At 42.7% G+C, this 286,715-nt stretch overlaps 2 protein-coding genes across 5 annotated transcripts; one reads left to right on the forward strand and one right to left on the reverse strand.

Annotated features, from left to right (window-relative positions):
• Positions 1-30,706: 30,706 nt before the first annotated feature.
• On the reverse strand, positions 30,707-152,566 carry HIVEP1 (HIVEP zinc finger 1). 3 transcript variants are annotated; one of them, XM_075084053.1, is made up of 9 exons: positions 152,472-152,566; positions 148,313-148,459; positions 80,689-80,742; positions 54,934-60,875; positions 48,283-48,416; positions 46,747-46,922; positions 44,595-44,699; positions 34,860-35,377; positions 30,707-32,017 (listed from the first exon to the last, which is right to left on the reverse strand). In XM_075084053.1, the coding sequence occupies exons 2-9, from the start codon at positions 148,350-148,352 to the stop codon at positions 30,854-30,856; spliced, it is 8,133 nt and encodes a 2,710-aa protein (XP_074940154.1). In that variant the 5' UTR covers positions 148,353-148,459; positions 152,472-152,566; the 3' UTR covers positions 30,707-30,853. The 3 variants fall into 3 exon arrangements, with proteins under 3 accessions (XP_074940154.1, XP_074940153.1, XP_074940155.1); XM_075084052.1 differs by lacking the exon at positions 152,472-152,566 and adding an exon at positions 151,165-151,415; XM_075084054.1 differs by lacking the exon at positions 152,472-152,566 and adding an exon at positions 76,264-76,367 and having other exon boundaries at positions 148,313-148,365.
• Positions 152,567-222,794: 70,228 nt separating this feature from the next.
• On the forward strand, positions 222,795-256,372 carry ADTRP (androgen dependent TFPI regulating protein). Of its 2 annotated transcripts, XM_075084056.1 has the most exons (6): positions 222,795-223,726; positions 231,181-231,315; positions 232,774-232,875; positions 244,197-244,312; positions 249,354-249,505; positions 255,226-256,372. In XM_075084056.1, the coding sequence occupies exons 1-6, from the start codon at positions 223,574-223,576 to the stop codon at positions 255,267-255,269; spliced, it is 702 nt and encodes a 233-aa protein (XP_074940157.1). In that variant the 5' UTR covers positions 222,795-223,573; the 3' UTR covers positions 255,270-256,372. The 2 variants fall into 2 exon arrangements, with proteins under 2 accessions (XP_074940157.1, XP_074940158.1); XM_075084057.1 differs by lacking the exon at positions 249,354-249,505.
• The last annotated feature ends 30,343 nt before the right edge of the window (positions 256,373-286,715 follow it).

Raw genomic sequence — 286,715 nt, forward strand, 5'->3', positions numbered from 1 at the left:
AAGGGTTTAGTGAAGAAAAGGAAAGTATAGAAGAGAGTGTCACTTGTAGAAAACCAAATCTGGTTCCATATATCAACCTCTGCTACAGCAGCATATGACAGAATACTTATTTGCAAATAACAGTTAGTGAAAAATGTGCTTTATCAGGTTTGTTTACTTATTTCTTGGCAAGTCTGGCTCGCGAGGAACTCAAACCCAATGCATCCAATTAGTAAATCTTCCTAAGCAAATCACTAAGAGCAGTGCACAGCGCTCTGACTCATCATCTTGCTCCTATCAACAGTGCATTTCAGAGTTTTCATGTTCTTTAGTAAATGCAGTTTTCCCATAGCCATGGCAAAGAGTCAGTGACATCGTCCCTGTGCCCAGGGTTGGGAACTGAAGCAAGGAGGCCAGTACTCATCCTGTCTAAGAATAAGTACTCTGCTACAGATTCTGAATTAGAATAACATCTTAGCTCACCTGGTGTCTGAATTGCCCTCTAGACTATGGAAAGGGGCCTAAGGTGCTGACCCTCCTAAATTTAGGCACCATCTCCTCTTAACATCTAGAGTTAGCTGGGGTTGAATCCAAGTCCGTGACTTGCCCAAGGTCCCATGAGAAATTAATGGTGAGGTGGATCTGAGTTCCTCAAACCTGTGTCCTGTATCCTGCTGCTACATTATCAGCCCTCTCCGGTACCCAGAGGATTGCTTACCAAAACTGACTTTGCAGCTGGATTCATTTGCCCATCTTTTGGATTTTATGTTCCTTTGCTCAGAAAAGGTATTTGCGAGATCTTCATTTCATGCAGCTCACTCAGCACTACTTCTTTGAATTAATGAATTTAATTGACTTTTCATGCCTGGCTTTTTCACCTGTCACGTGGCTTGCTCCACCTTTGCATGCGACTCTCTCCAAAGACTCAAGTTAGTAAATTTCTGAGATCTAGCTGGCTCTGCCCTTTTCTGAGTGCATAAAAGCCTTGCTGAAATGAAGGTAATTAGCAAACACATTGGTCCATGAGTGGTGTTGAACTTTACAGCACAGCCCTTTTGCTACCACACATAGCCCCCCTGTGACTGTTTCCACCTCCATTTTGAGCTTGGGGTTAGGTGAGTGGGCTTGCCCGTTCCACTGTTTTCTTTGTGAGAGAAAGGAGTATGTGCTAGGGAACACCGCAGGTTTAGATGTGGCCTGAGCCACAGGTGTGGGTTTGTTTTTCTTTGCTTACTCGTTCCAGGGACTTGCTTTGCTCCCAAATCCATTAGCACTATGCTTCTTTGCCTCATTGCCCAGAAGGTGGATAGGAAAGTAGCCTTGCATGAACCAGGGCTCCTAGCATTAAAGATCTACTCATTGTCCATTTGGGCAGATTCTGTGTCTGTCTTTTTTTTTTTGACAGGAGAATACTTTGCCTGTAAAAGAAATGCTGACCGCTTCTTTCCACCTGCAGTTCCTAGTCTTTATCTGCCCTTGTTTTCCCCAGGATAAAGCAGCTTTGTGAGGAAACATTGCATTAAATATGCTCCAGCTGTTTCTCACACCCAGTCTCAGCTTGAACATGTTACACCAAAAACTGTCAGAGGAGAGAAGCTGTAGATAAACTACAATAAACCAAAAGGAATTAAAATTCAGAAGCTCTCCTTATTTTTAAAGGGACAGTAAGAGGGACACCTTTCTTTTTTTCCAAGGGACATATATACATTAAAATATCTACTCTGTGTCTGAGGTAAAATATGGACTGCTCAGATCCAGGGGTTATTATGGCAATTACTCACTGGTGACACTGACAGAAAGGAGATTTTGTTACCTGTCAGGGCCAGGAAAACAAGAACAGTAGCCTGCGAATTGCCGATGCCCCAGCACTGAGCTAAGATCACCTTACATCCGCCATCCCCTGCCTTCAGTTGCAAGAATGAGCCTCTTCTCAAGTGTGCATCGGCACTGCCACCAGCACACAATGAAGTGCCTGGGAAATGCGAGGGGGTGAGAAACCAGGGGAAGGAAAGGGGCTATGTATACTCCAGGTTCCTGTGAGCAGCTAAAAATCCAAGATGCCTAAGAGGACTGTATGTCAACATTTGCCGTATATGATATTTAGCCTATAGGAATGAGGCCAGCTTTTCTGGCTGCTCTCACTAGGCATTCTTGAGGCATGTCTCTGTTAGGAATTTTTCACCAGTTGTTTTGCATTTTGGCTACTCAGCAAAACCCAAGTTGGTACCACTAGGAACCCCTCTGCAGGCTTGACGCCTGCAGCCAGACCTTTCTGTGTGGCTATTCCGTGCAGACTTACTTGCTGTGAGAAAAAAAGACAGTGCAAATTCCTCGGTTGCCTATAGGTGATCAGCATTATAGTTGTAGGCATCAGGTGGAGTCGTGGAGCCTTGGTGGGAAAGGTGCCACATGGGGACTTTGCTCTGATGGGCTGGTGCAGCACAGTACGGAGTGAATGCAGGGCTGTGTTTGGCAAAAATAGTTTGTGGATGATGAAGACTTTTCCCACCATTACTACCAGTACTGTACACGCAGAAAACCACTCATCGTCCTTTGACTAACCCTGTTCAGATTAGCTGACTCTGAGTTGTAATTACCCTGTTACCATTGGTGTAACTGTATGTGAGCAGCTATTGCCTTAAGAATTGCTTCCTAGTGTTGTTTTCCCAACATTTATCATCTCTTCACAGTTTTTAATGGCAACTTTTTCTTATTTAAAGACAAACATATTCCACCTTTCCTACCAGGATTATGCTGTAAAACTGTAGCATTGGTTTCAGTTTCAGCAGGCACAGCCAGGAACAGCTGGTTCTTACACTGGGTTTAGGATGAGTCTTATGAAAATAGGAACTGTATATATCACACAGTAGAGTTTTAGCCATCAGCTGACAGAGCAGAGCAGCTTTCCTCAAATTCTTGCAGATATATTTTGTCTTTCCAGTGAAAAGACTTTTTCTGAAAATCTAAGCTAGTTTTGCACCAGCTGAATCTGAGTGGAAGTGGTTTAATTTTAGTTTAGGAGGGCAGAATAGTAAAGAGGGTCCAAACCTGACTGAAACAAAGTTTAGCATTGTGTTTTCAGTACATTTTTGCAATGACTTATCTGTGTCGTTTTGTTTCTAGCTTTAAAAATGGCATTAAAATCACACTTTTCCCTAGAAGAATGAAAATTAAGAGAAAGTCCATGCCAAACGTAAGGAACAGCAAAAGTATGATTCAAAGGCCTAATTTCTGCTGACACCATGTTTTTTAACCTTTCTCCAGCCACTGGTGACCAGAACCGTAACTTTTCCCAGAAGAACCAACACTAAATTTGAAAGTGTGTTATTCTGCATGATGGGAAGCTTCCTTTGCTGATACTTGCTCTTTAAATGGGGCCATATGACATAGCCTAAAGTTTTGTCTGTTTATTTGCAGCTTGCTTGCATCCCTTGCAAAGTGGAAGTCAAAAGCAAAAAGGCAAAGTGACCCTCTCAAAACCCGCTTATCTTCACAGGAAACCCGTTCAGGATTAGGCAAACCAGAAATTCCCGCTTCCTTTTTCTAGAGAAATTACGCTATCTGTTAATTAGCAGATGCCTGTTTCATTTTCTTCCACTGCCCTGTTATAAGAAAAGGAGGAGGCAGGGCACTTAAGGGCACCTACCTTTTGCTGCAGTTACTATTCAGTTTTTCCATTCTGTCATTTCTCTCCCCATAAACATCAGTTGTGACACCTGAATGAAAATAGCAGCCTGTTTTCCTTGCAGTTTGTTTGGGCTTGTGTAAGATCTTCCTTACAACGAGAAGGTGGGATTCCAACACTGGTAGGAAAGAGAGATTTTTACTGGAAACAATCATCTTCAGCTAAGAGCTTTCTTGCTATGCATGTGCCACCATAGGCACATCTGCTGTATAGAAAATAAACCGGTGGAAACTCAATAGGAGTAAATCAGCTGGCTTCTCAGACCTTGCAATGAGAAATTCTGGGAAATAAGCAACGGGGGCCAGTGTTGCCCATCTGCAAAGCTGCTGCTGGGAAGGCAGAGAACCCATTATCGCGAAGGGCTGCGATGCGAGGCCTCCCCAAAAAAAGTGCCGTGGTGCAAGCCACTTAGAAAAGCCCTGGGAGCCAGTGCTCCTTTTCCTCGTCCTCCTGCTGAAGAACATTTACAGTAAACTGCTGCTTGGAGATAGGGAACCTGCCCTACATTTCCTTGTAGTAAAGTACACTGTAGCAAGCGAAGGTGCTGATTAGTTGCATGCAATCTAAACTGCTGTTCCTTAAAATAAAAAACCTTTTCTTTTTTCTTTTTCTTTTCTTTGGTCTTATCACCAAGGGCATGGTTTTCTCAAAGGTTATTTGACTGCCCAGAGTCCTGAAGCAGTCCTGTTGGCCCTCTGCATGAGAAATACAGCTAAGCAATGAAGGAACTACAAAGTGCTGCATCTTCTACGCAACCTAACATTGACATTTAACTTAGCCCCGGAGCAGCACAAACCATGAAAGAGGCATGAAAGTTTAAAATCTCAGGGGGCAACCTAAAGGGGGCACGAGGAAGAAGTATGCATTCTTGGGGGTCATTCAAGAGAGAAAGTTCCAATAGAAGATCCATGCAGCTGCCGAAATTGCAAGGTTCCCGCTGCTGGGCTCATTTCAACAGGTAACCTGTGCTCAGTGGTGTTAACTGTGTGACCAACTCCACTGACTTCAGGAATATCTTTAAGCGTATGCTCAGGTGTTTGCAGAACGAGGGCCGGATGCATCTCTTTTTGTGGGGTGACAGTACATGGCCAGAGTGCAGGTGATGGAAGTATTTCAAACATCTCTAGAGGTATTGCATCCCTGTGAATACTAAGAAAGGAAATTCTATTTCCGGGCTCACAGGGGCATACGGTCACCCAGCTGTGGTCGCCTACCTTTTGTGGAGTCTGCCCCTGGCACATAAAATCCAAAGTTCAGGAGCTTCATTTAGCAGAGGGCATTTCTGGACTCTTTTAGCTGTTGGCTGAATTTCCCCTCCCAGTCCGTCTGACTACAGCTTGCTCTCTCAGAGGGCTTCCAAGTTTGCATTTATTGCTCGAACTAATCAACTTGTTTTGATAAAATAAGGAACAGGAAAAAGGGAACCCTGAGGCTTTGAGTTCCTGATAGGCGTCCTACTACATTGTTGTCGCCGAAAAGAGCTGGAGCCTGGCCGTGCTGATCTCCTCCAGCCTTACTACAGCCCGCATGCCTCTAGGTGGTGCCTCGCTCTAAAGTTTAATACCAGGAGCTGGGGAGCAGCAGCCTTAGACTTGGTTTTGCCCAGCAAGTGGTGCCAGCAGCCGCTTCACCCACCGTGCCCTTCCAGGAGTGGCCGAGGGAGCAAGCAGGCAGTCCTGCTGAGCCCTTTTCACCGAAGTATTGCTAGAAAAGTATATTTGCTTTAGGCAAGGGAGCCACAGATAGAACTAGAGGGATGCCCCACAACGACAGACACGTTTGCAGTTCATACAGACCCCACATACAGCCTTCACCCAGAGCTGACTGAGACACCTTCATTTAAAGCTGCTGTGGGTCAGGCCCCTAATCCCAAAGAAAACCATCGGTTGCTTTGCTTTGAGGCTGCTGAAAAGCCCTGTCACCTACAGAACTGGTGTCTGTAAGGAGATGTAACCAGGTTCATACCCTTCAGACTGAAGTGTTAGAAGAGAGAAATAAAATGGGCAGGCTCGTGGGTCATCAGTCGGAGTGGGTGCCTATTTCTTTCCTGCCCTGAAGCCTATTTTGCTAACCTGGGCTGTGTTAAAAGTCTGTGTGGGGGGCAGGAGCAACTTCTGGAAACACATGTGAGAGCAAAGGATGCCTGTAGATGATATAAGAGCTGTTTGCCATCCTCACCTGTGAGAAAGGGCAATATTAGGGGTTGGAAATAGAAGGGTACACTGAGCTTGTTAGGTGTGGAAAAAGCAGTGCATAGTATTTGTCTTGACATCTTTGAGGTGAGGAACATCAGCTAGGGAGGTTCACAGCCCATCCTTTATGATGTCTCCTCCTTTTCCACTATATGACTAGGAAGCAGAACACGCCCTCTCTTTCGAAGCAAACTATTTGGTATGCACAGCCATGCAAAGTCAAAATCGAGCATGATATGGCTGAGACAGCCCCAGCTTCCACCTACTCATGGTGTGTTCATATATGTCCCGCTCACACTGGAATAACACAGCTCCCTGTCTCCTACTTGGAAAAAGGGGAGCAGTCTTGGAAGACTTGCTATTTTCCTTCCTGCTATACCCTCCTCTTGAGAGAAATGACAGTGCCCTGTGTTTGGTATGGGGAGGAAGAATTTGCCCTTGGGCTTCCTCCTTGCCCCTACAGGTTTCCGTGCACTTATACTGAAGGGGGAGAAGTAAACCTGGGACAAAGCGGGAGGTGGTGTAACATCTGGAGGGACATCTGAGGAGGGTCATCACAGCATTTCATCCCTGAAGCAGGACATGCCCAGCGGGAGGAGGGGGGACATCTTCTCTGACATGCACTGCTCTCCTGAACAGGCTAAAGGATTAGCCCTTGGATTTGTTTTTCAGATGATCCTGCGCTAACGGCTTTGGGTGGATTTGGGCTGACTTCTCCACGTCAAGTCCTTTGAACTTTTAATCCTTCTGAAATAACCTATTCCTTCTCCTCCCCCTAAGTCCCTATCCCGCCAGATAGCCTTTTGTTGTTTATCTCCTTGGACATGTTTTAAGGGCTTGCAGCAGCTTTTCTGGTGGGCTGGGTAATTAGCCAGCAGCTCTGGCTCCTTCTTCCCACTGGTCTGTACCTGGGGCTACGCATAGTTTCAGGGTGCTGCTTGATGAGGGTGTTTGTTAGACTTGCAATTTTAAAGTTTTTCGTGCTAAGTTTTTCAGACTTAGGTTTTTATGAAAAATAATAAGGAATATCTCTGACTTGTTTTCTCTTATTTTGACTTCGTCATCTCTCAGTGCAGCTGGCAGACCCAAAGGGTTTATGCAGTTCTAAAAGTGGAAGAAAAGAAACCTGAAAAAAAAAGAAAATTACAGCTGGTGAGGCCAGATATAGCTGTGGTGTAGATGGGATAGGGAGGAAAAGGAGGAAGCTGGAGAGGGCCCTGTGAAGGAGGTGACTGTGGAGATGGTCACATAACTCAGATGAAATATCTTAAGGAACTGAGGTGTGGGGGAGAGGCAGAGCCTCCACTGCAAATATGGTCACTGAAAGCTGCATGAGGATATCTTTTATAGGCCCTGATTCAGCTCACATCATTCTGAGGCTCTTGAAGGAAGCAACCCAGCTAATGGTCCATCTGTAGGGAGGTTCTGTCACCTGCAGCCAGAGGTTGAGTGCATGCTGCGTTTTCTCCCAAAGATGGGAAACACACTCATCTCCAGCCAGGTCCTGCTGTGTCCTCGGCTTCGTCTGCCATCGGTAGCTGAAATAAGAGGATTGTAAGTGGCTTTTTAAAAGCCTTTCACACTGGTGCAGGACAGGAATAATACTTATTCTTATGGGCTTGGGTCTTTACGCAGACAGATCGATATGCTTCCTTCTGCAGTTCATCTTCAAAGTTGTGTGCGGAGGAAATGCAGGAACTACTTGGAAAATTGTGCAGTGCCTTGCTTAAACCAATGCAAGGCTTATAGTTATCTGAGGTCCTTGGGAATTAATGTTGCCTTTAAAGTTAAGTATATACTCCATTTTTTTTTCTCAAGAAAGATTGCTTAAGCATCTTGCTGTTGGAAAAGTCCCATCTCTCACAATTGCTGTATACAAAACTGAGTGACTTCATGGTAGGCTGACTTGTAGATGGCAAAAGATACTGAGTGTTTCCTCAGCTCTATATAAGAAAAGAGTGGCACTCCAGCAGCATTCGGGGGACTGTCAGCTTTCTCTCTCCTCTGGAGAAAGTTTGTTGGAGATGGAACGCACAGAAAGGAAGTGGGAAAGCTGAGGAAGGCAGTTGCACAGCTCTGTATTCAGTGTGTGATGGTGCGAGACAGCTGTGTGCGATGGAGGAAGAAGGCAATGCCTGATCCAGCTCAAAACAGGGACATCTATCCAAAGGAAAAGAGAGGAGAAGCGTTATCTCAGTAGCTCATCCCACACCCCTGCACAAGGACACAACTGCCAGATTTGAAAAGGCATGGATATTTCCCTACCAAGGCCAGAAAGTTTTTCCACTTTCCTTCCACAAATAAAACTCTGCCAGGGTTACAGTTTCTAAATAGATTATGCTCCCACACAGTCATTTTCTATGTGAGTAAAGGCAGTAGCCAGTTCTCAGACTCCTTTGCATACCTGTGAAGGAAGATGGCACAGACCTGTTGCAACTGTACTGCAGACCTGCTGTAAGACCAAGGTTTTGGGTTTAATCACATGTGATAAATAGGGAAATAAATTCCATCTGAATGTACAATATAAAGGAAATAGCCTTTTCACATCTGTCATGCTGTCCAGTGACTCATGTAATTGAAAAACAAACCAAAGTACACCATGGAAAAGTCTTCACAAACAGGTCCTAAGACAGGATGCTTTCTTCTCTTTCCAGGCAGTATGGGAAATAGCCTGATTAATTCTTAAGGATGTTTGTGTATGGAAAAAATCTTCTACAGTCTCTGTACCAAATACAGGTAAATTAAGCATGGTAAGTATCATCCTGAGCACTGTTTGCATTCAAAAAAAAACACAAACAGCTGAAATTTTGACAAATCTTTGAAGCTTGTACATTGAGGTCAAAACCCAAGAAGGACTGAGCTGCCATAGAGATCCTCAGTGGGATCCTGGAGGGTTTGTGCCAACCAGGAGTTGGGAAACCAAAAAGGCACATGGGATTTTGTGCCAACTCCTGCCCCAAAGGGTTCTCTCAGCTTGCTCAGCCTCTCCCAGGGCCTAAGTGCTACACTGCGTCCCCTTCAAATCCCTTGCACATCCATTCAAATTCCTTCTGCATGCTCTTCTGGGCTGGATTTTTTGTTATGGGAAGGGTGTCATGCTGCTATGCTCCCTTTCCACACACAGGGACAGCTGTGCTGGGTCAGACCAAAAGTCTCCAACATCAGCCCAAGGCGGATGCCTAAGGAAGAGTATAAGAATGGGGAAAGTAATAGCTTGAGACACCTGCATCGGGCTGTGACTCAACCGCTTCCTGAGCTAGAGGTGGTGCCACCCTCCACGGATCCCTATTCCTCTGAGTTATCTAGTGTTCTGAAAACAGATGAGCTTTAGTGTTCACAACATCTCATGGCCAATTTCTATGGCTGACTTTTGTTTGGTGTGAAGAAAAACACATCCTTTAGTTAATTTCAAATCTGCTGCCCAGTCATTCCTTTATGATCCTTAGTTCCTGTCATGGAGGGCCCTTATGCACCTCCTTCGTGACATGCAGGGCTTTATAGACTCCTGTCATAGTCCTGCAGCCATCCCTGCCATACTGGGACTGGTTTCCCTTTCTTCTGTGCCGGTCTAAGTCAGAAGCAACAAGGTGAAGTCTACAGAGGCTGAACAAGAAGCATGGAAGAGAATATGGCTGTGTGGTTTCTTAATGCAAGCTCTTGCCTACTCCTGCAATTTGGCCCTAAATCTAACACAAGAGATTTCCTTATGTTATGTCTAAAGCTAATTGGTGCCATTAGTAACAGAGCAATAAACCAGTGATCTTTTCTGTCCTGTCCAGGAGGAAAAGAAAACAGGGACTTGAATGCTAAATTCAGTTTTTAACTTCATCAAGATATTGTTTCTGGCTTGGATGTTTCTGAGCTTTGGTTTTAGAAGCGTTCAAATTTATATCCTGAATGTCCATGCTCACCCAGAAATTCAATGAATTCAGGGGATACAACTGGTCTCTGAACAGCTGTTAGTTTGGTTTTGAGTGCTTCAGAGGATCTTATTAAAATAATAAATTTCCATAGGAACTGCTACTGCAGCACTTTTTTTTTTTTTTTCTCCAAGAAGGAAGTTATGCAAGGCCACTGGATGATATCAGCACATCTGGACAGCTTGGAGCCTGGGGAGTTTTGAGGAAAAAGGAAGGAAACAGAAAAGAAATTTGAGGTTTTCTCAGCTTGGGGCAGGTATTGGGATCCTGGAGAGAGAACTACAAACTCCGCCAACCTCAGGAGGGTCTTGTCTGGATCTCTGCTGTCCAAAAGGTCACTGAATTTGGCAGCCATCACAGACAGCAAATAGCTGCTGATTGCCGCAGTAGGAAGTGCAAGGCCAAGCAAATTCGTTCGTGATTCCAGCACTAAATGCTTACACCATAGCTACGGTTTGTATTTATGCTCTCAGGGCTCTGCAGAGGGAGGGCTTGTTCCCCCCCTTGCCTAAGTAAGAAATATTGCATAACAGACAGGTGCTGGATGCCTTGGAGCTACTTCTGCTCAGTCCTACTGATAGGAAAGCCACGGGATGCAGTGCGCAGGTGGAGCGGAGCCTGCTGCGGCTGCTGCACCTCACAGCTACCGCTTTGCAACTGCATCCTTTCAGTGCCTCCAGATGAAAGCCAGGGCAGCAGCTACTTGCTTTTTAGTTTAGACCCTTGTAGCACATATAACTACAACATCCCTGTCATGTTCATGAGCCCCTGGGGCCTGAGTGATGGTGCATGTGTTAGCCCCTTTGGCCTTCTGGTAGAAGCAGATCAGCTCATTCAAGCAAAGGTTCCTGAAAGGGCTGCAGAGGGGAAAAAAAAAACAAATTGCTTTGGTTTAAGCTTTTGCACACATCCTCATGATATAACTGTTTTTCAATAGACCCACCTCTTAAAAACATAATTGGAGGTCACATATTAATGGACAATCCATGTCTTCAAATGTAATTAAAAGCACTGATACAAAACTGCTTCTGTTCAGAAAGTTCCTGTGCTTGGCTAACTTTCAGGGGCTGGTCATTACTTTCAGCCATATAGTTGCTTAAATCATGTTGATTCATAGTCATCTGCAAGAGAAAAATCAATGCTGGAGTGCTTTGCTTGTGTAACAACGTACATTAGTGAGCCTGGAGTGCCTTTTCTATGAGATAATGCCAAGTAGTTAAAATATGTAGAGAGAGCCTCCTGAATTCATTATTAATCGATTTTCATCCTTTTAATATTCCTCCTTCAAAGAAATTCCTATATAACACACTGGCCTTTTTCTCTGCCAGTTCACCTCCTTCTTGGTCTTTGGGCTTGTTCCTTGGTGCTCTCCCAGTGCAAACAGGCGGAGGGAATGACAGCAGGGATTGCCTGTTGATCAGCTCTGCATAAACTGAGTTGTATAAACTCAACGTTAGGGTAGTCACAGTTAAAGGGAAGAAGAAAGCAGAAGAAAATGGCTAATACCCCTTGAAAATAGGAAAATAAGAATGTTAGCAGTACCAGCAGTGTGACAACAATCTGCCCCTTCTTCCTCTGGTGGCTTTAGCTGGCCCAGCCTGGGCAAACGGGAGCTGTCTTCTAGCCTGCCTGTAGGCACGCCTGTTACACTTCCTCCACGGTTTTCCAGACAGCTTTCTGGGGATAAAGTGATTTGACAGGAGTTGGCAAAATAAATAATTTCACTCACTACCTTGTGAAAGATAAGGAGTTTAGGAGCAAATGATGGTGAGTCACAGTCTCTCTTTAAAGGATTAACCGCATAACTTGGGTCATATCTGTTAGTTAGGCCTTCTCAGTCTGTACTGTCTCTAGAAAAGACTTTTAGCAGAGGCACAATTATTTTTTTTGCCAGTATAACTTATGTCAGCAGAATAACTTGTACCTGTAGGCTGTAGCCTGTATTCTACAACCACGTCTACTTCAGGTAATTTTACTAGTGTAGCTGCGCCATTCATCAGCCATATCTCCTTGTAGACTCTGACCTTCACAGCTCCATCAGGAAAAAATATATGACATGGGCTTGATCTCTTGGTCTGCTTTTCATAGGCTGCTGTACCTGTACTCTGCCTCAGTCCAACTTCCTACCAACCAGGGCTTAGGAAGCTTATTCTGTGCAATCTTTTTGACAAATCAAGTGTGTGCTGAAAATTAGTACCTAATGCACACGTGGCTGGCATGTGTACTATGGGACTGGGTCTTAGTTTGCTTATGTATAGATGATTAAATACAAAAATAGACTAAAGTATTTTTATGCAACAAAATATGTTTTGGATTGGACTGATAAGCATCTTTTCATGTGTTACTTTAATAGCAGCAAATATCTAGGGACTGCAAAAACCAAGGGTTCCAGTGGAAAATATTTCAACAAGACATGATGAATCCCCCCCAGACAGTCTTTTATGCTTAAAATCAGAATTAAAATGATCTTAGGCAAAGCTGTTTACGTACTGGCAAAGTCACTATCCTTCTCTGAGACTGACAGATGTTTTATTGTCACTTGAACTGCAACGTAGTGCAAAGACCGTGTCTCTTATTTTGATAAATAATTTGTTGTATTTTCTTCTATTCTCCCACCTTCCTCTTTACATCCAGCCATATCCTCCGTCTGCTTGACCTGGGCTATCAGCTTGTAGCTTTACATTCAGACCATGGCGTCACAGAAACACCCACCGTTCTGAATGGTATTGCTGAGAGTCCTACCAAAGGCTCTGTTTCTCCTTAGGAGGTGAACCGAGGCATGCATCCATCAATGTGCTTTAATAAGCAATGATGTTAGATAAGTTTTCCAGCTGGAGGGGGAGGTATGTTGCTTTTCCCACCAGAAAACTCCTACCCACCCTGGGGGCTAAGTTGCGTCTAAGGTCCGTTTCTGCTGATATTTTCTAACATACCAGTGCTCTCCCAGGACGCAGGCAGAGGAAGCATTGTGAGGCTTGGGGCTCTCCTACACTCACAGGCAATTCTTGGAAAAGCCCCAAAACCTTGGAAATTATACATGTGCGCCTCAAAACATGAGGTGTGATCCGGCATCAGTTATTTGCACAGGAAGCTATGTTCTTCTCTGCAGTTACCAACACGTGAAAGCTGTTACTCATGCAGATCTCTCCTTCTCTCAGTCAGTTTAATGCAGCAGAAGTGATGACAACTTATGCAAGCAGTCTTCCTGGTACATGGGATTTTTTCTAAACAAGGTATTGAGACGTATCATTTGGGGCTTCTGTTGTTCAGAAACTGCTCATGCCATTCTTAATGAGCAGGCTAGGGAGTTTTTCCCCACCTCTATCTTAATATAAAGAAAATGTTTAAGATTGCCTTGTCCTTTTCAGCAATCTATAAAGCACTGTATTTGCAAATTCATGCCCACGTCAGATTATTTTTATCATTACAATTGGTGTCCCCGTGGAATTTGTAAACACGTTGCTGGCTATTTTCATCCTTCACATGAAAATGAATCTACTGGGTATCACAGAGCTCACTTATGAGGTTTTTTGATGAAAGACTTAAATTGCATCTGAAAAATATGAATTACAGGGCCTAATGTTCCCCAAGAGATTTTAATTTAATACACAAAAGGAGCTGCTCACTCCCTGCTGAGGTCATTACATGAAAACGTCTTTTCCAGCGAACAGAGTAATTGGGACCACTGGAGCTTGTTTCCCCTACCCCCCTCAAGATAAAGGATGGGTCAATTTTGGCTGCCTTGGAAGGCTTATAAGTTTTTTGAGTGATCATGCCTTAGAAGAATTTTGCTGCTGTTTCTATACAGAACAAAGAACTTGTGACAGCCCCTGTTCATGCTGCAGGCGTGGCTCAGGGCAGTGGCCTCTCCTTTCGCCATTACAACACAGGATTAGAGGAAACTGCTGAGGTCCAGGTTGCCATAAACTTGAGTATCCAAACCACGGTGCCAGCCTCCCCTCCCTGCACCACACAACCCCATTGGAAGGCAAAAAAAAGCCCTCAGAAAAATATCTTGGGTCAATGAGAAAGAGGGTGCTGTCCCAGGAGTTTGACGGTGTTGAAGGTCCCTGAAGGGGTTCATGGCCAAGGCAGTTGGCTGCCATTGAACAAAATCACGGAGCCGATCCCACCCATCTGCTTTTCCCTGGTGACTGCTCTGTGAGGATCTGAACTTTAGGGCCGGGCAGTCTAAGGCAGATCCAGTGAAGTCCCCGTATACTCATTTAACTCCAGGATAAAAAAACATGTGCTGAGGTCACCCCCAACTAATGGCAGGCTGGGAGTCAGAGGGATGTCGGCAGGTCAGGCCGTGGGGTCAGGGAGGATGAGCCCACCACAGACCCCACTACAGTCCCATTAACCTCAGCAACTCAGCTCCTGTGCGTGGTTAAAATTTAAACACTTGCGTAAGTGGTTTGCTGAATCAGTGCCAGAAAGATCAGTGTCTTGCAGGACTGAGCCCATTAATCCTCCCTCTCTGAGCAGTAAGGGGGGGGACAGACAAGCCAGAAAACTAAACAGCTTCGGACTGTTTGATCCAATGAGAAGGGCAAATTCCAAAGTCAAGGAACCCTCAAACCCTCACGTGCTTTAAGAAAAAAAAAAAGACAAAGGGAGTTCAGGGTTTCTGTGCTGCAACAGTGCTTCAGGCTGTGGTAACCACAGCTTTGCATGGATGCAGGATATTTCTGCACAGCAGAGTGAGCCAAGACATTATTCATTGTGCTGGTTTGTAGGCACATATTATGGGTATCACTAGTGTGAAATTCAGCCTCTTATTTCTAACTTGAGAAAAACTTTCCAAATACTCCTTTTTTTCTCAGTCTTCTATTGAAGAACAAAGCACTCAGGAGAATGGGCAGCTAGGAGGCACGCTCGTTCCCTGAGTGCCACTAAACTTCTTTAACAGAAACAGATTATAACAAGCACACTAAAAACAAGAATAAAAATATGCCTCAAACAAAAGCAATATATTTCCAAAAGAAGGCCCTCAACCACACAGGTTTCTCCCAGTGGGGAGAGGCTGCAAGAACAGACGACACTTGTTGGTCACATCACTTAACTGCACTCCTGGAAAGCACTCGGATCTGACGGTGATGGTGAGGACACCATGAGACCCTATGCAGAACATAAACACTCCGCTGCAATAAAGGCTTTCACAATGGCATAGACGGAACCATTATTTTTCCCCAGGGTTTTAGGCACTGAATTCTTTCAGGAGCCATTTAATTATTTTGTTTTATTTCTGCTCAATCTGTATAGGAAAGCTTAGTAAAAGGACTGTTCATTTTGACAAGGTTCCTCAGGGAAACCTTGAGACAAAATAGCAGTAATTTCTTCCCCGAATTACTCACCAAGAAAAATAGCAGAGGAAATAAAGGGGTAATAACAGAAAGGGGAAGATTATCTTTTAAAAGCAATTGCTTGATACCAATATACAGTGAATGTATTTAATTTCATAAACAAAGGTTTACTTAGGGAAGACATGAGGAAATGTCAGGAGCAGAGAGACTCTTACAGACAAAATTAAATTAAGACTGGCAAGTGTAAGTGGAAAGGGGAGGGAAGGGGAAGAGAATCCCATTGGGGATGGTCTCACGGTCCTGATGAAGCCTTAATAGCTGGATCCCAAGACACTGAGCTGCCAAATCTGGGAGTCTGACTGTCTTTCTTCCTCTATAGAGGGAGGCAGTTGAGGCACAGACCCGTATATATAAATACACATATGTCTGTGGTGTGACCTTGCTTACAGAGAGGAGACAGGTTATAAAGTCCTGCTTCCCTGAACATGTAGGAGCTTTATTTCCTTTACTCTGAAATGTCCAGGCTTGCCGACCCCCAAGCTCTTGACCCAAGTGGACCCACCTTTCTTCCCATCCTCTGGCCACACTCCTGGCTCTGATGACACCTTACTTCTTCCAGGCACAAGGATGCCAGCAGTTCAGGCCTCTGCGTGCCACCAGTGGGCCCCTCCTTGCAGGCCTGTCCCCATGCCCCAGCTGATAGCTTTGTGTTGCTGCTGGGAGGAACTTGACCAGGGTTCCTGCCAAGCCTGGGAGATGCTACCTTCTACTGGTGAAGAGGAAACCCCATCCAGCAGTTATTAGTATCTTATCTCAAAATAGATTTTCCCTTATGCTGCCTATGTTTTTAAACTGGTTAAGAGACTGTAGTGCCCACGACTGCAAAACATGGCTCAACAGTATTTTCTTATTCGTACTTGTTCTGATCCTTCTGGGCCATGAAACTTCAAAGGCTCACTCATGTTGCTGAATTTTAGCCTTAGCAGCAATAAGTTTTCCCTTTGATTTGATATACACCTGATTTTATGGTTTGCAATTGACTTGGTGACCGTTCCCCCACTCTCTCAGTGGCAACACTTGTAGTGCGTCAAGCACATAAATCATGGCAGCTTTCAGGCTTGGACTTTAGGATAGAAACTCTCCCCTAGAATAATGTGTTGGAAATACTCAGTTGGGTCCAGCTCACAGCTGAGGATACTGGTGACAGATTGAGTGCCTTGAGAGCAGTAACGGGTCAGTGTCCAACACATACGCCCTCAGGTGATACATCCTTCCTCCCAGCCAGGCAATCAGCCAGAGACTGGGATCTTAAAAGTAAACTCTAGTCCCATAAATTCATATGCTCATAAATTTTACAGCCACAAGGAACATTAGGACTCTCTACTCTATCTTTTGTTTAATACAGCCAAAGAGTCTCATTCAACAAATTCTCCATCAAGCTCAGAAGTTCTGATTGAGCCATGGAGAAAGTTATCCAAATATTGACATAAGACTGAAAGGAATGGGGAACATCCTATATTAAACTGTTCTCATATTGGCTATGTATCCTCATTTGCTTTTTATCTTTGTAACACCACACGTCTCACTTAAGTTTCCAGCTTTTCCTTTTTGCCTCTCTTTGTTCTTTGCCACATTGAATAGCCCTTTCCTCCCCCTGCCCCAAAACAAACAAAAATCCCTCATTTGGGCTTTTCCTGTAACGACTTGGTTTTCCAAACTACCCACAGCTATACTTCTCTCTACTCTTCCTTGGGCAGGCTACTATTTTGTTGCAAAAAGCTTATTTATTTTCTATTTCCTACTAATTTGTTTTACTGTGAGAAGTCCCAGAGAGCTAAAAATGAGCCTTTTGAAGGAGACCCAGCAGTCCTTTAAACTGTATGGGAATTTTTGTGATAGTTGTGCCTATAGGTGAGCCTGGCACAACAGATATGCATGTAGATGCTTAGTTTGAACACTGCTCTTCAGCTGAGGCTCTAGTGCTTGGTCCCACTTGTGCTTCTGCCTGGCTGTGGACCATTTCGACCCTGTCCCCAACCTGTGGGTTGATGTCTTGGTTTGAACTTGGACCAGTCTGACTTGCCCTGAAATCTGGACTCTGGGCTGCCCCCCTGGTCCTGTCCTGTTCTCCTGCCCTGTGCTCAGGGCTGTGGGACTGCACCGCTTGTCTAATCATGAAACCCCAACTCCACTGGCCCTGATATCGCACTTACCTTGCTGTCCTTTGCTGCTCCACAGCACAGTTGAAAGAAAAATTTGTAGAGCAGGAGGCATCTGGTTTTATGTAGAGTGTGTGTGTGTAGCAACAGAGAGAAACTGTAAGTGCGTTATAGACACAGTGTTGAGGCACTGCCACCATTAAAAAAACCCAAAGAAAAGAAAACATTTAAAAATTGCTCTTTTTAAGCAATTAACTCTCTAAATAGACACTCTGATCCCTAATTTTATAACATGGAATAAATTTTTCTGATTTGTTTATACAGTTCCCAATCCTCTGTGCAGAATGGTACGTGCGTTCTGTTATTCACTGGCTGAAGAGACAACAAAAAATGAACTTCAGTGCTGTTGGCCACGAGCAACAAGGATTTGAGCACAAAGGCAGGGTTTTTCCCTGGCACCTTCTTTTACCTTTATGGAGAAATGTATTTTAGAGTGTGATAGGATACATAAACCTTGATTAAAATATGCCTTTTAGTCAGCATTTACAGTCCAAAAAGGAAGAGAAAAAAGGTGGCAATGAAACCGTTAAAGCACTAAATGCCAGATTTCTCTTGGGTTGGTTATAGCTCAAACTGTGTGTTCTTAACATTCTGACAGATCTGTTCAAAAGAGTAGAGGCACCCCAAAAATAAAGGCCAGGATTTTGCTATTGCAATTTGCTATTGCCTTTCAAGAAGAAAAATACAGAGATGGAACTACTTAGAGCAAATGCTGACCCCGGAGTTGTACTGTACTGACTGGACTACAGGAGCTGTGTTTGGGCATTCTGGCCTGAAGTCATCTCTCTTTGATATTAATTCTCTGCACAGGATTCTCCTCTCTAGTATTTTACTAGGCAGAACTCTTTGGGAAGGAGAAAGAGAAAGCAGTTATGAGAGAGGCACATACTATATAGAAAGGAAGAGACGAAAAGCCTGGGGAATGATTGCCTTTACAACAGGCAGCTGCAGGACCCTATACGCAGGCAATAGCAGTATGAAGCTCCCCTCCTTGTGATGCAGCAGATGTGTCTAGCAAAGACTTTGAGGAAGGCTCAGCAACAACTCTGGGGGTGGTCACAATTGTTCTGACCATCTCTCTCAGGCTCACACTGGGCCAAGTATGTGCAAATTTCTGCTAGACAGGAGAGATACAAGCAGGAGGAGAGACGCCAAGTGGAAACTGCCCTTCGTATTTAGCAGTCCTTGTACAAACACTGCGTGAGAGAGCACCATTTCAGAAGGATAGGAAAAGGGACAGCGCTAGGAAATGGGAACAAGGAGGTAGGAAATAGCACTCTGTTAGCAGGAGCAGTGCTCCGTGAGCTCTGGCTGAGCAGACAAAAGGCAGCAGAGAGTCCTCAACTAACTAAATTGAAATCAGGCAACTGCCAGTTCTGAAGGGATCTGCAATCCTAGACCTGCCTGTCATTGCTTTGCCCAAAATCTTCCCCCAGGCACAACCAACTTAGCTCTCCATGAACGTAAACAGAACTGGATTGATAGATGCACTTGTCGAGCTCAAATCACTAAAATAAGAATTAGAGCTCTGACTTGACACTAATAACCAATAGATCTTAAACATGAAACTGAGCATAAAGCAAGAAGTTAAAGTCAGGCTGAGCATGAGAAGGACTCTCGCTACATGTTGTGGCAAAAAAATCTGTACATGTCTGTGATCCTCTGCCCCGTCCCTTCCTCTGAGAGGGCGCTCTGCTTATGAAAGGTTACTGCATGCAGAGGAGGCTGCCTTCTTCCTCCCCTCTCTCCCTCCCATACTCTGCCTCTCTGCTTAATAGCTCATCTCACAACCCACACAGTTCCTGGCCTCTAAGCCAAGTTTATATCCAATTTCCAGCTTATCAGCATTTTCACACTGATAGGCATCTGCTTCAGGCTTCTTGCCTTTCCCAGGCCCCCAGCCCATGAACGCTGGGGCAATTCCTCACCACACTCTTCACACCTCCTACGAGTAACTACAAACTCCTCTTGGAGACCAGGTGACAAGCATGTCTGCCTTCCCCTCTTCTTTATCCTCCTCCTCCCCGCCTTGCTTCTTTCGTGACGTAACTAACTCCACATCGTGCTTCTCAAACTGCAAATCTGGTCTCTTTGGAGTCTGAGATTATCCCTAAAATGACTGGAGAAGAGGAAGGCTGTACAGACTCCTTTTGGCTTGCATAAACCGAAAGGACAGCCTTCTCCTTCTCCTCCTGCTGATTTTTAAAATAGAGCTATCAGTTTTCCATATAGTCATCCTGCCTGACTTAATGAGCCATTCTATCCAAAGACTTCACATTAACATGTTTATATGTTTGCCCGGCTGGGTTCTTTAATAAGTGTGCCTTTGGTTCAGGTGCTCCCAGCAGACCGCACTCTGCCAGGCTGCAGGAAGCCCTCTGTTTGTTGCAGCTGCATCCCCAAATTATGCTCTGCAACTGATTGCTTTTGGGGCGATTGCTCAACTGTAATAAGCAGGACCTTAGGTAAATTGGATGTTTTTCTACAGAACCCATTAACACCATGCCTTGGAGAGGCTGGGATTGGTCTCATTCTTAGCAGTTTTTTGTTTCTGCTGTATTAGCTGAAGATGCCAGCAGGAGTATTACAGGCTAGATTAGGCTAGATTATAGGAGTGTAAAGGCTAGGCTAAGATATCCTTCTAACCTAGGATGTGGCTAGGAAGTCTGATGTTAGACATGCAGGGGGCACTGTTAGGTTTGGGGAATAGCCCTAAAAGAAGGGGTGGATGGTAAACTGATTTTATACATTTTTCATTTTAAAAAAGGGCTCCTGGCAAGCCAACCCCATCCTTGCCAGAACAGGGATGTCTGCTCTGGTTTATTGACTCTTCAGTGAAGCCTGTTTCCAATGTCAGGCTCATTTCTGTGACTGCTGCTGGAAGTTCTGCACCTGCAGGGCTTTTTTTTTTCTCTCTCTTTTGCCCCTGTGCTGGGTAAACTTGAGTTTTGACTGAGGTAGCAGCCGCAAGCATGAAGACAGGGAAAGTTAAGCCTATCTACTGTACCTACACTGAAAGCTTCCTGTGAAATTGGAGTAGCACTTAAATGTTGTGTGACGAAGCTTTCTGTTCCAGGTTTTGTAAATGCTTTAACAGAAAAAAAACCCCAACTTGTCAAACTATTTCTGTATCGTTTGGGGACAATTATAGTATTGCCAGATTAATTACAGTATTTCTACAATTCTCTCCCCTGATTCTACTATTAAAACACAGCAGAAATCAGAGTCTGTTTTGACCTTTCTTCAGAGCCTCCTGTTAAAGTGACTTTCACAACAGAACCCAATTTGTCACATTTTATTTGTACTTTAATTTTATTATTAACAGAGTAATGAAGCTGGTAATGGGTTTCCCGATGCTCCCTTTGGAAATGTGAACTATGTCCCTTCCTTACATCAGTCTGCTGTCAGCCTTTGCAAAATGCTATTAACTGTTACCAGAAGCAATTAGTCAAAATAGCAAGTCAGCTTCAAAAGGAGAGACTCCAGATTCCCTCAGTGGGTTAGGAAAAGCGCGTTAGTAGGATTTAGTCTTGCCAGCAGACACAAGATTTAGGCCCTGCTGTAGGTGTCTGGGTTAATGACACACAGACATGCAAATGTATCAGACTTTCACTTGCTTGAAGGAGCAATGCCAGGTTAAAAAAAAAACCAAAACAAACAACTTTCCGGTGTCATTAACAGCAATCCCCATTGTGCCAGATATACCCATGTTCTGTTTTAAGATACTTACCATCCTCCAGCCTTAAAAATCCGTGAGTGAAATCCTGGCCCTCCTGCAGGCAGTAGGAGACTGCTCCTGACAACACTGAGGCCAGGTTTTTGTCTTCATTTTCTGGACCAAATAATTATTGTAAAACTATTCTTCCCTCACCCTCCAAAGCATCAAAGTCTGACCCCCTTCCCAGACAGCTCCTTTTGTTATGCTGGTGCCAGAAACTCACAAGATTTCTAGAGGGACATGCGCAAACCTGGCTCAAGCTCGATGCTTCGATTTCTGACCCCCCTGCCCCCGTTTGGCACCATCATTATGCAGACAGCTTATTTTCAGGTCAGTACTCCAGCACAGGGCTGACAAAATTGCATTATTGTATACACACAAAACTGAAAACATGCTCAATAAATGGTCCCTAATAGGATGAAGTAGGAGTTTGAACTCTTTTGAGGCACTAGCTAACACCTGATTAAAAAAGCCAGCAGTCCTCAGCTCCCTCACCACCGCCCTGGATAAACTGACAGGGAGGAATCTGGGGGAGGCAAAGCATCAGGTATTATATCCCACCTGCCCAGCGAAGTTTCAAGCATATGCTCTGGCATGCCTGCCTGCCACCTACAGACTGCTTTCCAGATTGGACAGACCAACAATTGCCCCCTCCTCTTTCTCTCCAATGTTGGAAAACGATGTTATCAGTCGTTATTTCCAACGCATTGCTAATTACATGTGTATTGCATGCGTGGGTCCAATTAAAGGGGCAAGGTCACAAAACAACAGAAATACCACAGATTATGGAAAACAAAAAGATTATCCATTTGTACTTAGGACTGGGTGATGAGGTTTCTGTCTTTATGCAGAAGGTGAATCTTTTACATGTTATTTGGCCCTCACTCCTTCAAACCCAGTCCCACCTCCCTTGGATGGCAGCAGTGGCCCTGATGGCTGCCCCAGCTGGGGAAGCTGCAGTGAGGGGCAAAACTCTGGGGTGAGTTCACATGCCTCTCACAACCGTGCCACGTGCTGATACTCCCGCATCGGGGCTTTTTTGGAGTCAAGAGAACAACTCAGCATCAGAGCTTGCTGACATTTTTCCTCAAAGAAAACAAACAGCTGAACCCCACCCAGGGACTTGGACAAACTATAGTCTGGATTTAAAAAACCCACCTTAATTCTGCCAAAACCTCATTAATTAAGAATATGCAGATCTAATGATTTTGCTGAGTATTTGCAGAGCATATTCCTGCTGGGTATTCTTTCCTCCATTGCCTTCAAGTGAGTGTTTGCAGTGTATAATGGTAAAAGTGTTTCTTTTCCCCTCTAAGTGCAGAAGGCTAATAGAAGAGTTAAAAGTCTAAGACTAAAAGCCCAATACAGTCTACTCTAGGATGCAAGAACAGCACATTTTATCTTCCTTTTATATGAGCTTAATGACAGAAAAAGGACAATCCTTTGGTCCTTCATTCAGCTATTTCCACTGCTGGAGGAACAACTTCTTGAAAAAACACAATGTATTGTTCAAACACTCCCATAAAAATGGCCTCTCTTACTATCCAAACACATTGTCCGCTGTCTTAGATCAAACGTGGCTCTTATTCTTAAACATAAGGATTAGAAGGCATCCATTAAAAGGAGAGTTTAAAATTCTATTAAAAAACAAAAGTTCAGAATCTTAAAAGACTAATTATTTGTACAATCTTCCAGATCAAACACTGCTGAAATAAAGACTTTAACTGCTTTATCAGATAAAACCTGTGTTCAAAGATTGCAAGGGGAGAAGAGACTATTAAGGTAATCTAGTTTGACCTCATGACCTTAGGTTTTGGCATTTCACTGGTACAGAATCTTTTCATTTGTTCATATAGCTAAATGGAAAATTGAATAAAACCATCAAGAACACAACAGACCGCATAAACTTGAAAAACCAGACCATGTGTTTTCATGTTGCTTTAATTTGTGTCTTCGTAGGCAAGGCTCAATACTTAAATGGATAGTACCAAGTCCTCTGCTGATGCAGTTAGTGCAGCCCTCGCTGAAGCTTGTGGATGTCATTTGCCATCAGATGAGGATCTAACCTGAAGAGTTTCCAACTGCAAAGGCGAACTAAGTAAGTACAAAAGTGCAAATACTTCAGAAGGGTAACTTGTAGAAGACTCTGGGTAGACTACATTTCCAAAGTCTCTCTCTTTTTTGCCTTTCTCTTTTTTTTCTTTTCCTGTCTACTGTGTCTTTTATAACAAGTGCTTAGGATTGTGTTCACCATGCCAATTTTCAGCAGGACAGGAGAAGCTGGTGTGCCTTTCTTTGTGTGTGTATTTTCTAATCTGTTTGAGCTGTCTGATGTCTTCATATCTAATATATTCTGGATCTTTGATCTGAGTTGGAGGATGTCTCAAGGAGGAACGATGATTCACAGGAAAACAGGATATCCACGGGGGAGCCAGTTACCCAGTCCAGCAGAATTAATCAGCATTAGGTGTGTGAGCGCTTGCTCTGAAACACTGTAAATAAGAAAGAGTCACAAATGATTATAGGTATGGGAATAAACAAAGGAAGAGAGAAACACAATTTAAACCTCTAAGTGTCAAAAATGGTTTCTGAACCACCCACTTGATTTGTTGGTGGAGCAGAACTGTCTGGTGTCCAGACAAAAACATGACTTCTGTTTTGCAGAGGCACTGTTTCAACATTTGCTTCTGTTCTGTCTCCTAGACTGTTTTTGCAAACCAAGGACATGCCTAACACCGGGTAACAGGGCTGAAATGCAGAATGCTGCCTTCCCATGCCCAAACAACCTAACAGCCTGGATATAGCTTGGTGCTCTCTCCGGCTTGCTCTGTCTTGCAGTATGGTTTCTCGCTCTCTTTCTTGAATCGTGGCCTCGTTTCTGCCAGGGAGTGCCTGCAGCTGGCCTATGCTAGAGCACAGGAGCTTGGAGCAGCCTCCTGGGAAAGAGGCGAGCTAATGCAGGTGTCCACTTACTGGATTTGCTGAGGGGCAGCACATACCTTGCTAAGTAGTCCCTGGCTGATGAGGAGCGAGCTGGTGCAGCACTGGTGCGCTTTAGCTTCCCATAAGAGGATGGTGACTGCATCCTTCCTTGCACCCCTTGGGCTGAGTGGCAGAGGGTGCCACCACTGCAGTATCAGTGGCCGAGTGTTTAAGAAGTGGACATCACCATCTCCTTTTCCTCACACATTTTCAGAATGAAGCCCTTGTGATTGCATTGCATAAAAGTTATCAGCCCTCTGCCCAGAGTGTGCCTGAGGCATGGAGAGCCTCACAGAAGCAAACTACCTTGTTGCTAGATCCTGTGGAGGAGAGCTGGGTGCCAGAAGGGCAGCAGCTCAGGCTGGGGAGTTTCTGAGTATTAGCAGGAACAGAGCTGTAGCAATTTTCTGTTCAAATAGGGAATTTTGGCTTCATGTCAAAATTCCTTCTAATTTGTCAAAAATTTCTGTCAAAAGGTGCCTTTTAATCCTTCGTTTTGACTTGATATGCCTTGGTCATATGGGAAGGGAAAGGGGAAGTCTCAAGGCAGTGGCCTTCCATTTAGCTGCTTCAGGTCTGTTGTAGGTCCTGTTGATGGTGCCCAACTCCTTTTTCAATATCTGCACCTGCACATGGCCCAGCGCTGAGCAAAATCCCTGCTGGCGTGCCATGGCCCTGTGCTCCTGGGACATGGGTGGATGTTCATGGTGATGCTCCCTCTGTGCTGGTCCCTCACTCCATATGCATGTCCAACGATCACTCCTGCCTCACACAGGCGTCCTGGGGAAAGCCCCTCATGAAGGCAAGGACGCTACTGCTGCAATGGGGACAAACCCTGTGCAAAGGAGAGGACTGTGAACTCACTTCCATGGCTGCTTCTGGGGCAGCAAGCTGATGGGGTGGGGAACGACTCTTAACAGTCAATGATTTTGTTAGAGAGCTGCTGTATATGAGATGCAACCGCCACCTATGTCAAATGTTTTGTTTTTCAGAAGGAGGAATCCAACCATAAGGTATTTAGGTACCAACACCAAAGCACCTTATACCTCAACGACCTGCAAATGGAACTTCTGAAGCCCAAAGGGATGCTGTAACCAGTTAACTTAACAAAAAGAGGAAATGCTGGGGGTGTTTGACTTTACAGCCTTCAGCTGGCCTGTTTCCAGCACAAATGCCTCATGTATGGTAATGGATTTCAAATACACTAAAGAGTACAGCCACAAAACCAAAACAGATCTTAACATTTGACCTTATTGGGGAAAACAAGCCTACTATTACCAAAGGAAACTAAGCATGCCTAGCTAATTGACTCATCTTAGGACAAGTTTTCTTTCCATGACTGAACCTTAGGAATGTAAAGCCTTGCCATCTTTCATCCAGCATAGTTTCCTTAGATCTCACATGGAATAGCTGAAAATCACCAGCCACCTCCTAACATTTTGAGTAGGCTGGCCAGTATAGAGAGGGGAAGTGGAGGGACAAACGTAACACCAGCAACACCTTTGCCATAAGGGCATTTCTGTGTTTTTTTGTGATTCAGCATTTCTGAAACAAAATATGAACATCAGATCAATTAACTATGTGCTGTTACATCCTTGTTGCTGTTTGCTCATCCACCCACGGACATTCCACATAAAATTACCTAATAATCAATTTGAAGTATTTTAAAGTAGCTTGTTTTTATCCCAAGCCAGCAACAGAGTTAGCAATCCAGTATCTAGACGTTAAGACAGTGCTCTCGTCTTTAAAGATATAAGCCACAAATGGTTGCTATGTGGTCTAAGTATCTGGTACTTTATGTATCATTAAAAATGGCCATCTGTAGATGCTGAGACCCCTTAGAAGCAAAGGAAAATTCCTTAAGACATGGAATGACATTTTTAGCCACGTTTTTTTAAGACATTCATAATTTAACATTCACAACTAGAGACTGACCGCAACAGTCACCTAAGATGGATGACACCTATTGTTTGTATTATAAACCATGAAAGCAAGGTAAGGATTCCCTTCTATGAGATGTAGTTGGTCTCAGAGGACCTTTCAAAAGCAACAGACCAGTGGCCTGTTAGATAAATCAGCTGAAGGTTATCTTGAGCAAGCACGCTTACTTGTAGATTGTTTGGTTTCCCTGGCTTTTGGCAAGTCATGCTAAAATGCACCATTTTTTATTCTGTTTTGATTAAACCATCCCCATGTTAAACACAGGTTTGAAAGGCAGTTTACAGGTCTAAACTGAAGTGTTTATAAAACCTTAGTGTGGATTATCTTGCAAAAAATGAGGACTTCTGGAATAAGCTGCAGTGACAAATTCATTTTATATTCTGTTTAACATACATGTCAGTAAACTCAACGCGAGATAAATCTGTTTGAGAACCCATACAGAATGTTTAGCTAAGGGTAAAGCATGGTATGTCTTTGTTTTATGGTATATCTTTGTTTTTGGGGTGGGCCAGACTGCGTTCAGCCTAAGTACGTTGACTGAGATGAACCGCATGTGATGTGCATTTGAATTTGCTTGTATGCAAAACACTGCTGTCAGACTTTCTGGCAGGGGACTGGCTGATACGGACCAACTGTGGGTTGCTCTAGCCTCAGGGCATAATTTACAGCAACCTGAATCTACAGCAAGTTACTTGAGAAGTAAAAGGAGCAAATGTGTGAACAGCAGCAATAATCAATGCAGGGCAGGGCATCCCTATAAACTTAGTAAGTTTGTTTTCTTTCAGCTATGACCCAGAAGTTGGGAGTTGTGTCAGGGACTGTAAAGCTACAGATCAAGATATCTGAGGCCAGTTACAGCAAAAGTGTCTGCCTCTGGTTTAGGTCTTGTCCTCAGAAGTGACAGGTAGGTCATTCTGTAGCTTATTAAAGCCCAAATGGGAAACGTAGACACATTTAATAGAGTCCACATTCCAAAACCAGTATTATATGGACAGCAGGGGAACATGCTGCCTTCAAAATCACCAGCAAACATCATGTACTGCAATGAGAAATCAATTGAGGTCTGAGTTGAAAGAGAAGAGCTACAGGCTACTTGTCGATTCTTTTTCTAGTGAGGGCTTTTAGCAGATAACAGGGAAGCATCTGCATGGGTATCACATAAGCTGACCAAGCCATGTCCTTACTGTAGCTGTATTTGTACTCAGCCTTTAGCTAGCACCTGCTTGCACCCTCTTGATGAGAATAGGTTGTGTGAAGATGCCAGACTCTGCCTGGGTGCTCTGAGAAGCAACACTTGCCCATGCCTTTTAATGTTTAAACAACTGTGCAGGATTTGCCAGAGGGTGTCTGACAGAGTTGTTAAAAATTGATCCCTGAGTAAACATCCCTGGTGCTATTTACTCCAATTCAGCTGCTATAATTTACACCATCTGGAGAGCAGCCTAATCCTGCACCGGCAAATCTCTGAAGTATTTGCTACTGGTTCGAACAGAAGGATCCTTTGTGGCAAGGAGAGTGCAATTTCCCCATCACTAATGACTCTGGACAAGAGAATAAAGATAGACTACAATTTAAAATAAAAGGAATTAACTCAGAATGAAAACATAATTGCCAACACAGTGGTCACAGGCTTGTGCCCATGCAGGACATCCATGTATGCTGACATGTAGTATAGACGTTGGTTACCTGAATGATTAAATGAAACTGCTAGACACTAACAGAGGAGAGGTATGGAGTTTAACCGTCTCTCAGGTCTGGTCACACTCCTAGATTGGTGGTTTTTCCTGTTGTACAAGTTGTAGAAGCATCTCAAGGAATATCCATTTGGAAATATGCTAGTGGGAAGGGAAACAGTATGATGTTCAGTACCACAAAAATCTGTCTTCTAGAAAAGTGTGATTTTGTCCCAACTCCGTTTGAACAAGGACAGATATATCTGCAAGTACCTGCTAATTTTTTCATTGTTAGTGGAGATCCTGCTTCAAATACGGCTCATCTGCTTTGCCTGGCTAAGTGTGATGATTGCTCACTATCGATCAGTACCCATTCCCCTGGTCCCTTCTCCCTGTTGTCCTACTATTAACTTACCAAATGACACGTCTTAACATTCCTCTTTATGACACATCTGTTGTCTTATCATTCTGTTTCTTCAAGATACCGCTTCCGACTCTTGACCCTGATGTCTTCAAAACACCTAGAATAGGAAAGAGACATATGTAGATTGCCTCATTCACCAGGTTGAATTTTCTGTTATATTAGTAATTTCCTGGAATTAATCTTTAGAACATGAGCACACCACAAATTGCTAGTCAAGTAAGTATTTAAGATGTGTATACAGTAAATCTCTGGAGTTAAAACCAGGACGTCGGGGCATGGAGAACAGCAATTTCTTACCTACTGCTTCCTTCCGAAACTCAGAGAAATGGTAATACTTGTGACGGCATTCAAAATTTTGGAGATAGTTTTACCAGTAGAAAACTATGCTTATATTAATTAGCATAGTTCTAGTTTACTGCTAAGTGTAAGTGTCCCTTTTAAAGAAGCTTAAAATGATGCGAAGTTTCTTGAGTTCATTAACTACAAACCTTCACCTGATTCTACTAGCAAAAGTTTCAGGCTCTCAAAGCATACGTAACACAGCAATGTTTTTTTTTAACTTTGGCTGGTTCAGGTAATTTCACGTTTGGCATAAAAGATGATGATACAAGACACGTTGACATCACTACATGTTTATAAAAAGAACATACAAGTGCACAGTGACATTTTACACAGTGGTGGCACATAAGACACTCACAAATTTGAAGTCCGATGCTGCGGGGTGCCGAGTACTCTTAACTCTCATTATGTTCAATGCGAGTTGAGAGTGCTTCGTGGTTCAGGTGCTCGGGCCCTCAGAGAGGCTCTGCACAGTAAGGAATTGTACCGAGAGTCATGTCTGAGCCAAGAGTAATTTCTCCTTTCTAGTACGTGCGTTTCTAATTGCTGGATTAGTACAACTGGCTGATAATCACAGTAATATAAATGATTTTCTGGTACTGAAGTGCTCTTTCTGAAAGTTAATAAAGCTCACCCAACATTGCCTGCAGTCTTACAACACACCATAATGGAATAATGTAATGAGTACAATGTGAGTATAGTGCAAAAGCCGATGTAAAGCTAAAAATGGATCTAGGATAGTGCTGTTCTTGAATACGAGCAGTACAAGGTATGAATTACTTTTTGACCTGGGTACAGGAGTTAATCTGTGAGCAACGCAGCCCAGCTCACATTCAGGTTCACTCCTGATTTTTTTTCCAAGATTTGCTTCCCACCCTTTTCCTCCAGTTGTTTTATATGTGCTCATCCTTGTTATTTCCATAAAGGTGATCATGCTTTTAATTTACATCTTCCAGTTTTTTACAGGAATTTGGTTGTTAAAATGGTTTTATAAACTTCTCTAAGAATGCGATATAAGGACACAGCAGAAAAAGCAACTCTATTTAAAAATTACAGGTCAGTGTGAAACTTTCAGGAATGTGTAGCTCTATAACACGTGAGACTTGTCTCCTGCACTAGTTACCAATACACCTTAAAAATGTATTGGTAACTCTAAATTGCTTTCACTATGTGCAAACAGAATTCTATTAAATTTCATTATTCTGGGATCCATCCATGTCCTGTATGGCCATAATGACAAGTTTCTTGCTATAAGGGCACATCAACTGTATGTAAGACCTCTAGTCCCCTTTCTTCCCCTGCATGAATAAGACAAAGCCCTGTTTAGGGAGAAATTGGCTTTGTCTACCTGTAAATGAAGGCCACCTGAAACACAGTCTCTTGCGAAGTTGATGGTAATTGGTAATGCCAAATCCTCATTACAGCAGTGGCATTTTTACCAACTGTATGGTGGATTTTGCAATTAAGAACACACAAAGAATTATTCCTTTCTTGCGTAACAACATTTTAATGTCAATAAAAAGTGGTTTTATAGTTCAAGATTACAAATAAAAAAATATTTCATCTTGACCCTTTTGCTATTTTCCCTCAGGGAAGTCTCCAAATTTTAGTTAGGAAGCGTTAAAAGCACAAGGTGGATGGATGCTCGCCCTACAAAAAAGCTGAAGGACTCCCTCCCCACTTTGCCGTCGCTGGATATTTTGAAAGGGAAGGTTTCGCTCCAAGTAGGCCTGACGAGCGTACTCTCTCTCTCTCTCGTGGCAGGTGAGACCACGGGGGCATACACAACCACCAGATCCTTCCAAGCTGAACGCAGCTGGAAGGGTTCTAAAAGGAACGAGTCGAGCGCCTCTCCAACTACCGGGCTGCATCAAGAAGGCACAACATAAGCAATGGTAAAGTCAGTAAACAAAATTTTACTGTAATATTTCATAACACAGATACTGTATTTCTCTTTTAAGTGTAAAGCTACCGTCTTACACAAGAAAGATGGACAGACCCTTTTCCAAGACTAATATGGATACAATAAATATGGAGTTTTACATACTAGGTCTGTACACTGAAACTTTGTCCCACAGCCATAAAAATTTACATTTAACAGTGCAACATATAATTTAATCCTTTATTTATCTGACATAGGATGTTTACTTACTAAACACAAGCAACTACCTGGTTTTAATATACATATTTTATATATATATATTTTATATATATATATTCAACAATCTGTACAGGTTTCTAAACATAAAACTCCAAAAAGGCACAATTGTCTATACAACATGTACAAAAATGGCTGGAGCTGACAAGAAACAACAATTATTGGTCAAGAGTTCATGATTGCACGAAGATTAGTAATGGGTTTGTGTCAGAAAAATGTGCTTTAAGGAAAGGAAGGTTTGCAAAGAAACCTGTAAGTGTTATAAAAAAAAAAAAGAAACAAAACATAAAAATAAAAACACAACAAAAAACAAAAAACTAGGTTGCTATTACAAGTCTATCCTCATCGTCACTGCTGCCATCGCTAAACTGCACCGTGTTTTGCCGCCGGGACAAGGGGGCTGGCCTGTGTACCTGTCTGTCCGGGGAGACAGTTTGGTGGACCGGGGACTTGGTTAACGCGTCGGGATTCGCCTTGGGGCGGGGCTCTGCTGGGGCAGCCCGCTTCACCTGGAGGGAAGGGATGTCGCGCTTTGGCTTGGTGGGGTTTGCGAGGTCAGTCTTTTCGGGATCCGCTTTCCCCGGACCGTTGGGTCGCTCGTAGTCGGTCAGCGGGGTGGGCTCGGGATGGCTCTTCCCGCCGTACCGCTGGCCACTGGCTGCTGCCGGAGAAGTAGCCCCGCCGGCTTGGCCGACCTCGGCTGCAGGGAAGCCAACAGAAGCCGGCTCCGGCTGCGTCTCGCAGGCTTTGCTGCCTGAGGCAGGCGCTTCGGAGGCTCCTTGCCCCTCAGCGCCGACAGGGCTGACGGAAGGGATGAGGGTCGGCAGGGCAATGTTCAGTATCTGCAAGCCGGGAATGTGAGCCTGTGGACTGGGGTTGCCCTGCGGGGCCGCGCCAGCGGTCAAAACCTGGAGACCCACGGCATTCAGGGTAATTCCCGAAGGACGCATCTGCGGGGCGATGTTTGTGTTTGCCAGGCCCAAGATGTTCACTGTCTCCATGCCCAGCGGTGGCAGAGGCTGCAGGCTGGGTGTGCCGAGACCCTGGATGCCCGGCACGCTCACCTGTCCTATAGGAATGCACGGCACGACGCTGTTCACTTCGGCGACGCCCATGGGATTCGTAGCGGCGGTGGCGGCGGCGCCACCTGTCTCGCCGAGGGCGCTGGTAGTTCTGTGAATCACGCTAACGGCAGGGATAGTGAGCTGCACCGGCCCCGCCTGGATGGGAACGAAGGTGGCCAGGCCGGCGGGGACCACCTGAATCCCCCCGACCGGTACGGTGCCGTAGGGTGCCTTGGCTTGCCGCTGCGAGTGCAGGGGGAGATGGCTGAAGAGGTGAGTCTGGGGAGCCCTCAGCTCGGCGGCGTGCTGCGGGCACCCAGCCAGCTTCTCCTCTGGGGTGTCGGTGTAGGGTGATGGCGCTGTCGTCTGCATGCTGTGGTCCGCCGGCGAGGAGGGGGAGCTGACGGAGGGTGTGCTCTGGGAGAGAACAACACAGGCGTGTTAATGTGGTGGCCACCGCTATCCTCGAGTGAAATGAAAATGCAAGGTAGCTGGGACTGCTTCCCACACTCCCTTTTAAGAAAAAACAACAACAAACCAGTTCACAGTATATACTGCCCAGCTTGAACAATGAACTGATTTCCTTCCTTTCTTTTTCCAACTCCTTCCTCACCCACTAATTGAATTTTCCTCTCCTAATTACCCTGACTAATTTCTCTTGAACACTAGTACTTGAAAACACTGATGAATATCCTTTGTATGTGTTTTTTAAGGAGCGAGAAGGCTTTGGAGAACTGTTTTCTGTGGAAATCACCTCAGGCAAGAAGGTTAAATAAGCATAAGCTGGCATTTTTTATGCACTGGGTTCCTCTCCTGGAGGCGTCACAGCCTCTGGCAGGCAGAGGCAGCGTCATAGCACATCTGTCTGTAGGTCCTTCTAATGTGGAAGACAGGCGATACCCAATGGATGTGAGAGATGGATGACAACTACAGCACCCGCAGAAGTGGAGGTGACAGGCGGATACTGGAGTGAGACGTGGGACCCACATCCCACTGCTGCCTCAGCTCGCTGTGATTTGGTGCCCATGCATGGACTGATAATCCTATTTTTATGCTCCCTTTTCTTCTCATGTAGCCTGTGTTACCGATCAAGGCTGGCAACTGCTTTCCTAAAAACACCTAAACCAAGAAGTCTTAAATTGCAATTGCAGTCTTACAGTATCTAGCTTGAGGCGTATTCATAACACATAAGGAGTTGTGCAACCCTACTTAGTTTTATACAGTTGTAAACTGTAATTCTGTGGCTTTGACCAAACTCTCAAGAAATCTTTCGAGCGGGCTCAAAACTGAAACACTAACAGAAACGCTTTTTGAAAACTGCTGGTAGGAATTCTGTTGGTTAAAGGAGAATATGATTTACTGACTACACAGTGCCAACCAGTCTAAATGGGAAGATGAGTGTGAGAAGGAAGCCAACATCTTTCTCAGAAGTAAGTCCTGTCTGACACCTCACAAGAAATCCTGATAAAGTCGTATGGATGCTTTCTAAGGAACATACAACAGACTTCCTGAGCTGTCTCGACCCCTTGTCTCGACTGCAAGGAGTGGGATCCACAACCGTTCACAATAGGAACAGACTGTAGATTAACCCTCAGACACACGGCTGCCACTTCTTTTGGTCTGGGAAAGCAGGAGGCAGTCTGGAAAAAGGAATTACTGCCTTATATTACTTACATGCCTTTTAAAAAATATATTAATGCAGACAATGATTACAGCTATATTAATGAAGACCTTTCAATGTTTTTAATTGCGTGCGTATTTTCTTGAGGCTTCAGTGGTTCTGTTTGATGAGGGAGTAAATTCAGTCAAATGCCTTTCTGGTATCTATTGGCAACAACCGAAACCCAAAACCCAAATATTAAGATCCCACCCCTTCTGTGGCAGGTATATACAGTGATCAGAGACCACTACATTTTGTTCTCTGTTATACCTCAAAATCGCTCCAATTTGCATTTGCCACACAGACTCACAGTTCTTACAAGCAGGAGTGAACCTGTGTCAAACAATGAAATGCAGCAACAATTTTTACTGTTTCTCCTTGTCAACAGCTCACTATCTTCAATTTTGTAAAAAATAAATCCAGTAGTACAGATTTTCAAAGAAAAAACAAGCCAGTAAGTACTTAAACCAGAATGAAATTTTTACTTAACTGTTTATGCTTTTGAAAACTTCCTGCCACTTATTTTTCTATAACTGCATGGATACACTATTTGTAAATATTGCACTTATCACAGAGAAGGCAGTAATTACTCCTTTAGTTACACCATATTTTGCGTGACATTTTTTCTGAGCATTATTCTGCAAAGTTCCAATGCCTTCATGGTCTGCAGTAAGAATTCAAAACTTCCAAGAGATATCCTTAGGGTCAATCAGGTATGTGACTTGTACCATCCCCATTACAGTCCATGAAAATATTGCTGAATTGTGAAAGGCTTAACGCCTGACAGTTCTCCTTTGTGATTTCCTCAGCAGAGGTTTAAAGGCAACAGTCGGCAAAAGTACTGAATGCTCCTGCAGCCTCGCACACAGACTGACCTCATCTTTCTGCATGCTGCTCTGAGAAGCCATGTGTCTAGAAGAGGCATCAGCAAAACTGATCCTTTTCTGATTAAAACGTGCTTTCAGCTTGGAGAAAAATTTAGAGTGCTGGGAACTCGGGTCTCAGTTCTGTGCTCGCCTCTCCTTTTGTTATTGTGCAAGGGCAATCTGCTAGTTTCCTTGAACATCTGGTGCTCTAATTCTACTACTAAGCATATTTAGAGGAGAGATAAGGAATTGCACAATTTTTTTGTAGTGATAAGGCAAAAACCTTTGGGACTAGATTAATTTCCCTTGGGAATTACCAATGATTCTATCGTCATATTTCAGAATGAAATGACTTCTGAATTCTATCGCTTTCCTCTGAAAACTTCATAACCACCACCATTTGTTCATTCTACATATCTGTTACATTCCTTCTTATTTCTAATGCAATCTACCAGCTCCAGACTTCAGCTGAAACGACCATGTTACAATTAATCCTTTCAGGGAGAATACAATCAAAACTAAGAATCTGAAAAGCAGTGCTCCTACAGCATCCTTGTTCTAGGGTCCTACACATCTGAGCTTCGATCGCTTTCAACCCTTCTTAAAGGTTCATCAGCCAACAACTCTAAGAATGAAGGGAAAGGCAAACATTTTGATCATTGAAAAATCTCCAAAAGATCTTTAAAAGGAGGATTTAAATCCCGCTCTCTCCCCTGGAGTGAGACACTCCTACCTTTCCAAGAGCTGCAGTTGATATCAAGGAGTGGCCCAAGGCTGTTTCTGGATCGGGGTAATCTACAGACATCTGGCGACCTGGAGATGTTGGAGCGACGTCCGCCAGTGCCGCACTAGCACTATGGGGACCCATTCCTCTCTCCTGGGCTTTATCCTCATGTGCTTCCTGGTGGGTGAACTCTGCTGGTGACCTGGAGGTCCTGCTAACTGACTGTACCGTGCTAAGGATGGTCATCTTCGTCAGCAGTGCTTTTGGCAGACCATCCATAGAGTCCGTGTGAACCCCAGCAAAACAGTCTGGAAGCCTGACGTCTTCATCGGTGCTGGCGGCATCCTGCAGGCCGTGTCGAGAGGGGTGATGCTGGGGGCTGGCCGTCACCGAGGGGGTTGTGGATAGGACTGACTCAGCCTGGCTGTCTTCATCATCATCGTCATTGTCATTTTCATCTTCATCCGCACCATCAGACTCCTCCACATCGTATCCTGACCGGTCATAACCAAATCTTTGCTTCTCACCTGCAAAAGTGGAAATAAGAAAGTAAGCCAACGAAGTTCCTGGCCTGATTGGGAAGGAGGTGGGAGGGAGTAATTAGAAACACCAAAAAACCACATGGCCTGTGCATTTTTCAGTCACATCCCATTGCATCAAAGCAACAAGGAAGATTTTTTGTTTTTATTTTCCAGTGTACATATTTAATTATACAGCTACATAGCCTTTCATCTTCCGCTTCTGTGTTGTTTCTAACTTTCTGGATTTGGCTGTTTTCTTTTACACCATTGATAACCATTCGCTCAAAGTCACCCTTCACTCCTATGCTTGGGGAGAAGCGAGCAGCCTGCTGGTTCATTAAGTTCCCAGTGACGATATATGAAGCTGGTCAGCCAACCTTAGCGATGGGATATTCTCTAGCTGGTTCTGACTCATAAGTGGGTGTCCTTGTACCTAATATGAATCACTGCTGCAAAGGTTTTGAAGGATGCAAACAGAAAGACTGGAAGCTGTTAAGTCAGGAATCTGTCTCGTTAACAGGCAAAAGAGACCAAAATTAGACCTTACTGGACTTCTTCACTTGGCTAATGTTTTGAGAGGTTTATTAACAGCTCACCCAAGATGTCTCAGGAGGCAAGAAAGCCCTAATCTTATCAAAACTTACCTATGCATGCATTTTGCTCACATGAAGAAGCCCTCCTGACTTCAAGTCTTAAAGCCAAACTGCCGTCTAGTGGCAAATTTCTCTACAAAATACTGCTCCACTACTGCTTTTCCCCTTCTTTTATATCATAACTTGGAAAGAAAGAATCGCCTTTAGTAAAGAGACAGAAAATCCCATCTGTTGTATCTGATTCCAAGCCAGACTGTCTGGGATCATATTTTATAAAAGACAAAATGCTTTGAATGCACTAATATTTTATATTTGATTAAAGGTCTGTCTGCTGAGATGTCAAAAAAAAAATCAGCATGAAAATCATTTGGCTCCGCAAAAGCGCTGATGGCTGGTTACTTAAAATCTCAGAGATCCTGTTCTAGGGAAATCTACACAGCAACTTACTGCCAAAGTGAATGATTCTGAAAAAAATCATACCCTTAAAAGAATCTGAATGTACTACCAATTGTTTATGCTGCTACCCTACCAAAACAAAAATAAGCATCTTGAACTCCAGGTAAGATAAATGGGTTTAATTGAGTGGTCTCAGTAAGTTACCCACCACTCTATGCCTTTATGGTTTCAAATGAGCAATGCAATTAGGAATGAGACTAATAGCTTCTTTGAAAAAAAAAACCAACCTCTCTAATGACTTTGCCCCTCTTTGCCTACACAGTAATTTGTACATTAACTAAATACGGTAACTATAGATTTTCTACATTTACTATGGTGGGCATGAAACTGCAATATTATTAAAAATACCCCAAATCCTCCAGGTCATTGGGAGGATGCTAACAAAAGTATCTTTTAGAATTTTAAATAGTCTTCATTTAGAATTCTCATCTACAGACAAAGCTGTTCAAAAAAGAAAATTCATTTTAGTGGAAAAATTAAGTCAGTAAGGTCCACTCCAAAAATATGGCAAGTAGGATTGTTAAAAATATTATTAACAAAACCACATGAAGTTATTAAACTCTTTTTTCCTCTATACTTCTGTCATTTCTCTTCTACACAGAAACACTGTTTCTTCATCATTAATTTGCAAAAATTTGCAAAAAACATCTAAAATGTTAGAACCTCTACATATGTTTGATTTCTGAATGGAAATAACATCCCTCAATGCCTCTGTAACAGATCTCAAAGACTTCTCCATGTGTTACATCTAAAGGGTGACCCACGCTTTTCCTGCAACTCTTTAAATAATGCATGGGGCATTACAAAGACTTGGATTTCAGTCCGGGCTCCCTCTTAACTTTGGTCTCTGTACCAATATCACATAGCTATTCTCTGGGATATCCTCCTGTTTCTTTTCTTTTTTCCCCCCTCTCTCCACATGAACCACATTTTCTATGAAAGTTGATGTCAGTCACAAATGGCTGTCTTCACTGGCAAGAGGAACTACCTGAAATGATTAGATTGACTCGTCATATTTGTAAAGCAAGGAAAACATATGCTCAAACAATGCCCTGATTTTAATAAGAAACTATCTTTCTTTCAAATCAACATTTAAAAATGCTACAGGATTTACTAGCAAATGCTGCTTATGTAGAAATTTTCTGCATATGTCTCAGCTCTCTAGAATAAAACCATGGAAAGTGAAACCATGTGTGGGATACAGATTCCTTACATGCAGGACTCCATGGGATATCATTTCCCTCTATTGTTTCCCTGTTTACTTCCACCCCTTGTGCATTTGCCAGCTCTGTTTAAGTGTGGTTACCTGGAGCCAGAGCCTGCAGTGTAGGCGAGGTGACAGCAATGAATGTGGTTCCCTTACTCCTACACTGCTTCGAAGCGTCAGATGAAAAAAAAAACCCATTCCTGACTTGCTCGCTCTGGCAATGCACAAAGGAACGCTCTGCTCTGGCTTTTATACCTGCGTGCATGTTTGCTGAGACAAGAGGTGCTCAAGCTTTTAGAAAAAGCGATGCTGTTAAGCACCGCTGTTAATCAGTGGAGTTGCAAGAGGACCCAATGCCGGAGTTTTAAGTGGCGGAAGACCCAGGCAGGTTATGGGTCTTCTCCGAATGAGGCATTGAGCTGAGGCTGTGACCACTCCTTGTGGCGAAAGACTCTTCCAAGCACTGTCTTGCTAACCAAGTAGTATTGGCCCTGATCCATTTTATTAACGGTACGCTGCCTACTAAAGTTCCCTTGCAGTTTTAATTGGGGAAAAATTAATTCTTCGCTTCCTATCTTAAACCATGCACAATTATAACCATATGCTTATGTAGTTGATACATGTAACTAGAACTGACTCAATTTCCAAAGGGAACAAAATGACTTCTGTGTTTAACTTTCTATGAGGTTGTAAAGCAGTGTGGGATATTTTAGAATGAAGGATGTGTCATAAATTTAAAGGCCACTAGCATATGGGGAAATGGCTTTTGGCATGCAAGTTCACAGTTTGTTTTTTTTAAAAAAAGAAAACAGGAAAAAAGTTTCACACTATTAAGTGAAGTCTTTATGAAAGCTACTTCTCTTTCAAATTTGTAACTCTCACCATTTTAACAGAAAGACTGTTCAAGGCTGCCTCAATTTTTTATAAAGAATGTTTTGGGAAGAGTATGGAATGTCTCTCATCCTCTGTCAACTACTGCCATCTTTTTTTTTAAATCCTTAGTGAGACTCTTTCTTCTTCCTGGACTTCACAGAATAAAGTGGAACTTCCAGCTACAGACATGAAGTCTGCAAAAATTAGGAACAGCTGGAAGTAAAGGTACAATAGAAATGTGGACACAACTTCTGATTGGGGATTTTGCTTACATGCCAGCTCTAATTATATTTAATGAAATTGAGTTTTTAATCCTAGGTATTGAAGTAAGTGTATACAAATCATGGGCAAAAATCATCTCAGTCCTTCATTTATTTTGTTGTCAGTCCTCAGTTAATAAGCTCTCTATTGTGTCTGTGGTGTCAGTGAGCTTGTTGGCTAAGGCTCTGTTATACTGACATTTTACCCCAAAGCAGGGAAAGAAAAAGCTTCAAGTTTTTTAGCACAATAGCATTAGCTGGACTGATCCGTATTCTAATACATCCATTAGTGAAGAGCCTGGGGCGGGTAAGTCCACGAACTGCTTTTTCCAGTTGCAATGCTATGAATTAGGTAACTGAAATATGTCTCCCTATGTACTTTAAAGTTCTTTATTTTAAAAGTTTTTCCTACAGGAATCCTTATGTATGTGGTTTTAAAAATGGCCATCTAATTATCATCATACTGCAAAGTACTGCAAGAAAGGATCTTCAGAATCTCAACTTACAGCTTTTAATTTTTATTGCGATATTATCACCAACTAGTCCATCACATGACCTGACTTATCAGGCCCTGCTACAGACATAGCAATTTCTGCACCAAACCCAATTATAAGTTCTACGGTTTATAACTGAGTTGTATTTGGTTATAACTTAACGATATTTAGGTAGATTTTCACATAAGGAAGAAAATGTTCATTTTCGTTCTTTCAGGGGCAGGAAGACAAGAAAGACCTTGTCCAGACTGCTGAAGTTTTACACATTTCTAAGCAAATGGATAGTTATGTAGATAACTATAGGATTGCTATTAGCTCTACTTATACAGACTAAAGACATAGCTTACTAAGTACCCGTTGGTCTGTTCACTATCTATTCCCATCTAAATTTAGTTTTACCAGATTTATTGGCTTTTAGCACCCAAGTAATACAAAGCAGTGTTTATCACCTCAAATTGTGTAAGTATCTTCAGTTATGGATTAATATCTGCATAAAAGCATTTAAAAATAAAGCATCTATTCTGTATTATATATTCTCCATCAAACTCAAGAAAAAATATATACACTATGGCAATAAAGGCAGAAATATTTTTGTGTATGTCATCATATTACCATAAACTTGAAAGTAAGGTCTGTATGCCATCAATGCACTCTCTTTTTCTAAACAATTACAAGCCTAGACTTGCCTTTCACCTGTTGTATTGGTCTTGTAATAGACGGCTCCGCAACCATTCAAACAAATTTTAAAAAGGGTAAACCAAAGTACTGTGAAATAACGCCAGCATATATACCCAAGCTTGCTGTCCCCTTGTCTTTCTATGTTCATAGGCTTTACTCGCCCAATTTCGGTCTTGCTTCAGCTACTGCCCACTGCTCATCATCATCAAACAGGACTCACAGTGACATCTACTGGGTTAAATTCAGACTGGTAATAGACAGTGCTTCTCAGAGATGAGAACAAAAAACCTGTGGGCTTTTGACTTTCATTCCTAAGGGAATGGAAGGCAACAAAGTAAAACTAACTGAAAAAAATTAAGTAACCTCTGTTTAAAGAGATTATTTACACTTAAGCCTTCCTGAGTAACCTGTATATTGTAAATCAACCCTAGACTAGGTAGTCTATTCCCAGGCAGTAGGTGTAAGGCTCCAGCATGCTTAATGTACATCTAGTTGAAGATTAGACAGTCATAATTAAACAAAAAAAAAAAAAAAAAAGAAAGGATTAAAAAAATATTTCTTTTAAGCTATACAGAATCAGCCTTCCATTCTATTTGCAAAAGGAGGCTATTATTGCAAGGATTTTCATTTATTTTCATTCCTTAAATGCAGGTGCAGTGAAAACACAGACTGAGTCATGATTAAGCTAATGAAGAGCCATGGAAACTCACTTAAGATCTACTATAAGTAATATATAGCTAATTAACTTAGAACCATTGTATCTCTAGAAGGGTTTATTTAATACTGCAGAAAATGAAAGTGGTTTATATATACGTATGTGTTGTGTGTGTGTGTATAAATACATATCTGAAACTTACAATTAGGTCTTTTCATTGGTAAAGAAATGAATATTTTGGGATAAAATTTCTCCATAGAGACCATTTAAATAAGTTCTGCCCATCTACTGATTTCATTACTAACTATCTTGCACAAGTTTACTCAGGCATACCACACAATTCTCATTCATTCATTAGCTTACATATGACATATTACAGGTTTAAAGTTCATAACTGTTATAATTTGAAGACAAATTATTGTTGGTTTTAAGACTGCAGAGCAAAATATTGGGTCAACATGGCCAAAAAGGATATCCCCAGTTGCAGTCTGTCACACTAAACAGTTCACCTCATCTGACAATTTAATTCAGATATTAACATTCCTTACATTGTAACCCTGTATTTTGGTGACAAGAACATTCCACAGAGCAGAAGATGAAAGATAAATGGATGAGGGAATGGTTTTGAATACAAAAGGCTAGGCCAGAAAGTACTTACTAATACCCAAATGATGACAAGTCCAAATACAAAGAATGTTATGTTAAAAGCTCTGATCACACACAGTCTCAGACAGCTAGAGAGCATCTCTTTCTTTTTTCCCCAGATGCTCAAGCACAACAAAATTTCAGCTCCTCGAATTACTGAAAAAACAGGCTCTGTGTGTGCACGTGCCTCTGTTCAGGACATAGTTTTGCACTCTTTATTCCAGCTGCATGTACTATTAATCTGTACTGCTATCAAGTCAAAGCTGACTTCTTATATGAATCCAAAAAATGATATATTCAAATCATTGTGATTGCCTAGGCTTTAAAAAAACTACCTAAAAATAGAACCAGCAAATTCCTTAGTAAATAAAAGGTTGGCAGCTTTGTTAAGTTTCTGGCTAATTCTCTAATTCAGAGCCTGGTGGAAGACATACAGCTTAGTTAATTTAAGCAAAGGTGTGGACATTTTTATTGCCATAGAATAATCAGTATTTCAAATGTTTGGATAACAAATTAGCTAGAGACAGACAGACAGACATTCTCTGGGCCAGGAAACAAGCCAATCTCACGCAGCCTATGGGGAAAAAGAACTTTTTTTCCTGAGGTCATAATTATTTTTTCTCAGGTTTTCTGCACCTTCCTCTACATCGTCTTACATTGCCTTCTAACGGAGGAAAGAGATGGGGCTGGGGAGACCATTGGCTTGAAGAGAGAGATGGTTTTTAACAGCTATGCAACTCCTCAAGTAACAAATGTATGTGTTTAAAGACATTGTTCTTTCAAAGCACCAAAAGGATACGCGACACAAACCCGCCACCACCGCACACCAGAGGAAGGAGGGGTGAAAGGGCCAAAGACGTAATGCCACAAGTGCAGCTCAAGACACAAACCCCATTATGTTTTCCTTTGTGGGTGACATACTGCTGGCAGGGCTCTCCCTAGAGCACAGGCCTGGCACGAGGGGTGCTGGGCCCGAATGCGAGCTCTGCTGCACCGCCCCGGGGAAAGGGCAGCCAGAGAGCCACCTTAAGGCTGCCATGACACCTCAGAAACCCCCAAAACCAATACATTCAATCACAATAAAACATAGCCAAAAAATTAGCACGTACAGGATTTCAGAGAGGGGAGCAGAACCACCTACATTTAAAAAAGCACGTATGCAAATACTTCACACTGTTTTCCCCCCCTCCTGACTCTTTGCTTTAAAAATGGGCCAACAAGCAAGTTTCTGAATTATCATAAGAAATACCTTCAAGTGTAGCTAGGTGAACCGAGAGATGAAATCACATTTTTAAAGTGTACGGTTACTCACTGAATTTACATGGAAAACTGTAAATGCCCCATATTTTGCCACAACTGGAGAGGCTGGGCTGGTTTGGCTGCAGCAAACGCGTGTTTATCACAGGCTTAACGACCCTGCTTCTTGGATAGGATTTTGTACTGAGCTTTGTGCTGCACAGCTGGTTTTGTTATGGGTACATGAGCCAGAGAGTTTACCAAAGGTAGGGATTTTATCACCAAGTTGTTTTTGGTTTGGGGTTCTTAGTTAAAGAAAGAAATGTTACCTCCTCTATTCTGGGGGAGGGAAAAAAAAAGCATTGCAGTCTTAAAATTAAATATCTGGAAGAATTTCAAGGATTATGTAGCAAATTCTGTTGAATGTTTGTCTTTTTTTTCCAAAATAGACTATTTAATTTATTAAGCAATTACTGTGCTGAAGCAAAGAACATACTTCATGGAATATATATTTATACTATGGTTATACACACCTGTACATGATATGTAAAAAGAGTGTCTGTCTCTCAATTAAATAGTCTTAAAGCCGAAGGAAAGCAATCTTTCAACAAATGTTTGAAATAGCCTACTTCTACCAGGTGTTACTGATAATTCTGTTAACATTTGAAACATTTCCCATTACATTATAACCACAAATGCAATTTTAACTGTATGCAATTGGGAATATCGATTTATCAATCAATAAAATGTTTTCAGTTCCTGGTAAAAGGAAATACCTGTTCAGTTGTAGTTTACAAAACTAAATAAAATGTCAAAAGCTGCAGAACACTGCTTAAAAAAGTGATGATTTTTCTGTCATGTGAAGGCTGAAAATGTTAATGAAAACTGTTCCTCTGTGAGAAAAGGACAGTAATTTGCACTGCCGCTTATCTTCTGTTATTTATTTGGTCCCTCAAATTGTGAAGGGGGACATGTTTTTAGCTTACTAAAAAGGAATATATTGGAGAATGCCAAAAAAGGGAAAATGCAGGTTTCTTTGTACCTAGCGCACTCTGAATCATACCAGCTGAGTCACATTCCCAGCATTATTTAGAATTAGATTCAAGCTGATTCGCTTATTCTGCTAGCGGTTGTCATATGGGAGCAAGTGCATTCATCTTTCTTGCCCTTTACTGTTTAAATAAAGATCTCCACTGCTTTCTTTTCTCAAAACCTCACCTGCAATCTAATAAACTATTCCACTGAAGGAAGAAAAATACAACAAGGCAACAGGACTCATCTCCCTGCTGAGAAATGGGAGGAAGGAAAAAATGCCACCGCTGCACAGAGACATACTGAGAACTGAAACAGTGTCCTAATGTGCAATCCTGTTCTCCATCTCACTGCGTCTGGTGGTGCAACTTCATCTTTCTTACCATGCTGAGCAAAACCTGCGCGAACCCGGTTTGGCCCTCTTTATCTGTCCTCAACCTCGTCTCCTTTTCAGCAGCCATCTCAGGATGTGGGAAGTGCAGAATTCCAATTATTAACAAATACATTCATTTTGATAGCACTCTCATCACTAATGGAGAAGTAGAACAGGTCAAGATGAAAAACATTCATAATTTCTAAGTGATTTCTACCTGCTGATTTATGACCAATTATTTGTGAAGGAGGACAGAACTCTACACTGGAAGATGATCAGCCTCCTTGCAGAGCACTCAGCAACATATTTGTGATTCTAGGTGGCATGTAATTTTTATGAAAACGTGCATCTCAAAACTTTGACAATTCCATGCACTATTTTCAAAGAAATGCTACATTTGACTACATTTTTTTCTAGGCAAACAGCTGTTTTTCTGGTATTTTCAGTCTTGTCATATTTATCTGTGAAACTGATAAAGATAAACTGCGTAACGCTTTGTGAAAAAATTCAACAGCAATTTTTCTTCAGCATATGCTTGTCATTTCTTTTGGTGAAGGTCTTTCCGGTATTTCTGATTCACTTGGACTACTCTGTAAGATTTTTATCTCTGTATCTTTTCCCTGTACAAGAATTTTAAAGCTCTGGAAAATAAAGGGTAAGAAATTGGGATGAGAAAATAAATTCAAAAATGCAGTAAAGAAGGAAGATTTTAATTTCTTACCAAATTCTTCTTCTCCATCCTGGTCATCTATTAAGCCTACTGAGACTCCCAAATCCATGCATTTCTTGCTATGTGCCTTTGACTTCATATGTTTTGTTAAATTTCCTTAAGAAGAAATGAAAAAAATTAACTGTTCTGTGACTATACAAATGTATACAAATATGCGCCCAACACGTCTGTATCTTATTCAGCTACACTTACAACCATCTGTACTATTTGATTTCACACTTGATAGAACCTTGCCCCTCAACGCAAGCTGTGAAGGGCTGCAGCAGATTCACCATCCTGAATGCTACTAGCTCTCTGGCTACATTTCATAAAGGTCTTTATTGAGATAAAATAGAATAGGATGGAAATTCTAGATGATGATGTATTTTGCATGGGTGTAAAAGATCCTGTATTCGTTTACGGCAGAGTATAAAAAAGGCTGATTCAGTCTTCAAAGTCATGTTGACAGAAAACTACCATGTGAAACTAAAGTTCCTATCTTGCGGCTCTTTTAGTATTTGATGGATTCTATTTTTAGTGTAATCATTTTCACTGCCTACGTAAACTAACAGATTAATTTTATTCAAAATCAGAGCATGAACATATTTGATCTGAATCTCAAAAGTGAATGCATAACTGCTGAGAGGCCCCACAGGGTGCTCTCCCCTTCTCCTTTGAAAAGAAAATATGGCAAATATCATCAAGAAAAGGTTAAGAGTAGATCAGAGATCTGTAAATGATGATATTTGTGAAATATATGTGATTACAAGTAACTGCTCACTTTATACTTAAAATTCCTATTGTCTCAGAAACTGTTTCTCTGAGGTATTTCAGTGGGAGAAATTAACAGTGAGTGAAATGGTGGCTCTTCTGTGGTTATGGAGTACTTTATTCCTGCTTCGAAATGAACCTAGGAATTCTCCCCAAATTTTTAAATATTTGTTATGAAGCCATATGACAATACTGACTCACAAAGAGCCAACTTCCCAGCTTTACATAATGCACAAAGTCACTGGCTGCACTGTCCTGTCACGAAGGGTGGTTTATCAAACGTCAAGCACCCAACTGTGTGACTGGCTCTGCCAGCATTAACAACAAATTCAGAGCATAGCAACTGCAGAAGAGGGAGCGAATACAAATAACTGCCTCAGCTGAAACCAGGGAGGATTCCAAATGGGCGGAACTTAATTACTTGCACTTGGCCAGCATGCCTACTCTGCAAAAACCATAATCAGAAGTTATTGGGTTCACACTCCGGCATTTCATTTTAAAGGCAACGTGACGACCCGCTGTGTCAGGATGCAGTGATAGGTTTTGACACATCTAAAGACTACCCAACCTCCTTTCTGCAGCACTGGGTTACTTCTTGGATGTTTTCTGCCCAGCTGCTGAGTAGTCTTGAACTCACTAAAAATACAAATGTTTCTGAGGTTACAGCTGGGGGGGAATTACTGCTAAATGATGTTCAAAGCCAAGAAAAATTTTGCGGCTTGGAATTTTTTTTGCTGAAAGTGTTTTGGCTGTCAACTTCTCCTGTCTGTTTCACTTATTTTGAGTCCTGGATCTACCACTGTTTAATACACCACCTGATGAAACCAGGATGCATTTAAGTATCTGCTGTAAACAGGCTTGAAAAAAGTAAAGGTCCATCTTTGGGTCTTAGAAGGTCAAGTGGAAAGTGAACCTTGTCCTTCAAGGGTATAAAAACTATTTTAATATAGTATTTTAATAAAGGCCAATTTCTTTCCTGGAGCAATTACTTGAGTGCCAGCAGGAATACAATATATGTCAATGTCATACCTCCAGAAGATCTCTGCTAGGGACCTAAAATTCTGTGTTCCCATCCCTACCCAGGATGAGCAGCTAACCAGCTCACTTATCTCCACCTCACTTTCATCATATTCCCTCTTCCACACCAATTTCTCACCTACTGTGGCATGCCACACAGTTCATTCATATACAGATGTGATCATCTGAATAAGCATACAGAAGGCAAAGGAAGAGGGGAAAATCAGAAACTACCAATATTTGAGGCATTATACAATAAAACTCCACAGATAGGCAACTTCTTTAGCTTATGAATAGCCAAAGGTGAGAAGAAAAGAATCATACCTCGAAGTGAAAAGAAAAAAGGGGAAAAACGTACACAGAAAAGTACCCCTACCTTTAGTTTTGAAGGAAAAGTTGCAGTAATTGCAGTGGTAAGGACGGACATCGGTATGTGTGCGAATATGCTTCTTCAGCATGCTGGGTTTCTTGCAACGTATCCCGCATTCTTCACAGATATACTTCCCTCTCCCTCTCCCCCGAACATATACATAGTCTTCATTCGACTTGTACCTAGTCAGAGTACCATAAGAGTAAGGCAATTAGTTGTAATGTGAAAATGATTCTAGTTTGAAACCCTAATCTACCAGCATTTTAAAAATAATATAATAGATGAAAATGAATGACAAACCAATCATGCTCTTTTTCTGCATTTATTCATTAAACTCATATCTAGATTTTTTACAAGGTAATCATGGTCTTGTTTAGGAATAATGGCATACCATTTTTACTAAAGGTACCGTTTGATACTAAGCATTTAAAGATTTCTAATTTCCTCTTTGCAACACAGGAACATACTTTTTGAAAGTGTCAGTTCTTGGAAGCAGGTTTGGGCACCATGAGGAAGCTTTAAAAGAGCACCTTTGAGGCTCTGTGTTGGATGCAGAAAAGGAACAACATTAGTTACGACAATGGGAAAGTCTTTAAAATTCCCTATCGATGTGTTCTGGACTCAGCCTACTGGGACTGTCTCTAGATAGAAAAAGTCATTCAGATTCAATTACACCCTTCACATCTCTGCTCAAGGACGCCAAAGGCTGTGCTTACTTTTTGTGAGCTGGTCCCTGCAATGTTTGGATCTGAGCAGAGACATGTAGCAATGTTTTACCTGGGCAGCTGGTGATGGCTTTTCTACCAGACTAGACTGGATTCAATCCAGGAACCAATAAATGGAAAGCCCTAGAGCCCACCACCAATTATGAGAATAATAAAATATGCACCATTTGTGCTCAAAATTTTTAGAGGCAGCACTGGCACTTTTCGACAAAAAAAACACCCTGTTTTATAAGATGTTGTACATGGCACAACACTGTGGCTAAAGCAACTGCTATTCATATCAAGCAACCAATTTAAAGTATTACAGTGCGTGGACTAGGACTCTCAGTAAATATTTCCATAGTACTTTTCAAATCAGGAGTTCTCCAGCCTGCGTATACCACAGCAAATTGCCAGACAGAGGCTGCACCGCAGTCTGCTGCTTAGCCCCTGGACTACATCCTCTCCAGCTGCAGTTATACAACCTTACTGCAGAATAGGTATTATTTATCACGTACGAGAAATGTAGGAAAAGAATTTGCATCTATGACTGTATCTAGCTGCCTTTACTGCTGATTAATGTTCATCCTTTGGGGGAAAAAAAATGAATCGCACTGCCTACTGTTCTTTATTTCATTATCTCTCCTCATAACTCTCATGGCTCCATGCTTCTGATGACTTTCCATTTTTCTTGGAAACATAAACCAGCATCCACAGACCACAGTTTGGGAACTGTTGTTTAAAATAAATCAAACAGGAAGCAACATCTCTGCAAAGTCTAGAATCAAGGAAAAAAAATCTTCCCAATGATATCTAGTATACAAAGTACAATACTTGCCCTCCATCAAATATTTTAACTCTTCTTGGTTCAGTTTTGATAAAGGAGTTTTCTTTATCGTGCTCAGTGCTTGATTCAGTGTTTTCCTTATTGCTGAATTCAGTTGCAGTCAATTTTTTTCTATTTAATGCTCGCTGAAGAAAATGAGATATGCATATCATTAAAATTAGTATCTTTCGTATGCCATTCAAACCTGTAAGTTATGATGAATAAAAGCATCATAAAAGCCACAATTACAGTAAGATTTTTGTACAATGTTAAGATACATGAAACAAAAAATATCTTTTGCCAAACTTCTTCTCTATTATGCACTGAGTATTTGTGGACTGGCAAAGTGAGACGGAGATTATGGCACTGTAAGAATGCTTTCAATCTACAGTAGATGTCTCTTCCTTCTTCAGGGAAGGCGAAGGTGATGTTTTTTAGCTCACAGATAGCCTTCTACAGAGCAAAGATGCTTACAACAAAACCCAGTTGCTTCCTGAATAGCAACAGCTTTGCTCCTCTGCCCTCGATGCGGCCACTAGACTGGGGCTGTGCAGCTGCACGATACGCTGCCCCCCCCAGTTTGACAAAAAGGGGGAAACTTTAGTGCGCGGCCAGTTACCCATGCTTTCTTCCCCACTGCTCAAGTCCCTCGGTGTTTCAGTAGCACATCCCCAGCTCTCGCTGCCGGGTGCTACCACAGCAGGGCAGGGGCAGGGAAGGGCTTCCCTGACTGCTCTCCGTCCCAGGCTGCGGGTCTTGGGTCTCACCCACCAACCCACGACTCAGCAGCGCCTCTGGACTGGCAGAAGCTGCTTGCCCGCAACACAGCAAAGAGAAGGTTGGGAAGGAGGGGTGTACTGAGGGAAGATACTAACAGGTAACATTTCTGATTGCTAACATTTTTCAAAAATCTACCTGTTTTGGTGTAGAAATTTACTGTTCCCAATTTGGTGAGGTTATTAACAGGGGCTCTGGAACCCTTCCAAAGCAGGACTCCACACAATTTCTACTGCCAGACCAAATTACAAGAAAAAGCATACCAGCTGTCTAGGAGAACAAAAATACATTTCTCCATTTCCCCTGATTATTAATTAAGGAACTTTTTTTTTTTTTAAAGGGAGGATGAGTTCCCCCAACATTTGCCAATTAAAATCTACTCCTTCCAAGTCTAGGATATTTATAAAATGGGCAACAATGAAGGAATGATCCAATTAGCCACCAATTATTACTGCTGTATTTATAAACTGTTCTACCCACGTAGCTGGCACACTTACCACATTTGCTCATATTGATAAGCGAATAAAATTATGAGAGAAAGAAAAAAGTCTCGCCGTATGTTTTCTACTCGTTATAAAATCTAACGCTGTACGCTTGTGAATACTTGGCAAGAGGAGTGACTTCACTGGCTGACTTAAAACGACTGATGAATTACACTGGTCGTTACATGTATTGAAGGGTGACATCATTCTGGCACCCGGTCCTTGCCCGTAGTCCTCCATGCAGTCTAAGCCACCGCCTTTCCTTCCCACCTGATGAGGTATGTGGCTGAAGAGGAATTAACACAGAGCAGAGGAAAAGCATCTTCCTATTCAATTCCAAGCCCTAGGAATCTGCACAGGCTGCAAGTACTACTCCAATCTGTATGCCTTCATGCAGCCCTCTGATTTGGGCTGGATTTTCAAATATCTGAGCAGTTCTACCAAAGCATACATGACAACTCTGCCTGTGTGTAGGAAGAAAGAAATTTCACCCTGCATGTTTTAACAGCATTCGTACAAGGTGAAAAGAGATGATGTTCTGGGTGAGAAATATCAGAAGTGGAGCCTACTCCAGTAACTGCAACTCAGCCATGTTGTAGTTCCTATGCACGACCTGGCACATGAATTGCTTTGTTTCCACTGCAAACAGAGTAGCAAGGTGACTTTTGTAATTTCACAAGAGGACATTAGTGGAAAATACAGAATACATACAATAAACCCAATATCACATAAATATTCCCAGCAGCTAGAATAATGTAATCTTCAAGTGCCCGATCTTTCAATCCTGAATACCAAGTATTCTTTCCAGATTTAATTTTCAAGAATAAAAATACAAAGGAAAAAGAAAGATTCCAGAAGCATTTGGCCCACATTGTTATCCAAACTACGGTGAAACAGTGTTATAATAAATTGTATATTCACAAAAGCACCTGGAGTGCAAAAACTAACATAAAGCCAAATACTCCTGGACTCCCCCCTGCCCCTCCCCTTCTTCTTTTTAACACACATGTTTATGTGCAGACGTAAGATAGCCTAACATAGGTGCTCAAATTACTATTTACCTCCCACTGATGTACTTTAATTTACTGGTTATATGCTATTTTAGTAGTTGTTTCAGTGTCTTAAACATGCAAAATGCTGCTATTACAGAGATGCTCTAATAGAAACACCAAGTTTCTGTCACAGAAATCTACAGAAATGCTCACTGACAACAAAAAAAAAGCATTCCTTTTGGCTTTTATGAGAAATTCCAAATTGATGCTGAAGAGGACTTGGGTCCTCTGTATATTTTAAAGAGCAGCCAGCCTCTAAGGAGCACGGGTTTTTTGTGTGGAAACCCTTTAACGTACCTCACCTAAAATCCCCCAAGACCCCACACGTACTGGTGGAAAGGGTAGAAAACCAGCAGCACTGTAAAATGTTCCTCTCTGTTTCTAACACAGTCTTCTCTCTCTTCTCCCATAGAGACAAGGACCATGATTCATTTCTACTTCACTCGTTTCGCTCCAGTTTAACTCCACTGTCTTCAATTACTGGTACAAAACTGGAAAAAACCTGCTCTTCGGGCTGCCCAGAGACCAGAGTTCAATAGATACTTCTGGGACTTTACAACATCCCTTGGAAAAAAAACATGCTTGCAGCCTGAATCATCAAGGTTATAAATTTCAGATTAGAATATTCATTAAATATTTTTACCATTGGCACACAGCCACTTGAGGAAAATGTTTTTAATATCTTTAAACTTTTACTATTTTATACATAAAATTCTTCTGCATTTAACTACTTTCCAACGGTGAGCCATACTGTTGTGGCACATCATCCAAGAAAGGAAAGCTCTCCAGTTAGGAGAAACTTTCCATTCTTCAGCCTATTCTTGCCCAAAAATCTTCACCCTGCAATAATGCACACATTACTGATCTGCCTCAGAGAGGGGAGCCAAGAACAACATGGGGGCTTGAGAAAGGGCTTCTGATACAACACCAATGACTTCAGGTGGAAAAAAAAAATAGAATAATAAAATAAAAAGAGCAGGGAGATAAAATAAGCCTTTTCCATGCAGGTGAGCCTCCTGTTACATTTTAACATGCTGACTCATTACAGGAGCTTCTTTCACAATAACGTTTTGTGGTTTGTTCTCTGAATCACTGGAACGTGGCAACTTCACCTATTGCCTCTGAGCAGCGAATTGTGAAGAGCAAACAAAGTCCCAGGGTTCCCTATTGTTTGCATTTTGTTCACATGTCTCTTCATTTCCCATGGCATCTACCGTTGAAAGAACTGCCTTTTTTGTGACAGTGATTAGTAGCGGTTATGAAGCAGCATGAGATCTCTGTAAACATGACTTAGTTCTGGGGCAAATCCAGGAACAGTTCAGGAAGTCGCTTTATCTTGGTGAGAATATCAGCACTTAAAAGCCCCATGAGCAGAATAAGCCAAATCACTCTGGAAAGGGCTACGACTGTGTGAGAGGAGGTGAGGCATAACAGTGCTACATCTTTATTATTATTTATAAATTGGATTATAGTAGCACTTAAAGCTCTCCACCAGGTCAGAGTTAAAATGTGCAAACCACTTGAGCAAATACAACCCCTAGAGACTTGCAGTCTAAACTGTGGTTCCCAGAGGAACTCAGGACACTGCCAAGCTTTTAAGCAGGAAATCAATCACCTTTTTTTTGAGAATTATTTGCTGATCTGCTTGCTGGCTTTGTTTTTTGGAGGGATTTTTTGTTTGTTTGTTTTGGTTTGTTTTTTTTAATGGAATATTAATTTCCAAAAGGTCCTCCAACATTCTCCATCCTCAGTCTCAACCAGGAAAAATGGTCAGAGAATTACTGGGCATGAACCAAAATGAGGAATTCCAGTTTTTGCTTTCTTTAAGCATGGCTTCTGTGAGGAAGCTTCCAAGTTGGCATCGGCTATTCCATTACCAAGTCTAACTGGAGACTGGTAATACAGAGGTGTATTGTAACAGTATCATCATCGTCCCAGAAAGCGGCTGAAATCCCGCTGCCTGAGTCATTAAAAGGGAAAGCAGACAAACTCTGGAGCTGTTAGGTCACATCAGGTCTTTGAAATTTTTTATTTCTGCCATCCTATACCTTGCTTGTACAATCTGAGATGCCAATTAAACTTTAATTGGAGCTTTCTCACTGCACTTTTTTCCTTCATAATGGCTCTGAGTAAAACCTGTAAATCAGCCGCAAGCAGAGCTTAAGAACTTGTCATTTTCACCATGCTCGTGCACTTCATTCAAAACAACAGTAAGGAAGACTGAAGAAAGATTAGTAACTGTGGTTCTTTTGTGGCAGAAGCACTGTAAGTGTACCTGACAGCTGCCTATTACAGCATTTAAGTACTCCTAGAGTGTTTAAAAGGGTGCTGTCAAAATATTTTTCAAAATATTATTATCCATTATTTATATTCTAAACAGAATTTGTTTGTAGACAAAATTTGTTCTGCAAGAGGCATGCAGTAGCTTTGTTATCAGAGAATTTCTTCTGATACACTGTTCTTTAAAAATAAAACAAATGTGAGTCAATGACACAACTGATGTTAGACTTATCTTACAAACAATCACTCAACTATGTACAATGAAAAATAGCTAAATCTTCAAATCCTTTTTCCCTTTTTTTTTTTTTAAATTTAGCACTATTTAAGTACAACATTTCATGAAGCGTATGAGGGAGCAGGCAGAAAAAGGTAATACAAGTTTAAACAAAGGTGGCACGCTAATATGGAACCAACAATTCAATTCAGTTACAGCACAAACTCAGCAGCCTGTACGTATTTTCTGCATGAAACATTACAGATGAAGTTTTGACCTCCAATCTAAATGTTAGCAAAGTTTTCCACTGATTTCAGGAGGACCAGGTTTAACTTTTGGCCTGAGGTTTTTCAGCATATCTGCTCGACTCCCCCTGTAATTCTGAAACTTTTTCTTCTTCTTACACAGAGTTTCCTCATCCTATTCCTCTTTTCCCCAGTGACGACTTTGTATCTTAGCAAAACATTTAGCAAACACAGAAACATCCCTGAGTGACCTCTGACAGCAACAGTCTCTGCCACTCAACATCCACAGAAATAGGTGTCTTTTCCCAAGGTTGTGGTACGGCTCCTCTAGAGCGACTGCTGGGCTGCTGGGCCCTACGGACCCGGATGCCCAGCAAGTTTTGCTGATGGTAGACTGCAGGATTAGGGCAAGTTATGATTGCTCTTAACGACCCCCCCCCCCCCCCCCCCCCCCCCCCCCAAAAAAAAAAAAAGGGTTTCTATGTCCTAGACAGCTGAAGGACTCTGGAGGAAGGGAGGTTCATGGCTAATGCCCCATTTTTGCCAGCTCCGAAGAGAAGCCTGGCATCGAATACATGGTGTACACGGCAAAGAGGAAAGAAGAGCACAAAACCGTGCTGTATGAGGAGGCTCTCTTCAGAAAGCTTTATGGCTTCACTGGATGGGACAAGAAAAGCTAGTACTGGATCCGTTAAATAGACATGGCCAGCTCTTGCCATACTAGAAGGCAGAGAGCCACCTTTACCCACTTTTACCCATTCACAGAGGCAGTTCAGTCACTAAGGAAAGTGCAAACCAGCACAGCTTTGGTCCTATATATAACAAAACCGTCCAGTGAGTGAAATCCTCATCGCACGTGTGCAGCCCCGAGACAGCTAAGGAAATAACAAGTGACTACTTTGCTCTGCCACATCTGACTCTGAAATGACGCAGCGTTTTATGTGGGTCACAAACAGTGCCTGGAGTCCATTCCACTGCGCAAGATTTAACGCCATCTCTGGAGCCATATCGATCCAAGTTGTCGTCACTGGTTTTATGGCAGCCGTAATTCTATTTTAAACTTCGCTATTTTTGTCATTACTTAACACCACCGATTAACCTAGGTGGGAGAAAGGGAAACGGTACACTGCTCCTCTCACAGTTAGATGATCAGTGATGGTGAAAAATGTTTTCATGGCGTATCCGTGGACACCTGTTCAGGCTGAGCACTTTTATAAAAGAAAATGCCAGCTGACTTTTAAGGCAAAAATACACAATTATGATCTTAAATTAGCCTGTTTTAAGTGTTTTAACAAATACTTATATCAGAACTATTTTTGTTCTACTCTTTGCATTTAAAAAATAGCCAAACACATTCCTGCCACAATAAACACTTTGTATACAGATTTAAATCCAGGAACTAATTTTCATGAAAACCGATAAATCCTTATGAACACGTTTCTTAATGGAATTACTTAAGATCTTTTTAGTATTTTGATCCAGCATAACTAAAACAAATAAGCACATATATTATACATGTCAGGCATATTACATTCTCTAAAATATGAACAAGCGTGATTTCCAAAGCAAATCCTCTGTAAACCGTCAGTATACATTAAGCATAGCTTAAGTACCTTGGTTAAGCTGTTCTTCCACTTGCTTGAATAGACCAATACATCAGATCTGGGATGAGTAGTTCTTGCTTGAGTGTAAAGTGGTTTTTCAACTTTTTGTTTCGAATTGAGGAGGGAGAGCGCTACCTTTGTCGACAAACCAAGCGGATTGGGATTGTTGGGACTAATGGTCCAGGTAGAATAGGCTGAGATTTTCTGATCGTTTTGCAGCAGATGCAATGGTTTTCTCTTCAGGAGGTAACACCAGGTAAAACTTGTTGAGGTCTTGAGGCTTGGAAACGACAACCTCTGCATTTCTCCTGTGTTCATTGCAGCCAATGTAGTTACAGGCTTTGCTTGACACTGGCTATTGATTTGCTTGCTCTCATTACTGTTACCGGGAGACCTTCTTTCTTGACTGCTACTGACAGCCTTGAGAACAGAACTCTGATTATTTACTGGAGACAATTCAGACGGTTTTCTAACTATAAACACAGACGATGCTGAAGACGTAAGGCCTTCAGATTCTGGTGACTCCTTTCGGGCTTCTGAAACCCCAGCGTCAGATGAATGATGGTCAGGCAACAGCAGGTCTGAAGTGCTAGCTTTGCTGCTTTTTTCATGCTGTGCAATACGATCGGGATCTAAGAGGTGATTTTCAAGAGGCTCTGTGGTGCAAACCTGTCTTACCAAAACCGGTTTCTTCTGCTTACTGGTAGGGTCATTAGATCTGACGTTCAGTGAATGCAAGGGTCTAGCATCTGCCATACAGGCAGCTCCACTCTCATCTTTAACACGTTTTTGCTGTTTTTCCATGGCAATATCTAAACTGTTGGCTGGGGAAAGCATCCGTTTACTTGAAGCTGTAGCTTCTTGTTGAGGGAAGAGTCCACTAACTGGAACTTTCTGAATAATATTCAAAGAGCTCGACAAAGGTGAATTTCTGGTTCCACTTTCTGGTAGTGAATTCTCAAATTCAAATGAATTTGGCAAAGTCCTCTGATGATCTTTGTGAGATTTTGGCGGCTGAGTTTTGCCTTCAAGTGTTGGCACTGTCGCAACATTTGTTTTGCAAACAGATTGATGTACCTGATCCTGGGTCACTAAAATGTGAGGAAGGGGTGTAACAGTTGCAAAGCCATAGGATGGCATACTGCTGTGAATACGGACGGGAACCACAAAAGGAGGAATCTGATGTATTTGACTGCTGCAGTTATTAGGGACAATTTGCTTTAGAGGGGGCATGGAGTATGGATTAGACATGTCAGACAGTTTAGTCTGCAATTCAAAGGATGATGCATTCTGGTCCACCCCAACTTGACTTGGAACTGTCTGGGTTGATAAAGTATTTTTCAGCAATTTAGAAGAGTATGGCTGACCTATATGTAATGTTTTAACTTGAAGTTGATACTTTGGAGCAAAGCAATCCTTTTTTTCATCAGAATGACAAGAAAGCGTGTATGTGCTCACTTGTTCCCCTTGGGCTGATGTTTTAGTAGACGGCTGGGAAGGCTGATGAGTTGAGGATGGCTGTCCTTGATTATTCAACACGTGATCTAGAGGCTGCTGAATCGAAGACAGGCTAACAGGGTTGCAATTTTGAACTGCTGAGTGAGGTTTGGAGTGAGTCTGTGAATGCTGAGTACTTGAAGGAAACTCCACTGAAGATCTGCCAGAGGTCTGCAGCCTGTGCAACGGCACTGTGGGCACATCCATAGCGTGAGTTATCTGAAATGAAGAAGTCGATTTAACCTGAGGCTGATTATTTTCTGGAGCAATATTTAAAGATATTTGTCTAACAAATGGCCCCCTCCTCCTTTCTAGCAGAGGCACGTGTCCAGTAACTCCATTTGCAGACAATGCTTTCGGAGCGGCTATCTCTGTGAGCGAGGCAGGTTTTGACAGAGACATGCTTCCACAGTCAAAAGACTTACTCCTGTAGTCCATAGCCTCCATTGATGGCTGCGTGCAGTTGATTTGCTCCGAGGCGGCACGTCTCATTTCTCGGTAATGAGGGCCAGGCACAGCCAGTGCGTGCGAGCCAGTGGGAATCATGAGGAACTCTGACGACTTACTAACAGGCTCTGCTTTGGAGGGGTTCTCAGCCTTCAAAGTTTCATCTTTATCAAGTGAAGCTGAGAAACTGGAGGCGTGAGACAAGCTACTCTCACGACTTAGGCTTCTGGAAAGCGTGGAGTCAACACTTGATTCGGCAGATGAATGCTCCATCTCAGCCAAGCGAATTCTTTTCTTCTTCGGTGGAAGCTTTTCTGTTGGCAATTTTGACAGCGTTTCGCTGCGCTGCGGCCAATTAAACCTTTCTGTCTTTTCCTGATCGCTGCATTGGTTTTCTTGGTCCCTGTCTGGTTCTTCTGTGACCAGTATTTCAGGAACCTGGATGTTATGCTGGCGAACAAGTCTCGACGGCTGAAGCGGTGCGCTTCTCTCATTAGAAATAAGGCTTCCCTGAACTTCGCCTCTAGGTGCTTCAGATGACAGGGGCTGATGATGCTGGGGAGTATTCAGATGAGAGTGTCTATCCTCTTGGATTACAACTGTATTCAAAGAGCGGTGCTTCGCAACTTTGTTGGGCTCTTGAGAAGAAACTGGTGATACTCTTTCAAAGGGCTCAGATTTCTCAAATGAGCTATTTCTGCTCAGTGAATTGGTGTGCTGTATTACTGAAATGCCCGTCCCTTGTCTTTTCAACTCCACCTTTTCTTGCACAACTGAACTTGCTTGCTTTTCAATGAGTGGAGCCATCTTTGGCTCAGAAGTCTGATCCGTGCCTCGAGCCACAAGCGGAATTTGTGCACTCTGAAGTAGCAGGTTGCTTGGCTGTTGTGATCCTACCACTGTTGTCGCCACACTGTGTTTTGACAGACTGGGAGAATTTGCTGGCTTACTTTGGCCTTCTGCATTCTTTGATGGTATGCTCGTATCATTTTGCTGTGGGTCATCGTCATCGCCAACACTTTTCATTTTCCTTCTTTTTCTTATCTGGGGTGTCTGCTCCCAGACACCAGTTGAAGTAGTGACTCTGTAGTGTAGAATTTGAGGTTGTGTACTGTTTGGAACAGTTTTATGCTCAGGCTCTCGGATTGCTGCTTTAGTTTTAGGTCCATGCAACTCTGAACAATAAAATTTCTTGTGGTTTTCAAAATTTTCCAGTTTTCTGTATCTGTTTCTGCAGGTTTCACACTCAAACATTGTTCCTCGCACTTGAGGGGACTTTTTTGCTTTTTCTAAATTTGATCCCTGTGCCAGGGACTTGCTCCTTTGCAATAAAGATTCATTTGCTAAATTACACCCCAGGTAACTTTCTTCTACAGATCGCACTGGTCCAAGAACTTGGCTTTCACCGGTAGAAGAATCTTCTATTGCTGCCTGTCTAACAAGGGTCCGAGGATGTCCACCTTGGCTCAGTGGAGTGGCAGGTCCTGATACAAAAACATCATCATATAAAGAGCCAATTTTATCATCAAATGACTGACTGCCTCGAAGGGGATGAGAGGGAGGTATTACATTTGGAGGTACTGCTGAGTAACTGGTAGTAGGCATAGAATTACTTCGTGTTATAGGTAAACAGTCAAGGGATGGTACAGAAAGAAGAAAAACTTGCTTTGATTTCTCAGTGGGTGTAAAAGGAGACTTTGGTATATCAGAGCTTGAGCTAGTTCTTCTTCCCATGGGCTTTAAATCAAACTGGAAAGAATCCTTAAATATGTAGGATTTTGGTGAATCTATGCTACCTCTTCTTGAAAGAGATGTTCTTCTTGGTTTCACACTATCTAACTGTTTGTCATCCACAACAGCTTCATTATCAGAAATTAACTTAGAGATACGCTCCTCAAGGGTTTTTGTTGCCATGGGAGGTCGCATTTGGCCAGAGAGAATCAGATTTTTTTCAGCACAAACAGTTTGTACCACTGATGCCACCACGCCACTTGCTCGCGGCACACAGGGCAGGCTTTTATTTGGATCTTTCTCAGAGGTCAGCAATCCTCTTACGAAAGGAGCTGGTGGGCTCATTGTTTGATCGGCACTTTCAGAACGAGAGAAATAACCAGAATCAGTACTACCCAAACTTCTAGGGCTCAAAAGACATTTTCCTTGCTGATCTTGGGAACCATCAGTTGCCTGTTGTCTCTGGAGCTGAGCATGCACTGCTCCTACTGCAGATCCCAGCTGTTCCTCTAATAGGCCCATTTCTACTTTCTGATGTTGCTTTACATCATTTTCCTTGAATGAGGATGTATGTGTTAAATTTGACTGAAGAGTTGTCACTTTAAAATCTCCTTTTCTCTGTGCTGCAGCAAGCTCAGGTGCTGGCTCTGTTACTTTTGGGCTATCGGCCCTTAAGGGAGAAACATTTACAGGATGAACTACAACTTTTGGTAAAGCTGCCCTTACTTGAGGTTCTGTATCATGTAATGAAGAGTCACCTGGTATGCAGTCCGGGTTGCTTACTGGAATAGGGCTTCCTTTCTGTAATGTTTCTGCACTTGAAATTACTTTCACTATTTGTGCAGGCTCCAGTTCTTGATCATCTTGTCTTTCATCAGCGGTGCCTTCATCTTCACTTTCACCACTCTCTTCCACATCTGAATGAATGCTAAGTGCTTTGTCCGAGTCATGAGATAAGAAGAGGCCACCTGAATCTGGTTGTAGGACAAGCCCAAGTTTGATAGCATGTGCATGAGATTTTTTGTGCTTGTACAGATTGCTTTTGGTTTTAAACGAAAACCCACACGTCACACAAGGATACGGTCGCTCTCCAGTATGGGATCTGATGTGCTTTTGGAGAACGCTGGGCTTGGCACAGGCCCGATTGCAATATTCACAGACATATTTCCCTAGCTTTTTAGGCTTCTGGTCTTTCAAGAGGCTACATATTTGTTCTGCACCATGGTTTACAACTGATGCTGTCTGGGCTGAATTATACATGGGACCTATAGACAAGTGTGTTGAACTTGATGTGCTAATTGACAAAGGTGAAGATGAACTAGCTACTAACTGGTTTTGAGGAAAAACCTGAGATACAGTGGAAGATGAGGTGGGAACGACAGTTGAAGTTACTGCTATGCTGTATATCTGCTGGAGCTTGGGGTTTTCTTGACTCTGCACCAGCGATCTAGTGAAACTTGGACACATAACAACCTGGTGATTTTGTTGACTGGTTTTAGTAATAAGGTCTTGTGAATGAGAAACTGATTGGCCTTGTGCTTGCCCAGTCTTGGTTGTTGTTGCTACATGCGCATTGTTTAATGTACACGGGTAATAGTGAGGTCCAGCTGCAAACTCACGCTGTGACAAAGCAGACTGATTTTGGACGCTCGTATTGGATGTGAGACTAGAAGAGGTGCTTACAGTTTTATTTGGTCTCAGTTTCTCTATCTGCATCCCATAAGGGGGGCACTCTTGTGCTAAGGTGTTCAGTTCAGGCTCCATAGCTTTTAATAAGACATCGAATGCAGTACGTGTACATGGGGATGACGTACTGCAGTCAACAAAACTAATACATTCATTACTGTCAGTCTTGGTTTTACTTGATGAGGAGTTTGAGAGAGACTTCTCTGGTGAGTTCAATTGGTTTGCATCAGTATCCCCCGCTGCCTGTTTACCCAAATCCAAGGACTGATGCGTCAGTGACAGCTTTGTCTGCAATGATGTCTCAGATTTGCTTGTTTCAACACTTATCTCACTACTAAGCGCTCCCCCATTTTGTTTGGTACATTGATTTCCATTTTGCACGGGTAGGTGATCCTGAGCCGTGGCGTGTTCGGAGGCATCTGGAAGAGCTTTTAGCAGTGAAGAGTCTACATTTTGCTTAACCTTGGCTTCGGCGGGGCTTCTCAAAGGCGATTTTGGTATTTTTTTTAAATGGTTTTCAGTCACAATCTTTTTTCTTTTCACACCCTTAATTGTATCTTGGGTTCCTCTAGTACCAGCATCGGTGATTTCTGTTAAAACACGAAGGGAATAAAAAAGAATATTAAAACTGGATAATGCAGTATATTTTTATTTATACCATTTTATCATCTCTAAGTTTGAACAGTAAGCCCTGGGGCAACAGGGCTGTCCATTTCTCTAGCCTCCAGTGTTTCTTTTAACAGTAAATGTATCTTAGCGAAGATCTATTTTGTTTTCATCTAAAAAGAGTAATGCTTTCTAGCTGATGTTCTAAGTCATTACAAAAGTAATTCACTATAGGAAAAGCCTCAAAGGAAATGTAAGAAAAGAAAGGCTACTGAAAGAATATTTTAGCATTTATAGCAACTCGTTTTCAGACAAAGTAAAAAGAAACCTCTTTCTTGCACTTGTTTAGAAATTCAAATCATTATAGCAGGAAAATGAAGAACCAAGACAAATATGTTTTCATGTCGCGTTTGTCACTTTTTCCATCTATATGTTGCAGTAGTCAAGGAATGAAGACAACTTCCTCGTGGTTGTATTTGTAAGTAGATTTATCATGGAAATGGCACAACCACCCACACCATCTGTCAAATACTGTATTTTAGAGCTCCAATTACTGAACTTCAATAGCATTTCAGATGAGCAACTACTGCAGATGAATAAAATCAGTCACACTTAAATGATTTTCTATTTGTGCATCATGGAACAAAATAAACTAAATTTGAATTATTTCATTACTAGCTACACTTGTTGCTGATTTTAAGCAGGTATGCATGCAGAGTTTCAGGAATGTAGTGAAGAGCAAATGAATTGGAATATTATTCAGCAGAATAATATTGTAACAGGTACTTGTACAAAGTCCAATTTCCTCTATAACAAAAAATACATACAGATAAGACTTAATTTCAGTGTTGATACTGACAAGCTTATTTTTTTACAGATACCTGACATTAGACACTTTTGTTTGCCTCAACAGTGTGATATTTAATCTGTTAATCAATAATTATTTTTTTTTTACTTCCTTCCTAACATACACTCGGTCATAGCTACTGCCTCAGCTACTGTCACTGGTAGTGCAGAGGAAGCCAAATATTAAATGGATGTCAGTCCATTTCCTTAAGACTTTACAACTCCTTCATTAGGCTATTAGCCAAACCCATATTTATCTGATTGCCAATACTCAAAGCAAAAGAAGAATCTGATGTGACTAGAGGGCTGATGCCTCTGAAAAGCTTCAGCCGCATACACATTTTGGGAAGCAGTAACTCCATGTTGTATGTTTACCTGCACAGAGTTACTCAGGAACAGAGGTTTATGTGCACTTCTAGGAAAAGAGAAGCCTTAAGATGACATATAAAGGCACAAAATCCTCACAGTCACCTTCACAAGGGCTTAAGTGGAGAAAGTTCAGACTTCCTAGTACTCATCAACCCTGTGGTCCCCTCTGAGTGGCATCCTCTCAGGATAGAAGACCATCCTCTTGCAAGAATACCAGCTGGCACAGTGCAGTGGGAGGAAAGCCAACGCATAGTGTGTATCTGACAAGAGATACTGGAGCTGACGAATCCAGGGTGAAATCCCTGCGCCATGTAAAGTAAATCCACGCAATGCCTAAAGCTTGTCTAGCAGAAGAGAATGCTAAGTGACCAGCAGGAAAAGAAAGGCAAGAAGATGTTATGTTTTCTCTATGCCAAAGCATAACCCAACTGGGATGTGTGCTAATGCCAGATACTTGGAAGTTCAAAATCCTGTTTCCAAGTCGATGCCAACTTAATGTACACATACATTCATTTAGGGTAAATGGATATTCAGGAGATTTCCCCGTAAATGGAAAGATTAAAGACTACACATCACGCATACTATATTGTAAATGTGGAAGTTCTGCAGAACCTGACCTATTCCTCTCTCAGCCCTACTAGAGAAAGTTTAACTGTGAAGAATAAGAGACTATTTTGCCACATTAAGCAGTCCAATGAAAGAGACGTTGGAATCCCTTGTCAGAAGTACTGGCTCCGAATCCTAGTTATGGGAACTTTGTGCTCCTCTTGTGCATCCAGAAAAAAAATCCTGCAGTAATTGTTCACCTAACATTGAAATGAACTTTGCCTTTATTGCTTTAGCACAAAAACCTATTAGTATTAGGCTGGGTTTAACATACTCAAGGCAGAGCTGTGTTCCATCATGATGTTTTGTATTTTCCGTTGTTCACAATGAAATGAATGGCTTACACTAATAAGTTATCATCAATAATATTAATGGCGATTTCTTTAAAATTCATAATCTACTGCAACTGTTTTCTCTTCAATAACAATAAAAAACTATTTTAACAAGAACCAAAGAGAAAAATAACATGGTAATTATATAAAAGGGTGCTTTTAGCCGTGGTTTGGTGATCTCTCAGAAGCGTGGCCCTGTTAATTGAGCATAAGTAATTGGGTTCCTTTTATGCACACGTTGCAGCTTTTATCCCGTCACAATCACACCTCCACACCGATCATACTGCTGGTGTTTGTACCAGAACGCTACGGGAAGAGCTGGGCAGATTACACAAAGCTAGGAAGATAACAGCGCCAGGAACTGCAAACATCCAGGCAGACAAATGTACATAAAAAGACTCAAGTCTTTTATACTGCAGTAATTGAACAATCAAATGATGTCTTGCTTCCTCATGACTCAGAATATTAAATAACTAATACTCCTGGCTTTCAACCATATAGAGCCGAGGAACGACCATACTCAACCTGCAACATGCCAGTGAACCAACACAGCTGAAAGATATAATGGGGCTTATGAAAGCCTTAAAGTAAAAACGTATCTCTGATCTGCCAATCAAGCAATTAAAAATATGAATTCATTATGAACACAAGATCAGAATCTTCCGTAATCTATTTACTGCTTCACTTTTAAAAAATGTTGTTCAACACATGCCAAACCATCAAAATTGTTCAGGAAATTGAAAGGGAAGAAAAAAGAATAAACAAAGGCAAGTTATGCATTGCATTATAGGCAGAAAGAGCAATTTTCTTTAGTCTTCACAACCACTAATTGTGCTGCTTCTATACCAATAAAATTCCAGTTTACAGAAATCATGAGAACTAGTTTCGTATTTGTATTTCTGACTCTACATCTTTTGTGACTCCAGAGATGAAGTCGCAGGTTTGCTCCAGCGTACCTGTCTGTAAAAATCTTATACAACTTACCTTCTTGACAATGGCTTTACAAAGCTTAACAATAGCTTATGTCCTGTACTCTAGTTTACCTCTGGATTATTTATAAATCCTTATTATTAATGGAAATATTCATCTTATTTTTGCTAACAACCAAATTTCCAGCATATTTGGGGAAAAAAGGAATCCCTTATAACTTCATTTAACTTATTTTTAGCTTTTTGTTCCTTTTGTGTAAGTATACTTTTTGTACCCCCAGTTTATGCTGAAGACGTTCCATTCCCTGTTTGTTAGTCTACAGCTACATGCTTGCACAAAGATCAACTGCATCAATATTTCCAGAAGCAGCAACAAAACTGGCAGAAAGCATCACTTCCAGAATGCTAAACACTCCTTTGCCTTTCAGAGCTACAAACTTTCAGGAGCACGATAACTTGCCAGGGCCACGTACCCACATCAACAAGCTGACACTGAACAAAGAGAATGTAAAAACATCCTCATGTGGAAGGAGAAGAAAAAAAAAGTTGTTGATCTGCTTTTCTTTCTCTCCCTGCCACTCCACACACTCTGCTCACCTCCCTCTGCAATCATAAAGCCCTTCTCATTGTTTAGCAGTAATTCCTCTTTTCTCAGGTGGTGAAGAAGTGTTGTTGAGAAGTGCTGTCACCTCAATCAGATGTCTAAAAAGTATCATTTTTATAAGCTCTATTACATCAAATAGGATTAAGTTACCCAGCCCAAGAGGAGAGGTAAGAATGCCACTGTGCTCAGCCCCTCACTTTCCACAAGCCAGGGACACTGGTGCATCTCTTTCATGCTTTGCCTCGTTGGCTTTGTTCTGCTTTGCCATCAGGACTCTGTTTAATTCTTTTGCTTCGGTATGAATTCCGGACTCAAGACACGACAAGAAAAACTGATGTTTCTAAACATGACTTTGTTCACCTCTAATTTCTCTGCTGCACTTTGCACAGGAAACAGAGCAAAAGACACAAATGTGATGGTGTAGATAGCAATCTGGCAGAGTAACTCATGCAGCAAATAAAGGAAAGGTATAAGCGATCTGATTTTTTCTTCTGTAGCATTCACTGGTGAACTAGACGGTGTCTTGACAAAATGATCTCAATGGTTTTGTTTAAGTTACTTTCAGAACTGCCTGTCTCAAAGCCTACGTGATATTATAACACCCACTCGCTTTCTCTCCCTTCTAATAGAGCTACGTGCTTGTACTTAAAAAAAAGGAAGAGAGTAAGAGGGAACCAAAGCAAGGCACCAAGCTCCCTTCTCCCTCAGTGCTGCCCTGTGAAACACGGAGCAAGCAACTACTACCTACCCAGTCCAATGAATGGCACAATTTTCATCTCCTATCTCTGTACTTCACTCCCAGGCCTCTGTAAGTAAGATCAAGCCTCTTCTGAAAGTGTTCAAATACTAATCAATGTCTTAAACATAACAGCTAAAAGGTTACTCTGACACCTAACGATGGCAGCGATTCAAAGGTGGAAGGCTTTTCAAAAGAAAGAGACTGTTATTAAGGATCTTATTCCAATTAAAGCTAAGCTTCCCAGTGCCTTTAGGTATTCAAAATATTCTTATACTTAATTTTGATTTCACTGAAACTATTGAAAGCACTCATGAATCACCCTATTGGGTCTGTTTCCATGAATAAGTAAAGAACACGATTATGAGATAAAGAAATAAGTCTTGCTGGCAAACATAAGGCCACCAGAACTTACATTAAATGCAGCAGGAAATAACTAACTTTCATTTTTAATGAAATTACCTATTTAGCATCATACTGACTCCTACATGTTAAGTACAGCCATAAATATTTTTCCTAAATTTATGGCTTTTCCGAAGTGTAAAAAAAAATGAAAACCCTAACAAAAAACCTTGATTACATAAACCACACATACAACTATGAAAAAGTTCACAGTCCACAAGTCAAGAGAAAGGTTTGAACAAGATTAACCCATGCGCTGTGCTTAATTTTAAGCACAAATAGACAGGATTTTAAAGTCAATCACCAACAATTTTAACACTCTTATTTCAGGTGCCTAACTTCAGACTTCTTGAGATGGCCACGTTGTGGTCACTCCCTGTTTCAGAGGGCAGGAGGCAAGTCAAAAAACTTGGGGCACTCCAATTCAGCAGCAATATTTGAAAACCTCTGTCAACAGGCTTAATCTGTGCTTAAGAGCTTTTATTGCTGAGAACACCAGTCCACGCATATACAGAGCAGACCCTTAAAAACCACTTGATCTGTACGTAAAGCACAATTTGACATTAATTAATTAAAAAAAGGGGGGGGGGGGAGATTTGACATTCAAAGTCTAAAGCAGTCTGATAGAGTTTGTATCAAGTGTTCATCTATGCCAACATCTGTCCTTTTGTTCCTATCAGCAAATACTGGACCATTCCATAAGGCATGAATAAGATAAGTATGGTTTAATGATTTCATATTGCCTGTAAACACATGATTATTTTTCTTGGTGTTTTTAATGGACAACACTAAGCTCTGGGTTGATATGTGACCCATCAAAGGTATTGCATTGGCTGTCAGCAAGGGAGAGGTTCCCCAATCCTCTTCTAAGGCTCATTTCACACCAGGTTTTCACACTGGAATGACTATTTTATTAGCATAATTTCTCATTATTAACCAAAATAGCAAAAGTCCTACTAATGCAAGCTCCAGGAAAGGTGCACCCGTGTTAATATGTGGTACCAGCACTCATTGAGCACTGCCATTAACCTCAATGACAGCATACATTTTTGTAAAGTCAAATTGAATTTTAATGCGCTCTACCATCGTACCCTGGCAAGCCCATAAAATCAGTGTATCTCAACCTCTACCACTATATAAGTTTCCCAAATTTAAAAATTAGTATTTCGTAACATCACAAGATAATTCACGTGGGAAGGGACGTCAGCAAATCTCTAGTCCAACCTCCTGCTCAAATCAGGGCTAGCTATGGGATCACACTAGGGTCCTTAAGGCTTTGTTCAGTAGGGTCTTGGAAACCTCCTAGGAGAGAGTATACACAGTTTCTGTGAGCAACATCTTCCACTGCTTGACTGTCCTCGTGGGGAACAAGCCAGTCCACACCTCTCTTGTTTCAGCTTATTCCTATTGCCTCCCATCCTCCCACCATGCTCCACTGTGAAGAGTCTGACTCTGTCTTCATGATAACCCCCCCCACAAAACCACCTCTTCTCAAGGCTGAATGAGCCCCGGTCCCTCAGCTTCTCCACACAGGACAAATGCTCCAGCCCTGATGGTTGTGGTGGCCCAGTGCTGAACTCACTCCAGGTTTTTAAACCGGACCAAAACCGGACACAGTATCTAAACATGGTCTAAGGATTGCTGAGTAGGGAAAGATAATCCCTTCCATTCATCTCCTGTCGTGCTTTCATTCATACAGCCCAGGAGGTGGTCTCCCTTGCTGCCAGGCGTGCTCCTGGGTGACACCCAGCTTGCTGCCCACTGCACCCCCAGGGCCTTTCTGAAGAGCTGCTCCCCAGTCAGTCAGACCCCAGCCAGTCTCACTGCAGGGGCTCATCCTGCCCAGGTACTGGGCTTTGCATTTGTACCTGTTGAAACCAGACTTATTACTCCTTTGCTTGTCCACCTATCCAGACCTTAACACCCTAACTTGGATACAAGAATATAGTGGGAGACAGCATCAAAAGCCTTGTTAAAGTCAAGGTGAAAAATGACATCCACTGCTCTCCCCTTGTCCCCAAATCCAGTCACTTCATAAAAGGCCATTTTATCATAGTCATTTGATCTCAGTTTTCATCAATTTCCATGGTTATGAGATTGGAATACATAAAGCTGAAGGACTGCAAAGTGCTTTTGCTCACGTTTATACCCAATACACTGTTTGCACGCTCCCACAGGTCTTCATCTTAGTAAGTCATCTGGATCAGAATACATACCAACGATACACTCTCTGGCTACAGGGGGAATAGCATCCCCCAGGAATCCTGCTTTTCAGTTGTTCTTATTGCTTAATTCCTTTTCCCATTCCCAACTTCCACCATCAAACAAATGACATCAGTAATTCCTGTGCACACTTCATCTCACTAATGGCAAAGCTAACAGGTGCCCCAACAAAAGTAATGCAATCTAAAAATGTTCAGTTTGATCCACTGGATGCTTTAGCGTAACTACAGATGTGGCTGTCATTGCTTTGTATCTAAGTCTCTTCATATGCAATTTTATAGGTTTTCAAATAAAGACATTCCAAGAAATACCCATATAGTTGGCTACCAAAAGTAAGCAATATTTAAGAACAGGCAAACATTGTTTAATCAAATTTTGTACAAAACATAACGTTTGAATTATACAGTTTACTGTTTCCACTAATTCTATATTACCAGGAACAAATCGCCACTTTGAAGGTGACACTGGGAAAAGGAAGAAGCATTTCTTGTCTTTTAGTAATATTTTCCTGGAATAACAGGCCTGCCTATATTTCACGGTAGCCTGAGAGAGACAAGAGCTGGTGTGGGGATGAGGAAGAAGCTACTCAGACCCTGCGTCTTAGCGCCTCTCTCACCAGTGCTTGAGTTGCAAGGATACGTGAAAGCTGAAAGGGCAGAATAACTTTCTGGACTGACCAAAGCTAGGGTGAATAGATACAGAAATATCACACTCATGAATTCAAAACATAAGAGTTTCTTCCCCGAGAATCAAGAATATTTGCCACCTAGTAAGTGAAACAAAGTAAATGATAGGTTTAAAGGTGCAGCCACAGAGAAAGGCACCCTCTGAGCTACTCCTCACGCACTAGATGAAATACCATGGCACCATTAGTGAGGGCAGAGCAGATTAGCTTTACAAATTGTGCAATAATATTTTAGCATAATGTAAGCAAGACACCTTTGCCCCAAGGCACACAGCTTAGACTATCAAGAAGCTCCCTTATGATACAGTTTCATCCCAGATCTGAGAGCCTGCCAACTCTTGTTTAGCCTTGGGATAGGTAAAGAGTAAATGACAAGTCACAGTCTGGGGCTGTCTTTTTGACAGCATCTTGTCAAGCCATGGCTACTCCCATCAAGACAACCTTGATGGCAAGACTTCTGGTGGGGTGTAAGCACATGACTACGCTATGCTAACGAGGCCAAGAAAGATCATCTTTATATGAGTTTGGTCTCATTTTGAGCGCTTAGCTTCTTGGCTTGAGTGAAGAAAGTAACAACCAGCAGATTTTTAGCCACAAAAACAGTGTGCTTGATGAGGAAGACTGTGAAGATCAAACAGCAATAAACATCTCACCACTGAGGTAATACTAGAGCCTCAGCAGAGAAATGCCAACATCCATATGTGAACAGGAATCAAATGCAACATTTCAGCACATCTGAAAATCTCTGACCAAAGTGAAATGCATTATTTTTTCCCCAAAAAGAATTAATTTCCTGCCCAGCATGAAACACATTAAATGAAACATGACATTTGATACTGTTTGAGATTTCCCACCATGATGTGTGTAAGAAACCAGCACCAGAACCACTGTAATGTTTCACAGGACTTGAGCGCTTCACTGAAAGAGGACAGGCAACACAACAGCAAATGCCGACCACACAACCTATGGTTAATGCCTAACTACTCACATAAAAAGTCAACATATGAACATTCGGCAAGGGCATATACTACAATATTTTAAACATGCTAAAAAATATATTTACTATATTAAGTAGCCGTATGGAGTTTACGTACTGGCTTTGCATTACGGCCATTTACCAACCCTACATTACTAATCTACACAGAAGCCTTAATACTAAACTAAGAAAAGTAATCACTGCTTAAGTGCTGTTAAGATAAAGCATGTGGACTATGAGCAGATGGAGAAACAATGTTATGATAGCTAACATCATCGGCAATCCTAGCCTGAGAAGTTCTTCCTTGCTGGGCACTCCAAAGATGTGAAAAAGACAGGATGCCTCCCCCAAAGGCAAATTAATGAGCTGCCGGTCAAAGCCTAATGAGAAACCCGTTCCACCCAGTTATCCATTTAAGAAAAAAGCTGATTAAATATAAGCAGTTAGAGAAAGTATGTTGCCAGAAATTAACTAAAAACCTCAGGGACATCTGGAAATCTTCCTAGAACGTCAGGCAATGTTGTGAACAGTTTCACGACTAAATTATCTGTTTGCAAGTTAAGGATTATCAGTTATTACTGGAAAGTTAGGATTTGGCTAAGAAATCATTGGAACAACTTCTACCCCTAACACACAGAAAAAGAAAGGCCATTAAAACAGAATTATAGAACAGCTCATGAAACAGCAACCAGTGTAAGGGTTATCAGCAACAAGCAACTGCTATCTGGTCAGATGAGATACTGAATATAAAATCCCGAAGCATGAGTCTGAGGGGAAAAAACAGAAATGAAAGGATCGAGATGTTAACTAAACTATCTTTGCACATAATGATGTTCAGACAGAACAAGCTCCTTAGTCGTATTCTCTGCATTTCTTTGCAGAATGGAATAATCTTCCATTTGAAAGGCAGGGTTCATATGAAGCAATTTCCATACCGCCTGTAGCAACTGAAGAGAAATGAAGAGCAGCAAAGAGCTCAGACCTAACAACCAGACTATTTAAAAATACAGAAACGAATAGGAGCTCTGGCAAAGTGAGTAGGGGAAGCCTCACACAGCAGCTCTTTCTCTGAGGACTAAATGGCACTGTGAACAAGACAAAAGCAGGAGAGGTTGATTTCATAGAAATCTAGACATGAGGAATGTCTTAACCATGGAAGGTCTGGCATGCTAGAGGAAGAAAGGGTGATCTCCCCCAGGGTAGGTTTGCTTCAGCATCATTGGGAGGTCCTCAACGCCGAGACCTCGGAGCTACTCAGAGCTCTTTCCTTTCCCCAGCCTCGCTTGTCCTTTTCCACAGATACGCACAGTTTTTCTTTTCTCCCTCTCACACATACATCCGTGCACATTTTTGGGAGATTCCTACAAAAGACTCCACCCAGGAGCATGTAACTACCAGAGAGTCATACACTGTACCTAACTCACCATCCATTAACATATTTTACATTCAGAAAATATATATAATAGATATATATTTTCCCTTCAGAAGGACGCCAAGGGAAATTAACAACTGAAAGGAGCTAAAGGAGTGTCTGGAAAGTGTGAAAAAAAAACCCCACTCATTACTCATATGCAAGGCAGACTACAAGGAAGCTAACAAGTGAAAAATCTTGCATTTCCACAACCAGCTTGCTCGCAGCTCACATCAGCTAAAATTAGCAGCCTATTGCATTTACTACACGCGTGTAGGTATGCCTCTTGAATTAGCTAGCTCGTTAGCTCAGCATCCTCCCACCACAGCTTGTTCTGGCCTCAGATTTTAGAAACTTGCAAGAAATCCTTCTATTCATTAAAGCAGGGTCAAGCTCAAAATGTTACTGCATCTGAAAACATAGCCACTGATTTAACAACGCACTGTACCGTGATTTGGAATAGCTGCTTTCCATTTACTATCAGGAAGATGCTTTTTCAACAATTGTTTTACCAAGTTAATTTGTATAATGTCCCTTTGAAAATGATACGTGCAGGTTGGAAACTCTGTTGCTGAACTGCCACTTAAAAAAATCTGCCATACTTGTCAGAAAAAGTCAAAATACGATTACTTTAGCATTCCATTAATGCTTTAACCAAGTTCTCGTAATAGCTCCGGAAGATGAAATGTTCACTTTGAAACTGTAAATCTGTTTGTCTGCCTGTCAAAACAATACCAGTTCTTGCTGTGTCTAGCACCAGCAGTGGATTTACCGAGCAGATTTCAGCTGCTAGTAGTCTAAATGAAATGTACTAACCAAAGAAAATTAAAATAGAAATAACAGATACAGACATTGACTCACAACCCAGGAGAGGTTTACAGGAGCCAGAAACCTTCTGTGGGCTAAGCCCATATTCTAAAGCTGTTTCTCAGGGCAAAGAACATGTAAACATCTCAATGTTTATCAGTTTGCCCCCACTGGTAAAATGAGGACATTAAAATGTACTTAACTATTAAAGACAAAAGCAACGAAAAATGAGGTTAAATTATATCAGAGACTATTCCTGCTCCCACAGAAGCCAGGGGAGTTTTCTCCCTGTCCTTCATGGGCATAAAACCCTGCACTGAATGTGCCTGAAGACAGAAAGAACCTTTCAAGTTGTCATTGTTATTAGCTGCATGCAGCGTTCCCTCAATGTGAAAGCACCAGAGACTAAGAAAAAATGGGACTTCATGAAAATATGAGATCTTGCATGACATGAGCTACAGACATGAATAGTTCCTGCATTAAGCCAATCATGGCTGCCTGAGCTGCTGTAAATATTTTAGGAAGATAATTCAGTCTTCATTTAAAGCCTTATAGTTTGACGTACACAGAACAATTTAAATACATTACCTTGCAGACACATGTATTGACATACTTTAATGTAGATACAAACACTTTATGAAATCAGACATCAAGAAAATGCACAACAGAATTGCATGAAATATCACTGTTAGCTTGTAGCGTTGAACATTTGGAAGGTAAAAGGTAGCTCTGATGTATGTCAACAGAAAAATAAAGACGCAAGCTAATCCTCTCACCAGCATTAAGTAGCAAACAGGACACTACTGTAACTTGAAATTTCTGAAGATTATATACTTCCCTTTAGAGTTACTGTATTTCTAGCCCATATGGTTGCTGAAGATAAGGATGGAAAGATGAAAGGAATAAAATGAAACTTTGGATCTTGGTTATATGTCTTGCCCCAAAAGTAAGGCACAGTTTCCTAAAAATACAAAATGGAAAGAAAATGTTTTGGATGAATGATAGTACATGGGTACCACAGCAGCAAAGAATCCAGAAAGCTCACATGCTTGCAAACCTACAGGAAAAACTCAGGGAAACATCTGTGGAGGATGAGGTCACTCTAAGCTGGTGAAACAAAATGCTTAATTGGTTTGGTACCCCATTTCCAGATTTTTGTTTGATCTCTCCCCTTCTGATTTAATTTCCTTTTTCCCTTGAACACCGGGACGAAAGAATATCGTATTGACCGCAGCTGATGACCTAGGGAGGAGGGTAGATCACCAGCATGCCGTGGCTCCCACCTGCTTTTGGCTGGTGGAGGTGCAGCGGCAGGAAACAGGATTGGGAGTGTCTGCGGGGAGGGGAGAGGGGGAAGGGACCTGGCCACTCCTCTAAGGCCAGATGGTGGGCCGATGAGGGTCATCTGTAAGCTGGGACGTGGCAACATAAAAGGGCATGGATCTTTAAGTTAGGACTTACGCAACATTTTGTTTATCTAGGGAGAATGCTGGTATATTTATAATAATGTATTTGAAACTCCCTCTATCATTTTGTCAATAACGTGCATTCATTTAACAACGGGGATGATAAGGTAGGGAGGGTTTGGAAGGACTTAGAAGATACAAAATATGTCTGCCATGAATCTGCAGCAGAACCTACGTTTTTGAACTAAAGTCTCACGCTTCCGTTTACAATGACCAACTTCCTCACCTAAATCTCAGTGCCACTGAATTTACTAGAAAAGTAATATTCTGGTTAGAAGAAACAGCAGATGGGCAAACAAGGTAAAGGGCATTTAATTTCAGCTGCCTCTCCTCCATGCCAACACACAACTTTGAAGGGACTGTAAGTGTGGGAGGGAAACATATGTGCATGTGGATTGTGCATCTCAAAGAATACTTGCTGCTGGAATGCAATCTCTCCCTTCTTTACTCTTTCTTTCCACACAAAGGGTGCTTCCACACAGTTACACGTGGAGATAAGCTGGTGAATGGAGAGTCTCAGTCCTGTGAGAAAACCGCAACTGTAGCGCCACTCCACCAAATGCCGTGCCAACCTTAAGGCCTCAGAGACAGATTAGTACCCACTGAAAGTGCAGATGGAGGCTTTAAGTGGCCCTGTGACAGAGGCTGGAAACAAAGGTATTTTTCAACATCATCCCAGAAGCTGCTTCGACCTTGCTGGAATCCAAACCAGGGCTTTGAATGGTTCTGTCTTGGTGGTTTCTCAGCAAATACTGACAGAGCCTGCTGCCATTTAAACAAACACTGATCAAGTCAGACAAAATTCTTGGACCTGCCAACAATGTTTCTGTATCTAAGGATGCAAATGAAGAGGGCACCACTAATATCGAAGCATGAGACTCTGGAAAGAGAACTGATCCTAGTGAAATTCTGATACTGTCTTAGGGAGAAACTTGTGGTACCTCTATCGTCAAGATAAATCTGTCACAACAGCTTGGAATTCTGAAGAGGTGAGAGAAATCCACCTTCACAGACCAAGAAGTGAGCAGCTGTGTGGACATGCAGCATCTCCAGCAGCAGGCAAGAAACTGAAAATGCTCTTTAAGGAATGTGAAAGTGATGGAGCGAGAAAGTATAGCAACTTGGTTGATAGGCAAATGACAGACTCAAATAGGTGCTAAACAGACCTTAACACAGTTTAAAGACAAACCTGATCCCTTCAGCCTACGTGGGTACTCCAAAAGGAGTACTCACCCTATCAGAATTTATAAACTGGAGGGGACCAACATAACACACTGATCTGAAACTTAACTGACAGCTTATTCTGCTCTGCTATTTACAACATCATCTTTTCTGGGGGTGAGACCAGGAGTGCTGTAACAAAGAGCCACTGGAACACGAATCCTGGTCCATGCTACTGAGTGTAAACCTTGAAGGAAAGTTGGTGTACAAGAGGTAAATCTTCCCATGCTTTGTCTGAGTAAAGTCAGCTGCAACTGTTGAGGCAGCAGGATAATACAAGGCCCATGACCTGTAATAAGATAAGTTGAAAACAGGCTTCTCCTTGAAGCTAGACAGAGATACCTGCCAGTCCTGGGAAGAGATCAGGAGAGGAGACTGGCAGATGTCTACATGCCATACTGGAAGTCTGAGTTCAGGATGGATTTTCTATATTGCATACAGGTTGCAGTGACAATCAGTAAACTGTTTAAAATTTTACCTATTGAAGAAATAGGTGCAGACAGTCTACCCATCTCCCTCTCCCCTGCATGTGCTGATTTTGGCTGGGATAGAGTTAATTTTCTTCATAGTAGCTAGTATGGGGCTGCGTTTTAGACTTGTGCTAGAAACAGTGTTGATAACACAGAGATGTTTTAGCTATTGCTGAGCAGGGCTTACAGAGAGTCAAGGCCTTTTCTGCCTCTGACCCCACCCCGCCAGCAGGCTGGGGGTGCACAAAAAGCTGGGAGGGGACACAGCTGGGACAGCTGACCCCAACCAACCAAAGGGATATTCCATACCATATGATGCCATGCTCAACAATAAAAGCTGGGAGAAAGAGGAGGAAGGGTCGATGTTCGGAGCATTGGTGTTTGTCTTCCCAAGTAACCGTTACACGTGATGAAGCCCTGCTTTCCTGGAGATGGCTGAACACCTGCCTGCCCATGGTAAGCAGTGAATGAATTCCTTGTTTTGCTTTGCTTGTGTGTGTGGCTTTTGGTTTACCTATTAAATAATCTTTATCTCAACCCCCAAGTTTTCTCACTTTCAGCCTTCTGATTCTCTCCCCCATCCTAACGGGGGGAGGAGTGAGCGAGCGGCTGGGTGGGGCTTAGCTGCTGGCTGGGGTTAAACCATGACACTGCAGAAAGTCAAAAACTTGAGTAGAAGTTCAAACAAGAACAGCAGGTTATTCAGGGATGAATTCATACCTGATAAACAACTATGACAGTCTGCAAGTCTAAACTGCAATGAGGCTGAGGAACACACGTGTGTCCCCAGACCACCTTATACTCTGAGGACACAGCAATCTCCATGACTGTGAAGTAGAATAAGGAAATCCATCTTCCATCTGATCTAGCCGTTTATCATTGTTCCTTTTGCCTGTGACATGGCAAGAAGCAGTTATCTGAAATTACGTAGTTCAGTCCAGAATAGTACTCCTAACAGGCAGAGAGACCCCAGGATTTGTGGGCAATGCAGAGTATACATCAGGCCATGAGATGGTTCTTTTGCAGATCTGCCACCCACTTTATGGCAAATCTTGGTGTTGCTGGAGTTTGTCACCAACTTTAGTTCCCTGAACAGTTTCAGAAGCTGAGATACAGATTTAGGTGGTAGTCTTAGCATCGCTGGTGCCAAGTATGGAGATAACCGGGTTAGTTCCACTAGTCCTAAAGAATGCAATGACAGTGTTGGTGGAGCTGATGTACCTCAGACCCCAACTGCTGTGATAGGCAGAGAACTGCTGCAACAGATAAAGAAGAAAACAAATGCTTACAGCGCTTCATATTGGCCTTCAGTGGCTGAACTGGTTCTGGGGATGACCAAATCAGAAGCCTCTGTGGTAATCACAAGGATCTGAGAGGACTTGACTTTACCAGTCTGGAAGGGAGAAGACAGAGAGACTTTCTTGGGATGGCTTTCTTAGGAGGATGGCCAGTGGTAGATCAAACACAAAGCAGTCAAATTCAGCTGACTGCCCTTGGGCCCATGATACCCACTGGGTCCTGCATCAGAGAAAGCTTTCACTGCCTTCTCAAGGAGAAATTTTCTGAAGTTCAAGCTCACCATCCCTTCCAGGTTTTAAAGAACACCACATGGACCACTCGCTGGGAGCAAGACCTTCTCTGTCACATTAATGAAACCCTGTACATGTGTCAGAAGATGAAATTCAACCCCAAAGCTAGGGCACACCCAGGGCATAAAACAGCCTTGAGAGATATCGTCAAAGCTAAAGAGAAGCACAGCTTGAAAATTCATAGCAGCAACTGGGCAGTTGAGAGAAAATTAAATGACACAAGAATTATCCACCTTACACACTCACTGAGCAGGAAGGTGAGTATGGCCCCTAATGAACATATTTCTGGTCTCAAGTGGCAGGCCATGTGAATATTCATAATCGGAATGTATTTGTGGACTATCACTCCAAAAAATAGAAAAGTAGGTCTTCCAGTTGCAACTTGATACTAAAAAACCAAAGTCCACAAACCTGAAAACTATGTCTGCTCATTTACCGTCTCCTCTGCTTAATAGAGAGCTATTGAAATTTGCACTTAATTGGATTACTACAGCTAATGGCAAATGAGGTCTTAAATACATATCTTTTTGTAGTCAATTAAATCTAACTTAAATCCCACACATGTCTAAAGTTATGACTGATCAGTGCACAATGCTAGTTAGCAGAAACCCAGCATGATTAAACTTAAGAAAAATTCCTTCCTGCAAATATGCTGTGCCACTGACAGCTCCACTACTGACAGAGCAGTAGTTAACGTATGATAAATTCCACAAAATTACACTCCCTATTCATTTCAGAGAGGAAATAAACAAATGTAAAGTGATCTAGATGAACTGAAAGGCAAAATAAATTAACAAAGAGGAAAAATATATAACCATATTTCACGTGAATCTGTATACGCTGGATTGTGATTTAAAATAACTTATGTGAATATGTGCACATTTTTGTTTACTTGTTTAGATCAAAACATATATTTTCTTTTTCTCAGTGGCCTTCAGACTCTAAAGCTTCAAACAAATTTTTGTTTACTTCATATGACCAAGAAATCTATCTATTCAGACATTTAAGAGATTAAAAAAAACTTCTAAAAAGGCAGAGGACATTTTTCATTTCAGAAGAGTACCCTTATTATCTCAGTTATTTCTATGTCATTTTTCTATGTAAAAATTTATTTTTCAATTGCCAGCCACATGAATTTAGATTAGGAGTCAAAAATTAAGCAATGATGTCTTGACTTCTGAGATGCTGAAAGCCAAGCGCTACCATCATGTCAATCTTTGAAACTCCACCCTTTTCAGAGTATATCATTAAGTTTACACTAGAGAAGCTGTCTTCCTTCGTGCAAAAGTGTTACTGGGCCACATGTGAGAACAAACGCCTGAAAGCAGAGGTTAGCTCATCTTTAGTTTGAACGTGTCCATCACAAAAAAAATAATCCAGACCAATATTATTTCTGGAAGACCAACAGCAACAAGAGCAGACAGCAATCCTTTACATGCCAGTTTTTTAACATTTGGATGACAATACTACTTATCCATGATCCACTAAAAAATATGTCCAAACTATCTAGTAGAAAGTCTAGTTTGTTGAAAAGTCTTTGGAAATGTTTGAAGGACTGCTACTGCTGTCTAGCCATATTTTTTTTTTTCCCCTCTTCCATCTTCTACAAGTATGTAGAGCAACATCACAGTCCTGGTGCTCGTATGAGACAGTTTGTATCAAACCTTCCCTTGAAAAACTAAACCAGTCATGAGTTCAGAGAAAAGAAAGCTGAGCAGGACATAGACAAAGTTCATAAAATCATGAAGGCAGTGGATAAGCTGAATGTATAGCTGCTATTTAACAAATCACACAACACTTGAACTGGGGGAGACGTGTTGAACCTAGTTGGAAATCAAGAAAAAAAGGCAAAATAATGTACTTTTGTATGTTATTGTTAGTGAATTTCTGCAGTTTGCTGCCAGACTATGCTGGATGCAGACAGCATTTAATCAAAAGGATTCATTGATAACAGGTCAAAAAATGTCTAGATACTAAAGGGACGATGCAAACATCCCTAATCCAATGTCTGTGCACTGCATGAGGGGAATGGACTGCAGAAAGTGGCCAGGCTTATGTGCTGTCCTTAAATAGTACATCCCATTGTCCGTATTGAAAGCAAGATGCTTGGCCAGATTGACCCTGCTGAGATCCGCTCGGGTATTTCTTATGCTCTCTAATCTTCAAAAAGTTTTGAAGTTCATTGTTTCAAAAGATAATAAACTTTTATTCCAGGACACAGCATCAACAATTTACAATGGTGTTCACAGATGTGTCACAGGCCAGAAGGACAACAAGAGGTGAATGCCTACCCAGAACAAAACAAAGCACTGACACGTGCTTCTGTTAGAGCAAAATATCTCAAGACAAATCCAGCAGCCCGAGAGGGGCAAAGCTGCTGTTGCTCCATGCCCCCAGGTCCAACCAGTAGCGAGACTGAACATGGTTTTCCAACAGGCACATGCACACAGAGCACACATATACACCACATATATACATACATATACATATACATGGCTGGACATACAGATGCCAGAGAGATGCTCAGAGCGCTCACACCAACACTAATGGCCTCACCCTGCTCCCCACTCTGGCTGAGCAGGATGAAAGTCTGTTAATGGGAATCCAGATATGTGTCCAAGGTGGACCTCTCCAGCAGCTGGGCTCACTCAGTCTGCCCAGCAGCTGCTGCTGGATCCCAGTCTCCCTAGTTGCTGTCACTTGGACATGTGAGCCCTTGAGGTTGCAGGGAGGCAGGCAGGGAGGTGCACTGCCCCTCCCCCCGCCGAGCTGTCCAGGACTCCTCCCCTGTTCCCAATACCCACCCCTCTGTGCTCTCACCCTACAGACACGCAGCTGCTCTCCTACCCAGGGAGACCTTTAGAGACCTCCAAACCCATCCTGGCCCACAGCCCACTTCGCCTACTTGCTATCTCATCCAGCTTGATCCCTGCTAACAATCACGCGCTCACCCACACACCTGCACTCATTCCAGTTGCTGCACCACAGGCGCCCATACACATAGCGAGTAAAGACTCCCTCACTGGAAAACAGTTGAAGGTGGAGTTTAATGAGAAGACAGGGCAGACTGTGCTGGTCAGGAGCAGGGCATTGTGAGACAAGCAACCTGTCCAGTCCCTGCTAACATTCAAACAGACCCTCTTATTTTGTTATCCCTCTGCTTCCCACATTTGTTCCTCCCCATGTCACCTAAATCCCTCCCTTTTCCCACCTTCGGTTCCTCCCCGTGGCATCCCATAATAAGTCCTCTGCAATCCCCAAAGGCTCTTCCCCTGCATCCCCCAACGTGTCCCACGCCCTCAGCTAGCAATGCCCTTAGCCCAAAAAGCAACCCAGAGAGCTGCCGCCCATGGCTCATGGTGATGGGTTTTAGGCCTGGACACTGAGGCTCTGCTGGGACAGCCCTGGGAGAGGGCTGGACAAGGTCTCCCTTCCTCTGGGTCCCTATTTGGGTTTCCACCTGCCCCGTGCTCCTCTGGGCTTGTGGACATGGACCTTTCATGGCTCTCCTGTGATGGGCCCAGGAGCAGCCCATCAAGGTACTGTTTGGGTGCCCCCCACCAATGTCCCTCTGAGCTCCTGTGTGGGTGTGCAGATGAGCTTTATCACACAACCAAACAGGTACCACTGCAGTCAGCCAGCCTTGAAATGCAATGACTTCCCACTAGCTTTCTAAGCTCTAACACACAGATTGAATCTGTCACAGGTCATCTGTTTCTTAAAATAACCTGTGATCATCAATCCCCCTTCAGCATCTGTTAGAAATCATCACATATTGCTTGTCATAAACCAAATATGGTTATTAGTGATTAGGTAGATCATATAATGAACCAAACGGTTAGCACAGGCTGTAGTCAGTAACTTGTGCACACCCCTAATGCGAGAGCTTCAGCGTTCTCATCAAGGTCAACACAGCTACTCAAGCGGTTAAAACAAAGCATTTGTGTCTCAGCAAAATTGGGGCGTTACAGATCACAGTCCCTGATCTGCAGACAGACATGCCCGCAGCCTCATCCAGCGCCCAGCCCAGTGGAGTCTTTTCACTGATGCAGCAAGGCTTTAGATCAGGCTCTGGAATTGCAGTGCATTTTTTTTTCTATTTAATTTTTTGGGTTTGTTTATTACCTCTCTGTTGGTCTTCTGTTCCATTAAGTTGTTTTTGTGCTTCTTCAATTTTGTCTGCAAGAAAGAGAAGTCATTATTAAAATACGTATGTAAAAAAAAATCAAGATTTTATAAAGTCATTTACTGAAATCTGTTTTGAACTATCTGTTTATATTTAGGAGTGATACCATTCACACGTAAATATGCAGTACATTATGAGTAATACAGCAATATAAAATTTTATCATGTTTTACCAGCAAGGCTATTGACATGTTAAATTGCACGGAACAGCAGAAAGAAAAGCACTGGTGTTGGATCTGCAGTCATCAGCTAATCCTGCCATAGTTTCGTACCATCTGTAATAATTTATGCAGTCAGGGGACTCTTCAGAATAGGTATTATGGTGCACTACAGAGGATTTTAATACGTTTTTGAAAAATACTGTTAGAACAAGACAATGCGGCATTAGACATGGATACAAAGAGCAAACAGGATTTGCTACGTGAAGCAACAGAGCCAATACTGTCACATGGGAGTAGCGGGGGGTGAGCAGTAGCCCCATGCTTATTCCTCTGTGAAACTACCCGAAATTCATACAGATGCAGCAGGAGCAAAAAGAGACCTCGAGTCTTTACTCTCGCCCTGTTCGTAGCAGATCGCCTGCTGCCCCCAAACACATCAGTGTTGGGAAGCAAGCTCCGTTTCTGCTGCTGTTGCACAGAAGATCCTGCGGGAAGGGGGCAACCTCGTTCTGCACAGGTGTGCGTTTGCATGTGCAGAGCGAGAAACAAGAAAAGGGGCAACTGGAATGAATAAAGACTTGAGACCAATTCGTTTTTGGTAGCAAACAGTCCTCTGAGCAGCCTCAGGATAAAAGATTGTGTTGATAAGAAGCAACGGCACTGGGAGAGGCTGAGGTCCACACTGAACTATGGCCTGACCAAGCAAGATCTGAGCTTGGAGCATGGCTTTCAGATATAACGAATCACTTCCAAAATACCTGTGAAAGCTTTTCTTTTTCCTGGGGGGAGGAGGGACAATTTTTATAAAATTAAATTGAAAGAATACAACATAACTGGATTCACCCTAACATCTCCAACTGTACTGGTACAACCAGCGACATACCAGACTTCTTGGCTGCTGAAAGTAGAAGGAGCAGGACAGATCTGTAAAGTCCTCACCTCTTTCTTCACAAGCATGGCGGCTGTTACTCGGTCTGACTTTTACTTGCTGTTCCTACCCAACACAGGGTTTCTAGAATATGGCCCTTTCTTCAAGAGACTTTTAAATCAGTGGGCTTAAATGACTTCTATAATATTTATGAGCTGAACCACTCAAGTATGTTGGAACAATTTGTTCACAGTTGAAGTCTGAAATTGTTTTCCAATTATTTTATCAGCAGAGCCAAAAATTATAACTGAAACAAACCCTTCTTGCAGATTTTAAGACAGAGTTTTGTTCATCTCACTCCAGTTCTCCATTTCACAGAATCACAGACTGGTAGGGGTTGGAAGGGACCTCTGGAGATCACGTTGTCCAACCCCCCTGCTTGAACAGGGACACCCAGAGCAGGGGCTACAGGAACGCGTCCAGGCAGGTTTTGAGTGTCTCCAGGGACGGAGACACCACAGCCTCCCTGGGCAGCCTGTGCCACTGCTCTGGCAGCCTCACAGGAGAGAAGTTTTTCCTCATATTCAGGTGGAACTTCCTGTGTTCCAACCTGTGCCCATTGGCCCTTGTCCTGTCACTGGGCACCACTGAAAAGAGTCCAGCCCCATCCTCTTGACATCCCCCTTTCAGATATTTATAAGCATTGACGAGATCCCCCCTCAGTCTTCCCTTCTCCAGGCTAAGCAAACCCAGGTCTCTCAGCCTTTCCTCACAATTGAGGTCCCTGATCATCTTCGAAGCTCTCTGCTGGACACGCTCAAGCAGTTCCCTGTCTGTCTTAAACTGGGGGGGCCCAGAACTGGACACAGTACTCCAGATAGGGCCTCACTAGGGCAGAGTAGAGGGGGAGGACAACCTCCCTCGACCTGCTCGCCACACTCCTTTTAATGCACCCCAGGAAAGCGTTGGCTGTCTTGGCCACAAGGGCACATTGACGGGCTCATGGTCAACTTGCTGTCCACCAGCACTCCCAGGTCCTCGTTTCTGCCTTTCAAAACTAGTACCAGCCTTCCTCACTAAAGCTCAATCATTTCTCTCCTGTATGTTGTCCCAGAGAATGCACCAAAAACATCTCACAAGGATGCTAACAGGGCAGACTCCCAGAGCTGGACTGAATGAAGCTGCTAATCAGAAAGACTACCACCACAGTTTTAAAAGCCAAACCTCTTCCTTCTTCCTCTAAGGTTAGCAAGACATGCATATATATTTAAAGTGAAGTTTTATACACAGTTCTCTTTCGTACTGACTTACTGGCTGCTGAAGACAAACACAAGCAACTCAAACAGAACAACCCTTCGTTAGCTCTTTACCAACCCAGTTACGCAGGCTTCCTTTAAACAATGAAGACTTGATATTTAATGTCTTCCCAGATTTCAGCTACAGCTAAAATACTGTATGTATCTACACATTTTTGTATAGGAAGGGCTGTAAATAACGATTTCTAACAAAAACAAGAGGAAACACAAACAAAGCACCTGTTATATACATGTGCCACTAAGGTTATTAGAGAAAAGCTATCTAACAATCTTATACTGTTTTCCCACAGGTTACTGCTTTACAGAAAGGTGATGGAATACACAACTTACAAAGCTGCATGACAGCTGATTGAATACATGGACACAGAGGAAAATTAAACATCAACAAATTAGCCCTGTAATTGGAGCTGTAAGATTTACCAAAAAGCAACAAGCAATCAAAACCATAGACTGGCCATCAAACTCATTTCCACTCTCTTTAGAGATATACCTAATGCACAAGGTATGCTGTTTGTCTCGAGACGATGTAAAAGATTTGTCACCAAAATTTATACTTAAGTACACAGACAACTGCAGTTTCATTATTAAAAGAATTATCTGCATATTTCACATAAAGGCTACAATAAACGTATGCATTTAAATTCACGAACTTCCTACTTTATGGAGAAAAATTAATTAAGTATTTTGGAAGCATGCTACATTAGATTGCCAGAAAGATTAAATGCTTTGATGTCCTTAGCTGAATTCTTTCTCTCTTATTTAAAACAAACAAACAACAACAACAAATTGAGTTCTTATCAGAAATTCCCAACCACTTCTTTGTCAGACTGTAATCCCAAACAAAGAAACACAGATAACAGAAATAATAACTAGGTAAACATATGCTTGGTGCACAGCCAGAAAGTCTTCTGCACTTCCTGCATCTCCTGAAATGTTTCACCAATGAATTACATTTGTTGCATGTATGTCTTCCTACCGATGGAGGCATCTCTGTGCAGAACACCTCTGAGCATCGTGAACGCTGAAAAAAATTCAATGATGGTTCTGGAAACTGAGACACGGATTTTGACTGTAAATGAAGCACGGGTATCAGCATGGGTCTGCCTGCTAAACGTTTCACTGAGGACTTAATCCTCGTAATGACCCACACCACACAGCTACCCGCTCTTCTTATTCACCCAAGGCGTGTTTAACACCGTTGAACAAAATTTGTGGCAGCTGCTTCCCAGCCTGCTGCGTTTTACAGCTACAGATCCTATATGGGTGACTACTTCACAAACCACTGTGTTCCAGGCTTGAAGGAAAAACTGGGTTATCCCAAACCGCCGTGGATCAGGCGGGAAGAGCAGGCTGTGAACCCCTCACCCCAGTGACACCGAAGTGCGGCCTCCCTGGTTCTTCCGACAACTCCCACGTATGCCAACAATAACTTGCTAACTCACATCAAGTTTATATTATCCAGTCACTTCCTTCTCCTTTGTCTCATTAAATGAGCCTTACACGAAACATTTTGAGGCAAATTATTTCAGATGATGTACCGTATTCTTTCATAATATTATAGATTACCTAACAGTACACACCTTTGAAAACTCCTTAGAAGCAAAAATACATTACACAAAAATCATCTGCAAAACCCAGGAAGAACTGAAAATCGCAAAGTCTGCTATTAATTGCAAATAACATTATCCAACTCCCACTCGATCTAGTATTATTTCAGATTTAAACCTGTGATACTGAAGATCCTGTCTAATCTGAAAACTTTACAAAGGAAACATTTTTTTATCACTGGAATTTTATTTACTTCTACTAGGACAAGAGAAAGTAATTTAACTAACAGAAATTTCTAATACATGGCAGGCACAGCACCTCTTTATTTCCCATAAACCGACATAAGAGTACATATCGTGTGACTGCTTTATTGTAAGACCTATCCTAATATCCCCAGCCTTTGGCAGACAGCCTTCTGGAGCAGCACGTGTCCAGAACCAAACGATGACTGTGACAGACACTCTCATTTAAGATGGGACACTTCTCACTAAGTGCTTATTAGAGGGGGAAAGCAGAATAACAACAGGAGAGGAAATCTTCACATGCACAGCTCTCTAGAGAAGAGACTCCATATCACAGCAGTGTCACAAGCCATGGAGCCAGCTCTTGGTCATCCCAGGCAGGTGCATACCACAAAAAAAAACAGACCACAGGTAACATCATATAATAGTTTTTTATATATATATTCACACACACAGATACACACACACACATATATGTGCGTACGTGTGTGCATGTGTGTAAAATAAAATGAAACAACACGGGTGCAGCGCTTTTCTTACTCCAGTATTAAACCTTTTCACATTATTGTCCAACACAATCCTCCCAGCAGGTATCCGTTGCGTGGAAGTATCATCAAATTCCTTGGGGCTTTAAATATGTAATGTAACTGTGCTTTTTAGGAATGCAAGGAAGGAGATTGGCACGCAGTATAATATGCTTCTTGTTTTACATGCCTCCTGCTGTGATAGATCATTAAAGGGGTATCAACAGCCTGAGTTAGATATGGTGGTGCTGTGGTGGGTTTCTAAATGAAAAAATAAATCAGATTTTTCACCAGCTTTACATTCTCCATTTTTTATCTTCTCTGAGGGAGATAACTTCACGGATTTTAATTATACCACAAATAAAATGTAGTTTATAAAGATCTGTACTCTTTTTTTTTTTAAAGATATCAGCATATCAACATATGCAAACCTGAACAGGTTTATGTGTATTAGAAATGCATTAGGAATTTTCAAGAAAACCTTTAAAGGCTTTCTTTATATGGTCAGTTAAGGAAGAAAAAGAAAGGTTTAGGGATTTCAGCAAGGAAAGCAGAAATACCAAAAAGTGTGAGGTCTGCAAAATATGAAACCAGTAACTTTTGACAGCAATTTAAGCTGGAACAAAAGAAATCTTCCATTTGTGGGTTTACTTGTGGGGTTTGTTTTGGTTTTGTTTTTGAAAGCACACAAGAAAATACCTCTCTTTTTCGGTCACGAAAGTGAGTCTCCATGCCAGTGTAATGAGATGACTTTGTCCTGCTGAGCAAGTCACCCTGTACAGTGAGAATGTCCCCACAGAGCAGTGGAGCAGCAGTCGCTGAGGAGGACTACTTCTAAGCCACCAGGAAAGCTTACATGGGGGTGGTAGGTGGGAAATGTTCATTAAACTTAAGCAAAACACCCAAATATGAATGTCTTTCACTGTACCTATTTGTATGTTCTTGTTTCACTGTAAAAAGGCTTTTTTTTTGGTTTTGGCTCCTTGATGAACATGCAAAACTGCTTTAAAACAATAGAAAGGGCTTTGGTTGTTGTTTTTTTTTAATATCCTGTTTATGGATAAGTGGAAAATTAGCAGATTTACACCATATTGGATGCTAAGAACAGGCTACTTCATTAAAACTTTAAAAAATATGAGTTCATATCTTGCCTGAAAGGGTAGAGTTTTATGTTCAAATATTTAACCAAAACAGCTGGAAGGAAAATGTCAGTATTTTTTTCCCCTTTCAGTTAAAGGCAAGAACAACTCCCAGGCCTTATGCCTGAGGCATCCTAAAAATAACTCCAGCAAAACAGCTTCAGATGACAACAGTTTTTCTTGTTGCTTTCTCAAAAAACTCTTACCTTACTCCATCAGAAGACATGTGAAGAGTAATTTTAAAAATCACTTTGCGTGTTTTCCAGTGGACACAAAGATATTGCTTTAATTGTATTTTCTTGCATTAATCATCTAGATCACTAGCAGAGAACATTCCTCAGCTGAAGTGCATTAACGCAATCACACTATATGCGTTCGGAAGCGTTACATTACCGAAAACAGCATCATAGGCGGGTTTTCTGGGTTTTTTTTTTGGGGGTGGGGGGTGGGGGGGTGGGGCCGGGGAGGCACAGCTTGAGAAAACCACTGATGAAAGTTCAAAACACTGCATTTCCCATCGCTACTTACATTCAGAGAGCAAGTGAAACGAGGCTGAGACCCTGTGTGGAAATCCCCATCTTCTCACTATTGAAACCCACCAGGCTAATGCACCAGAAACAAAGGGCTTTGCACTTCACTGGATGACAAGTGTTTCTGAAAGCGTCAGAAGACCACCACAAATAAATTAATACAAATTTAAAAAATTTTAAATTTTTAAAAATGCCCTGAGCACTAGACAGGTAGTGCAGACGAGCACGGCATATGACGAAGAGCTCGGATTTGACATGGAGGGACCTGAGCCCACCCCCACGCCCCACTGGAACCATTTCACACCTCCCCCAGAGGGAAGCCTCGTGCATCGGTGCCCACACAGTGCAGGCAGCGGCGGGGCGGGAAGGGCAGCGACACGAAGCTGATGCACCAGGCGAAGCTGATGCAAGCTCAGACTGCCTCCCCGGGTGGCAGGTTCCCCCTGCACCAGAGGCAGCATTTATTCCCAAGGCACCCTGCCTGCAGCAGAGGGCATCCCCAGTGGCTGGGGAGGATGCAGAAGCGCCCGCGCCCCACCACGAGGAGGCTGCGATGCTTGGCTTTCCCCTTTCACTAGGAGGAGGAAAGGGTCTTTACAACCTGCTGAAACAAGAACTCTGTAGTTCTACCACGCTTTTCGGTTAACTGAGATGAATCTGAAGACTTCCCTTAACCAGATAATTAAAAAGAGAAGCAGGGCAGGGGGGAAGCAAGAGTCTCGTCTGTACAAGGAGCCCATTAGGGTAACTGAGAGCGTGGTGCAGCCGGCAGGATGCTGCCTCTTCCTCATCCTCAGGAAGAGCGGAGGCTCAGCAGGCCCCTGCACGCAGGCTTCCCCGCGCAGTGGGAGAGGCTCCAAACCTGAAACCCAGGCGGCAGAGCCGGGGGAGCGGGTCCCGATGCATCCAGGATCACAGTGGGAAAGAGGGATGGCAGCACCAGCCCTCGTTGCAGAAGGAGGGGACCTGGCAGCCAGGAGGTGCAGAGGCTGCCAGACCTGGGCACCTGAGGACGCCTTTGATGGCCCAGAGCTCCCACCGCTGCCTTCCTGCCGCAAAACGAACACCTACGGAGTTGGCAAACAGCAGCAAAAGGCAGTTCACGAAACCCATAGGAGGAGGCACTCTTCTCACTCAAATTTAAATCTACTTTTAATTAGAAACCACTCTTCTGTCCCCATATATTTCCCTTTTCTAATTTAATGAAGAAGTCTCAAGATTAAAAGGAAGAGATCAGATGAGGCAAAAGCAGTCCTTCTGTCTTTATCTTCAATATTACAGTGTGGGAACCTGACACCTTTTGGCATACGGTTTGTTTCTTGGTTTCTCCTTTCCAGTCTGGGGCTTAGAGAATCACAGCACCACGGCTTAGTGGGTTGCCAAACACTGAGCCTGATCGCATGGATGTCGCCAGCCTATCGTAAAAACGAGGTAAAACAGATTAAATCTCAGTTTGTCAAATGCTACCGGGTTTGAAGATTGCTTGTACAGCTGTAAGGGGGTGGGGGAGACCTCCTAAAAATTATGAAATGTTAATTCAAAATTCTTAGCAACTAGTTGGATGATGCAGGAGCAGCTGTCATTTTAAAAACTATCAACTACTTTTTTAAACATTTTAAATGAGACTTAAACATCTTAAAGTGTTCTACTAGTCATTATAACCTTGACTAATGACCTGTTTGATCAGTTTTCAGGAAAATCTTATGCCTTTTCATTTTAATGTCAACTTTGAATGCTCATCAGACTCCCTGCCATATATAATTATTTGCATTTAAAAATGAAAATCCCATGACAGATACTTTACATAACCCCCTTGAAAATAGAAGATAAAAATCCTCCTCCTATTCTTCTTCATTTTCGTTTAAGAAAAAAAGAGGCTTGAATATTTGAAAATGCAATCTGTAATCTGCAGATTAAATTAGCATCAGCAATGAACAGCTATACTGTATATACAATAAAACAGTCAATGGGGAGGCTGCATATAAATTAAATATATAATAGCTTTATCCTTGCCATCACATGTATAGCTTAAGCATGGCAAGGGCTCCTGATGAGGTTTACAAGGTGTATGCGCATAAATTACATAAGCACTTTGCATATGAACCCAAACTCAGTCCCTGTGTCATCCATTTCTGACTGAGGAGCTTTCAATTCTTTTTTTCTGTTTACCTGATTTGAATGTTTATTATGAGGCTTTTAAACTCCTTCAAAACTGAGCACAGGAGGGGGTGAGGAGGATGAGGATTTTTGGATGGCTGTTACTTTACAGATGGATATAGCAAACAGCGAGGCACCTGAGGATAGGCACAGTAGCTGCCAAGCACAAAAATTCAGAAGAGCAGGTGAAGTATCTTCAGAAATATCTCCTGCTTGGCACCTTTTCACCCTGAGTAAGCCTCCGTGCAAGGGTGGCACTTTCCACGGCCAGTCCCTTTCCACCTGCCCCACAAAGCAAGGTGATCCTAGATCCTATGTGTGCTTCTGTGAGCCAGGACCTGTGCCACCAGAGATAATTCATTTACACACTGTTTCCCTCCTGTACCAAAGCACAAACGTGGGTACTGATTGCAGTTACATTTGCATAGCTCCTAATCAGCCATCTAGCACAATAATCACAGCATCGCTATGCTGATGCTACAGCATTGTTCTGCCCCACTGCCAAATTCTAGCTATGCACCTAGGACAAGGTGATTCCTATTACTAAAATCTGCTTAACAATTATTTAACAGCCTCTAGGGCATTCACTGTTCCAGGCTTAATTTTGGCTTTCTGAGTTTTTTTTTCTATACCTAACCTAGCATCGGAGTTAAAAGTTAAAACAAAATATTAAAGCCACAAGTAGCTCTTCCACCACCTTCTAAGTTCACCACCTTCTCCAAGCTCCTGCTATAAGCACCATCATACCTTCTGCACTGAGACAGGTTTCCCTCCCCCTGGTCGGTTTACTGGCCTTTGATCTGATGTCCCCAAGCTGGAAAAAATCATGGTTTTAATTTATTCATTTTTTTTAAAGCCTGACACGGAAATTAAATAAACGCCAGTGAAATACCTGCAAGCATTTGAAAAACAAACAAACAAAACCCCCAACTCTTCCACTCACCAGAACCATATGTAAAAACAACATGTGGAGCATAAAAGATTTCTTTATATTTTCTCAAATACAGATCCCATACCAAAGCAGCAAACATTTGAGCCAGACACTCCCCAGCCAAATAGAGTAAAAACTTTCTATCCATCTTTCTGGTACTCCACAAGCACTCGTCCACAGCTGCAAGGCTGCCGAGGGAGGGCTTGCCCAACACAGAAAGGCACGAAACTGGTTCAACAGGTAGAACGATATCAGAAGCTGGTGTTTCATCATCTGAGACAACAGCGGGAAGGCTTTCTGCAAGTTCTCCAAGGGGTCAAACTGCTCTGTAATTTCTTCTTCTATTTCTGGAGTTCCTCAAATGCTACCGGGTTTGCAAGGCAGAAATCATGGAAGTAGATATATTCAGCATGGAGGAACCTATAGCACCAACAACCCTATTTAAACACAGACTAATTTTCTTGAACTTAACATACACCTTAAAAATTATCTCCTTACTGAAATCCTAAAATCTTGATAGAAATGGTTTACATTATTAGATCTTTAAGAGGACTTTAGATACTGAAGTTCTTATAATTACTGATATTAAGATGAACAATAAACAGTACTGCTGGCTAAGAAAAAAAAAATTTCTGATGACACCAACAAAAAACAAAGCAAAGCAAAAGCCCACAAGTCAAGCCAAAAGTCTAGCCTGACATCTTGCCTCCAGCAGCAGCCAAGAACAGAAGTTGAGGGAAAAGCAGAAGAGGACACGTGGTTAAGTCCAGGACTCTAAAACCATGCAGCTCTGAAGCAAGCTCCAGAAGCTGTATTCGAACGTCACGGGACCCACAGATTATTCCTACATTAGTTTCCCCAAGTGTGCTTTAAATCCATGTGAGCTTTTCACATCTCTCTCCTTCAAACTGCTGGGCCTCATCTACTTAGTCATTCCTTATACAAAAGCTGTTCGATAGATTTATAACCTCTGCAGCTTTTGCAGTACTATTTTACCCTCTTTGGAAGTGGAAGTGAAGAAGGGAGAGAGAATTAGGAGGAAGATGTCAGAATCGATCCCACTATTCAAGAAGGCGGCACACCACAGACGCTACTGTGACATATATGTTTTTCTCTACTACTGCCATAAACATTCCTAATGTTTTATTTGCTTTTTGACAGCTAGTGAGTATACAGTTGACGTCTCCACACAAATATATGACCCCCAGATCTCATGCCCTTGTGTTAACAAGCAACTCAATTTAAATGAGAAGTTAGAATATTTTTCCTGTGGACATCACTTTGCATTTATCCGCACTGAATTTCATTTGCCATTTTGTAATATGGTTGCACAGCAACCTAATGTCATTTTGAAATCCTTTGCATTTTCATTTGCATCTTCATCTTCACCTCCACGGATAACTCCATCAAATCAGCAACACTGCCACTTCACTACGCGTGCTCTTTCTCGGATCACTCAAAAGAACAGGAATCGACAGAGGCACATTTTTATTAACTGTAAAATGGCAGGCAGTGTTCGTCTGCTCAGGAGCAGGTATTGACTGCAAAATGTGTAAATATCAGCCTCTCAATAAAATCTACACACAAGAGATTTTTCTTCTGGGGTGTATCGGGGAGCTCACTCAATACTCTGTCCTTCTTCTTTTAAACCCTGTCCTTATTTCCAACCTGTCTTTAAAACCCAGCCTCCCCAAACACCATCGTCCTTTCACCATGTACCTCAAAGAACGTGCCTCTGGGTCATCACCTCCAGCCACCCTGCCCGCTCCTTCCTCACCAGCTCCTGCCAGCACTGGAGCATCTTCATGTATCATCCGTATGACTGGACCGACTCTTAACACACAGCTGTGGACTTCTTCCAGACCAACGGTCAGCTGCCATTTTATGCTATTCGGTAAATCCAATTTGAACAGAGATGCAAAATCACACTCACCTTCAAAATCAAAATCCTTCTTTAGCATAACTAAACATTAATTACAAAGTTAAACTTTTCATTAGTTTAACCGAGGTATCTCATTTTCTGCATGTTTGTTTTTCCAAGAACTTAATAGGTCTAATTGTTACAAGCCAGAGCGTGTGAATACAGTCAAACATATGAACGTAATGGCATCAGCGGGTCTTAGCGCTAAAAAACCCAAAAACCACAATTAACTTGTCACGCTAAACCTTGCTCTGTGGACTCTGCAAGTTTATTTTTCTGTAGTCATCTTCTATTTTTGCTCTGATTGTTTTTATATGCTGAATGAAATGTTACTAGCTGCAGCTTTAAAGTAAAAAACAATAACAGAAAATGGATTGACAAAAATAAAAATGCCTTTGAAAAACTAGTCAATACAAGCTGATGTAGAACTAGGTGTACCTGAAACACAAAACTTAAGTGAAGGCAAAAAGATATGATATTTTCTTGTCAACAGCACACTCCAGCCATGAACTGGGGCTTAGCTACTCTAAGAGGCTTACAAACAAAACAGCCCTAGGTAGTTCGTGTTCTCTTCTCGGGGGAAAACCAAACTGGGCGTGGAAAATATACGTATTAAGCCAATACCTCACTTCAGTGATTTCTTTTACTTTTCTCCTCTACCTGCTCCCATCCTCCCTCAAGACCTGAGACAAAAACTAGGTCTAGAGTATCCCACCTGAGCACTTGGGTGTTTTCCAGTCTGTGTGCCACTCCCATCAAAGATGGTGGGAGCAAGGATAAACCACCTCTCCAGAAACCATGCACACCCTACACAGGGTTAGGCAGATCCTAAACAAAGCCCAGAAGTTGTGGGACGATTACCCTTAATCATCTAAATTTGCCAGATGCTTCCCAAGGTACGACTTTGGGCAGAAGGCAATTATTTGGCAGGTACGCTGAGAGGAAACCAGGCACTTAAGGGAGATGTTCTGTACCAAAAGTAAATAGGAATGGATTATATTCACCAATACATCCCCAGCAAATTGGAATGAGCTGAAACTACAAGCTGCTGCAGCTTTGTTGTCTTACTGTTTTTGAAGAACTACTAGAAAGGAGCTACTAAGTCGCTAACCATTAATTGAAGCAGAAATTGCTGACCTTGCAGAGAGCCCCACAGCACACAGCAACAGGTCCTACACCATAACCCTCTAGCACTGTAAAAACCTAGGTGTCCCACTATTTTGGTTGCTTATTCAGGGGCTGAATGGCAGATAAGCCTTGTAAGACAAAGCTGTACAAAAAAACCTTGGTTTTTTATTGAGGGAAAGGGGATGGAGGGGAGGAAAACATCCTGGGGACCAGATTCAGCCCGCGTCCTGCAAGCTAGTAACCTCCCATCTAAACAGGTATCTGTTTCTTCAGGAAAAATAAAGGACCTGAAGTCTTCTGTCACAGGAGGCCAAGTGACAAATGTCCGCATTGTTATGAAGGGATTATTTTCTGGTCACAACCACACACCAGCCTGCTAAGGCTGTGCTCAGCTTTAAACACCAACCTGCTTACCCTGCAAACAGCACAAACCATTTTCAAGCTCCCCTGCTCCTCTGCCCCAAGCCCCGTACAACAAATATTTCTGATCAGAGCAGGGCTGTGCTGGTCCCAATGCACTTGTTAAAACCTGTCTCCAGTGCAGCCAGCTCGCATCTTGTCTCTCTCCTCCTCCGTGCCTGCTCCGACTGGCCCCGGGAGCCCAGGCTGGCCCCGGGGGGACACCACTGCGCTGGCTCCCTGCTCCCCGTGCCACCTGCAGGCACCCTCCCCATCCCAGCTCACCTGTAAAGGACAGCACTGTCCTGTCCCCGACTGCTGCAAAAAGTCAAAATTGCTTAGATCCTACAAACTCAGTAAAAGGAAGCAGAGACAAAGAACCCAGCATGATTTACAAGCATCGTTGACAATCAAAACTGTAGTGCAATAGAGCCCCAGAAGGTCGTTTGTGGGGCTGAATTTATAGAGAACTGGAATAAAACAGTGAAATCTTTAGTGACTCCTCCAAAGTAGAGCCCTTACCAAAATTTGTTTCTTTTTCTTCCTTTGTGGGGAAGGGGGCTGTCATTAAAATATTTGCTGTGTGCCCTGGATGGTAATCTGCATCAAATGTGAAGAAAAAAAAATTAAATGCTCTCTCCCTCCCTCAGAGAAATATAGTAAATTTATCCCCAAGCAATAAAAGAAAGTAGGCTTAGTATCTTACTGGCATTCCTTTTTTGATTATCTCTCAGATACCCTTGGACAGCAAATAAGCTCTTGAAAAAAATATCCTGGAATGTTGATACTGCAAATGTAGTTCATTAATTTTTATACAAAAAAACAATTACCACAAGAAGCTGAGAAGGTTTTGTTTAGTAAATAAAGAATAGGAAACAAACATTGAACCATATAGATAGTTACGTGTATTACTACTATGCTAAAGAGCATTTTGAAAAAATGAAGCAAAAATTATAGAGATCCACTCATATTCACCTCATCCCACAAGACGCACAGTTCCTATTGCTGTGGGACAGCAAAGTATTATGACTTCTTAAAAAAAAAAAACCAAACAAACCAAAAACAACACCAACAAGGAAAATCTAAACTAAACACAAAACCTAGCCCTCTTCCTTTTTTCTAGGTTCACTGGTAAAATCTTCTTTCTCTACTTGCAAGCTTGGGAAGATGATTAACTAGCTGCTGCTTATACACCTACAAAATGATGGCACTCTGCAATCTGAACATCACCCAGGTGTTTCTTCCTTTTTTATTTAGAATTCACGCTCAATTTTGCATCGTCTGATTGAAGACGAGGGGGCGGTGAGGAACGTGTGGGAGAAAGCCACAGCAAGCTGCCGCACACACCATCCCATCCTGCATCTGGAGGTGAACAATTAAGTGGAGGGAGCTCGCTTCAATAGCAATGTGCCGAAGTGAACACCCAGGGACTTCAAGCCCTCAAACAGAGGTTTTTTTCCCCTCTTTTGGCCTCTAATAAAAAAAGATTTTACACAAATCGATCCCATGCCACGACAGAGAAGAGAGACTTGCATTGAACTTTATTAACTCATTTACAGTAGGGTTTGTTTGTTTTGCTGGAACAATGACTTCTGGAAAATATGGTGAGTGGGGGAAGACATTATTAGAATGTGCCACTTGACTAAAACAATGAAAAGGCAAACCCAGTGTAATGTCCTGGAACTGCTTTTTGGTTTTGTTTTTAACATGCCTGTTTGGACATTTTCTTGGTAGCACTAAAATTAATGACGTAAGAATCAGTCCCAAATTTCCAAAACTATTAAGATTTTAAATGGCATTTTCCCCACATATACCTTAATCTGTTTAAGTTTTTAATATGTCTTACCTATTTACAGAAGTATTTTTCTCAATTTTTTTCAACAGCTCAGCTAAAATAAATTTCTGCTCAAAGTTTCCACATTTCCAGCCAGGAAAAGGGTAAGTGAGACAAAAATTGTGCATAGTTAATAGGAAGAAAAATAACATTGGAATCTTCGCAGGCACAAAATAAGGGAAGGAATGGAGAATGAGGCCAACTCGACAGCCTCTCTCACTCTTTAATTTATCTTCTCTGAGGAGGGTCACACCAGCTAGTAGACCACTGAGTCTCCCCAACCTGGTTGTGTTGAAGTTGTGTTGTGTGACCTGGAGTTGTGTTGAAGGAAAAGGCTCCACCAACTCCTCATTAAAGCTTATGAAAGCCCTATTAAATACCAGGATTGTTTCACCCCAAACTAATATATACCGAAGGGGCATTACATGAGGAAATGTCAAGTCCCTTTGGTATTAGGGGAAGAGGAAAAACCAATCCACAGCTGTCCATCTGATACTTCTTCCTGATGGCATCCTGTGATGGAAGACAAAGATGCATCACTTTTCACCAACACACACAGCTGAGCCAGACTCACAGTGATGTACCAGGGCACCTGCCTGGGGAGCGGGAAGGCATCCGGTGGCAGATCTCACAGTGCAAACCTTCTCCCTCTGCACTTTGGGTGCTCTTTTCTTGGACTTTCTTGACAAATCATAAGCAATCACACGCCAAAGAACAAGTACTGCTTCCCTACCACTTATTCTTCTCCAAGTACTTTTTCTTTTCCCTAATGTTTGTATCTTCTCCAAATTCACCTTACTCATTGTTATAAACCATCACGCAAAACTGCTGGAGCGACTAGATATTTCCAGCACAGAAGAACCAGAAGCAAGGCTGGGCTCAGTGCTCCTCAACCTCTCTCATGCTTCCTCTCTTGCCAACCCCTCCTATGCCAAGAATCACATCAGCAAGACCTTCCTGCTCCCTCCACTGTCACCAGATTCACCTGGTGCTATTATTTGAGGCTGTGAGTGGTAGGCCAAGGTGGGCATCCACCAACCAAATGTACAAATCTTGGTATTCCCCACGTGAACCACAGTTAGAGTCAAAGGCCTCTGATGCCTTCAACTTGGGGAGGACCTCAGGTTGTACACACTGCTCAGACAGCACTTCTTTGTCTTTCTTTGTGGTTCTCAAAAATAGAGGCAAAAATTTTTCTCCATGTTGAAATGGGTGAGGGAGAAGGAAAGGAGACAGGAGAACAAAAGCAGGAGAAAAGGTAGTATGAGGCAGGGAAAACAAGAAAAAGAAAATGACGAAGTAAAATACAAAGCCAATAAAGGGTATCTACGCCATAGAAATGATGACTGAAATTATTTTCTTTTCCTTTTTCTCTCCCTCCTGAGAAGATGATAGATCAGTTCATACTTTGAGGATTACTCAAAGAGTAGAGAAATCACAGCAAGTAGGAAAATACTAAACACATGATTTCCCATTCCTTCTCCCTTGTAAATAAACCTTGGACAATATTTTATTGGTGACTAAATGTAATTAAAATACATACTCATATAGCAGATGACCTGTTGCCTTTAGACCTGTGGCAGTCTTTCTGCCCAGCTTCTCATTTTCTGTAGTTAAAATTAATAATTACAAACCAAATAACCTCAGGTTAATTCTGAGGCAGTATTAATTCATTTCTTATAGGTAGTCAGGTATTTGGCTTTTGGCTTCATAATTTAGAATAAATGTTAAGCATAAAGGACTTTCAAAAATCTAACCAGAACAAAACACCAAAGCCACCCCAACCCAAAAGGCAACAACACCCCCCATTCATGTTAAGCTTATGGTTTGGGTATTTAAATATCTTAGCTCTCATTTGTTTATCCCATTTAGTAATTACTTCCAAGTATATTAAACTGTGACAGTTTTATTTTTAAGAACTTCCACAAATCAAGTTTTATTCAAACTGAATACTCAACAAGTGTTCATTAACAACTGAAGCCAGGATTCAGTAACAGAGTCTGACCTTAATTACCAATTGTCAGCTGGATAAAATTTACACATTCACACTCCTAGCAGATAATTTGGAAGATTTTGGTGGCTGTAGTTTCATCACCTCACATGCTAAGGTAAAGAAAAGATTTGGAAACTGGTACTCAAAATTTAGCACAAAATCAGAGACAAACCCAAGGGTGCTCATTAAAGAACCCTTGTAAAATTGGGATTGAAATACGGAAAAACATATACCATTTTAAAATTATCAACAGGATATAGTTCTGAGCATGCAAATAGTTCAAGTTCCTGGCTTAATTTGCAGTTAAACTACAGTCTATCATATGACACCTTAGGAGTCAATGCAACCCAACCAGTACATACGCAGCCTAAACTGCAGACTATGGAAAAGCCTTTTTAACTGGAAGGCTGTGTTACAACAAGCACGCTGAGGCAAAAAGCCATGATCAAAGCACTGAAATACAGAAAAAAAAATAAATAGGTCGAATCCCTGTATCTGTTTAAACTACTCATACATGCAATTTCTGACCTGCTGGTGTGTGGCACTGAGGAACTGACCTGAAGGTCTTGATGATTCTCTGAAAATAACCACATACTGCACAAGGTTCATTCTTGGGCGCTTTGCCAATTTAATTTTTAAATTTGTTGTGGGAGGGGGCAGTATTTGCCAATAACAATGCTGGGTTGCTTCAGGAAAAATATACACAATAATAATACAACTAGTTCAGAAACAGAAAAAGTTCAAAGGACAATAAAATTAGGAGCCTGTAGAAGATTCCATATGCAAAGAGTCTAAAAGACTACAGCAATTTAATTTACAGAGAGGTGGAAAATATTTGACATAATGATGGTATATAAAATAATAAATGTTACAGGGAGGGGTCAAGCTGAGCACTACTGGGAAAAGGGACCAAACTGAAACCTCGTAACTCTTATTTCTAATATCAAGATGTAGGTCTTAGGAGCTGAACTTCTCACCAGTCTTGTTTTACCGATTTATCTCGGCTCTCATTTCCTCCCTGCTTTCGGGCAGATATTTAATATATATGTGTTTAAGATTTAGCTTTCCCACTGCAAATTAATTCCTTGATCAATTCTGCTTGAAAACATTACAGAGAAACCCTTTTAAACACAATGAGATATTATTAGCTCTTGGGCTTTTGTCATGAAATACTGAAGCTGTGTACCAGGGAATCTCAACACTCACATTATTAAGAAGAACACACCCTGCTAGGATGAACAGATAACGTTCTCGATGGAGATCAAAAGTGATTTTGAGAACACCACCCATCTACTAATTGCACTGCATGAAAGGTTAAAAAAACCCACAAAACAAAACACCATGGTCCACAGCCAGTTCTTGCAAAATTGCCCACTGAACCACTTGTTATTCTCTCTCTGAAACACTTTCAGGGGCCACTTCGAGACAGGATACTGATGAATCACTCTGGGTTTGTTTTAAAGAAATGAGGAAAGAGTTAAAAATAATTCTGGTTGCTTTAGAAACTGACATCCTTTGTTTTGGTTGAGATGAAATACCATTATGGGCATGCAACACCTTTTAAACTTCCCACTATTCCAACAATAACTAAAGCTGTTCTAAGAAACTACCACCCAAAGAGAGATCACCACAGATTTACAGTAAGTTTGCAAAGTTGGAGTATACGTGCGATATTACCAAAAATGCTCAGCTGAGTCTAGCTCAGAGTGACCTGACTGCAACCACCAAAACATGACAGTAACTCGCTGCCCACTGACTCCAGCAAAAACAAAACTATCAAAATAGCAATACGGGCTCTTCTATTTTCAACAGCATCTTGAAGCTAAGCATATTTTCAGCAAATTCAATATTCAACCCAAATCATTAAGATGCCATTTCTAACAAGAGAACATTAAAATACTGCTGAAATTCAATCATAAAGCCAAAATTGTGTGGTTTTAGCATGCATTTTAGCTTTCTATTTCACTGAGATTGCAACCTTTTAGATCACTGAACTCAGACTCTCTCACTTGCTCACACAGACACTTCTGCCCTAGTCAGAGCATACAGACTTTTAAACTTGTAAGCTGTTTGCTTTGAAGTTGGCACCACTCCATCCAAAACCATCTTAATTATTAGAATTCAAGCACGGAAAGGGATTTTAGCTTCCACAAACCAGTTCCCAAACCCATCCACGCTAAGCCATCTCCTGCACTTTTGCTGCTACCTGCCCCAAGTCCCGACAGTCGCCAATGGCTTGCAGGAACACAAACCTCCTGTTCTGACATCTGTCCCTGCCTAAATGAACCTCCAAGGACCACTTTGAACCAACCCAGCAAGAACTTTTAAAGCAATATATTGGAACATACTGATGTTCCAGTAATAGCCACCTATATACAGTATATGATGTTACATGTGACAATGTATGTGTGACCTGACTTCTAACTCTCTTGATCTGACTCTATCTTAACATTTTGGAAATTGTTCTGACTCAAACTAAAATTAAAAACATTGACAGGCAAAACGAAGCTCAATAGTTTGCAAACTAAACTGCCATCTCTCCCTCTACATATGCATATGAATGTACACATTTTTAAGGATGCATAATTAACTGTAAGAAAATAGTTCTCAGAAACCAGAAAGCTCAAGTATTTATATCAAAAGCTGAATCTTTCTCAGTCTATCTGCACAAATAAACCCGCTGAAGTTGCCAGCTTTGTCAAAGTGAGCAAGATTAGGTTCTAAACATAAATCAATTTAAGCAGTCAGAAACCTACAAGAAGTACTGAAGTTGCTTTCAAATTCCTTGCAGATCTTTACAAACTGGAAGTCATTGACTTAGCCTGTGGAAATAAAGTTAGCACTTTCTAATGCAAGACAACATTGCTGTCACATGCAACATAGTTTCTATTAGTGCCATTTAAAATCAGAATAAAAGTATGGTATTTCTAGATGGTATTGCAAGGGTGGTTTGGGAAGGGTTGGAGTGGGGGGTTGGTGAAAGAGGGTACTGATCTTACAACTGCAACATTATTTAAAATGCCAGGTATCCACACTGGCCAGGCAGTTGTTTTGTTTTTCTTGGTTTTTCTCACTTCCAAATTTTGCAATGTATTTATAACCCTAAAAGCCAGTAAAGTGACTTGATTTGTGAGAGGCACTACAGACAGACACAAGATAAAAATAAAACTCATTATCTATAAGGTTGCCCTCAAAAGTCAACTAACACATTGGTATCATAAGAAATTAATTCATCAGTATATTTTTGACAAGCACAGTGTTTTTCTCTGAAAGGTCATTTTTCTAAATTAAGCAATGTATTAAACATCTTTGCTGTTCTGCTACACATCCTAAACGTTAAGTCATGAAATGTTTTCAAAGTAAAATCAAATTACATTTGAAATAAATACATGAAATGAATTTTCACATGCATTTACATTTGACATTTGTACCATAAGCAATGTAGCAGTGAGGCTTGTTCATACGTTTCATAAACTATGTTAACCGAAAATGCTTATACTTAGTAAATGCAGTACAGCCTGGTTTTACCCAGAAAGCGTCCTTCTTTTAAAACCCCCCTAAACACACACTGGTAAGCATGAAAGGTAAATCTGGACATCATTGTCCACTGTTTAGGATTTGCATGTGTCCTTCTTATTGAACTGGGAAAGCCAGACCGATGTCCTACACACCGTACTCCGCTGCGTGCCACCTCTACATCCCTCCACATCTTTCCTCTCTCTCATCAAACAGCACTGGGATGGAAGCCACCAGAGCTGCTGCCCAGGACTTTGCTTCTGACTCCCATCCTGCCCCCAGAAGGAGCTTACCTGGACTCTTTCAACCGGCGGTGGCGAAGCCTTGCGAAGAACTATGGAAAATGCCCACCTCTCCCCTTCCACCACAGAAAAGGAAACTTCTACCCACACCACCGACAAGAAAAAGCAGCTCCACAGGACAAAAACCAGGGCTCCTCTGCTGCCAAACAGACATGCCAAAGACAACTTCTCTTTGTGAATAAATACAGCACAAAGGATCAAGCTTGTCCCCTTTTGCACCTACTGGAGTTCTTCTGCGATGAGTGGATTTTCTGCAGCGCCTGTCTTCCTGGCAGGCTAGGGTTACAGGAGTGTCCTCACTTATGTAACTTCATTTCTTGAGTACACAATTACCCAACACACCCAAGGCACTCCAAGGCTTTTTTTTTTTAAAGAAAAATTAGTTTATTTCCAGCCAGAACATTTTCTTTAAACTTAGGTCTGTAAGGAAAGCCACAGAAGCACTCTGAATGTGGTACACTGAGACCGTCAGCATCCAATAAAGTAGATATCAATTTCTTGGCAGTGCATCTCTCTCTGTATGTATGGGAACGTAGGCTGAGCTCCAGGCTTGCAAGAGACCTCGACATTCACAAGAACCTCCTCCATTTTCACCCGTGCACCTTTTTCCTCCTACATCAAGTCATCAAGTATCTGCTGAACATTCCTCCCAAAGCCATACAAGACAGCTACCTATGCTAGCAAGCCCCACCTCCAGCAAATGCCCTTTCTGCCATTTCACAGCATGTAATATTTTACTGTATCCTAAAGAAAACCCTTTAGCTCACTTTACAGGAGGAAAGACAGTGGCAAAGAGCAGGATACATACAATTAAGGGAGTATTTGCCCATGAAAAGGCAATGGGGCATTGTGTGGGAAGATACCTGCAATCAAGGCACACTCAACTGCAGTAGGACCTAGAAAATTGAACGCTGTGTTTGAATAGCCATCAGTGAAGTCAAATACAGATCTGTCAAGCAGCACATACACATACACAGGCCACAAGAGCCTTATTATAAGGATTTGTACTAGCCTCAGTTTCCTTAACATACCCTCTCCCTCCTGAACAGGCCTTCAGCTGAAGGCCATTTGAAACCTGTGAAAAGCTTCCCTTTGGGCACACGTTCAGGGAGAGACACAGCACAAACGTGCTGTGAAGGTACCAGTCAAATTCATCAGCAGCAGATCTGTGCCAGGCAAAGTGTGATAGAGATCCTTCATCACTTGTAAGTAGAAATGGGCCTTTTCAACTGGCAACCCGAGTAGTTAAAAGCACAAAGGAATCCTACTCACCCCAATGCTGATGTTGGATTATAATCACACCGGTCTGAAGGTGACACACAGAAATCACTGTTGTTCATGTCACAGTCTGCTAGTGAAGAATCAGGACCCTGTCTACCAAGCAGCGTGACAGGCACATATAAAAGAGGGAAAAAGTTAGTCCCCTACCCAGGAAGTTTAACTTAAATATATTACTAAAAAATACTGATTCTTTTTCACAAGAATTACAGATTCCCAAACCCATACCTCTGGTCGAGGTCCTAAACGTCCTGACAAAGTCATTGCGGCTATTCAGGTATCATTCATTCTTTCACCCCAAACATTATTTTTAACAATTTTATCCAAGAGCAAAGTGGTGGAATTTCACAACCTTACTGTGTTTGGAGGTACTATAAAATTTCCTCACTTCATCGCTACATTACATGTCGTTACAGCTGACTGGTCTGGTACAATACAGTGTCACGCTGGGAGAAAGGAAGATGCAACACGTAACCGACATGCAGCCTGCTCTTTGCCATGCTCCCTCAGCTACCTGGGCTTTGCAAGGGTGGGTAAGATAAGCTCTCCACGTGGCCCTCTGAGATGGCGGCGATACCCTGGCAGTTGCACATCATCACCAGGGCTGCTGCAGAGACAGGGGCAGACAGAGGCATTCCCATATCTGACCACCCACTCCACTGCCGGAAGGGGTGGAAATGCTTTTCCAGACCTCCAAGATACTGAAGGAGCAGTGAAATCACCACATTGAAGGGCTGTTGAAAAATATTTGCCCCTGTCATTATTTCAAGTAAAAAAAAAAAAAGTTAATACGTCTGAGGGAAATTAAACATGTTAATAGGAACAAGAACAAATATGAAGTTGTCAAGATGTAAAAATGCAACCTCCATAAAACTGTTCATGTTTTCATCTATGCAACCAAGAAAGATACATTAAAAATAACCGTGCTACACTCTGCCTGAATGCTGTTTGCTTAAATGTTGACATAAGATCTACGGGAGAGAAAAATAAAAATTAAGTAACCAACCAGGCCACTGTTACACTGTTGACTGAAGATATGCAGTGGGAAATATCTCTCACCTCATACAATTCAACAAGACTTAAGCAAAGCAAACCAGTATTTTATTTGTAATATTTCATTTCTAGTTCAGATTTGAGATGGCTGGCGATATTAATTTAAAAATTTTTGCTTTATAAATATATTATGTCTAATTTATCTTTAAGAAGTAAAACTTGAAACCAAACACTGCAACAGTAAAGCTTCCTTAAGGCATAATGCCAAAGAAAACCAGAAGGCTGCAGTAAACTGCACTACTGAACACATGTTGGGAATACCTTGTACAGGCCAGTAAGAACCTCTGTGCTGTATTATCAAAGGGGCTTTAAGCATTATACTCCAAATCATGTGTAACAAGAAGTGGATGGAGCATATCAAACCATATACTGTCCTTTAAAATTCCCCATACAAAAACTAGGTTTTGAGAAATGGGGTTGATATTACATGTTAGTACTGGAGGGTAAAACATATTATATGGTGCATTATCCTCACAATTATCCCCAAAACATAATAATGCGTATCCATAAAATCACAGCAAAATAAATTGAAACACATCATGGTTGGGAAATGCACTGGTAAGGTACACAGAGCCTTATTAACACTGGAGTCAATACTGGGACTCTCATTATGATATTCCAGTGTTTTGAAACCCTAAATTAAATTTTATTTAATTATCCACTGGCCATTTCTCCCATTCTAGTATTACCAAAGGGCACAGCTAGCATTGTTTGGCTGTATTAGTTGATTAATTTTCTATAGTTTCAAATGGCCTACACTGGGCTGATGGCTGGCTTCCCCAGGAAAATTGTAGGCTCCCGTGCTGATGACAAGAGGACACTGCCAGAGGGAATCTACCAAAAAAAAAAAAATTATATCAGAAAATTCATCACCAAAATCTAAGGCATTTTGGAAAGGATGAGTTTCAGCATGTTTTATATTACAAAATATTTTCTAGAATGGTCAGTTTCATCTCTTCTCAAAAAAAAATGATCCAAAGCTTTGTTTCAAATTTTTTATTAAATTTACACTAAGAAAAGCCATGCAGACTTTGAAAGTCAAATTCAAAACCGAGTATTTAAAATTTATAACATTGAAACTCTGACTTAATACACACTTTCATTTCAGAAAAAATACAGAAACGTGACAAGCTTTGAGTTTTCTGACATTTTTGTTTTTGTTGCTTTTTCACCTTAAATAAAAGTTATAAGGGAAAACAAAAGCACACTTCTAAAAATAATGTCAACAATGACCTATGAATCTAATTTCAATGAGCCTCAATTGCAGATGTTTAAGTAGGGTACAAATCTACTCTGAAGATCATCTGACATACCCGCAAGGAATGGCTTAGCACACACTTATTAAGTGTGGGTTTAATATCTATCGTTCCCTCGAATCTATGAACAAGTTTACTACCGTTAAAAGGACTCGTTCTGAAAATCCTCCTGGTTTAGGTAATTTCAACAGGGACATGTTTTGCTTTTTTCACAGACAACATTGTATCCCATGTAAAGCTACAACCTTGATTACGGATCTCAAAATGCCTGTCTTTGTTGTATATATGCCTGTCCCTTACAATGGGATGCAGGCACACGCAGGTGAGTATCTCTGTTGCATGGAATAAATTAGATTAAGCTGAAATGCCTTCCCCAAACCCACGCTCCAAATTCAGGTAAGCATTTTACTCCCCCACCAACACACTACCAACAAAGGACATCGGGTGAAGAGCTCAACCTCTGAATTTAAATGCCTCCAGAGCAGTGGAAAGTCTAAATATATTAAAAAAAACAACAAAAAAAAAAAGGTTAACCCAGAAAACCCCATACTTCTTCACTGAAATTCAGCCCGTGCTCAGGCTGACTATAAAGGTCCCAAGGATTTTAAAAGAACGAGAATTTCACCTTACAATTTTATTAGGAAACCCAAACTTCCTGGCACAACCCTGTAACATCCACCTATCTGTGGTAACTCCCTTGTTATGACTTCCATTCCCCTGTGGCAAGCGACTCTGCAAACCAGCCAAATCTCACACAAAGGTTTGCTTCTTCGTCGCTCCTCTGGAATCCCAGGGCGTAGATGAAAGTGACGACTGGCTGCCCTGGAAAGCATCCAGGCACAGAGCAATAAAAAAAGGAAGGTAGCAAGACGCCTACCAGCAGCACAAAATTCCCTCTTCTATGGAGAGCGGGAAAAGGGAAGGGGATGCTTGTTTGACTGCACGTCTCAGTGATAGGAAGGCAGAAGAGAATACATGGGATGATGCTGGAGGGGTGAGGGTGAAACACCACAGGGAATTACTTATGGGGGGGGAAAAGTCAGCTCTCAGGGTTAAGAAACTTGTGGGATACGTGAGTTCGGTATCGGTGCCCACTGAACCCTCCTGCATGCCTTAGCTCCAGTCGACAAAACGTTTCCATGCTCCAAGAATTTATTGGAAAGGTAATTTATATTCCTAATGAACATAGCTGCTGCACGCATGAAGTCCTACGGAGATATTTAGATAGTTTATTGCCAACTACTTACATAGAACATACTCTTGAATTAACCCCTTAGATGCTCTCTCTGAGCATATCTTCTCATTTACTGTTGCCTTTTCCAATGGCACACAAAAGTTTGAAGACAGCTTGATTTGTTGCTATTTCATCACATAATACCACTGCATCCAAGGTGGGGGCACAAACTCCTCCTCCCCATACACATTCTGACAGGTTTTACTAAATCGTTAGACCAACAACTTCAAAAGCAGCTAATGAGCCAAAGCACCCAACCACAGCTCTCTTAAACCAGCCTGGTTTTCAGCAAGTGATTTTCTGAAAATCAGACCCTATTAAGTTGTCTCAGGCTGGGCCCACATAAAGCTAGCTGCCTAAAACCGTTCTGCAAAAACACACTTGACTTCTGTATGTGTCTCCTAAATATAGTGTAAACTGACTGCTGTACAGACAATGCAAAATCAGGGTAGTTAGAAAGTAGCCTCTTCTTCCAACTTGTAGCAATTAATTCCAAAGTCAAAAATCTTCATAATGCAGTTGAAAATTTTCAAAGGCACTACGATGTTGGTGACAGGTTTTAACTAATTTTCCCACAGAGGGTGATGGTAAAACTGCCAATTAAAACAGCGTTCGTTTAACTCAACTTCCAAGGGCTCCAGACAACCATGCTCGTAACTCCTGGGTGAGCTAACAACCTGTTTCAATCTTTCGGAAAATGATCTTTAAAGATAAAACTTATTATTAAGCAATAAAAACCTGATATTTATCTTTCAATGACAATAAAGACCTATAACAAAGCACGGATGCTCCACCAGAGTAAAATCTTACTGTGCTCAGCACGAACTGGTTTGTGACTATACACTTGGTAACATACAAAACCCAAACATTAAAAGACTGAAACAGTATGGTACACCCCTGCCGTGTCTCAAACGGGCACTTAGACCTCACCAAAACCCATGCGTTGCTTTAAAACCAGCTCAGCCTCCCACCTGACATTTCCCCAAAAGCCCTATCCCTGCTTCTCAATGCCTCTGTACTACCCACTTTCTAGAAGAAAGACAACTTGCAATGGTTTAGAATAACTTTTGGTAAAATATGCTACACGAACTTACACTGTCAGATTTCACATCACAAAAAGATTTCCAAATATATCAACAGGCAGACTTCTGCTTTGGTTTTCTTCTGGAGTCTCCCTCTAAATAAATTCCATGGTGGAGTTATAGGCACCTTCTCAGTACAAGCCAGGACTGAATGAACCAATATTAATAGCTCATCCTCCAGTACGTACTGTGTCCTGTTGTCTGTCATCCCCAGGGCCATCAGCACTGCTGGGAATTATAATCAAATCATGGTACATAACAGACAAATGAGCAAAAATTCTTCTTAATTTAAAATGTCATTAATTCCATTGTAATTATATTGACTGCAATAAAGGTCTGCCATTTTTAAACGATGTGCAAACACTTAATTCCCTGTGGCAAGCGTACATATACCGAAATAAAGACACAGAGATAAGCTGACACTAGTTCCATGTCAGGGAAGTGAAAATATCTGAAAGGCGTATCTACACAACATTGATTAAGACTCCTCATAAATCCAGCGAGCTTCAGAAGGGCTCCAGAAGCGAAGCAGACGACAGGGCACGTCTCACTTCCTTCAAGAAGGAAGCATTTTCTGAAACCCTACGCTGTCAAAGGTAGCTGCCAGAACAGCAGCAATTAATGCTTTCAGTTGCATATGCCCAGCCTATCCAAAATAATTTTAAGGTCAAGCTTCATCCATCTTCATTTGTTTTTAATTTTGCCAAGGTAACTGCAATTAACTTATCAAGTTTCAGGCTGAAATACTTTGGGGTCAGGGGAGATGGGATAGAAAGAAAGGTTAATGCAGAGACATGTGTTTCCCTTACAAGCCTAAATAAATAACTGCTGGTGATGCAGAACAATACTGCATTTTAAAACAAACAAGAGTCAAATCCCCATAGCTCAAACAACCAAAACATAAGTTACTTTAGCTCTTGGAAAGTAGTTGTCAATATTAACAAACATCAGACATGTGCAAAAGACGGCCGAATTACACACACACAAAAAAAAAAAACCCTCGCTGTACTCTTCTCTTCTAGAAATGCAGCAGAAGCAGTATTTCCAGTTCCCGAAAAGAACAGCTGTAAGCTAGTCTGGGGGCAACAGAGGATGTCTAAATGCATGCAAAGTTCTCAGATCCAAACACTTCAAGTTCTCTGAGCAAACAACAGTTGCTCATATCCAAAGACGACACTGCCAGTTTTGCAGGCTCCCCTTCAACAGGTACCAGGCCTGCTTTGCTAAAGAAACACTCCAACAACAAAAGTGAAAATGGCTGCAGGCATACCTGCCACCCTCCGGTGACAGGCAGGCACCCCTGCTTCCCGGCCAGGGCACTCGCTCGCTCAGAAAGTGTTTCTCAGCTCCTTCCTGCACCGCCTGGAGTGTGCTGAACTATTGCATAACCCTGCTGCAATAAATCCTATCTTCTGGCTCCCCGTTGCTGCCCCTGTGCTTGCACAGTTTGGCACGGCTGTATTATCCAGCCTCATGCGTTGCCAGCTCCGACTTCTGCGTTTGCAGAATATCTGTGCGCGCGCACACAGGTAGCAGGTATACTCTGCTCATTAAAGCAACAATGCTCTTCTCCAATGTCTTCAAACAATAAATATTCAGCTTGTTCGGTTGTGATTTTGTTGGGTGTCCCCCCCGCCCCCCCCCACCCCCCAAGTACAACCTGGAGATAAGGATCTCGTCACAGCTGTAAAAGCCAATGCTAAAGCTACGCTACAGCCCAAGGTTAGGCTTTGCCTATTTATACAACAGCGTCCTCACTTTAGTGCTTTACAGTTCTTGTAGTCCATTTCTGTCTTTTTCGTACAAATAATATTTGCAAAAGCGAAATGTCTTTGTTCACATAGACCAAACAGAGCCTTTTTCCCAGTAATAGCCTGGAAGCTAATAACTATTTTAGGGCAATTCCAGTACAATGAAATGCTGTTATTGGCTGTTTATGTAACAGTGAATTAACCCCCACCGACACCTTTCAGGAATTCATAACCATAGTGCACAAAATGTACTTTGCGAGAGCTTGTTAATATGGTAAGTGCAAAAGCTGTCTCGATTCAGAAGACTGTCTTTCAAAGCAAACATGCTCAACCTGCAGTTTCAGTCATGGAAGAAATTACTCAATTAATTGCAGACAACAAAAACAACAGGGTTATAACTAATGTACAGTAAATGCTCTGTGGGTGTAATGCAAGCTCATTTCCCAGTAGCGTACTCTCTTCCATCCTAACACACTTCTCACCGCACTGCTGTAAAATAGTTTAAGAATGTTAAATCTACTTCGACTTTTTTTCCCCCACACGCATTTGTTTTCTGGCAATGAACATTGTTATTAACCCAGGTAGGGTTTGTTCTCTTAAGAAACCTGTTTACAATATAGTATTTTGCAGCACAGTATTTTTCGTACTTTCTTCTAGACAGTACATCACCTTTTCCAAACTTAAAGCCAAACATCAGAATTTGTAAAGTTTTTGCCTTCACTAATGATATCCTTGCAGCGACAAGAGACCACGGTGACAGGACTCGACCAATTCTCACCTGCTTGTAGGAATTCAAGCAGGCAAAGAGTAGCAAAAAGCTCAAAAGCACCAGAAGACCCCACCAGTGGCAACTGCTCCCATTCTGACACTAAGCAAGAAACGGAGTAAAATGCTAGTTAATTAAAGATAACGGAAAGAAAACTTACCAAGGAAGAAACTGATGTCTTCTTCCATCATTCCTCCCATTCATGTTAAAGACATCTGTCAGTGACTTGATCTAGGCTAGACATCAGCACAGGGCTAGTATTTAGGCTTGCTGCTGGCTTACTGCTTATGGATTTTCAGGATACATTTATATGCACAGTTTAGGATTAAAACGGTAACAACTAACTTTGTTATCGTTAAACATAAATTTAACGATGAAGAATTAAAAGAACCCCCTCCTAGCTCATGACAGCCAGTTCTCGGCAGGCACTAGGAAGATTCGTAAACCCGTACGCCCCCCCTTTGCCACTGAAACCAGCCCAAAACCTCAAGACGAGCCTCCCCTGAAGTCTTACGACATTTTCCTCAAGGTAGCCCCCACGCAAACGCATCTAATCCTCTTACCCTGAGAGCCACCACCCCACACACACACGCACACATAACACACCCCACTCCCCCCCCCCCCCCAACAGCTTTATTTCATTTATAACGATGCCTGCAACAGTCGGGGGCTGCTGGCCGGCTCCCGCCCCCCGCTCCCCGGCGGGGCACCCCCCGGTACACCTGAACGACCCTGCCACATCGCGTTAGGCGCAGCGGAGTGCCGGGCTAAGACGTAATCGCTCTCCCCGGCTTACGGATCCCAGGAACCCTCCCCCGCCACCTCACCATGGCAACGGCGGCGACGGGGAAGACGGGCCGCCTCTTACGCAAGAGGAGCGCGCCGGGCCCTGCCAAAAGCTGGGCTCTGCACCCCGCCTAACTCCGGGAGGAGTTGGAAGAAGCCCGCGGGTCGGCTTTTCTTTTGTTTGTTTGTTTTGGCGGTATTTTGGGGGTTGTTTGCTTGTTCCCCCCCCTTTCCTTTTTTTTTTTTCTTTTTTTTTTTTTTTTTCGGATTTCCCACCACCAACCAACAGCCGGCTGGTGCAGATTTAACCTACTCCAATCCCACCTCCCACCATGGAAAACTGACCACAGCAAAGCCGCTTCACCAAACACGCAAGTTCCCGTTCCTGCTTCCCATTAGCGGGTGCAAGCAGAAAATTGTCGCGCGTTTAACTTCTTCAAATTAATAACCCCAGGGAAGGCAGAGAACCGGCAGATGAAAGGCAAGGTGTGGACTTTGATCGTGCAACCGGATCCATGCGGGCAGGCCCCCCAGCCCATGTGGAGCACCGCTGAAGGTCAGCCTAGGCTGATCAGGTTGCAGCAAGAGAACCGTAGAAAGCAAGCCGAACGGAGGTGGAAGAATCTATGCACCCAGACATCTGCCAAGAGATGAAAGAAAGTTTGCCTCTGGTGCTGGGATTTACGATAAAGGTAAATGAAGCCGTAATAAAACACTGGCCAAGATACTTAGGTCTTCCTTCAGGAAAACACTTAAGCGTGTGCGCTTAAACCCATTTCTATTCAGGGCAGCTCGTAAGCATTTACTGAAGGTTAAGCATAACGTTCTTACAGGGCAGCCCTTAAGTTCTACTCCGATTAAGGTTCTTTTTCCTTCTAAATCTGAGCCACTGTTAACGAACAAAATAAACTGCCCTCATTTTATTTTAATATCACCTGTCTTCTTTCAAATTGAACCAGAGAATGCAAACAGAAAACAAGCCTTATTTTACATTAAGAGGATAAACCCCAAATTTACATTCTGTCAGGTTTTTTTTTTTTCTTTAAGATCAACAGACTGCACCACACCATGCATCCCTATGAATGAGCACCTTTCATGAGGAAGAAAAGCGAGCACACAGAAAAGTGATTGCTCTGCTACTCCTAAAACCCTGGAATTCCCTTGATGTGCTGTTACAAGCCAGAAAGGATCACACAGAGCAATGCATACATACATACACTTTATCCACCGATCTCTTTTGAAGCAAACCTTAAAACACTGTAGATAGTGAACATATTTCAGCTCTTAAAGGTCGTGGGTAAGACAGCTATTTATCAGTTCAAGTAAGGTCACCGTTATATCCACAGGCAGAGGGCTTTGCCTATTGCACATATGACACTGCCTGCCCTTAGTGCCCCAAGAACTTTTGACAAGCTAAGCATACATAACAAGCCACAAACCTTACATATAAATGTTACAGTTCATAAATGTTCAACAGGGAGGTATCATGTCTGCAACTGCTTCAGTTTCTGTTTCACAGCATACGGCCTCTCCTCAGAGCTCTTCACTGGAGATTTCTTGTTGGTACAAGAAGAGTTCTTCTGTACAAAGAACTTACATCCCCTGTTGGAGGAAGAAACCTTTCCAGAAACCCTTCTCCTTGCTGTCATTTAAGACTATGCTGCCCCACATACTAAACTGTTGGTTCATTTACTTTATACACACAGAATAAATGGACCTTGGAAAATGGTTTGTTCCAGTTTTAGACTTCTACTGGAGCTAAAATCAGGGTCCAGTTTGAATTCTATAACATACAACTTTGAAGGAAAACATTTTTACAGAACTCTTCTGTTTCCCTTTTTGGTAGGAGAGCTTGTGAGAGGCAGTCAAATCTACTGCAGGTCTTGAGACAGATGGCAAAGTAACAGGCCAGAAGGTTACGTTAAGGTCAAGGTGTTTCCCATTCTTATTAGTCATATCCACATGCTATGCGCAGCCAGGAATGTCTACTATATTCACCGCCAAGAAACTTTACCTCTTCTCCTCACTTGCAGTAATTTGCCCTCCTAAATCCTGAGCTAAAGGCATCATCATCTTGCTGGAAACCTTGTTTTTATAAATGGGTAAGGACAAAGGGAAAAAGAAGAATCTCAGATGTCTGTCCCTAAATGACTAGTTTACCTCCCAGGAAATAAAGGTCTCACCATGCTCCTATACCTTGGCATGGGAGCTGGGCAAAAGACATTAAGTTTGAAACCCCAATGCCATAATTGTCCTGATGTGCCCCACTCAGCTCTTCAAACAGGAAAGCAAACCCAAGAAGTAGGTTAATTATCATCTTTCATTAAAAAAAAAAAAAGTTCATAAAAACAATTGAGAGAAGGCCACGATTACACTGCAAAAAAATGAAAGTGCATTCAGCTGTCCGTGGATAGTAAAATTACCCGTGAACTTTATAAAGCACCTCCTGGGGTGAATGCTCTAGGACTTCTGTTTAATCAGAACAGCAATGCTGTGAAAAGGGGGAGAAATTAGATGTTCAAAGTCTTTCCCACTGTTCCCACAGCTTAAAGACCTACTGGCACTAAATCGACACAAGCAACATGAAGAAACGAGCAAGTAAATAACTACAATCATCACTGCTGTGCAAAGAAGCTTGAAACCAAAGGAAAAGGAACGTCAGTATGAACTACCCTAACTCTAAATTTGTAGAACAAACCTAGAAGAAAATGTCTCCTCATGTGAGATCATAGCAGGGCCCAAATGGCTCCAAGACAAAGCATCTGTGAACTGCTGTCTCGTGTGAAGGCTCAAAGTTGGATGGGCAAGTCAGCTACCAGTGAGTTTTCCTGCAGAAGTGGGACCTTCAGGAGACTGCTTCTCCTGCCACCTGATTCACAGCAAGGGCCTAGCAGCATGCAATTACTGCACAAGTCTCCCTCTCCTGCCCCAAAACGGGGCACAAAATGAAGGATGCTAACCGTTTTCGGTCATTAGTGACTGGAGATCACAGCACCTGTATTTTCCTACACCTCCTTCCTGGAAGAGTATTTTAGCAGTCTATTAAAAGATTAATCAGTAATGAAACAAAAATAGATTACAAACTGACAATCTCCATTTTCTGAAGTTGAAATCCCAATCTCTTCCACTGGAGTGAAAGTCCAAGTGATGAAATAATCCTTGAACTGTGTCCTAGCATTGCTCTACTCATCATTTTTGGAAACAAAGAGCACCTCGTCCCAAACACTGCAATTTAGTAGCTTCGTCCATATACGTGTCCTAATGCCAGATGTTAAAAACAGGAAGCAGAAAGCCTTCAGCCAGCCAGTATCCAAACAAGTGTTCCCCCAATCAACATCACTGACCGGAATCATGCTTGCAATCGTAAGGGACGCCAGCGCAGTTACTGCCATACCACCGTGCCCTGGCTCCAGGCAGGCAGCGGTGCTCCTAACCCAGTGGTCTCCAAAAGTGGGTCTCATGAACAGTGAACAGTCATCTAGATATGATGGGGGGAGAGTAAAAAGGAGGAGCTATTTGCCATCAACATGTTCAGCAGAACTTTGCCTGCATCATCTTGTTAGCTCTCCCAGTGGTCTCCAGGAGCGAGCGAGCGAGAGAGATGACAGAGAAAAGCTCTGAACTGGAACTCACTGGCAGAGGAAAGGGGGATTCATAAGGGCCACAGTCTTCTCACCTCCCAAATTCCCCAAAGGAAAAATGGATAGACTGCATACACGTATTGGGGGTCTCTCTAATCTCAGCAATTTCAACTGTTCCTAAATGCTAAACTCCCTTTCAATGGAAAAAACAAGGAAAACAAAATCTGTATATTCCTGATGTGTAATATAGAGCTGTCACAAGAGACATCACTGCATATGCAGGAAAAGAGAACTATTTAACTAAGTATTTTTTCCATTTTTATTGAATGTAATTCCAAAAAATGAACAGGGGAAGAAGAGTTCACTATGCTATCTAGCATTCATCCTAAATCAGATTGCAAGATATGTTAGAAAAAGAGAGCACTTCTTTGGAACCGCTTTAACTATGATTAAATAGAATTCCTACCTGGGTTTGAAATAATCTTAAATGGTCTTTCCAATGGTTTTGTCCTGTTAGACTGTGATTTAAACCAGGTATAATGCAATTTTGAATCATATTCAAACAAGGTATCTCAACCAATTTAAACTATATTTAGATTAGAGTATTTTTACTACTAACGAAACCTAACAGAGGAACAACATGCTTGGAATGTCTGTCACAGTGATTGAAAGAAGTCTATGACAGGAATAGCAAACACTTATTTTCTCTTCCTAGATGCTGTCAATCTGTTGGCTGAAGGTATCAGTGAAGTAGATTGTTTCTGAGAGGTACCTCACACTGGCCCATCTTCTCCAAAACAGAGATGATTAAAATATGCCCTTGTTGCATAACCTTGTCTGCTTGCTTATTGTCTTGCTATCTCTGTATCAGGGGAAAAAAACTCTTTGCCAAATCTGGTAAGCATGTTACAGCGTCACATAAAAAAAAATTTAATTTGCCTAAGTCTAAAAACCTCCACCTAATGAAATACAAATTTTCATGTGTGTCAATTATTATTCACATTTAAATAATCAACCATATCACTCAACACAACCCCTAAGATACAGACCCCTAAGCAAGGCTGTCTGTCCCACAGCATATCCTGCAGACATGATCAGACCCACAAGTATTTATGACACAGCTTTCCAGTTACTTCACGAAAGATGAGAACAGAACAGCTGCTCACCCTATACTAATTCTGGTTCTCCAGGATGGGTTTCTATGCTGCTTGGTCCTTAGGTGGTCGAAACCAAGGCTCCCTCATCGAACCACCGTGTCCCACCTGCCCAGACTACACAGAGGTGTTTTCCATGGGAAGATGAAGACAGGAGGAGTCTCTGGGGCTGCGCTTGGGCTCCCCGCTGAGCACAAAGGTAAAGGAAACTGATATGCCAGAAAGTAATGGCATGACTCACAGGATTCATTACAAGCTCTTTGTGTATCACTGTCATGGGTCCAACTGGGGGCAATCAGCAAACAGTACCTCTTCTCACTGCCACTGGGCTGAGGTTTCAACTGCATTGCATTGCAGCAGCCGTACACATTGCTCTCCTGAACTAGGATCTGTGGGGGGCCCTTAGGTCGGGCACATAATATGTGGTAAAGAGAGACCTGTTACTGCACATCACCCCTGTCTCATTGCCAGCATCAACACATGGCTAAGGCAGCCACATCTCTCTCAAGCTCTGGTGGAATAAGCCTTGAGGCTCAGCTGAAAGAAGATAGGCCAGTAGGCTGCCAACATGAGAGGATGCCTTTAATAACCAACAGCAGCACTGCATGACATGAGACAATGCAGGCCGCGAAGGGCCGGAGGCGGCCTTGGGAAATTCCCTTGTGCTCAGTGCTAAACTGGGTTCAGGAGAGGTGACCATCACTGTTACTGGTTTCTTGGACCAGCCTAGGGAAGAGCTTCTCACCAGGTCACAGCACCGCCATTTTCAGCCACAGCAGAGAACACCACCAGTTTCCTAGCCAAAAACACAGGATGTGAAATGGTTTAGGAAATGTTGTGATAGAAATTAACATGGGGAACTCAAAAAAGCAGCCAAGCAGTTTTTGACCAGTGGATATGGATGTAAAAGCATTCTGAGAAACTTCAGTACCAAATATCTAGGACAGAACCAAGTATCAGCACTCAAAAAAGACTGAAATTACTGTGAGAAGGGAATGAAATGCCACAGCCTTGAAGTTCTCTGCAGATTATTTGGAGGGGAAAATAAATAAAAATCAAACAAGGACAAGGATACTTATGTATGCAACTAAATAGTTCTATTTCCTTTTCATATGTAAATATTCATGTTAACATACATTGTGCTAAAAAGATTCATAAGACATTTATGTATAAAATACAGACTTAAAAGCAGAATTTATCCCTCTGCATAATGTTTTCTTGTAGACACAGGGCTCTCTACTTCAAAAGGGACTACTATACAAAGGAATCATTGTTAACTTCCAACGTCTATGTTAAAAGTATTTAGTGTACAAATCAAAAAAAGTTCACAGTTCTGCCACAGTCAAGAGCTCACATCGGGTTCTTTTGAAAACAATTTGGGAAAAGATGACAGCTATGTAATTCGACGGGGTGACCCCAACACCCACCTTATCGTACCCCATTCCAACCGCAGCTCGAATCCTTCTGTACCTTGATTAAAACCAATGGATACAGACCCCATCTTCCTGAGAGCAAAGACTTGATTTCCCTCTGCACCCACTGGTCTTTTCAAAGCGGTGTCCTCTGAGCTCTGCGGGGACCTGTCAGCACTTTGCTCCTGCTCCTTTTACCCTGCCTTAAATTTCAACAGAGGGAATTCAGCAAAAGCTAACTATTTTAAACTGTTTGTGGAGAGACCTGGATCTACACTTCCAGAGCAATAAAAAGGTGGGACAGAATTTTCTCTGTTGGCAGCAGACAGGCAGACCTCCTTTTTGACTAATTATTTTAATGCTGCTGTGGTTTCATTGTAGTATTAATTATGCAGTAGGGTGCCCACAGCTTTGTATAAGCATCTTTTTTAATTACTTAAAACAAAATAAAAGGGAAACAGCAGTTACTCAGCATTTCTGCAAACTGTGCAACTCAAATTTCAGCACTGATCACAGAACACGCTAAACGAGACAATGTAGTCACCCATGTGCAGGCCTTGAAAGATGAAGCACAGGTCCATTCTACAGCTGACTGCGCCTTCACAGCAGTGCACACGCTCAAGGATAGAAGCATCGTAGGGTTACCAAGGGTACTACTTTGTGGGTTCAGCTGGTTAGTTTCTTTAAAAAAAAACACACACACAAAAAAAAAAACCCAAAAATAAAAATAATAATATTAAAAAAAAAACACAAAACCCCCAACAAACAAAAAAAAACCCTGCCATGAACCCAAAACCCCTAACACAGACCATAGCATAAGTAGAAAAAGTATGTTAAATGAAACTATATATTTCCATTCAATTTTTAAAGTCTTGGTTTGAAGTAGCCCAAAGTGAAAGACCAAAGGAAAAAAACAGCTCACAGATGCCTGTATGATTTTAACCCAGTCCTTGGCCAATTCAGTAATACTTGGGGCTGATATTATAAACTAATACAGCTGATATTTGACGACATGGTTTTCCAGCCAACATGGAGCGCCCTTCCCTCCTGCTCCCAAGGCCACCCCAGCCCCCGTTCCTTGCACACCTCTGTTAAACCGTTCCCTTTCATGCTGATGATGGAAGCAGCACGGGTAGCATATTTTAAGAGAGTTCCTTTAAGGCTACTGAGAAATGTTGAAACGAACCAGGGTGCAGTCATAGCTGTGCGACTCTCCGGAAGAAAGCATTTAGGAACAGATTCATAAACAAGGGGATTGCGGCTGTCAGTAGGGGCTTAAGGTCCATAATCAGGATCAGACAACACAATGCAAACCGCGGCATTCGCCGCAGTAGTTACTACGTTTCTGTCCTTTTTCCAGCAACTTCTGCTGACTCAGGAGCATACACTGCTGGCATCCCTCCCCAGAGTGCTCACGCACACAGCAAACTGCTTTACATGCACACAAGATCAACAATGTGAACCCAGAAAGGAGTTTGAAACGACTATATGTCAAAGAACTTAAAAACCAAAAAGTTCCATGCTTTAGCCACCTCTTTTGTTGTCCCCCCGCAAATACTTATATTAAGTGTTGCACTGAATAAAAGCAGCTGAACAAACAATATTGGGATTACTGGAAAAACTACAGTGGTGAAATTTTGCAGGATTTTAACCCACTACAAAGGCCCAGAGTTTTTGTCCAATCTGGAAGACAAACTGTTTCAGTGAGTGAGCATTCCCCCTCTTTTCAGAAAGCAAAAACTCACTGTGCATGTGTGGCACATCTTAAATAACCAAAAGCATCACGGGAGTTGCTCTGCAGAGGTACCTACCCCAGACACTGGACAAGTAACCCTGTCATTCAAACTGTGGGATAAAAGGACTATGGAAAAGTTTAAAGTACCACTTCCTGAAATTTACAAAATCGCTATTGTTACAAGAAAATACATACACATAAAAGCAACTGAATTTATCCAACACTTTATAAAATAAAAAAATCACTTGAACTGAAATCTTTTGCTCAAAAAATATGTAAAGGTCACACAGAAAAGCAACTCGAGCTGCAAAGTGACAGATTTCAGGCACACACCAATGCGAGCAAGCAAACGTTTGCATTAATACTACTATTTCCAATAATACTGCCTGTATATACAAGAAAAATAGATAACTTTGTCTATCTCCTAGCCACAATCAGGTTATAACCTTGACACCCAAACTAAACTTTAGCACATTTATTGCCAAATTCCTTTTGGCATCAGATTTAGTAACTGTGGCAAAAATATTCCAAGTTTTGTCTTTTTTTCCCCCAGTGAAATAGTTTTACAGTTTCTTTAGTTGTTTTTCTTTAGGTAGTTGTTATCCCTTCTTCTATTTCATTATCCCATGCCTCACAACCAGTTTTTCATTTTTCATCGACCGCCCAACTTGCGCTCTCCCAGCTAAGCAGGAGCTCTGTGGAAGAGAGCTAGAGGTTACAGCGTACAGTCAGCCAGACATGCAATATCGCATTCTTGCAAAAAAGCAAACATTGTGCTGGAACAGACAGACAGCAACGGAGGTCTGTGAGGAAAGCCTTCTGCTGTACTCACCATTACTGGGATGTCAGCAGGAGCATTTTGGTCAAGGTTCCACTGCTGCTCTCCATGAAACAAGTTGGAAGATAGTCAGAGAAGAGTAGAAAAAGGATGGATTATGTATCTAATTTAAACACAAGGAAACTGAAGGGAGACAAGGTAACAGTCTTCAATTGTTCAGGATGATGCAAAGAAAGGAACTAGTTTTCAAATTACAAGACGAAAGACTATCAAGACAGTATGAAAAGCTTTCTGACAGAAAGAAAAGCACTTGAATAGAATATATATGATATATATGGACACATATATATCATGTAAATATATATTATATACATTCTATCTTTTTAGTAGGATGAGAACATAGATCTATATATGAAGATGCTAGTTGCTGTCAGAAATTACTAAGGCTTTGCCAACGCTGTCTTAGGGTACATGGTTTAGATTATTTCTTGGGGACCCAGTTAAGCCCTGCGATTCTGCATGCAAGCAAACCACCTAACCCTTTTCCAGGCACCAAGTGCCCACTGAGGGCTACGAGAGGAGCAGTCCCTTTATTTTAAAATACAGAAAGAAGAGAGGCTTTAGCTTTGCTGTCCCTGGCAATCCTGGGCAAAGGTCAGGTACAACCTGCCCCTCAACAGCAAGTTTATGGCAGAATGGTAAAAGGTGACGTAGCCATGCGGAGTACTGCAGGTCACCTGAACTGCACCAAAAAACCAAAGTCAATGCAATCAGCTACAGGGAAGATAAAAGCAGGGGTTTGCAGTTAGATGCTAAGAGGTCTACGAAAAGGAAAGGACAAAAATCTGCTGGAACACCACCTTTGACTTCTATATACTGTACCAGCAGTTTTTGCATATTATTTGTGGATATCAGTTTCCCTATACCCTGCTTCTAAATAAAGTACATAATTTTTCCCTCTCCTATGTGTATTTTGTCTACACAGATTACTAGTAGTTTGGGGGAAAAACTATTTTACCTGTTTACACCATCCTTCAAAAAAAAGGAATCTCCCTCAGTTGATTATAAGCATTGATCACCCATCAGCTGTCCAAACAAACAAGTTGCATCTCCCACCTCACTGTGATTTAGCTACAGCTACAAGTTTGGGTTCAACCTAAGGAAGTGACTTTTTTTCCTGTTCTCCCGCAACTTTCAGTTTCCAGGATGGGTTTTTTATCTGTCCTTTTCCCCTTTCTTCTCCTCCTCTCTCTTTCCCTCCTTCCAACCTTTTCGGTTCTCCACTAGCTGCTCTTCACTGCTGCTCCTAATTTCTCTACACCACGCCACAGGGTGGAAGGCAGTGGAAGACAAACAGTTGGACAAACACATTGAACTCCAGCAAAACAGGGACATTCCTGGTGCCCTCCTCCTCCAAACATCTAAAAGCAAGGTTCTCCAGCTTTCACTGATCCATCAGCAATAACAGTACAGATTAATACTGAAACACCAAAGGCCACATCAGATTTTACTCCCATATAAGGGTTGACTAAATCAATAAATATTTCACATACAGAGAGGGTGGGAAAAAGAAGAAAGCCTGAAGGATTGACTGAAGATGCAGAGAGGTACTCAGTTTGGGCTAGTCTTGTGGGTAATGCAGAAGCATGCATAGAAATGTTACAGTTGCAATTCCCCTATAGCAAGGATGTGAAAAATGACTGTGATTTTTATCCCAGTCAACTTCAGTCCTTAGGCTGGGGGGGGCGGAAGGGAGTGGGGGGTTGTGTGTAAATGAAAACACTTACCAAAACTCTTTAAGAGCAAAGGCATTGCAATAATGTCTTGCGATGAGAGGACAGGAACAACTGTGCCTCTATGGGAGAAATCACAGGTTGGAGAACAACACAGGTGGCTTCAAACCTGTTTTGTGTTCTCTTGTCTCTGGACTGCTGTCAGGGTTGGAGGGACCCTGGCATGATCTGGATGCCTGCAGCCTGCCTGGATTACGCTGACCACTGCGTATGAACTGTTGTGTCCTAAAGGCTGGACCCCGACACACTCGTGACTTCCACAGCACGGTGTGCAAGAGGAGTCCAGGGTTGAAGCACATTCCCATTAAAACCATTCTGGATTTTTTTGTGAAAATTGACAGGACTGCAGTCTGGTGAAGTTCTTGGCCATCACACATATGTGTTCCTTTGGCTTTTCCTTTTACTGGGAACACTGAAAGTAGCAGCGTTTTAAGAACTGAAGCCCTCCAAGGAAACAACTCAGGCAGAGCAGAACACCTCGGTAGTTACATTACCACCATACTCTTCCCTTACTAAAGCCTTGCCTACAGCACATGTGTAACCACGTTTCAACAACTTGTTTTAGAGTCACTTCTCATGCAAAGGAACTGTTGAGTTTAACTAGGGCAGCTTTTGACAAACAATTTATCAAAACCATTACTGGGCAGACACTTAGTTTTTTGTTGTGCAGCCAGGACGAAGGGTGCTTAACTGAAACGTTTATCTCCTATTGTTGTTCCATGCAAGTGCATTAGAATTATTTTAATACTGGGCTTTGTTTGATGGAAAGTTTCTTTATGTATCTGTATCCCCCACATGCACATATGCTCCAAACTCCAAGGAAAATAAACAGAAAGTTAAGATGTGGTCATACTTTTATTTATACTGGTCACAGTAATCCTCATTTTCTCTGAGCTAGCCAAAGTTTTATGCAAGTGCATGGCAGATACAGCCTTTGGCTTCATGAGACATACTTGACGGGGTAACAACAGCTGGACTGAGCGAGGTTCGTATGGGCTAGCCACACGGGATGTCATGCTGCACTGAGTTGGAAAGTACCTAGCAGCCATCCCTCAGCTCATTTTGAAATGAGAAAGGTCACTTCTTCCTGGTTTGTATAAAGGTTATCAGAAAACCACAGAAAGTTCCCACAGCAGTAACTAACAAATATTCTTAGGGGAATAAAACAAAATAAAAATAGCTGTTCAGATATGCATGCACGTACAAAGCTGTTTTCTTAAACACAAGATAGAGGACTTCATGGACTGAACTCTGGCAGAAGGGTGGACATTCTGCAACAGCTCCGCTACCAAAACCAGGCAACTTATACGGAAATTACCTCCCGTTTCCTAAATACAAAGGGCACTAGTATCAACAAACTATTGAGAAACTAATGACCAAAATTAAGTTAAAAAAAAAAAAAACAAAAACCAAGGCGCAGTTCAGATTGGGAAGAAGTGCTGCCCACCTAACAATTTTCACTGATCTTACCGGAACTAAGTGTACTTATATAGGTATCTAAAAGTTACTTTGAAAAAGCAGACTTTAAACTCTGGTTTTGAAGATGCGAGCCAGTGTGCTTAGTTACACAACACGCTACAACTGAGTTTCTTCTTCTACTCAGAGCATTAGGCAGTTATAAAAGGTGTTAGTAAGTCTTTAATTGCATCATAAGCCTTGGCAGCATTTGATAATTTCTTAAGGGATTTGAGAGAGGAAGCAAAAGGTTACAGAAATCTCAGTTTTTCTTCTCAGGTTGCTTACCCTCACAGCAGTGCAATCATTTGGGAGATGTGAATGTGAAAGTATCAGATGAAAGAAGGCAGGTAAATACATTTCAAGTTCCTTTTTACTTTTAAAAAAAAATCTAATAGTTTAAGCCAAATTCCGGGAGTTCTGGCTCAAGACTGAACACCCAAGGTTAACAACACTACTAAGCGTAAGCATTTTGTAATCAAACCCCTAATTTTGTGCTGTGTTCAAGCCAGCAGTTACTAGCCAAATTAGCTCCCAAATTCAGTGCTACCCAAGTTGGGCAGCAAGGGCTGCATGCGCTTGTGGCAATCTACCATTGAAGACGGGGAAAATGTGCTCTATCCCAGCACACTCCTTCCCAGCCAGGGTCTGCTCCCCACGTGGCCCCAAGACCCTCCCATCAGCTGGGGGTGATTCACTAGTTTGAAGACAGGAAGTTTTCTCCAAACTCTGCAGTCATTCACCAAGCTGCTCAAGCATCACATCCCATCACTTTTGCACAACGCATGTTGTAGAGGACTTGAAAATTTTGCACGGCCTCTTTTATTTTAGGAACAAGAGAGATGCTGCTGACTACAGAATTACTTCCTAACAGTGCTGCTTTAGGGGGACACCACTGGCTTTATTTCCTCAGGATGTAACTACGTAGGCTGAAACTACTGCTTGTGTAATGACAGTAACTAGCTGTTCTTGCCATTTAGAGGTGTCTTGCCCTACCAGGGAAAATATAAATATGTGCCAAAAGAACCAAGTTCTGTCCCCAGAGTTCCAGTAACTTAAATCCAACTGTGAGAAGTGTGCTCAAGAAAAACTCAGAATGGGATTTTTCCCTCAGCTTTTCTCATATATGAAATATATGCATGTACAGCAATATTCCTGTTTCAGTAGCTCTAGTATTTGTTTTCCGTTAGGCATTATGAAACTCACTTTAGCAAATATGTTTTGTGGGTTGTAATCCATAGCTTGTTAACCACTATATTCATTTAGGGACTACACATATGCTTTTTCAAATATAGACATAAGGGAAAGTAAAAATCATGCCAGAGAGCATTGGTTAGTTCCCAGGAAAGACGGCATTTAGAATTTGGCAGCCTTCAGACATGAGAAGACTAAAAACACCATCAGACTCAAAATTTTAAGTAGTTTGTATGGGCCTTTTTTTTTTTTCTTATCAGTGACCCCAGCTTCTACGGTTATTTCTAGCTTAAACTGTCCTTTTTTTTTTTTTTAATACAAAATACATAGCATTGTTTCCTCTAGCTGTTGCATTATTGTACTACAAAATGATGTTTGCAAAACACATCTCCACAATTCTGAGTGCTTCCAGAAACTCATTTTTACTGGACATTTGATAAAAATACTGACGTAATTCACTACATTGCTACCAAACCTCTTACAGAAGGACAGTATGATTGGTAAACAGAAAATAATACATGAGTTATCACTGGGTTTCCAATAAAGTAGAGAGGGAAAAGCAGTCACACCAGATCACCACGATACACCAAGAAACAGTCTCTAGCACCCAACAGAAAGTGGGGCAGAGAACCCCGAGCTAAAGCTGAAATGATTTAAACTACCTTCACACATCAGAGCAGCACAGAGGTCTCGGATCTCCCCAAAAGCCACAGCTGTCAAAGCCTTCATGAACCCTGCTCCCTGCTCGGCCAGGTATCGGCTTCCTGATGGGGCACCCCGGCTGAGGCACAAGCCTGGCTGTCGGCAGGGCCCCTCCACTTTCCAGCACCAGCATCCTTGAGTGACAGCTGCCACAACTGAGCAAGGGATCTGTATCTCACATTCACGTATGGCAAATAATAAACTCTCCAAAGCCAACATGCTAGCAATAAGGCTTCCTAATTGGGAAAAACACCCCCGCTCCAAGGTAACTGACTGGCTTGTTTTCTCTTTGGTTTTGTTATAGCCAAGATGAAAGAATCACAGCTTAAGCTTATGGCTTTTTCTTTTTTTTTTTCTTTAACAAAAATGTACTGCTGGTTCTGTTAAGAAAAAAGAAAGAAACAAACACCCACCAGAAACCAACATAAAACCAATCCCAAACAACACAGAAAAGGCCCCCAAAACCTCTTCCATCAGCAGGCGTATCTATTTAAATGTGGATAACAAGAGGAAGCTCACATCAAACATCCCCTGCAAGCTGCTTCCCCGCTGCTGATGCTGAAGTCCTGCCTGACCTAGGAGCTGTCTGGTTCCTCTCCTCACCAGCGCTTCCCTCCCCTGCTTTGGGGAGCACGAGCTCCCCAAATAAAAATACGGTTGTGCTGAAGAACATCGTGGGGTTGGAGAGCCAAGCGTCGCACCGAGGCCAGCAGCACAAGCTCCCCTCAACCGCAACTTCTCCTACGCTGCTTTTCCTCTCAAAACTGCTCCACCTCTTGCCATGTGGAAAGGTTGGCCGCCACTGGGTGGCCAGCCACGTCCCCTCCTCTGTTTGTTGCTCAAGGAGTGGCCCTGTGCCCACTCTGGCTTGTTTCTCAGTCCAGTTGGTAAGAGACAACATTTAAAGACAAGTCTAGATGCTGGAACATAACACTGTCAAAGGCACAGGTTTAGTAGCCATCACCAAAGATAAATTTATTCTCTGCTGATCCATTTACCTCTTAACTGAATTCTGGATGGCCTCTAAACAATGAAATCGGAATTTTAACAGGGCTTCTACACACACGGTTGGGTTCAAAGTACTCACTACGTTACAAGGGCAACAGATAGTTGTAGAAAGAACATATTCTTATCAACAGATAAGAATAAAAAGATATTTATGTTGACATTACAGAAGACCTCACTGGAAAAAAAGAAAGCCTTCAAATATGTTCAGTTTTTAAAAATCAAAATTAACAGTTTGTTCTTCAGACTGTGATTGCACTGTAAAAGGGAAAGAAAACCATTCAGTGTGCTTCCTTGAGGTTTAAGGAAGTAATTAAATACTGTACAGTTTATAGTATTTAATTTGCCTCAGCTTCTGGAAAATAATTAGACACACGGGGGACACATTCAAAATTTTGATCTAGTCTACTTGAAAACTATTTAAAGGAAATATTAGCTGATATATACGTTGCTGAATCCCTCTGCCAATACTTACTGATTATCCCAGCAGTCTTCCCTCCTATTGCTGTATGAAAGAAACAGCCAACTAATTCATTAACCAGGAGGTGTTGATTACACACATACTGTTATCAAAAGCACAAACTACACTTTTTTCCTTTCTCTCAGTTACAGTAATTTTAGGTGCTTGCAAAACAAGCAGACTGAAAATATTCAGCCTGAAATCTGATACTTAAATAATACTTGGGTAATGCCGCCTCAGGAACCCAAATAAGACACACAGAAAATTTGTATACGCAAAGCCTAGCTATGCACAGCTAGTAGCTATTCTCAGTGAAGTATTCTGTTTTAAAAATGGGTAAAGCTGAACAGGCACAGAACATTCTTTTTTGTCCTGGAATAAGTATGTCCACAGAGCTGGAACATTCCCTGAATTTTACATTTATACCTCCTTTAAATTCAAATTAGTTTCCAAATTCAAAAAAATGTGGGCCCCCCTTTATTTTTTTGCATGGCCTGCTACAGAAGACTTGGATTATACGTATGAGGAATGAATGCTGCCTTCTAACAAATACTTTCAACAGGGTATTTTCCATTTTACAGCCAACTGAAAGAAGCCCCCAAAACCATGAAAAATGACCTAGAATTTTTATCAGCAGTCCCCACCCATTTATATTTATGAATATCAAATTCTGTAGTTACAATGGACTCTCAAATTATTTTCAATAATTCACCACTGTGATGGCCAGAGCCCCAAAAGTGACAAACTGTAAAACAGGCTAGTAGGTGAAGACAATTTAAAAATGTCACCCCCCAAGGCCAAGTCTATCATCGATTTAATACGTCAGGTTTGGTCTCTAACTAAAACTAACAGTGCATGTTAATGTCACACATAATCGCAATAAAGTGTTATAGCTCTAGAAGACAAAGTGCTACATGATTCAATAAAACTCTTCCAGTACATAGTGTAACTGAATTATTACAAAGTAAAGTACAGGCATTTTAAGGCTCCTCCTCATCAGCAAGATTTCTTCCGAGGTAAGCTTAAAGTATATGATACAACCAGCATCTTGGTTGCCGTATAACTAAAGACAAGAAAACAGAAAAAGGAGCTTTTAAAAAAAAAAAAACAAAACACCACCCAACAACAAACAAACAAAAAACCCAGAAGCATGATCTGAAATTTTCTTCCCTTAATTCTAGGAACAGGGTCCCCATTAGAAAGGGAGCATTATAAAGGCAAAGAGCGCCTACGCAGAGCTGGATCCTCATATTTCTGTAGCTATAAAACACCTGGGACAAAATCCCAGAGAAACAGGTTGAACAGAGTATATGACAACAGCCTCTGAGTCTGAACTTTGTTGTCACACTTTACATATTTTGTTTGTGCTAATTCAGTAATCAAGAGCTTAACCCACCACCCAGCTGAAACAAAACTAGTTTTTGCTTGAAGTTTCTCCAGCTTCTCTCCTTGCTTTGCAAGGTCACACTGAGGACTCGTGGTATCAAATGCCAAGAAAAAGCAAGACGTTTTGCCAAGCAGGCAATATCTAGTGCCTCCCTGGCAAAGAGCAGACAAAACAAAGGCAAAGGCAATCCATGACTCTGGGAAATGCCTGCTTTCACTTATTTGTTTTACAAGTCCTCCAAAGCAAAATGCAAAGGCCCATCACTTTAACTGAGGACTTTTATACAGTATTTTACTCCTTTGTCAGACAACGGTCAGGATGGCAAGGCAATATTTTCAGTATCACCAACTTCTGATGTGTTTCAGCTGCTCCCTTTTCCTTCTTTCCACTGTAAGCAAAAACATTCTACTTAATAAGATTTTGCATACTATTGGGCAGAATGTTAATTACAAAAGGCAGGTGGCTCTGCTTTCAGGAAACACAATACCTAACAGCAGTAACTTTTCAGAGCTCAATGACAAAAATCTTATCTGCTTTATAGTTCCTACAGCCCTGCTAAAACATCACTGCTACACACCATGAGGTTGGTAATTCATGTAGTATTTTCAGAAAAAGCTTTCTCTTACCAGTCCAGGCTGTGTACAACTCACAAAAGCCCTAAATAGGTATCAGGTTCATAAAGGGTAAAACTGAATATTTGTGCGCAAGCAGGACGTCTATCGCAGTCGCTCATTACTGCTTCTAGCACTTGCCCTCTGATGTCGCTAAGGGAATGGGTCATAATCCTCCAATTTACCCAGCTTTTGAAGGCCTATCCCAGCAACTGACTGCAATAAGGTATCTTTTTTCCCTTCTCAATATCTAGTACAGCAGATGGATTCCATGCCCAGTATTATTCTGTGCGACGTCCTGAGTTATACCACAAATGGCTTATGAAACACAGCTAAAACAAACTACTCTGCAGCTATGAATGGGGACTCTGTTGCCGAAGTCTTTGCCAACTGCATGCCTCATTCTTGGTTCCGCTATCGCTGAGTAGGGACAAAGGCTATATTCTGTCCTTCACGGCAGCACAGCGACGATGCTGTAAATTAAAGAAAGCACAACAGGCCGAAAACAGACTCATTACTACTTTCTTACTCTCAGTTCCAATACATAAATGTAGCATACAGTTCCTCACATTGTGCTGAAAATAATGGGAAACAGGGATAAACATGGGAGAGCCTTTCCATCGCTCAAGAATGTAGATCCCATGTCCTCCATCTGGATCCAGTTTTCTTGGGTGGTTTTTGCATCAACCATCTATCCTCATTCTTACCTCATCTTCTACATATTTTCAGAGCTGCTGTTCAAGCATATCAATAATTTAACAAATAATCTTGTCCAGAACAGCATAATCGATACGGCTATGAGAATCTGCTTCACATTCTCTAGTGATATCATATTTCTCTCCACTATCTTTATTTCAGGCAAATACAAAAAAAATCAAGTTTGGGGAAAGAGCTAAGAAAGTTTAATTTCTAAGTAGATTTAGACATTTCCCATACAGGTAAGTAAATTATACAGTCCCGATTCCTCCATAACCCCTTGTCCTGCCCCTGTTCCCTGCCTGCCTCTTTTTTTCCCCACATACATACGACCTGGGCTGTCTGGCTGCTAGGGGAGACCTGAATATCATCACAATATTGAAGATAACCTAAGTAGAGACTTCAGAAAGCACATATCTAATAATAAAGCTGTTTGCAGAAAACTGTGGGAATTCCAGAGAATATTACAGGCCTAGAAGGATAGGTATGCATACAGAAATAGCCTAAACCAGACTTGATACTGATGTCCCAAGAGAAAACACTTCTGTATCAATACTATGCTTGCCTTCGGAAAAAAGAAATGCCTATCAGCATCCTTATTACCTTTAGAAAAAAATATAATGCTATTACACACAAACATCTGACTATTTTCAGCATGTTTTATCAGGATTAAACAGAATGGTATTAACTACCGCAATGATCAAAGGTTAAAGGGTATCTGACCACCCCCAAAATTGCCACCAGAGCCTCTGGCTCAACAGCCCCACTCATCCCCAGCCTACATGAGCCATTGGTTGAAAAAACAACCCAAAAACACCCCAAAAGTGTCTGTAATGAATGGCAACCCTGACACTTCACAGAGACAATTACATTACAGTTCCCATAATGTTTAGAAATTAGATTTGAAATAGGAGAAACAGTGAATGTAATTCTACTGCCAGGAATAAAAAACCCCAAGAGTTCTCAGGTTAAAAGGACCCCAAAACAAATCCTTCTCTGCGAATTTGTGATATGTTCTCATGCAAGCAGAAATACAAATTAGACCAGTCACTAACAGAAAAAATGTTTTCCCTTTTCTGTGTTTCCAAAGAAGCAGAGAATCTGGGGCAATTGCCACCCTTTTCTCAGAAGTGGATTTCTACAGAAGTTGAGGTGAGCAAAAATTCGCTATGTGAAGGCTTCTCCACACAGAAGAAACATGCAGCCCATCCCAGGCTGACAATAAATACTCCACCAAAAAAATAGCTGGAAGTAAGCTTAGAAAGAGATTCAAGCATTATTTACAGCTTAGACTGTCAATACAGAGTGAAAAACAGCTACTCACGGGCACATGTTGGGCTACACCAGCTGCTGGTGTAAGGAGTGCTTGATGCTAGTTTTAAACTGGATCTGTTGGAGTGGAAATACCAGACCTGAGTGGACTTCGGGCCACAGTTACTGTCCCGAGTGCCAATGGGCTGTGCTGACAGGCCTGCAAGGGTCGCTCAGTCACTTTCAGGGACGGTCTCAACTGTGTCAAAACCAGAGATTTAAAACTCTGCAAATCCACAAAGGCCAACGAGCTCCCCTACACTGCTTCCAATTATATATTGTACTTGAAACCATTCTGATATAAATAAGGATACTGGTGAAACCAGTCCAGTGACAGCATCACTCGGATCAATTTCTTTGCCAAACAAACAAGCAAATGGTCTGGATCAGTTAAAAGACCTGCCTCCACCACCCTGAGTAACAACTACACTTGTAGCTGGTGGACCCTGCTGTGATGAAGGGGTTCCCTATGCTACTCACCTGCTTCTGCAGGGGTTTAATTTGGAGCGAGCATACTTTGACATGAAAACTCCACAATCACTGGACCAGGATTTTTCCCAAGGAAAGTACAGCATGGCAACAGCAGGAAAAAGAGGCATGAAGGTTTTTGATGCTGCATAAACATGCCTGTACATCTACTGGATATGAGCACTGGGAAATACTTGAACTCATAAGCTTACTAACTTTCATGCTGAACTTCATATTTCAAATTAGCAGCCACTCAGAAATTTCTGTTATGCTGAAACTTTCCTAAAATCAAGCACTTCAGGTTCCCCTAACCAAGATTTTCTATTTTAGAAGAATTATTATCTGCCTTGTAAAGTTCCTCTACTCCGTTTGGCTTTTTACTTTTTAATTTCCCTTGTATTTACTAAGAAAGTTTTGAGGCTTTTTTTTTTAAAAGTATTTATTTATTGAAACACTCCATTGGAAGAACACAGTACCGATACAAAATTATTTCTTTAAATGAAGTCACACATTTCAATGGCATGCACTTCAATAGCTTACCTTGAAAAGAAGTCTGACAACTTTTGTTTACATGCCCTAACTTGCTCATTTGCATTCTGTAAAATATTTTGAAGTCACTAACTGGAAGTTACCATATCCTCTATGGTACACAAAAGGAACCTCATCCTGCAGCCACAGTCATTTTGTGTCATTCATCTGCTGCATGATTCAAGCCCATCTGGATTTCTGGTAAGAGCCTATGACCAATAATAAAAGCTGTACATAAACTAGCTCATCTTGGACTCCTGCATTCATTTGGGAAATTGTCAGCAGAAGCTCTCTCCTTGGTTGTAGTTGTATTACTCAACACAGTGCACAGGAATTGTTTGTGGAAACATTTGGTATTTTTAGGCCTGGCCTCTCAATGGGGGAATTCCATACTGGAAAAAAAAGATACCATTTATACACTCAAACCCCTCATTGTGTCCTCCACTACGAATTTACATACAGGGGTAGAGGGTGAATTGCTCAGCTATAAGGCGGAATTTACAATTGTGCTTAAGCACCTGCTGAAAATAACTAGGAATTATGCTCTTGACATGAGTACATGCTTCTCCTTTTCTGCAAAGTAAAAGCCTCAGCTCAATACAGGACAGGAGTACAAATAAAATGAATCAATACTGAATGAAAAGCCACAAATCTGCTCTTCTAATTCACAGTTTTTGTCTTCGTTGAACAAATAAATTATTTTAATCTAGTTTTTAAAGCAAGATACTCTGTACAGAATTTATATAATCTGTGTATAATTTATTTTGGGGGGGGGGCGGGGGGGAGGCAAATAAAATAACCTGTAAGAAACAAATATTCCCATGGGCATTAAACATGAATGGAAAGGTAAAGTCAGGAAAAAGCAAAGACGACTGAATTGGAATATTTACCCCCCTCTTCCTCTCAGCTGCATGCTCCAACATTAGTGCCAGCTAGCTACAGACAGGTACGGACAAAGTTTTTCTTGGGGAATATATTTATCTACTGAACTGCAAACTAATACTTTTTTTGTGACCATATGGAGGATTTTGTATACACTGACTTCAGAACACTGCTGGACTTCCTCACCGCCACACGAGCACAGTTAATAGGATGGGGATGAAGCAATGACTGTGACTTGGAAGAGCATTTCTGTAGCAATTCCCAAGCTCCAGTTTCTGAAGAGAGAAAACGGGTGGGGTGATTGGATTCAGCTCTGGAAAGAAACTCAGCTTTTTTTCCAGTGGGCTTTTTACTTAGAAGTCTGCATTGTTATTACAACAATTCTTTCGTAGAGCTTGTAAGAGCACCAAAGCAAGCAAAGCAGTGTGTGTACCAGCCAGAGCCGTACCAGGGGAGCAAAGGAGTAATGCGCCAGGAGAGCGACAGCCCCTTCCTCCACCCGTTGGCAGACTCCTGGGTGGTTTGCACACACCTGGTCAGTGGTACGACACAAAAAGCTACAGCATGGCTTCATGCACCCACGCTGCAGCATCATTAGTCTTCTACAACTTTAAAATGCTAACTAAGCACATATGCAGTTCCCACGGTGGGATTTACATACGAAGCAGAAGGAGCAAAGCAGGCGTTTTAAAATTTGTTTACCAAACACACTTTTCTCACACAGGCACACATGAAGGATAAACCCACGTCGACTTCCACCACACAGCATCATGCCAAGTTCTTCAGCACTCCTGGGCACAAAGATGGCAACAGTGATGGAGAATAGCTTTTCCAACCTTTAGACAGCCAGAAGTGTATTCCCTTTATCTTGCCATGAGGCTCTAATCCCCATGATTCATGTTTTGTGGTCCCTAGGCTAGTGTGGTTCCCAGGCATGAAGTCTGCTGGTTCACAGAAGCTGCAGCCCAGAGCAGAAATCTGCAGCCTGTACATCACCGGGGCCAGGCTGCTGGGCTACTGCTTCAGAAATTAGAGTGCGAGCCCTAGTCCACTGCACAGGCTCACTGCACACACAGATCTGCATGTTCAGAGGCATGCCTGCCACATTCATTGCAACAGCCCAGCTGAGCCAAAGACACACAAATGTAGTTGCAGGGACCCAGAAGAGGGCTTGGGCGCTACTGAAGGGAATTAGTTCTCAGTGGCAAGACATCCAGCTGCTAATTACTTCTCAGGATGAATGAAAGTCTAACTGTATCTTCAGGCGCTTCATTTCAATAATGCATTCACCACCCTCAGATGAAACTCGTAAGAGGGAAAAGCAGACCGGGCAGCTCCTGGGACTGGTGATGCTATTCAGAGTTGTGTCCCTCTGGTGCAGCAAGACAGTGGGACCCTGGACAAACACATCTGTATCTCATTAATCTACACCCCATAGCACTAGTCACAAATACTTGACAGGGCAGGGGAGAGTCTTGTGAAGAGAGCCACACAGCTCAAATATTTTAGGAGAGGGTTCTGTTGGAAAACGCTGGGTCAGCGGTAACCACTGCTACCCGGGGCAGCCCGGAAAGACCTGGCTTCATCCCCCAGCATGACCCTCAATGACCATTCCAGGGCCTGATCCAGCAAGGGCTTTGGGCGCAACAGCTCCTCAGGCTTTAGTAGAGAGTAGGTGGCTACACACCTTGGTTGAGAACATCTCTTAATCCTTCTGTGCCTCCACTTCTTGACGTTGTGGTAGTTGTAACAGCAATACCTTATTTTGAAAGTTCTGTTGAAAGAAGTGCAACCAAAAATACAGAAGCCCCAGTTACAGTTGGTGAAAAACGTTACTGTTGAATTGTTTTGTTTTTGGATGACTTCAAGGAGAACAGAGAAAAATGACAGGATGAATGCCCAAGTCAGTTCCAGCTATTTCCTTCATTTTTTTTCTAGCAAAGTGAGAAGAAAACTGGATGCATGAATGGTACTCCAACACCAATGCAATAGTAAAAACACAGAGCACCAAGCAGTTTGGATGTTACCTATGCAGAAAACCTGACAACTGTGAATTACGTTGGTTTGGTACTGCTTATGTCTAACAGTTTTAAAAACATTTGAGGCAAGAGGGGAGGGCGGGGGGAAAAAGGAATATGCAACCAAATAAGCTGGCAAGATCAGTTATAGACTTGCTTGCTATAAGAGAAGCATGATTGTTCTATTTATTGCTTGCCTATGTTTACTTTCTATCCCTTCACAGTCCTCAAAACCTCTGCCAGTTCAACAACAACAGAGCCCCTTCTGTGTAAACAGAAGTCTTTGCTCTGCAAGCCCACGCAGAAGACGAATACAAAACCTTGCAGAGGATATAAAAACCAATGCAACAAAAACATACTGGGTGGAGGGGGAAAAAGGTTTGTGTCACCAGAGGGCACAGAAAGAATATTGAGTTTCCTCTGGAAGAAAGAGAGTCAAATTATCCTGTGCAGGAATTCCCTTTCCAACGCATGAGTGCAATATATTGTCTCTCCTTTTGGACAGTCATGATAAAGGGGAAGAGGAACCATGGCTTTTCAAGTGTCCCACCTTCCTGATGTTATCTCCATGTGAGTATTCCCTTTCAAAGTTTAATCGTTCTACCTAAAAACTCTTCAAGGAACTGTTCAATCCTCGTACAAGATGCCAACTTTTCAAGAGGAATCATTTAAAATGCAAAAGGTGAGAAGCAAGCAATGTAAAACGGAGAGTCACGGGAAAGCAAAGGAGGGAGGAACACAGGGAAAGGATTCAGTTTTGCCTCTCTACAGAAATTGTTTTGATACAGTACCCCTGTTGCATGAATTTTCCATATGCCTGTGTCAGATCCACTACTTTAAGCCACAGCGCTGTCAGATGCTCATTTTTTATGGTGTGCTTACGTGGCAGGCCAACTGTTGAATCAGTCAGTTTTTCACAAAGCCAGGATCTGCAACCCTGAAAGATGTACATGCTCTTTTGGCCAGAAGTCTCAACTTTGCAGCAGAAGTGAGTTGGCAAAGCAAACCACTATATCCTGGTACCTAAGAACTGTTATCAGAATTATTGCTTTTACATGAAAGTTAAAAAAAAAAAGCAACATTATGAACAACATAGGAAATAGCAACTATTCTGCACACATATATGAAGCAAATACCACAATACAAATGCAGATTTAAATCATCAGATGCTATCACGAATTGACAATTCTTAAAATAATCCACAAAAATCTCACAAACTTGTGTACACACTCAACTTTCTTTGCCTTTAACAAAATGAGGAGCAGAAGACATTCAGTTCATGAACAAAAGCCTCAATACTTCAGTTAAAACCTAAGATTGTTGTAGACAGTTTGCAAAAATCCCAAACCAAAATAAAACCAACCCCACCACACTTTTGCCTTTACCCATATCTCATTAAGAAACCCCATAATCCCACAACTAAGTGAAAATACCAGTCACGTAGGTATCACTTTACACGGCTGAGGGAGGTGGGCGCATCTCCAGCACGTTTTTTACCTCACGTCCCCAGCCTTTAGCATCTGAAAGATTATCTCCATTCTCCATACCTCAAATTTTGCTAAAGTAAAATTGCATATTTACATGCAGCATACATGTTAATCAGGATATAAACATTTAAATAACAGAATGCAGACCCATTAATCAAAACTGATTACCAGCTTTCTTTCCATTTACTGAGGGTTCTTCTGTCAAATATCATCTTGGGTACTGTTGCCAAAACTGTGTTTTTAAAGCCTCTTAGAGAAAAAGCTGATTAGTTATAACATTGGCTCAAGAGATACGTTTTACATCAGTGTTTACTAGAAATGTGAGATTGAAATTAACTTGCAGGTAACCAGTACAGAATTGTGCACCTACATTAACCGGTTCTGTTAGCTTAAAAACAGGCTTTGTCTCCTCTGCCCCTTTTCCTCACATCAGTAGATTTTAAAGCATTTCAAATATCTCAATGCCCTTGCAGAAATACGTGGTTAACCAGAAACTTTCAGCTCTGGAAAACAGTGACCACTACATCCTTTTCAGGCCGTTATTTTCCACCGAAAGAACCATTAACATTCAGATTCCTGCCTGTTTCTAAAGTATGTTTAAATAGCTTTTTATAATTAATACACCCAACTACAGAAGGCCAATATCGGTAAGCTAGGAATGTCGCTGGCCATGCTGTGCAAATCGTGATTTCCCAGCCAAATTGAAAATCAGAAATTCACAAGCTGCATTTATAAGCTTTTAATACCAGACCACAGGTAACATACTAAGGTCCACAAGAAAATACCTCAATGGGTTCAAACTATCTTTTCCTCTTTATGCGACAGACAGACGCAGGCAAGGAGGCTGCAAGGCACATGGGGCACGCCAGCCTGCTCATCACACACTCTCTCTACTGAACTCCCCTTTGACAGTCCGAGACGGTAAGCAGGAGAGACCTACTGTGCAAATCTGGTCAGCATTTTACAAAAGCATGGAGGCTGAGCATTCAAAAGAAAAGCTGCTAGAATGTGAATCTCCTACAGAATGGAGATATCAAGAACTTCTACACACATGCACACACACCCCCAAAAAGTACAAAAAATTACTGTAAAAGTTGGGAAAATATTTCAATATTAACTCTATTTTTGCACTTCCAAACAGTTCTAAACATGTTTATACAGACCTATGAGAAATGCAACCACACGCACACTTGCTCTTTCATCTTGGAGACACCATAGAAATACTGCGTACAATAATGGGGTCAGTTTTCAGATATACTGAAAATCCATTACTTGGCATTGCTTCCCAAGCGTGTTACAGACAGATACCACGTTCTTTAAATCTCTGAACCTTGATTCTTAATACACCATGCTTCTCTATACCAAATTTCTTGTTCTGCTTTCTCAAAGCACTGTAAAGAAGTTATTCCTGAAGAACATACTTTGTTAACTGTATTTTTTAAGGCCTCATTGTGTAAACTCTGGGTCGCTTCAGTAGAAATGTCGTTATACCTACAACTTTGTTCAGGGAGCAAACATAAGCACGTACAATGTTGGCAATATCAACGGTTCGTGAGACTTAAGAGCAGGAGGAAAAACCAGGGAGGAGTAAGACAACACTATGAATTTGCCTGTTTCCTAGATGTCTACTAGACTGTTGGTTATATTTGCACTAGCAGTCAGAATGGTAGAGAAGCAATATCCATAGATAGTAAGACTGGAAGTCACCCTGGAAAAAGAGAATGAGAGCAGGGAAAAAAAAGCACAGAGGAAAAAAAAGAGAAACACCACTTGCAAAAAAAAAGTTGTGAAGAAAAAATGTTAAAATGATAGTCTTAAAGAAGAATGTGCTATTCATTTATTTTAGTAAAGGCATGATAGAAGCCAGCCATAAGAAACTGGAAAAACATTAATAATTAAAACGTCTTTTGTGCTGAGGCCATATCCTGCCTGGATGCCTGTGAAAACTTCCCACAAGCTCTGGGACGTGCCCTGATCTGCCTACGGTGCCCACTCACTCTGGGATACGGTATCCCTCCGGCAAAGGCCCCAAGCAGGAGATCCCAACTTGCTCCATCAGGGAATTTCAGAGTTTGCCCTGACAGTACTCTTGCATATGCAGATGACACACCAAGACAACTGAAAGCTTCAGAAAACCATAAACTGTTAAGACTGCAGGGCTTCTGAGCAAGCCTAATGACTAGCCTAATTAATAAGCCTAAGAGAGGGAAGATTGACCGTTTTAACAGGGAAGCAGATCTGCATTTAGCAGCTAAACAAAAAAAAACTGGCTTGCTTTCTACCACTGCGGGAATGGATTTCATGTACCTGAACAGGGATGGCAGCCAGGTTCTACAGCAATCCTGGTACCAAACCTTGCTGAAGAGGTGCTGAAAACAAACGGCATTTCACAAGTGTGACGAAAGTAAAATCACCCTGTACCAGAACAGAAATTCCCCTGGTATCTCCAGAAGTAACATCACTGTTTCAGGTTGTATTCTAGAATTCTAAGGAAAAAAAAAAGAAAAAGCACAGAAAGAAAGCACTATTTTGAAATGCGCTAACAGACACATACACCTGGACATGACATACATACGCAGTGTTCCAAAATAAATATAAGGTGTTATTGACACAGAAATATACTTTGTTTAGAAGAAGGAAAAAACACCAGGGGAAGACACAATTAAATGTTCCATAAATTGTTATAATGAAAAAAGGTACTATCCCGCTCCCTAACAAACGTATGCAATACTTGAGACAAAGTCAGCAAGTCTGCTGTGTACACTACATAAAGATTTGTTTGAAAATTAGTAAATCATCCCTATAATAAAGTTTAGCATTTTCACAGTTCCTAATCTGCCTCTTAGCCACAAAAGCATTGCCCTTGCACTGATGAAGGCAATTTCCTTTTAAGATTCAAGGCATTGAACTATTACAGCATTCACACTTAGCTCTACCTCTGAGAGCTGAGAATTACAGGAACATTTGGGCATATTAGGTATTTGGCTAATAAAAAATTGGAGTGTGAAGTATTTTTACATTACATCATTACATGTACTTGCATGTACATTAATACATACACCATTGTGTTTCCTTCATAGATCTGGGACAGAAATACTTCTTTCTGTAAGAAATCCTGAAGCAGGAAAAAAGGTAGAGATCTGTATATCTGCTGTGCAAGAGACATGCACTCCTCTTTGAAAAGCACAGCGGCTAGAGATTCCGTATAGGTAATGGAATAGCAAAAGCACCACAGAAATTATATTTTAAGTGCCACTTCTAAACATTTCTTTCTTTTTCCTGGCTCCGCATCGTGTCAGCATTGCAACCTTTAGGGTAAGGACAAGCGTGCAATCTCCCATCTGACTTAACAGAGCTCAGTGGTTAAAAAACAATGCCATGCAACACTAACTTACCCTACTTCCCACCCCCCGAAATTAGGCCAAAAATCAGAGGAAGTCATGCGGTATGGCATCGGATATTCCATGACTACCACCGCTGGCAGGCCCTAAGCCACATATTTCATAGGTAACTAGGAACACACACGCAGTTGTTTTGTAGCGACGCTACACCACAGGCTCCGGCTGAACCACTGCCTTTTCCTCCTCACAGCTCGTTCCAAACGTTCTGCGATTTCAGCCCGGGAGGTCTGCCCCAGGATTTGAGAAGGGGACTTGGTGGGAACTTATCCTTTAAGCATACAGGGAATTCAGGGGGAAAAAAGTTCAGGGGGTATTTAACATACGAACATGCATTCTCTACTCACTGCTTCTGCTGGGAATCAAAAATATTAAATTCAGTGTACTGCATTAACCACATTCAATTACGTAAGTATCAACAAATTCTTAAAGATTAATTTTTCAAGTACACAGACTTTTTCAACTTTGCCTTAACAAAAATCTTCCTTCCGCTTTTCACAACCTGTGGATCATTACAAATACATTTCTTCTTCAGTCTGCCACCAAAGGTCATACGGGAATCGCTAAGTCAGCATATTCTCCGTGCAGCCTCATTCTGAGAGAGGCTTTAAGGGCATTTAAAAAGCTTTTGTATATAAACAAACAGTACTGCCTCGCCTACTGAACTAGAGTTTCCCCACTTCCCCCACATATGCGTCACCGAAGGCTCCAAACATCTGCCCTAAGGGTTCCCCCGCGCCCTTCTTCTTAATGTAAATATTCTGAGTTATGATATGTTTAAACAAGTGGAGGGAAAGGCTGCACTTCGCTCAGCTCATCTAATTTGGAAATTTAAAGTCCAGTTTATTCATCTGTTTTAACACACCAAGGAAAATCTTACTTTTCCAGCTGAGTAAGAGCCTGAGTTTTTCTCTCCATAATCTCATAAACCATTACTGAACTAAAATGCTTACCACAGAAGTCCAACATACCAAAGAATGAACAAGTGTAGGAAACACATACTGGTATAACTAGCTTTTTGAAAATGTGTAGCTCTAGGAAGTCTCCTTCACATTTTCCAGCATAAATATTTACAGCAGTTTGCAATTTGAAATCAAGTTGTCTGTTCATAAGAAGAAACTCAAAATACATGCCATGAAAGGGAATAATTTCAGGATTAAAAACCAAACCAAGACAACATAACCCCCAGAACAGAACCTTTTTCTAAGCTTCCTGAGTACATCAAGATGGGCTACAGGTTGACTGTTTTGGTGAGGACGACTGACACTGGTTAGGAGAAAAATAGTTTTCACCTCTTCAGTAACTTGTTGCCAAGTGTTAGGTCAAACAGACACCACCCCCTAACACGCAGGCAACAGTGTGCTGTTACTGAGCTCCCTGAGCAAGGTCCTGCACACCCGCCCACCCTGTCAAGGACCGGGAATTTTTCCCACAGCCCAAAAATCCTCACCTGGAGCAGCAAGTATTTATCACACAAGCCCTTTCAGCATTGTAATGCAGACACGATCCAATTTTGCAGGACTCAGATATTTTTGAATGGTAGCAATGCTCTTGGGAAGTTCATTGGGCTAGATAGAAGACTCTGCAGTAACACATCCCACAACTGCAAAGTCCAGTGGACTGGTGCCTTCAAAGTTTGAACATACTGGCAGGTCTGTCAACAGAGAAACTTGCATGGTTTTAAAGCTGTAATAAGTCAATTAAGAAAAACGTGAGACCATAAGCCTTCACATTTTTCATAACAGCCATTTGAGATGTAGATGACCATAAACCTGCGAGGAGGCTCTCTCAGTCAAGCTTCTCCAGCCTATCCGGGATTTTGTTATTTCCATGTTAATTTCTAATGGTTACGCATTAGAAGTGGCTGTTGGGGTTTTTGTTTGTTTGGTTTTTTAAGGAAGTTCACACACACACAAACACATACAACCCTCTTCCCCCCATTAAAACAGTTACCTTACACAGACACCAACAGGAAACCAAAGTCTCTTGAGATGCAAGGATTTAAAAAACCAACCAACAAGTCACATTCTTCTAAATGCTCATAAGAAAGATGGACTCTTACAAAATGTAATTTTTCCTGGGCTCAAAAGACTGGACTCAGTTTCATCCTGCAGCCAACTGCCTGCTTTAATAGAAATGTTTGAAAGAACAACTGCTGAAATCTTACTTTTTGTTTCTCTTTTCACGGCTACAATTTTTTTCATGACCTTCCTAACACACTGGAGTTCATGCTTCAGCAAATACCAAATTCTGTAGCATTTCTTACTCAACACTCAGTTAGCAATAAAGAAGACACAGGATGTAAAGGTGAGGCAGAATTACAGCTTTGCACTGTTTCCACTTCACTGTACTCTGAAAGAAATCTGCCTGGCTTATATGTAGCTTTCAATCCCCAGTTCATTGCTTCCTTTTTCGTTTCTGTATGAACTCAATTTTTTTTAACCTTACCATTGACCAATTTCTTCCAGCTCAAGCCTGATTCTAACTGCAATTACAATGATTTTATATTCCACAAAAAAATACAATTCGTTGTTTTCTACTACCAAGAGAACTGAACTAAGCTCCTTTCTCCATTCTTTCATAACATTCTTGCAGGTATTCCTCTTCAATCCTGTTAGCTGGAATACCATTCTTTTATCCCTTTTCTTTATGTTATTTTAACTCCCTCTGAAAGCACCTATTTTTGCCACTGTCTGTATCCAGCAGACTCTTTGCATTATTCCCGTTTTCTTTTCCTAATATTTAGTGTGCATACGCAGAAATCTATAAATACATAGTCAAAGCTGACAGTGCCAGCTACAATCAAGTTTGGTTTTCTGGACCCCTTGTTGATTGCTTAAATCTTAGCCAAATTTTGTTCATTCTGAATGAAAAGTTCTACACCAAATTTTAGAGGGAGTTTTTGTTTTTAATTAAGGTGTCAACTGAGATCAGTTCAGTTTGCTGCTGACTTACCAGTACACTAAAATTCTTTAAATCATCCATTAAGAACCTCCACCGCTTCCCAGTTTTGAAATTTGTCAACAGAAGGGGGGTTCTGGAGGCAAAAGCAAAGAAACCAGAAATAAGGAACACACCTTTTGTTATCCTTATTAAAATCTATACCTGTCTTAGGACAACTAAAGCAGCTCAAAAAGACGGCTGCATACACACGGCAAAACTCCCTTGGGGTATCACAACTTCTTCCACTGTGGGAGCACCAAATACACGAGTGAGGAGGGCAACACAATGTAGGCAACAAGCACCTGAGATAGGGGAAGGCATGGACCACTTCACTTCCTCCTCCTCCTCCTCCTCCTCCAGCAATGGCTTAAACCTGCCTCGAAACCAGCTGGGAAACAATGACATTAAAGATTTCCTCTCTGGAGACTTTTCCTGCAGTGAGTATTCCCTCCTGGCTGCAGGGGCTTTCTCAGCAACAGCTCGAAACTCTGCAACATGGTGATGAACACTCACCGAGGGGAGCAATTTCTTTCTCCACTCTCCAGCGCCTGGTCCACGCGGAGTACATCAGCAAGCTGCACGGCTCGCGCCACAAAAGCCTGCGTTGCAGTTTGAGGTCCCAACACGTCAATGAATCATATGAGAAGGGTTGTGGTTCAATACGGTGGAATTTCTTGGTGGTTTTTAGTTTGGTATTTTAAAAGCTAGGAAGTAACCTTTAAGAATACCTTTTAAATGTTAAGATTGTGAAGTAAACCAGCAAGAAGTTGGAGAATGCCAAAAGTAAGGGTGTTTACACAAACTAAGCCAGTGCGCAAAATGGGCTGTGCTCACTGCTTGGCTCTGTTTACTACCAATTTCTTCATTGTCTTTTCTGTTATTTAGCCACTGAGTGCCTGCTTCACAACACTACCAACTTTATCTTCTGAGCCCTTAGAGGCTGATGTGATACCAGTATCTCCAATTTACAGACAGAAAGCAGAGGCATAGAGAGACTAAAAGATTTGCCAAAAGTGCTGGCTGTTCTTGGATCTTCAGCTTAAGTCACCTAGACCTCAATTTATTTTTTTTTTGTTAAGATACTTATCACTTTCACAGTGTTTTGCATCCAAACTATAGTAGCCATAGTGAACCAACTGCAGTTGCAAATACTCAGAATTTCTGCCTGGGCATCTCGACTCATGCAAAATGCAGCGCACACAAGTAGTGGCTGGCTGCAAAGGTTTGGTGTAACAGAATCGTTCAGTCTCACACAAGAAATTCAGTGGTAGAGGCAGGAATTAAAAGCAGTTGTCTCAAGGCAACACTGAACAGTGTTATCCACCCTACTGTTCTTTCCCCTCTTGCAATCCACTCTCAACAGGCCTTCGTCCATCACCTGTGGCCAGTGACACAAGCCCCAACCATCCAGTGCAGTGACTAGGACTAGACCCTGTTGAAAACACATGATCAAATTTAGGGACATGGAACAATGACACAGGAACAGGAGACGTGATGGGAAAGGGTGGCAAATTACAGCTTTAAATCCAGCCTTTATTACGCTGCAGAGTATTTTGGACAGTTTTTCACATGTAAATATAGACATTATTCACATAACAATGAAATTTAAGGGATGCAGCCAAGATGATCTCTAATGTGCAAGATGTTGGACCATACACACCATAAGAAACAGCCTAAAGATCTCACACTCTAAACAAGTAAAACAAAAACAAACAAAAGAGAGAAACATTATCATTCTACATCCCAGATGGGAAATATAAGGGAAATACAGAGGCAGTATTTCTATGGTCTACAAGAGATCCGGTCTATTCATTGCAATACAGGTGGAATCTGCCAGTACTCCGGCTGACGATACACCAACAGAGCTATGCATTCTCTCTATCTTCAGGAGGGAGGTTTTGGGTTCAGATTTGGTTTGTAGAAGAAATTATAAGAAACAATCTGATATACAGAAACAAGAACTGCTGCCAAATAAAGGGATATTTCTACAACAAAGTCACCGAGTCAAAACTCTGACTTCTTGCTCCACCTGTGTCTTACACATGCTCCAGAAATTTAACCAAGACACATATGCAGCATCTGTCCAGATGCCCACAGGTATGCCACAGAGTGCAGACCACTAGCACTTCTGATGTACCAATACCGCATCAATACCCCTCAGAAATACCCTGTGGTGGAGCATTATTTTTGTCTCAGAAGCAATACCAAAGCCCAAAAGTCAAATGTTGTGCTTGCACATTTCTTTCGAACCAAGCAAGCACAAGTTACAGAAGTGAGCCTTGAGAAATCTCAGTGGTTTTCTAAAGTCATTTGATGCAAATCATGAACTAAAGCACAGCACACCAATCGATTCTCAAGTTTTATAGACTACACGACTAAACACTAATAAGAAATATCAACCTGTCAGCTTTCAGTGTAGAGCAGCCTATTTCAGCACTGAAAGCACATTATGATTTTAAACCAACTCAAAGAGCCTTTGCTAAATCGCGCTTAAGACGTAATAGACGCCCAGCTTTTCTGGACATCGGAAGGCCCGGAACGTATCCAGCTCTCCAGCGAACTTAAGCACGCTTTTCAGATCACTGCAAAGCTATCAAACTATTGAGGAAAGCTATTCGTGTAATACTTGCATTTCCTTGTCAAATACAAAACAGTAAAATATTTGGAGACAGCTGTTGAACTTTATGGGCCTGTCCGCCATTTGTTTCAAATAGAAATATTTGACTGAGAAGTTAAAAACAAAACAGCAACAATTTGTCTTCTTAAAAATAACAGAAAGCTTATCTAGAAAGAGACAAAGTTCAAAATATTTCTGTTACAGCTTTGTATGGGTGAATCAGAGGACTGTGATAAACACTATACATAGAATAAGTTTTCATTTTAAACTCTGCAACTGGTACTTCTAAGTAAACAAAACCATGAGTTGTTTTTCATTCTATATCCTCACAAACATCTGACAACAAACCAAGCCCACTCAGCCCTGCTAAAAGCATGATTCTCTAACGTAACTGTACTTCTGGGAATACATTACAGCTTCTGTGAAATGTTTCGTTACACCTGAGTATCAGTTCGGCCATGTAAACATAGGGTGTAACCACATGGAAAGCAGTCTTTTCGTTAGTTTTAGTGAGCTAAGACTTCGTACAACAAAAAAAGTAAATTAAGAAAAGGCAACCTCTGAATGCCTGAATAAGACAGATATTTTCGTCTTCTGCAGCACACTTATTTCATGGAGAGGGAGTGATGATGCTTTTGATTAGCAACACGATATGCACCTTTAATATTTAAGAGACTAAGACAACGTCAGGAACACCTGCTTCTAAACTCAGTTCCAGTCACATACCTGGCAGGTGACCCACGCCAGGCTTTTCTTAGGCACACCTTTAGCCTTAGCCTTTGAAACCACTAAGCATTTTCCAGAACTTGCATCCAAACCATATCCTTTGGAGACCTGCAAAACCATAATTTTTTCTCAAATTTTAGCCACTCATCCCTACCGCTGGGGATGACCGCGACTGTTAAGTTAGCGAGAAGAGTAAGGCTGACACTGTGTACACCTCCTCTCACCAAAGCAGTCCACTGGTGAGTGTAGCATTTTTCACGTAAGGACCTATTTGCAGTGAGAAGCAGCGAAGGCTGATGTGACAAAACAACATAATGAAATGAGTGCAGCAGATGCCTTATTGGTACCCTTCAGATACAACATGCTCATTCAGCAGCAGTCAAGCATTAAAACCATGTCACTAACAGACAGTTGTGAAAACAAATGGCCAATTAATTTAATTTTTTTTTTTTTAATTTGCAGGATAATGCTTCCCATATCCCATCATCTTGATACAGGTTTGTGGTTTTTTTTCCCTTGCTGTAAAATCAGGTTAGTATAGCACTATATTGACTCATCTAAGACAGTGAAAGCTGAGAAGGGGGAGACGAGCTCAGCACACTGAAAAAAAGCACAAAATAATAAATTTGATCTTCACTGATCCTGATACTTCAAGGCCACTGCTAAGCTGCCAAAGGCTGTCAGCTCTCTCAGAAGTATACAAAACGAGTAAAATCAAGCCATGTCACAAAAAGAAGAGCCTTAAGGTTTCCTACCAAAAAATCTTGAATTTAGCTCTCTGTATTAAACAAGACTACTTCATTTTCCCAGACAATAAGGTTGCTTACAGTAAATACAGGCGATATTAAAACCTTCAAAACTTATTCCTATGCTGCAGCAAACATCAACTTAACTAGGAGTTGTGTCTCTAGTAGGTTTTTTTTTCTTTGTGCCTTTTCGGTGGGGAGGGAGAGAGGGATCACATTGGGGTTTTTTGTAGGGGAAAAGACTTTAGGTTCTATGGACTTGGTTGTTTATTCTCCATGCTGACTTGGGCTGCAAGTGCAACCCAAGTAACTCATCTGATGCAAAACAGGATCGAGAGTGTCAAGGGTTGTTCAACAGTGATCTCTCAAAAAAGTTAAACATTGTTGGGCTCTGGACAAGTTGTTAAAGCTGCTGACGATTTCATTACTATGGGGCAGCCAGAGGAGTTGGGACAAGGGAGGCAAAAGCCAGGTAAGGGCACGGAGTGTTCTTTGTACACAGTACAAAAGGTGACCATCAGGTTTAGACAACTTAAAAATACCTTTTCACCTAAAAATACAGGTTACTTAATCTTACATCTTTGTCTTGCAGAAGTTATAAAACCTAAGACTTTGCTGAGTTTTCACCTTCGACCACAGACATTTATTCTTTTTGCAGATTTAGTTATCATCAGTACTCATTACCATGGATTAAACCACAGAGTTAAAAACCACATTTTTTAAAGTTTTAATGGTTCAGAGTGTCAAGTTAAGGCGGGTCTAACTTCGCATACATAAAAATAAGCTGTCAGAAAACAGACCTGTGAAATTTTTCAGCCTCCTCAAGTTCCAGCAAAACCTGAGGGTTTAAGCAAATATTTTCTGCAATATTCTCAGAGACTGATAAAATGACTAAAGAAACTGAAATCCAGTTTTCCTCATTATCTAAACTAAAAATGGAAATAGGGCATAACTAATGAGAAGTAAACTGATTTTTCAAATCACTTCACCTCTAATAACCCATGATAGTAGCAATATATGCTCACAACATTTGAAGTCTGCGGCACCTGTGTAGTTTTAACAACTGTTTAACCGTTCCAACATCATTTCAAATTACGGGCTCACTGTATACTTGTATTTCCCTTCTCAACATTTAACCCATCTTAATTCATTCAAGAACTCCATTAATTGTGGAAAAATAGGAACTGATGAAAACTGCTATTACAGGGGGCGATAAAAGCTAGATGACTGGGGAAATTACGCAAGGCAAAAAAAAAAGGCAGCAATTAATTTCTTACACAATTAGGAGTTTAATTAGATTATTTATTTTAAACGCATTTACTTAAGTGAATAGAAAGCTTTACAACAGACTTAACTCCTCTTAAGTTCCAAGCAATACAAGAGTAGATATCAGAGTACTAAAATTAGATCACTTTGTGTTTGATCGGAAAACATAAGCTCAGCTATGTCAGCAACTTGGTAAGCAACCATATTAAAAATTGGGCTCCAATTTACTGCTCTATGCTCAGTAAGAAGGGGAAACGGCATCACCTAAATGTGAAATTCCTGATCTGTGATGGAGGTTTATCCATCACACCGAACAACACTGCGCAGCACTTCCTGCATAAAGGCACTGCAAAAACGTCTTCTCCAGCAGAGATTGTTAGTGATAGCAGTGAAGCAGTCTGCAAACACGAGGTCTCAGATACAGCTGTATACGCGAGCACTTTAGAGCCTCTCAGCTGTAAACTAACTGAAGCACATGCGGATGTTTGTTGGGTTTTGGCACAAAAAGTTAAAACCGGAATCAAATGGTGTTCCTGCCCCTAAAAATTTATGTTGATATTTGTGGTGTTGTAATCGCTTTCATTCTCTGAAGGGACGCTTCCATACTGCAACTGTGAAGTACACATTAAAAAGAACCTGATGACAGCCACATGTGAGGGTGCAGGTGGAAGCACGTTCTCCCAAAAGCTGCGCACGAGGGTGGGGATGGAAGCATGTTCTCCCTCAACATACACATTTGCTCGGCAACTGACCTGTATTTTTCCTCTCATTTAGTTCCTCCAGGGCCATTTCTACCAAGACAGTAACAAATAACCATAGGATCAGATTCCTCACACTCATCTGCCAGTCCTGGCCTTGGTTAAGCACACTGGGGTTTTGTTCAAGGAAATGCCTGGACACATAAGCTTGCCAGTTCGTGGAGCAGGTCGCTCGCCTGCTTGCTCCTTTCCATAGCCAATGAGTGCCCACACGGCTGTGTGAAGGCAGGAGAGTGAGAAGACCAAGGTCAAACCTAGCAATGTCCAAGGTAGCTTTGGTGACAGAGATGATAAATAGTGGGGAGGCATGCATGGGAGGAGAGCTTGATCCCCTCAAAAGCAAGCCAAATATATTACTATTAAGAAAAGCAACTACCGGCTGTCAGATCTCATGCTGCTTCTGTGTTACACGTATTACCCACCCCCCTGTGTATTTCAACTGCAAATTCTCTGGTAAGGAAATTATGTCTTCCTTTGCATCTTCAAAGTTCATGCTGGTTATTGCTGTAAGCTGGAGGATATCAAGAATGCTGTCAAGCACACAGACTGCAGGAACAAGAACAGATTCCGCGTATTTCTCTCAAAATTAGAGCTGCCTCACGGAGGACTCCTAGAACTTGCCTGCAAACTATTTTTGCACAAAAACAGGCTTCTTAAATACATATTCCTTTAACCACTTAATTGAAACAGCAACCGAGTTTCCCGAGAGCTTTTCTTTCATAGCTGAGAGCTACATACCTCTCAGATTTCTGGGGTGTATCTGCTTTGTCCGAGGCATTTTCCTCTAATCTCATACACCACTTTCTCCTCTCAGAAATGGAAAGTACAGCAAGCAGAGAGATGGCAGCTCCATAAACTTGTCAAAGCAGTCAGTTAATCCATATGCTAAAAAAAGAGAGAGGAAAGTTATGAGATGGACGCATTAATAAGGAAGACAAAGATACTCATCTGCTCCCTTTCAGCCTCAAAGGGGTATGGAAATTAGCAATGAACAAGAAATATTTCTGTACCTATCCTTCTACAGAGTGAAGCATTCCAATATCTTAAGAAAACTACATGAGGGTGAACTCCTTTTGGGATTACTCAGGAAGCATGAGAAAACTAAGACACTTTTCCACATTTGTCAGCTGTTTTCTAGCCAGAAGACGTCCTCCAACAACTCATGTCCCATACAAACAAATCCAGAAAACCAAACAAAATCTGACATCAGGCTTTAAGATACAGATCTTCATCTCGGGGTGGGGGGAGAGCAGAGTGGAGGGCAAACACAGACCACATCAGCAATAATCCACCCTATTTGTAACTCCACTCTCCACACCCGGAGCGTGCAAGTCCGGGAGAAATCCCCATGGGATATTTCTGCTGAAATATCCACGTACAGCAGAGAATCACACTGGCTCTTAACCCACCTGCAAACTGTTGCATGGCAAGTTTTGTGCCCTGGCGTGGTCCTACGTGGCTGCATCTACAGGAGGCTGCAGCCAGCAAAGCCCCAGTACAGATAAACCCGACGGACCAGGGGTTTTAATAGTCTAACACACAGACTTGTTGCTGAAATGGCACAAACCTACATTTGCAGCCCCAAACCTACCTCTTTTTCAAGACTCGCGAAACTTTCTTACTTTCCAAATATTCTTACGATTTCCTTCCAGTTTAAGGAGCATTTTGCTTAGTTTCTGAAATCCCACAGGATGTAAAATCTCCCACAGAACTACAGCAAACTACTTACACACAAGAACTTAAAAAAAGAAAATGATTGGTGTCATTCCACTCTTCCAGCTAAACAAAAGAAAACATTAACAACTTCCCACCTTTTTTTTTTTAAAATAGCAATGCTACCTCAGGTTAACAGATATTTTTTTTTAGTTAACACTAGGAAGACATTTGAAAAATTTATATAAACTTCAAAATGCCCTTAATACGGACAAGTTGATTAAGGATAGCTATTCAAAGGAGAAAGTATGTAGAATTTTTAACAATTGTTAAATAAATATTTATTTACAGTTTGGGTTTTTTTATTGTTTATTTGTTTTTTAGCTTTGGGGTTTTTTTTTTTTAAGACAACCATGTTATTGTAAAAATGTAATTCAAACCCATTTAAAATAGACTACTTGCAACCACCCCTTCAGTCTACAGACTGTTGAGGAATATCATCATTAATTTTTAATGTTTCTTTTGTCTGTTGCTGCATAAAAGCACCCAAACAGGAGAAGAAACTGACTGCAACTGACACAAAGGAAGGCTGGAAAATATTATTCTAACAGTTCTTCACTAGGGTATTAAAGGAAAAAAAAAAAGAAAGATTCCAAACAGAGCACACAGCCTGTCAAGCTGTTCACTCACACCACTTTATCTGCAAGGATAACAGAAAGATTTAGATATTGAGTAAAGCCTTAAGCTAACAGGTCCATTTTCCTGGTCTTGGAAGCAGTGGCTGGATCGCTTGAAGCAACAAGCATGCCCTGAACCCCCGTCCCCCTTCAGTGGGAACTCTGGGGGCTGCTGGGCTGAGGTTGTTAAAGGTTATAATAAACACCGTCACTTCTTTATGCAAGTTATTCGGAGCAGGAGTTTGAAATCCCCCGGGGCATCCGTAAATCATAAGCACCTCCCGATGCTCCCCTGCAGCACAAATGACATCTTATTTACGCTTTAAAAACCACCAATTTCCCCCGCTCACCAGCAGGACTCATTCTTTCGGGGAGAGAGGTGGCCGTGTGAAAGCCACGGCAGAAACACCGTGCAGGACCCACGCGAAAAGTCATGCCCTCTTAATTTAAACCAAAAAAAAAAAAAAAAAAAAAAAGAGGGGGGGAGAGGGAGAAACGGGCCGTTGCAAACGCAGAGGTCAAATCCTTCCCCCTAGCACCCCCCCGCCCCCCAAAAAATGCAGATGAGGGAGCGGGGGGGCGGGGAGGCAGCCAGCCCCGGGGCCCCGAGAGCCGTCGGTATGTGCGAGCGGGGTTGCAAAGGGAAGGGAGGGAGGAAAAAAAAACCATGAATGAATAAAGAGGGAGGAGCCTGGGAAAACCCCTCTGCAACGCCGCACCGAACAAAGCGCTGCACACATGCCGGGGGGGGTGGGGGGGGGGGAGGGCGGCGGGGGGGGGGCGGCCGCAGCCCGGCACCCAGCGGGGACGGCGGCGGGGGTAGGGGGTGGGAGGAGGGGCTCCGCGGCACCCCCTAAAACCCCGGCTACGAAGCGGGGAGGGGGTCGGGGGGAGCACACAGACAAACGCGCCTGGGGCTGGGGGTGCAGCCGGCACCCCCGTGGAGAAGCGCGGGCGGGCGAGCGCGGAGTCCCCGCCGGTCCCGGGGGGCTGCGGCGGCCCGGCGGTGGGGGGGGAGCGGGGCCTGCCGTCCTCCCCGTCCCCGCCCGTGCCCGCCGCCGCCGGCGGAGGACACATTGTGTTGTGGCTGCCGCAGCTCCGCGCACAGGGGGGCGCCGGCCGGGGGGGGGGGAGAGGAAACGGGGGGCTGGGGGGACGGTGGAAAGCGCCGTCCCGCACCCCCCCTCCCTTCCCACGGCGGCTCCCAAACCCCCCTCCCGAACCCCCCAACACCACCCCCCCACAGAGCCCGCTGCAAACCTGGCGGAGGGGCCGGCGCGGCGGCGGCGGCTGATGGCGGCGGCGGGGAACGCGGCGACCCCTGCGCGGCGGCGGCGGGAGGGGGGGGAGGAAGGGGGGTGCCGGGAGCCTCCTTCACTTGACAACCTCAAACACAAACATGACCCAGCGCCGCCGCCGCGCCCGGGCGTGCACACACACACACACACACACAGAGAGACAGACACACAGACGCACACACGGCCCGGCACCGACACCCACCCCTCCTCCATGCACCGTCCCCCCGGGCCGGCCAAGGCGCCGCCCCCCGGCACTGCCCCCCCCCCCCGCAGCCCCCCGCCGCCGTGCCGGCCGGCCCCCGGCCGCGCCCGCCCCCCGCGGCAGACCCCTCCTCCCGCCGTCCCCCCCATGTCCCAGACGGGAGCAGACCCCCCTCCCCCCGCCCCATCCCCCAGCCGTGGGGTGGTGAAGGGGGGGACACGGGGGGGGAGGGGGACAGCCTCCCCTGACAAGCGGGAGGGGCGGGGCGGGCCCAGCGCATCCGCCGGGCTCCCCTCGGGGAGAGACGCTCTCCCCGCCCCGCCCCGCCCCTCCCCCCGGCGCCCCGGTCACCGGCGGGGGGAGGGGCGCGAGGCGCGCGGGGGGGGGTGGGGGGGTGTTTTACCTTCTCTCACTTTCTATTGCAGGAAGCGGGGCCGGAGCAGTGACGTCACCGGGTCTCCCGGCCCCGCCCCCCTTCCCCGGCCCGGTCGGGGGGGTGGGTGGGGGGAGGGAGGCGGAGGTGAGGGGGAGGGGTCGGGGGAGGGGTCACCGAGGGGGTTTCCTCACCGCCCGGTGGGGGGAGGGACGGCGGCGGAGCGCGAGGCACAACAGACGCGCCGCGGGCCGGATTCCCCGCCGCCAGCACCGCCGCCCCGGGGGGGCGGGGGGGAGCCCCTCGCCGCCGCCGCCGCCGCCGCCGCCGCCTAACGGCCGGGGGAGGAGGAAGAGGAGGAGGACTGGGGTGTCCCCTCAGGGGGTGCCGCACCCGGCACGAAGCAGCGCCTCCCCCCGAGACCAAAAGTTACACCGACACCCCCCACCCCACCCCGGGGGCGCCGCGCCGGTGCGCGTCGCGCTCCCCCCTGCCACGGCCCGGCCGCGGGGGCAGCGGCACGGCCGCCCGCTCACACACACACACGCACACGCACACACAGACGCACACACCGACGCACAGAGCCGGGGCTGACGCGGAGATCCCGGAGGTTCCTCCCCACCGCACGCCCGGCCAGGCTTCCCCGCGCCCCCGCCGCCCGGCCCGGCCCGGCCCCGCCGCCGTGGAAACTCACCGCCGCGCCGTGCATCCTGCCGCGGCTAACTTTTCATCCCGGGCGGCAGCCGGCGGCAGCGAGCCCCCTCCGCCGCTGGAAGTGGGCGGGGGAGGAAATACGAGGAGGAGGCGCGTCGTGCTCTCCGCCGCGGCGCCCCTTTTTTGGCCCGGGCCGCGGGTTTTGCCGGGGGGGAGTTGGGGAGGGGGGTTGTGCAGCGGCCGCTGGGTTTCTGCATCAGCTGTGCCTGTGCAGCCCCTGCGTGTCCGCGCAGCTTTGCGTGCCTGCATAGCCTTGCGTGTGCGTGTGTGCCTGCTCGGAGCCGGGTCACCGTGCCCGGCGAAGGGCTGCCCACCCCCCCAACGCCCCCCCCCCCAAGTCCGCAGGGGGAAACGCCGCACATCCCCCCAGAAAGGGAGACCCCGGCCCGCCTTTTGGCGCTGAGGAGGGGCCTTTTGTGTTCTATTTTTATCCAGCCTGCCTGACAAAGGGGGTGTTGGCAACTTTTCATTACCGCTCGGGTTTTGCGTTTGGGGCCAGCACGTGATGGCTTTAGCAAATAAACCCAATTAAATACTTCTTGCATCACCTCACTGCTCTTCCTCCTGCCGTCGCTGTGCGCCCCTGGCACCCCTCGTGCTCAGCTGTAAGTGCTCTGGCCATGCTACATCCTTCTCTTGTAAGGCCAGGGCCTGCCTTAAGAGAACATGACCACCATCTCCAGAGTCTTTGTGTTTTTCATAGGGCCTTCTTTCAACCCGCATTTAATCGTGCAGGGATTTCGTTAAGGCAGACAAGTACTTTCATCCCCATTTCACAGCGGAGAAACCGAGGCAGGAAGATGCAGAGTAGCTCGTTGCGGAGCTGCGTACAGACACGAGACCACTTCTGTCTGAGCTTTTGGCTGCAGGCACCATCTCTGGGCTATTTTTCCTCTTGAGTTCACTTAAATTATACCTTGAAAATAGTTATGGCTTATGGTGGTGGCAGGTTCACTGCTGTGGGTAAGCTGTCCTTCTCAGAAGCAATATCAGCATTCACTACACAGGAGGCAGAAGCATGCAGGCAACCTACCTTCGCGGTGCCTGGCCAGTCTGCAACATGGTGGTGAGGGTGAGAGATGATATTCATCACAGAATTGGAGATTTATAGAAAAATCAGACCGTTGAAGAGTATTTTCACGGAGAAGCATTACTTCTCCAGCTAGACAAGACAGTGATGATTTTTTTTTGTTGTTAGAGACTGCTTGTCTTCCCCAGCTAGTTTTTAGACTCAGGGCTCCGGCTTGCTAAAGAACAGGATTGCTGTTAGCCTGAATACATCAATAGGAATATGATCTTGCAGGTGCCTTAAGCTTAAATTAGCATACCAAGCCTGACCAGTCGCAAGCCTGAGATCAAGTGACCTCTGCAACTGGCTCTGGACCTCCACTTGTTCTGTTCAACTGCCTCCGAGAGTCTGTCCTGCTGGCCTTTGCGATGTGCAGTGTCTGCCCCTTTCCTCTTCTACTCATTGTCTGAAAGCTCCAGGCTGTTGTCACCAGCGTCATTGGGGAGGAACATCAGATGCTGTGACCCTTCCTCACAAGAGGCCTGAGAAGAGAGGACCCACCACAGCTGCCGCTGGTGCCAAAGGAAGTCCTAGGTCACCCATCTCTTTGCAAGGACCTGAATAAGTTCCAAGCAGGTGCTCCGACATGCAAGTTGAAATGGAGGACAAGAGGAAACACCCTGGAGCCAGCAGGAAACCGTTCTTCTACTAGAAGTCAAACTGCATCCCACCCAGCGGCATGAAAACCCAGCGCTCTCACCGCATGGATGTGCACTGCAGCGTAATAGGCTCCCTTCCCCTGGGAACAAGCACAAGTGTTTTTACAAGAATGACTTAATGAGGTGTCAAAGAGGAGACAGGTCCCCAGGGAGGCACAGGGTGTGTCAGATGGTGCCAGCTGATCCACCCTTGACTATAAAACCAGTCCTCTCAAAGTCGGTTTGGGTCAGAGGACAAAACATGGAACTGAAAGTCTGGCCCAGCTGAGGTTATCCCCATGGCCGTCTGAAATAGCGGCCAAAGGGCCAGCTGGGAGCTGGTGACACCCCTCAGCCTGCACACCTGGAGTGAGCAAAAGTAGGGCCCAAAGAGCCGCCTCCAGCCCAGCTCAGTGTTGCTCCAGCCGGCTCCCCGCTGGGCAGGTAGAAAATAGAGTCCCAAGGGTTTTGAAAAGGCAGCATACAGGGCTGTTTATCCTGGGCAGGCCACTTCATCTTTTTCTGTCTGTTTTTCCATCAGTAAAAAGGAAGTGCATACCCACTCAGTAAAGTACTTTGGGAAAAGTACTGTGGATGACTGTTGGTAGGAGGCACATAGTAATCTTCTAAAACCTGCAAATAAGGGAAATTCTTTAAAAGTTTTTCGTCGAGATCTAAAATGCCACATCAATATGCACACTGAAAAAAATCCTTTGTGGCAGAATTTAGATATTTTTAAAATTTCTCCTAAAAGCAGCCCTATAGGATTCAGATTCCCTTTAAACGACTGTGTGTACATCTGAATGGGGAAGATTATTAAGGCTTTTTTCTTCCTAAAACGCTGCTGCATTTTCAGGAGGATACCTATTTTTAAACATCCTCTACATTTACGCTCGAAACCTCTACACTCAGAAACCAGTAGTCTGTAATGGCTCACCGGTATTTTATGTATAAATATATACACATACACACATCAGGCTCTCAAGAAACCATGATACATTAGGTACTTTTAAATAATTCATTGTTAAGCACCCCATGATAAATCTCTAGTTGAACAGTATGTGATTTTGCTAGAATTCTTGGTATATATTGAATGTGCAGCACTGTGGTAAATTTAACTACACTGAGCATCAAATGTGAAAATTTTATATTGTGCATTACATCCTGACACGCAACCGGGAATCTGTATTATTAAGGCTTCAGGGAATTTTTGAGGGAACTTCTGAAGTTCTGAAAAGAAAAAAACAAGTCTGAGCGCTGTTTCTCTATAGAAGTTGAGATTTTTCTCAGAGAAGGGAAATTCCGTAAGTAGCCTGTATTGAATTAACTTAAAGGCTCACTAAAAGAACTGCTGTCTATTAACTGGTGCTCTAAGGCTCCTCACCTGGCACTATTTAGATGAAAGTCAGAGGATTTTGGTTTACCTGGCACGAGCCGGTGCTCAGAGCGTTTCAGGGCTTGCCGCTCCTGCAGCAGGGCCGGAGAGATAGGGCAGCAACCGCTGCTGCGAGGGGAGGCCATTTTCCCCCCTTTTCTCCAGCAGTAGCTCTCACCCCAGATACCCGCAACTCTCCCTTGTCAGCAGCAGCCAGACGCTTTCCTGGAGGTAGGCAAAGACAACAGCAGGGACCTGGCCACGCGCCACTCCCCGCAGCCTGCTGCTCTGAGCAAGGAGCTGGTCCTGGTTGGGACATTTTGCATGGCAATGTCCTGTGACGTCCAAAAAGGGGGCTTGCTTTTATGTTGTCCCATAAGCTGAGTCGGTCCCTTCCAATTTGGACAAACTGGCATTAGGCAATGGCAAAACGTTGCATCAAAGAATTTTGACCCAACTTTACTTTTTCCTTATAGATATACACACACACACACGCTGCAGGTGTGTGCGGTAGTAACTGGCATCAACCCCTGAGGCTAAGGAAAGGTGCAAGTCTGCCCAGCTTCAGATTAATCAAGTGACATAGGGCACAATTCACTAACAGAGCTTCACCTTTTTTCCAGATATTATTAACCAGACATTTCAATGAACTAAAATCATTAAATTGGATTTAAAAGTAAATTAAATCGTTTAAATAAATCATTAAAAAATAAAAATGAAATTAAAAAGTAAACCTGAATGATCACTGATGCTGTATCTAGTTATTTACACCATGTCCATCTTAACGATATCAGAGCATCTCAGACAAGAATACCTGTGTTTAAGATGCTATGCTAAAAACTGTTTTGGTGACTATTTGTCTTTCCCGCTCCTTGGAAGAGCCTCAGCTGCTGTGGTGCTCCCCCAGGGGCAATCACAGGAGAGCTATCCCAACAACAGCCCCTCCAGGCAGGGAAAGCAACCTTCACCCTGCCTGAACCACCACCACAGCCTGACATCAGCCTTCTTTCCCTCCCAGCGCACAAGGCCTCATATGTTCAGCCACAGGACAAGAGATCGGCCACAGAGCAAAGCACCCGCTGAGGAGGTTGCTTCCTAGCAGAATCCCTTTGAGGTCTCTCTCAGTCCTGCAAGCTCTGGCAAGCCTAGTGCTGTGCCCACACCATGTGCGGCATCCTCTCTGCAGGGAAAGATGGTGAGGCTGAGAGCAAGAGACTCATCCTCAGCACTTTGCAGGCCGGCCACACTCCCTGCCCAGCCAAACCCTCCATCATGGCATGCCGAAGTCTAAGGAGGGGGGAAAAAAAAATTAAAACCAGACTGGTTAAACCAGTGTTGCCTTTTCTCCAAAAGGCAGCCCCAGTGGCAGGCTTGTGCTGTGCCCGTGCTGTTGCTGACCCCCTCCGAGCAGGGCAAGGAGCAGGCTGGACCACCGCCATGTGACAAATGCCTTGTACTCAGCACACCACACATCTAGCAGGGCTTTGTGGGGTGTAACAGTAAGCCCTTCTGGGACGGAGATAATTGCTACACAGAATTATGAGATCTGGGACGGAGGATTTGGGAGAAGGCAAAGGCTCATCTGCAGTGCAGGATATGATACCATTGGGGTTATATTAAAGGGCTGAGCCAGCTCAGACTACCTTCCTCCTCCCTGAGATGGAGCTCACCCAAGGCCCTGAGCACAGTCTTGTGTCCAAACATGAGGCAAGTTTGAGCCTGGGCCGGTTGCTCTGAAGTTAGCATAGCTGTAGCCCTGAAAAGCAAGCCCCAGAGCTTCTGCGTCTCCACTGAAAATCGCTTCTGCCTTTTCAGAAAGAACTGTTTCTCTGTAGGTCAGCAGCCTCTGTACTTCTACAGCCCTTCTACTCCCTTGCACCCATGCATTTTTACTTCTGAGCTAGGCAGGTTTCTTGCCATCTCTGAACTTTTTCATGAAGTTGCTCATATTTTCCACTGCATCTCCCCTTCACCTCAGCTCACCAGTTCACTCTGATCTTTCTTTCACAGTAGCTCTAGGTTCTGAACTGTTAATTTAAATACGGTGTGGTTTGCCAGCATTTTTTTTTTTTGCTAAGCCTTTTATTTTATCTGTTAAAGAAACAGAAGACGCATATGCACTTAGAGCAAGTTCACCTTCCTGGTGGTATGCTTTTTCTTTAGATTTGACCATAAACATTTTAACATATCTGAATGATTAAAGAGTATTTCATCCCATGCCTTCTTCCCCAAGTATTTTTGCCATTCAATGGCACTCTGCTATTATGTTTGCCACAGACATGTATGGGAGAGGTCTTTTAAATCACATACTGAGCACATTAAGTTAACTCAGAAGCTCAAAGGTTGCAGGGTTAATTATGTTTTGCTTATTTCCTTTTATTTTCTCTGGAAATGTTTTCCCTTGCCTCCTTCCCAGTACAAATGTGAATGTAAGAAATCCACAAAGAGGGAAAAAAAATCCATTCTGTTGAAAAATCTCAAGTTAAAAATTCTTTGATTACTAGGACGTTTACTTTGCCAGGCGTATTGCAGATCATTAGGCACAGATCAACAGCAAAGCTTCACATTCCTTTAGCCTTGTTCCCCTGACTATGAAGTGGCATTCAAATAATAGATGGAGTATTTGCAGTGGTGCATCACAAGCCAGACATATGGCACCTTTTGTAAGCTGTGCTTTTCCCATAATTTAAAGATGCTCAGTCTTCCTTAAATCCAAATGGCTACAACAAAGTGTATGGTTTTGCTTTGAATTATCTTGGCACATTTCTACTAATAATCCTGCTGTGTAATTTCCATGTTTGTGGGGTCTCCTGAAAAATAATTTGCTCTGGATGCGGCCAGTGATTTTCTTAAATCTTATCTTTTTAAACTCAGGCTGACAAGTGTCAGGATCCAATGCTGAAGAGCATAGAAAGTTTTCAAAACATGCTTTAACAAACAAATGCAACTTGAAAACATGCCACTTGCAGTCTTGCAGATATCCCAAAATTTCACAAGGCCAACACTGTAAAAGCCATGGATCCCACTTTCCAAAATCCTATCCCAGCAGCATGACTGCATCCTATGCCCATTTTCACACACTGATAAGCAATTACCCACATAGTGTACAATACAGAGGAAGACTAGGTTTAGGAGAGCAACACTGATATAAATAAGACACCTGGTTCAAGGCTGGCTTCTCACTGCAGTAAGGAGAAAAATGTTTTGGGTTTGGTTTTCATGGATTGGCCGGAGGCTATTAGGCAGCCTGGAAAGCCTACATCCAGCCCAGTTTCCCACCTGGCCAGGCTGTTGCTCCTGGTTGTCTTGGCAGCCTCTGCGCAGGCTTCTTCAGGTCCAGTTCCACATTGCACCCCTCCCAGAAGGTTGTGCTGTGGGCTCGTCTCATCCCAGTTGAAGTCCCTTTTCACCAAGGAGAGATAAGACATTTCACAACTGACTATATCTTCTAATTAAACACTGTAATGTCTTAAAAGGCAACATCAAAATGTGCTCTAGGGTGCAACAGCAGGCCTCAAACCTGTTTGTCTGTTGGCTTAAGAAGTGGTACAACAGAAAAAGCACATTATTTCCTTCAGAGGTGAATCATTCGCCAGCCCTGTCTTCACAGGGAGCGTTATGGCCTTTTCTACATCACAGAAATAAGACATCTATCTTATTTTGATCAAACTGTGGAACAGCTGTACTGATGAATTAAATGTGCATGCGTTTGTGGAGCAGAGAGTCTGACACTGATGCACAATTAAGCTTGCAAATAAGCTCATCGCAATACACGTAAAAGCAAAAGTTAAGACATCAGATCCTCCACTGGCTTAAATTGGCATAGTTTCTCTGAGATACGTAAATTATATTATTGCCATAGAAATCCTATAGGAGGAGTGGCTGGCCAGCCTGTGAAAGCCCAAACATGACATGCACTCACCTCTTAAAAATACTGGGTTTGGCGAGGGTGACAAAAGCCCAGGTCAGAAGAATTCCAGCATGGAGGCCAGGCCTGCTGAGGTAGGGACCCAGCCGCATGAGGCAGACTCTGGGCACACATAGCAGAGGAGCTTGCAAAGAACAGCGCAGCTCCCTAAAGGCTTCGGGCACCGGTGTGCAGAGAGGGGGAAGAGTATGTAGCCCAGCTGTGAGTCCCTCTCTAGAGAGGTATTTCCCTTGTGGAGTAATTTTTCCTCTGCCTATCTTCAGGAAAGAATTTGCATGTCTGTTAAGTCCTGCTAATGCCTGTGAGTGTTCTCTCAGAAAGCCAGAGCATATGCTTAAGGGCTTCTTGTATCAAGTTTTACAGGAATCACTTAAACATGTGAGTTATCCCCTTGGCTTAGTGGGACCATTCATGCCTAGAGTCCCTGATGATCTTACTGTAGCCTCAGCAGTAAACTTCAAATGGGAAAAGAAAGTGAATGTTACTAAATCAAAAAAGTTCAGAGAATTGAAACATAACTGAGCTCCTCCTCCCCCCATCTAAGGCCCCATTTTGTGTATCTGATCCTGTGGACAGCTTGTACAATGAGGTACCGAGATCAATGGTGCTAACAAACCACAGGTTGTGCTTTTTGTTGAGTCAGAGGCATTGTCTGCAAATGCTCAGAGCCAGTTCTGCAATGCTCCACCATGCATGATCTTATTACCAAGTGCGATTCTGGTGTAATGCTTTACAGATCCTTCTCTGGTAAAAAATGCAACTGTACATTACTTTTGTTGTCTCTTAAATAGAAATACACAAAGCTGTAAAACCCCTTCTAATTATGTTTAAAAACCAATTACATTAAAATGAAAGCTGATGCCAAGAACATTTTAATCACACAAACCAAGAGATGCAGAAACACTTCACTCCATTGCTATGGACTGTAGAATGAAGTAAGCATGATAATTTCAGTCTGGTTTGTGGAGGCCAAACTCATAGTACCCACCTTGGCCTCTTACCCCCCCACCCCTTTTTTTTTTTTTTTAAATAACCTTTCCACTTACACAGACTTTTTAATTACTCCTTCATTTCCTACTCCCATTCCCAGGGCCCTTCTTGCTGTTATGGGTTTTGTCTCTTCATCCAGTTCTTCTCCACACTACTTCTCCTCATGCAACCTGGATAGGGAAAAGGTGCTTTGAAGTTGTGAGAGACATTATGTGTTCTACCTTATTTTCCCCAATCTGGATGCATCTTTTGAGAAGTTGCAGGTTAGGAGAGGAAGGACTGAAGCTTCCTTCACTCGATTTTCTATCATCCTCCCCCTTAGCTGACTGTTTGGTGTATAACTCTTAGGCAACTCCCAACAGGAGCACAGGGGGGGCATGGAAGTGCAAATGAGTGTTCCTTGTTTTAAAATTTGGGACCCGCTGCCCAGTCCTGTTACTACTGAGACAAAAACATTCCTTGATATTGTTGAATCAACTGGCTGCAGTGACAAAAAGTGATCAAAAGCTGATTCTGGAAGTCTGCTACAGAAATACCATCAACTGCAGAGTCCCAATCCGACTTGACCTATAAAATGCAAGTGCATTGGTCTGACTGATAAGAAACAGCAAGTACAGCGTAAACTGCAAGCTCTGGAAACACTCATGTGAACCACATCAGTGCACATTTCTTACCTAGACAACCAATGCTTTGCAGGCTCAAGCCAGTGAGGTAAAACATTGAATAGAGGATTATCTTTATTTGTGGGCAAAATTCTCTAGCCAAATCTGAACCGCAGATCTTCACATCTGAAAATAGAAGCGTTATCTAGATTTTTCTCCTGTGTTGGAAATATTATCTCAATGCTGCCAGAGATTTCTGTTCCTTACCTCTGCCTTCTGTTGCTACTTTCCTGCCTCCAAGGTAGGAGGAGCCAGTTAGAGACAGCTCCTTCTTCATTAGGCAAAAAGGTGACTTCAGTTAGTGTGCTCCTGCACAGCAGACTGGAGTCACCATCTTCTGTAATTTTGGTAGAGATGGGCACAGTAGTTCACCTCTACACACTGACATACATACTAGAAGAGAGTATCAGAGAGCAGCAAGAGCAGGTTTTTTCTCCAAGGGATGGCAAGCCAGGAGCTGAGGCAATCCCATGGCCTGCCCCACAACCCCAAGTGAGCCAAGCAGGATGGGCCCAGAGGTGGTGGCCAGGTCCAACCAAAGGTCCAGACCGTAAGGCAAAAGCATGTTGATAGGGCAGGGCCAAGATCAAGCCAAGAAACCAGTTCACAGGTAAGGTCCAGTCTAGATAGGGCTAAGGTGACAAGACAGAGCCAGGTTCAGCCTGGGGAACCAGTCCTTGTGTTGAGCTCTAGAGAAAAGGACTCCATAGCCAGGCTGAGAGCATTCTTCTAAACAGCTCAGGCAAGAGCTGCTGGTCTCCAGCTGAACATAAAAGGGTTTCCGGGCTCTTTTAAGGTGAGGGAGGTCCCAGGTGAGGCTGGTGAGGGCTATTAAGGTCTGTTAGTGCTCTCACGGACCTGAGAGAGAGAATGAGCAAAAGAAAGTGCAAAACATATTTGTGTATATACAACACACACACACACACACACACATATATATGTACACATGTACGCACATGTACACACACACACACATATGTACACATGTACACACATGTACACACACACACATGTATGTATAGCATATATATATCACCATGTTAATATTCTGTTTCTTAAGCCTGGTCTCTTAATTTCCAAACATTTAGCTTATGATTTTAGATCCTCAAAGACTTGGAATAGTCCTTAACTCTAAAAATGTATCTGATGCCACACAGCAAGCAAATTATTAAAAAGTTAAAGAAAGCCACAGCTGCAATAAAGGGATTGCAAGTACTTTTAAACAAAAACTCCAACCTGCAAATAATATAGCCTGCATTCAGATTTACATCCAGGCTACTTTAAAATCTCTTCAAGGATTTTTTAGTTTGCCTGGCTACAAATCATTATAAATCTGGAAAATACTCTTCTGCATTTCCTACATCCTTCCTCCATCCTTTCTTTTTATTTTCATTACTACATTCTGTAGTATGCTACTACCTGTTATGTTCACTTTTTGGACTGTTTTTTCCCAAATTGATTCTTCCTTTGATCTTTCCAGTCCACAAACATAACATTTCTAAGCTGCTATTATTTGTGGTCTTCAGTGGTACTTGTGGTCCTTCCTAAGTTAAGAATCAACTGAAAAATTAATTCACATGCTGTTTGCCTTCTCTCTGCTCCCACTAGTGAGTGTCTGACACCAGGTTGGATGCTACACCAAATCCTGAAATTGAGAAAAATTTCATTCCCAGGACTTCCTCTTTGCATCAGTCAGGTTGTTACAAGCAGTGTACAGGCAGACATGCACGCACACACACAGAGGATCAGCCTTGCAACTGTTGGGTTTCCTGGGACAAGGTTATATTCTAATTATCCTGCAGTAAGACATTTCAGGGATGCTGAAAAAAAGTATATTAAGTATAAAACAATTCTTCTTATGAGTAACTTCCTTTACCTCAAGCCCCAGCTTGATTTGGTTTTCTCTGTATTTATGGTTTGGTTTTATGCTGCAATTATTCCTGGCCAAATCATCTGAAACAATTTGAAAAAAATTTAATTTTGCAAACGTTCCCATACAAATGCAAATCCTTTAATAGAGTTCAGATATTACATTTATTCTTCCCTTTTCATTGCAAATTTGTGTAATTAGATTTTAATTTAGTTTATGTTGGAATTTTTTAATATTTAAAATCTCATCTATGCCCTAGCATCACCTCCAAAGGTCCAGGTTGAAGTCAGCTGTATTTCAATGTTGTGGAAAAATGTCTTCTACTAACTATACTTCTTCAGCTGTGATTGAATGCATTAGCGTCCCACGTGGAGTTTACAGCTCCTGCTCTGCCAGCAGAAGCGGGGGTTGTGTGGACACTCCCTAAGCTGCTCCACTGCATGTGGGCTACTTCAGACTGCCTTCTTTAGCGGTTTGTTAACTGAGTTAATTCTGTAAAGAAGCAAATGGTGTTTGTAAACCTACTTCCACCTGCTGGCAGATTGGTGGGAACAGTGACCTCTGGCACTGGAACAATAACCAATACATTGGGGTGGCAATATCTTCAACCAGCAGAGATAGTTGCAAAGTAAACACATGCTTATGACCTAACTCAACTAAAACCTGTAAAGCAACAATGCTGCAAAAACGGTGTTATGCTTTGAAAAGAGAGACAGGGGTGACAAAGAAGAACAGTGCACAGTGCTGCATGTGAGTGTTGTGGGACACGGTGAGCAATTGAACAGGGCAGTTCCCTCTGGGTTGTTCTGGAAAATGCAGGTGTGGAGCAGGCGTACAGCAAACCCTCCCAGATTGCACAGATGACTCAACAGAACTTCAAAACCATCTATACGGAAGAGTTATTCAAGGGTGATTCATGACCACTGGCAGGAGGGGATTATCCAGGGAGAGGACAAGAGCAGTCTCATGCCCTGAAAGAGCTTCAAAGAAAATGAATTGGATTCAGACTGAACTCTGGCCACCATGACTGGCCATCATGCTCTGATCTGTAGAGACTGGCAGCTGCATAGCATGTCTTAATGGAGGAGGTCTGAAATATTTTAGAAACTACAGAGCAGCCCATAGCTCTTACCCAACAACTTCACATAAGAAGAAGGTTTGGGCGGTGACTGCAATTAAACACATCCAGGAGCGCTCTCACATGCTGGTGGGATGCAGTGAGTGCTTCTCTTCACACTGCATGAGCATGGTCATATCAGGAGAGAAGCCGCAAATCTGAGAAAATAAAGCTGAGGAGAGTGGAAAAAGAAAACCAAGTTTGATGTGAAGAGCACCATACACATACATTTGTGTCTATGCAGCTTCTTGCTCCCTTTTCCATCTCTATAGTTATGGAAGGGCTGCCAGGATCCAGCCTTCGATAAAAGGCATCTGTTTCTGAAGTGAAAACCAGCACCTAGTTGCTAACAGCACACAGTAACTCTACACATCAGTGCAGCGCAGCAAATGAAAAACTCCTTTTCTAACTATGTTATAATAGCAATTTTAGGTAGATGGAACATTAGGAGCGGATGCCAAGCTGGAAGCTGGCCACCCCGTTGGCTTTTCAGCACTAGCTTTGGTCTTTGGAAGCTTTTTGCAGGCTGACAATGCTTCAGAAGAGTCTATTTTTGTCTGGGATTACAAAAATCAATCGCACCGCTTGTACATAGCATGAACGGTTACCATGTGGATAGCCCCTTCAACCAACTGACATTTATTCCAGCATTGCACAGGAAGCTTTCTCCAGCTTTATGGTACTGTTTATCAGGAGACCATTTCCATTTCTAAACTCAGTTTTCTCTTTCAAAGGAGAGTAGATTATTTTTCTCCCAATAGGCAAAATTATTTCCCTCAGGGAAAGTTTAGGTGCTGGTAATGTGTCCCAGGCCCTCTTGATCTTGCAAGCCATTTCAAGACCTGCGCACATCACCCATGTCACGGTAGTGTTGCACCTCTTCTCGTCTTTTAAACTTCCATAAAATGGATCTTGAGCTGTGACTACCTTTCAATCCTCTTTCCATGCAGAAAAGCCATACCACTTGGTGGAAATTGTAGTTCTGCCAATGTTAAACCTCCTTTCAGTTGGTGAAGCCCTCTCAATCAAAACAGAAGCATTTTGTACACGAATAACACTCAAGGAACACCACAGCAGAAGGGCAGGTTTCCCAGCTCAGCCCACGTATCTGCACTGCAGCCTTTTGATATAACAGAGACAACCCAAAACGTCCTGAAAGCCATCTGGCTTCACTCCGGGGCAGTTGCCTAACTCACTATCATGAAGTTAGCAGACCACCTTATATGTCCTTATATCTTCTCTGAGGATGGCATAAGGATTAAGACTAGGACATCCCCACCACCAGTTCATGCTTGGTTGCTGCACTCAGCCTTTTTGCTTTTCCTTTCAAGCTGTTCTCGGGGATCTCCAGCAATTGGGACAAATCAAAGAAGCTTTCAGGCTCCAGTTTAAGTTAGGAAACTGGTTTTGTCCACTGCTGGCCTAAGATTCAACGTGTGAGCATGACCTTAAAAAAAAAACCCAAAAAAACCCACATTTCCCTTTTCCACTTCCACCCCCAAATTATGGCTTGTATCTGCTGCAGAGACTCAGGACACACTACTTGGCAACTCCATGGTGAATCAGACATGTTACACAATGATTTGATTAAAGGAAGCATTCCTCTTCAACTGAGACACAGTTATGTCATGGATCTGGACAGAAAGCTTTCCAAACTATCATTCATCCAACAGTCCAGAGCAGCTGTTAATATTTAAGGAGCACCAGAAGTTACTAAGTGTCTCTAAAATACCTATGGGATTTAAATGTTCCCTGTGAGGTCCACTTGATAGACTCATCATGATTTTGGCCATGCAATAGGACTGATTCATCTGCCCCTTGAGTATTTCTTAGTGCATAGCAAAGAAAAGGTAGCAAAAAGATACCGTTTTCATTGGTAAGTCATACATATGCATGATACACATGTATTTTATGTAACATGTATCTCTATGTGTACCTATACAAAAAAACATGCTCAGAAAACACTATTCAGACTGTGAAGTTCACCACTCAGTAGCTAGGAAACACTACAAGATAGGTTACCCATGCAGCTTTAGTTTAGTCCCGTAGAGTGGGTGCTGGAGACCAATGTCATGCTCCTTTGCTCTGGGCGAAGGGCACCCCATTTGCTCTGGGTGTTGCTGAGGACTCCAGAGGAGCAGGGTCAGATATGTTTTGATCACAGCTCATCCCAAGTAAGAGTCTACTGCCCTGGCCCTACCACCAGCTACTCATCACCCCTTCTCTGCCAGGGATGTAATCACACTTTACGATCTGCCAGCACAGCTCCATCTGTAGTCATTTCCTAACTCAAATTCTGTCAAATGATCTGGGTTTTTCTGGGGGTGGGTGGGAGGGGGTGGGGGTGTACGTGCTTTTAAAGGACAGGCAAAACAGTGCCCCCACTAAGCCAGATAATTTTTGCAAAACTGAGGGACAGCGAGATGTGCTATTCTGCCAGCAGATCTGAGGGGTCAGCAACCCATGAGACAGGATCTGCTGCAGCCAGAACATTGTGTCTGATTGCACCATTAATGAGCGCCTGTTCAATATTTCTTTTTCACCATATTGCTCAAGGCATGGTACCAAAGCCTTAGTAATGGTGCCATTCAAACCCTGTGGTGGAGACAGAATTACTAATATCTATAACACCCACCACTGTAGTATCACAAATACCCATTTGTTCATTAATTTTCAATGCCCAGTTCAGAAGCTTTAGCATTATACAGCACTTTATTTGATCAGGGAACAATATTGACTTCCGTTGCAAGCATAAGCATCAGCACCTGAAGTTTGGAATACAGAATGTAAGAAACACACTTTCTTAAATGAGCTGTCAAACTGTAAAAACCTGATTAATGTCATATAGGAATTAAAGCAGAACCAAGGACAGATTTTTATTTTTCCAGGGCAAGACACAGCTCTAACCATCTCCTTCCTCAGCCCTTTGTCTCAGACAATACACATTTGCCAATTTCTATACCGAACAAAGCAGGGGGCCTGTAAAGCTTGGATCCATCCCAGGGCAGATCAATCCTGCACCTTCAGCAAAGAAGAGTTCTGAGCAAAAAAGTGTATATGATCATTCAGTTAAAGGTGTAAGCCTCTTGGCTGTATTTTGCTGCATGGGCAACCTTGATTTCTAGTATTGCCCAATGACTAAGAACTTGATTTTTTTAAACATTAATAAAAAAAAAAAACCAAACACAAAATGGCATGACCATTATTTCCTAGGTTTATAAATGCATGTTGAAATCCTAGAAATGCATTTTTGTTTTCTCTCGGTACCCCAGCACACAGGAACCTGTGTAATGGTCTTGAAGATATCTTGAAGACATAAGCTAAAGGACAACTTCCACCAGAGTTTGACCATTGCCCTGAATATATGACAGGATCTCTCTGTGTGCATGTTTGTGTACGTTTGCGTGTGTACGTGAGACACACACACACACACACACACTTTGCCAGTGGGTTTCAGTGCTATTTGCTGACACCAGAAAGGATGAACCAAAGAAATACGTGCTACAAGAGGCCCACGCTCTTCTGCTTTTCCTTCCAAGCTTGACTGACTCTGTTCCACCCCACTACAATGTTCCTGTTTTGATTCTTCTCCATCAGTGCACTCCTCAGCCCCATCCATTTCTCCCTGCCAGTCAAATCCCTTCCTTCCTCCCTTCCTTGCTCCCTTCCTTGCTCCCTCTTTTGGGCGAAGAATCCCCATCCCAGGCTTCTTACCCAGCTACAGTTTCCCCTTTCTTATTCTCTCCCCCCCCGCCCAATCCTTCTTCACCAACACCCCCTTACTCTACAGCCTCCCTGTCCCAGATGAATTCTCTGCCTTGTCCCTCCTTGCCCAGACAGCCCCAGCTCTACCCCAAAGCTCTCCTCCTAAAAAGCCTCTCAGCCCACCGGGGTCCCTCTGTAGACCCTTCATTCAGTTCCAGTCTTCTGCCTTGTCTCATCCTAGCTCCTTTCCCCTGTCCTACTGCCAGACTGATTTTCCAGTCAGTCTCACATTGGTGAACCAGTTCTTACTCCTCTCTCCCAATTCCCATTCTCACCCTCCTTTTCCATTAGCCTCCATCTCATTATCAAGCTTGTCATCTTCGTCTTAGCTTCATCAGTCTCAGTCATCCCTTAAAACCTGGCTCCCAGTCTCCTCTTCCACAACTGCTTTACTGCTGGCATGTGGATGGGTTGCCAGTGATGGAGAGAAGGGGCTCTGAAGATTTTGGTAATAAGCTCTGCCAAAAAAAGCCTGCAGCAGGAGCTACAGAAGCAGTCCAGTTTTGTCCATGTCATCCCAGGCCTGAGTGGCAGCTGCTGCTGGCAGGTGCTGTCCAGACAGACATCTTAACCTGACCTTGGACACCTTAAATACCTTAGCATGCCAGCTACACAAATAAAATTCTTTTGCTTACAACTTGAGATACAGAGTTTGAGCTCTGGTCCTCAGGGAATGGCAGGCCAGGCCTTGGGGTCAGAGACCTGGTATTTATACCACTGTAAAACCAGCCAGGACTATCTTTGTCCTTCTAATACATTACTATAAAACCTGATAGAATTATCACTTATTTGTCTGTACTTATATTAGACTCAGAATAATCTGCTCCAGAGGATGTACAATCTAATTAGACACACACCCCCCAAAAAAACCCCGACCCCCCAAAACTCCAGACATTAATGGAAGTGCTATTGCCTTAGTGTAAGTTACTACTATTGGACATACTCAGTGAATGCTAATACTTTGCTCTGCAAGGTCATTTACACAATGCTTTGAAAACCCCCTGGGGTTCCCTCCTAAGCAAAAGCTGAGAACCTTGAAGTACAGAATAATGAGGTCCCACCTGAACCAAAGAGCTCCCACACACGTGTTTAGTTTGTGGTGGAAAAATGCCACTTAGATTCTCTGCATTCACCTTCCCTTTCACCATTACAGCTGAGCTAGGGGAAACAACTTAGGACTTCCTTTCCCAACCAGCGAGCTATGCCCACGTTGGAGGTGAGGCTCAGCAGAACGCAGGGGCCAAAGTGGACAAGTTCTGCTGGGGTCTGTGCTCTTGTTCCTGGAACTGGCAGTAGGAAAAAGCGGCAAAAGCATGGGGAGCTGGGATACGGGAAAGGAAGTAGCAAAGTCTCTGGCTGGTGGAAAGCTGAAATGGGAAGCTGTGGGCAAAGGTGGAAGTTATCCTCTGAGGACAAGGGCAAGCAGGAAAAGTGCTAAGAGGCTGGCTCCAAAAATGTTGGTTAGCACTGGCCTTGAGACACTGGCAGCTTGCAGCAATTAATGTATTCCATTACCTCATGGTTTTACGCTTCAGATGCAGATTAATAGCATTCATTCAAAGAAAGAATTACATCATCTGCATAAAATCCTTTCCAGTGTCATACAGTGTTCTCTGGCTTTCTGATTATTGCTGGTCTACTGGGTTAATGATAGTGTTTCAAATTTTGTTTTTCAATTTAAAAAAATAAGTCCTTCAATCCTCCTTTCAAGCCTGTTTTGCGAGAATTCTCTTAGTGGAGGAGGGTCTCTGCATCCAAATCTTTCTTTTTGTCATCTCCACCTGCTCCTCATGTCTCCTTTGCTGCATTACTTTTGTGCATTTATACCATTCTCCTCAAACCTGCTTTAGCAAAGTCTCCATTGTGGCTAACTGGGGTGATGATTAGCCATGGCAGTGAGGTAAGCTAACACGGTTGCTGCTGAGGTGGTGTAGCTTGGGCACGGAGCCTTGACCGATGCTTGTAGGTCTCTCTCTCTTTCACTAGAGGCCATGATTTCATATCTCCTACAGATTCATGTCTTAAGCAACTACGTGCCCTTCTCATTCCTGCGTCAAACCTTCTGCAGAGGCCTTGTGCGTCTTTAGCCTTCATCCTAGCAAGGATCATCCAGAGGCAGGTTGCATGCTTGTGGGACCTTTTTTTGAGGAAAAACTGTCACTAGACTCCTGCATATCATTCTGTGTAGGCAGCACAATCTAGCCCTCCGTTTTTTTGATGCCATTGCCTTACTAAACGTAAATAATCTCTAAAGATAATAGGGCAAAGGAAATAAGACCAAGAATATTCCTTTGGATAGAAAAAGTCTCTCATATACTCATGTACAACCTGATATATAAGTACCGCTTGAATTTTTGAGAAGTATGGTCTTTTCTCAGCTTTTTCACAAAGCTTCTGTTAAATACCAGTTGGATTCACATGCATGTGACAGGAGGACAATGTACCCAAGAGTATATATAAAAAGTGAATCAGCGAAACAAATACTAAAGATTTTATTACTTTATTTATCTTTTAATATTTCAATCCATTTCTAATCTGAAACATGCAATTAAGAACATGTTGTGCTATCTGAAACAATAGGCAGGTTTACATATAGCTGTCAATTATCACAGAAGGTGCTGGGAAACATTCTGTAAAACTCTGTCTACTCTATGCAAAAAGCAAATCACAGCTGCAGCTAAGCAAGCAACATAATAATAATTACCCTGAAATCATCTGCTTGAATTTTCAAATGAATTCACCATGAGCAGGCTTCGGCTCAAACTGCGTTCCTTTTCTGGCAGCTTTCTATCAGTTCAATAGCACAGGCTTTTGCAGAAAAGATACTTATAAGACCCTAGAGCTGGGAATATTTTCTGGGTGTCTGATTTTTGTTCCCTGCTGTGGCTGCTAGGCATACTGTATCTAAATAAATGATAAAGCTCTGCGTTAGAAAGAAGGGGTAGAAAACTCTTTCTATTATTTCCATTAGAAAGATACTGTCCATTTAGAAACACCTCATTTCCAACTTGAGCTTTCCTTAGCTAACGTTGTTCTTTAGCATCAATGATCTTTCCACTGTTTATCCAGTAGTTATACACCACTCCCATAACCTCTTGCAGTCTAGGTTTTGACAAGGTAAACAAGCTAAACTCTTCTGGTCTCCTCGCACAGAAAGTTTCTAGATGATCAAATGAAAAGAGAAAAAAAAAAAAAAAGCAGACCTGTATCCAGACCTACATATGGAGGTTTCCATCAAATGTCTGCCACCATTCAAAAAACACATAAATTCTTAGTACTGTTCTGTACTGTTGCAGGAAAACAGATTGTCCCAAAGCTGCAGAGGGAGGGAAAAGACTGTGCTTTCTAAGCTTTTGGCAAAACACCAACACAACCCAGTGCATGTAAGGCCTATTTTTCAGAAATATTAATCACCATCAACCCCCATTGACTTCAGGTGGAGCTGAAGATGCTCAGACAAGGCCCTTAAAAGCATGATTTGGCTCTTGAGGCAGGTGTAGAGTGTGTCTATGTTGACACGATATTCTAACGGGGCACCTCATGTCCTCAGGCACATTTAAAATCGAGAATGGTGGCAATATTTCACATCCTTAGAAACCTTTTTCCCTCTTCCAGTCACTTCAACTTCGCATGCTCGTTCTTGGAGTGAATCACAAGTACAGCACTTAATAGTTGTCTGCGGTCAGAAACTGTCTGAAGGAAGTATTTTCTGACCATTTGACAATGTTGACTCATCTACACCAAATCCTCTGAAGAGACTCTGATTTCAGAAAATGTCCAGTCGTTGATTGCTATGTGAACTCGTGCTCTCAGAGACCTTTCCCGCAGCCAGTGCTTAGGCAATGGATGGATGAAGTGTGGATGTATACACGTGAAAGTTTGTCTTAGGTAAGGGAGTAGATGGGTCACTGACATTTTCAGTAGGTTTAGACAGTGCAATAGATGTGCTAAAGAAAATAGTGCCGAGTGGCATCATCTGACTGTCTGATATTAATGCTGGAAGAAAGAAGGGGGTTAGAGCTCACAAAAGGGAGAGGAAAACTGCTGCGGTCCATGTTGTAGGGTCAGGTCCAGAGAGAAGAGGCTCTGTGTTCCCGAGAGCACGGCCCCAGAAAGCACTCAAGAATGTCCCAGTATGATGAGAAAACTGAGGCATGATATGGCACATAGACATGTTACTGTTTTGCCTAGATCTGTATCTCTCTTGCACTGCCTAAAATAAATAGTATCGAGGGGGCAGTAAGGCAGGGGATGGGGCTGTGGTCGGAAACCTCATGCAAAGGCTGCAGTATACGCTTCAGCTATCATGTGTCTCTGAAGAGGCAGTGTGCCAAGAATACCCACAGAACTGGTGCTCTGGGAAAGGGTTTGATTAAGCCATCAGGGAGTCTCTGAGACCTGACACCAGTCTCAGAATCTGCATCAGTGAGAGCAAAGCATTACATGGAGGTCAAGTTCAGCCCTGACGAAGATTTGAGCTGGCACCAAAGACAAATCAGCTACAATGTTTTTGCACATAGATTTGGCGCTCGACTCCAAAACTCCTGCAGAGCTGGATACCAAGGTCTCAGTTCTCAGAAGGGGATGCTCAGAGAGGGTCTGTACTTCGGGAACGTGTCTAGAAATCCAAAGCCGTGAAGCAAACATGCAACAGACTGGACCAACTCACACGCGGAGGAGGGAGAGCAGAGCTAGGGCTACTGCACCAAGCTCTCCAGAGCTCACCATGCAGACTGCTGGGGGGATGATGAACTGAGTCGCTAGCCTGCAGCCTTGCAGCTCCCTGGGAAAGTGGGAGACCCTGTGGTTTTCAGGCTCGCTGGTCTCAGTCACATGGAAAGCCCCAGGATGGGAGATGCAGGGTTTCCAGCACCCTCCCTTCTCCAGCAGCCTGCCAGAAACTCAGTGACCCCAACGGTTTTCCCTTTCATGGAAAATGTTGAAATTTAGGTTTCATTCCAATTTGGAATGAAACCAGATTTTGCTATATCAAAATCCTGCGCAAAATGAAATGACTTTTCATGGCACAGCTTTACTGACTGATGCAGGCTGCATGTAACCAAGAAGAGCCTCCTGAATGGGTGTTTCAATCAGAATTTCCTGGTCTGTTACTTCCAAGAACAAAATTAACAGCAAAACTGATGTCTGCAGTTTTGCAGGAAGGCAGCAAGAAAACGAATCAGGCATGGCATCAGTAAAACATCATACAACGTGGTGGGCGCTGCCACTGATCTGACGCTTTCTCTGGAGAGGTCACGTTCACAATCTGCACCCTCCTTTTTTGGTGTGCCTAGTCTAACTAAACTGCAGTAAGAGTCTTTCCCATTGCTCTTGAACACACACACACACACACACACACACACACACAAACACACACACTTATACCTGGTTCTCCCGGCTCTGATGTTTTCACACTGCAGGCAGTAAATCTACAGTAATTTTGGTTAGCATGTGCTGTGGCTGAGCTCAGAGCAGTCGATTGCTTCGTACTTTCTTTGAGGGAAGTTTGCAATGTGGCCCCTTATGCTAATCAGCAAGCAGGCAGGCAAGGTGACTGCAAGGCGGCTAGCAGGCTTGTTTCTTGTTTGCTCATTTATTTTAATCATCGTATTTCCACCAGTAAAAGTATCTGATTTAAAGTGGAGAGGAAATATAAACTGAGAATGGAGGAATTCTGTAGATGAAGGGATGTTGCATCAAATGTTTTTGCACACTAATTACTTCTGTTTATCACCACTAAACACATGCACATGGCTTCTGTTTTTACAGCAGTTGCCCAACTTACCTACTGTGTATGGATGATAAGATACTCGTCTGTGAGGAAGATTCAATTAATTCTACTTTGCAGTTAGTTTGGTAAATTCATTTGATAGTCTGGTCTGAATGACACAGTGTTATTAATATCAGCAGACACAGGAGAATGCTGCAGAGTAATATTTCTGAAACAGAAAACCTGCAGACATGATTGAGACAATACATTTTTTCCCTTGTTGTACAAGATGATTACTTTACACTCACTTCCCTTTAAGTACCAAAAGCTGGAGGCACAAGGAGAGATTAAAAATATTTATTTTTGCTTTTTAAGTTACTGGAAGAAGATTAAAAGACAATAAGCATAAACTTTAAATGATGTGTTTCAAAAAATACAGCTTACAAAACAAAGAAGTAGGCTTGTATGGTTTTTTTTTCCATGTATTCACCTCTGGAAGAAATCCTGAGTCTAACGACATGCTGTCAGTTTTGTTGTAGGCATTGCTAGCTTGCTTTTCCTTGTTTGTACACGTTATTAATCCATTTAACTACGGCAGCAGCAACAACAAAGTGGACAACATTCCCCCAAAAGAAGAGCAGAAATGGGTCCCCCGTGAAGAAATTCCCCATCTAAGGGAACTGGGGCACAATCTGTTCCTCTGAGCTACTCAAGCACAGGCAGCACAGATTTCCTGCAGGTTTTGATGAAATAACCTTCTACGATTTAGATGCTTTTAAGATTCTTCTTGAAACACCAAATGACAAAATGTTCCAGATTGTTTAAAATCAGTTAATCTGTAGGTGTTTATTAGTACAGCACCCCCCTTCTCCATCCCCTGAAAGTGCTCCTTTTCCAGATGCAATTTTATGGTGAGAGCCCCAGCTCTGCAGCCCATCCTGAAACTGAGCACTTGCATTAGGGATCAACCTCTCCACTGTGTCACCCCACTGACATCCGTACGGCCAAGGCAAATAAAAATATGCTTCCAGTGAGGTTTTCCGCAGTCAGAAAAGGGGAAATCTTTATTGAATAACGTAAGCAAGAAAATGCGTTCGCTACTTAAAAATCAGTATTCTCTGGGAACGTCACCTCGTCCTTATGATATCGAATTACTTGGGAACTTTCCTTCACACTGACATGTACATGTTGGAGGGAGAAAAGCTAATGGGAACTGCTTGTCTTCCTTTATCCCCCACAAATATCAGGTTTTAAGAGTCATATTTGTTACACTCATACTCCTCCCTTTGGGAAACATTATATATTGAATCCACTTAGTATCTTGCTACAAGGACAACTACTGTCTGGAGCAATGCATATCTTTTCAGTGGCATCTGGGATCTCAGATAACCCCTAAATAACCTATAAAAATTTAGGAAAGGATTTCTCTTTGGCCAAGGTTGTAAAGCACGCAAAACCCAAGTGCCTGGCTGTAGCATACTCCTCCTCTACCCTACCAGCATGCACAGCCATAAAAAAATAATAAAAAAAGCAGCAGTAATTAACACAGTGAGCTCATTTTAAAAACATCTGAAAAGTTTCTAGGAATAATTCCATTGACCTGCTCTTTCATACCAGACATCTTTTGTTCCCTTCCTCTTCAGGCTGCAAGTTGTGCGGGAGTACTGACATGTGAGTAGTAGTTTACACTGGAACAGTAACATTTCTCCAGGGACTTCTAGGTGTCTGCCCAGGCAGTGAAGGTCTGATTTATCCAAAGAGGTGTGCTTTCAGGACAGCCCAATATTTTTGCTTCATTTACGAGCAGAAACTGTAGCTAGCCATTCTTTTTTCTTTTCTTTTCTCTTTTATTCTCTTATATTTTCTCTTTTTTATTATTTTATTTTAATTTAACTTTACACTGGGTGCCAAGCAAAATAAACACCTCCATGGAGTCGTCAAGAATGAGGGAATGAACTCCAGAACTTTAAAAAATAGGTAAATAAACTGATAAGTCTCTCAAGTGTGTTGGTGAAAATGCTGGAGTAACCCAGGTGAAATTATTGAAGTAATTCCACACAAAGGATCAAGTGTGAGTTAGGTTCCATGGTGCTGGGAGGGATCAAAGAAGAGGAATGCACAGGCAGGAGTAAGGAGGGTGGTGTACAGACCGCATGCATAGCAGCAAAACAATAAAACACAGACAAAAGGAATCAGCCACCATCTCACACAGGGCTGCTGCAATACTGGAGAGCGGGACCTCATTATATTATTACTTGGATGAAATGCTCGGCATTGCCTTATGGGGTGTGCATGCCTGCAAAGTTCAAATATTTTTTGTGGGACTTATCTGGCCTGGAGGGAAATTCCTGGTGCCCCTATATTTAACTTGTATCACAGCAGGCCAATAAAATTCCCTATGGTTTTAACTCTCTCAGTAACGACTGCCCAAAATTAGCCAGCAGACTTTCTTTTTTTTTTTTAAACAACTGTGTAGAGCTATCCAGAGGAATTTTATGAGATTAAATAATATTTACCCTGTGCTAAAGTGGGATGCCTCTTGAGAGCAGCTTGGTCTGTGGCTGGGAAGAGGGTGTGAAGGGCAGCTGGACCCTCACGACTGACCTCCGCCTCCAGAGCAAGCAGCGTGGCCAGGGATGGGTGGCTGCCACGCTGACGGTGGTCTGGGAAATGCTCCCAGCTTCATTGCTTTCTGCAAAGTGGGGAAGCTGCTCGTGCCCGAGTCTTATCTCTATTGCAGCACCTCTGGAGGCCCTAACCCATCCAAGAGCAAGAGGCTTCGCAGCCATGCGCAAGCCAAGAGGCAGCTGTCCCTCAGGGCTGTCGCTGGGGCAAGAAGGTGCCCACTGGCACTTGCAGAGCAGCACCAGCCCCGGGAGCACAACCAGTGCATCCCCACCATAGCTTATGGGCCAGAGCAGGGTGGCAGGCTGCAGCTCTTCCTCATTACCTCTTCTGCTCCTTTCTTTGGAGGCAAGCGACGCACTCTCCGATTCCTTTGGCAATAGCTGAGCAACTGCAAGTAACAGTGCAGGAGACGATGTTTTGCATTCCCAACCTGTGCTGTGCTGTCCGGCACCCCAGCTACACTGATGTCACCGAATTACAAGACTGTTGGGGTGGGCAGGGACTTCTGGAGATTATCCAGTCCAACCTTCCTGCTCAAAGTAAGGGCAACTATGGCAAGTTTCTGAGAGCCATGTCCAGTTCGGTTTTGAATGTCTCCAACAAGGCAGACTCTACAGCCTCCCTAGGCACCTGTCCCAGAGGTCAGCCACCCTCAGAGTGAAAAAGCATTTACTTAGGCTTAAATAGAATTTCCTGTATTTAAATTTCTGCCCATTTGCCTCTTGTCCTGTCACTGGGCACCACTGAAAAAAGTGTGGCCTTTTATACCGTTCTTTCAGGTATTTATACCCATTGATAAGATCCCTCCTTGAGCCTTCTCTTCTCTAGATGAAACAGTCCCAGCTCTCTCAGGACAGACTGCAGGTGCGGGGCACAGCCAGAGAACTGTACTGACCAGTCAACTGTTTACAAGCAGCCAACCCCTTTTATACCTTTACCCATCTATTTTCCCACTCTCGTTCTCCCTAAAATCATATAAAACCTTCCCTTGTCCTGCCTTTGGTTCCTCCCTAAATATCCCCTACAAAGTCCTGTGTGGTCCCAAACTGCTTTTCCCCTGTATCTCATAAAATGTCTCACCCCTAGATAGCAACCCCCTGAGTCTGAAGGGTGACCCAGAGAGATGCTCCTGATGACTCATGGTGATGGGTTTCACACCTGGACAGCGGGACTGAGACTCCGCTGGGGCAGCCCTGGGAGGGGGCCAGGGAAGACGATGGTTCCTCTGGAGTCCTCAGTATGGGTTCCTACCTGCCGTTGTCCTCTGTGTTTTTCTGGACTTGTGCAGATGGCCCTCTGATAGGTTGATGGCTCTGGGTGTAGCCCAGCAGGATATTATTCAGGCTCCCCCACTACCACTGTCTCCCTGAGCTCCTTCATGGGTGTGCAGATAAGCTTTATCACATAGCCTAACACAGTGAGCCAGTCATTTCATTGTAGAAGGCTGTCAGGTTGGTCGAGCATAGTTTCTTTCTTGAGTCCATGCTGACTATTCCCAGTCACCTTCTTGTTCTTCCTATGTTTGGAAATTATTTCCAAGAGGATTTTTTCCATCAACTTCCCAGGGGTCTAAGTGAGGCTGACTGGCCTGAAGTCCCCCAGATCCTCCTTCTTGAAAACAGGAGGTGACATTTGTTTTCTTCCAGCCCTAAGGAACCTCTCCCAAACACCATGACCTTTCAAATATTATCAAGAGTGCCTTTGCAATTATATCAACCAGCTCCCTCAGCAATCCTCAGTGCATCCCATCAGGTCCCATGGACTTGAATATGTCCAGTTTACTTAAGTGCTTCCTAATCTAGTCCTCCTCCACTGAGGGTAACTTTTCCTTGCTATTGACTTTGCCTCTGGTCTCAAGGGCCTGGGGTTGCTGAAGTCCAGTCTTACAGTAAAAACCAAAGGGAAGAAGGCATTGAGAACTTTGACCTTTACCATATCCTTTGTCACCACGTCTTCTGCCCCATTCAGAACCAAGCCTGCATTTTCCCTAGTCTTCCTTTTCCTGCTAATGAACCTGGAGAAGCTCTTCATGTTGCCCTTCGTGTCCCTTACCATATTCATCTTCAGATGGGCTTTGACTTTTCCAACCCCATCCCTGCACACTCAGACAGCGTCTCTATATTCTTCCTGGATCATCTGCCCCTACTTCCACCACTTGCACACTTCCATTTTACATTTTCATTTTGTCAAGAGCTCCTTGTTCATCCGCACAGGCCTCCTGCCACATTTGCTTGATTTCCTGCTCATTGGCGTGGACCACTCTGCAGCTGGGAGGAGGTCATCCTTGAAAATCAACCCGCTCTGCTGCTGGAGCCCTCTTCTCTCCAGGGATATTTCCTGTGGGGTTCTTCCAAGCAGACCCCTGAAGATTCCAAAGCCTGCTCTCCTGAAGTCCAGGGATGTAATCTTGCTTTTAGCCTTGTTACCTCCCCTCAGGATCCTCAACTCCACCACATCAAATGCGGAAGAGCAGACAGACATCTCGTTCCCAGCTTGGGCTCTCATACAAGACACATATGAAAAGTCAATTCTTCATGTGCTCAAATGAGCAAAAAAAATTGAGTCTAAAAATAATAATAATAAAAATGATAGATCTTCCTTTGGAAATGTTGGCTGAAACATTTGTTTTTATATCTTTTTGTTCCCAAATGGCTTCTATGAGAATATTTCTTAGTGCTTTTACATAACATTTTATATTGTGTTAAATCACTGATCAGATTTCTTTGAAGGGAATCCTTGTGGGGCTTTTGCAATGCTAGGAAAAGAAGAAAAAAGTGAAAGCATATTCTTTTCTTTCTTTCCAATTGGAAAAAGCCAACCCAAATCAACAGGGAAATGGTTTAATTTCAGACTCCTAGAGCAATGGCAAGGAGGAAAAAAAAAATGTTTTAAAAGGTATAACTGATATTTCACTTTCATTTCTGAATGTTTTACATTGTTTTCCCTGTCTACTAAAATGGTGTCAACATTTTTTTTTTAAAAAATATGCACATCTAAAATATCCAGCTCAATCAGATCCGTAGCCTTTGTTTGCAGAGGTGAAAAGGCTTCTGTTCCTGGGAGGCGACGCAGTGCAATGGATCCAGATTGCCACCACTACCCTGCTTTTTGCCAGACAGAGTTGAACCAGGGAATTTTTTTTTCTTTTGATGAGTGCTAACAACAAGGCACAGGTAATTCTGCTCATTGCTCTGGCCTTTTAAACTATATAAATCTAATTGCAAGTTAGTTAAACTAGACTTCATGTAAAAGTCGTGCAAAAAAACCCTGATATTGGCTGAAGAATGTCTATCATAAATACTGCCACAAAAGCCTGTCAAAGTATGCAAACCAGCAAGCATGGTTAAAAAGTTTACAGAAGTTTCTGGAAAATTTGGCAAATTTTGGAATCTGTAGATACAAAAACGTTGGTTGAAGAAGCTTTTCATCTGTTATAGTAAAACTTGCAAGCTAAGTATCACCAGATTGATTTTCCTTTTTGTCCTGTAGCCTTTGGGGAAAAACATAGAAGCATCAGAGAACACTGTTGCCCTTTCCATAGGCATGGGAATGGTGGACATCACTTTAAATCACCAGTTCGTCTGTGGTGCTCATTTTGGTAACTCTTGGAAAACCCTCTCTACCTGCTCTGGCCTCCTGACTGCACGCTGTCCGTTTTTACTCCCTGCTTTCCCAGACTCCTGTGCAAACTCTTTTCATTCTGGGGCCAGAATGAAAATATTTTCAGAAATACTTAGAACCCAACATCTTTACTAAACTGAATGGCTGCGTTTTCAAAAAAACTCAACAGCTCCTCTACGGGGGAACTACTGAGTGACAAACTTTCTTCCCCGCGTTGCCCCAGTTTGGCATCTTCACTTAAATATCCCACAAGCTGAGCAGAAGACCCTAGCAAACACTCCTGACTGACTTTCTAGTTGGAACCACTAACAAATGATTGAGGTCTGTAATAAAAATAAATAAAAACCAAAACAGGTTGCAAATATATCTTTTTTATATCTAAAAGTAACTCCAAACTTCAGAGAAAAAACTGGTATTATTCACAGTGTAAGTCACTGGAGCTGCACAGTTCGGCACAGATAAATGAAATCTGTGCTGCATTGAACCGAGCTAGCAAAACATGAGTAAGTCCTCTTACAAATCCAGAGAGATTTTCTTGCATAAAGGCAAAGCTGCTGAAGTTTTAACAGGATTAAAAATTGCAAAAATATGCAATTACAACCAAGTATTGCATAAAATACAATTTAAAGTGATTCCACCTTTTTAAAATACTGGTGCCTATTAAAACACAGGCACATTCACGTGCCTTCCAAATGCATCCCAGTAGAGTGCAAACTGGAAAGGCATTGCATGTCATCACGCAGTAGTCAGAAGCAAAAACAATGTCATGTTCTAAGCATTCATTAAATGTAGAAATATGCACTGAGGATGTAAATGTTGACTAGAGTCTCAGGGAAGTGTGTAATTTATATTCAAAACTAAGATCCATAATAAATACCCAGCTTCAAATCTCCTTGGACAGTGTCTCTCAACAGATTTCTAAAAACGTACATTTATGGAGTAAACAGAATTTTTAATGGCTGCTAGCAGTATATCAGATTTGTTATGCTTATGGGAGTTGTGGTCATCAAATATTCATGCTGATGGTTCTTACGCAATGCTGACAGCTTTCTAACTTGTGAAATAAATAATGGGTGAGTGGGAATTGATGAGATAAGTAGACTGCTTTATCTGAGAAGGGTGACCAAGCTTTTGCGTGGCAGCAGGAAGACTGAGTTGCATTCTCAGAGCAAGAGAGAAAGTCCGAAAGTGTATTTCTTCAGATTACAAATCAGACACACCTCTTGATCTGGCCCTATGTTTTCTTATTCTTCTCAATCTAACTGCATCTTCCAGCCCAAGGGATTTACTTGCTGGTGTCAGGGTCAGGCAGTGCAAAAATGACTAATAACTTTCTGCTACCAGAGAAGCTGGGCTGAGATACTGGATCATTTCAGGCAGGGTGTGTGGAGGTTGATAACATATACATAACCCATCCTCATATTTCTTACTTAGGCAGTTTGCCCTTACTGCAGTTAGGGCAAATAAAGGATTTTACCTCTTTAAGGAATGTGGGGGACGGCCCATGAGAAGGCTTTTTTTTAAAAAAAAAGATGCTGGTACACCTTTAGCACATTGTCTAGCTACTACTACTAAACTGTATACTTCAGTTTGATAATTTAGTATAATTGCATCAACTGAACTCAGATCATAGGACATTTCCAGCACAGATGTTCTTCACTCTCTTAATAGGTCTTTGTTTGATATGAAAGCCATTATTGTGCAGTAGTTACACATCCTTTGTATTATCTGATCTCAGCATCTGGCCTTCAGCCCTCCAGTTCCTGGAATGTGTCTATACAAGTCAAGGTAAGAAAAATTACCTCCACAACCATCTGGAGAAATACTATGTGCCCAGCACATATAAGATCAACGCCAGTGACTTCGTTGCCAGTTATGGTTTTCTAGAATTAAACCACACAAAGTACCTTTAATTCTTTCAGTATGAGCTTCCTCATCTGTAAGACAGCACTGGAAATAGATTTAACTTGTTAGTTGTTTTAAGTGGTAAATTACAGGATCTCCACAAAAATAGTTCAGAAAGTCCATGTACAGTGCAATATGAGTTTAAGCAAAACTATATATACAATTCAAAAGTCCAGTTTTCAACCACAAGATAAAATGTTTCAGAACATAAGCTGATTCCAGTGCTGTTTCCAATAAAACCAAGAGGCAAACTCATACTGAAAGCAAGTAGAACTATATCTGCGCTCCCAAGAACGGCTTGCCTCAAACACAGATAATGATGCAAGGGACCCTGGGTAAGTCCAGCTCTTTATCACAGACCTTGATAGATAAGAAAGTTAGCAGAAGGATGAAAGCCCTAAACCTCAGTGCTAGTCTAGCTATGATAGATTTATCATAAAGCATGGGTAACCTGGAGCCTAATCTTGCAAATTTGACTTGGGCAGTGCCGTAGAACAGACTGAGCAATAAAAGTAAAGGGCATAATCTGAATCTTTACTTTTTGTCACATGGTGCTTTGCAGCATAAACTAATGTGAGAACATGCAACGTTAAAAGTTTCCATCAAAATTCCTTTGCTGGAAGTTGTATTGCCACGATATGAGTAATGTCACAGGACACACAAGAAATTATGTGGTGGACTACTAAGGGATGCCTTCTTGCTATAGAAATTTATTTCTGATGCTCCAGCAGTCAAAAGTTCCCTTGCATCTTGGAGAAGAAGAATCTATATTCTTGCCAAAACTTGGCTGTTTTCTTCTTCTCTCCCTGAAATCTATCTGCTGTATTTTTTTAGACAAGGGGTAGCTAATATTCAATGTCATGTCCCAGGTGAAGGTATATCCATCAGTCACATTGTTCTAAAATCACCTTCATTTTTAAAATAATTCACTTAATACAGCACACTTTATTACAAGTGCAAGAGACAGGAAAAATGAAAATTGCAGGTGTCTACTACTCTGTCTTCTATTCCAACTACGGGTTTGTTTAAAAAAACCTAAACCCCTCCCATCCATCCTTTGAAGTACTCTAGGTTCTCTTGAGCTTCTTTTCACCAAATGCCAAACACAAGGGAAATCACCAGCACAATATCACCATCTACGAATGCCAGCTTAACTCTGTTCTGATTTTCTCCAGCCTTTCTGCAAATACTTCTTCACTACAGTTCTGTATTCCTTTTTTGCCTTCTCTCCCTGGACCAGTTGAGGTTGGCAAGGGTAGATCAGCAAAGGTTTAAACACGGAGAAACAAAGAAAGAGGATGTGAAAAGCCTCGCTTCTAGACTCCAATAGTGAGAACTGTTTTGCAAAGGTCTTCTCGAAGAAGAAACCAATCCATTCTCTTCACTTATTCTCCACCATTTCACATATCTACATTTTACTCCCAGTTATGATTTTCCTGTTGAACACCTCTTACAACACCATCTCATTACTTGCTTCTCAAATTATCCTATTACCATATCTTCCAATTGTTCTGTGATCTTTTATGATTTAAATTACCAAGTTCACAAATAAGGCTTTGTGTTTTGCAGTCGTGTTACTCCCCAGAAGGGCCTTTTGAACATCAGGGACATTTGACACCTTCTAGTGTCCCAGTATAATGCCTGTTTGGACGATGGATGAATACTCTTGCTGCTAACTTGGCCCTTTTGTCATTTTTATGTTTCAGCAGGCTTAAGAGCTCCAGAGACTTTCCACTCTCCAGTTTGTCCATTCCTTTCAACAACTTTTCTTCTGTATGGTTTTGAATAGTACCTCTAGCCATCAACAGAAAAAAAGAAAAACAAATCACTCTTGAGTAGGTGCCTTCTCAAAGGCTCAGTAGCATCCATGTTTCTCAACTGATCCTTTTAACTCTCCGTAATCCAACTCTTTTCCAAATTCTGTCCTCCTGATACACTTCAAGGTGTTCTTGCTATTGTTTTTCAGTGTTATGCTTCTTCCCTCCAAATATCTGTGCCATTTGCCCTTTCCATTTTAGGTCTTCTGATTTCCTCTTTCTATACCTCTTGCTGTGGTTTAATTTCTTTTTATTGGCTTAATACAATAGAATTTTAATTTTCCAATAGTTTGGTTGAAATAATCTCCTGGCCATTGCCTCCTAGACACCCTGGAGCACGTGCTCCCATTTCCATTCAATGATATTCCTGCTCTCTAAGGTTCTGTCTGGGTAGGGGGTTTTAATTCCCCTGCCTGCCCCATAAGAAGTGTCTCTGTAGAATCGAAAACATTTTTAAGTTTCTTTGATTTTTATCTATTTTTGTAAAATCATCTTTTTAAAATACAATGTTACTGAGCTAAGCCAGGTTACATTTCCTTGTCCAAAGATGTAAAACACAGTTTATGGACACGCAGTTCTGCTGAAACCAGACTTACACTGTATCAGTGCAATACCAAATATTTGAATAGACTACGACTACTATTATTTTTCCTTTAAAACACCTGAGAACTCTCCACCAGCTCCTGTCTTCCACAAAGTAGACTAAGTCTGCTTGCTGAACTGTGGGCTATTTGCCCTCACCTTCTGTTTGCAAAAACTGCATGGATAACCGTTCAGCAGCTTCCAAATTAGCTTTTACAATTGGAATTGGTATTGGAAGGAAATTAGTTCCTGGTGGGACAACAGCTGGCCAACGCACATGCACCTTTCTCCAGTGTGGTTTCTACTTTCTCGTTTTGTGGTTTAGGGGTTTTATGTAGTAACTCATGGGTGAAAAAACTAGCAGTAAAACATGATGCACAGTTGAGTAATCTACCTTCCCCTGCATCTAATTCACCAGTCTGTAATTAGGGCTGTGAAAGCAAGCAAAAGCAGGGAGACAGCTTCCCACATCAGACTCCACCTTTTACACCTATGCTTAGCCAAATGTATGGAAAAATTCCTTTGTATAATCCTACCCAATATTTTTATTTCTTTTCCTGGAAAGACTGGGCAAGTTCACACAATATATTCAGCTGTTTTTTCAGGGTCTACTGTAAATTCTGCAAAACCATGTTAAGTCAGGAAAGTAAATCTGATATAAGGTAACACAAATCTGTTTGCAACTTTTGCAGGAGTGAGATTGATTTTCTTCTCACCTAAATCAGCATCAATCAACTTATGCAACTGAAATTAACAGAATTCATTACACAGCCATCCAAGTGGTGTTAGCAAGAGCGAGACTGGTACCAGTGTATATTTAAAAGACCAGGGTTCCTCTCGTCACTCACAATGGAACAAATCAGAACCTCACTTAAGCCAGCAGACCAAAAGTAGAGCAGAGAAGTTGACCCGTTATCACCATGGGGGTGAAAAACGAAAGGGAGTTTGCATGGCCTCTAAGGCCACCTCCTTCTCTTCCCCACAAAGACAGTGCCTTGCATGTAGGGTCCCTCATGAAGGGCCTTGCAGGGATGGTACAACAGATATGAATAGCAACGTAAAAGTCACAGCAGCCGTTGGTGCACATTTCCGTGAAGAGCCATATAAAGTTCTAGCAATCAATGTTAAGGTGGGTACTGACAATTTGCTGGCTCAGACCCTTAGGACAAGCAGCTGGCAACCTTTGAGACCTGCAGGAAGCAGGCACAGCTACACTAAACTAACTCAAATAGGCAGCGATGCGCTGTAATGCTTCCCAATAAACAATCCCATTTGGCTAAGAGGAAAATGAATACAAATAAATCAGCTGAAGCAGAATAATAGAAATTATTTCCAAGATGCTGAGGAGAATCTAAAAATGTTTTGTTGGGAGAGGAGAGAGAGAGAACATGTGGAAGGAAGGACTGCGTTACAGGCAGCATCTTTCTTCTGATGGTGAGTTACATCCACCCCATCCTTTCCTTTTCTTCCTCTCTGTCTAAATGCATTGAGACAATGAGGCTTCAACATGAAGAGACAAACCCTTAATTAATAGTCCAGGAAAAAATTAACTTATCCATAGCGCATTGACTCTCAGAATGATTCCTCAGCATGATCGTTCTCTCTTCATCAGTATTCTACCTCAATACTTCTGTCTTAATTTCTCACTTTTGTAACTTAACTAATTTTAAAATATTTTAAAATATTTTAATATTTTTATTTGCAATATTTTTAATATGTATTTTTAAATTTTTTTAATATGGCATGAAATAAATACTAGTTCAATATGTCTGAGTGGCAATTACACCACTTACTAGGTCAAGCATATATAAGCTATTGTGGCTGCTGAATGCCTTCTCTGTGTGAACACACTACAGGCATATCTCAGATGCACTGCTGGTTTTTCATCTTGCTTCCCTCCCCGGCATGGTTTACTGTTAATTTTTTTCTCCCTTCTGCTGTTTTATATCCTGGCTGAATATCATTTCTAGAAGATTTCTCTTGAAGGTATTTGTCAGAAAGCCAGTTCCATGCATACCAGTTTCTGGCCAAAGAATACAAGATGGAGAACAACCATTATATCACACATATAACCTGTATTTCCAAATGAATTTTAACAGATTAAGAAAAGAGAAGGCATAATTTCTAGGTTTCACTCATGGCAACTCTTTTTAGTGGTAATAGATCAAAATAGAGAGAATAAATGATTACAACCTATTGAGGTGAAATGTTTGTAGCCTCTGAAGTTACAAGCAATATTTCTGATTTCTATGGATTGATTCTCCAAAGTGCCAAGCATAAAGCTTTTGAAATCCCAAAGCAAGTTATGCAGATGCTTAAACACAAGCCTACGTCTGGTCCCATGGAGGTCAGTGACAGAAGTTGTCAGAGGAGACATGCTGGGGGTGCAACCTGGGTCCCCCAGTTCCTCCCCAGGGTTGGGTGGAGGGAGAGACACCACCAGACCCACCTGGCAGCGGCCAGTTTCCCACCCGCTCCACAAACGAGGAACAAACCCTCTTCCTAATAACGGCAGGGAAGGTGGTTGCTTCTCCCACCCTTCCCACTAAACCATCTCCCTGAAACAAGTGACAGCCTGCCATCCCAGGGAAACAAGTGAGACGTCTGCCTGTAGCAATATCATCTTGAATTGTGAATTAATCAAATCTCAGAAGTTGAGCTTAGGTGTTACAGGCTTCTCTGGGGAGCTCAAATTTACCTGAAAAAAATTCAAAGAGTTTTAAACAAAATTATAGCTACAATTTAGCAAAGGAAATGTGTATAGTTATATTTCTTATCGCTGGAGTGCTGTAAAATTGAAGTGAATTTTCAATCTGATTAATTCATTCAGAATGATTCCTGTTGGGTAATTATCTTCAATAAAGATCTGTCAATACAGTTTCAAGCTATTGTCATTTTATATCAAATATAAATTAGACAGTATAATGAATTCAGGTACACCTAAACTCAATGTCAGATGAAATTCTTGTAGGATAATCAAGGGAAATAATTGGTCTAAGAAGATAAAAACAAAAGAACTTAACACAATAACAGTAAAACTCCTTTCTGGATTAAGATAGCATGGATGATTTTGCAAAATCATCTGGGATGTATTTCCCAAGTAAATTCAATCTAATAAAACTTTCAGGATTGCTTGCTGGAAAGAAAGAGCCATTATACTGAGTGGTGTAAAATAGCATAGCTTTAAAATAGATAAAATCACGTCTATTTAAACCAAGTGAATATTTGGCATAGAAACCGTGATTTCAGCACTAGTTTGCCAACCTAGTTAGAAAAAGTCTTCGTGGCCAGAAACGCTGACATGGCATACTGCCTGAGGGGTTAATTTAACAAGATTAATCATTTCTGAGACATGGCGAGAATCGTTTAAATGCATTTTGGTTAGGGCATCACTAGCTGATGCGTGGCCTGATACATCTAAGCAAGAAAGAATTTCAGTTCAGCAGCTTTTCTGACTAGACCCGGTATTAGGAAAACAGGGCTAAGCTGGATCAGAGATTAGGTTACAGCTCTCATCCATCTAAATGGGCAACTGAGTATTTTTTCCAAGAACAAAAATTTTCTGTCCTACTCAATAGTTTATAGGGAATTGACACAAAGCAGCAACAAAAATAGCTCTGTAACTTTGCCCCGCTGGGCAGATACAGGGTTGTCTTGCACCACAACAAAGCAGATTTCCACAGGAGCTGCAAAGACCCAGCACCTCTGGAGACCAACCTCTCGCATGTGGCTGCTGGGGCTTGCCTCTAAGGGAGGTTTGTATATTTAGGTTTGACTGACCCACTTGAGTTCAGAGAGAGAATTCAAGCAGGGATGAGAGCCCTGGTCCTGTGTCCCGTCTTTCCCCATGACGTGTATCACCCTCCATACCATCCTCTGAGGCCGGCGTGCACACAGCATGACATGACACAGCGGTCGGGCTGTTATTGTAACAATTTTTTTAGTGCTAAAATCAAACATTTTTAAGGAGATAAATTCTGTGCTTTTAAGTCCATGCATTGTTATTCTGCTGTCTTTATTCTTTCTTCCTCTAACTCTTTCTGAATACTTCTCAAAGGCAAGATGCCCATCAATATTTTTAAAATTTGCTTTAATCTGTAGTAGCCAGATTGCTGCTGCACAGCAAAAACAACAACTTTTGTTTCTTAGTAGAAAACTAAGCTAAAACCCATTGCTTTTATAAATGTATAGTTAATAAACAGAGAAAACCCAAAGGCAAGTGGAGAAAAAGAGGCATGTTTAAAGGCTCTTTCTTTACAAGAGCGGCAGCAAATTGAAGCATGGATCACCCAAAGCAGAAAAAACAGCAGCCTCAAGCAGTGCCGTACCAGAAATCAGAAACCAGCGTTCAGCTCTCATAACACAGAATAAAAGTTACAGAGTCCTTTCCTGATGCTAAGTAGCAGCGAGTGGTGACAGCGGAGTCCTGAAAGACAAATGGCTGTCTTTTCCAAGTTACTAATAACTGTTCTGTTTTAAAATCCTCCATGAAGCGTGGTCTTCTCCAGTGACAGTATAACTTACACGCATAAACTATGAATGTGCGTATGACAGGAGGAGTGTCTGCCTGGTAAATAAAGCTCATCTATCCAGATGGATCTGTTACAAAGCATTTTTAACAGAAGCTTGAGTAGCCAAATCAATCCTAAATGGGAGATTGGTGCTGCAGGATGCTGAGAGCTCTCAAGCTCCAGGTATGTCCTTGGGGATGTCCAGGGCCTTGCTGGACTAGATCTCTCCTCAGACTGTATTTGGGGATTGTTGAGGTGGACGCCAACAAAACTCTTAAGAAACAGGCAAGCGTTTCGTGTGAGTCTGCATTGACGCAGGCAGTTAGGTTCACTCCTTAATGCTTTGCACTTGACATTAAGATTTAATTATGCTGCAACTTGCAATTATGTCTCTTCCTGGCTGCTTTAAATCCTTGTTTTCTAGTTGCTGTAAATCCCTGCGTTGCCTTATAGTTCTCCTTGTCTTCAGTTGATTTATTATTCGTGATAGACTTACTCGTGCAGCAAATCAGCTCAGACAGAAGGACTGCAGTGTTATTCTTATGCTTACCCTTTGCCTGACCAGGGACCAGCAGAAGTCACATATGTCCAGGTACCCAGTAAAGCTGGTTACCGAAAATTCAGAGCAAGGTATCACCTGTAGTGTGCTATTTACTCACGCTTGTGCCATGATAAAATGTGTCCCAACAGTGACAAAAGCAATTCCATTTTGAGATATTGTAACAACATCCACTGCAGGACAGTGGAGCAAATACCAGTTAAACCCTATTTTCTTACCTGCATTGCTACATGTATTTGATATTTTAGAGTAGACTGGTTAGCATTGCTTTTTTTCTGCTGCTTAAACTTTGCATCACACTGAGCGTTTCCTCATTACCCTTTCTCCTGTACCCAGACAAAGCAATCTTAGAAGATCCTTTCCTCTCAAGCAGTCATGTGACTATCTACATGTGTAAATATACAGATTCATTTATGCTTTTGCAGACTGCAATATAAGGCAGCACTTTTATAACCATAGGAGAGTGAAACAATGACATTCCATTAACTTCAAGTTGGGTGCAAAGGAGGTTACGTTCCACATCACCTTTAATCTGTTTTTAAACAGAAATCTGCAGTTGTATTGGCATTCAGTAGTTCAAAGGCAGGGAGAAAAGAAAAGCTCTTGAAATTAATTTCCTTGATGTAAATTTTGGAGCTGGTTGAACAGCATTAAAAAGAAACAACAACAAACACTAAATAAATTATGCAACAAAACTGAGAATATTTGCTGAGTAAGTATGATCTGGTTAGGACACTTATTTTTGGGGAAAGCAGAAGTGATCTAATAAAAGAAATTACTTCACTATAACAATTGCAATAAACAGAACTAGAGCAATGTGAGGTAAACTGGTCACAATTAGGGCCTTTTCCTTTCTCAGAAATTTGGTTGAAATCTGTACTGTGACCTGGGAGAAATATGTACGTTTATAAAAGTCCACACCATAGAGGCTGGACTCACAAAGGAGCGTCTGCGCTCCTGATTCTCAACTACAGGGCTGGACTCTGAGCGAGGCTTGACTGTTTCTCCATCAGCAGATCCCACGTCAGCAGAACCTGTCTTCTCTCCTACTCCTTCCCATTCCTTAAACCTTGCACAGAGCAGCACTGCTCCTCCTTGTTTGCACAAGGGCTTAGAACATTCAGCCACCGTCTCGGACACCTACGCTGTCCTTGGGGACTTGAGTGAGCAGCGCCCAGAAGCCACAGCCACCAGCCTAGAGGTGACGGTGAAACCACTGGGGTCTTTCTGCCTGCCCCTCTGAAGCCTGGATACTTGGACAGTAACTGGAATATTGACTACAAGCTCATTTTTCTCCAGAAAAAGTGAATATGCTTGCACAGTTATATCTAGGCCAGCGAATAACTATCCCATGCAGCGTGGGATAATGGTCCCTGCCCCATGATCACTGCTCTGACAGCTTGGTAGGCAGAATACATTCCCCTTCTGTTTATAATACACCTCCATTTCTCCTACCAAGCTGGAAAGTGGGAAAGGCATGTAAGCATCTTAGATTTGGGTTGTCATCTGAGCACAGTTGGGTTATTTAAGGGTGTGCTGGTTTTGTCTGGGATAGAGTTAATTTTTCCTCACAGTAGCTAGTATGGGGCTGTGTTTTGGATTTGTACTGAAAACACTGGTGATAACACAGAGATATTTTAGTTGTTGTTAAGTAGTGTTTATACTAGTCAAGGACTTTTTCAGCTTCCCATGCTCTGCTGGGTGCACCACAAGCTGGGAGGGGACACAGCTGGGACCACTGATCCCAACTGACCAAAGGGATATCCCATACCATATGACATCATGCTCGGTATATAAAGCTGGGTGAAGAAGGAGGAAGGGTAGGATGTTCAGAGTGATGGCGTTTGTCTTCCCAAGTAATGGTTACACATGATGGAGCCCTGCTTTCCTGGAGATGGCTGAACACCTGCCTGCCCATGGGAAAGAGTGAATGATTTCCTTGTTTTGCATTGCTTGCACATGCTGCTGCTTTTTCCTTTAATAATTAAATGGTCTTTATCTCAACCCACAAGTTTTCTCACTTTACTAATTCTCCCCCCTGGGGTGGGGAGAGTGAACAAGCGGCTTTGTGGTGTTTAGTTGCCGGCTGGGGTTAAGCCACGACAAAGGGCTACACAGCCCTCCTGGGGCAGAGCTGGTGGCAATGGCAATCAGGCAGCCCTCAAGCCAGAAATCACAGTCCAGCATGGCAATGCTTATCTGCTCGTAGGGTGCCTCCCTGACCCAAGAATCACTTGTCTGGAAAGCAGAAAGTGAGTTTTATTGCCATTTGCAACAGTGTCTCTGGAAAGAAACCGCCGTGGAAGTGACAAGTTTGTCTTCTGAAGCTTGAACAAAACTAGCACGTTCAGAAAATGAACGTGTGAGACTATTACAGCACTGTCTGGCAATCCTTGTACCATGATCTCACCTGTCTTGCATCATGAGAGCAAACATCTATTCTCTTCAGCATCAGGGTCAGACACATGAGTTGACTGAAGAGGCTGGAAGACTGATCAGTAACTGGCAAAGACTCCCCATCCTCTTCAGGACCCTTCACAACGTTTAAGGCACAAAGGAGTGCCGAGGCCATCAGGTGCCTGTCAGCAGTCCCCCAGGGCCAGGGTCTGCCCCCAGAGTTACCAGTCACTATCTCACTTCCCTACAGCCTACGCTTGGAACCTGGCAGAAAAGCTGAGTGCTTTAAATTGCAGCTGTTTTTTTCCACCAAGCCTTGCTGGTGGGGTGTCCCATGGCTCAGGGGCACCAGCTCAGGCATACCTTGCTTGGAGCCTTCTGTGTGATGTCAGAGGAGCCCCAGGACTGAGCTCAGTAAGGGCACAATTAAGCACACTGATTTTTTATTTTTTTTTTTTTAAATCCAGAAAGCAGCTTCCTTCAGTGAACTCCGCTTTCCTGCCCTGCAACTTCATTTCACTTCTCACCTCTGTAGCAAACTCAGTTCTGTCAGGCTTTACAAGTTCTTGACTCATATTTGTCTGAAGAGTGGGCACAGCCATTGGATCACAGTCTTTGCAGAAGGAAATAAAGTATCCCGCAGCAGCGATGGTGACTTTTGGGCAAAGCCTGCTCACTGAGAAAACAGCTGAGCAGGTACACAGCTCACACCCATACGCAGACTGGCTAATGTGCTTTAAAATAAGACAAATGCAACGTGAAGCCTCTGTGCCACATTCACCAGACGGTCTCATGCCTGCCGGTATCTTCTGCTGGTTTCACCAGGGTAAGTCAGAGCTTTCCTTTCCTCCCACACACCATCATGGCTGTAGAAAAACAGCTGCCACCTTACAACGCGTCCCCAGAGCTCAGCACCAGGCCACGATGCAAGCTGGTGACAGCCCCTTGTGACAAAGTGCAGCTCTGAAGTGGCGCAGGATGTCTCGATATCCGTGGTGGTGTTTGTTTGCACAGATGTTCCCGCGCTGGCATGTTCATCCCCTGTTTGCTGCCGGAGAAGCGCAGCAGGTTGCAGTCGGCCTCTCCGACTTCTCACATTGATACACGTGTTAAGTTCATTATTGTATTTGCAGTGCTTTTTCAGGATAATCGAGATGTGAATGTTTGAGCTGTGTCAACAGTACACACTGTTAGACCTCCGAGGAAATTAAGGCTCCGAAATGATTGCAAATGGAAAGCCTTTTTTTTTGCCATTTAATTAGCAATCCAGCCAACCGTTTAATAGAGAGCAAAATAATCAGAGAAAGGTGAAGGCAAGGTATGTAAACTAGATTTCTGCTTGACTGGACATTCATTCTTAGGGTGCAGTTGGTTACACTCATATGCATTAGTAAAACGGTGCCTACCTGAAACACATGAGAAAACCTGGGGCCAAAATGTCATTGTTGGCTTTTTCAAAGATGTTTCTAATACTCCTAGTTGCTTCCAGTTGTCCTGCAAAGGCCAGCTTTGATCTCACCAAGAAGAAAGGATTTCTGTGTTAGTTTGAAAGGATGAAGAATATCTTTTCCGATGTATATTTCCTCTCTTGTTACTGAGGTTTGAGATCTTCATTAAAAGCCATTAAATCTTGAGGAATCATTAGATTGCTTCTTGCTAGATGAGGTCTGTGCTAGTAGGGCCTCTGAGCTCCACTTATTAGCAAAAAACATTGAAAGTCCAATCCTGAAAGATACTTTAACATCTGCATATCTTTGAATAATATTTCACATTATATTTTAGTCCATACATACTGCCCTACCACCATTCTTACTTTAAGAAACAGGCCTTTTAAGTCCACGCGTCCAGTCCATATCTAGAAATCTGCACTGTTCCTCTGCACCTAATTTTTGTTCCTTTTTTTTTTTTAAGCTAACCCAGCAGGAGGTAATCTTGCTGAATATTTTACCTAATGCCAAGGTCTGCATCTGCTCCTCTGCACTGAGTTTTGTGGGTTTTTTTTCCAATTTTGCTTGTCAAATGAGCTCACTATTGGAAGAGATACCTTGGGCATTAGCCGTATGCAGAGGGAGAGAGCTGGCATGTCCCTGGTGCTTTACCCTCTTCATTATCAGCCTTGTGCTGGTGTTGCCTGCTGCTGGGTCCTGGCCTCCCCCGGCATGCCTGGCTGCAGTGGGGAAATCCTGAATTTCACTTCCTTCTCCTCTGCTGCTTCTCCCATGGCAGTCCTGCACACTACTGCAGGGAGGGCTCCCAGCTGTGGGCAATGCTATCTGCACCTGCATCCTGCCAGCTGTGGAGATACCAAGCAGCTTCACCATGCCCTACGCCAGGTTCAGACCTTCCCATGCTCAAGCACTACTTGCCTTGTGTTGCAGATCGGACACCACCTGCTTTAACTTTAGCTGTTCCTACGGCCTCCAGTGGAGGTTTTTTTTCCCTTCAGCTTCCCTCTTTCCTAGCCCTCAGGATGGGGGGAGGCTCCTCTCTACTGTCAGAGATGACACGTAGGAGGGTGAGATTCGGAGACAGTTAGCAGAGAATTAGCACTCAGGCTTGTCTGGTGACATGCACATTTTAAAGCAACCAAGAAAAAAGGAGGGTAATGTACACTGCTTTATACTGTGGCATGCATTTGGGCAGAGATCTGTAACAGGCCCAATGTGCCAGGATCGTTCCCATTCATGAAAAGAGACAGCAAAGCTTCTCCCTTCTAAATTCATCATGAACTCCAGGAAGGGAAGGTTATAAATGCTGGAAATAAAAACATAAATCTGCCACAGAGAGCGCGCTATTCAAACAGAGCATTAGTCACAGCGCTACGCTCTCTAATAGCCCCACTGCTGCTATTTATAGCACCGCAAGTGTCCTTGGAGATACAGAAAGTCCAAACACCACCAGGACGAGTATTTTCCCACCGGTGAGAACAGAGAACCTGTTTGTGCAATGGTGGTGACTCAGCAGTGGCCGGGGCTCCTCCATCACGTGTGCAGGGTGACGGTGGTGGGAGAGAGACCTTGTGCGTGAAAAGCTGTGATTTTGCAAAGTCAAACTTGCAGAGTAGTTTTAGGCTAAGCACTAGAAAGTCATCCAGGCCATTCAGGGGATTTTCAATTAAAAAATTGATTGCGGGAGAGCCTGTGAATAGAAACATGTCCAGAAAACTGTTTCTGCTCTGTTTGATGCTCAGTCATCTGCTGCCTGTATTTGTGACGGGAACTTGTAGAGTTCTGCCCCTTACTTCAGGAGGAATTCTGGCTCCCTTCACCCTGAGGTCATGTATCCTTGAGTTTTCCCAAACAACATAATATCCTGTGACTTTGCCAAGAATTTTGTTTGGCCATTTTGAATTTACCATTTCACTTGCTCTAGTCAAGGGATTTCTATGCAAAATCTGATGCAAGTCTCAACTTTTTAGCAGCAACAATAACACCCTCAATGCTGGAGGTATTTAACAAGCAAATATCTTTCTCTGGTGGGGGGAATGCATAACAATGTTCAAAGTTTAGCCCTTCTAAGAAAATCTTCTAATTCTTTTCCTCTCAGAATCAAAGTTACACTCCTGAGCTCTGTTTTCTTTCTAACATGTCTAGAAGATATCTAATGCTTGAGAACGAGAAGCTGTATCTGGGTGAGCTCTGCAACTTCCGTCTCTTGGAAAGTTTCAGCTGTTGCAGAAAATAAGAGTTAATGGTGTTGTACAGTTATGACTACATTACTGCTTTTTTTTCCCCCTGCTGTAACCCAAAGTCAGGATTTTGTTTTGTATGTGGAGATTTTGTTTTAAACAGGGATAGCGTCTAAGGGAAAAATGAAATTCCTGCTCCAAACTTAATGTCAAACAAAAAATGCAATTTTAAAAATCTTTACTCCTTGAGAGTACCCTGATGGAGCAGAATCACCACATCTCAGAGTAGATATGTAGATACACCTGTCTGCTGGGAACAGTGATTTAGGAAACTGAATCACCAGCTGCAGAAACCACAGCCTCTGGCTCTTGCCCCTTGGGGCCAAATGCAGTAAAGAGAAAGGCAAATGTCACATTTCCCTGCCAGCAAAGCTGTCAGCCACCCAGAATGCTATTCGGCCCAGGAATAAGCAAACAGTTTTTTAAGCAACTCCTGCAATATCTCCTCCCAAGCCTATCAGACACTTGCCAGGCCTCTACAGGCAACTAACAGACTCCATGAGGGCTGATATTCTGCATTTTAGAATAGAGTTAAGAGGTCTCATAACCAGTGCCCATGGTTATAGGCTCTACAGAAACCCATACTAAGAGGTAATGCTTGTCTTGAGGAGCACCAGAGTCTAAACAGAGAGAAGAAAACAGAAGCCCAGTTCAGTGAGGAAACTTGCCCAAGACGACTCAGCCCAGCAGCCAAAGAGTGGCCAGATGAGACATGGATGGAGCAGGGGTGCAATAAAGCAAAGCTATGTTTTCTGTGGCTTTCATTGCCGTGGCCTCTTCCTCCTACGCATTATATGGGCATTTACCAGCCTTTCTGATCTTCACCCAAGCCTGGTCTAAAGCTTATTATCCTCAACACAGAGGATAATAAGAGATGGACAGCAGCCCTCACCCTGGCAGTGAGGGGCTCCTCAGCAGACACACCTGCTTCAAGTTCCTGCCCCAAATCAGGCAGGGGATTTTAACATGGGCCTTCCCCAGCAACGCCTGAACCACAGAGCTGCTGGCTATTCTGCCTTGAGGTTCAGCATTCCCAGCTGGAGCTGTTCCACTCTGTGCAAATAACTAAGCACGAACAGATCTGGTTTGGTCGCTCTCATTCAGCATAAGGCAGAATGGGACGAGAAAAGGGCTTTCATGAAGATAGTCCACATCATGTCACCCCATAAGGAGAAGTTGCAAATTTCCTCCACGCTGAAAGAAGGAACTGAAGTGGAAAGCCCAAAGCCTGGACAACCTGTCTCGGTCCAACCGCAGAGTGAAACGGAAACAAACGAGATTAAGGGAGGAAATGGCACAGCCAGTGTAATGCCACGTCAGTGGAGCTGGAAACGTTAGAAGCCAGGTCTGCCTGCCTGGGAAGAAGATGAGAGAAGGCTGAATGAGGCAACAAAGAAACAGAGAAAATATCTGCTTGCTCTGCTTGACCTCAGCTCAGCAGGGTTTCGGAAAAATTCCTTTTGTGCTCTGAATGTGCATATCTATCAGCATCCATTACCTCGCTTGGGGAAAAATCTTAGATGTTCAAGATCTGAGCAAATTTCTCAGGGCTGCAGAGTGAATCAAATGCTATAGGGATGGCACTAGCAAGGGGAAACTTAGACACATTTGAAAACAGCTCCCTCACACACCCCAGTCTAACGTAATTTGGCTCCTTACAGACCTGTGTTTTGCAGTTGATTTCAAGCTCCCAGGGAAGCTTTTCCTGTGGTTGGGACTTTAATAAAGTCTCTCTCTCATGTGGGTACTTGAGCAATTAACACCATAGGTGATTGTGTTTCAGACGCTGCCTTAACTGGGGCACACACCTTATCTTTTTATTTTATGGGGGCTCTAATTTTCACGACTCATGGAATTTAATGTCTCAGACCTTTTCCTTTCTGAAAAATGTGCTTGAAAGTGACCAAAGGATTCAAACGCTAAGCGGTCCAAGCAAGGCAGCCAACATGATTGCATAAGATTTCCTTCCTTAGGAGAGCCATGCTAGAAAAATAATAAAGTCAAGTAGCTGCTTTTCTGTTCTCTTAATTCTCTAATTCTAGCAAACTAGACCAGAAAATATTTTGGTCACAGAAGTCACTCAGGCTGCGTGGCAAGATTATAGAGATTCAAGGCCTCTGTCTCAATTTACGGGCACCCTGTGTTCTACAGAGGTGCCAAAAATCAATCCTTCAAATCCAACCTTCCCCAGCTTTCCTGCCTTTTTTTTTTTTTTTTTGAGAACAAGTAATGAAAATTCTGTTTATCATTTGCATAGCCCAGTTGAAAAACAGATACAAATTTGTGCAAAATGAAGCCACCTTCTCTTCAAAATACTCTTATAAAGAAAAAAATTTTAAAACGCAAGAAAAGTGTTCTTTGGCAGTGTTCATCAACCCACATGATGAGGAGGGATGAGCAAAACCACCTCACCTAAAGACTGACACTGTTGTGAAGGAGAGGAAGATGACAAGGCAATGGAGAGGACCATGTTCCACACCTACCATGTGACACCCAGAAGAGGTGGACCTGCTTCCTCTGAAAAAACTCAGACAAACATGAGCTACCACTGAAGTACCTGGGAGTCTGGGACTATATCAGCTTTCCAGGGGACCAGTGTTACAGGTCTGGACAACCTAGCTGGCACTTCCCACATCACCTACAGCCTTATCACCACCCAGAGACATCCCCCTGCATGACATGACATGCACATGCATCGCTGGCATTAGGGACATGGCTGCAGGTCAAGCACAGCCCAAGTTAGCAGCTAATGCCAGCCTTTGTCTCCAAGGGCTGCAAGCATAGAGGTTTGGGAGGAGGTGGAAGAAGAGGAGGAGGAGGAAGAACATGTCGGTGGCATATCTCACACCATGTGTATAACAACTGCAGCAGCTGAGAAGACTCCCATGCCAGAAGACTAGATTGGAGAAACATCTCATGGTTATCTGCAATGTACTGTGGGTCTATAAAACAGCATATGGGTGGGTTATCTGCCTTAGAGGGTGCCTTTTCCCCCAACCGAACCTGGGCCAATAGCCCATTGTTTCCACTAGTACCCAGCTTTGCCTTAAAAAGCAACATGTGGCTTGAAAAGTGCCTCTGTCATCCTGTATGCAAATAACAGATACAGTGCAAAATGCATCATGTTTAACTGAAAGACAATAATAGTTTCTAAAGATTTATTGTTGACTATGTACACGCTAACATGAAAACACATTTGTAAAAGCCTGAACACAGTACATGTTTTCTCAGTCTGTGTTCTTAGATTGATAAAATACATCTGCTCTGAAGAACTATTACAGCTTATCATGGAAACTTGGATCTAATTTACTGTCAGCAAAAAGCTTTCTTAAAGCCTTTCTTTTTCAGAGGCTGTACCATAAAACATGATAATTCACATTAAGAATACATTTAAACACTGCTGAAAAGACAGCTTGTCCTGAATAAAAGACAACATTCATCCAGGGTGATGGCTAGTATAAAACATAGTCAAGACTGGAAATAAAAACTTTAGTGACTGGGACTTCTTCAAGTCTTGCCTGATGAGCCTTATATAGGCAAAGTAGCCTACAGCCTGCTGAAAACCATGGCTCCTTAAATCACCTCCCTTTTGAGTCCTCAAAACCATCCACCAGATGTTTGAGAAACCCAGACCCATTGCTTTTTCCCGTCTAACAGTCTCCTCACCCTCCTTTGTAGTTTTGGAAGCATACCCACCAGAGAAAGGCAAAACTTATTGCTCCTCAGAGGTTTTAAAATTAAAATAAAATCAGAGGTGGGTACCAAACCCAAATATACACTAGCTAGCTGTGGTCATAAAATGAGGATAGGTGCACTGATGGAAAATCTGAGCCCTCTTCTGCCTCGAGGTCAAGCAGATACCACCATGCCTTGAGGGAAAGTTAAGGGGAACAGCTTATGGAAGGAGCCAGAGGGATTGGTAGGGTCTGCACAAATCAGTCACCCCCTAGACCGCTCTTACCTGGCCCTGCAGGAGATCCCTACCTGCTAGAGGATGCTGCCACAGCTTATCTGTGCTCCACAGTACACAGCCAAGCTCCTTCTCCTCCTTCCAAGATTTCTATACCTTCCTCGCACATTGCCCACTCCAGCCCTTGGCTTTTTTGTTTTCCCTTCTGCTCTGGATAGTGGGGTCAGTAGAGAGCAGGTGCTGGGGGAAAGGCAGTATAAAAATACTAAGCAGCACACGCTTCCTCTAAGCAGACTGTGTCCAGGCAGCTGGCTGCGGAGCCGTGCTTCCTGGGGAGCAGCTCCTTTTGCTCCTGCACCAAGGACACCCTCCAGGACCGGTGCCTTTCCGTAGTGGCTAGGCCAGACTTGGTCAGGGTGAGCTGTGGTCACCTGCTACAGCTGGTGCCTGGTAACTTGTCCAGGTCTTCTAACAGCATTCACATCGCAACCATTAAGGCAGCCCCTGGCACTATGGGGGAGCAACTCCCTTCTCCCAAAGAGAAGGGTTGAGAGTGAATAATGTAAATGAGCAGTCTCTATCCTGTGGCATCAGGGTCAGACCCAGGCTTCCTGACCATCTCAGGGGTTTCCAGGCAGCTGGCAGGTTTTTGCAGCCCTGTCTTAGACACTGATCGCTCCCCCACGTGCATATGGAAACAATCTACTTGCCCAGGGAAGCAAGCAGTGCTGAGGCAGTGCCCCTGCACCACGCACGCTTTGGTGGCCAATCCCTCTTCCTTACAAACACTTCCCTACTAAGGGCCCGGCGGGTGGCAGAGGAGCACAGCTTGGCATGCACATGAGCAGGGATGCTGTAGGAGGCAAACGAACATGTCAGGTTAGAGGTGCAGCACCATGAATAAATACAAAGAAGGAAAGGAAAAACTTGTAGGTAACTGCTCCTGCAAAAGGATTGAGTTCACTGACAAGTTTTGCCATTTTAAAGTGACAAAAGCTGTTGCATTATTGCTTGAACAACTTGTCTAGATTCTTTCCTCCCTCTGAGAAGAACTCAGACTTTCCTAGAGACCTCTCTGCAGCCATTGGTAAATCCTAATTTTTCTTTATTTTTTTGGCAATCCCCAAGTGTTACTGGGATCAGTTTGCATGCACTCAGGTGTCCATACAAAACCACCACCAAAACCTGCCCAGAGCATTCAGTATGAGGTAACCAGCAAAAGGTGGGGATAGCTATGTTAAGTGTTTTGGAAATGCTGCTGTGGAGCATGTTTCTCAAGGCACTGACTCTAGCTATTTGCCTGCCACTAGAACAGGGCCTGCTCAGCCCAATATCTACAAATCAAGAGTGTTGTGCAGTAACGTTGCATTGTTCACTGCAAAAAAGGAGAAAAATCAGATTTCATTGCTTCTTCTTGTATTGGTGTTGCTTACGTGAAAGACTTCACTTCAAATTTTCCTGCAGTCATTTTCTGTCTTATTTCTGTTATGCTTCCAAATAATGGGCATTCATTTGGGAAACACAGGAAAGGAAGATGTTGAAAAGCTATTGATCTGCCAGGTGGAAAACTCTACATGTCATTTTCAGGGGAAATGAAACGGCAACAGGGCAGCTTTTTTGTTTTTTTTTAAGCTTGGGAAACAACACATAATCCCTTCAGTAAAATACTGGAATCATCATAAGGTTGTTTTATAACAAGAACAATCACAAAGATGATTCGTTCTTTGAATTTCGTTTTTAAGGCTGCACATCTATTGTATGCCATGCTTATACATGTAGTCACTTGTGAATACAGCTTTGTGTCTTGTTCACAGTGCTGATTACGACTAGAGAAGAAAACACTGCTAACAATGCTGACGCTCATCCCCATGGAAAAAGCATCTCTAAAATGGCTGCTCGTGTGCCATGGAAGATGCCAAATTACAGTACCTCCCTTTCCATTAGTCACTCCACAACATTGTTCCCTGTTGCCACACCTCATACTTCCCCAGCAAGAAGGAAAAGATGCCACCAACGTCCCTTCTATCCTTACCTGACAGATAAAAAAAGCCTTTCTCCCCCCCACTCTCCCACCCCGCCCCCACCAGCAAGAGGAGGAAATGGGCCATGCATAGGGTTACAGAAGAGTTTGGGATATTGTAGTTCTAGACTTCTGCAAAAACCCTTCTTTGCAAAGCTGTGAGAACCAAGAATGCTCTGCTTTTAGTGGGGTTTCACCTTTTCATCATGGCTTCAAATATTTTTCTTCAACTAGTCCTCAGCTTACCATGACACTTCTCTCCAAACTGAAGTGCCTGCCCCATACTGGCTTTGGCAAATTCTACTTTAATATCTCCTGGGCCTTCAGCAGTTTGTTCAGCAGGAAAGACAGAAGAAGTTGATACCAGCAGGTACCCATTAATTAATTACCTACTTCAGCCATTGCTTTTGTCAGACATAAGAGGGCTGACCACATCTTCCTCTAACTTAATGAACACTGCGTGCATTGCAAGGGTCAGAGAAAACCCAGCATTGAAAGAGAGCTTTAAAAAAAAAAAAGTCGCAATCATGTTTTTCCTGTAGTTGCTCTGGATTGGGTGAAAATGTAGAGAAAGAATAGCTTTTAGAGGAATGAAATGGATTCTGGCATGATCTCCCCTTTTGTGTTCCAAGCTTCGGGTTGGAAAAGGCTGCATTGAGGGTAGGGGTTTTTTGTTAGTTTAGCTGTGCTGCCAGACATGTATTTAATCTTTTTCCCTGATATTCCTGTTATGAGAAGTTGCAGCCAGAGTTAGGGAGACATTTATCAGTAGGGAAAGCACACACACACAATTACTACAGCATGGTCTAAAACAAAGGGTGTTCGCTTTTCATTACCCCCTGGCATTGAAAAGGCTCTGCCATTCTTTGCTTTGTTATTCTCTCTCTCTCGCATTGGAAACTGGCTCCCACCATTTCCTAACAAAGACATGGACTCCTTGCAAGCTGTCAGGGAAAACACTGGAGGTGGACCACGTCAGCATGGTTGAGGTGGGAAGGGACCTGTGGAGACCATCTGGTCAAACCCCACGGTTCAAGCAGGGTCTGCTGGAGGTGGTTGCCTAGGACCATGTCCAGAAGATATTTGAGTATCTTTAAAAGGTAGGGATTATGTCCTTAAAAGCATTTGGTTTCCTCATGTAAATGCATGAACTACCTTATTTTACTAAAACCACCCTTCCATGAGAAATAAATCCCATACATGGTGGATAGGTCCAAATGTAAAGGAAGATCAAGCAAGCCTGCAGGTATTGCATGGTTGGGGTGGGCATTCATTTCTCCTATGACACCAACCCACCCTTTCTCTGCTTACCTAAGAAACAAATAATCCCACTTTCTCTTTCCTCTGCCCTTTACCTTTTTGCTCCTTCACACACCCATACTTTGCTTGGGGCGTTGGGCCTTCACAGGGGATTACTGAGACTGAAAGATCCTTTTTCTGAGATGCCCAAGAACTGCACAGACAACCTTCTAATCACTGTATCCTATCATGAGGGTGACGGGGTGACAAACCTGGAAGATTTACATGAGGCAGATGAGTGGTTTTGTGGACAAAGGAGCCACTAAGCAAGTTTCAGTTCAACTAGCTTGTTGCTCTTCCCTTGGGGAAATACAACACTCACGTGAATTAAGAAGTGGTTAAATATGGGGTTACCTGACCAGATCTCTCACTAATCTCCAGTATTTGGGGATTTCTTCAACCACTGATGCATGCATTTCTGAATTTCGCTAACATACACTAGTGCAGTTCTGCATATTCTTGTTATCCAGGTAACTACCCTGTGGTTGGTTTTTTGGTGGTTGGTAGGGTTTGCGGTGCTTTGTCGGGGTTTTTTGTGTTTTGTTGGTTTTTTTTTTTTTTAAACAGAAGCTTACTAAGTTTTGGACTTTGCTGACTTGTGGTGGTAACAAGCTTTGCAGACAGTTGTCCCTTATGTAGGAAACCTTCTTCACCATATGCACATATGTACTTTTTTTGGAAGCTAGCACAGATTCCCCAGACCTTTCTCATTTTACTGTTAGGTGCAGTAATATCCCTGCTCCAGCACCACTTGAAATAATCAGGAGCCATCTCTCTAGGCTGCAACAGGCTGCAAATGAAGCCTCCTATTTGCTCTGTGAGACTTTTTGTAAAAGCGTACCACAACAAGCTGCCCACAGCATGAGCAAGTCTTATTCAAGGGTGGCTGGGGCAGGAGGAGACTGAAATTGCAAGTTTTCTTGCAGGACTGAACCCTCCTGCTTTTACCTCTAGTAGCGGGGAGATCTAGTACTGTGGCACGGCAGTGCCCGCACTTTTTAAACAACCTCATCTTGTATTAGAGGTTTGTTTATCCCAGTTGTTACCATACTTAGTTCTGCATTGGGAAGATGGTGTGACTTTAACGGCTCCAGTACATGGGCTAATAATAAATGTAGTTGCTCAGGTTGATAATTCAAACTCCTAATAATGAAAAAAAGCATGATCCATTCAACTTGTGTCAGCTAATATGTTTCCATTTTTTAATCTCAGATCAGATAAGTTGATTTCATTTTTACTTGCAGTTAAGTTTCACTAGTGGATTCAATTGCAAAGGCTGAAGCAGGGAGGGGACAGAGCCCTGTATGAAAACCAGCTGTTGACATCGGAATTTTTTTTTAAAAGAGACATTTTCTGCATTGCTTTGCCTATCATTGCCTAATTTGTGGCAAATCACAAACACATTCCTACGGATGAAGACGATGACAGTGTCAGAAGACTCTCATTGTTCTGGAGGTCACAAGAAGTCAATGGCAATGGGAGGACCCGGGGTCCCCCAGCAAAGAGCTTTCTCATGTTTTTAGGATTCGTCTTTAACAGAAATCTGGGGTGATATTTAATTTGACAAAAACTACTTCAAATTAAGATTTTGGCAAAGATATTGTGTATGTTATCATTCCTACCATATACATTTGATTGCTATATCAGGTTGTTTTCAGGCTTTTTCCACAAACACAAATTGCACCAAAATATTAAATTCTCAGTTAACTGTGCAGCCTATTGTGTAAGCAATCCAAGTCCAAAACACAGCGTTGCTGTTGTCCTTAACCCTATAAAATGCATTAGAAGGTCTGGTCTGAATTCACATTTCAGATTATCTCATACCCTAGATGGGCTGCGGCTGTGATACATTGGTATTGCACACAAAATATCCCTCCGGTGTGGTGCCACCCAGCCAAGGGGCACAAACCATCAAGACAGCAGCCATGCGTACATGGTAAACAAGAAGGGAATTGCACTAAGAGTCAGGCCCAGAATTTGCCTGCCTCTACTGGGAACAAACACTATCAACAAGCAAATGTCAGGGGTGCTAAAATGCTTCCCTCCAAGGAAAGGTCGGGACATCCCGGGGCAGGGCACCAGTCAGCCAGGCTCATTAAAATATAGCTTTCCCCATCTGCACAACGCAGTGAGAGCACCTCAGCCACACCCAAAAAAAGTGAACCCTTTAACCCAACCCACTCACACCCTGGATGCGGCACCATACGGTTTGCATCTTTTTCCTGAGGACCTACATAGTGCTTTCATAGTCACACTTGCCTTGTCATTCACTACTTAATTGATTTGTTTTCGCATGCCAATGAAGTCCTGCATTTTACTGGCTATCACCTACCTACTCACTTTGATTTCTTTAAGCAGGCCATTGTTTCTCTCTGAGTCAGCAAGCCAGTTTCGAATTACTAGTTCCATTTGATTAACCATCATGTTATATAGTTACAGCTGTTTTATTCCTGTAGGTTCAAGGTGCTGATGACATCTTTACTGGCTCTGCCTACCTCACCAGGCTGCGGTCGGCAGCCGCACGAGAAGGAGATGCAAGACACAAGCAGACCAAAGAGACCATAGCTGTGCAGCTCCTAGGAAGATGCTCTGCAACGTAGCAGCAGATACCAGCTTCTGATGCCTTAATTTCAAAGGGAGGTGGCTCCCCCGTAAACTTTACCCAGTAAAACTGAGTCACACATCAGTGGATTCTGCTGAGAAATTTCAAACGTGCAGGTCTTCGAATCAAGCTCAGAAATTAATAAGCTATTCGTAGGAAGTTATATCGTGTATTCCTTCACACCCATCTCTTCCTGTTTGCAGATTGCCTACCAGCATATCCCAACTGTTAGACCTATGTGTTGTCTGTCATAGTTCATCAAATAACTTAATCTACATGACAAAAATTATGCAGATAGTTTGTGAGCAGACTCCACAAGCATTTAATATTCAAAATTCAAGCTGTGGTGATTAGTCTTGATTGAACACACAAATCAGCCAGTGTCTTGCTGTATTTGAATGATTAACTCAGTTTTTTGGGGGAAAACCCATCCATTTATGTTTATGATTTTGCTTTTTTGGGACTACTGTATTATTTACTTGGTTTTTTGCCCCTCCACCCCCACCTTTTTTTAGGTCCACAGCACTCTCACCAGTAAACCCATTTGCAGAAAGTAAACAGAAAAGGTAGATGTATTCCAGGAGATTCTTGTAGAAATTTGGAATTTACTTTTACAAAAAAAGTTTTCTACAGTGCTTACTCTGACCCCTGATTTTTCAGACAAATAATGAATACATGCTGACGAACAGCAGACAATTTGCTGACACCAAGTAAAGTGCTTTAGAATTATTTTCTTCCTCCCGCTCTTTCTTGCCTAGGATCAGGTCAATGGATGTGAAGGACCATAGGCTGAGGGTCTTCCATTTAACTGTTTTCAGAGGAAGATCTTGAAGGTTTCCTTTCTCCCTCTTAAGATGAAAAGTCCTTTTGAACTCCATTGTCACTTCAGTGCCAGTAATGAGATAAAAACTAAGGGTTTCTTCTTTCCCCCCCACCTTCAGCGTACACCTGGAAGAATATCAGAGGCTATATGATATTCTGAATATCTGCCACATTTCCTCTCATGGCAGATGTTCTCTTCATCCTTGGACACTGCTGCCCTTTACTACGCTTAAAAGCCCAGAGCCAAGGAAGGATGCTCTAGAACAAAAATATCAACTGCTAGAATGCAAATATATTATATTTATATTTTTTTAATCCTTATCCATATATATCAATATAAATATCCTATTACTAGTGGGGTTTGCAATCAACTGGATTATATTGTTACAGCGAAATACACAAATCACCTACATGTGAGAGGCAACTGAAGCGGTAAGTATCCAGTAAAAGAAAACCACCATGAGAAGAGCATAAGTTCCCTTCAAAAACAGTCTTCCAGCAAAATCAGAGAAGCACAAAGTCATGCTGAGACATCAAGTTTCACTGACATTTTCTTTTGGAAATAACATTAAAAAGAAAGTGTTGTCAATACCAAAAAGGAATCTGATAGTATTTATTGTTTCAGTGTGCTAAAATGAAGTTGTTTAACTTAATTTCAAAGCCACCATTGCTTCATTTTTCAGTCAATTAGGTACAGTCAATAGATACAATCTCTACATATACCCTCAAGAAAAAGAGTGGGATGGAATCAGCTTCACTTGCTCTGAAGCATGTTGGGAGGAGGATTTGGGGTAATTTTTATTATTGTAATTATTCTGGTGAAGAATAGTACAATTTGGTCATGTTATTTTGAATCAGCATGAAATCACACCTGGAAAAAAAAATGCAGAGGTGATGGTGAAAGAGTGCCTCCAGCCTGCACCCAGCTCCTGGTGTGACAGCAAAGGGTGAGTTGTTCAGATGCCGCACGCATTTAAACTCTTTCCTTTGCTTGGAGGAAAGGTCTAAGGATCTTTTGGGTCTTGTGCCCATGGGGGAAGGAGATGCTCAACCTCCTACTGCCAACAGTGGAGCAACCTCAGGGCAGGGATTTCCATAGTAGAAACCTCAAGAGGGCAGAAAGGGTAGTAGGAAAGTTGGTGGGTATGCGGGGGAGGGAAGGGCAAACAGGGCAGCTGCATCTGGGGATAGGGCAAAGGTGTTTTACTGAGGTTTCTGCAGGAAATAATTCCCCAGCAGCTATTTATTGCCATTTCCGACTGAAAAAAACCGGACTTGGAAATTCATTACATGGGTAAGCGGCACTGAGAAATACCCAACTCTCCATCTCCCATTTCTGCTTCAGATGAGGAAACTAACTGAAGCCTGCTTCTGCTCTTCAAAGCAGCTGCATCACGTACACACACAGCACTTCATATGCATTTTTTCATGTGTCCAGGAGGCAGGCAGGGTGAGGGGATGCGATTCCACTCACAGAAATACAAAGCCTAGGCTCGTTTCCCCAAGAAGGGCAAGGCAAGGTCAGACAAGGTGCACGCTGGAAGAGCTGTGCCTGTTTACACTGCGTGGTATTTTGGGCAGCTCAGAGGGGGAATCCCAGTCTCAAAGTGAGCCTTGTCCTACAATCAGGAGCTGTCTTATGATGAGGAGCCTATCTCACAGGTGCTTGTAGGGAAGGGGGAGTCACACCACTCCCCTGGGAAAGAGAGATGCTTCCAAAACCCAGGGAGGTGGAAGGAGAAGCAAGGGGTCCGCTGTGGCCAGGGTGGGGAGGTGGGGCTCTCTCCCATGCTAAAGCCAGACCCCTTCTTCCAGGACAGGGTCATTTCATACACCAAGTGACCAGATGGCAAAGCTCAAATGCTGTACTAGCCTGTTTCGGAAAATAAAAAACAACCAAAGACAAAACTGGCAGAGCAGAGGGAGCACACCATGTGAGCTCACACGCCCACTCACCAAAACACAGCTGGCTGGAGTTATTTTTAGACCCACTTTGACAGGGTCCCTTTAAATTTCACTGGCTTTTGTCAGTTTGTATCACAAAGCTAACGTTGTTTAAACGAAGCCTTTTCATGCAAACCATCGAGAGGCCTCTGTTTTCACCACACCGGATTATTGCTAAAAAAAGCTTTAATCACCAGGTATGGCAATTGGCTTCAAAGATTTGCAAATTAGGAGTAAGCTATCAAATAGCTTCCTGGGGGCTGTAAGCCATGCAAATCCCATTGCCGTTAATGAGGGCTTACGCCGCTAAAGAATATCTTTTCTATACATGCACATATATACACACACAAACACACAGAGTATATAGTGCCTTTCAGCTGAAGGCTGACGAAACGCCTGGCTGATTTACCCCCTTAGAGAAGCCACATGGGGTTTCCCTGGCGTAGCATCCTTGCTAAACCTAACCGGCAGGCAAGCGGGGAGGTCTCCCGGGGACCCCTCACTGGGACTGTCCTCTGGGAGCCAGCGCTCTGGGAACAGCGGCAGTAATTGCTTGGCTGTGGTTTTAAGGGAGATGCTGGCAGTGGAGCTGTGGGAGTGTTATGAGGGAGGACGAAGTACCAGGGGATTTTTAAGTATTGTAGGAGAATGGGGGAGGGGGGAATAAAAAAAAAATGGAAGGCAGTTTGTTTTTCAGCTGTATTCCCGAAGACCTTTGTATGCTTCGTGCCTAACCACTGTCAGTGGTGACAGGGAGCTTCCTGGCTCCTCCACGGCGGGAGGAGGAACATCCCCAGCCCCGAGCTCATTGTCTACATAGGATTGTGGTTCCCCAGATGGGCTGGGCTGTGGGCAGCCCTCCTCCTGCTCTCGAGCATCACCAGCGCCCTGAGTCACAAGCTGCTGGGGCTTGGCGCCTCGGCCAGCAGACCGCAGCCTGCGCAATGCCTGGGGAAAACAAAACAAAAACAAGCTACACGCTCCTCTCTGCTCCATCCCAGAGTTCACCGTCCCAAGGACAGATTTACAAGATGATTCGCAGATGTCACACAAGACTGTCGACCTTCGGATGCACCAGGCCCTTCACAGCACTGACGGGAGGAGAGGGCAAGGGAAAAGCAAAGCCCTGAGGAGGGCACAGCTCTGGGAAACCCAATCCTCCCACTGAACTGTCCCAGTTAGTACTGGCTTTCCTCAGCTTGTCACATTCAAAACCACGATTTTAGAATGGCTGGAATATCCAGATCATGACATATGTATGAAAATGAAAGGAATGCAAATGTTTTTTTTTTTTTTTTTTTTTTAATTGGGTCTGTAGATTCTCCTCTGCTCTAACCAAAAAAAAAATAGAGAAGCAAAAGAAAAAAGCCCATAGCTTGCTTTTCACAGGTTGAAATAAAATAATGCATTTGCTCTTTCACACTGGGGATTTCCAGACTCTTCCTTCCTCTGTGAGGACGAGCCCCTTGACACTACTAGTTTCCCTACCACAGCTGGAGCCTGTGGCAGGGCCCGGGCAAAGGGCAGGGCACAGGCAGGCTGTCTCCAAAATAGACTCAGCTGCAGCCATGTTTCCTCCTCACCATCCTTTATGTGACAAGTCGGGAGCCTTGCCCAACACTGTGTAGTCTGATTTTTCTTAACCAAGACGAGCTATACTGCAGTTTGTCTGGAAGGGGTGAAGAAAAGGGGGTGGGGAGGGATGCAACAGAGACCAAAAAAACAAGGAGGTTGGGAGGGATAAGAAGCAGGATTAAAACAGCAGCAATCATTCCCAGAATAAAAATGGTAACTCCCAAGAAATGATGGCTTAGAGGGACTCCAGGACAATGCAGACTCTCAGAACTTCTTATTTCTTAAATACAAAACCCAACCAAAACTAACAAAAAATAAAACAAAACATTGCCCCACAGTGCCACAGGGATGCAGGCAGACAAAGGTTGCAGGTGAGGCACCAGCTCTGCTGCACGTGGGCCACGTCACTTTGCCTTTCCTTGCTCTCCCCACCACAAACATGGAGCAAATAAATGCATTCAAGTCTCAGAGGGAAGCCTGTAATAACTACTCAAGAAGGGCTCAAAGCTACAGTAAGAAGCAGCGCATGAACACCAGGTCATATGGTTGTTTTCTTCCCCCTGAGCAAACATTTCCATTTTGTTCACCCTCTGATGACACTTTCTCACTTTGTAAGGAAATCTTGGCCCACTCCAGCATCTTCTCTGAGAGACATATCATCATCTGGGACTTGCGGATAAGCTACCCACTTAAAAAAAAAAAAAAAAAAATCACTTAAAATTACCACTGTAACTTAATAAGGAACATAGTCTTTCCAAAATAAGCATGCTGGGCCAGTGAGCTTCAAGTGACTTTCAAACAAGGCTTACCAAAACAGATACAAAATGTGGAGAAGCATGCCTACTGTCTGCATCCCCCCCACTACAGAAATAAAACAGGTTTGTATCCGATGGAAGATTCCACCAGAACTGGAGGAGACATAGGATTACATTGAGAGAACAAAGCCTACTTCATTAGGGAAGGGGGTGGAGGGGGAAGTTATTTAAGAGAAAGAAAGAGTCCTATTACTGTAAGCTGCTCTTTCACCTTGACAGTCGATTGAGATTAAGAAGAGAAGTTAGTTCGTTTTGCAGTTGAGGACACAGAGACCTTAGCAGGTCCCAGCGAATAGCATCAAGAGAGCTTCCCATGAGGTCCCTGGGACAAAATGGCCACAAGTAAGGAGAAGGAATTAAAACCTTAATGCAGAGCAAGTGTCCACACAGGCAGCTGCTAGGATCACCTGATTTTTGGGGCAGGTCAGGAGGCGACAGGACAGTTCAGCGACTAGCATGGCAGTCCTTTACATTTGTACAGCATCCCTAAGGAGCCCAGATCCCTTCCCTCCAGCGTTTCAATTGAATTTCAAGTTGCTGGGCTATGCCTCTATTCCTTCACAGGAGACAACCAACATCATAAATGTCTTCTCACTCCTATCCCAGAAAACTAACTGGGTGGAAAATGAATGAGACAAAAAGGTTTGCTAAAGATCTGCAACTTCTTGATAAAATAGCCTGCACTGGTGGTAGGCAAACGCCCAGCTGCAAAGGACACGTCGTGCACCAGTGGAGAAGGGATGCATATAATCAGTCTCCTCCACTGGTTTCCCTGAAGCATGCCATTTCTGCAAGAATTGTGTAACGCCAAAAAGCAGAGCTACCACAGAAAGGACAAGACACCACATTGCTTCCATTTAACCAGCATAAAGCATCTGTATTTGTTAAGAGCTGTCAAACCCAAGTTACTCACTTCAGATAACATTGTTTGCTGACCATATGTGCACGTGGTTAGAGGAACTCTGGCCTCTGAAACACTGAAAGAGGGAAAAGGAAAAAAAAAGACAGAGGTATTTAGGGGCCAGGGGTGGGGAACAAAATCAAAACACAAGAAATCTCGTTTTTAAAAGTAGCTCTGAGGCTGCTGAGTGATCTCAGTGCACTCCCTGCCAAATAAGGGGGCTGTGCAGGCCTGTTATACCCCCTGGGGCAGCCCCAGGAGTTTCCCCTAACAGATGGCAGCTAGAGGGGTGCTAGAGGTGAACTGGAGATCTCAGCCTGGCATCTTCTGGGGATGGCCGTCTCCAGGCTACAGCTGTGGTGCAGCCCAAAGCATTCCCAGGGAAGGGGAGGGAGCAGGCAGAAGTGACTGTGCTTGGATGGGTGCAGAGCCCATGGCAGCCTGGGGGGGGAAGGAAAAGAATAGAGGGAGGGGAGGGGCAGGTGATGACTGGTTTTCCATGAGGTGAGTATATTGCCTCTGGAGAAGGATCCAACTTTGTGCAAACAACAACACACTCAATTAATGCATCTCTGACCAGAAGAGGACTATGGCCTCCACAGGGACTTCCATGTGGCTCTACACAAATCTGATGGGGCAGCAGAAACTTGACAGGACAGCTGCAACCCCAGTTCCTATGCGTTGCTTCTCTGCTCATTCTGTGGTCCTTCATCTCAGTTCAAACCAGTTGCTGAAGCCACACTGGGGATGAGGCTGATAGGTATATGCTTCATCATTTTCATTAACATTTAAGCCACCAGCTACAGCTACAAATGCTAAGGAGCACACTGGAAATATACTGGACTTACTCAAGCTTTCAATTCACTCTGCTTTAGGTAGAGGCTTAATCACAGGATAAGCAACTTACAAGCTAAATGTGACTTGTGACTGAAGAATGTTTAACACCATGGTCTCACACAGAAGTCCAGCCCAGAGAGACTCCTCCTTCCTAACACTATTCCGATAGAAGTGAAGCAACCCATGTAAGGTCATTCAGCATGTTGTCACAATCATTTTACATACATATACACACACGTGTATATAAAAATAAATACAGAGAATCCATAAGGCAGAATTCCTCTCCCTGCTTCACCAAACCATTTTTTGTTTCTAAAGCAACAGCCTTAGCAGTATATATATCCTCCTTCAAGGAAATAATACCCAAAAGGTAACAAGGCCCCTCTGAACTGCTGCTCCTGACACAGCTACCTGCTTGCACAGGTGATCGTCTACATTTGAAAAACAAAACAATTTGAAAAAATTAGTCTCCAGCTTCCTGGAGACTCTTTGCTATTTCCATTTCTCTATGCCATCTTCCCCCTTGCCCTTCTACTTTCTTCCTGTAGTTCTCAGGATATTTTTCATTCCTGACTTCATCTTTTTTGCCTGCAAAACTTCTCTCCACAGACTGAATGCAAAGCTAACTATTGAGGCTCATTGAAAGAGAAGGTGCACTCAGTGAGACTAATTACACAGAACGGAGAGCTTTTCATTCCAATGCAGAAATACACTTCAAATAAATTTTTAAGAGTCCATACGTGTCCCACAGAATTACGTGGCTAGCTTCAGATTTGCAACAGCAATCCTCAGTCCCATCATTTAAAGATGCCCAGACCACTACACTACTGAGTCAGTTCAAAGAGCTCACTTAAATCTATATTCTTCTACATATTTCCACATGGCGTTTCTGGCATTATTTCATATTTTTGCTATATATCTAGAACAAAAGCCCAAAGAGTAAACAAGATCTCTTATTGAGCAGATCTGTCTTGCACTAATCTTATGCATTAATTTTACTCTGCTCAAGAAGTCTCCTGTGCAACAGGCTTCCAACAAAGCAATGCAAAGCTGCACTAGAAAATCCCTCTGCTAGCTTTGGGTCCTAAACCTGCAAGTTGTCCTGGGCAGGAGACCTCCTGGTCCTTTGCAGAACCTCTCCTAACTGCTATTTGCTGTGCTCATGGAAACCATCTCCTGCACATCCTAGCCCTTACTACTTCCACAGGTCCTGTTCTGTCTGTTTTGCGTGTGTGCGCACACACCCCATCACGCTGCATTTCCTGGCTCTAATGGAAGGAGGCTTAGGCATGCAGCAGGGGAGAAGTTCAACAGCAAGCCTCATCTGGATAACTAGGGGAGCAGGGCTGTGGGGTGCACCACAGCTTCTACCTCCCACACAGTACAGATGCAGCCCAGGTGGCTCACAGAGTCTTTATTACTGCACTGATGGAGAAGCTTGAAGGAATGCAGCTTTGGACAGTCTGGAAGTCATTATCCCATGGCGCCGTCTTTAGAGTAGCTATTCTGCCTTGAACAAAGCTCTTGAAAATGCACACAGCCTAACTTTTATGCTTTAATAAGTGACATACAGCTTTACTCAAAAATAGCTGCCAGGGTGTACAGATTGCTCTTTGAGAGGAACATGCGTTTGCTGAACTAGAAGAACTGTTGTGGAAAGTGAAGATGCTCTGCTCGAGGTTGTTACTAAATATCTGCAAAGAACCACAGAGGCCCAACTTCATTCAGCACAGACCTTCTCCATGCTGTACAGTCAGCTATATTCACATGTGATACTTGGCCTTCCTGAACTGCATGTCTTACAGCTCAATTTAAAAAAGAAAATTAAAAAAAAAAAAAAACAAGCAAAAAAGGCAGTTCAAAGCATCCTCTGTGCATGCTGCAGTCATGTGCCACATCATAGCTACAACTCAGGGTATTTTCAGCAGCCAGTAGTTTGAGCCAGTCGCTGGGATTCTCAAAGCCTTTTTTGCAGCACAGCATCAACATGCTTCAGCTCTAACACCAAGCTGACTATCAGATCACAACACTTGCAGCCTTTTATACGGTAAGAGTATATTTTTCTGTTTCCCAGCCCCTTACAAAGCAAAACATCTTTCCCCTTTAAATGACCTAAAATAATGTTAGCTTTTGAGCTTGGAAATTTACATCCCAGTGGAGATGAGAGCAAGACAGAGAGAGAGACCAGGATAAGGGAGGAAAATAAGTGAAGCTGGTAAGGATCATCCTTTTAATATGTCAGTCTCTGTTCCTCCTATTCTGGTATGAACTTTTGGTCCCTTCCTTTAACTATCTACATTTACTATTTGGTTATTCCTTAGTTTTCATTCATTACTACAGAGAGCCTGGATTCTCTTCTGTTTTGCTTCTGGTTTCATTATGAAGCATGCATAAAATACTGTCTGGTTTCATACCACTAAGCCCACTTAGCTGACAACATCACCTTTCCTTGCAACCACAGTAGGCTGAACCAGAACATTTTATTCTGCAGCGACTACATATTTAATTAGAAGAACAGTGGCACGTGGATTCATGCTTGTTGTATGGCCCCATTGGCAGACACGAGGAAAGAAACTAGCTGTTCTTGTGTACATCTGTGCAACTGAGAGCTTCTGCCACCAAAGCCAGTGCAATAACACCAAGCAAAAAGCAAGAGCACAGGCAAGCTCTGTGATCTTAGTATCAGCGCAGGATCACCTACTTTCCCCCTCCCTATGCTTTCTGCATATGTGCTGGGCTGAACTCCAGGGACTAATTTACCACCCACTGTGCAGTTTTGCAGAGGAGGAAGGGATCAAAGACTAGTTCAACAACATGAAGCTGTCGCTAATGACGCAGAGGCCAATATTTCCTCCTGGCCGCTGAGGGTGCAGAGAGAGGTGGCGCTGGCACCTCATCAGGTGGCACCAGCGCTCCTTCCCATGCCAGAGTGGCACTTCTGGAAGGTAGCTACCCAGCCCCAGATATAATTGGCTGCAAGAAATGCAAGTCAAGCTGGAGTTTTGCAGGGACGCAGAGGCTGAAGCATGAGGCTGGTGCTGATGGTACCCAGGAAAAGCCTCATCCAGGTCTGGAGTCCTCTTGGTTATTTTTCCACTCTTGCCCTCTCCCCCCATATATTTTCCTGCCTTGTTCACCAGCACTGAAAGGCATCATCACAAGTCAGAACCCCTCTCGCAGCCACCTGCAGCAGCATCGCTCAGCATCAGTTATGTTAGTGTGGGCAACGCCATTATTGTGGGACACAATTTGGGAAGAAGCAGGCTTCCCTGACCTCCTAACCGTTCATTGCCTTTTCACCAACTTCCATCTAATGTATTGGGACCTGCACCCCTGCACATCTTGCCTAGAAACTCGCATTTCCTCCTTCAAAGCAAGGGCAACAACACCCTCCCTTTTTAAAGTCCCTTGAAACACACAAGTGGAAAGCAGTAGCGCAGATAGTTGCTGAGTGCTACAATTAAAGAACAGCAGAAAGCTTCTGATGAAACCAAGCAGGCAGCTCTGTCCTGTATGCTGCAGATGAACTCGAGCTCACTGCCAAACACAAGCAGTTGTTTAGCTGTGTGAAGAGTAAACAGTAGAATTAGCTGATAACCAGCATCTTGAGTTTGGCAAGGGCATGTTTCTTTTCCACCCCCAATTTTAGGAAGGAAGAATGCAAGAAAACTCCAGGTCTTTGGGAGGGGAAGCTAACAGCAAACACCACCTCCCTCTACCAGCTGATCCCAGAAACATAAAGGTATACAAACCACCCGTGTTTTTTCTAAGCAACTAAAGCATGTGACCGAGAAAGTTCAGATCCCTCAAATGCACTTAGCATTAATGAAACACAACATGTTTTCAGAGGGCAGTGAGAAAAAAAGGGGTCAGTGCAAGAGTTTTGTGGCAAGTGGCCTTCATCCAAACTCAGATTCCTCACAAATACATCTGATTATCTGACCAATAGCCAAATGAAGTGTTGCAAAAGCTGGAGGCACTTCTCCTCGTCACTGAAAATAGCTGTAAGGAAAGGAAACATGCCAATGCCCTTCATGTAATGGAACTGATACTGGCAGGAGGAAAGTTAAGGTGGATTTTGTCAAGAAGTCTGTGAAAAGCATCGGGGGGGTTGTGTATTTAGGTTCCACCCCCACCCTCTTCCCCACCCCCAAGTTCATTTCTACATAGGATAGTTTTTGAGGGATAACCTTGTTATAGCCTGTCTTGTAAACAGCTAAAACAAAATGCTCTGTGAGAAGCCACCACTAAATCAGCCCAGTCTGCAAGATCATGACATGCTCCATCAAGAGGCCCTGGCTGCAGATGCAAAGGTAAGCCACAGCTGCTACAGCAGCTTTCTCCTTCACGGAGGGTGAGCTGAAGCTGTGCCCTGAGGGCAGCCTGCAAACAGAGAGAGCAGGGCTGGGGAGCAGACAGAAAGTGCTCTTAACCTGTCAATCACCTATAGCACTGCTACAGCACACATAGGTGGCAGATAGTATCCAGTTCTGACATATAGCACCTACTTATCACAGCTGTTAGGATAATACACACATTACCTCAGTACTTCGAGGAGGTAGGAAAAGCCATCCTGACAGGTAGACCTGTGCAAATTAAGAACTACAGTGAGAAGGTATACCTGAACTAAGAGGTAGCTGGGGGGAGTGAACTGACCCCCTCACAAAGACGTTGGTGCTGGGGAACACCTTTATGTGGGGGTCAGTGCTAGGGATCAGGCTAAGAAGAAATGGAAAGGAGGTAGTAGGCCACTTCAGCCTAGGGAAGCAGGGCATGATGTGCACAGAGGGTTGCTCTGAACATTACCCTTCCCCGCCCCATCTTCAATAAAGAGGCAAGAAAATTCAGGGACGCCTTCCCAGGGTGAAGGGGCTAGGTAATATGGAGCAGGTTGCCAGCTCTTCGCAGTAGCAGGAGTACTCATACACTGCTGCTGAAGACCAGTAGCTAAGATACCGAGGCCGTTGATATCCCACACAGCTCCTGCTGCAGGATTTTCTCTTTTGTTTGAGAGCAAGGAGATGAAAAGCAGCATTCACTTGATAAACTGGACACTTACCCACTGACCATGTCCCATTAGAGCCTGATTGCCAAGCCAATGCCTCACCCCAAGGGCTGTGCAGGGGTGCATGGGCTGCGCCTGAGCCTGCACAGCCCTCTGAGTAACCCCTATTCTAGTAAGGGATCACTAGCCACTGACTGCCCCTTACACAAGGAGAGTCTAGAGCCACAAGCTGTACCAGACCCTGCTGATATCTTATGTGAAGACCGCAGCAACGGTGTGACTGCTTGTAGGTAGGAAACCCACTTTCTGTCCCCATTACTAGACAGGCAGTCTGACCAACCCACTTGTTCAAATTTCATTATGTTGTTGGTATCATGTTGTTAGCATCATTAAAACACTGCAGTCTTTGTTTTACCCTTGACAGACTGAAAGGTTTACTTTGTTCTTCAGTGTCTGGTAATGAACAGGAACTGGACATGGGTTTGGTGTACAAATGATATTAGTGTCCCCAAGGAAGGGAGATTCTTGTACTTGCTGCTCCAGCCAACTTGCTATGTCCCCAGGATCTAACAGGGCTTGGGAGGCTCTTGGGGTTGGGCATGTTTTATAACCTGTTAAGTCATAGGTCAAGATGGATACCAGTGGTGGGGAGCAAACCAGCACCTCTTCAACATCTCTTACATCCTTTCCTCCAACATGCTTTAGATGGTATCAGGACTTCAGGAGAACCATCTCCTGAAGGATATGAGGAGAATCATCAATTTGCATTTCAACAGAGGTTTTCAATGTGATCTTGGACACACCATTTCACTGCTTGGGGTTGCACTCCTCCATGCATACTGTGGGGATAAACAGTTCTTTCCTCTGCTCAGTATTTGTTGCTATCTAAGTACCAAAGGTTGTGACAACAGATTTAGGCACTACACCAATACAGGCCTTTATTTTATCCTCTGATACCCATTTGTAACAATATCTGCTCTTTAAGGTAGATTTGCACATAAACCGCACCACTTCAGCGAGCACTGACTGGTGGGGTCAGTGTTGGATGATTCTCTATTGCCTTGTATGTGGAATAGTTATTTACAATTATACATAGACCACAGAATGTCAAGAGCAACACACGCTAGATCTGCTTATCTTCCGAACGGCAAGTAGGAAAAAGGCACTAGTGATGCCTTCTTATAGTCATGAAAGAAGAGTGACTTCCCTGGCTTTCCTATCCTGCCACCAGCAATTCTTATTCCATTAGTCCACCTACTCATAAACCTTTAAGAAACAATTCTGTCAAAGAGTCATTGCCTCCTGCCCTAGAAGTTGCTGAGTTTCAGTGGTAGATGAAGAAACGCCACACAAATCATAACACACTGCATATCAAAATGTTTTATCAAACAGGCATCTTGCAAGACCAGTTGGTACATTCTTGGTCCCCTCTAAAGAAGGGCAAAGAAAAAAATTAACATAAACGCATTTCTTAGCTTGCCCACCACAATTATCTAGCAGAAAGGAGTCTAATGAGAACCAGTCATACCTTGCATATCCAAGATCTAAAAAATACCCTGCCATTTCTTCACCAGTACACTGTGGCATATTTGGTTTGCTCTGAATTTCAGGTTGTTCGTGCACAACCTTTCTAAATGGTCAAAGATTAATTGTGCATTTCTGACAGAAAAGGGGAAAGGTAAAATTGCGAATGCTATATATATATCTCTTTGAAAAGTATTTAAGAGTTTCGAAGCTGTTGAGAATCAATGAAAACCATGCCTTTTATTTCTAAGCAGTATTCACCTTGCCAAGAGAGCAGACACTATTGGGGTTTGGTGATAAGGCAAACTAATATTCATTTCCACTACAAGATGGAGATAATGAGATAAGAACACATTTTTCCAATCAACTTTGTTATTTTTGACATACCTGTACCTGCTTTTAGAACCCAAGCTGTTAGCTGAAAAGGTTTTGTTTTGATTAATGTCATCATTTTCATTCATTTAAGAGAGTCAGAAATGTCAAATCATTGTTACACAGGAAGTTTTGGTTCTGGATTAAAGTGACATTTCATTTAACAGTCTGAATAAACATATAGTTTAAAAGCCAATGGAACTCAATGGGAGGGAGAAACTCTGAAGTCTGAACGAGTATTTCCAACTACTGAATTGCATACCAGTCACCACCACTTTGGGACTGAAAAACCCCTCTGGATTTTGTCAGTTTAGAACAACTGTTTAACAGTTCAGAACAAGCATATCAAGATGAGATAAACCACTTCCTGCTTTCTCCTTAAAAATGTACATTGAAAAAGAAATCTCACACAAGATAAAGAAGAGAAGCCCATGCAGGAGGATACACAAGCTGTTTTTTAACTGCATAACTTTCCCACTTACCATATACAGCGTGTAGATGTTGCAGCACTGCCCATTTTCAGAGTTTTAGTGAAATATCTCAGAATACTTTTATTGATTTTCATTAGTCATCGCTATCACTGCGGTGTCATTGGGCAATGCCCTCAGCATATATCAGCATTTAAAACATTGTTACACTTGTCACTCACACAGCTGTGAAGAAGAGTTAGAAAACTCAGACCCCTAGAAGCTACTAAAGCCCAAGTAACATAAAACCAGAGAGAATTAAGTTTTGTGAATTACACTAACCCCATGATTTTGGGGAGTTTACCTCAGGATTTGAGGATGCCTGGAGCAGACTGTGCCAGGCTTGCAATTTTGTCAATTATGTTTCATTTCATCCATCAGGACCGTCACAGAGCGAACCACTATTACAGATGTCCCTAGGGACACAGAACTCAGGCAGCCTCACACTACGTGCTAAAAAGCTTTCTTGGCTAATGCTTATCAGAAAATGCTTCTTCCACACACAGCCCTGCATTACCTACAGCTAAACCAGAATGTAGCAGAGATGGGGTCTATTAACTCTGGACACGCTCACATAACACACAGAGAACGTTGTACAAGAATAGCCTTAGGTCCCACTTTCGAGGAATAGCACCCTTAATGCAGCCAGCTTACCATAGTAGTAAATTAAAAATAAAAAACCTGATGAAATCCAAACATGAGATAACAGAACTGCATTGAGGATAGGAACAAACGCCAGAAAGCTAGAAGAAAAACATACTTACCCAGCCCCTCACATTTTCTTCACCCTATAAAATCCCTCTGACTGAAACAAGTCCCAGTTGTATGTCGGTCCCTTGTTCTTAGGTTGCATCTAGAAAAAAAAGAGCTAGACACAAAGACCCAGTTTTGCTTTTTAGGCCCCTAAACCTTTTCTAGGCCTTTGCTTGGCTTTGAATCCTTTCCTCCTACCTAGTCTTAACTGCTGTCACCTGCCAGTAATTTCCTGGCTTGCTCTCACTTACGCCATCACTGGATGCTGCCCTGAAAGAGGGCAAACCTTGCCAGTGCAAAAATACTGAAGAATATTTGAAAGGTGCCTAAGTGGTCTCTAAACAAATTGCCAGCCCGTGAGGAAGCAGGAATATTTGTTTCTACCAGCTTCTTTGTTAGAGACAGGCTGAGGTGGTAGCCCAGCACTATATGGTAATGGTGGACTTAGGGGGGACTGCTCAATAGCCTAGAAATACCGTGCCCATCAGCTGAGACACAAAATGACATTACAAACAGATATGTTGGTCTAAGATATTACCAGGTTTTTTGCTGTTATTTCTGTACCTGAACCATGCTAATAATATGAGTCACGCCCATTTCGGTCCAAAGTCGGGCAAGCTGGCCTAACTCACTCCCCTAGAAGAGTGCATGAACGGGACATTTTGTGCGCACAAGGTGATTTACAGCTCCAGTTACTTTTTACTGTTCTTCAGCTAATGAACTAAGCAGGAGCTCCCGGTTTGCTTCCACACAAAGTCAGCTGTCACTGCTGAAATCAGATGAGCCCCTGAAGCAGACTAGGAGCATTGGCAGAGTGCGTGAATGTGGCGGCTCAGCTGTAGGGAGCAGCAGATGTGAGCTGGGGTGTGGTACCAAGCATATGGAAAATGGTATTTCCCTAAACCATCCCACAAGATCTGCAGCAGCACATCTGCCTGTGCCCTGTGTGCTCCTTCTTTCTTCCTTCCCTCCACCCCCTGCAAAAAGTTTTGGGCTGAATTTCCTGTTCTGTTGAACCTTCAGAAGGTGTCTACCCCCATGGAGAGAAAGCCTAAGGCACCACTTTTCCAGTGTATTTGCTCGCTGCATCACACTGGCAGTGAAATAAGAAAGACTCCATGAAGTGTGGGGTGTTAGACTTCAGATCCTATCTGGCGCCTATCCTATATTTGTGATGTTTCTACATCTGAACTTCATGCCGTATCTAGGCTGAAGGATACATATCTTGTTTCTTGTGCATGGGAAAACAAAGCAGATGGTCTCAGTCTGTGAGACAGGTGTCCACATCAGAAAACTGTCACCGTACTTGACACCTTCCCAGCCACACTGGCCAAGATCCTCCAGAAAAGAAGAAATATACCTTGCCATTTTGCATACATTTACATTCGTTTGCATACATTCGGGCACCTACGGAGCAGAAGCACATGCCTTCCCATTTTTAAAGTTGTACTATAGCAAAACCTCAGAAAGACTGGTGTGAAGATAACTTCTTACGTGCTGACTGCCTGGTGCCTTTGATATGTAAATCACTAATAAAAAGGGCCCGTCCATGCTGTAGTCCTATTCTGTTCCTGCCTTTTGCCACAGGGATGAGTCCTCACAAGAGGGCACAGAGGAAGCAGCCCATGGTAGCACTGTCCCTCCCCAGAAAGTCTGTAAAGGCGATTTAAAACCCTTTTCTGTTAGATTTCCTAGGAAAAGACTGGTGATGTCGCCAGTGTCCAAAAAACATATTCCCATCTTTTTTCTTTTTTTTTTCCCTTCTTTTTTTTTTTTTTTCTGGCAAGGGTTTTTTTTCCTCCAACCTCAAGCAGCCACAAAAGTATCTACATCTTTATTTTTCCTAAGTGAGGTAGAAATATTTCAATGGAATTGTGACGGCTGGAATGCCTGGGGAATCTGGATGTGGGTAATGTGAATTAGGGAAGAAGTCAGTTAAACACAGGAGGATATTCAAGTGCCTTAGTGCAAGGGCTGTTTCCAAACATGCATGCACATTGCTGTCTGAGTTCATAGGAAATCATCCCATGTGAACCTTACATCCGGTATCAGGGGGAAATAAAATGCAAGAGAAAAACAAAAACAAACCAAAACAGCAGATTGCTCAATGCTACCTGTAGGCCAGTTAGAAGAGAAAAAAAAAAAAACAACCAAGAGATCCCTTAATGTAGTCTGCTTGGCCGAAGCCCAACCTTGCCCACAGGGACAGCTGCTGCAGGGGTGAGAAGAGCACCCCATCTCCCTCGCCTGCGTGGAGAAGGTCCAGGCACAGGCTGGGACATGGTACCCATTCACCACCAAGGCACCTGTGAAACTCTCAGGTGACAATTCCTGCTGACAGCACTGCAATTACGGACACACTGGCCCAAATAGGAAATGCCATGTGTATTTTCCATTGCTAATTAGGGCTGCTTGGTGAGGCAGGAGGGGAGAGAGAAATGAGCATTTCCATGGGAACTTTTTTGACCACTTCATTTTAGGATCATTGCATGAGTATCAGTTCTTCTCTTCTGTACCCCAGCCCCAAGAGAGCGATAACATCATGCCAGGAAGAGGGGCTGTCTGAAGGTGAATGGCAGCAGGTAAAGAAATAGGGAGGGGAGACACCCTGCTCAGTGCTTGGGCTTTGTCACTCAAGGCCTTTGCCCCGCATCTCCATCCCTGTCAGAGCTTCAAAGCGACTCAGGGGTTGGCCGACCTGCCGAGCATGGTTGTGGTGGATCCCAGCTGCATGGAGCAGCATAAAGGCAGCAGAGCCTTTTCCCACAAAAAAAAAAATATGTCTACACTTGCAGTGATTTTCAACCCAAGGACCTTTGCCTACAAATTGTCTCAGCTTCTTTGCCACCTCCATTGCCTATCAACAAATCAACTTGGTTTTTCTTTCACAGATCATTATGTTTCCCACTTCTTCCTTTGGCACAAGGCAAAAAACAGTCACAGAGGCTCCCCAAGCTAAGCTAGAGACATGGCTGTAGCCATACCTACGAGCAAGGGAAATGCCGCTTGTTTTCACTTGCTACCCAAAGCATAACAGCCCATTACACAAAATCAGCAGCAAAGCTCCCCCCCCCTTTAAAAAGAAAAAAAAAAAACAAACCAAAAACTTATGTAACGCCACAACTAATCTTTGCTAATCTTAAGCAAGGCATTTAGATCCGGGGAATAAGCCTATTCTTCTCGCCTCCCCCCACCCAGACTATCTATGCAATGAAAAGGGAAACAAACAGAAGCAAAGTTCACAGCCTTGTGAATATTCCTTTTTTACAAGAGCGAAGTGGCAACATTTCCTGAGTCTGCTCCGAAGTAAACCCTCCTGCCCTGTCACTTCCCATGCACAGCAACCAAGGACCTTAAGAGAAAAGCTGCTTTTGGACCGATTATCACTCGCTCTTAGCTAAAGCATGGAAATCTCTACTCTCGCTATGTACCATTGCCTTGCTTTTGTCTGGTATTTTTTTGTCAACTATTCAATCTCGCATGTAAGAGCAGAAGAGAGGCCATCTGAAGTGTCCCTTTATGGTCGGCAGTGGAAATATTTGACAATCCTCAATCTGGTAAGAAAATTGTGTTGTACAGTGATACCAATATGTCTATTTGTTTGTCTACCATCTGTGCCTCAAGACATATGCAGCTGGTATATTTGCTGCTGTTAAACTGCTTCCTTTAATGGTTTATACCCCAAAGGAAACTAAGTAGGGATCCATGCTTGTCCTGTGAAATGTATTCACAGGTTTTATGCAGAAATAATATTGGCTGGCAAGTTACTTGGCTTTCAGAAAGTACTCTGAAGCTAGCTGTTTCCTTCTAAAAGAGACATGCTATCAGCGAGGAGGGGGACAGAAAGGTAGGTTATGTCCAGCCAGGACACATGCAAGTTTCATGGATATTATCTAACCCTTAATTCAATACACATTATAATGCTCCTCAGAGTTTTGCTTCAATTTTTTAATAGGCTTTTATGTCCTGTAAATTACAGAAAAGGTAAAACAAAGCATAGCACAGTGCTAATTTAGCCATTCAGAGTACATGCTTAGATTGACAGTCAGTTGAGAGCACAAGGGAAATAAATTCCAGCCTGTGGAGAGAGGTGCTTGTGACATTATTACGTGTGTTTTAACAGTGCTATGAACTGCTTGCTGCATTTCCGAAAAGTACACAGAAAAACGTAGACTGTAAATGTGTTCTGGTTCTCATAATATGTTAACATTTCACAAGGTAGAAATAAAAATGAAAGCACATGAGATACCCTGGGGAAGAAGGCTTGTTCGCAGTCTAAGTGGTTCATCAGTGGCTCATGGAAGTGGTGGCAGTGGGGTAGAATGACTGGCTGTGTGGAGAGGGTTCCTGCAAGGGACAAATTTCAGGGACACTTGCCAATCTGGAGGATGACTGCAGGGACCTCCATAGCCTGTCATCCATTCTGTGTGACCATCAGAGTTAAATAGTAGAGGGAGGTCTGGCCTGGGGTATGTTCTTCTCTACTTTTACACTTCAGAAGAAGACACCCCATGGTGGAGTTCAATGGAAGCCTAAAGGCTCCAGAGTTCCAAGTGGGGTGTTTGGACACCCACAGGGAGCTGGGAAATTTGGGTCCCTTCCACCTCAACCATTCGGTGACTTGGTGAAATATTCGCAACCAAGAAGTCATGAATGGCACATGAGGTGGCCACAACAGCCTGGGCTTCAGGGAGCCACAGTGCCCTTCTCAGTGGCCAAGCTAGCTGTGGAAGGCTAAGGGCATATATATCGCTGCAGTCAGGATGGCATATGTATGGTTTCTTGCTATGTTGTCTTTGTATCAGTATTTCTAGGCTTTTTGTCATGTTTTAAAAACTATTTTTCTCAAATGCCAGCAATCAAATGGTCAGGATTCAACAACCTTAAGGATATTCGCTTTGTCCTGGTGGGACATATGTCAGTAGACTAAAACACTACCAGCCAAGTCCTAGGCTAAGGACTATGTGTCCAGCTCCTCTGTTTTTTGGGGGAAAGCTGGCCCCAATAAAGTATCAGCCACACTTTCAGGTAAAACAGCGTCTCTACCCCCCATCCCCTGGCACCATTATAATGAGATCTGTCACCCAGTATATGACACAGCTCTAAAGCATGATATCAAGAGGAAAAGGAAGTAACTCATCTCCCAGTATTTTGGGATGCAGAAATACTCATTGGAATTATCATCCAGATTCCCCAAGTGACCAGCAGTGTATGATCAGGGAAAGGCTGCACAAGACAAGAGCATGTGTAAGTGTAAAATGAACTTTCCATGGCTCTACCCTCACACTGGCATACCGACTTACCCAGCCGGAAAATAAATCCAGACCAAGGTAGCTAATACCTGTTCAAAGCCTTTCCTTCATTTATCTAAAGGAAAACCATACCTGTTTATACTTCTGATACCTTCCCTATCATGTGGCAATGAGTACCACAAGGCAAGCATGCCTTATGTGAAAGAACAGTTCATTTTGTTGGCATAAACCGTCTTCCTGACAACTGAATTGGATGCCTCTTTACTTCTGTGTTATAATTTTATCATCTACCCCTGTTCACTTTTTTCTTTGCCACTCATTAGAGACCTCTACCAGATTTTCCCCTCGGTTATTCGTTTCTGCAAGCTGGAAGTCCATCCTTTTTCATCTCTTTTCACAAAGGGCTGCTTCTTTCATTAAAGCATCCTTGTCGCCCTGTGCAGTAGCTTTTCTAGTTTCAGAAAGGGGTAAGTAGGGCAGGCTGCACTGGTCGAGCTATGAGCATAGCATGGATTTATACAGTGGCCTAGAGGTGTTTTCTTGTTTGTTTTTTATTTCTTCTTAACAATTCTTAACTCTCTATTTGTCCTTTTTGATTACTGGTGAGCAAGGAGCCAGCAATTTGAGAGAGCTATCCACAGCGAGTCCAGCATTTCTTTCCTGGGTGGTGATAGTTAATTTAGAACCCACTGTTGAAAAATATATAATTGAAATTGCTTTTTTCCTGAAATGCATTACATCGCATTTACCAACACTGATTTTCGCCTGCTATTTGATCTCTCAAGCATTCAGCATCCTGAGATTCTTTGGTAATTTTGCAGCCAGGCTTCACTTTGACAGGAAAAAAAAAAAAAGAAAGAAAAAAAAAGATTTACAAAGCTTTACCACCTCAGTGTTTGCTCCCTTCCCCAGCTCATTTACGGATCTGCTGAACAGCTCAGGTCTCATTAAATCTCTGTGAATGGGGGCCCTTGCTCCACTTCTCCAGTCCTTTGTCTCCCATCTTTTAACCACTTATTGATCCAATCCTGATGCTAAAATGGAGCTGTCAGCCAACAGGGAGGTGGTTTGGGCTGAAGATATTGCCTATCTCTCACACAGAAAATGTGGCAATGGGGCAGAGTATGCAAAATTACTCCTTCATGGCTGGTAGTCCTTTTTCTACAGAGATGTGGGTTTTTTCAACAAAGGATTGCCAAGAAGGGGAAGAGGCCCAAGGAAAGAAATGACCTCATCCTCCCCTTCTCCCATTGATCTGGACAGTGTTTCTTGGCATGTCCAGGTAGGAAAAGCTTCCTGAGCCTCTGTATAAAAGAGGAAGAGGGTGAGAAAACAATATGGCCCACGGGGCCACAAAGCTCCCTGTGAGCTCCACAGGACCATCCCATGGTTTGGATTTAACAGCTCCCTGTTGCTGCTGAGGGACGTCAAGGAACAAGAGGTGGCTGTCAACCACAGACACCCATCAGGTGCACACCCGATGCGTTACATTTCTATGCCTTTGGAAGCAGTCCCAGGAAACACCTCAGGATGCCGGGTGGTGCAGTCCAGGGGAAGAAGAGCAGGCAAAAGCTTCTCACTGGGCTCTGCTGGTTCAGTGGGGCCGCCGTGCTGGACAGGGCTGAGCCATGCTTTGGAGGCTTCCCTAGAGCCAGGCACACAGAGTGCTTGTACAGCTCTTCTGCCTGTCTCCTGCCAGACTGCGATTGCCTGGCTCTGGCACTGGCTGGGTGAATCGCTTGGAAATTTTCCTCAAAAGATTCCTCTTAGCTGTTTGGAATTGCATTTAAAAATTTTCTTCTGTAGAAAGGTGCTGTGGCTGTCTTGCCCTGATCCAAAATGGAAATACTGGGAAACGTGATGTTTTCTGGGGATGGAAATGCAGCTTGACTCCTAGCTCTGCTGGAGGGATGCTGGAATAATTTCTTCTAGGTATGACCCTCTTTTAGCACCTCATTCAATTCCTTGCTAGTCACGCGGCTCTCCCAAGAGAGCTACAGCTCTGACGTTACTTCAGATTCATTTATATAGTTAATGATCATAGCAATCAAGATTCAGAAAGGAAATATTTTTGTAGGGGAAGAAAAATAAGATAAGTGGGTTTTGTATCAAAGGAGTTCATTGACTGATTATTGAACAAGCAGAAATGACAGATAAAACCAGTTTTGTATCCATTTGTCTGTGACACAAAACAGTACAAGCTGATTCATTCATTGCCTGAAATATCCAGGCTCATAAAAATCTGCTCACTGCTGTAAATCTATTACTAAATCATTGCATAATGAGTACACTGCACCTTTAAAAACTATTAATTGCATTCCTGCCCCATTTTATGCCTTACGCTTTTGTCTCTCGTAATTGAAATACTTTTCAGTTCTCCTGAAAGCTGTTTTTTATTTATTTCAAAATAGACCCAGTATTTAGTAGACATATTTTCCAGGTTGCTATCATGTGAATGGGTGTGTGTCTATGCTAAATGTTGACTGTTATGTCTAATAGCCTACTCAGAATATTGGATTTATCCCCCCTTAAGGGCAGAGCTTGGAGCCTGATTTATTTGTACTAGCTGGAAATTTCAGTATACACATATGACTAGATCCTATCTACAAAAGTAAAACATGTCAGGTTGATTAAACAGAAACACCTCTTTGATCACTGCAGCAGGTGAAAATTAAGGTTTGTCTTTGTCTCTATGACTCTTGGTTTGGAAAGTCGATCTGGCGAAATTAAGCATTTCTACAGGACCTAGCGCCACGGAGCTCTGCGGGGTCTAGAGAGGAAAGCAGCCTCTCTCCAACAGGGATAATTATATCCATATTCTCCTCTTTGGATTAATCATTAGCTTTCTGAATGCTTCCAGTCTTCCTTCTGTTCGTGTGGGAATACTTTAGGGGATCCTCTTTATTTACAGCCAGCGGATTTATATTCCATGAGCGGCTGCAATGGATTTGTGAGTGCCAACAGTGCTGTTTGGGAAATTCACAGGACATCTGGAATAATTTGATGTTTTCATGTCTTTTCCTCCCCCTCCCCCCAACATTTTCCAATTAGTAAAGGGCTGTGAGATTTGGATGCACCTTTCTTACAGGAACAAGCCTGGAAGAGCATGGGTTTGGAGCTCTGACTCAAGTCTACCAGCAGTGCACCCTGGCAGACTGAGCGTTACTAGGGATGGTTCTAGCTAGGTTCAGTTTGCTGGTTAAAAATTACTTGTATATTCTCCCATTGCTCCTGGAAATATGGGGTGATCACAAACTGACTGAAACCTCTTTGAACACACTGTGACAGACAAGGGTAGACCTATGAGCAGTGCAAAAACAAGCTCCTGAGGCTGAGTTCAAACTTCTGCAGGAGTTGTTCTCCATGTTCAGCCAGAGAAATGGGTCAGGTTACACATTCAGATAAGCATTTTCCATACGGAAGATAACATTGTCCTCCCCTGCATATGACAGAATATTTACCAGGCTGGGAATGTGGCTGTTTGGGGACTGTTTCTTTTCAGAAATGTTTGTTTTAGTTAATTTTGAAGGGGGGGAAGAAGCAGCCTATCCCTGTCCCATGATTAATGTAAGGCTGACCATGAACAAGATAATAATAGCCCCATCCTCTGGGAACCAGGCCTCTCCTTAATTGCTTTATTGGCAATTAGTCACCATGTGTCACCCAGACCATCACCACCCTCATGTTCATTTTTCATACTTTTTACACAAAGTTACCGCTGACTCTGTCAGCAGTCTGACTCTCAGCTTCTGTTTATTACCAGGCTTTTCTTAGCTCTTCAAGGACTTGGTTTTGGTGTCCTGGTGGGCCAAGGACGGGGGCAGATGTTTGGGTTGAACATGTGCTTGGGTCTAAGTGCGCTGCATCCCAGTGTGGACTTCTCTGAACAAGACCTGTGTCTTGCAGGGCTGAATCCCTACTGACTGAAACTGTGCCTGCAGTTACCAAGGCTAATTGTGATAATGGGGAAAGAGAGAGAGAAAACCACATTTAAAAGAGCTGGTTTGGGTGTCTCAGAATTGAACAAAACCATATGTGGGTTCTGGTGAAGCTGCTTAGGGTTTTCTTTAATGCAAAAATGTGGCTGTTCACGCCATGCTCTTGAGAGGAAACATGAAGCTTTACAGCTGAACCGGGTGGTGCATGACCTCCAAGACCTCGTCCTGGGTGACCCTGGGCCAGCGATCCAGTCTGCGTCAGCACCTCCCTACCTCCACCGCTGTGGGCCTGCGCAGGGAGGGGGACACTGCACCAGTGGCACATGGCTGCAGTCTACTGTGGTGACCATCTGGACTGCGGAAAGGATAAGGAAGGGAGGATGTATATTTTTCCTTTGCTGAGAAGCCACAAAATGGATGTGGATGGTTGTGGATAACTGCAAGGATACTTTGGTCATGCGAACTATGGTCAGTTTGCTTCCTAGGAAGACTCAGTCTCTGCAAACTAAAGCTTGCATAAATCCTTGTTTGACAACGGGCATGGTGAACTCATAGCCCCCCTCCTTCCCTCAGATATTTTGATAATAAAGGAATTTCTGATGGAAAAGCATTGCACTAATTCTGTCCCCTCCCAAGCACCACCCTTCTTGGCTCCTTCGGAAACTGATGAAGTAACCAGCCACAGCTTCAGTTTGCTCTAAATAAATATCTGATTCAGAGTAAGATCATGGCAAAAGAGATCTCATCGTGAAAGCTGTAACACAGCCTCTTTCCATTTAAGCACCGCTAGCTGGTCCGGCATTTGCAGTAGGCTGGATTTCCCATATTGCATCACTCTGGGACAACCTAGCTTTAAAAAGAAGAGGTTGCCCCAGGAGTTAAGAGAACTGAACCAGACTCAGTGCTGAATGCGAGGTAGTGGAAGAAGCGTTTTTCTGCAAAGCTTTGCCTTTGTGTGTCTGACAAATCTGGTTCAGCTTGATCTGCTGTGTAGTGTTAGGAAAGAAAACAAAGTAATCAGAAAAGCAACATTGGTTTAAACCACAATATCGTGTCAATTTCAAACACAATTTGTGGAATTCTGTTTTGTCACTGTGCACTTACCTAATTCTTTACCAAATCCTCCTAGCACCCTCCCCCCAAAACCCTCATCACTTCTAAATGATTTAAAGACGGAAGCAAAACAAAACACACACCCCCCATCCAAAACGCCTTAGTTAAAAATAGTTTCACTTATTCAGTTTTAGTTAGTGAAGGCTGGATCTCTGCTTCTAAGCACTTGAAATCCTTTCCTGAATCCATCTGAGTTCAGCAAAAATGGTTCTGGTTTTGATAACTTCTACACCTAATTCTCATGTTAGAGCATTTTGAGTTACCTGGCACCAAGATCAATTGCACTGTGAGTCCCCGGAAAGAAATGCTTGCGTTGGCTAAGTGGTGGGAGAAGCTATCTAGCAATTGCTTTACAGGAAGTATTTCCTAGCATATTTTGTTCTCTCCTGCTCCTGCTTATTGAATGTAACAATTAACATAGGAAGGGTGAAGGATGTGGCTTTCAGCATGTCCTTCCACCTCTCCCATCTGAATGCCATCACACGTCTCTCTTTAGTCTATTAAATGAGATACTTTTAAAGTTATCTCCTGAACAACTTTATTTAATCAGTTTCAGTTAGTAAAAAAGATTTAGCCAACAGCTATTTCCCTTACGCGGGCTTGCAGCTCATGAACAAAACAGCTCCCTGAAGAGTAAGAACAGAGTTCATTGAGGAACGCGCTAATGAAAGCTGGATGAGTTTCCCTCATTAGGTGTAATTACTTTAGGTTTTGCAGGCTGTCTTCTATGGGGTGTCCTTCCTGGCTGATGTGTTGAGACTAATTAAGAAACTGCGATGTGCTAAGTGCATAATTTCCAGCAGAGACCTTCTTTTCAGTGTCCTGGCTTTCCCAGTGTCCACAGTAAGTAACCTCTGTATGTAAAAATAATGTTTGCATAAATGATTAGGGCCGTATAGCATAACATGCACATGTATAAAATAGATAAGAACTGTAGGCTTTCTTTACCAACTGAAAATGGATTTGGACTGTTTAGAAGAAGAAACAGTGCTGAGCCTGTCATGGTTGAATGCAAAGTCTCTTGCTCAAACTTTAGGGTTGCTGTCCCTGAGCAAACACAGATTGACCCCAAAGGGTGAATGAGGTGTAACCTTTCTGTTAATCTCACAGTCCAAATTGCTGTGGATTTATCGACTTAGGTCATTTCTCTGAAGGGCAGCGCGGGCCAGGAGGATATGAGAGGGTACCAAAGAGGCAGTGAAATCTCACATCTGCTTCTCTGACTCCAGCATGGCTTTAAATAAGCACCGGAGAGAAACTGATTCATAGGACAATAATTATAGTCACAGTCTACATCAGATCCACCACGGATCACCTACTCCCACACAGATAATGCTGTTTAATGGAATGCTGTTTATCTGGCGCTGTGGGTTCGACAGGAACCGATGGGTTACTTATACATGTAGGTACCGCTCTGTGCGTGTGATGCCTGCAGCCACTTCTGAATCTCAAAGGGCTGAGAAGCTCTGCTTAAATCTGGTCCACAGCAGCTCAGCCAGCTGGGTCACTAAAAAAGTCCTGCCAGGGATGGAGACAGAGAGACTGGCTAATTATCTTCCCTGCACAGCAGGATTCACGATGCTGCTGTCATATGCCCTCCAGGCACCCCCACCGTGCCTGCAGGACAGGGTAGTCTCATTCTTCCAGCATCTCACACCTCTGATTTCCAACCCCAAGCACAAAGTGTTCTCAAATACAAAGCCAGGCCAAAAAAGTGCAAATCAGCTTCCAGGTATCAGTAACCCATGTCAGGGTTCATTTCCTTCAGTTAAGTTCTCCCACTGTAAATCTTCCTATATTGGGAAAAGAATGGGTACCCTCAGTGCAGCTTGCACCTGCAGTTTGGGAACTAGGCATATGAATTGTGAAGATAAGGGTAAGTTTTATGTGAACTGTCTTACCAAGATCTGGTTTTACTTTGTTACTGATTAGAACAAATGCTGTGGCTTCACAGCCAAACCCTCAAGAAGAACTTCTGGACCATCAAAAGATCCCATTTGCAAAGAAAAGAAAAAAGTTAAAAAAAGTTGTTTAAAGCTAATCTAGCATTTCACAGAAAACGTCAGTGTTGGCAGTTCATAAAGGAGGCTTTTCTCACAGTATCAGAATAGAGCACTGTACATCAGAGAGTAAATTCTTTATGTTGTAGCATGGGAGATACATGAGTTTATCTGGCAATATCACCATTTTTCATGTAGGAGATGTTTTGCCTTCTCAGAACTGAAAGCACTAGCCAAATCCTATCACAATTATGTTTGTCTTTCATTTTGAAATTTCTTTCATTTTGTATTTTGGTTCCAGTTTGTTTCTGTATCTTTTTGGACACTGTATACCTACAATCGAGAGCTGGTTTACCCCAAAAGCCTTGACGGAGTCATCCCGCTCTGGTTAAATCACGCTATGGTGAGTAAGAAACAACATTGCCTCTTGCAGAGAAGAGAGACTTTGCAACGCGTGTCCCGCTGTTGCACTGTGTCGCTTTCCAGAAGAGTTTCACGGCTTCTTCTTTCTCACCTCCTCCTTCCTACTTATCTGAATCTGATGTTGAGTTGTACACAGCAAACAGATGCGTGTGCTTGAAGTCGCCTCAAGAAGCCTTTCAGCACACAAGGAATGTCAGTGAATTGGTGCTTGTCAAACCTCTGAAGTCAATGAAATGATGTGTAGTCATAAGGAAAAAAAGAAATCTTGGTTATTGGAGCTCAAAAAATAAATTGTTTCTGCAAAAAGAAGTCTATGAGATACAAAATGGATGGGAGTATAACAAAGCAGTTCTTAATTTTTAAAAAAGGTAAAAGAAGCAAAGAACATCTGACAGCTCTACAGCTAATAAGCTAATGTGTGCATGGCTTTGACTAGCTGAATTGCAATGATTGTTTACAGATTTTTCTATAAATACTTTCCAGATTTCTCCTTCATTTGCTCTGGCTGTTTTTATGATGTGTTGAATAATCACATATTTCTCATCAGTCAAGTGTAAGGAGGCTGACAGTAACATGGAAACCGTGGGTGGATTGTAAGGTCAGAGAGGCCTCGTGGGGCTACAGGGAAGGGGGAGAGAAGGGAGAGGTTCAGCGCTAGACTGAATCAGAGAAGCCAAAAAGTATGAAATAATTGCATAGAAGACTCATTTCTCTCCAGACTTCATTTCTTAAGCACAATGCTTTGCAACCCACCACAGCAGTTCCCGATGCATGTCGAAGGTACGTGCAGGAAGCTTCAGGGTTTCTGGCTGAGGACACTTGCTAAAGGTTTTGAGCAGCCACTTGATTTAGACAGGCGTATGCAGATACGTGTGCCTGGAATCCAAACATGCATAGGCATGGCCGCATTACTGATATCCGAGTGATGAACTGCAGCCATCGTGCACGTTTAATCTTATCACCTGCTTGCTACCCACCAATTCATCTCCAACAGGGCCTTTACGTGGTTGTCCAAACATCTGCACAGATGCAAATGGGCACCACTCTCTCTCAAAACCATCGTCCACCAAGAAGAAAGATTCCTTGTGTCCTCAGCGTCACACTGGCTCCAGGTCTGGGATTTGGTATGGGCGACTCGTCAGAGTTTAAAATCTTTGTGGTAGTCGAGTTGCTGGGGAAGGGGAGGGCACAGGGTGGAGCTGAGAAGAGATGGGCTTTGCTGCTTGTTTTAATCCCAGCACACAGCTGAGAATTTGCCCTTTCCATTTCCACATTTGTTTATGACATGGGAAGGTTGAGAGGTGCTAGAGCGTACATTTTTCTTTCATGTGCAAGAACTCTTTGCAGCAATCCCTGTATTAACTTCTTTCTTACCCTTCCTACATCTACATTTCATAATAGAGTCATCCTGACAACAACAAAAAGCTTTTCCATTTTGGAAATGTCAAAAACAGGTGTTAAAAAAGGAAAACAATTCTTCCTCGAAATTATTTTGATGAGACAGAAACTTCACATAAAGCAAAGCTCTATCACAACCTAGTATTTTATTTCTAAAGCTCTTACTACACTGCAGACATCTTGTGCTTGACAGTTCCTGGGTGGGAAATCTTCCTTCCAAGTGTAAAACATCTGCCACCAGCGTAGGCCGATTCCCGCTATTGACAATCCCCACATTTTGGGACACCTTCTAACAGGTGCCTTCAGGCTTAGCTGAGGTATTTCTTTCTTCCAACCCAAAATATCTGCTGGGAACACTGGGAAGATCCAGGGAGCTACTGACACTTTAAGGGACAATCTCCAAGTTCCGATTGCCTGGGTTCATTTCCTTGCACATTGCTAGACTTTATGGCTCTGAGATTACAGACGTTTCATGGCAGACTGAGGCAGCATCTAGCTGGCTTTAGTGGAAAAAGACATTGGTGTATCAGTAGTAGACATCAGTGCTATATCATTCGCAGTGGGAGTATTTTTTTTCGCTCAGTCTATTTTAATGTTGTAAACAGGGAAAGCATATGTTGTTATGTAACTGAAGAGTGAACCTAAAAAATAATCATGCAAAAACACTTCAGGAATACCAACCTCCTTGACTTTGCAGTGATGCTGCAGCACCTTCCTCACAAAAATGAACTAGCCATTTATTTTTCTCACATTTACTGCTGGGAAAGTTGTTGCCCACCTGATAGCCCAGAGATGTACAAGAGAGCATTACGTTTTAGGCATGTTTTTGCACTCTGAGCAGAAACATTTTCTGTTTTGCAGAAAGGATGGCTAATGCAGGAAGGAATCTTGCTAATATTTGAAGGAGGCCTAATACTCCAGACTGCCTGGGTTACTCTCTTTGCCTTTCTACGAGTTTAATCCAAGGGCTGCGTCTCAGTTTCCACTTCTGTTTGCCTGGGATAATTATGTTTTACCATCTTTATACAAAGCTTTGAGCTTCATGGATGAAAAAAACTCCACCCTAATTATGTCTCAAGCACACTTATTTTATTTGAACAAGACTTTCAAAGTGGAAGATGGCTTAGACAAAAGATATGCTGGCCAATTTGTCAAGTGAAATTGTTTATTTCTTTCCCAGTCATCTCTTTTCAAGCAACATCTGGATACTCTCCAGAAGGCAACTAACTGCTGGAGACAGCTTGGATTAAATCACATGCATGTATTATTCAACTTAATGGCAGTATAGGGGAACACTACATTTCGAAGGGGCTGACAGTATTGAACGCTAAACAAAGAGGGGCAACAGTGGGTCAGAACAGATCACTCAAAAACATTTTAATCTATAACAAAAGAAAAGATACGCATCAACATTGACCAGGTGTGTTCACAAAAATGGTAATGGTACAACTGCCTTTTTGTAAAGGAGGTTTATATTTTCAGCCTGTAAGGCACAGTTGTTGTAAAATGCAAGTGTTCTTGTAAAAACCACAGTTCTCTTTATTTTCAGGTTGCAGCTAAGTTTAGTTTAGCCATCTCTTTTCCTAGTTTATTCTGTAGCTGTGTTACCCTCTCACCTTGACAAAAATCAGCATTCTAGTGTCCTGGGCACTTTACTGACACCTAGTTATGAACTGTGCATGGTCTGAAGGCCTTGTAAGATAAATAACTAAAGAATAAAAAAGGAGGGGTGGTAAATGGAGGCACAAAAGAAAAATTACTTACCTGGCAGTCTTTCAGCAAAGGTGACAACAGACCCCACATGGCCTGAGCCTCTCAAGCTCCTTTGTGCTTTGCCCTAATGTAGCTAAGCAGTATCTGAATGTAAAAAGAAAATACAAGGGAGTGAAAGAACAACCTGGGTGCATACAATTAATTTTCCCCTCCCTGAAGCAAGCTGCCAATGACCTGACAGTAAGAATACCAGCAAGACTTGCCATGTCCCCTCTCGCCTTGGAGCTTCTTGGTATCTGCAAGCTGCTTGGGTTCTGCCTGCCTAGCTAAACCATTACCTTCCCTAGTGTGGCCACAACTACATCAACAGAAATGTTATTTTGGATCAGTATGATTTACTTCCATCTGGAAAAGAAAACAAGTTATATGAATACAAATTACTCTTACTTTTATGTGAGGGCATCTACATGAAGGATTATACCTTCCTACAGCTATTTTAGGAAGCTGCTGCAACACTAACCAACCAAGGGGGTGCCAAATCAGTACGTGGAGCAGAACCCACTTGTCCATGCCACTCTAACTGGACTCCTGCTCCAGATGTGTTCACAAGAACCACCTCAGGTTCACCTTTGACCATCTTAAACGATTCTCCTTGCAATTGGTATTTAATGCTTAATAATTCTTGCATATTTATACAAAAGAGAAACATTTCCATTTGTTTGCATTTCACAGTATCTCAATTTTAAGCTCTCTGACAACTATGGACATTTATAGGCTTCCAATTACATTCAGCTTTTGGCAAAGAAGAAGAATGTGCGTGTGAGGGATATGGCGCACGAAATTAATCACCCCACACATGTAAGAGCAAAGATACTTAGCTTTTCCCAGCAGTACATGGGGTTTGTTGTGTTTTTTTTTTTTAAAGTTTCATTTTTGTTGACATAAGCCCATTTCCTCCGGGAGAAAGTATGTGTTTCACAGACCAATGTTATGGCAGGGAATCCTCCCTGGCTGCTGTTACCCCGGCGTGCACAGGTGCAGGCTCCATCACCCACCCCATGAAGGAACAGCTGGAGACAACTATTCCACAGCAAAGGATGTGTCACTTCAGTCTCATGTCACCTTCCAGCTGCAGTGCAACATCCGTTTCTTAGACTACATATCTAATGTCAGGGAGAAATGCAATTAAAATTCTGGCATTGACACAGAGGCAAAACATTTGCTAGTAAGCAATAGGATATTCAGCCAGGGCCTTATTTCCAAAAATGCATGTGTGCATGCAGGAAATGTTATCTCTGAAGCTCTTTTACCTTTGATCATAGAATTGGTCTGATGTTTCATTCATTTTTCACCATAACGCTCCCAAACTACCTACAGGTCTCAGAAAAAGCAGAAAAAAAAAGTTAGATTTCAGATGAGCATGAGCAGACCTGGAAAGGGCAGAAACAGAGAGTAGCTGACAGTTCAGAGAGGAGTGCTGCTGGAGTTAAATTGAGCAAGAGCTTCCTGACTAATTTGTCACCACACCTGCTCAGTAACAGGACTCCTTGTGCCTCCTGCTCTATCCGTAAAACAAATCTGTGGTTCCCTGAAAGTGCGCTGGTGGCTGAGAATATAAAAGACAGGTAGTAACTCCAAGGGAGAATTATTTCTTTAACTAAATATGGCAATGTACTAGTTAAAGAAATAAAAAGAAAAGTAATGCTTAAGCTCCTCCCACCCTGAAAAATAGAGGTTGAGAGAGGAAGAAAAATGTGTAAGGACAGATTACAAAAGAAAATTCTAAAGCAGGCATTTGAATGAAGTCAGTATCATAGCAAAATAAATCAAAAGAGGGAATTTGTTCCAAAATGAAGCCAAGAAAGGAGAGAGCATACAGACATTCAGAAAATTACGAGGAGTATAAAACTAAATAGAGGTTATGGTGACAGGAAGCCATTTAGTTTTATTATGCTCAGATAACACAGGCTGTAATTGTTTATGAAAGCATCCAACCCATGGAAATTTCCGTAGACAAGAGGACATTTCCCAATAAAGAGCTGAATAACTGAGTAAACACCTCAAGGGTCAACCAATGAACACTGGCTTCATGAGCCTCATAAGACACCACCGAAGTGGGTTTTTACTTTTTCTTTGCAGTAACATACCGATGGAGAAGATACAAGCGTGAGTATCGGCCACGAGTGGCTGTCAGCACACAAGCTCTGCAGGGAATTTGTCTGAGAGGAGAAACACGGGCAGTTTTTCAAAAGCACTTGGTGTCCAACTGTGCCCAGTGGAGTTCAGTTTGGCCACTGGTAACTGTTTCTGAAAATTCCCCCGCTAAAGTCTCACATGTTAATGGAAAGCAGACACATAGATGCAGATGAATTAGAAACAAACAGCTATGGTCAACTGAGGCATCATTTCCTTCACTCTGGAGTCAAACAGGGTCAAACCGAGTCAAACTGCGATGCACACGTTAGCCATACAAGTGATCTCAGTAGCTCTGGGGAGATTATTCATGGGCTTAAAACTCAGCCGAGGCTGGAGACTGCAGCTGAACACAAACTCTACCCAACCCTGTCTTCTCAGCCCCAGGAAACTTGCTTTTACTTATATTCTTAACAGCAAACAAGGATTTAACATTGAATAAATACACAAATCACTCAAAATATGGGAAGTAAAAATTTCATATGGCTTTACCAAACAGTGGAAATAATATCCAGAGAGGACTATTCACCTCAGTTTAAACTCATGAACCTGAAACATATCCTGGGAAACATACAACATAGGCTAGGAAACAAAAAAATAAAGAAGCAGGAGAATTTTATAATTTCATTCTTCTCCACAGGAGATGAGTCAACATGCCAACATTTCAGATAAAGTTCAGCATACGTTTAAGAAACTTTCTTCTCCCTCTATTCATACGCCAGAATTTATGAGCAACAAAAAGAATTTTGCAATTTCACAACTTGTTCAGATTCACCTGAGTTTGTCAGGAAAAAAGCAAAGAAATAAACCCAAGTTACAAGTCACAGTAAGCGCCAAAAAGAGCCAGAGAGAATGTTAAAATCACATGTTTGGCATCAGAATTCAGATTATAAGTGTGATTAACTAAATGTCTCTGATAATTTTGAAAGTCCCATGACCTTTATCTTTTCACTGTACAAATAAATTTTTAAAAAAAGACATTTAAAATACTTCTGTCCTTACAAAATTTGTAAGCCAAAAGCATTCCTCAACAAACAGAGGTTACTAGACAAGTAAATATGTTAATATTTCAAAGAACGTAAAAATAAGTACTGACAGGATTCCTGCCAAGAGACAAAAAAAGCTCTCCGATTCAGTTCGTTCCACTGATAGCGTGATCAGTACACACAGCTATTGTTTTAGCCTGTTTTCCTTACCTTGGAATGAAATAGGTTTTTTCTCCCTCTGTGATAATTATTTTTGACAGTTTCACTGTTTATATGTGAAACTGAGAAACTGCTAATTGAAATAAAAAATGAGTCACTGTTTCCAGCAATTTTTGCCAATGTTTTGATCTGTGTCAATCTGAGCTTAATAAGTTTTCTTTAAAGCAAGAGGCAAAATTGTATATTTTAATTTGGCCCCATACAAATACTGCACTCTTCAGCTGTACGTCAGTTTACGGATATAAAGCACAGCTAAATAGGGTTGAAAGTATATTTAATGACCATGCACTAGAGACCTATGGTAAAAATAACACGAATGAGAAAATACGTCTTTTTTGTTGAGGATATGAGAAGTCTTTAAAGCCTTTCAGCAGATATGATTAACTGTGATATATGGTCTATCACTAACGATGCTGCCAAAGTCAACGTCTATCAGCTGTGAGAGGGAAATCATTTGGAAAGCCAACTGCACGTTCTAGGCAAAGGGCAGGCTTTGCACCCCGTAGCCAACTACGCGTTCCTCTGGTGTCTGCTGTATAAATACGCATCTGCTCTTGTAAATATGCTCAGTTATTCGGTAGAAATTCCACCATGATTTTACTGTTAATGCCACTTGGCACTTGGTTCAGCAGAAATAACATGAAGGCACTAGTAGACTCTGGGATAGCAGAAGTGCAAGGGAAGATGTTCCCGTGTGTTTATTTGGCCTGGGGTGTATGTGCACATGAAAAGGAAGGGGGAGGAGGGAGGGGGTGGGCAGGGAGGGAAGAAGCTTTATATCTGCAAAGGGAAATTGCTAAACCAAAAAATTTTCGTCCTGGACATGCATTAAGTAGCTGAGAACAATTGTAGAAATCTGTCTCAAGAAGGCATTTGCATGGCAAGTTTAAATGGCTCTACCAAAAGCATGTCTAGTTAATATAGACAGTGATTTTCTCTGACTAGGAATAAGCTAAAAATCTATTAATAAATACAATTGGATTAATATATGGCAAAATATTTTTAAAAAGATACAATGATTTGTACAGAAGACACAGCAGACACTTTAATAAGTCATGTGCCAGCGTCGTCACTGGACTTGGGAAGAAAGCAGCTTTCCTATGCCACTTTTTTTTTTTTTTTTTTTCCCTTTTTCCATGTCAGGGTAGATCCAAGAACTTTAACAAACTGTTCACAAAACAAGAGGTGGACTGCCCGACTCCTGAATGCTTTCACTGCTCTTTGAGGTGGAAGCACCCTTCCAGGCAGCGGGAAGCTTGGCTTCAAGCCCCCGAGAATCAGGCAGAGCAGAAATTTGAACCTGCCCCTTCCACTAAACTCTTGACTATTTCCAAAAGCAGCCATATTTTCCAGCTTTGCCAGTAACTTTCAAACTTCTTTTGATTTACGGGCCCTTGGGTATTTTCTCCATCGCCATAAGTGGAGAAGCCCGCCAAATAATGAGTAGTTAAGCAAATCAGCATTTTCTAAATCAACCTAGAATAAAAAGATCTCCCAACTCTCTTTCACAACCACTACCAGTTTGCCACTCACCTGCAGTGCCAATGCCTGTGTTAGAGCAGTGGGCTCCCCCTCGCCACCCCCAGCTTGTTGCTCCCTGTGACTGTATCAAGCTGTCCGCATGTTAGTGTGCTGCTGCAGGACACTGGACATCATCCAGAGCGGTGCTGCTTGCTCCCGTGAGGCAAATGAGAAACTGAAGAGGAGGTGCAAAGCTCTGCTTTTCTCTCCTCTTCTGCCTTTCCTGTGGGGTTCACGTACTGTAAGGAAGTGCAAAGATGTATGAACTGAGAAAGAGAAGACGTTGGCTAAGCGAGTGGAGATGTTGGTGGCCTTAGTCATGATACCTTGCTCCCGCCAGAAGCAGAGAGCCCCCATTTCTCCATGCTTTCATCCTCTGCTTCTTGATGTGTGCACTTGCTCTGGCTCTGCCCTTGGTAGATAGTTCAGGGCAGAACTGATGCTGGGTCAGAGATGCCCAGAGGGTGCTTGGCAGTCACTCAACTTCTTGTCTAGCTTCTCCTGTAAAGGGCTTGCCCAGCTCCCCTAGATGGTCATTTCCCTGCTTGCGCTTGCTACGTATTTCCCGGTATAAAGCTACATCTCTCTTGAGAAAAAAAACAATCCAGATGCCCTTGGTCCTACTCACAATGGACATGGAGAACTTGCCCATCGCAGTCATCACTGTATCAGCCTCTCAAGCCTTTGAAATTTCTTTCATCTTCCTTTTCTCTCCAGATGCAACAACGCATTCAGTCCTGATTTCTACGCCTATCTTCGAACAGCTTTTGGGTACCCTAAATCAGAGACAGAGTGCCAGCCAAAACCTCATCAATTCAAGTGGAACAGCATAGTGACTTCCCAGGTCTTTCTTAACACGATAACCCTGTTAATACCATCCCAGAACGCCACATGCTTTTTCTGTTAAAGCGGCATCATACTGCTGACTTGTACTTATTTAACGTTCACTCTGAGAATAAAAAGCTGCAAACTAAGGGAATAAGTATATAAAATAACCCCCACTTAAAAACGGTTCACTTCAACAAAGGGTTATTTCACCAGATCACTCCTACTAAATCCCTCTTAGGACAGCAATAATACAGCTGGAACAACAAGCCTACAGTTGTTAAAAGTGTTTAAATGAATTAAAGGACTGGAAAGGACATTTTGTGTATCCCAAAGGAATTTTGTAGCCCACTGGATGTCAGATGAAAACCAGGACTTATATCCACTTTGCATAATGGACAAATCCATTGCAAAAGGCTAAAGCCTAAAAGCGAGGACAAAGTGCAAGATTTCCATCATTTCTGTCTTGCATGGGCATTTTGGTTTTATTCAAAGACAAACTGTTGACCACCTATGGAAAATAAACCTTTTTTTTAATCATTCTAAAAGCAGCTTAACACATAGATTTCTGACTAAATACAGTTACAAGGATTATATATGAAAACTGTGTGCATTGAAGACATTTTTCTGGTTAAATGAATCCAGGAATCACTTGTACTTATACGAGACCTCTGCTATCAACCAAGGGGGCTGTTGAGCTGAAGACTGTCTTTGTGAAACAGAACAGAGACAAAATCTCAGTGCCAGTGAGTGAGAGGAACTGGAACATCAAATAAATCCTTTCCATCTCTTTTCTTTGAAAAATGATAACTGAGACGGAAGGGTTATTTGGTAGTGGGACAGCCAGGTATGACTGGCAGCTCCTGGGGTGTGCTGGGGGGCCTGAGGGAGGATGTGCAGCTTCCAGTGAGCTGTCACTTGGCAGCAGCAGATAAAAATGGATGTCCGCCTCTTAAACAAATAGGTAAAGAATGTTTTCATGGATGCTGTTTGTAGCTGAACGTGTTTTTAAAGAATTTCACATGTATTTGTGGCAACTAATACGATAAATATACAGCAATAAAACTTTGACACCACACTACTATATCAGACACTCAGCACAGCTTCTGACAAATATGTACACTGAAGGTACTCGAACCACTTCCTTGGGACAAGAGGAAACTTTATACCATACACCCAGCAGGTTGTGCCTCTAGGAAAAACAAAAGAATCATTAGTGTGGTGTTTTTTTCTGTTTAAAAGTCTATCTATCTTTTCTCTGCTGCCCTTCCACCTTCCCTCTCCTCATCTACCCATGAAGCTATTTGCTTAATTAATAGGAATTTAACCAACTAGTCAGCTACAGTTGTTGCTATAGTTTTCTCCTGTTGCATCTCATTGACTGCTTTTGCTGTGTTGTTCCCCAGCACTGTTTAGGGCTTCTGTCCTTAGGTATTGCAACTCAAAACAGTTATCTTGCACAAGGAATACTACAAAACTTTTAGTGGGGAAAAATCACCCCTAGAAATTATTTTCTCAAGTTGCCACATATCACCCAACAAGTTGAGGCCTTAGCAGCCCAAGAGCCCCATATTGTCCATTTAACATCTGAGTCCAGAAGGATTTCTGCTGTGCTCCCATCTTTCCCACTGTGAGGGGCACCCCTCCTGGAGGCAGCTCCCCACCACAAAACAGTCAGTGCCACCAAGCTGTCTGCCCTGTGCTGAAAATCCTCCATGCTCAGTTATCATCATAAAAGTGCTTGAAACTGAAGCCTCTTAATACAATTCAAACTCTTTGACAAAAGAAGGGAGAAGGAAAAAAGACCTCTCCAGCCAGCTAACTCTTGCTAACTAACTCTTGCTTACTAACCCTTGGTTAAGCTTGTTTGAAGTTCCTTCATCAGCTTGAATCGCAGCTAACTTAAGTCCTCTGTATGTTTACCATCATGTTGTCCAGTTTACAAAGAGAAGCACAACACACTGCAGTTGCACTGGAGTAAATAAGAAATGACAATACATAAAATACAATAATGACTTGAAGAGAACATGAAGGCAATTCAGCAATTGCTTAATGAGTTCAGAGAAGAGGCTTTTGACATCGTCAAGTGCACATAACAATAGACTTCAATATCTTTGGTACTCTAGTGGGAATTACCAAAAAATGTATTACATTATAAAATGTAAAAGGAAAGCTCACCTATTATCAAGTAACACAGAACATTCTACAGGCAGACCTCATTACAGTACTTTCTACAGCATACTAACAAGAAAATTTCCATGCTCGTTACCGCAGGGGTACTTCTTCACTATAAAAAAAAATATGAAGTGTTTGCATTTGTATACAATTACATTCAGTATTGTTAAAAAATCCTTTGCCCATAGGCAGGCTCTTGACCTTTGTGATCAGCAATGACTGAAGGTGAGGCACCGCAACCGGTCAGTGATAGACTCTCTTTTCTCCTCAGCACACAGCTATATTGCCATTTGCTTTCCTGGAAATCCTTGCCACGCCGCACCGTTACCCAGCAAAGAAGAAGGGATTGATCCTATTAGGATTTGTCGCTTTTCTGTATATCAGTTGGTAAGAATTGCGTACTTTAAAATATTTTCTTCAAGTGATCTACTTTGTAAAAGAAGGCCAAACGCTGTACTTACTTATTTAAGTTCCCTCCCAGTCACATGGGAGACAGTAGTCTGTGGAGAAGTCATTTAAACTTCAGCTGAGCCCCATGAAAACTATTTCCAGACACAGGCAGAGCAGGTTTCTTCAAACATAGTACAGGTCCTGAGACCATACATAGTATATCCTGCTCTTCTAAGGCCTCTTATAGAAAAGCAACTAAATTGCCATAAACATAACTTGGAATTATTTCTGCTGGGCTGGAGTTGTTATTTCTACCAGTACCACCAAATTGACCTCCGCTCGCTGTCTTGGTCACTGCAAAACCACCAAATCTCAAAGGTCTGGGGGTCACAGGAGCAGAAGAGGAGTAAAACTCAGTTTGGTATTTGGCAGGGACATATGGCTGGGTTTAGAAACCTGAGACAGAAAATGATACTCAGAGCCAGGTGCAAACTGACGGGTAGCAAGGAGGCATCTGCCCCACTACCACCTCCCACTCCACCGGTGGACACCGCCTACATTTCCAGCAATGTGCCACAGTTGATCTCCAGCCTGTTGGAGGGTGATCCTGAGAGAATAAACTATATTTAATCAGGCCCCCCACCAGCCCATAGCCATCCACCCACCTCCTCTGTGTGTCATGCACTCCTGGAGCTGGGTTTGCATCCGCTCCTGCTCGTTGCATCCCAGCTGCAGTGCCGGGGTCTGGAGGCACTGCCCACTCCATCTAGCTATGGGCAGCTGCCAACACTTCAAGCCACTCTGAGGATGCCTCCTATTGAGACTCAGCTCAGGAACAGGTCCATATCGTTTCAGGGTATGCTGTGGTATCACTTTCCAGAGCTCAGGAAACACCCAGGCCTTAGAGCGGAGGATACAGAACAACTGGTTAGCAGAGAGGTGACTTGTCCTCATGCAAAGATTTCCGAGAAGTCACTGGGACTATGAGGGAACCCATCCTTCCCATTCCTACCCACCAGTTCCCACTCTAGGCTAAAGACTACCTTCATCCCACCAAATGAAAATCCGGAATAGAAAATAAACTGCACAGACAAAACGTTCTTGTGACTTGAAACCCATCAGAGTGGCTGTGGAAGCAATGGACTTCACTGCTTGCTACATTACGTAAACAAGTTAGTAGACATTTACCCCAATCCAGCCCAGAGCCTAATAGGATTGTGACCATGGCTTCCTAAATTCCTTTACTATGTTCTGGTTCACTCTGTTGCTTAACGGCAGCTTTGTTTTGTTTGTGTTCTGACAGTATTTGGTTTTTACTGCCTTTGAGACCAGATGGCTCTCCAGGCAACTGTTGCAGTCATGTGTGCCGTGCTTTCCCCTACAGCCCGTATCAACTGAGCAATTTCACCTGACAGGAGATACAGCTCATGCCAGGACCCAAACCCTCATTAAAGGCTGAAGAGCAACAAACGCATCAACACATTTGAGCCCTCCCAGTATCTTCTCTGAATTGATGTTGCAATGGTGCTGCCGGGGTCCTGAGTGGAAGGTGGTCCCTTAGAGCACTTGTCCGCTGTGTTCCAGGGCCCTGATAACTAGATAAAAGATGTTAGGATTTCAGTACTGCTGCTTTCTATCCTCCCGAGGCAGCAAGGAACCTCCTATCTGCTTTCTTTTTGTCTCCTTGTCTTGGTTCCCTGCAACCAGACAATAACTTTCAACTAACAGAAAAATTTTTTGGGCTTGTGCAGTGAAGTCTTAACGCGTGTACATATTTTACTATTGGTGCTGCAACCTGGTGATTTAATAGTCCCATTTGGGCACCTTAGGTTTTGCAAGCAACAGAGTCCTTCCTAAAAACCGATCCTTGAATTGCCACTGTCATCGCTGTGCTTCCCCTTCCTCAGCATCGATGGCCTGAGAACTGACTGGCCCCTGCAAGGCAGTAGGGAAAGTGAGCAGCCTTGCACCAGGTACCTGCCTCTGAGCAGGGCTTCACTATAGCTTTTAATACCCATAGTGTTCAAAAAGGAAAAATGGCTTTCAGCTGTGGGACACCAGGGCTAAGAGAACCTTTAGGCATGTTAGTTAATTTTTGCTAGGATGGATCTTGCATCTCCTCGTTGCATTAAGTAACATCTTACTCCTGGAGTCACCACACTGAAAACAGTGAAGAATATATAAATTTTAGAACTGGCATTTTACATTTTTAAAAGGAGGTAACAGCAGATTGCCCTTTCCCATTTCAGGGGTAACAGATCAGTATATCTTAATATATTAAGATATATTAATATATCTAAACCTTAATCATCACAATTTTGCATGTCTTCAGAGAAAAGTTCAAAGTTCATTTGCAAGGGAATATAAATCATTATAGATTGCACTTTGTATACAAAACTAAAATACAAAAAACCCCAAACCAAATTAAGTCTAGCCTGGTGGCTTTCTGGTAGTATGTCCATATTCCACCTCTGTTAGGAATCAAAATATTTTACCGTCACTGCATGCTCATTTTTAGTTCACAACCTTTTAATTTTGAATTAACCACAGTCTCTGAGAGCTCATATGTGGCCAAATACATTCTTTTGTCCTTTTGGATCTTCTCATTTAATAATTTCCTAGTGATATCTTTTTTCCACTTCAGTGAGTGCGGTGGTCCCATTAACACTAATGGACAGGTAACAAGAGGACAGGATAAATTCCCCCATTGCATCCAGCTGTACTATGACAGCACATCTCCTCTCTCTGGTATCTATATGCTGTCCTCTATCCTATAGCAGTCTGGCAACTTTGGTAATACCCAGGGCTGTTATCTCAGTCCATACTCCCTGTAATTCTGGGCATTGTCTGCTTCTTACTCACTCACTGATATCCAAGGTAAAATCTTGGTAAAAATTGAAATTTGGTAAAATGAAATCTTCAGAATAATAAGCCTCTGAATCGTGCATGTATATTTAACAGGTGATTACCCATAAGAAATGAGAAATATGTATTTGCAAGTTGTAGGGTGCATTTTATGAAATCCCTAGCAAAAAAAAGAAAACCCCCAAACTAAAACCAAAACCTGTCAACCATCTGTGATCAAAATGAGTAAGTTCAGGAATCTGGAGGTATGCCCCAAGACAAAAAACCTGGCAACACTCATCTGCCACCAAGTCACAAAGCTGAAAGTGCTTTAGTGCTCCTGCATAGTCATTTATTTAGGTTTGAAAATATGGGTTGGAGTGCTTCATATGAGGCGTGCCAGCTGGCCAAATTGTATCAAGATAATCTAGTTCCTCATTATATAAAATAAAGGTGGTTGTCATTCTCTGTTTTGCTGTTTGAGACACATTAAGAAAATAGTACCCCTGCGCAGTGAAGAACGCCTGCTGACATTTGCAGGGGCTCCAGTTAGCACTTGGTCATCAGTGTTTCTGCTCAGCCTCTTTGTGGCCTTTTGTGCAGGATCCTCTGTTTTGGGTTTGCTGGGTCTTTTTTTTTTTTTGGGGGGGTGGGGTGGGGGGGGTGGGGTGGGGTGTTTGTTTTTTTTTTAATTATTTACTTAGCTGTTTCACATCCCTATTTGTTTGATGGAAGAACCTTAAATCATGAAAATGAGTCTCTATACTTAACGTTTCCGTGCTCAGCCCAGACAGCTCCCCACCAACCCCCTCCATTTCTCCACTCTATCCCTTAGGTGGGGATTAGTGAAACTCCCTTTACAAGCAAGGTAAAAACCACCTTTTTTTATGCCCTACCCCTTCCTCCTCTAACTAGAGAAAGGAGAAATTGTCTTTTCGGACTTTTTTTACTTAGCACTCTCTCATTCCTCAGTTTTGTGACACAGTTTCAGGCTGGTAGGGCAGCCTGTTTGTCACTTCTCTTTGAGAGAAGTGATGCTCAGTGTAAGGTGGCTGGGTGCCTTCAGAGGGAGTGGGATTGCATTCCCATGTTAGCACTAGTGGTGGAACGTACAGCATACTCCTCAGACATGTGGGTTTTTTTAAATCAAGAATTAAACCTTTTAGGACTCTTTGGACCCGAAGGTTCTTGTTAGGGAAGCGCTGCCCACCATTAGAATGGCACATCTTCATAACAATCACTGGAGACCTGTCCTATTTTTTATATTCTTTACATATATATATATATAATTTTATATATATATAATTTTATCCATAAAAATGTATTTTTCCTATATTTAATATATAAAGACCATTTTTATATTCTTTAGTCCAGGCATTTGCTACCAGCCACTCTTATGAGTGAAGTAAGAATTATTTTCACTCTTACGAATGAAAATAATATCAGTGAACTGACAGCCACTGCAAGATATTTTTGAGAGGAGAAAGAGGCAGAGGGCCTAAGTAGAAGAAAAGAAGCCCTATAAAGGAGGCATAGTAGTCCTCTTCCTTTTCCTTCTTTCCCTTTTCCAAAGAGTGCTTTGCAAATGGTTCTGCACAAAGGAGCAAAGCAGCTACATCTGTTTCCTACCTACCTGCTCCTCCTCTCCTCCTACTCTGTGACCAAGAAAAAAGGTACTAGAGAATTCCCCTAGGCCTCCCACCTCCTGAAAACTTCTTCCTGCTCCCCAAAGCAGTGGTCAACAGCATCAGGATAGACAGTGGGAAAGAGCACTTTGTCTCCACAGACCCTCGAGATCTGGATAGGGGCTGAAAAGCTGTTGTAACTAAAGAGCAAACATGTACATGAGAGCTTATTTGAACAAGCTTCACTTAGAATAGCCAAGTGCACATCCCTATTTCTGAGCATTTTGCTATTTTACTGTTATTTTACTGCCGTTAACAGTCAATGCCACCAGGGTGACTGCAGAACATTGTGTGCATTTCAACCTGAGCTGAAACCCATCTAATTTAGCAGCGGCTCAAGTGTGCTTCATAGCAAATAGCCCAAATGCCGAGGAGATGTGTCGACAGCTGAGCTAATTTCCTCTGTATCAAGATTGTTTTGATAACTTGGCCCTTCAGGAGTTAGAAATCATGAAGTGGTTCTTCTAAATGAATGGTCCTAACCAAAGGTCATTTCTCTCCTTGCCTAGGGTCCTGTGGATTTATTCTGTAACAGGAGAGTGGGTATATCCTCTCTTTGCTTTGTTTAGCCCAGCCGGGCTAGCAGCCCTTTTTGCTGGTAGCCTTGCTGTCATTGTCTCTTTCTACAACTTCGGAGAGTTCCTCAACCGTATGATATGGGGTCAGTCCAAGTTTTGTTTTTCACCTCTATCCATATGAAAAAAAAAATGATGATCCAAAATGTGATTGCCTGGCAGGTGGGGAGAAGAAGGGGGGTCTTGTACACTGCGGGGTGGTATTTGGGTGTCTGATAGAGATTGCCAGCTCATAAACAGTTACTGACAAACAGAACAAATCAGAGCAAGAATCCCAACTCTACCAGATGAAAGGCTGGGCCAGGTTTCTCTAATGTGGCTCAAGAAGCCCCTCTTACCAGCATAATCACTGGATTTTGAATTCCTTCCCAAACAAGGGTCAACAGAAGCCAGATCCCTCTGGCTAAAACTTTTACACCTGCCTCACATAACGTTTGTCAGACTAAGGAATGGCACTGTTTACTGACAATTTATAGGAAGGCATTAATGTATCCAAGTAAAAGCATCGCAGCAGCTCCCTGAGCAAAACAGCACTTCAGAAAGTTTCACAAACCATTGAGAACATGTCCCTTCTGCTTTGGTAGCGGTATAATCAGTAGTGATTTAGAGAAAATGAAAGTCAGCTTCCTTGGACAAATGAGCAGTTAGAAAACAAAAAGTTGTTTATGAGGATGCCTTCAACAGGTGGAAGAAAGAAAGAACTGATGAAACAGCTTTGGTGCTTTGGAACGGGTTGTTGTTATTATTATAATATTATATTTTTCCTTCTGATTCCCTCTCTCCGTTTTCATTCAAGATTAAGTTTTTGAGGATGAAAGTGATTCTGTCAGGAAAACGTGTGTATTTTATTTAGGACAAATGTGTGAACATTTGCAATTTCTTAAACTAGCTTTCTGATGAAAGAAAAAACACTGCAAAAACACCTCTGAAAATAAATAAGACAACCTCCCTCTGTTCTCAGGGAACATTTGATGCCTGATCCATTTTGTGAAGTCTCACATGCCTGTCAAGCCGAAGTAGAGTGTCTGCAGCTAGTCTCTCACCATCCATACTCAGCTACCTAAAAGCAGCAGATTGACTTTCAAATGTGCTGAATAACCAACTTCACTGCTTGATACCTTTGCAAATAAGACGCTTGCTCTACGTGCCCATGTTTGGAAATTTTGGCCAAATTCTCTTCTTGCATAAACATGATATGAGATGAGGATTGCTGGTAAATGAAAACAGACCTCCAGCCTTTCTGCACTAGCTCTGGTGTAAGAAGCATCATATGAATAGTAACTATTACTAATCAAAGACCGCATCATCATTACAAGACAGTCTTTATGTGACCGATACTGACATCTGACATCTGGGTATCAGATTTTTTCCATCACTAAGTATGTATTAGTAATTTCAGGCCTAGCGTATGCCTGATGCATATGTTGGAGATAATCAGAATTAAAATAATTTGATTTCCAAGGTGTTAACTGATTGGACAAAAGGTTGTGCCAAGCAGAGATCAAATTAACTGCAAAAGTCAGGCATGTTTTGAACAGCTGACTAAATATACTCACTTAAGAGATATTTAAGAGATTGCTAAAGAAACTGGGGCAAGCACTCAGCTTTGTTTTCTGTGCACACAGAAAGGCTGAAAATCACCTCCAGTTGTGATAGCATGAAGGGTAGGACTTCCTTAAGCTGGTATCGATAACGAGGTCCCAGTAAGCATTGAAACACAGCCAGAGGGAAGCTATTCCAAATTACAGTGTGCCAGAGTCTTAATATGTTCCTGACTGAGACAAATCTTTGGCTCAGCATTGCCAGAGTAAAAACAGCTGCAAACTGAATGAAGACGCAAATCCAACATACCTTTCTTCTCACAGCAAAAATGGCTCCACGCAGCTTTTTATCCTACCCTTTCCTGTCTCACCTTCCCATCACAATAAGGGAGACGATGCAGTTAACCCCCCAGGAAAAGAAACACAACACAAAACAAAACAAACCTAAAAATCCCACACAGAAAGCGAAACAATCTGTGGTGGTAGAGGACAGACCTCTTCATCTCTCCGTACCCTCCACCCTGCCCACCTCCTCCCTCCCCTAAAAGAAAGGGTACATGGAAGGGCACTTCTGTCCTCTCTTTTGCTTCCTGCTCAGCCCCCCCCAAGGCGCAGTTTGAGTTACAGAGTAATGCAGCTGTCCACTAAATTCCTATAGGCACATCTGGAAATGCCTTCTCTGATAACACCTGTAGCCACCAAGCAATTAGAGCTGATGCTAGCAGAGTCTGCCAAGGCAGAGAGCCCTGCCTGGGCTGCTGCAACCAGGTTTTGCCCCAGAGGGAAAGGCTCCAGGGCAGCTCCTTCTTTTTCTTTCATTCCTACTTGAAGGAAGAAAGCGTGCTGAGCGCCCAGATAAGTTGTGTTTATTCAAAGGTGCAAGAAGTAATTAACAAATAGCTCTATGTGAGTGGCAAGCCTGGTTTCCTTCTAGTGTTACGTTCTGCGGCAGACTGTAGGCTGCAAATGAAGCTTGTCCCACGGCATACCATGCTTCATATGCGTTCTCTTCCATGTTCCTTTATAGCTTCAGGCCACTATCACTTTTCCTAAAACCAGCTACATAAATATTTACTTTTTCACCCTTTAAGGTATATTCACTTCCAACTTATTCCAAAGTCTACGCATGGCATCTTTCAGCTTCAAACAAGTAGTTTTTAAAGCTATGTCCTGTGCTTGACCAAAAAGATACAAAATCATTTCTGAGAGCTGGAAAATCCAGGCTGTCAAATAATATAACCTTGTTTTCTCTTTTCAGAACAACCAAAAGATTCCATACCCTAAATTTGTTTTATTATTTATAGAAAAACTGTTTCATACAGTATTGGAGGTTTTAAAAATGTATTATCTCTCATGTTCCTCTCCCTCCCCTTGCACAGTTGGATTGGTGGTAACTAAGGCAACCCAGCTGCACAGCCTGAAAGGCACAGAAAATAGTACCAGTAATGACTTTTTTTTTTTGTTTTAAATCCCAGAGTTTCTAGAGTACTAGACAATGTTGAGCAATACAGAAACTCCAAAGAGGATAATTGGAAACACTGGGCTGATTCTTTAACTGCCATAAATTTACCTCAGCCAAGAATTTGGCTGCATGGTCCGAGTACCAAAGATGAACAGTGCGACATCTTCTCCCGTTCCCTATGGGTAGAAAACATCATGCAGGCAACTGATCTCATGTTACTTTGACCAGTCAAACTAGAACCCTCAAAAATAAAGCAAAGCAGTTTTTCCTCGGGTTTTGCTCCTGGTGAGACAACCAGATCCTCAGGAGAAATTCAGATCAAAGTTCTCCACATCAGACAGATTCGTTTCAGGTGAGGTCTCTTCTTTGGCACCAGCATTTGAAGCTGGAACAGATTTATTTGTCTTCCATCTAACACACCTGAAAAAAAAAAAAACAAACCAGCATTCATCAACTGCTTCATTTCAATACTTTGACATGCAGGTGGAGAGGAGCTATAGCTAGCAACAGCTACCAGCTCCACCAGTGATTTAAATGCCTGCTGAAGGACAATGGGCAAACCAGTTGCGAGATTTTACAGCCTCAAGGCCTCTGCCAAGTCCAGAGAAATGTGCGTCCCCAGGTGGTGGAACTGTTCTTTAGGAGAGGAACAGGGCAGAAGGGGAGGCTGGACAGCTGAGCAGGCAGCAGCTCCAACAGACCCATGCCTGGATGCTTGCTGTCCTCCAGAAGGGAAAGCTTCGGTCAGCAGCTGGGTGAGAGGCACTGAAGCGGGTGTATGTGTGTGTGTGTGTGTGCGTGCGAAGAATAAGAGCCATCACTCTCAGGAAAAAGAGGAAACTCATGGAGGATTAACTTTCTTATGCCCAGTGCATGGGTGGATGTGCCTCTCCAGATCTTCCACGAGCTCTTGAATATGTTGCAGACATTGCTGAAACTTATTCACCAAAGGCAGAGCTAAAGTTAGGCCACAATCTTCTCTTTAATGTATTTTTCCTCTTCTTTTTGGAGTACTTTTGCATCAAATGCATTTTCCAGAAACATTTAGCATATTTTAGAAACGGATTGTTTTCCCTGGGTTTTATTTTTGTATTCACGTGCTCGTGAACCCAAGGTCCCTTAATACCCTCTAGTCAGCTATTGGGAAACCCAGCCTATGTGACAGTGCATGAATCTGTGCAATACAAAGCCAGACTATAATACAACTGAATTCTCGATGCTCTCATTCTTCTGAGCAGCTGTTGAGATTGCAGAAACCCAAGTGGCAAATAAAGGGATGCAAAGGGCAACTGTGTGGGGTGTGAAGTCATTGTACCATAGTACTGGTACAGGCTTGTGAACAGCAGTTTCTGTTTGAATGTTAAAATGCTTGTGTTCTGCAGGTAGTTATCAATCCAGACAGAGATCCCACCCTTCGTTATTACAGTGTCCAGAAGGGATTTTTAAACTAAGCCTCCTTTCCAGAAGATATCTTCATTTGTTCTATTATGCCTTTAAAAGCAAAGACTAGGAGTCCAGGGTATATCTATTTCTTTCGGTGAACAAATATTTACATCTACAATTTCACTATATTGCCAGTGATGAATGGAACTCAAATTTAAGACCGTTTACAGCCCAGAGCTTGCAAACTAAAAATGAATATTTAGTTTTGTCTCATCCATTCATCCTAGTTGTGCCACAAACCTGTGATGGCATATTTATATCCTTCATATTTGTCACTCCCCCAGGCTGCAGTTTACCCCTCGGGTAGAGAAGTCTAGCTATTTAAAGGAAACCTGCACCATCTGTCACATGCCCTACTCTTGCTGACAAGTTTATCTGATGATCCACTGGATGGAGACTGGATCGGAAGCTCTGGCAACTCAGGGCTTACGATTTCATCACTGAAGGCCAGACATTAACAGGTGCTTGCTAATACCTGTCCCTGGCCTAAGAAGTTAGTATTTTTTTTTCTTGTGGACCTTTTTCTCTCTCATCTTTAAACTTTCCATTTGGTCAGTACAAAATACTTACCGGATCATTTGGGAAGGAAGAAATGCCAAGGTTTTGTTCCATATCAGGTCAATTGCCAAATGCTGTTCAGGCTGGAGATAAAAGAAAAAAACAACCCACCAATTAGTGTTTCAGAGCCTCTGAGGTCTATGGACAAGGAAAGCACCTTTCAAAGAGGGCTCCCTGTGAGTAAGTGATAATTAACAGGGAAGAAGAGAGGCTGAGACAGTGTTTTAGATAAGGGTACCTAAGTATATTTGGTTATTGTCCCACTTGGTGCCCCACAGTAGCACATCTGGTCTCTAGCTGGTGCTTCAGAAAGCTGTGGGTCATTGGAGGATGCTTTGCTATCCTGTCCATGTGAGGATGCTCCAGACCTCTTAGCTGCAGGATTAATCATCTGATGCCTTTTCAGATGAGTTTTATTTTTAAAGCTTTTCATATATTCTTGCACCAAGCTAGGCTTGTTTGGTGGCAGACACTTTTTCCCCACTGGCAAAGCACCATCAAGGTGCATCAAGGGATGTGGCCTACGGTAGATTTCAAACAATTCCTCAGCAGTCGAGTAATCCCCTACTTGCTAGGGACATCCCAGGCTCATCCGGCTTCTGCAGCACTTCAGCATTAGCAGCTGGGCCAAGCCATGTGCTCATAGCTTACTCCCACTCACAGACAGGTTCGGTTCCCCAAGGATGTTGGGAGGCTGGGGCCAGGTTCACATCCTCCTCCCAACAGTGTGCTTGATCTGTGAGATGACTTCTCTGTTGTGCCTTTCTTTCCCAATAATTTTTTCTCCTCTGCTTCCAAACAGGAGATTCAATAGTAATACTGGACTACAGGCAGAAAAGCAAGTGAATCCTCCTCTTGAAGCCAAACAATCTCTCCATGAATGCTGAAGCCATGAAGTAGAGGAAAATAAATGCAGCTGTGATAAATCCTTTCTCCAATGCATTGCAGCTTCTGGTGAAGCCATTATGTCATCAGACATATGGAAAACTGGTGGAAAATATGAAATGTTTGCCTCTTACATGATAACTCTGCAACTGCTATGAACAAGAAAATTGTGTTCATCTGTTTACACAGATTTCTCATCTCTTGCACAATGTACGTGAGGATGTGTCCATGGTTAAAACTTGTCACTGGTAAACGAACTCCCTCATGAGCTTGGCACCACACTGTAAAAGACCTGTGAATGCAAGCCAGCTCTTGTTTGGATTACCCTTCATCAAGTCTGGAAAAAATTAAGAGGAGGGGTAATTTTAACAGTGCTGTGACTTCCAAGCTAGCTAGATAACAAATTGGGCTAACAAGGACCGTAATTAGGAATGTCTGCTCAGAAAGTTCACCATGAAGCCAAGTTCTTCTAACAAGAAACATTCTGGAATATCAATATGCATAGTATCTCCCCTCCATTTTAACAGGAAATCTGAACACAACACTTTCTTCCTTTTTCTTGGTTTCAGTTAATCTTGCAGCAAAAGTAACCTAATTATACTGACTGTATGATTGCTTTGACAGAAAGCATGTTAATTTAAAGCACTGTTTAACATAAAGCTGCCTGCCATATAATTACACTCCATTCACATGTTTACTAATCTTCCTCAATATAGTTGATTTCTGTTATTAGCCTCAACATCTTGTTAACATTTAAAACACTGGAGATCTGCTTTGCAAACTCCAATAAACAGGCAAAACCGACAGTAGCGTAAGTGTTCCTTAATGGTCAACATGAAAGAGAAAGAGCTCTGTTATTAGCCTTGCATTTAAATGGGGATTTGAAACTAGTTGGAGTACTTAAATGTCTAACTCCATCTTCATTGCCAAACCCCCTAGCTTAGAGCTACTGTGCACACAGTTCACCGGGGTGTTATTTTCATGTTTCAAATGCTGCTAGAGCTTAGTAAAAACGAAACACATTGTAAGCTGCCTGTGAGCAATAAAAAAAATAATGTGTATACGTAAGATTGTTCTTCTCACATGTTAAGCACCTGATAAAATTCTAGTCTGGGAAGTTGATATAGTAGGGCTAGTCTGTAAACTAAGTTAACTCAATGAAAGACGTGCGCGCGTTCAATAATTCCCAGTTTATCTAGACAACTGGCTCCAGCTAACTTTGCAAGGGGAATGTAAGCAATTACACCCCCTCCCCCCCTTTTCTCTTGAAGCTGAAGGAGAACATGGAAAGAATTTAGCTGAAAGATGCTGCTCAAAAGAAATATTTCAGAGAGGCAGACAGAAGAAAAACCATGAAGGCAATTAGGGAAGAGGAGAAAGTTCAGGAGACTCCCTGTACAGATTTGTTGGGGTGGGGTTTTTGCAGGGCTTTTTTGGGGGGGTGGGGAAGTGTTTGTGTTTGGTTTTTTTTTTGTGTTTTTTTTTTTTTGTACTAATAGTCTAGCACAAGGAGTTTAAATGTCAGAAACTCAAAACAAAGCCTGGGCACTGACACAGAGGGACACTTCTTCCCAAGCCCAGCCAGGAGGTGGATGGCAGACCCCACCCTTGGCTCCTGCTCATGCAAAGATTTACCTTTGGGATCTCATGTGATGGTTTTCCTGCTGGACTACAGGGGTCCAGCAGGAGAGGAGAATCATGCAGGAGTGGGGGAGGTTTCTTTCTTTGAAAAGGGCTCAGAAGACGGACCGCGCGCTGTTACGTCCTGCACGGAGAGGCCGGATTCCAGTCTTGCCCTTCGGGAAAGCGATTGGGAACGTCTGTCCCCAAAACACAACTGCTGGGATCCTGGGTTTCCTTTCTCCAGTGCACATGATGCCATGTGAGGAGGAAAGCATACATCGTTGATCACAAATTCACATTTTCCCTGTGATTTCAGGAAGGTTTTACTGAGGTATAGCGAGCAAGGATCTGGCCTTTACGATATTTACACTAGATTTCTCTTTCCAGTCTGTTTCTCTCTCTCATTTTATTTTGAGCAAGTATGCAAAGTCAGTCAGAACTGTTTATTTATAGCTGTAGATTTTCATGGCTGTATAAATTAGATGTTATTACTGAATGAGATGCCCGCCCACTCACCCAGTGCAGCTGTACAGGAATCCTTTCATGCTGCTCGATGGTACGCACTCTCAACTGGGAGGAAAATTACATGCTCCCAGTCAGACCAAGGGACCGCTGCTTAAACCCTTGGGCAAAAAACCAGCAATTAATTTTTTCCACAGTACAATGTGCAGTATGACAACCACAATTACCTAATACTATTTAGACCTGCCACTTTTGTTTGGTGGAGAGAAAATGAAGGTTTAAATTCACAGAGAAAAAAAACCCAAACTAGAAAGTAATCCTGGACTTTATTTGTACAAGATTAAGCAATTTTTCTTTAGAGAGAGTGATGGGGATGGGGACAGTCAGGGGAAGTAAAAGTAAAATTGGTGGTTATTTGAGACAGTGCACCACCAGAAAATACGGACCCATCCCATACACACACAGAGAGCTATTTGCAGCAAAAACAGCTGGAAAGCAATATCCACCACGATTAGGAGCTTTCATCTTAGCTCACACCTTTGCAACAGTTTACTCCCACAAAAAGCATAGGCAAGTGCTAATTTATTCCCTCCCCAATTTCCCACACAAATTTCTTGGTTTGGGTCTCTGCCAGAGCTTCAGGGTCACAATCTGACCTCAATAACATAACTTAGGATTGTTCCAAGCCTTCAGTGGAACTACTGAAGATTTGCTTTGATGGATATGGGGCCAGGAACTGGCAAGCAGAAAATATGCATTTACATTCTACCAAAGGGTCTAAAATAGTTGCCCAGGGAGGCTGAAATTCAATTTGAGCCCATGTATTCACTTGGCAGAGCACATAATTAAATATTTTGTGCCACAAAATTAACCAGTCTCAGGGGTATTGGTAAGAGGAGGCTTAGAATCCACCATGAGAGCCAAACTAAGACCCATTTCCCAGGCAAGTTATTCAGTAAATATTGGAAAAAATAATATATGGGTTCATAATAATTTTACTTAGTATTTAACCCTACTGATTATCTGGTTACCTCAGAGGAAGAAGTTATTGGCTCTGTGGATTCATATGAATAACCCCAATATCAAGTTCTGCTCTTGAACTAAAGCTACTGCTTACAGCTAAGAACTGTTCGTGATTGAATTAGTCATTTGGAAAAAAACAGCAGTTAAAAACCAAATCAATTACAATAGGCCAGACTTTGTAACAAGTGGCCAAAAGCTCCAAAGTGAAATTTTTTGCTTTTTTAAAGTCTCCAGAGGCCCTACCCTGAAAGGAGTCCTGGAATGTTTCTGGAAAGCAAACCAAACACCTAAGGTGTTTGATGTCAGTATGCTCCAGTTTAACCCCCAGACATTAGTGTTTAAAAACATAGGTTTGAGTAAAACCTCTAGAATATAGCCCAATAATAGTTCTGAGCTATATAATTTAATAATATTACTTGGCGTTTCAAATATCACCTTCTATCAACTGCTCTCAAAACATTTAAGCAAACCTTCAAGCTCCTTTCACCTTGAGAGGGTAACTGCTCGCTACCCAGAGAGCAGCACTTATATAAGAAAATAACCTTTTTTTTTTTTTTTCTACACCTGAGACAAACAGAACTGCCTCCTCCGGGAACGCAGGGTGATCTGGTTTCACTGTCAGTAAGGACCATGTTCCTCAAGGAGAAAAGCTGGAAACCTATGTATACCAACAGGCACCTGCTTTTTGTTTTTGAGCTGTTCATTCAAGTTAGTGGCATGGAACCACCTAGCAACAATGCCATCGCCAGCTGGCAGGTGAAAGACACGTTCTTCACTTAGTCTACTAAAAGTTTGCGTGCTACAGAGCACTGTCACTTCTACCTGTGTTTGGAAACACTGGTTTTATCTTCTGCTTTTCTTCCACATCAGGATCCAAAGCTCTGGTAGCAGCATTCCCCAGCTCTGACACAGCGCACGGGTGCACTGCACAGTACATGCACGCAGGGAAAGGGTCCATCTGGGAAGAGTTCAGGCCCCCAGTTTACAAGCTCTGTGCTGCAGAGGTGACTGTCCCGGGGCTTGGAGGTGACCATTCCCATGGCAGAGGCAACTGAGTGGGCAGCACACCCCTGCCTCGCTGGTGGAGCTCTCACCCAGAGGCTTGCAAGGACTTGCGCTGTTCTTGTCCAGGCCCACAAATCACCTTTCCCTGCCTCAGCCAGCAATGGGGACTCCCAAAATCGAGGGATCAAGGACTAAAATCAAAGCCAGAGCTCACACAGCTTACAGAATCACAGAATGGTGGGGGTTGGAAGGGACCTCTGGAGATCATCTCCTCCAACCCCCCTGCTTGAGCAGGCACACCCAGAGCAGGGGGCACAGGAATGCGTCCAGGGGGGGTTTGAATGTCTCCAGGGAAGGAGACTCCACAGCCTCCCTGGGCAGCCTGTGCCGCTTCTCTGGCAGCCTCACAGGAAAGAAGTTTTTCTCTCATGTCCACCGTGGCATGGCCGCAGCAGGGTCTGCCGTGCCCAAGAGGGAAATGAGGACATGTGTATATAAGACGTGGTGCTCCGTGCTTCACCATTTGTTTCTATCAGGCTTTTCTAGATGCGGACAGAGAGAAGGACAATTCGGGAAGCGTGCAACCGAAAGGGAAGAAACGCGCTTCAAAGCGGGGGTGGTGCCACCGCCGGCCTCCTACGCCCCAGAAAAACGGACCCAAATTCAGCACCTTCGTTCCATCGAAGTTTCCGACGTTTCGACGGTCCGGATTTTTTTAATTTCCCGGAGGGCGGGGGGGGGGGGGGGGGGGAGGGGGAAGGGGCGGGGCCGCGCGGCTCCCGAGGCGCCACAGCGCCACCTGGTGGGGCGCGCCGCCCTGCCGCCCGCCCGCGCCCCCGCGGAGCAGCGCGGGGGGACGCGCGGGGACGCGGAGCCGGGCGTGGGAGCTCCAGGACAAACTGCCGAGGCTGCTCGCCCGCCCCTGAGCCCCAAGAGGGGCCGTGTCTCATGCCGGAAAGCTGCCCCCCGCCCCTTGCAGGTCGTTGCAACGCTATGCGCAGTTGTAGGTTATTTCAACGTTAACTACGACGAACAGGGATGCTGCAAGCGGGGGTCGCTTCAACGTTACAAGCAGTGTTGATTAATATTTCATTACAAGGCACACCACCTGAATTTGCCACAGATGCACTAGCATTTACTCCTCAAGCACCGGCGGAGACATCTGGCACGGGCATTATCTCTCTTGCACACCTGGGAGTCCAAACCAGCCCCAGTCCTCAAAAAATCCTTGAGTTCTACCCCACTGTGTCATCGCGCAACCGAACAACACAGTGTTAGGTCAAAATTACAGGGAGAATAAATAGAAAGTTGGTCACGTAACAATCATGTGCAAGAGGAAAGAAACGAACGTTAATAGAGCACATTATTTTCATCCATAGTCTCAGGTTTGGGGTGGGTTCCCCCCTCCCCTTTTTTTTTTTTCTTTTAAAACAGATGTTACCAAATAGTTTTGACCTTGAATCACACATACCTTAAAATGGCTCACAACCTTTTGAGGAACAACCCCCAGGCTCTAAACCATTACAACGCTAAAGCAGCCTCCTTGTTGCTAGCTGCCAAACAATAGCCGTTGTTCCTGGAGGATCTAGCCAAAAAAAATATGACGTGCAACTGCCTTCCCACTGTTGTCTTTGCAAAAGTACTTATAAGTTCCAGAGATGACTTTATGGATGGTGTACAGTGCAAATAAACCAAAAAGGAGCAGAACAACTTGAAAAAGCATGTAGAAACATTGGAAGTGGGTGGAGTAGGAATAAGAAAGTGGTAGGGAATGGAAGAGAATAAAAACGTTATAAGGAAGAGTTTATATTAAAAGATAGTGAAATGTTTAAGTTAAGCAGCTGGTTTTAGGCTGTTATGTAGGTAAAAACAAACCACAAATATTTGAGTACTCTGTCTATGTGCTTATATCATTAAGACTTGTTTACTCTTGAGCAGAGTAGTTGCACACTTGCACCTTAAAGGGTACTTTTATGCAGCTCTGATTTTAGAAAGAAAATGAGTTGCAAAGAGGGAAAAAGATACAGAAGGCTGAAGCAGTTTTATCTTTTAGCTTTTTTCCCCTTTCTTCAACTTTTACTACAACTTTGCCAGTGTTGGTTCTCAGGGCACAAACTTGAATGACTATTTGTGAGGGAACATAAAACCCCTCCTGCCTGTGGAAAAATGTGAAGGTGAAATATCTGGAGATCATAGGCACCACAGACACAGAGCTAAATATACATAGCCTGAGGCTTATGAGCAATCTGTACTCAATTCAAAACTTTCCAGAAAAGCATACAGGAAAAAAAAAGGGAGTTGTTCCAAAGCACCTCCTTAGTTACCGAATTTATTTCCTACCTGTAGTTCAAAAAACAGCAGTGAAGGATCAGCTTAGCTTTTCTGCTATCAACAGTCCTGGCCACAGCAGAAGCATCTTGATCAGCCAGTGGAACTTCATATTGCTGTTGCCTGTGCGTACATTTTCTGATCTAAAATAAAGATCATTCATCTTCCACCAGTAATACATTTGTCTTACTGATAAAGAAAGCCCTGAAAGAAAGGACAAATACACATGCACATGTAGGCTGTGTCAAAATTTGACTTTCAAGGCCCCTTTCACATTTCCCCTTCTGGTCATCAGTCTACCGAGTCGCCCCAAGTCTCAGTTCTAGACCCTGACACAAATTTAGAGCTGAACTTTGATCTAAGTCCTCAATCAAAAGCATAGGGAAAGCAAAACGGGCTAAGAAAAGTCACCTCAACTCCTTTCTGATGAAAGCTAATTTTTAAGTCCTCCCCCCCGCAGTCCCCCCCCCGCAGTCCAGTTCGAAATTCTGGCAAATACTGAAGCTCATGTTTCCATGCAATGCTACCAAATTAGAACATATTTAGTAACCACAGCATATTTATTGCTAACAAAATGTTGCAAATGCCTGCTATAATGGGCCTCTGCTTAGCCATTACTGGCTATTTGATAAATTATCTGCAGTGTTAGAAGGTCACAGAAGAATAGTAGATAAACACGGAAAGGGGGGAAAGAGCAAAACCCCAAACCCCAAGTGGCCAGCAAACCCAGACTGTGGGAGAGACTCAGTTACACTCTCTCTTTAAATATGACCATCCCTTATGAGAAAGATAAACATTACCAATGTAAAGCATGGCCTGTAGGCAGAGCCTGTGCCATTCAGATATATCCCCCAAGCTCTGTCCCTGGTGGCACGTCTATATGCTCATTGTAAAAGTATGTTCCACTGAATGTACAGCTGCAGCAACTTCCTCCTTGGGAGAGCCAGCAGCTATACGTCTAGAGAAACAAGCACATGGGTCCAGGTCCAACCACTGGAGTCCACACAGTGCAAGCTGCTTCCAGAGCTGAAGAAAAAGGAAACAACCTGGAGGAAACTGTGTGGGATGTCATTCCACTAGTGTGCTCTTGTCATCAGCCAGGAAAAAAACCCAAACAAACAGTCACAATGGAAATGAGGTTCATCTGGTCATTACGCTGACGGAAAAAAATGCATTTCCTTTTAGTGGTGGTGGTGCCTTTTAGGAGTTTCTGGTTTGTTTTGCTTAGTTACTGGGGTTTGGAGTTTCCCAATTATTGGAGCACTCGCAGCACTCCTACGTTCCCTGTCTGTGCATGTGAGTGCTGTCTCCTATTTCCCCATGAGAAAGACGTTTTTAACAAATTGATAAGATGGAATTTTCCCATACAGTCACTATCAGGCAATCAGAGCACTGCATGACATCTTAGAAATGAAAAAATGTGCTTACACTCTTTCTAACTTGGACTAGCCCTCCAGTTCCTCCTCCTCCTTGCCTCAGGGTCAGAGCCAGATAGAGAAACAGCTCCCAGGCTACAGCACTGGCATTGCTGTAGCAAATGCCAGACGCAGCCTCGTGCCCTGGGTTTGGTCCGTTTGCACGCCTACCTTAACTGATGGGGAGTTTCAATGAAGCAGAAAAAACAGTAGCTGAAGAAGCTGAAAAATAAACCATTGTATCAAACCTCAGTAACAAGCTTGTGAAACCCGTGCCATGTATCTTATTTGTGTAATGTTTCATATGCTTTGAGGAGCAATCAGTAAAGTGTGATTTCCCTCAGAGGGACTGAAAATATCTGAGACCTGGGCTTGTAATGCAAAGCATGCTCACACTGGGGTTCGTATGGGAGGGTTTTCCTAGAGGAAAGAAGCAAGGGGCAAAGGGGAATTCACCGCTTGCTAACATACGATCCCACAAAACACCTAAAACTTCCAAAGGGTTAAAAAGAGGAAATTTAGGTTTGGGCAAGCAGTATAGTCATTGAATAATTTCATAATTAACTGAGGAGTTCCTGCGGTTTAACTCTACTTGCGGTGAGCTTTCAGTTCTCTGCAGTGTCAGGAGCAGCCAGGGCTTTCCAAGGACGGGCAGCACGGGGCGGCCGGCAGCGGGCCACGTCTTTCAACAGCGTGCTGCTATGGGCAGGCAGCGTGGGCCAGCTCAAGGACCTCACTTCCTGCCATTGTTACCCCTGCAGCCCTGGAATTTCATCCAAATGGATTTGACCCCTTCGCTAAACAGCCCGTGCATGCTTCCCTGGTTAGGCTATTCCTGTGCGAGGAGAGGACAGAGTCCGAGGAGCCGGGGGGTGATGGTTGAAGGAGAGTGGCTTGCTCCATTGCTGCCAAAATAACATGAGCTTGCTGCTACGTGCCCAACCCCTGGTTTGGTGTGCAGCTTGGAGGAACGGCTCACCCATCTGATGGGGAGCAAATCTGTGCACCTCAGGTGTGCTCCACAAGCAGTGACTGTTGAAGGGGAGAGAAAATATAACACAAAGGATGCAGTTCTTCACCTAGCTTGCACTTGCTTGCAAAAGAAATTTAGTAGGTGCCATTTATGTCCTCTGTTTTAGGAAAAGTCTGTTATTTCAAGTTTTCGAATCTGAAATGCATTGTACTTTCCTACAGTGCAGCTATCAGCCTGCCATAATGCCTCACCGTGCTTGCATATAGTTTTTATTTCTGCATGTACTTTATATTGATTTTGCACAGCTTTTCCCTGTGTAAGCACTGGCCTTGGTTTCTGCCTGGGAGAAACCCTCACTTTGCAGGAGACCTGATTATTTTTCTATCCATAGGATGATTTTTATAAGAGTTCACTGCCAGTTCATTGCATCTCAGATAATGCTTCAGTTCCATGCCACAAGGATACACCTGAGTGGTCTTTGCCTTGCAAGTTGATGGGTATAACCACCCCAAGGATGACCACTGGTTTTGTCTTTTTCTGATCCTCGTACTCCTAAAAAGCTTTGTCCTCTTCTCAGACCTCTCCATCTGTTTTTTCCCCTCACATGAGTACCACAGTTTGCCCTGCTAAAATTGCCTTTACCATACTAGACCTCGAAGTGTACGACAACATTTCATATAACATAGAATAATCACCAATTAGTATTACAATCTGCTTCTTGCTGCCTGACTTTGTTCTTCTCCATTCCATTCTCCCAACCTTCCTACAAAAGAAACTTCACAATTTCTTCTATGACAAGGCTGCTGATATGCAAGGACAGGTCACTGCCACTGCTTCAAACTCTATTACCCAATCTATCCCTCTGCCCATTCATTAAAGCATTTTAAAAGCCAGATTTTGGAGAAAGCACTTAAATTTTAATCAAAGTTTTGCCTTTGTAACTGGTTCTCAATTTCTACTCCAGGGCATCTCCATGTCTCCTGGAGAGGTTGGAAACATTAGTACCACCTCTCTTCTCTCCTATCATTTTAAACTTTCCATGCCTGCCTTAAACAGATTGAGTTAACAGGAAGCCTTCCCATCTCTTTTTTTCTCTCCTTTCCTGCTCCTCCATCCCAGACCTGATGCCCTAGCAGACAACAATCACCCACCCTCTACAAAAAGCCATATTTCCTCTCAAAGGTTCCCTCCCCTTCCCCTCAGGACCTCCCAGAAGAACTCGTCATTCTCCTGTTCCAAACTTCTGCTCCAAGGCAGACATGGATACTTTATAAAATATCATTAACCCTAGATAATAGAGTTATTTAGGAAAAGGTCCATCATTTGCTATATAGAGCTTTTGGTATCCCAGGGCCATGGCTTCCCCGTAGCTTTAAGCATGAGTGAATGTCAGAGGATAGTAACCAGAAATTCTGTTTCAGCAAATAGACCTTCCTCCTAAGAGGATATTAAACAATCTTTTGTTTGAACACATCTCCAGGTACTTTGGGTAGGAACTTCAGTTGGGTGTCAGCGTAGCTCTGTTAGTGGGATCATGTCAGTTTAACTCTAGAGTTGCTGACCTGGCATAACATAACTCTGTGTTGCAGCTCTTTCATCTAAGAAAAATATAAATATCCCAAAATATTTATTAAGCCTAAAAACGATATAAATGCTTTAATAACATTTACAAGCAGGGAAACTGAGTCTTAGGAAGACAAGACCCAGGTAATCCATGATGTCTGCTGCTTCTGAATGGGTGCATGCAAGAATGCATCTAGTCTGGATTTTCAGTATGGTTCAGCACAACAAAAGTGAGGGGAAAGGGTTGCCTGACAGTACTTCTGATGACCAGATCATAGGGGGGTCTCATGCTGGATTACCCTCAAATAGAAAAGCATATAAGCCAAAAGCTACTTTGGAAACACATGAAGCTAAAAGGCCTGGCCAGAATGCTCCAGACTTATGAGAAGAGGCTGTGGGTCTTTGGCTCCTGGCACAAGACCCTCATTTAATTCCCTTTGTCTTTACTGGGCTTTGGATCAATGCATGCAAAATATGTTTGCACTGGGCTTTAACTTTGGCCATCCACTCAACTATGCATTCCCATACAGTCACATGCTATTATTATGGTTTTAATTAGTAAAGGTTACACAGCTATATCTATTGTTTCAGTAAAGTTTTGGCCACAAAGTTCATACGGTCATACTGAGCCAAAACCTGAGGTTATCAAGTAATCAGGCTAAGCACATTTGTTGCAATTAGAGCTCCCTATTTGTTTTATTCACACACACACTCACCTTCCTCTCCTTCTCTCCCTCCTCCCAAGCCCTACTGCCAGCTTACCAGCTTGGAGCAGTTTATTGTTGCTTTGTTGTGAGCAGTGACCCTGCATCATGTCCTATCACTGTACTGATCTAAACTGACATTTTGACAGGGGCGACATGGGTGTGCCTTGGCAATGACATGGCAGAAAATGATGTTACAATGCAAGGAGACATCAATTTTTGCCTCAGTCTTCATCAGCAAGTGCTCAAGCCATACTGCCCAGGTCGCAGAAGGCAAAGGCAGGGACTAGGAGAATGAAGAACTGCCTACTGTAGAAGATGATCAGGTTTGAGACCATCTAAGGAACTTGAAGGTGCACAAGTGCATGGAACCTAATGAGTTGCATCTTCAGGTCCTGAGGGAACTTTTGGATGAAGTTGCTAAGCCATTATTTATCATATTTGAGAAGCTGTGACAATCTGGTGAAGTTCCCACTGAATGGAAAAGGGGAAACATAACCCTGATTTTAAAAAGGGAAAAAAGGAATACCTGGGGATCTACAGGCCAGTCAGTCTCACCTCTGTGCCCAGCAAGATGATGGAGCAGATCCTCCTGGGAACTATGCTAAGGCACATGGAAAATAATGAGGAGATTGATGACAGCCAATATGGCTTCACTAAGGGCACATCCTGCCTGACAAATTTGGTGGCCTTCTATGATGGGGTTACAGCATTGGTGGGTAAGGGAAGAGCAACTGACAATCTACCTGGACCTGTGCAAAGCATTTTACACTGTCCCACACTACATCCTTGTCTCTAAATTGGAGAGATGTGGATTTGACAGAGGGATCACTTGGTGGATAAGGAATTGGCTGGGTGGCCACACTTAAAGAGTTGTGGTCAATGGCTCGATATCCAAGTGGGAACTAGTGACAAATGTTGTTTCTCAGGGGTCAGCATTGGGACCAGCACTGATTAGCGTCTTTGTCTGTGACATGGAGAGTGGGACTGAGTGCACCCTCAGCACGTTTGCTGATGACACCAAGCTGCATGGCGCAGTCAACACGCTGGAGAGAAGGATGTCATCCAGAGGGACCTTGACAGTCTTGAGAGGTGGACCCATACAAACTTCATGAAATTCAACAAGGTCAAGTGCAAGGTCCTGCACATGGGTCAGGGTAATCCCAAGCAAAAATACAGGGTGGGTGGAGAATGGTTTGAGAGCAGCTCTGAGGAGAAGGACTTGGGGGTGTTGGTTGATGAGAAGCTCAACATGTCCTGGCAATGCATTCTTACAGCCCAGAAAGCCAACCGTATCCTGAGCTGCATCAAAAGAAGCATGGCCAGCAGGTCAAGGGAGGTGATTCTGCCCCTCTACTCTCCTCTGGTGACACCCCACCTGGAGCACTGTGTCCAGCTCGGGAGCCTCCAACATAAGAAAGACATAGACCTGTTGGAGGAAGTCCAGAGGAGGGCCACAAAAATTATCAGAGGGCTGGAGCACCTGTCCTATGAAGACAGGCTGAGAGAGTTGGGGTTGTTCAGCCTGGAGAAGAGAAGGCTCTGGAGAGACCTTATAGCAGTCTTCTAGTACCTGGAGGGGGCCTACAAGAAAGCTGGAGAGGGACTTTTTACAAGGGCATTAGGACAAGGGGTAACAGCTTCAAAACTGAAAGAGGGTAGATTTAGATTAGATATAAAGAAGAAATTCTTCACTATGAGGGTGGGGAGGCACTGGAAGGGGTTGCCCAGAGAAGTTGTGGATGCCCCACCCCTGGAAGTGTTCAAGGCCAGGTTGGATGGGGCTTTGAGTCCCCCTGCCCATGGCAGGGGGGTTTGAACTAGGTGATATTTAAAGGTACTTTCCAGCCCAAACCATTCTATGATGTTATGAATGGACAAAGCATATTGTAGCTGTGCTGCATCAAGTTCAAGCTCAAGCCAGGCTGCTCTTAGCCAGTGGATTCAAATACCATAACTGATTGAGAGTTCTTCCTGTGCCAAAACAATAATGAGAGATAAAAAGGGATTTGGACATTCTTCTCCCTTCACTCTCATCCAGGCTCTAGAGAGACAAACAGCTTCATCGCACATGCATGCAATCAGGTATTTTGAAATAAATGTGCACAAAGACAACTGAAATTGTGGAATAAATTCTGTTCTTAGTTGCATTAGCAATAGTCACGTGTAAGCCGCATCAAAATTTCAGTCCCTGCAATTTAACAGAACTTTAATCTTCTACTGGTAAAAAAGGTTATGTCTGATAATTTACGTAAAGGGATTATTACCTGATATATCACTCCATATGGCTATTTTTCTGATTTACATTTCATCCATCTTGGACTGCACCACTGAGTCCATTTTACTTTTATATTCAGCCTGTCAGTTTTTAGTTCTTAGGAATTAGCATGAGGTAGTTATGTTTGGGTCACTGTGGTGAATGCTGATATTCAAAATTTGCAATAGGTAAGCTTAGAATGGCTTATTAATTGACTTAATTCAATACCTGGAAACTCTTATATGGATAGTCTTCCCTCTTTAAGCATTGCTTGGTTCAGTTTCATTATGCGTCTTAGAGATTCAGCTTACTGCTAAGTATAATTTGCCACCCCACTCTGCTTTTCACTGTCTTTAAATGCCATGTTGAAAAACCATGACATTAAGAGTACTTCAGCTGGGGTTTTTTTTTGTTCGTGTTCTACTCAGCAACGCATTAAGTCCTATGCTTTTCTCAAAAGCAAAATGAAGACTAGAATCTCTTTTTCTTCCTTTTGTTCTCTCTTTATGAAAAATAAGATTATCTCATAATTAAGTGACACTGGAACAGTGGAGCCTAAACCAAGCTGGCACCATGATTCACAGCAAAAAAAAAAACAAAAACAAGTAACAAGTAGGGGCTTGCAAAACAGCTATTGTACTCCGTAAAAACAGTCTGGTACACAGCCCACAATCAGCTCTTATGCTTGCACAGTCAAGGATGTGTAAGCCCATGTTTGACCTTAGTTTAGTGGCAGGCTAAGACTACACACGTGGTTAGGTACTCAGGTGACACAGGGCACATGTTAAAATCCTTGAGCATCTCTGGAAGGGAAGCAGACAGGTGGCTCGACGATGCTAGGCAGAGAGTGTCTTCCTGGAGCAATAGCCTCTTCCCAGAGACCGGCTTTCGTTCTTTAACTTCCCTCACTATTTTATTCCTCAACAGCTTCTTTATATAGAAAAGCCTTAAGCAGCTCCTCCTGAGCCCTTTAGCTTGAGAGAAAAGGATGCCAGCTATCCTCAAATCCAGCAGCGATCCCTCCATCAAAACCTGTTTAACACAAGTTTTATTCATGGGCCACGCAAACCACTTCATGCCTGTTGCAGAGTGGGTACTATTTTTTTCTTTAATGCAACCACACGAAAAGAAAAAGAAAAATCACAATCAGTTTAATTAAACAGTAAGATTTATCCTTTTCTCAAGAATTAAAAGAGTTTCAAATATGGTGGTGAAATCAGACTTTTCTAGATCTCAGAACAAATGAAGCCAAGTCCTTGGAGACAACTATTCTTTGAATCCCCCCACCAAAAAAATAAGAAAAAAGATGTAGGCAATTCTCTGATAAGACATCAGAGGTCAGATCTGATAAAGCAAACAGACAATTTTTGTTCCTTCTCAAAAAATAAGTGGCACAATCTGTTCAGGATTCCTCAGAAGATTTGTGCAAGAACTAACTAACTTCGGAAACTGAATGATAATTAGTATCCCTCTTCTCAGGCACCTGTTTTGCTTTCCCAGGTAATGTATTTGTAACGACAGTATTGATTAGCTTTGATCTAATGCGAGTTTTCCTGTGACTACTCACCCATAACGAAGATTTTTCCTCCTCAAATGCAAATAAGCAGCAACATAATTTTAAAGGAGTAGGTATGAGGCCATATGGTGACTTGTACCTGGAATTTAACAGTTCAGAAGTTAAGAAAAATATTATTTATTCTTAGTAAAACCAAGTCTTAGTACTCCTTTTATTATACCTACTTTTTTAATTCTCTCCTCAATTTTCATGCTAATAAAGGCTGTAGGTATCTATACTGGGCAGCTGATGGGGGCACAAAGTACATTCAGAACCAAGTTACGGTGGTAAATATCAACCATATTTCATCTGACTGTGTGAGAGAAGCACCTCATTTTCCTGTCCCGAGCAACTTTGTGTCTCTTTTAGAGCACTGAACAGTTTGCATTTTGTTAAAACTGGTGCCATTAATGGAAAGAAGTGAGTGCTACTCACTAAGCATGATTTCTAATACAATTTGTCTGTCACTGTAATAAATTCATATCACAATGAAAAATGAGTGGCATAGATTAGTTTTGCACTGGAGACTTTTTGCTAGCGGTTTCATTCCTGTGCTCTGAAAATGTTTGTAATTAATTCTGACAGACGCAAGAAATTACTTAACATTAGGCTTGCACAATACAGAGTTCCTGAGAAAGGCCAGAACAGCAGATACTCCCATTTCAGGCTTCTTTTGCTTCTCAATGAACAGTGACAAGAGTTTGTTATTGCATGAGTACCATTTATTTAATGAACCCAGACTCTGGTTCAGTCTGTCCTCACATCAGGCATCCAGCCGTTGCAAGGCTGTGTAGCACAGAGAAATGTGACACAGGAGGTAGGATGCTGTCACTGTGCCAGCTAGTTAGCACAAGGATACTCTACAGCTAAAATACAGGCGATAAAAGATCATGTCTACCTTCTGCCCCTTCTGGCAATGACCTTTATGAGACTAGGTCCTGTTCATCTTCTGTTTAGCTGGCTTGCTGTTACACACTTAGCAAGCAGAAGAAAGGGACAACAATTTAAAGCCTTGGCTATTATTTTGGAAAAGTCTGGTTTGGTTGGTTTTGTTCCTCCTCTCACCCGCCAAGAAGAGCACACTCTGCCTCTGCCATTCAGTTTCTCCATCTCTTTCTTCAACGCCAACCACAGAGTAAGGAGTATAACAGGGAGAGATTTGCAAGTTCCTACAAACCAAACCCTTCTGCTAAATCTGTCTCCGCATTCCCAATTTCTATGAATACACGGTGAGACCAATATGAGGACGAAGAGGCATCTAGAAAGCACAATATTACTTCACAGCCTTTGAGTCAGCTTTTCAGTTCTTTTCTTTCTCTTTGTGTGAAAGAGTTCAATGAACCTAAAAGAGCATTTCTTACTAGAAATTTTAAGAAGTGCTTAAAAAACCCCACAGTGCTGTAGAATTAGAACTCTGTGTAATGGATACAAAATATTTTAACACTGGAGCTTGTGACATAGAATTACTTTTTATTCCACAACTTACCTTTGCTTTCTTCCCTTACGATCTCCTGTGTGTCATAAATATTCATGGTACTGCTCCAGTGGTGAGGTTGCCACGGTAGTACAGACAGCAGCCCTCGCCTGCAATAGAAAGTGAGCCTTTTTGACTTACACCATGAATATCCTATGCCATTTAAAGATGCCAAGTTGTTTTAGAAAATATGCTTGCTTGCTCAAAATGCTAGGCGACTTCATAGTGCCTCACAGGGAAGAAATATAACTAATAGCCATTTTTTAAAAAGTGACAACTGGCACATGAGTAGCAATAGTGCCTCATGCAGCATAGTTGCTGGTATTTCAAAAGGTGACTGTGTAAGCATGGATGTCTATAAGGCACCCTGCTGTCTGCATGCTATTTGAAAATTGCTGTGGTTTTCTGTGTTGTTTTTTTGGTTTGTTTTGTTTTCTGAGCTTTCATCTTCTCTGTAAAAGCAACAGTTTGACTGTAAAGCAGAGCTTGGCAGGCGATTTAGCTTACCAGTGACAAAACTGTGGTCTCTTACAGTGTCTGGTATCGTAAAAAAGAGAAGATGGAGATAAATTCTAAAATCCCATGGCTCTTTGTGAAAACACAGCTATGCAAGAGAGAAGCAGACAATTGACTTCTACCGAATCATTTGTTACCAAAATTTCCTCAAGCAATGTAGCTAGATTATCCACTGTCACCTCAAACACAGGTTCATAGGATCACAGATTAACCCAGGTTGGAAGGAACCTGAGGAGATCAACCAGCCCAGCCTCCCGCTAAACCAGAAGCAGATATGACCATGAAGGTTTTAAAAAACAAATCTCCCTATTATTTTCATCTGTATCTTAATCACCTCTTGCAACTAGAAAGCAACCTCTTTCTCATCAAGCTTTTGAAAACAATTACATCTTAATTTTTTCCCCCGCTTTTTAAATACCAGGGTATTTACTTAAAGATGACAGAACATGAAGCTCTCCCATCATCCCGTAGCCAGTGAAGAAGGGAGGAAAAGAAAAACCTCTCTTGGTAAATAGAGAGATTAGCACATACAAGAGAGGACATGTGGTGACAGTGGAAATGCCAACTCAAGTACCAGTTAACTCCAGGGAAAACAGGTAAAAACTGCCATTGCCTTCAGCAGAGTTATGGGTTTACCGTATGGAATTCCAATGATGTAAGTCCAGACTAAGTGAGGTCATAATCAATCTTTTAAATTGAGTCAAGAGAGGTACTGGGGAGGGGTAGTGTTGACCAGTAATCATAGTTTAACTGAGACAATATTATGAACAAGAAGTAGTAGAAGAACTGAGAAAAACCATTTCTCCCCCAACCCAAACCTCCTTCAAACCAAAATCTGTACTTGCAGGTCTGACTTTGTTTGACATGCTGTTGTTCACATGTAGCAAACTTGACTTTAAGCCCAGAAGAGCTTAAGAGTTCCCAGGAAAGAGAGTGGCTCAACAACAGCGTCATAAAAAAGCTGAGAAAGTCCACATCATATGCTGAGCCCTGAACCAAATGTCTACTCAGGGAGTGAGCTAATGCACAACATGATGAAGTAGGAAGTTGCTAATGGCGGACAAGCTCCAAATTGAATCGTTACTGGGGACTCTTAGGTGCCTATCAGATGAAAAAATAATTGCAGCAAAGGAATACATAAGAAAACGTCAGGAAAAAATGCCTGATCTTACGGTCTATTGGATGCAGAACAGTCTCCCTAGCGAAGAGCATTTGCCTCGCCTTGAGTCACTTTTCCAACGCTTTGTTAAATCAATTGTAAATACACCTCCTAAAAAAACAGAATTGCATTGGCAGGGGGAAGGACGTGGTGATCCAAAGGGTCTTTTCTATCTCTAATTGCCATGACCTCAGCTGGACATGCCCAAAAACATTGAGAGAGGAATGTGTGTTAACACTTACATGAGGACATGGGCCCCTGGGGAGATGAATGCATAATTGCTCCAGCAAAGAAACATCATCTAACTAGTCAGGAATGAAAAGATATTGTACACAGAGCCAGTATTTGTCCAGTTGGGCAATTTCTTCTTTTTCTTTTTTTTTAATTTTTTTTTTAAATTACCATCATCAGTCTTCCAATGTAATCCAGGTGATTGATTTCAAACTGATTGATTTCAAGATAGGTTTTCTATCCCAGTTAGCAATGAACCTCCCGGTTTTCAAATATTTTTAAAGTTCAAATTAACAGTTGAATTCAGCAGTATTTTATAACAAAAATTTAAAAATTAGTATCAATCCCAGATGAGCAAAAGTTTGTTTTGGGAAGAAATTGCAGCATGTTTCAGATAGTCTCTTCACTGAGTATGCCTGCCCTCCAAAAATCAATGACTGTAGTAATAATTAGGGCTGATTGAACTATTGTTAACACTACTTAAATCAAAAAGAAATTTTCAAGCAGTATTATAAATATTCATATGCTGTCTGCTGGAAAGTTTTTAGCTGCAAAAAATAGCTTTTGGAAAAAATATTCCCATTTCTGCTTAGTTTTGAAATAATGAGAAATTTTTTTAAAAAATATAAAATTGTTACCAAAGGTATTAAGCAACATTATATGTCAGTTTTTTATTTACAGCTTTCTATTCAACAGGCACATAGAAATGTCATAACAGATTAAATAAAAACACAACAAACTTCAAACCACATCCATTAAATATTTCCTGAGAGGGAAAAGGAATTACTGACATTTTTATTGTTTTATTTTTAATAAGAAAACACACCTGCTTTGTTTCAAGAGCAAGTTCTGAGGACTTGTCAGAACAAACGTTACTAAGTACTAAAATGGTGGTAGTTTACTGCAATTAGATTCACCGTTCTTACCTGAAGAGCTTATTGTATAATCAACGTAAACCTACCTGATTAAATCAAATCAAAGGATTAACATAAAAATCAGCACGGGAGCAAATAACCATGTCAGACCATAGGCACACTACATCACTAGGTTTTAGCATCCAAGGCAAAGACCTGGGAATAATATCAAGAATGGAATTATTGAGAAAGCAGAGGAGGCCTCCCTGGCCTCAGCTTGACATGGAGCAGCAACAGGATGCCCTCTCAGTCTAAAATCAGGGAAAGATTTCTTTTTAAGGTCTTTCCCATCCCAAAAGCTGCCCACCAACATCAAGGTAGCATTGAGCCCTAAAACTTTCCGAGACTCAGAGGACTGGACTGGAAAAGCACTTACCTGGTGACCTGGTATCAGCTTTCTCAGTGCTGAAGATAAATATTAATCTACAAATTTACAAAATTTAAAGTTTGGGATTTTTTCTGGTGTTAAAACAATAAGGGAAAACACTCCTGCTTGGTGCTCCACAGTAACATGGCTTTCTTAAGACACTAATAACATTCAAATTGCCTTAAAACCTATTATGGGGAAAGGCTACATTTTAAAGAAAGATTAGGGTGTGAACTTCTACCCAGTTCTGAGGGAGGTGGAGATTTTTTTATCATCATCATCACTTTGTTATTGTCTTGAGATTAGCCTTAACAACAAGAGCTATTTTTGAAACTGAAACATGAGTGAAAAATGCTTGGGTAGTGAGCCAAGGTTTCCTAGGGCACTGTTCCTTAGCTAGGGTTCTAAACATTCTAGAAAATACTTCAAAAAAACTCCAAAAACCTGGTTTAACTTTTTTTTTCTTTTTAAAGAAGCAATACACACTATTAGCTGCAGGGCAACACTCCTCAATAAAGCTGAACCACAGCTGAGGGAAGACACACATTTGCAGCTGAACACAGGCAGGGCATCCCCAGCTCCAGCATCAGGAGCTGCACACCTTTGGTACCCTGCAGAGGAAACACAGCCCTGCCAGAAGCACCTTGTTTCTGAGCCTCAGGACAGTCCTCACCCTCCAGGTGAGTGAAAGGCCTGCAGTTAGGTACCTACCCAGCCAGGCTCTTTTAGGGTCACTACTTAGCAGTGTCTCTACTCCCAGATATGCAGCCCAAGTAGGAGCGCAGTAGGTGGAATAAATTGCTCTTTTCCTCTCTTCTCCCTAAGAGACTCTTGACAACTCTATGGTCTGGAGCTTATGCTTTACATTGGCCAGTCTATACCCACTAAAATAATGATTCTGGCTTTTTTTAAAGTCACCATAGGTCTATACGCTGCAGGAACTTTATGTGTATGCTCATAAATGTAAGTATCACCATACACATGCATATGCTTCCTACAGACTCTGTTTCCATACAACCAATGCTCTTATAAAGAATAGCTAGGCTGTGTTTCTTAAAAATATCAAACTGATTAGACTGCACAGGATAGACACATATGAGCAAGGAATTTAAGTATGCAGCCCACCTTCAACTCATAGAAAACAACATGCACGCAGCTAAATATGCATTTACCCATCTTGCTAAATTGGGAGCTGTAAAATTTGCAAGGAACTGCTACAAAATAAATCAGGAACTTATTGTTCTGTTTTCTCAATTGGGAATGCATAAAGTTTGCAATGACAGTTTAATGAACATAAGATGAAATAAGTGGTTTTCTGTGCCATTATAAAAATTCGTATGGATTAAAAAAATAGTCGACATTTTTTCTGAGATGGTTAAGGAAATGGTTTTTCTTATCAGCAGAATGTGATTTTTAAGAGTGTTATTCCTCTTTGCAGAGAAGATAGCAGGCACTTGCTCCCAAAAATTTAACATAGCTTTATTTGTGTCTTCAATTAAGTGCATATTGGATTAAAAATGTTGTTCTATAGGGATGCTGCCAAGCTTACAGCTGTCTTAATGTCTACAGTATTACCATTCAAGAACTACCTTGACAGTTTGGCAATAAATTTCTAAAAAGGGATTTTTTTTTCTTCCTCTCAAAATGGATTTCTTAAAAAAAACCCAAAACAAACAAACAAAAAAAACCAACCCACAACCACCCCCTCCCTCCCCACCCCCAGCATCTGCCTATATGTATATTGGAAATAAATTATGAATCTGCACTTCACAAAGCACAAATTCAGCCAGCGTTTTGGAAGCTGGGGTTTTATACATTGCCCTTTGTGGGCCACTGGAGTCCTCTGCACCTGTTTCATACTGTACATATTTGGAATTTTTCTGTATTCTGTGTCATTTCAAAGACAGGAACATAAACATCTCTGCTCTTCCTGAGATGACTGTGTGTGTGCATATATACATCACTGAAACTTCCTAAACTCAGATACTGTTTTCTCTTGCCAGACACCCCTGTGGGTCTTCCTGAACAGCAGGCACTTTTTCAATAGCAACTTGGGAGCTACTGAGGGAGAATAGAAGGTCATTTTCTAAGACAGGATGCCAAGAGGACAGGAATTGAATGGTGCTGGCTGGCCACGAGACGCCATGCAAATCAAGAATGCAGTGTGGTCCCCAGGGAAATAGTTCATGAGCCTGGAGTATATGATAAACCTGCAACTAAAGCCTTCTTAAGCAACTGCGATAACAATGTGTCACATTCCAGAGGAGTCGAAAACAAAGGTTGCAAAAGTCCTTGCAAAACAGCACTCCCTTAGACATCTGCGCTTTCAAGGAAACAAAAAGATTTGGCAAGTTTTGTCACTTCTGGTTATTTTCTGAAAACAAAACAGAACAGTTTAGAGTTAGTCCCTCTCCAAAAACTCCTAAGTAAATGACAGCAGAAAGTAGTTGTAAGAGTCTTTAACCTTTAACAGCTTAAAAAATTAAATACGCATGTGTACACACAATGTATTGAAAATAAAGTAAATGCCACAATAAGGAGGTGATAAACTGATATTTCTGTAGTATATTACAGATAGCTACTTCTCTGAATGTAGCATTAACTACAGCTAGGAAGATTAAACCCATCTCTTTATATTGGCTTTCTTACCCTTTTCATTTAAGCATTGTACTACTTTTACAGGTAAGTAGTCACTTCATTGCTGCTCATAAATTGAGCATAAACAGTCCGAGATACTTACTCGTAATTCTATTATTTGCCATTGTTCAGTGACTAGTCTGTGCAAACACACAGATCGTCATAAGAATGACCTTAATGAGTATTCGTTATTCACTATTAATTATTGATGATGGTTGACTGGCCAAGCCCCACAGGCTGCAGGAGAGGGGGGTAAGGAATGGGAGACCAAACAGAACACCCTCGACTAAGGTGACAGATAAAGTTCTGCCATGCAGGTATGAAATACGTGATGTAGCACGAGATTTCACAGGAGAAGCATAACTCATGGTGTCCTTCTGAGAACTGAGGAAGGAGAGATCAAGAGTGCCCCAGAATGCAGAAAGAAACTACATTGTATTTTTCTGATTCAGATCAAGCTTACTATCACATTCTGCTTTCAACCTTGAGGTTTGCTGCTTTTTTCAGATCTGAAGCACCCAACAACTCATTTCCTTCTTTGTTCCAGATATTCCTGCAAATAGCAGTACAAACACCGCAGACCTTTGTGGTGTTGCTTTGTAAAAATTCTTTGATATCATCAAAGATTACTTCTTCCTCACAGAGTATCACAATGCACCTCACAATACACCACTTCAGCAGTGAGATAAAGGCCTGTGTGCCAAGGCCTAAAGCCGGAGATGATTAGCTGAACTGTAAAAAAGAAAAATAAGCAGGGAATAAGAGCAGAAAAAATAGTTTGGAAAAAGTACCCAAAGTATTCTGTTCCAGGTGGGAAAGCTGTATACCAAAAAAGCAAGCACAGAGAAGACTGCCAATGCAACAGCTGAGCTATCTGTATCAAGGCTATGTCTTTTACAGAGACCCCCAAGAATTAGTAGAGTTATTAAGTAAGGCTAAGGTAGGCACTGCCCTCTTATTTCTCAAGGGCATCCAGAATTTACGCACCAGCGAGTACAAAACACATATCCACAGCAGAAAACAGCTACAAAGAGACCCTCTAGAAAACTATCTGCTGTGCAAGGGTATAACACCATGTGACCAGACAAACATCAAGGTTGAAATACGGGTAGGTAGCCTGTACAATAGCATCCATTTCTGGCATCTTTTTGCCTGCTGTCAGTATTGCTGTTTAAACAGTACTCTATTTCCAGCTCCAATGGCATGACATTCTCTCACAGACCTCAGAGCACACTGTTTAAACCACCATATTTTAGAAATTAAGTAAAGATTGACACATTACTAGTCATTCTCATCTTGCAAGGACTGAAAATTATCCACAAGCACACCAGCAGCTTCTAATTAAAAACACAGAAAGTATCAACCTGATTAGAGAAAGGGCTAAAAACCCCACAATTTAACAAGTGCAGTTTGCCTGTATAACTCTTCCTGAAGAAAAACCCGAAGGTTCCCATTAACTTTACTTTCTCTTTCTGTTTTCAGAAGTGCATTTAACGAAAATCTGCCTTTTGCTTCACCAGTAATCCACATACTGACAAAGATTTCCCCTTCTCCTCTGCCCCCATCTGTACTTCTGAAGAAATGCAGAGCCATAAAAATAAGAAAAGTTGTAATGTCAATCATTTACTTCTATAGACTGTTCCTTCCCTTCCTCCCAAACAACATCTCTTCACAGTATTATGCCCATGCTGGATAGACAGAAAAAGCTGTCCATTCAATGGACAGCTAAGAGCACTACATGGTGTGCTCGTTTTGGCCAGGGTAGAGTTAACTTTCTCTACAGTAGCTAGCATGGGGCTGCGTTTTGGATTTGTGCTGGAAACAGTGTTGGTAACACAGGGATTGTTTTGCTTTGCTTGCACCTGTGGCTTTTACTTTACCTATTAAACTCTCTTTATCTCAGCCCACAAGTTTCCTTATTTTTACTCTTCTGATTCTAACCCCCATCCCGCCAGGGGGACAGCAAGCGAGCAGCTGTGTGGTGCTCAGTTGCCAGCTGGGGTTAAACCACAACAGTCGTTTTTAGTGTCCAACGTGGGGCTTAAAGGTTTCAAGATAAGAACAGGTTTGATTGGAACGTGCTAGATCAAGTTTGTAGCTGTTGTGGCTGCTTAGCTATTAATTGGCAGGCTCCTGTGCCTGCCCTGGGACTTGCTTGCCTTACTGTACATTAGAGCCTAGTGCTGATCAGTGGCAGCTTTTTGCTCTCACTGCTTGCTGCGCTGCTGTACTGCTGATCATCTCACACTGCTGCGCCTGGGAACATTCTGATAACAGCAACGGCCGTGTGCCTGGGCTGGCAGATGGCCAGGGCATCGCTGCTGCTTCTGTGCTGCTGTACTGGACAGGCTGGGACTCCAGCGTGAACTCGAGTCAAAGGGACCGTGGCCTGTCCATGAGCCCACCTGGGAGCAGGACACCCCAAAGCATCTGTGGCTGTGAATAAGTCCATGCCAGAGCAGGTACATCTCAAAGCATCTGTGGCCATAGTTATGTCTGTGCTGCAGCAGGTATACCTCTGAAGGGATTGTGGCCCAATGATAAGGCCACACTGGAGAAGGCATGCCTCAAAGCATCTGTGGCTATGAATAAATGCTGGAGCACCTCAAAGTGTGTGGACATGAATAAACCCACAACAGAGCAGGCACGCCCCGGGGTGACTACAGCCATGGGTAAGGCCATGTTGGAGCAGGTTCACTTCTGAAAGGACTGTGGCTGAGGCCACACTGGAGCAGGTATATCTCTGAAGGCATTGTGGCCCATGGAGAAGGCCACGCTGGAACAGGTGCACTTCAAAGCAACTGTGGCTGTGGGTAAGTCTATGCTGCAGCAGGTACACCCCTGGAGAAACTGTGGCTCATAGATAAGTCCCAACATAGAGCAGGTACTCCCCTAAGGGACTACAGTCTGTGGATAAGTCCAAGCCAGAGCTGGGGCAAGGGGAGGACTTCATTGCCATGTTAAACCCAATGGTCTGGTCCAAAAGAACCAGGGTGGACATTGTAACAGAAATACCTTTAAACTGTTGTAACCCAAGATTTGAGTTGCACATATAGGAATTACTATAGCAGGAACCACCTGAACTAGTGGAGAACAAACCTTACAAGAAGCAGTGCAAGCACAGCAGTGACCCGACATGAGCTGGCTTTTGTGCCCAGTAACTCCACACAACACACCACCTCTCCTTTCCTGACTGACCACCAGAACAGATGGAGCCCAAAGTCATGGACTAAATGAACTCAGTGGACATTCTGTGGACATTTATGGACACGTCACAGGGGTGGTCCATAGACTAAGGGAATGATATCTGTGTATTATATCAAAGGATGGGAAGGGGGGTGGTGGGTCAATGGCCTCTATTGGATAGTGTGAGACCTAAGAATGATGTAAATGGTATGGAATAAGTGGTGGAGAATGTGCTGGTTTTCACTGGGGTAGAATTAATTTTCTCCATAGTAGCTAATATGGGGCTGTGTTTTGGATTTGTGCTGGAAACAGTGTTGATAATACAGTGATGTTTTAGATATTGCTGAGCAGTGTTTACACAGAGTCAAGGCTTTGGCTGCTTCTCACCCCAATCCACCAGCAAGCAGGCTCATATCACATATCACATCATGCTCAGCATATAAAACTGGGGGAAGGAGGAGGAACGGGACAACATTCAGAGTGATGGTTTGTCTTCCTGAGTAACCATTACACATGATGAGCACTGCTTTCCTGGAGATGGCTGAACACCTGCCTGCCCATGGGAAGTAGTGAATTAATTCCTTGTTTTGCTTTGCTTGCGGCTTTTGCTTTACCTATTAAACTCTCTTCATCTCAGCCTATGAGTTTCCTTATTTTTACTCTTCTGATTCACACCCCCACCATCCTACCAGGGGACAGTGAGAGCAGCTGCGCGGTGCCTAGCTGCAGGCTGGGGTTAAACCATGACTCAGTGTTTGGGAAATCAGGACATTTTGTTGATTCTGTTGCTAGAGAAAAATGCCATTCTTGCAAGTACCTGAGCTGTGCAAAAGTCACAGGTCTCCTTTCCTCCATCCCATGCCCACTGCACAACTGCTAAGCAGTCAGCTGGTTTTCCACCAAAGGTCAAATCTCCAGGCGACTCTGAGTCTCACACACACCAGATATAAGTATGAATCCTGGGTTGGGATTTGCAGCCTGAATTTTCCACAGCATTAAGAGTTGTTCACATTTAATTTTCCAATTCAGACTCATCTGCAGAGATTAATATATTTGGGAAAAACTAGAACAGCACATTAGAAAGGTGATGCAAAACCTGCAACTTATAGCTGAATATATGTATTCATCACAAATCTATTATAGACCTGACTCTTGGTTTCTACTTCCTCATACTCATAAACCTCCTACACAATTATTTCCTATATGATTCTTTCTTTCCTACCCACCCCAGCCACTGCCCTTCCTGGTACCACACCAGTTTTGTTATTGTTCAAAGGTGAAAACCAAAAAGCTATCCCAGGAACTTACTCTGGCAAAGCTTAACCTAAAATGATTAATTTAAGAGTGAAAAGGCCTAGTACAGGGGCCTCAAGCAGGACTGGTAGCCCTGATACAGCACAGAAAGCTGCATGCATCACCTTTCTTTCCACTTGCTTTACAGTCCTGCCAGTACACAAGGCTGATTATATTCAAGAAAGTTAGAGATACACACTTACTATTAACTTCCAGGCAAGTAACAATGAGGTTGCCATGAGAATGCTGTGGGGTTTGAGAATAAAAAGGGGGATGAACCATTCAGTCATGAACATAAGGGCTGCTTCCTTCCCACACAGCCTCAACACACAGCTAAAGATTTTCTCCATTTATACCTGGTGAAATTGTTTCACAAATTGTATCTATGTTGCCCAGGGGCAACCTACAGCTTCTGTAAAGCCACCTACAAAATGAAGCTGAAAACGAAGCTCTGATTATTTGTATCAACTGGAGACCTGCTTCCCCAAGGCTTATTGGCACTCTAAAAATTTCGCTGTTGAAATTTCACATTTCCCTTTTCAGCTTACAATATCAACGCCCTGGTGCTTTGTTTTATTATAATTTTTTCTAGGAAGATAAACAGCCACCACATGGAAGTGAATTAGCCTTCATTCAAAACATGTTGTGCAAAAGGTTTGATTTCATTCAGTGCCAACCAGAAGGCAGACAGTGATCTTATTTATGAAGTCTGAATCTATTGTCTAGGTTTAATTAGCTGATTATTAGACTTCCCATTTCTGTTATTGCAGATCCTTAATTCTTCTCCTAACATGATGTGGTTTAAAAAAAAATGTTTCCCAAAGAAAGCAGAAGATATTTCTCTTCATCCTAATTGTTCAGGAAATTAAAAACATGCCAAATATTTTTTTCAGCTAATTGCTTGAAATACCTTGTTTCTCATTGCCAGAACTGACCTATAACATCTTTCTTGCTCTCTCTCTCTCAATCACCAGCTGCTCATTCACTTCCTTTCACTGTCCCACATCACTCAGCAACCTTTCCCACAGGACATTTCCTCTCACCAGCTGTTCATTTGCCCATAAGAAAACCTATCCTAATGGACTTTTTCCCTCCAGATATCAACACAGCAAACTACCGTTGACAGAAGTAGTAACTTCTGGAGGAATAGAAGGCGCTGCTTCACGCAGGCAAAGGGGAGTAGGGGTGTGCAACATGCCAGAACACTACAGGCACAGGTAGGCAGGATGCTGAATAGCTACGGCTTCATTTTCACTGGATTCTTTAAATACTGTGATCATGGAGAGAGGGGAAAAAAAGTTAAAACCTTTTAGGACTTTGTCATCACTGCTTTAGCCAGTAATTAATGAGACCAAACACTTTTTGGAAGTCATCTGGGTCTTCAGATATTTCTGCCAGCACCATACAGGACCCATCAATTAAGTGTTCCACATAGTGACATTTAACACACCAATTTTAGAGGTCAGTTTCAACAACATTTGTCTACACATAATCTAGGTTAACCATTCCCACCTAACTGTATAGGGACCCTCTTACTTCAGAATTAATGACTTCTCACCTTAATTTCACGTTATGGAAAACATCCATATGAAGCCAGGCCCTACACATCTTACCTTGCAAGCCTCTGTTTTTTGAGGTGTTTGAGTGCCTGTCTATATGCAATTTGTTTATATAGACATTGCTTATGGTATGTTTTATCCTTCAGAGCCTGAACTGCTATGAAAAGAGTAGTGATTTAAAACTAAACGGACCCCTTCTTTTGACATTGGATCAATGCACCCATGAAGTGAGCAGCAACAAAGAATTATGGGTGAAATGCATTTACTAGTGTATGGTTTGCTTTTACTGCTGCTTCAGTGAAACATGGAGTGCTTACTTAAAAAGCCAGTGGCATGAAACATCTATCCAAAGGTTTTCTATGAAAATAAATCAGAGCATGTTTAAAATAACAGTAATTCTGCTGAAAAGCGTACAAATATTATTCAGTACTGAGACAGGTAACACTCTTTCTACCCATAAATCACAGATGCCACAGAAAATAGCAATAGAACTTTTTCGTATTCTCCTTCCCTACTCCTTCAGCCCTCTCTCATGATACCACTGCCCAGGAAAGTGATGAATGCTTACAGAAAGAAAATTGTTGTACTGCCAAGCCCACTCAATACACATCATCTTTCAGAACACACTAATAACTTGTTCTGGTGGTGTTTGCAATATGAGCAGTCATCTACAAAGGATGAACTCATCAATATATTCTAAGATACATCCTGGATCATTGAAAAGCTTTGAAGTGGCACGAGTGTCTGGGTTTTGTTGCCTCCCTCCCCCCCACCCCCCTGTTTATACAAAAGCAGAGACGATGCAAGCGCTGGGGAGATTCAAAACTAACACCGTTCACCTTTTGCAGGGCTCTCTTTCACTATGGACTAGCAATAAATATCATGACTCTCCACCCATCCCCTCAAATTGTGCATGCTCTTACATTCCTGAGCTCTCAGTCTTTATTTTCATATAACCATAGAAGCCAATCAATTCAGCCATGCCCCTGTTAAATTCCATGTTTGTGAAACTGAGCCTGGAAAGGGAAGTTTTCTGACAATTATAGAAGAGAAGCTGGAAAGATCAATTGATATAACCTGGTCATGACCCATCTATTATTCAGAGGAAGTAATTGGGCAGATAGTGTTACAATCACTAATACTTTCACACAGGTGCAGCACCATCTGCTTCTGCTCTTTTTGGCATGGGGCTATTCGATGTTCAGTCCTGAGTCCCTAACTGTGGTATAGAGTGAAATTGGTAGGTTGAACTTTTATGAACCAAAGGAGACCAGTGTCAAACACTTGGAGGAAGATCAGCAGAAGACTGAAGAACCTAGTACTAGGCTGTACCTTGCAGACATTTGGTTTAAGATTTGTAATAGACACTTTAAAAAAGAGCAAAATACTCTTTAAAGCCTCAAATGTACATTTTTACAGTTGGATAGGGTTCATTGTTTAGCTCACACTGAGAATTCACTGAAGGAGATTGTCTCTTTCTCTCACATGGACATCCAAAGTCAGGGGCAACATCTCTTGATCAGCCATAGCTGCATATTTTCATACTGATCGCAGTGCTGATGGGTACTGGATTTTCAGAGGGGGTACACTGTACTGTTTGGTCTCAGAAGATGGCTACCAGTACTTATTCCTCCTGCACTTCTAGAACTCAGTCTAACCTTTAGGTACAGACTTGTTTTGCAACAGGTCAGACTTTAAACTGTTTCTTTTTTTGTTTTTAAATGAAGGCATTGTTTCTTCAAAACTCACAGCTCTACAGGTTTCAGGCTCAAAATTGCAACTGTTTGAATGTATTCAATGAATCTTCTACCAGTTCTAAGTTATATTTTGACACCAGGAACAATGGCCCGTCATGAAATCTTTGGCATTTAATAAATGTTTGCTTTACTCTTTCTGCTTAATTATTGGAGTAATAAATCTCTCCCTTACAGTTTATTTAAAGTACCTTTCAGACACATGATCCACACACTACATTGCCTTTGAGGGGCCTCTGAGCATGTTCAAAAGCATTCCACTATTGCATCGCAAACTTACTAGAAAACTTACCCCTCAAACCTCTGGTAAAGAGCAGAACATTGCTGTTATTGGCATTGTTGAAAGTTTACAACAGGGGCTTACCACTTATTTTTTCAACTGGAAGTTTCCACAGGATCTCTCAGAGATGTTTATAGCTTAGATTTAAGTTTCCACCCTGTTGAAATAATCAGTTTGATGACTTCAGTAAGCAGAAGCACTCCAAAGACTATTTAGCCTGGTTGAAAATAAATAAAAAACCCAACACCTTTTAAATTAAAAAATATGAAGTCTTTTCTATATTATTAACCTACTTGAAACCTGTACTCAGAAGCTGACAAAGATAAACATAAAGGAATGACTATCCTACTGATCCAAAAAGGAGTTCACTTTAAACACAAAGGACCACCAAAGGCTGAAGTTCTTCCTTCCCCTACATTTCACTGCACGGTAATACGCTTTCATAAAATAAATAAAAATAGCATGAACAAACTTGTGTGCTATGGTATAGTATTAACAAACACAGCAGACATCTCAATCAAGTTATATTGCGTTCTGTATCTGACAATTTATAAGTGCTGTTATTTCTATTGTGATAGTAGCAAAAATTTTCAATAAAGACTGGGATTCCACATTAAAAAAAATTGTTTGGAGAAGAGCCCCTTCTGCATTCAGTCACTAGCATTCATCTTTCTACTCCAAAATAGGGTGGAGTTTTCCCTTTTCATTTTATTTTCTTTCCAATGGATACATAAAGAAAATATATTCTTCAACACTGCATCCTCAAATCACCATGTTTGCCTGAAAACAATCTGCTAAAAGGATCATCCAGTCTGGAAAATACCGGGCAGAAAAATTATGGTCATCAAGTCCAAGTCACACTAATTGAATGGTTCGAATATTTATTTTTAAGAGGCCTTCTGGGAGGTGGGGTCAGGCTTGAAGTCATAAATCTTAAATATGAAAACAAGTAGCTCAGTCCTGGGCATATGCAATCATTGTGTTTATGTGACTATTTAGTGATTATGTGACTATTTAGGCAGATAAGTGAAAGTAGGGGGGAGGGGGTTTTGTAATACTTATACCAGGAATTTCAAGCACTTTCCTTCTCTACTGTAACAGCTGGTGGAGTTGAAGTTCACTACAGAGC

Source organism: Phalacrocorax aristotelis, chromosome 2 (genome assembly GCF_949628215.1).
Source record: "Phalacrocorax aristotelis chromosome 2, bGulAri2.1, whole genome shotgun sequence".
Taxonomy (NCBI): Eukaryota; Metazoa; Chordata; class Aves; order Suliformes; family Phalacrocoracidae; genus Phalacrocorax; species Phalacrocorax aristotelis.

Bases quoted from the DNA above. Each gene is read 5' to 3' on its own strand.
- HIVEP1 (XM_075084053.1), bottom strand. From the start codon at position 148,352: ATGCCTCGGACAAAGCAGATACACCCCAGAAATCTGAGAG. The intron at 80,743-148,312 runs GTATGTAGCTCT...TCTTTCTTGCAG, and splicing joins ACACCCCAGAAATCTGAGAG to ACAAAATTGAAGAAGCACAA. The intron at 35,378-44,594 runs GTAAGAAATTAA...CCACTTTTGCAG, and splicing joins GGATGGAGAAGAAGAATTTG to GTGAGAAGCAAAGATTTGGT.
- ADTRP (XM_075084056.1), top strand. From the start codon at position 223,574: ATGGAAATCTCTACTCTCGCTATGTACCATTGCCTTGCTTTTGTCTGG. The intron at 231,316-232,773 runs GTAAGTAACCTC...TTTTGGTTCCAG, and splicing joins TGGCTTTCCCAGTGTCCACA to TTTGTTTCTGTATCTTTTTG. The intron at 244,313-249,353 runs GTAAGAATTGCG...CTCCTTGCCTAG, and splicing joins GCTTTTCTGTATATCAGTTG to GGTCCTGTGGATTTATTCTG.